Genomic DNA, 286,291 nt, shown 5'->3' with positions numbered 1-286,291 from the left:
CGTGCCGCGTGTAATATTACAGAATTAAACATTGGACAAAAACATTTTATCTCCTTTTCAAAATCAAAATTAGATCAATTGATGCAACGTGGGGAAAAGGTAGAGGTGGTGAAGGCCAAAAAAGAGGCATATGATGACATGCACACCAGGTTAGACACGAAAGAAGGAGAAAAGGATCTCAACAGGTTGCCCAGACAGAGGGATAGAGATGGGAAGGATGTGCATCAGGTAAAGGGGAGTAAGGGTAGAGATGGAAATGTGTGTGGTGCCAGTAGTGTGCTGAATAGATTTAAAGAATGCTTTGAGAAGTGAATGAATGAAGAAAATGAGAGAGAAGAAAGAGTAGAGGAGGCTCGTGTGAAGGACCTGGAAGTGGTAATGATTAGCAAGGGGGGAGTTCAAAAGCCACTACAAAGGATAAAAAATGGAAAGGCAGTTGGTCCTGATGACATACTGGTGGAGGTATGGAAGCAATTTGGAGGGGTGGCTGTGGAGTTTCTGACCATCTTATTCAACAGAATACAAGCAGCTGAGAAGATGCCTGAAGAATGGTGGAAGCGTGTGCTAGTTCCCATTTTTAAGAACAAAGGGGACTTGTAGAGCTGTGGGAACTATAGCGGAATAAAGTTGATGAGCCACACAATGAAGTTATGGGAAAGAGTAGTGGAGTGTAGACTCAAGTCAGAAGTCAGTATCTGCAAGCAACAGTATGGTTTCATGGCACTCATAGAAAAAGTACCATAGATGCATTATTTGACTTGAGGATGCTGATTGAAAAGTACAGAGAAGGTCAGAAGGAGCTACATTGTGTTTTTATGGATCTAGAGAAAGCCCATGACAGAATACCAAGAGAGGAACTGTGGTACTGTATGCAGAAGTGTAGGAATAATTGTGATCATAATTATCATACATCTGCTTCCAATAAAGAAATGCGTTGCTCTGCTCTAGATAACGTGGCAGCCTCCTAGCAGGAGATAGCAAGAACAAAAACATCTAATCATCAGAACTGTTAGAACTGCTGCCTGTTAAAGAAATTATGACCACACATGTATTCAGAAATCTTCCACACATGCACACGCACATGAACAAACATGTACACTTTGTTTCCAACTGTTTTGCTTGCGTCTCCTTTTTATAACATCCATGTAAATAAGAGCTGTCTTAAAACGAAATAAATAGAGGTGCTGAGGAGAGGATAATCAGAGAGTGCAGTGGTGAATTGTACGAGACAGTTCCTCTCCTCTCTCCTTGCGAGACTTGAACTGGTGTCTTTGCTTCCTTTTTTGTCCTGTTTAATGAATTTCTGATTGGTGAACCTGACAAGAGGTCTGGTGTGGTGGAAAAATATATTGAAATAGTACAGGACATGTATGATGGCAGCAGAACAATGGTGAGGTGTGCCATAGGTGTGACAGAAGTATTTAAGGTGACGGTGGGACTGCATCCGGGATCCGCCCTGAGCCCCTTCCTGTTTGCGGTAGTAATGGATAGGCAGATAGATGAGGTTAGACTGGAATCCCCTTGGACAATGATGTTCGCAGATGATATTGTGATCTGCAGTGAAAGCAGAGAGCAGGTGGAGGAACAATTACAAAGATGGAGGCATGCACTGGAAAGGAGAGGAATGAAGATTATCAGAAGTAAAACAGAGTATATGTGCAAGAATGAGAGGGGCGGTGGGGGAAGAGTGAAGCTCCAGGGAGAAGAGATAACAAGGATGGACGAGTTCAAATACTTGGGGTCATCAATACAGACCAATGGAGAGTGTGGAAAGGAAGTGAATAAACTGGTCCAAGCGGGGTGGAACAGTTGACGGAAGGTGTCTGGTGTTCTATGTGACAGAAGAGTCTCCGCTAGGATGAAGGGGAGAGTCTATAAAACAGTGGTGAGCCCGGCCATGATGTAAAGATTACAGACAGTGCCACTGAAGAGACAACAGGAAGCAGAACTGGAGGTGGCAGAAATGAAGATGTTGAGGTTCTCGCTCGGAGTGAACAGGTTGGATAGGATTAGCCAAAAGCCAAAGTTGGATGTTTTGGAGGCAAAGTTAGAGAGAGCAGACTTCGATGGTTTGGACATGTCCAGAGGTGAGAGAGTGAGTATATTGGTAGAAGGGTGCTGAGGATGGAATTGCCAGGCAAAGGGACGAGAGGAAGACCAAAGAAAAGGTAGATGCATGTTGTGAGTGAGGACACGAGAAGAGTGGGTGTTAGAGAGGAGGATGCAAGAGACAGGCTTAGATGGAAAAAGATGACATGCTGTGGTGACCCCTAACGGGACAAGTTGAAAAGGAAAAGAAGAAGAAGAAAATCAAATAATATACATACAATGTAATCTGCAAATACTGTATTATAATTTATCTAAAAAACACATATGTATGTATGTTTGTATGTATGTATGTATGTGTGAACGAAGTCAAAGGTTTACAGAATATTTCTACTGCTAAATTGCCAAGAATACTTAAGGAATAATATTTTAAATGTAGATACATGTATTAAATGTAGTAATGTCTTCCTGCATGTTGTTTTTTTTTTTACCAAAATATTTTTGCATATAAGTAAATATGCAAGTTATGTGATATAAGAATAAAGATTCTAATTTTACGTAGTTATTTTTTTAATCACTCGATAAAGAAGGACAATGGTCATCAAATGCCAGTGCGATTTAAATTGCGCTGCCGTCTTTGTACACGAGGGGGGAACAAAACAAAGTATAAAAAGCAGAAACTGCTGGACAAGTAATACCTGTATAGACATGCAGTGTAACTGAGCATTTCACTTAATTCTATACATACAAATATGTTACAATATCAAGAACATGAAATCAATATTGGCATCGTTAGAATAACACAAAATCCAACGTTACATTTCAAACAATTCATGTGGACAGTTCACGGGAAGTAGAAGAGAGGCGAGGACAGGAGGAGGAAGTTACGTCCGCTTTGCTTGAGCTGATCTGTAGCCAGTTTTCGGGAATGATACACTCACGAGTAACTTAACTCTCCGCGTTTTTATTGACCTCAAGTCAGTTTGTATGGACAGGGCGAGTCGAGGAAGCCAAGAAGTGTTTAGTGCTCGAATTTATGACAATATTCTCCAAATCTACAGAAGTCATTCTAAAAATTGGGATTGTATTACACATACTTCAAATTAATTTATCTTTCCGAGACCATGGACAAGCTTCGTCGTGTGCTTAACGGCCGAGAGGAGAACGAAGAGCTTGGTCTCACGGCGCAGGTAAACATAATGCCTTTAAACGATAGCATACGATGCTAAAGCTAACTCCCAACCTTTCAAGTGTTAGCCCTAGCTTTGCTTTTACATTACAGGACTAGATAATGTAGTGATCTCCCAATAATTGATATTAGTCACTATATTCTCTATTGTCATCATGTTAACTGTTGCTTGTCGAAGCTTTGTAGTTAAGTCTTTATGTACAGAAGTGTGTCAGTTAAACTAGTGGTATTCATCGTTATGTAAACTTCTTCTAGTTGATTCTTTCCTAAACCGTTTGATGTTGTGAATATTGAATTGATATAATGTGTATATTGTTACACGCTATTCAAAGGAGGATAAATTAAGGTAAGATTCTGACATGTTTTTTTTTTTACACTACATTTTTTTTATTGGTGCTTGCAGCAAAAATAATTTTGGATTTTGTGGTTGTGTCCCAATTCAGATGTGAAGATAAGTTTTAAGTCATTGCCAATGGTCTTATCGAGCCAGGGATGCCAAACTCAGGGTTGAACAAATAGTACCTTAATTTGTTCCAGAATGTCACCCTCTTGTCAGCTAAGCAGAGTATTTAGAACAGTTGTTCATCCTCGAGTTCATCATGTGACAAACAGTTGGTCAGATAGTTATCTGATTCAGAAGACACAACCGTTCTAATATCTCATGTAAATGACACCTTAACTAAATTAGGATGTATACATCTCACACCATCTTACATCATTTTTTGCCTGGTCACTAGTATCCTGTGAGTCATCTGATAATGGTTTCTTTTATGATATTGGCAAATGGCAACATGTAAAAACATCATCAGGAAATGTGCAAGACCCTCTGTGAGTGATTTGAGCTTGTCTTGTGACATCCTCCCATTGTTCTCACTAGGTCCTCGATGCCACTTCGCTCAGCTACAGCACCAGGGTGAAATGGTTCGTCATATGCTTTGCCTCAGGCATCTTGTGCTCAATACTTGTGAGTGCTGCCGTCTTGCTTTCATATTTCATTAGCTGTCTGGTTTGTATTCGCAAGGACCCTGGGGATGCAGTACAAAAATATATGGTATGGAAAGAGGGGTTCTTGTGTTTTTGTAGTTAATTTCCCAGATTTTGGGATCACATCCCACAAGGGGTAATAAGTGATTTTTTTTTTTTTCTTGTGCAGCCAATTGGCCTTGTAAAAGGCTCAAAGCCAGTCTATAATCAATTTATTCACAATTTCTTGGCAAATGACCTATTTTTGTAATAAATGAATTCATAGTTATACTCTTGTATATACAGTAGCTAGAGTGCCTTGTGAAAGTATTCAGCCCCCTTGAACTTTTCAACCTTTCGCCACATTTCAAGCTTCAAACATAAAGATATTACATTTATTTTTTTTGTCAAGAATCAACAGCAAGTGGGACACCAGTCAGTGTGATTTGACAGGCGGGTACGCGCTCGCGCGCCATCGCACTCGCAAATCTGCACAGTCGAGCACAAAAAATCACGTGCGTAAAATGTGTTGAGTAGAAATACATAGTTACTGAAAGACATTGTTTATTTTGTGTAGTCCTGACCAATATTCCCTCTAAGCTGCGCAATTGCGCACTTGTCGCATACTCTCAGCACACATGAAAACCGATCCAAAGCAGTGAACCACCGCCTGACATTTTTTTTTTTTTAACCCGGAAGCACACGGTCTTCTGACTGTTTGGGAACTATTCCATTCTATATTTGGCTTTATGTTTTGGATCATTGTCCTGTTGGAATATTAATCTCCATCCCAGTCTCGTCTTTTGCAGACTCCAACAGGTTTTCTTCCAGAATGGTCCTGTATTTGTCTCCATTCATCTTCCCATCATTTTTAACCATCTTCCCTGTTCATGCTGAACAAAAGCAGGCCCAAACCGTAAGGCTGCCACCACCATGTTTGACAGTGGGGATGGTGTGTTCAGGGTGATGAGCTGTGTTGCTTTTATGCCAAACATATCGTTTTGCATTGTTGCCAAAAGGTTCGATTTAGGTTTCATCTGACCACAGCACCTTCTTCCACATGTTTGGTGTGTCTCCCAGGTGGCTTGTAGCAAACTTTAAACGAGGCCTTTTATGGATATCTTTGAGAAATGACTTTCTTCTCGTCACTCTTCCATAAAGGCCAGATTTGTGCAGTGTACGACGAACTGTTAACCTATGGACAGACTCTCCCACCTCAGCTGTGGATCTCTGCAGTTCATCCAGAGTGATCATGGGCCTCTTGGCTGCATTTCTAATCAGTCTTCTCCTTGTTCGAGGTGAAAGTTTAGAGGGACGACAGAGCCTTGGTAGATTTCCAGTGGTCTGATACTCCTTCCATTCCAATATGATTGCTTGCACAGTGCTCCTTGAGATGTTTAAAGTTTGGAAAATCTTTTTGTATCCAAATCCGACTTTAAACTTTTCGACAACAGTATCTTGGACCTGCCTGGTGTGTTCCTTGGTCTTCATGATGCTCTCTGCAGTTTAAACAGAACCCTGAGACTATCACACAGCAGGTACATTTATACAGAGACTTGATCACACACAGGTAGATTCTATTTATCATAATCAGTCAACATTGGATCATTCAGAGATCCTCACTGAACTTCTAGAGTGAGTTTGCTGCACCGAAAGTAAAAGGGCCGAATAATATTGCACGCCCCACTTTTAAGGCTTTATTTCTTAAAAAAGTATAAAATGTCCAACAAATTTCATTCCACTTCACGGTTGTGTCCCACTTGTTGTTGATTCTTGAAAAAAAATTAATTTGACATCTTTATGTTTGAAGCCTGAAATGTGGCAAAAGGTTGAAAAGTTCATGGGGGCCGAATACTGTCATAAGGCATTGTATGTAGCAGTCACTCACATTTGACGAGCGTGACTGCGCTCGCAAATCTGCACAGTCGAGCACGAAAAATCACGCGTAAAATTTATGTGTCGAAAAAACAGATATTGTAAGACGTCACTTATTTTGTGTAGTCTTGACATCAATTTACGTATTTATTTCCTAAACGTTTTTAACAAAACTAGCTTGCTCCTAAACAATCAGTCTTCACCTGGAAACAGGAAATGCAACTTAACTGTACTGAGCATGTTCGGAAGTTAGACCAAAAGCGCATGTTCAGAGCTTCTTCACATACTACGAGTGTATTTACGTTGGAAGTCATCAGCATCATGAGCCTCGCCAAAAGAAATTCAGTTACATTGAAAACATTTCTGGGATATAGTACAGGTAACGTTTCAGTATTTAACTGTAATAAGTACGAGATTGTGATTTACTTGGTGACTTGATCTTAGTTCTAACGTTAGACTAGTCTGTCCATATATCTAAATGCAAATGGTCATTTTCCCCATGGTATGTGTTATCTTGAAGTTGAAAACTTTTCCCCCTTACATGCTTTAGGAAGATATATATTTCATTAATGAATTGACAATAGATACCATTGTAAATTACGCTACATTATAACAATACATCACGATTGCTGACAGGAATGTTTGTTACAATGTATCGCTAGCTTGTTACCACTATCGCCGACTATGTTGAACTAATTTTTCAGCATTTTCAAAACATTGCAGCTATATTGGCAATCATGATGTATTGTTATAATCTAGCGTAATTTAAAGTGGTATCTATTGTCAATCCATTGATGAAAGCTAGCAGTAGATGTGTCTTCCTAAAGCATGTAGAGGGGAAAAGTTTTCAACTTCAAAGTAACGTGTACCACGGGGAAAGTGACTGTTCGCATTTAGATATATGGACAGACTAGTCTGTTAGAACTTAGATCAAGTCAAAGTAAATTTTATACTTATTATAATTGGATACTGAAACATTACCTGTGTTATATCCCAGAAATGTTTTCAGTGTAACTGAATTTCCTTTGACATACCTCATGATAATGACTTTGAACATAAATGCGCTCGCTGTATGTGAAGAAACTCTGAACATGCAATTTTGGCATAACTCAGGCCCCTGGGTACCTTTTTTTCATCATTAGCCTTTCTTTTTTTCCAAAATAAAACTTCACTCGCTGCTTTTCTATAATCATAGCCAAAAAAATCGCCAATCACATGCCGGTCAAACTCCGGTCGACTAACATGACTAACTTTCTTGTTCTTCAGGTTACATGCATAGAAATAACTTGCAGACGTAAATGTGATACAAGGAATTGTATTTTTATTGGTAACTGAATCTAATAAGCATCAAGAATGACAGAGATGTCAAAAATAAAAACGTTTCTCAATCCTCTTCTTTACTACTGACTGTAGAAAATGTCACTGTTCAACACTAAGTTTTAGCATGATTCCTGCCATAAAGATTCTCCTCTTTTTACTTCTCACCAATTAACAGAAACTTTTATCAAAATCAAACAATTCTTCTTCAGGGCCTTCAATTTGAACGATTAACAGCTCATTTACACTTTCTGTTTTGAGCCAATTCCTTAAGGGACGACTTTACAATGTTATGCCTGCTGAAGCCACGTTCTACATCAACTACGTCTTTGCAGTGACAGCAAACATCTCATGATGCTTCACAAAGTCATCCAACTTTGGCACCACTGATGATTAGAAAAAAAAAAAAGTTGAGTCCCATAATTTGAGCCATATGAATTTAGAAAACCATTCCTGGTGAATCTTTTGTCTCTGCCCTGCACGGGAAGTAGATTTTCCGACAGCAAAGTTGTGTTGGGCGTCTTTCCCGCGTAATGGGCATCCGTCAAAGTTGGCAACTGACAAGCTGCACTTATACCACTGCCATCCTTTGTTTTTGGAAGATAATCCTAAAGATTTATAAATTTTCCGTAGCATCCACAGGTAGGATGAACCGATGGCGACAAAGCGTCGGTTTGACACGTAACCCGGATGCCTTTGTCTCCGATGTAAACAATTATTCACTCAACTTCCGGTATAGCGTCTGACAAAACTTTCGTCACGCTAAAGCCAGGAATCGAATACGAATTCTTGTAATTACATAAAAGTCTATAACAGTGCAGAATCGTATGCTAGGATAAACAGCCAATTTTTTTTGCCATTTTAAAACTTTACTCGCCAGACTCAATATATGCTTGCATATGGCGAGGATCTTGTAACTTCCTAACATGCTCCGTACGGTTAACTTGGATTTCCTGTTACCGAGTGAATACTGATTGGGATCAGGCTTGTTTAGTTAATGCTTATGAAATACACGTAAATTAATGTCAAAACTACACAAAATAGGCGACATCTTTCGATATCTATTTTTTCTACTTACGTGCGTGAGTTTTTTTTTTGTGCTCGACTGTGCAGATTTGCGAGCACGAAGGCGCACGAGCGCAGTTGCGCTCATCAAATGTGAGTGACTGGGTATAAACCGTTCATGTTTATTCCTTGACAGGCCAGTGCATTTAACTTTTCTTCAGATAAAGTTTGTCAGATCAAGAATTTTTATTGATGAAAAATTTTAAATACAGTTTTATATCATGTTCTACTAATATCAGTTGAAATTGGAAATTAACATTTCTGAGTTTGAAATTTTTTTCCATTTTAGTTATGTATTTGTTTATTTTATTTTTAATTTACAGCTACATTAATCCAGTAAGTTATTTTAAGGTCTTGAGATTCCATCCCTAATCGCACCCGCAACTTTATCTGCGAGCATGACTGACCTCACCCGTACATTTTTCAAATGTGGGTGAATGAACTAGAATTGATAGGAAGAACCCCTGAGTTAAATATTCATTGTAGTCTATGCAGTGGCCTGCTAAGAAAACTGATGTTCATAATTTGGACACCCTTTATTTAAACCACACTAACTTTTTTTTTGACCCCCTAAAATAATCAAAATCAAGAATCGTAAAGAATAACAATGGGGGAAAAAAAACGAAACTGGAATCGCTCAAAAATCAAATGATGCTCACCCCTTCCTGGGTTGAAATTTAGCCTTGCCTGTATGGACATTGCATGATCTTGCCGTGCCTATGTGGGTTTTCCTCCCACATCCCAAAAAAAATTATTCTAGGTTGATTGAAGACTAACTTGTCCTTAGGTGTGAATGTTATTGTGAATGAATGGTTGGTTGTTTATATGTGCCCTGCAATTGGCTGGCCCACCTCTTGCTTCTTGATTTAGCTGAAATGGTTGCCATCATGACCACGACTTTAGTGAGGATTAGTGGAAAATGGGTGGATGGATGTTTAGTATAATAATAATATGTTGAGATTACTGTTTTAAATACTGAGTGTTAACAAAAGCATGGAGTTTTGGAGCCTATTCCAGCTGTCAACAGTCAGGAGGTGGGATACCCCCTGAACTGGTTGCCAGCCAATCACAAGGCACATGGCGACAGACAACAGCCGCACTCACAATCACACCTCGGGGCATTTTAGGGTGTCCATTTAATGTTACATGTTCTCGGGATGCGGGAGGAAACCGGAATGCACGGGGAGAACATGCAAACTCTACACGGGCAGGTCCAGGAATAAAAAAAAAAATAATAATTATATATGTATAATGTTTATTTTACAAGCTATAGTTTTGGTTTGATTTATGAATCCTTGTGAATGTCAATGATGACTTATAAGTTGTGATTTAAATTTTCTTAAACTAACAGAAATTAATTATTGTTTGCAATTTAGGGCTCAGCACTGCTCTTCCTTCCAAAAAAAGGAATCAAACTCTTTGCTGTTTTCTACACATTGGGCAATGTCGCAGCTCTTGCTAGGTAAGATTTAATCATAGAGCTGTAGTGAGACTAGCAAATAATTTTGCTGCAATTTGTGGCCATTTGGAATTACTTGAATGGTACAATTTTCCACCACCAAGTTCAGAAACCAGGTAATTTGCATTTGAATTTGTTTTCTGTTGTCAGTGTTGAAATGGTCATGTTCCAGTCTACTATTTTTTTAAGTAGCTCTAACCAATTCAAAGTTGCTGTCATGTGTAAGTTCATGACATACAGTATTTTCTAGGTGATGTGCTTCAAACAAGTTAAGTGAGGTTCAAATCCAAACACGCACAGCAAATTTCATTGTTTTCTGTATCGTTTGTCCATGACATTTGCGCTTAAGGGAAATAGGTCATGGGCCCTAATGCCCAACAAAACTGAGTCATACAAATGAATTTGAACATTCTTTTTATGATACACGACTGCTGATTTTAAGGACTTCCATTTCATCATGTAACTGATGGAATGAAGATTAGGTTATGATGGGTACGTGTTAATGAGAGATATAACAAAATTATGGGATCCGTCGCTGTACCATATGACATCCTCTCCATCACAGTATACAGTGAAGAAAATAAGTATTTGAACACCCTGCTAGATTGCAAGTTCTCCCACCTAGAAATCATGCAGGGGTCTGAAATTTCAGAGTTTCAGCTCCCTCGAAAGATTTTCTATTGGGTTTAGGTCTGGAGACTGGCTAGGCCACGCCAGAACCTTGATATGCTTCCTACAGAGCCACTCCTTTGTTTTCTGCACATGGAACAGGACGACGTCACTGTATTAAGGAGAGGATGACTGCGACCATTTATTGTGACATTTTGGGGAGCAACCTCTTTCCCTCATTCAGAGCAATGAAGATGGATCGTGGCTGAGTCTTTCTACATGACAATGACCTGAAGCACACAGCTAGAAAAACGAAGGAGTGGCTCTGTAGGAAGCATATAGAGGTTCTGGCGTGGCCTAGCCAGCCTCCAGACCTAAATCCAATAGAAAATCTTTGGAGTGAGCTGAAAGTCCTTTTTTCTTAGCGACAGCCCAGAAACCTGTCTGATCTAGAGAAGATCTGTGTGGGGGAGTGGGCCAAAATCCCTCCTGCAGTGTGTGCAAACCTGGGGAACAACTACAGGAAACGTTTGACCTCTGTAATTGACCCCTCCGTAGAAATTGCGTCATCTGCGTCGCTGACCAATCAGAGGCCAGAGATCTGCATAAAATACGCCCCTTGTTGGCATCCGCCATTACCTCTGACAAAGTCGCATGGTCCATTATAGCTTTTGTTCGCGTTTTATCACGTATTTGGGTTCCTTAACAATAGATATGGTTAAGAGGTGTAGTCACGGACTTTGTAATAGTGACGACAGGTACCCTGATAGGCTAGTTGGTGGAGTTCAATTCGTACCCTTTCCAAAACCGAAGACCGAGTACGAAAAATGTCTTTGATGGATCAAACTTTGTGGAAGACGGCATGATCAACTGAATCCATCTAAAATCAACCGGAAGAGATATGTTTGCACGAAGGTAAGCCCTATATTTGATTTTCAATACATTTCTCATATAAATGAATTAGCAGTTCTTCGCTTGCATAACATAGCTACGTGTGAATGATTGACACACTTGATCTGTGTTCACCGATATTTTGCGATGATCTGACTGCACAAACGTGTCTCTTTGTTGGCGGCTAGCGAGCTAAGCTAAACCGGACTAGCGAGTCCTAAAAGCCTTCGACGTGCACCAAGACACCAATGTTTCAGGACACTAAAGTAGTGATTGTCGTACTCGGTCGGGACTTACATAGGTTTGGCACTAATTCAAAATAATTATTGAGGGGAGCGAGTGACGTTACACAAAGAAAACGAGAGAAACAACTCGTAAATCAAGCCTCGCCTTCTTGTTTTCCTTCATACGGCGGTTCACAAACGGCTATACAGATACACATACAGATTCTGCACAGAAGTGTGATAGGTAACACGAAAATAGGAAACTGTCAATGACGAATTCGTCTTTGGGTTATAATATTTTATATTATGTGGCTTCTCGGTCTTCCTCTGACTCCGGAAAGACCTCGCACTAATATCAATGGTTTCTCCGTCGATATGCATGGAAATACCATTGAAATACCCCTCACTGAAATACTTGAAGCCCTGCTGTCTCCTCTTCAACGATATTTCACTATTCGGTAAGAATGCGAGTGAAAAATCAGCTGGTAAATTGGACACGCTCTCGTCTTTTCTTCCTGTGACGCCATTTTTGCAAATTGTTTGCCTGAGGTTAGCAAGCGTGGGGTGACATAACTTCAGGAGGCGTGGTTAAGTGCCCTGTACGGAGGGGTCAATTGCAAACGAAGGCTACTGTACAAAATATTACGTTGGTTTTCTCAGGTCTTCAAATACTTATTTGCAGCTGTATCACACAAATAAATCGTTAAAAAAATCATACATTGTGATTTCTGGATTTTTCTTTTTAGATTATCTCTCACAGTGGACATACACTTACGATGAAAATTTCAGACTCCTCCGTGATTTCTAAGTGGGAAAACTTGCAATATAGCATGGTGTTCAAATACTCATTTTCTTCAGTGTAACTGGATATTACATTCGGAATTGAGTTTTATCCACACCATATACTGTACAATATATACACAATTCAGCTGCTTGAGTTTGCTGAGCTCTATGGAGTTTGATGTGTATTTGTGGTGATTTTTTTTTTCTTATCAACCTCGAAGCAGCAACTGAGCTCCTACAGTGTCTCATCTAATAGACATGACGCTCCACAGACATTCTCCCACTCACAGCAGCTGGGTACAGAGAGCTGCTTCGTCAGTGTGGGAAGTTCCTGTCAGTTAACATTCACTGACGTCATTGAAGCATCAGGAACAAAGCTTTAAATGTGTTTTCCTGGCTTTGGGCTTTAAAATTGTGTGGTGGTTAGTGGCCACATTTAGAATAATCTCTCTAAATGTTTGAATGATGCTTTCTGAAATCTGCATTTTATACTTGTTTTTTTTACCTTATTGAAACATCGTGAATGAATTTCACCATTAACTCTGATTTGGTTCTTGACAATATCTTATCAGCCTTTCTCATCTTGTATAGCACCTGCTTCCTTATGGGACCACTCAAGCAGTTAAAGCGCATGTTTGAGCCAACACGACTTATAGCGACCATCGTCATGCTGGTAAGAATGTTTTTACTGGTATACCTTGCTTTAAGTGCAATTAAACACACCAAAATAATTCTTTCCAATTTGAGACAACAGAGAAAAGAGTCCTGTTTAGAAGCTAGACAATGAATAGATTAAAAATAAAGAATGTGAAATCAGGCTTCAAAAATGGTTAAAAATTCAGACATTCAGCTTCCAGATGACATGGGTGTCACTAAATGCTCTCAAAATCGCCACTCCTTGGAACTTTTAGCTGTCAATCAAAAGACATGCCCTCTCTCACGGCTCCTTCGAAGATGGGAGAGATGCTCACAGACTGCAGAGATGCATTGTGGGGTGGCCACCCCTTTGTCGCACTTGAAATCCAATAGGCTGTAAAGTGACACAGCCTCTTTGGTGGAACATCTTGCAGCAGGGGTCAACTTAAGCACATGGGGAGCAGTTTGGGATATGAGTCTCTTGGTTAAGGACATCATATACTCCAGGAGATGTTGGCGGATGGTCTGTTTGGGGTCTCCGGCTCTCCAAGACGTTAAGAAGAACTTGAACTAAATTAGGCATTAAAACAAAAACACTGTGGTTCTCAATGTGCAGACAAAAACATTCAACAGAATATTACAAGATGTGTAAGGACTGATAACTTTGCATTCCTCACAGCTCTGGCTGACCATATTGAAAGTAATTTATCAAATATTATTATTTTATATTGACAGGGTGATCATGCAGTTTTACCTAAAGAATTCTGATGCAAATAATAATCATTGTAATACATTTTTACAATTATTTACTGTGTTACAGAAGAACACATTCATTCCCATTCATGCAGTGTCCCTTAACCCACCTTCTGTACCTGCAGCTGTCTGCCAAATTGTATCATCATGAATCGTTCTAGGTAGCACAGTGGGGAAGCTGGAAAGTGTTGGCCGCACAGTTCTGACGTCCGGGTTCAATCTCGGCTCCACCTGTGTGGATATTGCATGTTCTCCCTGTGCCTGTGTGGGTTTTCTACGGGCACTCCGGTTTCCTCCCACATCCCAAAAACATGCAACATTAATTGGAGACTCTAAATTGCCTCTAGGTGTGATTGTGAGTGCAACTCTTGTCTGTCTCTATGCGCCCTGCGATTGGCTGGCAACGACTTCAAGGTGTAGCCTGCCTCCTGCCCGTTGACAGCTGCGATATGCCGTGATCCTTGTGAGGATAGGCGGCTAAGAAAATGGATGATGGATGATGAATCCCTCTACTCGTCACTTTTAATATCACAGTTGATACTGTATATTTCACTGTACCAACATAGCAAAGGACATTATGATACGATGATTATTACACACATGTACATCGTGATGACAATGCTCAAAGAAAATATCGTGCACCCCAATTTCAAACATTTGTCTCTAGAAATACAACAAGGATTAGAGTTTTGGTTGCACTTTGTTTTCTTGAGGTCCTAATTCATTTAAATAAAATGTCTACCATAGGTACACATGCATGCTTTAAGGATTAGGCAATTATTTCTTTTTCAAAGTTTTAGGCATGTTAAATACATTTTTTGACAGCTTGTAGACCTTATCAAGTTAGTGTTGCAGATGGACTGATAACATCTCTTTCACTTCCCCAACAGCTCTGCCTTGTTTTAACACTATGCGCAGTGTTTTGGGTAAGTAAACAACCTTCAAAAAAGGTGTGATTGTTTTTGATGGTTCTCACAGTTGTTAAAATACACATTTATATTTTTACAGTGGGACAGAAAGGGACTGGCCATCATTTTTTGCATTCTCCAGTTTCTAGCGATGACGTGGTAGGTATGAACCACCATTGTAAATGCCTTCAGTGTAGTATTTTTTTAAAGTTCAGCAGATTATACAATATCGAGGAAAATCTATAGGGTGGGACTTGATTTAAGAAAAACACAAAAAAAATCCAATTACTCAGAGGGTTTGTAATTTACCTTGATTAATCATGTTTGTAAGTGTGCAACAATGAAAAGATTCTTTTTTTCCACAAAATTGATTTTAATAGGCTTGGGGGGGGGTAAAATTGCATTTCAATACAAAGAAGTCGAAAAACAAATGGAAAATAGTCGTGGCCAAAATTTAACAGACCTAACAAAGTGTCATTCTTTAAATGGTTTCTGAATGGCAGTTGAAATGTGAGATCATTTTGCTGTCTGTGTAGAATAGAATCATCGTTATTGTCATGAATATGCACATGAAGGCTATTCTCTGAATTTTACCCATCACAGTGAACACTTGTTAGCGTAACACTTAAGATGACTTAAAGCCCAAGTGTCATCCCTATAAACATTCTAAAATAGATATTGTAATGAAAAATACATATAACATTATTCACTTCAATGCCTATATGAAAAAATAAATGTGAGCGGAGAGCGCGTCATCCATGTGCAAAGTTGCAGAAGTGTCATTCTACGATATCCAAGTGGTCGCCATCTTGGCTGCATCCTCTGTATGTGACGTCACCCGGACATTCGCCAATGAAAACACGCGGTGCACCCTAACTATGGGAGACGAACACGTCCCTTCTGAAATGGAAGATGGAACACCACACAACCGAGTGAAGTTACTGGGGCAATATTACTGGTGTGGCTTATGATGGAGCCGAGCCGTGTTGCTGTAGGGGGTTGTTCATAGCCGCTGCAGTACACGATGAACAACACCGTCGAGCCGGGGCGCTTTACTGCATGCACACGGCTGAGTGAGGCATTCTCGGCTAGGTTTTTCACAGCCGCCGCCGTCCGCGAGCCCGAAGCACAGCCTTCGCTGGTGAAGCGACCCAGCAGCCCGACGCCATCTTACGTGCACATCGACATATTTTGTACCCGGATCTTTTGTTACGTTACGTGCAGCCTTCGCAGAAGCCATGACCGCCGACCGGTGTGGCTCATTTTCGGCGTCGTGGTGGCTTATAATGGAGCCGAGCCGTGCTGCTTTAGGAAGTTGTTCATAGCCGCCGCAATACGCGATGAACAAACCATCGAGCCCGGGCACTTTAGTGCGCGCACGCGGCGGAGCAAGGCATTCTTGGCTGGGTTCTTCAGAGCCACCGCCGTCCGCGAGCCCGAAGCGCAGCCTTCGCTGGTGAAGCGACGCAGTAGCCCGACGCCGTCCAACACGCACATCGACCTATTTCGTACGCGGATCTTTTGTTACGTTATGAGAGACCAATTACGTGGTCCGCCCCAAACTATTATTTTTTTTAGTAGCTGTATACACACCTACCTGTTATTTGGAACCCACGAAGCTCTCGTCCTTTGCACCCATGCAATCCGTTTTTCAAGACGAACCGGTTCTTTTTGAAAAGTATGAAAAAGGAAGCCATCCTCTCGAGTGTTCGAGCAATATCCAGCAATACAACAAGCCGGCATTTTGGCTAACAGGAAGGAACAACGGGCTACCTTCCAGCAGGTAAAACTAGTATAAAAAGACGAGACCGCTTGAGTGCACTACTGCCCTGTACGTCACTTCTTGCTTCTTCTCGAAAACAAATCCCTCGACAGGATTTTCATGGTGGGAGTGACAAAAAGCCATATACGTCAAAATCATGATGTGTGGTGAAAAAACGGATGGGTCCATTCCGGCTGCCTTTTTTTTCATTAATAACATACTAAAAATCATGCATTTCATGACAGTGGCACATTAACAAGCTCTATACATATGAAATATGAGGTTTCTACAGCACCAATGATTAATAGCTCGACTTAACGCACTACATTGGACTGTGAGTTAACCAGTAACTTAGGTGTAAGAATAAGTGTTTTATAACAATTATAACCGGTGTGTAGTGTGTGTGTTCGAATATAGTAATAAAAATAACATAATAAAGTCAAGTAGCAAAATTGGTTAAATACACATTTCCTCAAAGTGGCATATTTGTCATCCAGCAAAGACTGTATCTAGTATACATACACACAGTCACGCTCTGTTTTGAGTCATGTCGGCGATGTTTTATTTCAGAACTACTTTCACCCAGATGGCTTTGGCTCCCATGTGGGCGTGTACTCTGCGCAATGTCTGTTCAGAATCACCCTGCAAAGTGTCACTTGTGGTTTCCCTGGTGATGCCTTTGAGAACGCAGGCAAGAGCGGAAGTGAATAATCCGTATGTAGGTGAAACAGCGGGTCGTTGCGACGCCGACAGTCATGTTGACAAAACGCTTTCTTCTTCCTCCCACAGAATTGCCCAGGGGCTTTCGCTGGCATCCTTTGTCCACATTGTGCAAATACGCTCATTAATGCTCAAGCAAGCAAAGACATGCTCATATTCACATCATTCTCAGGATTTTACATGTATTGCCAAGCTAGACCTTCACCTCAGTGACCCTCAAGTAGTCAAAAGTTTGAATGGTCACGCCATAATCGGCTCTCTCAGTAAGTTTGAGTTAAAGATTGAAGCAAAGGTATATTCATTTTGTGAGTGTAGAAGTGTAACAAAACAACTGTTATGCCACATGGTCAGTGCAAGAATAACTGCATACCTCGACTATGTAGCTCTAAATTTTATGTCCATCCCAAGCTTCCAGAAGACTAACAAAATTACACACTCACAACTTGCTGAAATTTTGAGATACAGTAAGTAAATCCGTTCAACTCATTTAGTTGAAAAGTGATTAGACATCTTTGGATTCAAGCACACTGTTGTGTAAGGCTTCAGTTTCCAAAGTGTCATCATAATCAGTTGATCCTGGAGTCCAAGTGGACTTTAAAGCCAAATTTTATCCCAAGGCATTTCTAAGAATCATGATCACAGCAGTGATATTTGTAATAATTTTTCAGAGGACAAAATGGTTTTGACCAAGTGTGTACATTGGTTTAATCAAAACCTCAACTAAAGGGTTTATTTACCATAAACATTACAATACTTTGAATTCACAGAGCTTCCGGTGAGTCATTTTACTTGAAATAAACTGTATGTTAGTGGTAGAAGACAAAGAATATAGATCGAACAAGTGAATGTGTGGCCCAATAGTCAAGATCATCGCCTGCTACCTTGGGGGAACTATGTTCAAGACCCCGACCGGACAATCCGCCAACATCTCCCGGAGTCACGGATGTGGTGTCCTTGAGCAAGACACTGCTACCCCCAACTCCTCCCTGGGCACTTAAAGGGCTACTGTCATGAAATGGATGATTTTTAGTATGTTATTAATGAAAAAACAGCACCCAATATGGGCCGAGGGTTTTTTCACCTCAAAACATGATTTTGACGTACACAGCTTTTTGTAACTCCCGCCATGAAAATCCTCTCGAGGGACTTGTTTTCGAGAAGAAGCAGGAAGTGACGTAAAGGACAGACCCGCCCTAAACTGGACTCGTTTCCATTAGTTTTACCTCCGGGAAGGTAGCTCATTGTTCCTTCGTGTTAGCCAAAATGCCGGCTCGTTGCATTGCTGGATATTGCTTGAACACTCGAGAGGATGGCTTCATTTTTCATACTTTTCAAAAAGAACCAGTTCGTCGTGAAAAATGGATTGCACAGGTGCAAAGGACAAGAATTTCGTGGGTTCCAAATAATTGATAGGTGTGAATACAGTTACTGAAAAAAAAATAATAGTTTGGGGGAACCACGTAATCCATCTCTCATAACTTAACAAAAGATCCGCGTAAGTGTGACGGGTGCTAAATGTGTCGCTGTGCGCATCAGACTGCTTCCGTGTCGGGCTCCCCGGCGAAGGCTTCCGCGTTGGGCTCCCCGGCGAAGGCTTCCGCGTCGGCCACGATGCGCAAGTGGTTTGGTCGCGTGCAGGAGGAGAAAGGAGCTTCCCCCTATCAAATAATAGTTTGGGGGTGGGGGGTGTAATCCTCTGAGAATGTAACAAAAGATCCGCGCACCTAAGTCAGGGGTGCTCAATGTGTCGATGTACCCGTTGGCACGGAGCAAAGCTTTGGACCACGCGCCGCCGAAGCCGTGCCTCATCTGCCACTATCATGGCTTCGGCTGTGGTGGCTCATTCCGGCGCCGAGCTGGGGTGGCTCATTGTGGCGCTGAGATGGGCCGCGGCGTTATTGTCGCTTGCGGGTGTGGTTGTTTTTATCACCGCCGCGCAAAGGTGAACCGGACCGGGAGGCGGTTTGGCCGCGGCGTCGTCATCGCTCATGGGTGGGGTTGTTTTTATCACCGCCGTGCGGAGGTGGATCGGACGGGGAGGCGGTTTGGCCATGGCAGTGTCGTCGCTCGTGGGCGGGGTTGTTTTTAGCACCACCGTGCGGACGTGGATCGGACGGGGAGGCCGTTTGGCTGCATGCGGTTTGGCCGAGATCCGCATATCATTTAAATGTGGCTCGAAAAGATAGGATAATACTGCCCCGGTCAAATTACTGGTTGTGAGATGTTCTCTTCTTCAAACAAAGCTACTGTGTCTGAAGGGGCGTGTCCCATAGTAGGTGGCACAGCGTGTTTTCAATTGCGAAAGTCCGACCGAGTGTGACGTCACGGACAGAAGATGCAGCCAATGTAGCGACCACTTAGATGTCGAATGAGACTTCCACAACTTTGTGCATGAATGATGCACTCTCCGCTCATATTTATTTTTTCGTATAGACATTGAAGTGAATAATGTTATATGTGTTTTCGTAAAAATTGTGCCAAACATATATGTGCGTTCATCTGAGATGACACGCTTTGGCGACCCCGAAAGGGACAAGCCCAAAGAAGCTTACTTATCTATTTTAGAATGTTTATCAGGATGACAATTGACCTTTAATGAGGAAGCTCGTAACTGCACTCTCTTTTAGCAAACCTATGATGACTTCATGTCTTTAGTCTTTTGAAGTCTTATCATCAACACAAAGATTGCTGTCATGTTAACTCCCAGTAATGACTCTTTTAATACCTCTTTGCATAACAGACTGTCCAGATAGAGTTGAAATTACGTTTTGTTTTTTTATTTGTTTTATTGTGCGTCCTTTTTAATCCTGACAAACCCCACATGCACACAGTTAACTGAAGTACACAAATGTCAAATACCATTGAGAGGTAATGTCTGAAAAGGACATTTTTAAATAGAAATGATCAATATGCAGCAGCAATTTTTCAACATTTGCTTACTCTATGATACGCGGGGGGGGTTGTCTTTTTTTTTTTCAACATTCAGTGTGTTTTGTCTTTTAGGTACAGCATCTCCTACATTCCATTTGCCAGGTAAGACAATCATGGTAAATGTATTCAAGAAAAATTTCAGTTTTTAAAGTGTGCCGGAAAAACCGACTTTGATGGTTTTTTATCCTTAATCTCTGAGCAAATGACGCAAGAAAAAATTCTCACTAAAGCCACTGAAAAACATGTTTTTTATTCTCTTTTAAACATCCCACTGTTTGTTTTTCCCATTTGGCACTAATCCTCCTCCCTCCCTCCGACACTCATTTACCCCACTTTGTCAAACAAATAGCCGAATGTTATTCCACATGCACTTTATAGCATTCTGGTATTTCCTTTTGTTTTTCTATAAAAATCTCTCCACCCCACCCCCAACACAGTAATGCTGTTTCAGCCAGCCTTACCTCAACACACAACCACCCTCTCCCCAATGTTGTCTGGCGGCATCACTATGATTAGTTTGTCCCTCGAAGAGGCTTCAAATAACATTTTCATTAAATGGACGTGAATGCTCAAAATGAATATTAATCTCCCAATCTCATAATCACATGAGCCTATCGTCCCCATTATAGATCATCACAAAATAGTGAACGATGTGTAGTCTAAATACTTTGAACACAAGCTGACATTCACTGCCCCAGTACTGATTAAGACAGATATGACTGCTTAGTTCACCTGTCACATTCCTCCATCTGGCCATCCTCCAAGCACAAGCGTGAGGTGTGATGTTGTTTTGCCAATCCAGATGTTGGCAAGATTATGTCTAATTTTGGGAGAGTGCTCCTCCACCCACCAAAGCTTGAATGCTGCTGTGTGTTTTGATGACCCTATAATCCATCCCAACATCTGAGACACCTGCTATGACCCTCTTGATAGACCCCCCTCCCCCAACCCGAATACTGACAGCAAAACAAAGGCAGCCTTGAGTGCTACCCGTCTACGAACCAAATTCCTGAGGATAAAAGTTTGACTGCCTCTTACGTTGACATTGTAATGCTCATATAGTTCTGAATTTAACTCCTTTAAATATTTTATCACATCAATCTACTTAATTTACCAACTTCACTAACCATTTTATGCGCATTTAGAAGGTTATCTTCATTTGTACGACACTTAAACTGAATTAAGGCCACGTTGCAAGAAGACTTGATCCTTTAATGTATTTTACTTGGCTGCCTGCTTATGAGGTCACTTAAAGTAGGTGAGGCAATAAACATGCCCTTATGTGCACTTCCCACAGTGCTTTGAGACTGACATTGCTCTACATTTTCATCAGTAATGGGGGCCAGTCTCAGCGATGTTTTATTTATTCATGGAGCCGTGAGGTGATGCAAAAAATAGCAGCAAGAGAAACTAAAAACAAACCTGAGGCTGTTTAACAAAAAAAAAAAAAAAAAAAAGGATGCTGGTGTCCAAGGCTTCAGAAGGAGCTCTTTTCTTGGACACTGACCTCCCCTCCCCCGAAGCCAGGCTATGATTCACCCTCCCCCAGCCCCCACCTTCTCCTTTTAACCTTGACGGGCACACCTCCTCCACTGAAATGTAATTGAGGCTGCAGGCAAAGTCTGCATAGCAACACTTATAGCAGGAACAGAATGTAGTGAGGGGAACGGCGATGGCAATGGTTTGTGGTTGCCATGGCAATGACTCCTCTTGCATCATTGCTCAACACAAAGCACCTGGCAAAAGGGGGGCCCTGCCATCACCGAGAACATGTGGAGCTTCCCCGCCAAAACACACTCACTTATTTATGAAAAGCCCCACCCAAATTATTGTAAGAGGGGCTGGAAGTGCTGTGTGTCACTTTTCATTTCATGTGCATGATTGCATTTTGTCCCCTGGGATGTCGGTCCATTCATCCCCGGATAATTTTTGGGTTGATATGCTCTATATCCATCATAGCAGATGGCTGTCTCAATATAGTGTGTCATTATAAAGTGTATTTGTCTATTTGATCTAATTGGACCGTTTTCTATTTCCCTCCCCCTACAGAGATGCTGTGATGAAATGCTTCACTACCTGTCTAAGTTAGGGTTCTGGAGTTCACAGAACAGAACAGAATCCTGGTCCTTATATGCAATTGAGAGAACAGGAACTGTACAACATGCAGTTGTTGCTTGTTTCCACTTTTGTTTTTTAGCTTCCTGTGGCCTTTTGATTTAACTGAAGGTCTATTACTTTCATCAGATTTTTCTTCTGTATATTATGCTATGAGTGCATGTAATCTGTAATATATTGAAAGATTTGACATATTTCTGAGTGCTAACGCTGTTTTGAAACCTCATCAAGTAATTTAACTTTGCTGTGCATTGGAATTTATGACATAAGCGCATTGTGAAATCTTAAATAGTATTATACTATTTGTCTTAAACATCTTTTATAACACGTTTTCTTAAACTCTATCCAAATAAGCAATGCTGTAAAAATATATTTTTCTTTTGTCTTGAGTAGCTTCCTGCTATATTTTCAAAGAAATAGCATTGTTTTCCCTTGAGCATTTGACACACTGTTTCAGTGATTCTGCACTGGCATGTTGATTTCCATAACTCTTGATCTTTTCCACTTAAACAGTGTAAAAATAGCAGCAGATGTTGGTAGCCTACGTGTTCACAAGCCCCCCTCCCCCACTCAGCAAATTACATTACAATTGAGTATTTTTGAATTTGATCTTCTGCCAGACATACCAATAACCCAGTTAATTACGCTTTTATGAGCAATGTGGTTTTTGGCGTGACCTAATAACCCAATATAGCTTCCTACAGGATCCCGTATGCTTCAGCTTGATAGAATCATAGCCTTTGAGAATTGAGTTGTCATGACAACCTGGACCGGAAGATTCATTACCTTAGCTACCCCCATTTGAGGTGCAGATGTTCATATTAATCGTGATGAGAATGCATGTGTGTTTGTATAAAACACAGCCATGTGTTTGTCTTGTACTGAATGCTGTACATGACTTTAAAGCTGTTTTGTTTTTTGCTTTTTTTTTTTTTTTTTTTTCCAAACAAGCCACATTGCCATCATGAACCAAAGAACTGAATTGCAATTCCTCATTGTTTCTTTAGGCTTCTGCAAAGAAGGATTATGGACAAAGTCTTCCTTTAGTACGTGTTCAAGTAATTTGTTAAATAACAAGCAAATCCCTGTTGATGTAATCCGAGGATCTAATAATGCTGTAGAATTAAGGAAAATCCGTTTGTTTTAATTTTTTACCCACCATGTTTGCATTAAATTTTGAAAATATGGCAGATGTATCCTAACCTCTGCAATCTGACAGTGTTCCAACTGTTTCCCGACAGAAATATGTTAAATTCAGAGGTTCAAAAAAAAAAAAAAAAAAGAGGCAGTGCCAGCCTCTAAAAAGAAAGATTTCTGCTAAACAAAGAGACATATGGCATAAAACAGCAATAACTATATTTGGACATCAAAATCATGGTGAATTGTTATTCTAATATGTACATTTACTTAGTCCTATTTGTAATGTGATCATCTGTAAACTGAAACGTAAATCCCATCTAAGGTTATCTTTTCATATGAGGAATTCAAAATGTCTTGCTGATTATAAAAAATAAATTGTTGAATAAATCTTGAAATATGAAATGAAGTATTTTATTTCTCAATTGCACAAATACAACTAAACTCACTTTTAATTCATTTTAGGATTGTCAGGGTGAAAGTGTTGAAATATGTGCGGAAACAAAATCAATGTTTGTACATTAGCCTTTGTGGTCGTCGTTGTACCACCCACAATACACACACACCAATAGGCTGCTCGCCCGATAGTGCCACAATAGACGATCGATTTTGCATCAGTAAATTGACATTTGGACTTGTACTGACTGGCTGAAGGGTTGCAATCAAATGTGCGACTTGCGACTGTTTTTGTTAGATCACGGGACACCGTAGCAGGAGATCAGAAACAGTAACACATGAAACATTCCCTAACGTATAGAACCTCATAGTCCAGCAAAACCTGAAATGACGTCCCAGATTGACACATGATGAGACTAGTATCGCTTACTCTCGAATATGTAGTTTTTAAAACCACAATAAATGCGTATAAACGTTTGGTCGGTAGTCCTGTTGTCTCTTTAATGTAATATCATGACGAGTGACAGCACCAGAAATAAGGTATACCCGACTCCTAAAAGCACGTGAGCAAGTATGATTCATATTTTTGTTGCGTGTGGAGTGTCTCTCATCGGAAATGAATACTTTTTATGACATCAGGGCCTCCTCTCTTTGTTGGCGTTTGTCGATTCTCCTGACCACGCCCCCTCGCCTCCGCCGCCATAAAGGCGTGGGGCGTCAGCGTCCACGATCGCAGCGGAATTCCACGCTCACAACAGGTGCGGTTGCTCATTCCGGACGATGCCCGTAGAGTGCCGGTCGTCGCTTTGCACTTTGAAGCACTTTTTGCACATTTTTGAATCTCGTTTTGCACCGTGAAGATGCCTTTCCCTCCGATCAGTCTCCAGCAGAAGATCCCCTCTCCCGCCAGGGATCTATTCAGCAAAAAGAAAGCCAGCGCCGAGAAGAGGGAATCTGGGAAGGAGAAGCAAACCTCATCTTGGACGGCAGCTAATTTAAGGAATTTGGGGCGCAGGACACAACAAGAGAAGGGTAAAAACCCGTCGCCGCAGAAGGAGGTGCAGGGAAAATGCTCGTGGCTGACCTCCACCAAACCTCAGGAGTCAACCGCGGCAGTGAGGCGCTCCTCTTCCGCAGACTCCGGTCGAACCCCGGCAAGCAAAGAGGACGCAAGCAAGAAGGAGATCCAGTTCACGCTCAGCCTCACCCCAGAGGCCATACTTGTCATTCAGAAGAGAAATCTGGAGAAGCAGATGCTGGCGAAGCAGCACAAATGCTGTGCTTCTGGGGACTTCAGGAACCGGCGCGTGTTCCCTTCCAAAAAAACGCCGCACGGGAGCTGCAAGGGCGCACAGGTGACCAAAGTGGAGGAGGCGGAGCAGGACATCACGGCCATCGTGAAAATCTCACTTCTGAACGACCAGCACAAGTATGACGATGTGGAGTACGAGGAGGAGGACGCAGACGTGGACGAGACCGTGATGAGGAAGTGCAAAGAGTGGCTCAAGGGGGTGGAAAGTGCTGCGGCGTTGGGAAAAGTCGACAAACTCTCGGCGCTACCGCACCTAAAGAGCTGCTGCTAAGGGTGGCAGCCAAGCCATGAAATGAAACGACTCTAAATTAGTGTGCACTGATGCAATGACGACTAAAGTCTGCAGGTTGTGTTTATTTAAGTCCATGTGGAACGAAGGGGGTACTTGAGGAATACGGAATACTTCCCAGAATGATGTGAAAGAGTTGCAGTTCAAGCTTATTATGCCTTTTTGTAAAACTGTTGGACGTTTGGATTGAGTGACTTTGCACACGCGTTTTTGGTTTTCTTCTGTGAGGCGCCTCCTGTGGATTAACGCAAGAAGCATTTGCGCATACGAAGCTCTTTGTTTGACAGAACAATACACGTCACCAATTAGGTTTTATGCTCTGCTAAAAACCGAACTCGACTGTCTTTTAGTTTCCATCAAAGAAGAGGCATCTATATTCTGATGTGTATAGCGTTTAATAGTATTGTATTTGTACCAGATAGGCTGTGCCATTTAAAGTGAAGGGTTTTGTACTATCCACACAGCTTCTAAATCTGAACTTGATTGTGCCTCTATGATGTTGATTTACAGTCACTTTGACTTTTGTTGGATATCAGAGGCTCTTTGTTACCATCGTAGCTACCTGAGGCCATTTGGGCATTAGTGTGCTAAGCCTCTTAGATTTCCTGCTAAGCAGGGTTGACCAGTGTACTGTAGGGGCCAGCTACTGCAGCTCCATTGGAAAATTGCCTCTAATTTTTGTATAACACAAGTAAAACAATGCACCTCACCATGAAACAGTGTCTTGAGATGTTTCTATTTCCTTATACTGAGGTGTATGGACAATTTCCAGCAAAGGCATGCAAGGTTTTTGTTATTCCGTCCCAACTAGGCCTCAATCAATGGCAGTTCTTTTATTATGATATAGTTGTGGATAATTTTGGTTGACATAAAAATACATAATTTTGCCATTTTTAATAATGGACTAACGAGTATGGTCCTTTTATTCCACCCTTATTGTGTGAAAATAGTTTAGTCAATATGGGATGCATGAGGTAACAGATTTATTGCCAATTGTGTAATAAGAGTATACTGTATGTCACTCAGTGGAGTGTAGATTTCAGTCAAGGCCAAAATATTTAGAAAATTGTCAAATAATTACTGTGTTACTTTCTGCTTCATTAATTTAGGCCGGTGGTACTCTTAAATTATTTGAGCGCCACAACTTCAGAACTGTTAGTGGGATGCACTAACCACCCAAACTATTTTTTTTCTTCCAGTCCTGTGGATTTCCATGAGGTGAATAAACAGAATGATAGATGAAAATCCCACCTAGTGTAGAGACGTCAGCCTCTCACGCAGTGTGTATTTATAGCAGGCAGCAGGCTGAGATCATGGCTGAGCACAGTCGTACCAAGACTTATGTGACCCCTCTATAAAGCCCCTGCTGAAGATATTATCATCTGACTCGGTGACCCAAAGTTGTGTAATCTTTTGCTATTGTGCTGTTTCAATTGGCCTTGTTTATAGGCCTCACAGCCTCTCTTTTCTCACAACACCAGTATTCATCGCTGTCTGCTGTGGGGCTTGTAATTGTGCTACGCTCAGAAAATGAATGGATGAATGAAACCCCCCCCCAAAAAAAAAAAAAAATCAGCAGCCATCTGACTAGTGTTGAAGCTCACTAGTGAAATAGTGATAACGCCAATACCAGCTCTTTAAGTGCTAAAACTGGGTTTCAATTCAAAATATAGATACTTTAGGTGTGTAGTATATCATTAAAAGGGGCAAAATGGCTACAAAATTATTTTGAACATTTCTAAATGAGACACAGTTGGTGTCAACTGCTTTTTCTTCTGCTTGCTTAAGTGTGTAATGCGCAAGCGTACCAGCATGTCCACGCTCTCTCACTCAGTCGTCCATCTGACTTTGTAGCATGATGGCAGAGGAGTCACATCATGTGTTGAATTATTTCAGCTCCAAAAAGCCATGACACCGTTTGTGACATTGTGGCCACACACCAAATTGTTTTGAAACACTTCAGGTTAAAAAAACAACACAAAATGACAATAAAGATGGAGTCGGAGACAGAAGTAAAATATGCTGTGGACGCCATTATCCAGGTCCATAGGGAAGGATATGGGAAGCTTCAAGCAGTGACACTCAATCTTTGCTTCATAGTAATAAATACCATTATGAATTAAGTAACAAATGGTTCAACCGGAAGCTCCACGGGTTCTTCTTGGGAGTAATAATGACACAACATGACACAGAATGACATGAGATCATCTCACATCGGCTAAACTGCCTGGATTTATTCAGGTAAAGTTGATAAAGATTTAATTGTTAAAATGGATTATACAGATTTGGTGTCATTGAATTACGCAGACCAGTTGCAATAAAACAGCCATGCATACCAAACGTACAAAAATGATTACTATTTACGGTGGATTAAAAAAAAAATCTATTTACTGTACAATCAATTTAATTTGCTTGGACAGTTAGATCGCCATCCCCTCAAAATTAGTTTATATTTATCCATCCATCCGTTGTCTGAGCCGCCTATCCTCACGAGGGTCACAGGAATGCTGGAGCCAATCCCATCTGTCATCGGGCAGGAGATGGGCTACACCCTGAACTGGTTGGCAGCCAATTGCAGGGCACAGAGAGACAAACAGTCGCACTCACAATCACACCTTGGGGCAATTTAGAGTGTCCATGTTTTTGAGATGTGGGAAGAAACCGGCGTACCCGGAGAAAACCCACGTAGGCACAGGGAGAACGTGCAAACTCCACACATGCGGGGCCAAGCTTGAACCCTGGACTTCAGAACTGTGAGGCCACCGCTCAACAACTGTGTGCTGCAATGTATGTTCAAAAATGTTGGTATTTATGTTTAACGACGTGTTTATTGGCTCTTAATTTGAGTCACCCAGTATTAAACAGCTTGTGCCTGACTGCTACCTCAATATACGTACTGTACTTCCAAATTTTAAATTGATTGATTCATTACGCTGATGTGTTATGTTCTTTTTCTCTTTTGTGTTGGTTTGAAATAGTATACACCACTAGTCCTCAATTGATCAACGCTGGCACCGGAAATTTTAGAATGTTGCTGCCTCTGGCTCCACATTGCCAACCCAAAACAAAGCATGACACTTCCTGCACAACCATAAAACTTAAACAGCTCATTAAGGAACATCACAAGTTCTCATTCAACTTTCTATACTATTTGAATCACATCTCCTTGTGTTTCTCGTTATTGACAAAGATGGGTCAGGCTGCTGCATGGGTGATGTTGGTCGAAGAAGATTAGGCCTACTGGAGGAAAAAAGGACACCATTGTTTTTCGACAGGCTGATTGTTCCCTTAGCATAATGCAGATTGATTGGGTGTTTGCTGGAGCCAGATTTAATTTCAGAGGCGCTGAGAGCCCTGGAGGAGGAAGCTAAGCAGAAAACATGAGTCAAGCCACTTATTTAGTTTTTTGGTCATGCATCTATCCATTCTATGTTATGGCTGACCGCAAGTGACTGATGAACTGGTCGCCAAGCAGTAAACTACAGGGCAAGTAGAGACGAGCAATTATTTACAGTAACGTTCACATCTGTGAAAAATTTAGTCTTCAAATAACCTGTAGTGCTAGAAAGCTACTGTACCTGGAGAAAAGCCACGCAAGCACAGCCAGAAAGCCAAGATTCGAACCGTCAACCTCAGAACTGTTTCTGTACATGTAAATGAATGTCTTTGTACCATGTCTTCATGTGTCCTGCAGCGTCATCTTGTGGCCTGCTGCTGCACACGATTCCCGCCGGCACTATTTACTGCTTTGCTCGACCAAAAGGCCCATTATCGAATATTCGCTGAGGGGAGACAATTGGGCTAAACACACAATGACACCAAAGACACAAAAGACACCAACAACATGTCACAAATACAGATTTCTTCAATCCAGATTATAATTAAGATTTAACAAATAAAACGCTTTAGCAAACAGATGAGACCTTAAAGTGGGAAGATCTTTCCACATCATTGTTTTGGGATTTTGTTTTTTAAACAATGCTCGACTTTATGTATGTGCGCGCGCGTGTGTGTACAGGGTGTCCCGTAAACCTCCATAGCTACCAGACATAATACATTTCATATATGTACATGGTTGTATCATATATTTCTTGATATTTCAGATAACCCAAAGAATGCATTTTAAAGGGCAACAAATTGAAATTATCCTGATGGCCGATTTAGCAAGCAGTCATATGTTTACAAGCGCATTTATTAGAAAACATATGAGGACTATCACACACGACACTGTGACAAATTGTATTGTCAAGTTAAAAAAAAGTGTTTTGGGTCAAGCAAGGTTTGGTGAAAAACACAGTCAGCATGTTGTAGAAGCAATAGATACTTCTCATTGACGTGACGTCGAGCATGTGTTTTTTGTTTACAACGGCATTTTGGACGTTAAGATAAGATCGTGTCTAATATCATGGCTAGGAAGTGATAAGTGTATACTGTAACGTTTTGGCTATGGTTATCGTACCCTTTTTCTGTCTGTTCTTACAAGCATAAACCACACAATGAAATTCCATGATGAAAAGGCTGTAAGACGCTTATAAGCAAGCCAATATTCACAAAAAAAAATCACAAAAAAATGCGAGTTGTATTGTAGTTTTCCCATCCAGTGGGCGTCATAAACAAAAGTCATGTGACTCATGACGTCACGTGAAAAGTATCTATAGAGCTTATTATATAAATGTCAATGGTTTATGTCAAGAATTTTTTTTCCATGTATACAGATTTATGGGATACCTTAAATATATGCAAAATGCACTGTGTGTGTGAGTCTATTAGTGTATTACATATTATTTTGGACATTTTTGGGGCATTAGTTTTTTTTATTTTAGAGACAAACTGAATGTTTAGAGAATAATAAAATGAATGACATGATTTCATAAGACATTTGAAAATCTTTTGCAAATGTCTTGTCATTTGCTGCAAAAAGATACTCCTACACACGCACACACACATGCTCACACACGGTGCATTATGGGTAGTCAGATCCCCAAACGTCCTGATGAGCCAGACTTCTTTCCTCGCTTCCAGTGACACTTTCACTAGGCTCAAATACACAAAACTCTGAATCAAAGCAAATTCTCTTTCGAGACTGCCCCCTCCAAAGTCCTCAAGTTGCATGAATATTCATGAACATCATCACAGCGGCAAATCTGCTTTTTGGCGTCCCTTCGAATAGAAGAGAAGTACAGTAAATGATTCCACAAACTTGGTTTGATCAAACTTCAACTTTATTTGGGCCAAATATTGTTTTTTTTTTAGTGATATTTGAGCTTCCTCTTAAAGGACTCTGCTGGGATTGACTTTGATTTTGACTCTTGTTGCGGTCCTGACGAGGTGTGAAGACAGCAATAAGCTTGAGAGAGCGCACATTGGGGGGTCAAACATGAGAAAGATCCTGTCTTATCTAGCCCTCCTGTAAAACCAGGACTTTTATACAGGAGGATGTAATTGTCCTCTCTAATGACTTGCACTTGGGGGGGGAGGAGACAAAGACAATGTCATAAAGAACTTTAGAGGCCTTTCAGTTCAAAAAGCTTTGCCTTAAACTGCTCAGCAAATGAAACCGGCCGTTGTTTCCTCACCTCAGACGGAGAGGCTTCGTCACACAGACGGACGTTGACCTGAAGCGGTACCAAAAGAAGACAAGGACACCTGCGGAGGCCTAATTAGTCCTTGCTGCCATTAATGGCTTCCTCTGGCTGTGTGTTTACTTCTCATTTGTTCTGGGTCCTCTGTTTCCCATCCCCTGATACATGGGAGACTCGGTTTAAATCTTTATTTCCCATGGGATCCATTGTGGCCCAATAGCTTATACCACTTTTATTTAACCAGGTAAGACCAGATGAGACGGAGACATCATCGGCGGTGAACTGTCCCAGCAGTCAGCTGTATGCATCTCATAAAATATTTATCACAAATAGGAACAGTATGTGAATGCAGCAACAATTAAAAAGACATGGGCATTATCCAATGGACTTCTGTTGTCAGTCCCACAAAAGAGAGCAAAAAGTGCCAAATGAAATACTTACAGCTGTTTGTAGAGTGTGTTAAGCGAAAGGAGCAGCATAACTAATAACTTTTTTGCCCAGTTCAGTCCTGACGTGAGTGAATGCAGCCCTATGGGGGCACAAACCAGTGCAATCTGTAGGCCGGTCCCAAGCCCGGATAAATGCAGAGGGTTGCGTCAGGAAGGGCATCCGGCGTAAAAACTGTGCCAAACAAATATGAGCGTTCATCTAAAGAATCCCATACCGGATCGGTCGTGGCCCGGGTTAACAACGCCCGCCCCTGGCACTGCTAACCTGCAGGGCGTCGGTGGAAATTCAGCTACTGTGGGTCGAAGACAAAGAAGAGGAGGAAACCGGATCCAGCGTCAGAAGAAAAAAAGGAATGCACAGAGCCTACAACTGAGTGTAGGGACTTTGAATGTTGGGACTATGACAGGAAAAGCTCAGGAGTTGGTTGACATGATGATTAGGAGAAAGGTTGATATTCTGTGCATCCAAGAGAGCAGGTGGAAAGGTAGTAAGGCTAGAAGTTTGGGAGCAGGGTTTAAATTATTCTACCACGGAGTAGATGGGAAGAGAAATGGAGTAGGGGTTATTTTAAAGGAAGAGCTGGCTAAGAATGTCTTGGAGGTGAAAAGAGTATCAGATCGAGTGATGAGACTAAAATTTGAAATTGAGGGTGTTATGTATAATGTGGTTAGCGGCTCTGCACCACAGGTAGGATGTGACCTAGAGTTGAAAGAGAAATTCTGGAAGGAACTAGATGAAGTAGTTCTGAGCATCCCAGACAGCGAGAGAGTTGTGATTGGTGCAGATTGTAATGGACATATTGGTAAAGGAAACAGGGGCGATGAAGAAGTGATGGGTAAGTACGGCATCCAGGAAAGGAACTTTGAAGGGCAGATGGTGGTGGACTTTGCAAAAAGGATGGAGATGGCTGTAGTGAACACTTACTTCCAAAAGAGGGAGGAACATATAGTGACCTACAAGAGCGGCGGTAGAACCACGCAGGTAGATTATATTTTGTGCAGACGATGTAATCTGAAGGAGGTTACTGACTGTAAAGTAGTGGTAGGGGAGAGTGTAGCTCGACAGCATAGGATGGTAGTATGTAGGATGATTCTGGTGGTGGGTAGGAAGATTAAGAAGACAAAGGTAGAGCAGAGAACCATGTGGTGGAAGCTGAGAAAGGAAGAATGTTGTGCGGCCTTCCGGAAAGAGGTGAGACAGGCTCTCGATGGACAACCGAAGCTCCTGGAAGACTGGACGACGACAGCCAAGATGATCAGAGAGACAGGCAGGAGAGTACTTGGTGTGTCATCTGGTAGGAAAGGGGAGAAGGAGACTTGGTGGTGGAACCCCATAATACAGGGAGTCATACAAGGAAAGAGATTAGCGAAGAAGAAGTGGGATACTGAGAGGACTGAGGAGAGGCGAAAGGAGTACATCGAGATGCGACGTAGGGCAAAGGTAGAGGTGGCAAAGGCTAAACAAGAGGCATATGAAGACATGTACACCAGGTTGGACACGAAAGAAGGAGAAAAGGATCTCTACAGGTTGGCCAGACAGAGGGATAGAGATGGGAAGGATGCGCAGCAGGTTAGGCTGATTAAGGATAGAGATGGAAATGTGTTGACTGGTGCCGGTAGTGTGCTAAATAGATGGAAAAAATACTTTGAGAAGTTGATGAATGAAGAAAATGAGAGAGAAGGAAGAGTTGAAGAGGCAAGAGTGAAGGACCAGGAAGTGGAAATGATTACTAAGGGGGAAGTCAGAAAGGCATTACAAAGGATGAAAAATGGGAAGGCAGTTGGTCCTGATGACATACCGGTAGAGGTATGGAAGCAATTTGGAGAGATGGCTGTGGAGTTTTTGACCAACTTATTCAACAGAATACTAGCGGGCGAAAAGATGCCTGAAGAATGGAGGAAAAGTGTTCTAGTTCCCATTTTTAAGAACAAAGGGGATCTTCAGAGCTGTGGGAACTATAGAGGAATAAAGTTGATGAGCCACACAATGAAGTTATGGGAAAGAGTAGTGGAGGCTAGACTCAGGTCAGAAGTAAGTATCTGCGAGCAACAGTATGGTTTCATGCCTAGAAAGAGTACCACAGATGCATTATTTGCCTTGAGGATGCTCGTGGAAAAGTACAGAGAAGGTCAGAAGGAGCTACATTGTGTCTTTGTGGATCTAGAGAAAGCCTATGACAGAGTACCAAGAGAGGAACTGTGGTACTGCATGCGTAAGTCTGGTGTGGCAGAGAAGTATGTTAAAATAGTACAGGACATGTATGATGGCAGCAGAACAATGGTGAGGTGTGCCTTAGGTGTGACAAAGGAATTTAAGGTGGAGGTGGGACTGCATCAGGGATCAGCTCTGAGCCCCTTCCTGTTTGCAGTGGTAATGGATAGGCTGACAGATGAGGTTAGACTGGAATCCCCTTGGACCATGATGTTCGCAGATGATATTGTCATATGCAGTGAAAGCAGGGAGCATGCAGAGGAACAATTGGAAAGATGGACACATGCACTGGAAAGGAGAGGAATGAAGATTAGCCGAAGTAAAACAGAATATATGTGCGTGAATGAGAAAAGTAGAGGGGGAAGAGTGAGGCTACAGGGAGAAGAGATAGCGAGGGTGGATGACTTCAAATACTTGGGGTCAACAATACAGAGCAATGGAGAGTGTGGTCAGGAAGTGAAGAAACGGGTCCAAGCAGGTTGGAACAGCTGGCGAAAGGTGTCTGGTGTGTTATGTGACAGAAGAGTGTCTGCTAGGATGAAGGGCAAAGTTTACAAAACAGTGGTGAGGCCGGCCATGATGTACGGATTAGAGACAGTGGCACTGAAGAAACAACAGGAATCTGAACTGGAGGTGGCAGAAATGAAGATGTTGAGGTTCTCGCTCGGAGTGACCAGGTTGGATAGGATTAGAAATGAGCTCATTAGAGGGACAGCCAAAGGTGGATGTTTTGGAGACAAGATTCGAGAGAGCAGACTTCGATGGTTTGGACATGTTCAGAGGCGAGAGAGTGAGTATATTGGTAGAAGGATGCTGAGGATGGAGCTCCCAGGCAAAAGAGCGAGAGGAAGACCAAAGAGAAGGTTTATGGATGTGGTGAGGGAAGACATGAGGGCAGTTGGGGTTAGAGAGGAAGATGCAGGAGATAGGCTAAGATGGCAAAAGATGACACGCTGTGGCGACCCCTAACAGGACAAGCCGAAAGGAAAAGAAGAAGAGTCCTGACGTGAGTGCCTGCGTACACTCAAGAGAAATACAACCGGAATGGACCTTTCCGACCTGTCAATCACTTGTACAATAATGGCCAATCAGATAGCCGGACTGTCTTAACCCCTGGCTTGACACGCCCCTCTCGCCATATTGTCCCACAAGCAATGCTGGTTGTCAGGAGCGTGCCCTTGGAAAAGTTAATGTTGCGAAGAAAATGCTCCACAGATGCGCTTGGGGAACGTGCAATTCTGATGAAAGATAGCCGGCTAGGTTACAAGGGCCCCGGTTGATTCATTTTCCAAAGCCTACAACACAGTTGACGAATGGTCTATGATGGATTAAGGCTTGCGGAAGAGCGCACGTACAACTAAATGTGGACAATAGCAACAAACACAAGGCTGCATGTTCGAAGGTAAGTGAAGGAGAAGTATCATCTTTGAGTTTGATCGAATTATTATCAGTGCTTTGTACGTTGCAGGAGAATGACTTTCACTTTTTTACTGTATCACTGACCTGCTGATTGAAGTGTGTAATATTTTACGCCGAAGAGTCGTGTTACTGATAGATCTATTTGTCCTTTTGTATCACATCAGACTTTCAAGACAGAGCAATGGGTTCGTTTACAAGCCAAGTCAAACTTTTTCATCTGGTGACTACAGTACTGACTGAGTTAATCACCATTGTTTGAATGTAGAAATTTGGACCTAACTCACTTATAAAGACTACAATGATGTTACTCATGATCTTTCCATGTAAAAAGTACTCACGCTGCTTTACATGTGCAGTACGATGCCACTATTTTATCCTGGTGGATTTCACTATGAAGTTTCTGAGGCGTCAAATATTTTTGCATCGATTGCCAACGTTTTGCTGTAACTCTGACTTTGTGTCCTGCTCCATCCAAAATCTTAATTCCGTGTACATATCCTTGCATGAAATAGTTGAGACCTCTCTGTAGAACTCTCTTGGACAAGTCTGATGCATTTGGCAAAAAACATACCGTAATATTATCTTGAATACGCATTACAGAATCAACTTCAAATCTGTTCTGTTAAGTCGCCATTTTGGAAGCTTGTGGGACATGGCAAATGTAGCTAATAGGGGCGGAGCTCAAGATCGCCAGTCGGAAAGGTCCATTGATGTACAGCTCACAGTGTTGTCTAGGGCAGAGGTGGGCAAACCAAGGCCCATGGGCCACATCCGGCCTATTGATCATTTCAACATCGCCTACCAAAGATTGGGTAGGGAATCATCAATATCATGACTGCATTCATTTCAGCTGGTCCTGTTATGCCCAGTGGTTCCACCAGGTAGTGCACTTGGTACAGTGACACATTGGCTTGAATTTGGCTGTTCTGATTTTACCCTGCTACTCCTCTAAAGCTTTCCTCAACCATGAGTGGGCCAAAGAAAAATGAAAGTCAACAGTGAGTGCAGAGTGTTTAATATAGAATGGACAACTAAATACAGTACTTTTTCCACTGATGTCCAGTCAAAGCCTGTAGGTGTGATTTGCTCAGAAATGATTGGGGATTGAGAAGAATATGAAATCAGATGGAATTTTTCTACCAAGCTTGCTGATTATGTGAACAGCCAATCACTGCAGGAACTGTTGATTATGGCTCTGTGGTTAAAATCAGGTCTGCAGGCTCAGCAAAACACCTTTATCTGACAAACTAGCAGCCAAAAATCAGTCATACAAGACCCTGAGACGGCACCATGGGAAAAGATTGATCTCCGGTGCGATATGAAGTTCAACCCTCAAACTGGATGAGTTTTATGCTTCATTAAGTGCAGACAAATTTCCAAAAATACAGTAGAGGACACAGCCAATGGTGGCGGTGTTTGGCTCTATGTACATATATGTGTGAACAGACATTTAGTATGATGAACACCAAAAAAATATCTTATAGATCCTAGCTGAGTTGTGAACACCTCAGATCTGTTCTCAGGATGGCTACAACAAAACCAGAGCAGACTTTGGTACAATGGTAAAAACAGTTGAGCAAAAAAAGAAAGAAAGAAACAAACAAAAAATATCCCATTAAAAGTAAATCTAAGTACCTGTACAGTATCAGCACCACAATTACTCTTTTTGGTGTTTATTTTTAGTAATGGAAGCATCTGGCTCTGGCTTGGCCCACCTGTCAAATTTTATAAGTCAATGTGGGTCCTGAGCCAAAATGTCACAACCCATCGGAACGGGAGTAGGACCCAAATGCAAGGCTCGGAAGATGCAAGGTAGTTCGGGGAGAAACGTTTATTATTCCGTGGTCGGGGATCGGGCAGGCAGTCAGGTGCAGCAGCGGTAGTTGGGACGTCGGGCGAAGAGAGCAGGTGAGTGGGCAGGCAGGAGTCGGTACACAGGAGATCGATCAACGAAGGGAGAAGTGTCAAGGGAGTCAGGCTTACGCGGTCAGTCGGAGAACAGGCGAAGGTCGGTACACACGGGTTGTCGATCAGGGATACGGGAATACTCGAACGGGACATGAAGCTCAACGATCTGGCGCCGACCAGTCATCATCGGGGTCATATAAATACACAGGATAATCAACCGGCATGAGGTGCAGGTGTGCGCCTCCCAATCAGCGCAACCGCGCGGTCACCCGCACAGCCCGGGCTGGAGCGGCAGGATCATGACACAAAAAGGTTTGCCCACACCTGGTCTGGGGACTCGAGACATTTAGTGGAAGACATAGATTATTTAACCATCGGTCAATTAGAGACAAGAAGGTTGTAGATACGAGTAGCTTCTGCACAGTTTTCAAATGTGTGCTTTGAATGAAAGCTTGGATCAATATGAAAGTGTAGACATTGTAGAAATGGCTGAAATCTAAAATAAAATAAACACATTCAAATCCACGAAGCTGGTCAACACTTAACCTCAATGAATTGTATAACTTGGAAGAAAACAGAATCACGAATAAACTATCACGTGATAGAGGACGTCAACATTTTTCCTCCCTCAAAGTTATTCACTTCAACGTGCTCATTTTTCAAATGCATTTGTAACTGATATTCAGGCGTGTTATTCCCATAAAATTGGTGAACCAGCCATGTCACATCTGCTCTATTTGCCGTAACATCTTAGCTAATGTTACTTTTGGGAGTTGTGGTCAGTCATTGAAGAAATTCTGTTGTGTGCCAAAATTATGTTAAGTTGAATCTAGTCCAATACCAAATTACACTTTGCATCTGTGGTGAGGTTCCCTAGGATATATATATATATATATATATATATATTTTTTTTTCTTTTTAAGTATTGTACTTGTAAAGCACTCAAATGTGTTGGGTTAGAGATGTGTGTATAAACTCTTGCATGACGGTAGAAGCCAGGTAAGCACCAGCGGTTCTGTGTTTGCGCTGACTTTAAGAGCAAACACAGTCTCCGCTGGATGCTTGTTTGTCCTGAAGGAGAGAGCTGATTACTCACACAGAAGTGAGATGGCCAAATGACATCTCGACCCCCATCTGCCTCTGGAAATGCACCTCTTTGGAAACTTTGACAAACATCATCCAGGGAGGAAAATGTGGCGATTGTGATGTCCTTGTACACAATTTCTATGGTTCTTGGGCAGCACTCAGCACTGTGAGCAGATGTAGTGCAGATATTCAAAGGTTTATCTTCTTTTTGGCATCATTATAATACCTAAAATAGGTAAATATAACCTGTTTGAGCTGTGTTGGTTGTTGAACAACTGGCTGTCACATTTGCTTCACAAGTCTGAGGTTGAGAGGTCAAATCTGGGCGATGGCCTTCTTGTGTTCCGTTTACATGTTCTCTGCTGTACTTGTGTGTTTTTTTTCTGGGCACTCCACTTTCTTTTCACGTTACAAAAACCTGCTGTTAGGTCGAAGTGAAGACTCAAAATTGTCAATGCAAGTTTGAATTGTTGCTTATTTATACAGTATATTATTATTCCATTGTGAAAAAATAGAGTTAGGTGTAACAACAGTTAACACATTAAGTATGGAAACAGTAATTTGCAATTATACATTTGAAAAATCAGTGTCAAAAGTGAGCGTTGGTATTAAAAGCTGAATTTTTGACTCAGCTCTTGTTATTGGTCTCAGTGGCCACCACGTCAGCTCCAAGACATCAGGATCTTGCTCGGAAGGCGAGTGAGCTCTTGACGCTGACAAGTCTTCCAGCGCTGCCAAATCCCACCACTGCACAGACAAACATGGCGAGACAGCAGCGCCCGGTGCGCCACCTCAACCCTCCCATAAAAGTACATTCCGCACATGCTCGAGAAATACCCAAAATAAAAGCAATTAGAGCTCATGCCAAAACATGTCAACAACTAGCACCATGGATGTTTTTCATTCGGCTCATCCAAATAATCTTTCTCAAGTTTATTTATAAACATTATTATTTGTAACAGATGAGTGATTCGAATCCAGAAAGTGTCATTTTCTGTGTTTGCGGCCATTTTGTCATCATCTCCTCAGCATGTTGAATTTCACAAGTATGCATGGCTGACCTGCAAAATTACATTCACCAGAGCATGGACAGTATAATTACCAATAATGATTTTCCACGACCAAACCTGTACTATGCCATCTGTCAGCGTAATACAATACACTAATATTGCTTGTATACTCGCGGAAAAGTTAGGTACACACAAGCTCATGAAATCTGATACACAAATACAGATTTCAGAAATAATGACATCACAAAATGAGTATAATGTATAATATTAACTGTAAAGTAATGATGATGACCTCATTGAATTCTGTTGCGTGGAGACTACTGTGTCAGTAATCATTAATTGTATTCAAAGTTTATATAATCCACTTTGAGGCACTCTAGCCAGGATTTTCAATCAAGAGTACAAGAAGAGTTTGCATCCATTTCATATTCCTTGCAAAGGGGACACAGAATCGTAATTGATCACACTCAAGCACAACATTAAGTCTATGTTGCACCCCAGTTTCAGTGCTCCCTTTTGGAGATGGGGTCTTTCTTATGTACCAACTAAACCACATTTTCCTCAAATTCAGTATGAGTTGGCGTTCTTTATGTTCAAATGAAAGAGAGGGGTAGAAATGCTGTTTTTGCGCTCGTGTTGGACCTGGTTGATTGTTTGAGGTTGAACGTCGCTGCCGTTGGGGTTTGTATAGATCTGCGACCCGCTTCGCACTCCTGTGAGTAAACGCTGCCTTGCTCAGGAGTCTACTTAGGAGCCAGTTTGCACCCATCAGACAAAGTGTGCTGTCACCCGAGTGTGCAGTGTTGTCGGTGTGAGTTGCGCCACACTAAGGCTTCTCTTGAGAAGTTGCACGCCATTAGGAATATATTAACACGTTGACATTTTGTGTACAGGTCACACATCACAGCAGAGAGCGACAGTCAGCCAGGTGATGAGGACGCCTTTACATGTTTTGAAATGTTTTATTGCTTACATCCAGTCATTGTTCATTTGCAATATGGATGTTTGCTGTCTGCTAGAAACAACTTCAAGTGAACAGATTTTTGGTAGTAACCAAGAAAAGGATGATCTTGAGAAATTTTATTTCACATCACCCACATGGGGTGCATCTGAAGTCCCTTAAATGCTCTGCCAGCAAGCTAAAATGTTGAGGACGTCTGACATATCCTATGTGGAAGTCTTTCGGTCCCACGGCTCCTCGAGGTGATGTGTGAAAATGGGCTGGCACCGGCTGGATTGGGAAAGGAGTAGAACTTCAAATTAAATCGTTCTTTTTCTGTTTTTGTCATTCATTGAATACTTTAGTTTGAAAATACTGTTCATATTTTGCCAAGTGAATGTTATATTAGGAGCAGTATTCAATATTAAACTGACTTCATTACACAGGCTCATGGTTGCTACATGATGCAAACAGCCACATGTTCCTAAATTTGTGTATTGATTACGTTCTCATTTTGTGAAATGTATTTGGGCAGATAGAGAAAATAAAAACACCCTTTTGGTTCTGCAGTATTTTTGCAATCAACTGAATAAATAAGCAACATCTGCAAAGGTGTAACGATTAAAAATCCATTCATTTTCTTAGCCGCTTATCCTCGCGAGGGTCGCGGGGAGTGCTGGAGTCTATCCCAGCTGTCAAAGGGCAGGAGGCAGGGTACATCCTGAACTAGTTGCCAGCCAATTGCAGGGCACATACAGACAAACAGCCACACTCAGAATCACACCTAGGGGCAATTTAGAGTGTCCAATCAATGTTGCATGTTTTTGGGATGTGGGAGGAAACCGGAGTGGCCGGAGAAAACACACGCAGGACCATGAAGAACATGCAAATTCCACACAGGGGGGTCCAGATGGAACCCGGGACCTCAGAACTGTGAGGCCAACACTTTCCAGCTTCTCCACTGTGCCGCCCGATTAAAAATGTTAATATTTGATTATATTTGACTTGAATGTCATCCCAGCTGATAAATGATACTGAATCCTAACGTCCATCAGCACAGACATAAATTCTGCTGTGTAACGTTTAGGAGAAACATTGACTCGGGTAGGCTTTGTTTGCCATTTTCATACATATAATGTCAGGATTTTGGCGAGAGTGGGCAAAGTGCAAATACTGGAGGTGAGGTGAAGTGATGGTGCTGAGACAAGAACACACACACACACACACACACACCACACACACACACACACACACACACACACACACACACACACACACACACACACAGTCACATAGGCATGTGGGACTCATCTTTCTCTCACATCCATGCCAAAATGGGGCAGGAGAGGATGAGTCTGTTTCGAAGGAGGGAGCACAAACTGTGGTCAGACAAAACTTGGGCAAAAGCAACCACTGCCTGTAGCTCAGCTCTTTTGGTAACAGGGCACATCCACCATCGCCACAGAAGCCAGTCACCCTCTCGTTCATTTATGAGCTTTGACCTTAGTTTTGGACGTCAATCAATATACACAAGTATAGTCTTTGCAGCATGGACACAGCTGTTAGGTTCTTAGATGGTTCTTAAAAGGCGCTGTAGGTGTATTTCAAATTGCTTCTTCGTGCAATTCCAATCATTCTCACTGGCCCTAAAAGTTGTGGAGCTACTATATATATTATCAAGGTGCTATAAGGGTTCATAATATAAAATTCAGTTACTCCGAATAAATCCTGCCTTTTATGTTACCAAGAATCTGTGCTCGATCCAACTACATGGTAATCTTGTTGTTTATATTGCTGTGTTTATCATCATAGAATGCGCTATTTGTGTTATTAATTTCTCATTAAGATATTGTATGTTACGTTTCCATTCTTGAGATGAATGTTGACTAACCGTAAATTTACAGAGCCCCTAAACGAATGTGAAGCGTTCTCATTCGAATGAGTAACATCTACCTGTGAGCGGTAGTTTTATGTGTTAAGGTTTATGACTGAACCACACTACGAGACTTCAGAATTAATTTCAAAAGTCTCTTACACACAGCATAATGGTGAGAACTTGCAAATGACATGTAATGTCCTTGTAATAACGTCCCAGATGAAAAAACTCAAACTAACTCCTGCAATGTCGTTTTCACACAGAAATACAAGGCAAAATGTCTACTTTTTTTATACATGCACACATGTCATTCTAATGAGAAAGTTTCTAATTTGAATGAGAAAAACGAGAAACTAGATAGATAGATAGATAGATAGATAGATATAGATAGATAGATAGATAGATAGATAGATAGATAGATAGATTAGATAGATAGATAGATAGATAGATAGATAGGATAGATAGATAGATAGATAGATAGATAGATAGATATAGATAGATAGATAGATAGATAGATAGATAGATAGATAGATAGATAGATAGAAAATTCCAGAAAGCAGGGATTTTTATCTAAAAAGTGTACTGGTATTTTAAGATCTAATCACAGAGAAGGTTGGATGACTGGAGACTTGAAAGGTGATTTTTTTTTTTGTCTTTTTTTGTTTTTGTTAGTTGCACCTGCATTGTCTTGTGTGGGGCCATATATCACCATCTACAGACCACTAACGTTAATTCGCAGTGTTGCAGCCCCACACAGGAAGCGGCCTAGTGTGACACTTAGCGCTGTCTGGGCTGTTGGAGGAGGAGAGCGAAGCGCAAAACAGAACACCGACACTGTGGGAAATCACGCTGTCTATTACACCTCTGACTTTTAATCTCACTTTACCTAAGCTTCTGTAGCAAAATAAGGTGGGGGCGCATTTTTTCAATCACACAATATTCATGGGGTAGGAAATGATAAATATATGTAGTGTGCCACCCACAGATGAAAGCGCAGACATTTGCAAACTTCGGGGCAAACTTTTTGGGGGAACTTCTCGAACAAGATACCAGATTTGGTCTAGTGCATGAAAAATGATCCACCTTTAATTCTTTGGCCTGAACAAGATTATTCCCAGGATCTAAAGTCACAAACAAACAAGAATGTACAAGAAGAAAAAAAATACCTGAAAGGATGGAAGGAAATGTTCTATATGTGTCTGAGTGACATGGTGTTTTCCCAAAGGTTCAAGAACTGCACGGAATACTCAGAGATGGATGCTGAGTCCCATTTAAATGGAATCTTAGGTCACATTTACAACAAACGAGGACCCACTGAAGAACTCTTTTCACTACCCCCGAAAGTGACTCGGTTTGTTTTTCTCTGCATGCTGTGAACTCTGGTCCAGACTTCTGGACTTGGAGACAGACTCTCGTTGCTGGCTGCAGCAACAAATGAGGCGTCTAAGATTTGGTTGGTAACACAGACCAGCCACAACACAACATCACAGAGTTACGGAAGCTTGCATGGAGCTGCTACACACTATCTGTGTTTAATGTCTATTTTTATTATTATTATTTATTTTTGCGTAACTGTGGAAATGGGTTTCCCAAAACAGAATCAGCACCAGTCACTCATATCCATCCATCTGGTCTTGATGGACCTGAACCCATGCTGCCTACACTCATGTCAGGCCATACTGTACTTCCATATAACAGCCATAATACTAGGTATACATCTCACTGGGATTTCTCTCATCAATTGTACCCAACATGGGGTGACACAGAATAAAAGGTGTATGACTCACATTTTCCGCCAAGCAGCCTCATTCTCTGCAACTCAACATGAAATGAGGTGTGGAACCACAATAAATAAAAACAAAAAAATGCAAAAACAAACAAACAAAAAAACCCACGATGCTTTATGAATCTAACAATAGTGTCAACAAACTCAAAATGTTTTCTTTGAATATGAGCTTTTGGATTCTTAACAGTAGTTCAAACTAATTAAATATGTACAGGTAAACAGAACATTTTAATTTGGACACTGGATGCCCAAATATTAATTTTTAGTAATACAACTCTTCCTCTTTACAGCTATCTCTACTGCTTTGTTTTTTTTTTGTATCCTTTTGACAAACTCAATTAATTTAACACTTATTTGAGAATTGTCTTAATTAAAACATATTTCATTCATTCAAGAAATTTATGTATACAATTTTTAATTTCATCTTTTAATCAGGCAAGGTGGATCAGATGGAAAGTGTCGGCCTCACAGTTCTGAGGACTTGGGTTCAAATCCCGGCTCCGCCTGTGTGGAGTTTGCATGTTCTCCCCGTGCCTGCGTGGGTTTTCTCCAGGCACTCCAGTTTCCTCCCACATCCCCAAAACATGCAAAATTGAGTGGACACTCTAAATTGCCCCTAGGTGTGATTGTGAGTGCGGCTGTTTGTCTCCATGTGCCCTGTGATTGGCTGGCAACCAATTCTGGCCGGTGACATGTGGGATAGGTTCCAGCATTCCCGCGTATCTCGTGAGGATAAGCAGCTAAGAAAATGAATGGATGGATAGATCTTTTAATCAGTCGGATCGGCCCTGCAAGGAGTTTTAATTTTAGTGTTCACAGATTAACGACTGTATGCGTTAAATAGTTTCTCATTTTAATTATAATGAGTAAAAAGGCATTTTTGTTGCTGATGATAAGGTGAAAGTGTTATATTTTATTTTGACAGGTGGAGGTTCTAAAGATGGCCACCACTTATTTATCTTCCAGAACGCTAAACAACCCCTATATGCACACAAGAAAAATAAAATAAAATAAAACCTAATTTTCAATCAGTTGTTGGAATCAGCTCCAAAATTCTGGTACGAAACATTCTGAAATATAATTAATTATGTGATGTACTATCCATATTTTAGCACATACAATATCAATATTACATTTTGTGAAAGTTCCAAAATTTAAATGGTCTTGTACAATTCAGTTTCTTTGCGTAAAGTTTGGAATTTCTGTGAAATGTTCCCCAACTTTTTCCACATAAGTATGAATGTACCACCCCCCCCCCCATTCCAAACAGAAATCCAACGTAAAAAAAAGACACACAGGGTTTATGTATGGTGAAATAAAATTATATTTGGTCTCCTGAGTGCATGAAAAATGTAGTAAAGATAATTCAATTTATGGACATTGACTTTAGCAAATATTTCCACAAATATAAATTCCTACTTATTTTGACATTCCTGAATTAGAGAGTGAAACTGTGAGCGATTTCATTTTTTCAATTGCAATTTGACTTTTGCGCTCTGGAAACTTGGAGGGAAAACAATGGAACGAAATGCAAATTCGGGCTTATGGCGGCAAGCCTTTGATCATGTGAAGTGTCAATATTTCCTGGTTCTTGCGCTCAAGTGGGCCAAACCGCTTCATTCACGTCCGTGGGTTCCTGTGGATTCAATGGACTCCTTTGAGCCAATCGGAGCCCGGCCGCTGAAGATCAAAGTCAGGAAGAGCCAACCAGCTTTGTTTCCAGTATGAGTCTTCTCCTCTTTCTATAAATGTGACCTTCTCGTCCCCAGCGTGGCTCAACGAGGGTTGCGACTCTTTCGGATTCCATTCGAGCGAGCGTCATCGGCGACGCAGCACTTGCAAAGGATTTCGATGGCGGGCGTCGGCGAGTGTCCGGGGAAGGCCGCCCAGTTCCGGGTGGATCACCTCCTCAGCGCCGTGCAGAGTGAGCTGCAGGCCGGCATCGAGAAGGGCGACCCCACCGAGAGAGAGCTCAAAATCTCCTTGGACGAGAGGGAACTTTGGGGCAAATTTAAAGATCTGACGAACGAGATGATAGTGACCAAAAACGGCAGGTGAGCGCATTTGCTTCGCACTTGTAAATGAAGTTCACTGAAACGTCAAAGTAATGCCGCGGTTGTTCCCTCGAAGGCGCATGTTCCCCGTGATGAAAGTCAACGTGTCCGGACTGGACCCGAACGCCATGTATTCTTTATTGCTGGACTTTGTATCTGCGGACAACCACAGGTGGAAGTACGTGAGCGGGGAGTGGGTCCCCGGGGGGAAGCCCGAAGCGCAGACCCCCAGCTGCGTCTATATCCACCCGGATTCCCCCAATTTCGGCGCGCACTGGATGAAAGCCTGTGTATCTTTCAGCAAAGTCAAACTCACTAATAAACTCAACGGAGGAGGTCAGGTAAGGCACCCCCCCCCCCCTCAAAAAAAAAAAAAAAAAATTCGCAGTCTTGCTGGTTGCTTTCGAAGTGCCCCGATGAACTTGCTTATTTCAATAGATAATGTTACACTCCTTGCACAAGTATGAGCCGCGCATCCACATCGTGCGCGTTGGGGGCCCACGCAGGATGGTCACCAGCCATTCTTTCCCAGAGACTCAATTTATTGCAGTGACAGCCTACCAAAACGAAGAGGTCAGTCGGTCAAATCACTTTTTTTTTTTTTTTTTTTACATCAAAGATAATTAATAGTAGCAAGTATGTGTGCCTGAGTGGTGGCTGCGTGTGCGGAATGAGCATTGAGCATCCTTCAGTTTTTATATGGATATCATCCATGAATGTAAATTCACATTTGTATTTTAGATAACCGCTTTGAAAATAAAGCACAACCCCTTTGCCAAGGCCTTCCTGGATGCAAAGGAAAGGTAAAGGCAGTTTAATTTAAACATCACACTTGCTGATCTGAAATGTTCACATTTTTGGTTGTCTTCATTTTTACTGTAGCATTTTTTTTGTATTTCTAGTCGTGGTATATCAGTATAATATACTTATAGAACTTAACATGTTATATTCATTTGTTCTCTTGGTATTGTTATGAACTTTCTTTATTGATTAGACAGGATGTCTGGTTGCCAAACGTTTTCCAGAAAATACCACCACACACACACACACACACACACACACACACACACACACACACACGCAAACACACGAGCAACATTAAACACAAACATTAAAACACAATAACGTAGAAGGCCCAAGTTTTCAGCAAAAAATGAGAGACATTTAAAAGAAAAGTGTATTCCTAATTGTATGACACCATAACATTATGCACAATTTGAACATTACCACTGCTCTTAAATACTGCATGGGAAAGTTGCTGAAATAATGATTCATTTTAAAAGTGTAGCACATAAAAGTGAAACAAAAACTGCAGACCACTTGAATACATTTTAAATACAAAATGCAAATAAACTAGAAGCTACAAATGTATGTGCTTGACGCAACAACACACAATTCCACTGAACTGTACATGAAAGATGAACTGTACTGTAATTAAAAACTACAAATTGTTTTTGTACCGAATGAAAAACATTTTAAACAGCCTACAAGCTTCATTTGAATATTTTGGATTGCATTTCAGTTTTCAAAAGTGGTACATTTGGTCTTTAATTGACACTAACAGCAGCACAGCACTTTGAGAATCAAAGCTCAGAAACATACTAGAACTGTTTAACTGCCCGCCTTCGTGACTTCATTTTTTTTTTTTTTGGTCTTTGCTTTACCAGACCTTTAAGTCAAGTAATTTTTACCTCTGCAGATGTGACGACAAAGAAATCAAAGATGAAGCAAGTGACCACCAGCAGTCAACGTATTCAGCGCGTAAGTGTCTGAACGCCCTGAAATGGATGCACGTGTCCAATGTCTTGTGCGTTTCTTCACAACTTGCATCTGCCTTCTTTGGAGCCAGTCGGTGGTTGGTTTCTGCCCGGATCCGGTTCCCTCTGCCCAAGTCCTCACAGTCAGTTCGGGACTCCCGTTGCCCTCCCGCCATCCCATGGCTGTGAGCGCTACACCACGCTGAGGACCCACCGCTCGGTGCCCTACACCACGTCTTCCTACAACCATCGGACTAACTCGCCCAGTGAGTGTCCCCCGCGGCCAGACATACCACCCCGATGCAAAACAGATCCTCTAGGAGTCTTAACCAGAAAGTAAAACCAATGTAACTGTTGGGGCACTTGCACTTAATTCTGGGCATTCAGACAAGGAATGTTGGCATCTTCATTTGAATGGGTAAAGGTTGGGTGGGTTATAAGCACAGACGTCACTGACGATCATATCTGCATCAAAAACCGGTGTGGAACATTCCAGCTTCTCTTTACGTTGCAGCAAGTTATGCAGAAAACTCCTCAGCATGTCTGCCAATGCTGTCAAGTCAAGAGAGCTGGTGCGGTCTGCAGATGCCAACACACTCCAGCATGATGTCCGTGACGCACAGTCCAACCTCGGCTTCCAACTCCAGGTCGGTTTTATTCAGTACTCACTTCACTTTCACTCACAATCACTTTATCGAGAGAGATTTACACCCATGTGCAATTTTATTAGCTGCACTTTAATGAAATCCAATACAGAATTTGTATCCAATCAATCTGTGTAAAAATAAAAGTGGTCAGTTTTGATTGACATATTAATTCAACGACATTTATTATTGTGGTTGTTGTTTGCTGTGGTATACACCTGTATGCCATAGTTCTGAGAAGTCATTCAATTCAACAAAGTGTTTAGAATTTCTCTACTGTGTGCAACACTTATTTTGTTTAGTATGCATGCTATTTGTTATTCAGTGAAATCATTTAAAGTAGAATTCACAAATTTCTTTTAAACCTGCATATGAAAAAAACATGAGTCCGTACTGTATGTAAAGCTCATATTTTAAAATCTTCCCCCAGAATTCATCATACGAACTCTTCTTTTACTGGTAATTTCTGCTAAACTCGGTAAAAGAAATATATAGCAAATGCTAATTACAGTGGCAATCTTTACAGCAATTACCACCACCACAAAAAAAAAAAAAAAAAATACTCGGCACACCACCATAATTGCAAATATTAAAATATCGTAACACTGTAGGCCCAAGTTTTCATTAAAAAAATGAAAGACATTTTATTTAAAAAAGAAAGTATATTCCGATTTGGAACCCACCATAACGTTAACATTGCTCTTAAATACTGTATAAGGAAATGGCTGAAATAATGATTAACTTCAAATGTATTGCACATTAAAGTTAAACAAAAACTACACAGTACTTGAATACATTTAAATACAAAATACAAATGTATATGCTTGACTGTACATTACAGTGGTAGTAAAAAAAATGTCTGAGAAGTAAGAACTCATATTGGCTTCCATTTGATTGTATGGGTGTACCTAATACTTTGGTCCATTTTGATGTTGTTTAATCTTAAACTGTTTGGGGTCACTCATATTGGCAAATTGTATGGAGGAGAGTTGTAAGAAAGCCTTCTTGTGCATCCATGTGATTCCCAAGTCAGTACACCAGCCTGTGGTCCATGAGCAATGCATCGCTGACCCCAGTCACCCCACCGTCCCACCATTCGGGGGGGATGAACAACAACCTGAGCTCCCAGTTCCTTCGTGGGTCCAGCGGTCCCTATCCCAACCTGGTTCACTCGGTCCCAGCGCCATCCTCTGGCTCCCCCATGTACGACAGCAGCAGCACTGACGGGCATGACTCAGTCCAGTATGACGCATCCATGCAGCGACATTCTCCGGCCTGGACTCCCGTCACACTTCCTTCCATGTGATGGAGCAGATGGACCGCAATCCGCTGCTTTATGCAGGACTCTTTCAGGTGGAGGTTTTTGAATGCTAAAATGTTACATTTTACACATCCACCCATAGAGAAAGCAGCACATGAGGTTCAGTGCTTTTGGAGTGAGAAGATCACTTGGTTTTCTGCAAATCATGTATTTACGATCATTAGCACCTTTACTCAACATGACTGAATCTATGTTCTATTGTTGGGAGCACAAACGCAGTTTTTAATGTTCTTATGTTAAGTACAACGTCGTGGCTGATACGTTACTCGACTCTTCCGCACCTCAGACGACTTATGACGTAAATGCTAAATGACGGGGAAATTCTTCAAGGTTTTAAATTCAAGGAAAACTGCGTCCAAGCTTATTAACAGATGGTGATGACGTCTGATTAGAATTAGAAGATTAGAAATTGTTTTTTCTAAATAGAGAATATTAACATTACAATGCAAAGCACCCCCTTAGTCAAGCCACAACAGGCACGTATGAAGAATACCCTTCAAAAGTAATATCAACATCAAACATTTATATTATCTTTTCTATCTGATCGTAAATGTGTCACAAAGTTAATAGTTTGGATGGATTCGTCAACATGGTGGGTAGGAGTGTGTCATCAACCATCACTGATTTGCAGAATGCGGACAAACTTTCTTACAAAATTTGGAACAAGGAGGAAGCTGCTAAAACCATGTAGTGTTTATGCTTGAGCAGAGAACAAAATATTACATTTGTGCCAACTGACAAGCTGACTTTTTTTAAAAAAAAACTTATGATATGTCCGTGTGATGTGCTTTTCAATCTTACAATTTTTTTTCCGTTATTCCAATGACCTCACCCTTTGGTTCCATGTGCCCTGCGATTGGCTGACAACCAGTCCTGTGATGATGTAAAATAATCAACTGATCATAGGGCTTGGCGGCACAGTGACTCAGCTGGTAAGGCGTTGACCTCCGAGTTCTGAGGTCCTGGGTTCAAACCCGAACCCACCTGTATGGAGTTTGCATGTTCTCCCCATGCCTGTGTGGGTGTCCTCAGGGCACTCCGGTTTCCTCCCACATCCCATAAACATGCAACATTAATTGAACACTCTAAATTGCCCCTAAGTGTGATTGTGAGTACGGCTTTTTGTCTCAATGTGCCTTGCGATTGGGTGGCAACCAGTTCAGGGTGTACCCCGCCTCCTGCCCCTTGACAGCTGGGATAGGCTCCAGCACTCCCCGCGACCCTTGTGATGATATAAGTGGTGAAGAAAATGGATGGATGGATGGATGGATGGATAATAGGTAATAATAAGATAATAGTAAATCTGTGTGGAAGAGGGATGTATCGGGTTCTCATAATGTCACAGATGGACACGAGATGGCATATTTAAAAAAGGGCGGTCTGTGGGCTGACTTCCTTCCCTGCCAATCAAATTGGCTCCTCTCATTCCCTTTCAATTTGGCGCAATGAGCCTCACATGGAGAGATCTCAGAATGGAAGAGGACGATGTGGAATTGCAGCAATCCGATCGTTCGCGTGATCCAATTGACCAAAATTATGTCAAAAAAGTTAAACGTAGCAAATGTTTTTCTGACACAATAAGTAAGGAAGCAATCTTGTCTTTGTGCATATTTATTACAAAAGAAAGAAAAGTCTTTGCAAAGAGAGGAAAAAGATACAAATAGTTCTTACCCTTTACTAACGTTCAGACTAAAACCTTGTTATATTGACGTGAGAGAGATTGAGAAAGAAAAACAAAACAATGACTGTATCTGCAACAAGTATGACGCACACAGCACTAAATATCAACATATAAATAACGCATGTTTAGGTTGGCCTGCTGTAATCTAGGAGCAAATATTACTCACACAGAGCTAAGGGTCATAACATGACAACATATAGCTAAGGCATGTGAAGATTGTCTAAAACTAATAGAAATACAGTATATATTTAAAGAACCACTGACATAAAATGTATGATTTGGAAACGGTGGTCCCAGCTCTTTTCAGGTCATTGACCAAGTCCTGGGCTGATTCCTCACCTTTCTAAGGATCATTGAGAACCCACAAGGTGATATCTTGCGTGGGGCTCTACTCCAATTGAGATTGACCGTCATGTTTAGCTTGATTTTAAAGCAGCCGGAATGGACCCATCGTTTTTTTTTTCACCACAAAACGTGATTTTGACGTATATGTCTTTTTGTAACTCCCCGCATGAAAATCCTCATGAGGGATTTGTTTTGAAGAAGAAGCAGGAAGTGACATTTACAGCAGAAGCGCACTCAGGCGGCCTCGTGTGTTTTTCTAGTTTTACCTGGTGGAAGGTACCTCTTTGTTACTTCAAGTTAGCCACAATGCCGGCTCGTTATATTGCTGGATATTGTTCGAACACTTGGGAGGATGGATTTACTCTTCATATGTTTCTAAGAGACCCGGTTCGTCGTGAAAAATCATTTCCCGGATGCAAAGGACGATAGCTTCGTGGGTTCCAAATGACAGGTAGGTGTGTATAAAGCTACTAAAAAAATAATAGTTGGGGGGCCGTGGGGGAACGTACGTAATCCTCTCAGAATGTAACAAAAGGTCTGCGTACGTAAATTAGGGGTGCTAAATGTGTCGATGTGCGCATCAGCACCGCATCTGCTGGTCACGGCGTTGGCCAGAATGTCTCATCGTGGTGCCGAGCCGGGCCAGTTTACAACATTGTCGTTGCTTGCGGCTGAGTGCACCATAGTCAGCGGCGTTGTTTGTCGCCGCTGATAGCGGCGGCGTTGTCCATCGCCGGCGGTGGCCTTGTTCATCCGTTGCCGTTGTTCATCACTGACGGTGGCAGCATTCGACAATGAACAACGGTCTAACGATGGCGCACTCAGCCAACGGTGGCAAGATAGCGGCGGCATTGTCCATCGCCGGCGGCGGCGGTGGCCTTGTTCATCCGTTGCCGTTGTTCATCACTGACGGTGGCAGCATTCGACAATGAACAACGGTCTAACGATGGCGCACTCAGCCAACGGTGGCAAGATAGCGGCGGCGTTGTCCATCGCCGGCGGCGGCGGTGGCCTTGTTCATCCGTTGCCGTTGTACATCACTGATGGTGGCAGCATTCGACAATGAACAACGGTCTAACGATGGCGCACTCAGCCAACGGTGGCAATAAATAACGCTGCCGACAATGGCGCACTCAGCCGCGAGCGATGGCAACGCCGTTAAGCTGGCTGATGAGCCACCCCGGCCGAAGCCATGATCGGCTCGTCGCGGCCGGGCTGTGGCGTTGTCGTCGCTCGCGGCTGAGTACACTACATACTGTCATACTTACTGTTGAGGAGTCTGTTGTTAATTAGAAGTCATCCGCATGTTATCTAAATATGGTTCAAAATGATAGGATAATATTATAATATATAACTTATAATATATAAGTAAGTAATGAAGTAATGAATGAAGTAATATATAACTTCACTCGATAGTGAGATGTTCTGTTCGAAAAGAGCTTCCATGTCAGAAGGGGCGTCAGAAAAATCTGTTGTTGCTCTCCACAACAGGTGCCACTATGTGTTTTCAATGGCAAATGTCCCAGTGTGACACCGGCTGATGACGTTGCAGGCAATATGGCTACCACTTCGATGTCAAGTGAGACTTCCACAACTTTGCACATGGATGACACACTCTCCACTCATTTTCATTTTTTGTATGGACATTGAACTGAATAATTTTATATGTATTTTTCATTACAATATCTATTTTAGAATGTTTCTAAGCATGTCACTGGAGCTTTAACATAACTTTTCGAATACAGAAGCAAGCCTTGCCGTTGCATGAAAATCAGCCTCAGATCCAGATCCGGCCCATCATCCACAAGTGACTGCAAATGTTTCTGGCACATGGTCAGCATTGCTGTGAGGGCAGCAACGTACATACAATTTTCTATAGTGCAATGCCTGCATGACGTCAATCGCTGCCGTCTGAATGGATAATTTGCGCCATCTTGTGGAGCTCTAAATGCCTTTTCAAAGCTGAACTCTATTTTCACCCACTAAAACACATTTTGCATACTGGTGCATTTTCTGTTGCGTAATGGTGAGCACAGGTAGCAAAAGTGAAACTCAATGAAAGAAGAAACTCATAACGAAGCGCATTTGTTCCTAGTGACATGAGGGGACGAGTGAAAGCAGGTTCAGTGAGCACTGGTTGTTGAACTTTTGATATGCAGAGACAATAAGAGAGACAGAAGCAGAGGAGAGGAGCTATGTGACAAAAGAACATTTCTGTATTTCAGATGAAATACGGGCAACTTGCGTTGACCATGTTGTTGCCCTTGGTTTGACAATAAGAGAAGCGAGAATGCAACAAGTGCACCCTAAGCTAAACCTGTCAGCACCACTGTCCTTCGATTCAGCGATATGAACCGCTAATTACTTTTTCCATTACTTATGTACAGTGCATGTTTGCAGTATGACTATATAGAGTACTATGCTGTACACAAAAAGTGTTTCAATACAACAATTTTGATGATACTTGAAGGACCAGTACTTGTTTGATTTTTTTTTTTTTTGCAAGAGCAAAACAAGTATTCGTTTACGTTTTGCAAAACCATCATTTCTACTGTGAACAATAAAGACAATTTCTGCCTTTTCATGATTTCCTCATTGTGTTTTCCTTTTTTCATGTTGTGTTTAGTGACTGGGTGTGCAGGAAAAATGGGTGGAGGTTCCAAGGAATGTACTGTAGGAATTGTGGAAAAACTGTACTACCAAGTACTAAACATGAATATTTATTTATTTATATTTTACAAAAGGCATCATCCGGCGTAAAAATTGTGCCAAACATATGTGCGTTCATCTGAGATGACATGCTGTGGCGACCCCGAAAGGGACAAGCCGAAAGAAACTTATTCCTATTTGAACAAGAAAGATTATACCGAGCCCAAAAATTGGGTTTGGTGTTTGTAATATCGAGAAAATGATGGATGGTGTCAAGAAATGTCTCTTTTGAGAAAAACTGTCATGACACACCCACATGAGGTCAACATTTAATTGGCCTGATCTTTCAAGTTCAAGGGGGCTTTCAAGTTAGGATCACCACTGTAGTGACATTAAGTCCAACCCAAGAGAACATTTGTTTTACCAAGCCACCTATGCTGTGGCAGTTTGTCAAGAAAAAATGGATTATAGCTGAAGCACAAAATGTAATTCGACACAGATTGGAACATACAGCCAATAGCTCAAAGTGTGCAAGTCGAGGTGAGATGCGGTAGGAGAGCGACGTGGGGTAAAACAAGGCTGACCCACAGGAAGTAAGAGTCCATTGATTGCAGAAGGTCAGTGTTGATGAACATCCTAACATAGTCCTGAATCTCACATACACACTGACTGACATGAATAGACACAGTAGATTGAATTGTGATCCACTGAACATGAGCTCAAATGTTTATATACACATGCATGGATATTATGCAGCTAAAGTCCTTTCTTTGACATTAGTGCAAATTGTTTGGATTTGTCTTTCATCTCTGAAAGACATAAACAAGCACATGACTATTTTAGTGCTGAAAATGCCTCTTTGAAAGAAAAAAAATCATATATTGTGCAAGAAGGAATGAAAGCAAAAGATGGTCATCGATCATGTTTTTGAAAAATGCTTGTAAAAAAACATGAAGGCAGGGTATTTCTCCAAATCTAATAATCCCATTATGATCACAATGAAAAAAGCTTCTCTGCCAAAGCAGGGAGCATTGACGCAAGCATGCGTTGACGTCAGCAGCTGCAGTGGAAGGGGGGGGGTAAGAGAGAGAGAGAACGAGAGAGAGAGAGAGAGAGAGAGAGAGAGAGAGAGAGAGAGAGAGAGAGAGAGAGAGAGAGAGAGAGAGAGAGAGTTTGCTTAAAGAAAATAAATCTCCAAACCAGCGTCAGGCTTCAGCGAATTCAGCCCTTCACAATTAAAGAGTACGTGCAAAGAGCCCGTAACAATTGAATTTCTTATTAGAAATAAAGAAAAAAAGTCCTCGTGAGATTAAATGTGCAGCTATGGGCGTTACACCCGAAATGTAAACCAGATGTGAGCGAAGGAATATGATCTAGTGACCCTCATGGTGTGTTCATGAATACATCAGGATGTGGGAAAATTGAGAGAGGGAGGTAAGGGGGGGGGGTGCGCGTGCGTACATGAGTCTGTGTGCTCAACTGGTGGCGCCTATCTGGGGTTGGGATATTTGGTTATCACTGCCTGTGTTTAAACCAATCGGATCAGCAACACACACACACGCACGCACGCACACGCAAACCTTCCTTGGATATTATTATTATTATTTTTTTAAATCATTTGCATTCTCAGACTTTCAAAGCTGGTTCTTTTCACAGACACAATTTTGACTTTGCGCACGACTGGTGCGCTTGCACATGATTGTATTCAGTCACCGTGTAGCCGGCAAGTAAAAGAAAAGGCGAGTCCTTGATGGTCCTCACTACACAATGCGTGTTGGGTCCATCGATGTACCTCTCACGCGCGGATTAGGAGCTTTTTCATCGACCACAAAGCGTCGTGGGATTTATGGAGCCCTAAAAGAGGAGGTAGAGTACCCGCGCGCCTTCCACACAGCAAGTTCAGCAATTTTACGCGCACGAGGCGTCCGATGCACTTGTGCCAAGTAGCGACCCGAATCGCGTGTTTCGTGCACGTCAAGGTTCGGTCCTTTGACGGTGAGCGAACACTCCTCCGTGGGGATAGCCGAGAGTTTCCGAACATGTCCGCCGTGCGTCATCCACGCCTGATAAGATAGGTCGGCTGACGTCGCTGTGAGCCATTCACGCAAAAATAAAGAAAGCACTCGGGAACGGAACAGTTTCAAAGCGACAGCGGGCACCGGTGACGAAATTCCCTTTTCAGGGTTCACATACAAGACGGCAACCTCGTGCGTAAATGGACGTTTGATCAAGTCCTAATCCGCCGCACACGTGAGTGACAAATTGCTCGATATTTTTCAGTGCAAGGTACCGGATCGCGACAAAGTGAGCAGGCTAGGCTGGATTACACACACCCGATTCTTGGAAGGAGGATGCAGGCTTCTGAATGAACGCCTCTCACAGTCCTCGTCACCCCTCTTGTCGTCCCACGCAGACTGTTCCACGTGTTGTGTACCCTGCCGGTTGACCAAGACACCCCAAGTCGTGTCACACATCCTGTCACGTCCAGCAAATGTCGAAGAAACGGAAAAGTCTTGACGATCTGGGATTCGAGGAATCTCCTCTGGAAGGATGCAGCGACCAAGGTAGGAAATTTCTCATTTCTCCAGGGTTTGATTCACTTGCGTTGGATGAGTGAATCGCCCATTTCAACGCCCCCTCTGTCTAATTTCTGGTTTTGTGTGCGGTTGCGGATTATTTTCTTTAATCTTTCATCTGTCAAGTCACATTTGATGTGTCTTTGCGTTTGGAGTATTGCCCCGAACATTATGGCGCTCTGTGAGTCCATGCACAAACAAGCATTCACGTTTTGTAGCGTTATGGTGCAGTGCTGTGAGGTAAAGACGTAGAAATACTTTACTCTACTTACGTGCATCGTCCAGGTATCTACTTGAGCTTTTGTTTATAGTCACTCCTGTACTATGTGCACTTTCAACTCTTTGTAAAAGTGGAGAACGCATACTATCATTTATGGTTGACTTGAGTTTTTGATTTGAAACATTTCCCATGGGAAGTAAGTTCAAGTAAATTCATTTATCCCGAATATGCAAGAAGTAAGAAAATAGAGCGTTATGATAACCGCGTTAATTCTGGAAACCACTGAGCAGCCTTGACTGATATAAAAGTCAAACGCAATTAAGTGCATCAATTACCTTTTACCAATTGGATTAAGAATCAGAAAAATAACATTGAAGTCTTTATTTTGTGAGACAGTGCATTTGCGGTGGGGCACGAGCGCCAATGGATCCTGGTTTTCCCGTGAGTTTAGGGCTAGCTGCATGTGTCTGCCAATTTGGCAGACGGGGCTGTGCCCAGCTGCTTGTTCCTGGGTTGGCGAGGGTGTGTCCTTGCATAAAGTCCGTCTAAATTTACGCCTACTCAGACCTCGTGTAACTGTGAGCGCAGGCCGGATTGCTGGTCTAGTACGATTTCGATGAATTTGATCGGGTCACATTTTCAATTCACTGGTTATCATTACATTTTCCTCTTCATGACAAAACCCTAAAACACAAACAAGTCCAAAAAAAAAACCAAACAAACAAAAAACATTGGTGTGATTGATCCTTAAACTGCTCACTGAGCTGACATCATTGATACAGTTTATCAAGTGCGCTATTAGGACTGTTTTTTTTTTTCCAGAAATAAATGATTGGATTCCAAACTATGTGACTTTTAAGACACTGTGTAAACAAGTGATAACGCAGCAGACAAGAGTACAACACGTATGAATGCAGCTAGCCCTGCTCCTTTGCCAACAAGCCTGTTGACAAGACTATGTGTTTTCAGAGACCCAGTAACACCTGTTTTGACCTTGTAGGTTTCAAAAATCTCATTTTCACTTCCATGTTAGCCCGAGATGTGTTTTTGGTTATGTTTTACAAATATTTCTCTACCTTCAAATCTACATCGTCCCACAAATATTTTCCCAGTTTATGGGTTTGACTGTTGGGTGCAAAAAGTGCTCTGCTTGACAATAACATCCATTCTCCGTGTTTGTGCCCTGGAGGCATGTCATTTCCTCACAATACTAGCGCACTATGCTCAAGGGGGGCAGGGGGCCTCTTAGTGGCTTCCAAACAGTTTATGTCACAAGTCATGTCTGTACAGGCCAGACAGAACATGACATCATTGTGTGTGAAACTCATCTAGCGGTGTCAAACAGCACAAGGCAAAATGTCCAACTGGAGGACATTACTCTGGTACTGTAGTATTTTTTTGGGAACTTCTGCATCTAATCAATTAGGATTAAAAAAGGCAGGCGAGCTGGAGCCTATCTCAGCTATCTTCAGGCGAGAGACGGGGTTACACCCTGAAATGGTCGCCAGCCAATTGCAGGGCACATACAAACAACCATTCGCACTCACTATCACACCTAGGGGCGATTTAGAGTCTTCAATCAACCTACCGTGCACCTTTTTGAGATGTGGGATGACAGCGGAGTACCCGGAGAAAACCCACACATACACGAAGAGAACATGCAAACGCCGGATTTGAACCACACACACATACACACAGACAGAGCCAGGTTTTTAGAGTAGGCGGTCGCTTGAGTACGGTGCTGTTCTGCTCTGCTAGAAACGAACCATTGGATAGTGAGCAGGCACATTGTTATGGTGACACAGCCACAAGTTGTCTTGTCACAATTCTCGCCTTTTCTCACGCACTGAACGAAGCAAACATGGCAGGATCTCCATGACGATGTGTTGTTTGATCATTGGGCCCACTTTGAAGCGGGAAAACTTGTAGTCCGTGTTTAAAATGACTTTCATAAGGCTCATGATACCAGTCCTGGCACACCCCATTGGCTGCTTCTCCATTGCTGTTAGTTAGTCTTGATTGATGTGTTTAGTGCAGTATGGTTTTGGCAGTTTACACAGATTTGGACCAAAGAAATGTAATTATTGACGTGAAAGTACCTTGAGACAGACGCACAACCAAAAGAATCCAAGATGTACAAAAGCTTCCTTTGCCTTTGGCAATTTTGTGCTTGAATAATGCTCACTTTTGGTTGACATTGCTAAAGATGTGTTAGTGTAAAAATGTTTTTAATTTTTTTTTTTTCTTGTGGTTGTGTGTAATCGCACTCCACCACGATGTAGTCATGAACTGAGCAAACTGTGCATCCTGTATGCACCTAATGCCATGGCAAGTATCTGTACCATGTAGTTCAGCATTCAACCTGTTCTGTTCTGAGACATTTGCGTCACAGGCTTGGAGTCTTTCTGGGGCCACGCCCACGTGAGAGTTTCCTCTGGCTACCACAGAAGGAGAATACGAGCACTTCCTTGCCACGACTGTACCTGACATCTGTGACCGCTCAGGGGGTGCAGTCCCATTCAAGATGCTACTATTCTGAAGATCACGTTGATAGAATATGCAGTAGATAGAAATGTGGGGTTTCTGCACATTTGCCGTAATGGGACGGTGTTGTCAGGCTTAAGACATCCTGCATTTTTGACTGACAGATGACAACACAGTAGACCGTGTGTAGTCATTTATCACCATCATTGCTCCACACTGACCGCAAGTGGCCCACCCGGCTGCTTATCACTGATTATCAGTGAAGCTAGAAAATGTTGACATGAACTCATATATTGAATATGAACTGTGACCCGCCCCCAGCTTCAGTACCTCAGCCATATGGAATCAGATTTCCTGAGCTTCATCCACAGCTACAGTGGCAAGATACAGTAGTTGTATTGTTACTATGTGTTGTACTATGTCCTGCGATTGGCTGGCAACCAATTCAGGGTGTACACCACCTCCTGCCCGATGATAGCCGGGATAGGCTTCGCCACTCCCGGAACCCTTGTGAGGATAAGCGGCTAAGAAAATGGTTGGATGGATGTTGTACTATGTGTTGTCACTCGTTTGCATCAAAAAATCAAATCCAAAGAAAAGCGTCTCAAGTGTCAAATGTTGATGTTTGTCACCTCATTCTCATATTCCTGGAAATATTAACAAGTGTAAAAAAAAAAATTAACCACTGTCAATAAAAAATCAAAATTCACTGACTATTTTTTTTAATTACTTAAACACGATTTGAAAACAGTGCTCAACTTTTCAAGTTATTGTAAACAATTCACACAAGTAACACGACATCTCAGATCCTTTAAAGAATGAACACAATATAAATAATAAACATATATGAACACATAAACACAATACACAAACATACACTTAAAAGACATTTTGTTATTAATGAAAAAAAAACACAGGGAAAGTGCAAATAGACATTATGCACATTTACGAAATACTTAACAAGACCAGTTCTGCAGACTGATGAAAACCCAATAATAATAATAATAAGCAAAACAAAAACCAAGGGGGCAGTCCTGAAATGTGATACCAAACTGCAGTACTACTACAGCATATGTGTAGGAGTAATAGAATTAAAACATCTAAAAGATGTGATTGTCTTTCATGAAGCTTATTTAGTCTGTTGGCGGCACGTTGGAGCAGCTGTAGAGTGTTGGCCTCACAGTTCTGAGGACCGGGGTTCAAATCCCGGCCTCCCCCTGTGTGGGGTTTGCATGTTCTTGCTGTGCCTGCGTGGGTTTTCTCCGGGCACTCCGGTTTCCTGCCACATCCCAAAAATAAGCAACATGAATGGGAGATTCTAAAGTGCCCCAAGGTGTGATTGTGAGTACCCGGGACCCTTGTGAGGATAAGCGGATCAGAAAATGGATGGATGGATATTTAGTTTGTCGTGTGTGTGTGTGAGGGAGAGAGAGAGAGAGAGAGAGAAAGAGATATGCAACTTTATGAGGAATTTGCAGACAGTGATACTGTTGAACATTTCGTGTATTCCTCATCGGATCCACTTTCCCCTTTGAGTGTTTATCTTTCGCCTGCTAACTACCTGTCTTTGTGTGACTTGCCAGTTAATTTTGGATCTCTGAATATATTTTAAAAAATGTTAAAATGTCTTTTTTGTAACATTCCTGTTCCATTTCATGAAGCTCCTGACGTTCATTACCTTTTTAATCGCATGCAGTCTCAATCACGATGATTAAACTGGGTCAATAATAGACACTAGGTGGCGCTCTACTACAAAAAACCTTGCATGAACTTGATGGAACTCGACTGAAGCAGGCGTTCACTGAGTGATAGTTTATAAGGGCAATTTATGGAACCAGTCCCATGAAGCAACACAGAACATTTTGAGCATTTTATAATTCTATGAGCATTGATTTTCAATTCTAAAATAGCAGTCTTAATGTCAGCAACATATTTTGAAACACTGCTAGCATGTGTCTAAAAATGTAGTCAAGATTGCATTGTTAATTTTGATGAAGAGAAAAGAAAGCACACAATCATGAAACACATGCTATTCATTGGGCATGAGTGAGGTGGACGGCTGGTGAGTGTGTTTGCGTGAGTGTGTCAGCGAGACTCTATCATGTGTTATCGGTAAACAAGCAGAGCTGACGTCTAGCTGCCCATCATATTTGGCAGACACACTGACAAGTCTGGACGTCAGTGCCCATATTTCTCACCTATGATTCATACTCGCTTTATTTGGCCGGCGATGAGGGGGCTGCTGCAGGCATCCGGCCGGCTTCCAAATGTCTTTTCAACCACTCCATTTCTTGGCACTAGACAGCTTGAAGGTCTTCCTATGTATTCCCTTCAAGGCCTACGATGAGCTCTGATCAACGTGCGGAGATTAGTGCTCTTCTTTTTCTTCTTTTTTTTCTATTCAATTCTTAATTCCAGGCTTTTTCCAGAGACTGACGCAAACGTGGTAGTTTAAAATATCTTTTTTTATATTCATTCAAGCACATTTCCGATATCAGCTCATGTTTGAATTTAATTCATAAGTGACATCAGTTTTTCAAAATTTGCTGGAACCTGTAAATGCTATGCTATGTCAAAAAATACATTGTTGCCCTCTGCCCATTTGATCCACACCACATTTTTAATATCAATCTCTTGCATGTATGCTTATTTTATTTTGTCAGATGTCTTTTTTAAACTGAGAATTCAGAATTAAAAAGTTGTACAAATAAGACTGTTATTCAGGCCAATAATATTTAACCTTTATTAATAACAATCTTTCCTGGAGCTGCAATTTTATCTAAATTCATGTCAAAATTCTACAAAATGTTTCACTTTCCTCAGGTGAGCGCGAAATATTTAGTATTGATAAAACACCTGTTCTACAGAGGTCGAGGGTCAAGACAACTACATGATATAAGCATAAATTCTTCATAGAAATATAGGTGATTTCAAAAGAATGCTCGTGGCGCATTACTCTCTAAGGTCACCGTCCAACACTCTAATCATAGCAGGAACATTTTAATGTTATGAATAAACTTCATATTAGTCTTAGCGTGTCCATGTGTGAGTTAGTCCTCAGTTCCCATACATACTGATGAGACATCTTTGTGTGGCAAAACCCTTTACGTCACATCTCTATCGTCACGCCTCTTATTTTGACAATAAAACGTGAAAAGACCTCACTCCTTTCAACCCCATTAGGTTGCTTGTGGATGTGCGTACGTATGTCTGTGTGCGTGGGTGTGTGTGTACGCACCTGTGAATGGGGTTTGTGGTTTGAAAGAGGCTGCCACATTTGTCATGTTTGCGTCATCATGTTGAAAAAAAAAATCAAAAGATATTTCAACCCGCAGGCCACTTGAAATTATATTACGTGAGCAGCACAAATGTAAACATATGTAAATTAGCACTTGTGCATACTTGTGTGTGTTGTTGTAGGAAGACAGACAGACAGACACACACACACACACACACACACACTTGCATTGTATGCCATCAACAAAGCAAATGAAGGCTTGTGAACTACATGCTTGTCTTGATCATTGTCTTCCTCTCCAATTCCGCATTCAAAAATGCCAAAATCGAGGTCACAGTTGAGCACTAATGGAAATAGGGAGGATTTATTTATTATTAAATAGGCGTAATTTATTTGGTGCTTTGACATATTACATTAAGCATAAGGGATGGGCATTTGACTAAATCTCCTCCATGACTATGACGATTGATTTATTGCATTCAATATTTTATTGTTATTTCAATGGGATGGAAAACACTTCCTCTGAATGTTCTCAACTCCTTTTTCCATGCCGGTGATGTATTCAGTAAATTAATGCTGCCCAGGTGTCGCCATAGCATCACATTAGCTCAACTTTCAATGGTTAATTAAAACAATACATCAGTTATTGTCAATTCTCCAATAAGCGTTGGTGTGCTAATATTAGAAAGAATTTGTCATGCTTTTGTTATTACTGTAGGTTACTGTAAGTATACTGTATGGATTGTATGCCAAGTTTCAAATTTAAACTGCAGGCCTCCGGTCCAATAGTCTTAATAGATCATAATGCATGATCTTTATGGAGAGTACAGTACTGCACATTTACATCGGGGCAGCAGCTTTTTTGTTGACAAGCCACATATTGAAGTAAAGTCCTGTGCAATGTCATTTGAGTCAATAAATGAAGTTTAATCAAGGATTTGGTTAGCAATAATATCAAGTGAAGAACTCTTATGAAAACACCAAACATTAATTTGGATGTTGTAATAAAAATGGTTTGCCCAAACATGCTAAATTTACTAACATTAATTTCATCCTGTTAAGATAATTGCCTCACTGCAAAAGAATTCAATGAAAGATTACGGGAATAGATTTTGTACATCAGTGCATCTCAAACCTGTGTGACATACTCAAACGGTCAGCCAAATTATTTGCAATAAATTATTATGTCTTACAATTAAAAACCTACTTCAGCTGTTAGCATTTGCGATTAGCCTTAGCGTGCCAGCGATTTACAGTTTAGGTAAAAAAAACAAAACAAAGCAAAACAAAAATCGATAACTACCATTCAGGCTACTCATACATCATGTTATATGTACATTACACTTACAATTATATCTTAAAAATGAACTACAGACAGACGTTCCTCTCTCTGCATCTGGCTGCAATGAATTTCTGTGTGAAACGGTTCTGGCGGCGCACACATGGTTCTTGGCGGAACATATTTTAAATTCAGTGCCGGCCTATTTTTTAAATCGACCTAGCTGAGCCTAAAGGGGTCAAAAAAGTTACTAACCATATTGGGCATTGACATATTCCCCTATTTATGACCCTGATTCATGTAGCTTTCACTTACGCGTATTCTCCCATTCACTTCATCCACAACCAATATGCGTGACCTGTAAATTTTCATGCAACCACCAAAGTGGCATAACTCACCGAAGTCTAAAGTTGGCTGTAAATTGTGGAACATGGAGTTATCCTGAGACTTGTGGATATCCTTTAAATTCATTTTTAAAAACTATAGCACACTTCAAATATGAAAATAGAACACGTAGCGAAAGCGTCGTCACCAGTGCGTGGCACTGACGTGCACATCGCTCTGTCTAATGCTGTCATAAAAGTTGAAAGAATATGAACATTAATCTATCCATCCATTTTCTTTGCCGCTTATCCTCACGAGGGTCCCAAAAAGTTGCACGTTTTTGGGATGTGCAAGGAAACCGGAGAAAACCCACGCAGGCACCGGAAGAACATCCAAACTCCACACAGGCGTGGCCAGGATTGAACCTGGGACCTCAGAACTGTGAGGCCAACGCTTTACCAGCTGATCCACCATGCCGCCGAATATGAACAGTTTTCTTCATAAAAAAAAATAATAATTAAACTCCCCGCCAATTAATGGCACCGTACTCAGTAAAATACTCAACATTGTCCATTGTGAAACTTGTGGCCTAGTTTTCCATTTATTTATTTTTTTTTACAAAATTGTGTGACCAAGGAAATTTCGACTTTGGGCCTTCTGCTGCACTACACACACTACTGTGATATAAAAATACCTATTTGAGAAATCTTGTATTCTCAACCGCAGCGCATTCAGACGTCGCAAATGCTACACCCTCACTTTACTTCCTGTGGAATAAATCACAGAAGGCTGAAGTAATTTAAAGGTCATCAAAAGGTATAGTGCGTGCGTGTGTGTAATGCACACGAATTCCGTTGTCCAGCATGTGTGGAACACGGTGAGACGGGCATAATTAGTAGCAGCTCTGTGACGTAGACGACGGAAGGCCCAAATGGCTGCTGTGAGTGGCGGTAACAGCATCTCCTGCTCGAGCCTGCCTGCCCCGTTTCTGACTTCATTTCCTCTAGCTCTGACGCAGATACCCCCCTCCCCCGACCTCTTTCCTGACACACACACACACACACACAGCCGAGCCTTCACCATCTCTCATCATGTCATTTGCTTTTTCTTTCTTTTTTTTTTTTTTTAAATTCAAATACTAAGCATACACCCGTGTGAGGTCTGTCTGTCTCTCCGAGCTTAGGCTCTTGCTTTAAAATTGCAATCCCATTTTCTTTCATTCCTAATTGTGCTGATGGAGTGTCTTGCCATTTGAAAAAGAATTGTAATACCTCACAAAATGGAATTGTGCTTTTCTGAAAGATTACCTGCTTGCATAAATTTAAGGAAGTTAATTGAATTTTTGGATATTACACACACACATCTTATCCTCACTTGTATTTATGTATATATCTAAGAGCATACATCTATACGGTACGATATTGACAAACATCAATTTCATGCAGAATCCACTATATCTCGTAATGGCTCGGGAAGCAGAAAACAGTGCCTAAGAGAGGATGTATCACCCTACGCCAAAGTTAGCTGCCGTTATCATCCTCCCGTTGCCATAAAAGGCAACCCTTGGCTTGATCAACCCGTTTCCTGTTGACGAGCCTGCACCGCCTGCACCTCTGCTGCAAGTCATGTTACGTAGTTCGATGGATCACGAGTGTAATCCGTGTCATGCCAATCAGAAAGGCAAACAGCCACAGCGTCTTGCATTTAGTACATTCGCAAAGCAATCATCCCAAACAGTTAAATACTTTTGGGTAAGATGGTCCTTTATTCTGCGACCCCCTAAATTTCATACAATGCCGCTTTCAAAACGAATCTGTAAAAAAACATATTGTAATGATTAAATTGAATTTGAACACTGGACCTCAGAACTGTGAGGTGGACATGCTAAAACTCCTGTTGCTGCACTACTGTGTTATTAAGTGTCCACTAAATGTTTAGTTTCACGGCATGAAACCAAACGGTTTAATTTACAGGCGTGTGCTATTTTTTTTTTTCAATTATAGCAACATTATAGGGAAAATTGTCGTTTGTGCGTATGCATTTTATGTCCTATTCTGTTAAGAAAAAAAAAGAAAATCCAGAGACCTTGGTAACAGACAGTATACCACAAAGAGCCAGAGAGCCAGGCATAGTGACTGTTACGTAATGTCAGATCTACTGTTGCTGACAGGGGAGAGAAGTGTAAGATGAATGGCTCTCATGTCCCACTGGCGACTTCGCAGTGAAATCCAAACAAAGGTGTTGAGAACATTGAGTTATAAACAAAGATGTCATCTTTTCTCTGGGGCCTGTGCGTCTTCTCTGGGTGCGTTTCATTTACTCCAGTCCGACAGCCACTCTTACTTTAATGATGTGCTCTGATTTGTATTTCCATTACCTAAATTATGTACTTATCTCACATTTGGATCACCGTGCACACTGACGTCCATTGACGTCACAGTGGGGTGCGCCGTGAAACAGTCGGATGCACAGTCGTCCACATCGGCCTTTGTGGTGTAAATGCAGAACTGCTTCTTCTTCTTTGTTGTTGTTGTTCTTCTTACAATCGCATTTTCAGACAAACAAAGAGCCAAGCCTAAGAGTGATCTGCCGCTCGGTTGTCGAGCTAGTTACGAGCCAAGCTGTGAAGATGTGCATAGCTTCCTCAGCCCCCCAGGGACCCTGTATTTTCATGGGCCTGCCTCTGACGTCAATGCGCCGGCTGTCCTGTGGATTGTCAGAACAGACTATTCAATTGGGGGGGAGGGGGACTGCATGTCTCTGTGGTGTGTGTGGGCATATGTGAATGTGTGTTTTTGCGTGTCACGTGTGAGAGTGTGCCTGCATGCCTCTTCGACCATGCACTCCTTTGTGTGCGTTTTCAATTTTTTGTGCTTCCATGTAATCTGTAAATGCTACACTCGCATCTCAAGGTGGTGTGTGCGACAAAAAAAAAAAAATCACTTAGATTTCCTTGAATTGGAAATTTACTTAAGTGGATAAGGTCGGTAATAAGGGTGTAGGGACACATGTGAGTGTGTGAACAAGCGCACATGTCTGGGGATGCTGGGAAACAGAGGTTGTAGTCATTAGGAGAATGTTTGTTCAAAAACAGCCGAGAGGGCAGAATGTTTCATCATGGCCGCCGACCATTTTGAGTCAGATGGTGATCCCACTGTGGACACGAGTGCTGCGGCGGCCACGGGAACTACTCTCTATACATGTGACACACACAAACACACTGTAAATAGATAGTGGACAGGAGATTGATCATGATTTATGTCATTAAATGAAACACCATCTTTGAAAAAACACGAATGTTACTAACACTCTTTGGCCTTTTTTAAGCGCTTTGAATGTGAAAGACTTCAATGGGGGATCAGATAGGGAGTTGTGGCATCTCTTGTGATCTCACAAAATTTCCCTTTAGGTTATTCATCCAGAACCGTTTCACATAAATTTATAAACACCCAGTCACGGACTTTGCCGGGAACATTTTAAATCATTTGTTTTTGACTGGAAGCCAATGAATAAGCCACTTGAAAGCCAGAAAGACCACTTCGTCGACTTTTTTTTTTTTAATCGATATCCTGGTTCGAGTCACTCAGGGTGTTGGAGTTTACTCGACTTGACTTTACTTGACTTCAGGGCAGACAGCATGAGTGTAATTCCCACTCGGTGACAGTGTGAATGTGAGTGTGAATGACGGTCAGTCAATTTGTGCGATGATTGAGTGGTGACCAATCCATGGTGTGGTCTGCCTTTTGCTGCGATAGGCCCCAGTTCCCCCGCAATGTTAAAATGAAATTCATTGTAATGGCCCTAAGCCATGAGATAAAGTTTGCAATGCTATACAGTGAAGAGAATAAGTATTTGAACACCCTGCTATATTGCCAGTTCTCCCACTTAGAAATCATGGAGGAGTCTGAAATCCATGTCCATTGTGAGGCAGATAATCTAAAAAGAAAAATCCAGAAATCACAATGTATGATATTTTTAACGTTTTATTTGTGTGATACATCTGCAAATGAGTATTTGAACACCTGAGAAAACCAATGTTAATATTTGGTACAGTAGTCTTTGTTTGCAATTACAGAACTCAAATGTGTCCTGTAGTTGTTCACCAGGTTTGAACACACTGCAGGAGGGATTTTGGCACACTCCTCCACACAGATCTTCTCTAGATCAGACAGGTTTCTGGGCTGTCACTGAGAAATACGGAGTTTCATCTCCCACCAAAAAATCTTAAAAAATCTTAAAAAATCTTTAAAAATTGGATTTGAAGCCTCTCCTCTTATCACTCCAAAATTAAAGACGGCTCTCAAACTATAGTAAAGAAAAAAATCAAAGAGAAATGCAAATAGAATAACAATGGAAAAAAAATAACTTTGAATGTCTGTGAGCTTAATGCTAAAAATAAAATGCCAGAGATGAGCCATTGAGTAGCATTTATGTGGCTTTGTTTTTAATGCTTCCAACAGTGGATATTTGAACACAAACAGTGCAACAACCCATACAGACAGACAACATAACAATGCTAACATTTTATGTCTTTCTGCTGTGTGAAACATAGCTAAGATTGCTGTAGCTTACTGGGTTACATAGCTGTGAAACCCTTCTTTGTTTGTGTGGCTTGAACAGGTAAATTAACATTTTTAATGGAGAAATATAACTCGAGACAATAATGTTTTGGGTACGTGGTCATCTAATGAATTAAACTCATCACTCAGGACAGGGCACCATTGTATTTTATTTGTCAACGCACTTTGTTTCCCATCAATCCTTCATATTCGAACGGCTTTTTTAACCTGGGATGATTCAACATGTAATATGCATATTTTATACGTAGCTGTTTTTTTTATTTTTTGGCCACATTTAAATTCACAAAATTGCACCATTACTAAAATGGGGAGGGGGGGGGGTGGTACCAATTTATATGTACCTTTTTGCACTGGTTTCTCCAGTGGAAGTGAAATGCGACAGAATGCGTCAGAGATAATTCATTATGTTCGACTGGTACGTGACCTCTGAATGGACCAGCTGCTAGAGTGTGTAGGAATGCTGGTGATTGATAGTGCAAATGCTGACGTAACCTGCCGCCGCTCCCACACCTTCCTCTCTGACTCTTGATATGATCAGAATGTAGCGCTGCGGCACAGAGGGTTTTCGCCGGATCATGTTGCGTGACCGCTCTGCTGAGCTGCCGAGGTGCACTCAGTGCTAAGAAGTCAAACGCACATCTTGGAGTTCTTTTCATTTTGTTCACAAATTAGTGGATTATTCGATTGGTTTGATTAGTATTGTGCTCAAGACCACATTATCCAAGACTAAGCCTTGGCCCGAGACCAGAACTCACCAAGATGAGACAAGATTTGATAGAAGAAAAAAAAATCAATGAAAAATTTTTCATTTTTCTTTTCAATAAATTTGACAGTCTGCAGCACAACATATAAAAATCTCAAATCTGAATTTTTTTTTAAATTAAACTTGCAAAAAATAAATAATGGATTTAAAGAAGAGCTCGGTAGCATTTACGAATCCCCCTCATTCAAGTTGCAGTAATTCTAGGTGTGGTTAGTTAGTAACATGTACATTGAACATATTCATTGTTTTGGACAATTTGTTATTCTTTTGAAGGTGACAAATAGCAGATCAGAACTGTTACCATGGAATTTTTTTTCAAACGTGGTCTTGACACCGGTCTCGAGTGCCGGAACACTCGAAAACAGTGCAAATCTGTAATAATCTTTAAAGCCATCATTTATTTAGCAAAAAGTCAAGCTGATGTTACTATATTCTTCTTAAAGGTTGAAACGGAACGAACGCTACCGCTCGTATTCACAAGGGCATACATGCCATTTGACCTCAGTTGCTTCAAGATGATTTTAAATTTAACTCCACAATTTACATCATCATGTTGGTCATTGTGGCCATTTCTCAGGTGATGCATAGAAAGTGCCTCTCTGAGGTCATTAGTCAGCGCTATCCTCCTTGGCATTGTGTCAACACGATGGAGCGGCCAACAAAATAGCTACAACTTGCGCACTCAGCGAGGCCTTCACATTGTGTGATTGTGTTTTGTCCAGATAATGTGAAACGTCGCGCTTGAAAGTGGGGATTGGTCTTTCTTTTCCACTCATAGGTTATGTCAGTGGTGGCACGGTGGTTCACTTGGTAAAGCGTTGGCCTCACAGTTCAGAGGTTCCAGGTTCAATCCCAGACCCGGCTGTGTGGAGTTTGCATGTTCTCCCCGTGCCTGCATGGGTTTCCCCTGGGCACTCTGGTTTCCTCCCACATTCCAAAAACATGCAACATTAATTAAACTCTAAATTGCCCCTAGGTGTGATTGTTAGTGCCCAGCGATTGGCTGGCAACCAGTTCAGGGTGTACCACGCCTCCTACCCGTTGACAGCTGGGATAGGCTCAAGCACCCCCCTGACCGTTTTGAGGATAAGCGGTGAAGGAAATGGATGTTATGTCAGAAATGGTCGCTCCTCACATTAGAAGATGCATTTCTCAGTTTCACAAAAGTTGAAGGTGAAGCCTGACGTAACAACTTGCACGAGTACTTCCGTGACGTCTGTCTCTTCTTCAATGACCAGATACTATGATTTCATTTCAATAAGGTTTTGCTGAGTTGTGCAGAATCTCCTTATTCGTGAGTTTATGCCAATAGCATACTGCAATATACTGTGCTGCGTATGAAAGTACAACTGGGGCCTTGAAAATAGCATGAGCCCTTTAGTGAAGCCATATCTCGAGACGAATGTTATTTACGTCACACAAAATAACTTTTTATGGAATCTCTATGTAGATAAGAGACAAGTTCGACCTTGGTCTATTGAATATTTAGATAAACACTTCACGCATTCTCACGCCATTGACAGACTGTCTCCTTCACCAAGAGGCTGGTGTGTCCTACAGTATTCCATTTGAGTTCTTATATACTACACTTTGTACATGCAGATGTCCAAAGTGATACAAAATAAATTGTACATAACTGTCGTTTTGCAAATGCTTTATTTATGCTGCTATGATGTACTGTATATCTCAACGGTGTGACTTGTAGTCCTGTCGAATGCAATCTTGCGTTTTATGAAGAAAATGGAGTTCAATTTATGCAGTTTAGTTGGTCAGCTCACAAATGCACCAAATCCTGGAGTGGTGTACAAACATGTGCCACGTGGACATACACTTATCGGTTTTAGCTAATAATGACAACAACTCCTTTAAGTAGTTGAACATTGACAATAAAAGAAGACCTGTGTGACAACATTTGAGTTTAGGCATGCTTGTACTAGCACCGCATGTCACAAGCATCGAGGACCACACGGCGTCTGTAGCGTTAGTGTTTGTAACCCTTCTCCGACACATTGTACTGCTGCACGAGTTACAAACATTACTTTACTAAGCTGAACAATAGATTTCTAAGCCATTTTTTGGATAAAGTTGACAGGCCTGTGTGCAGTATTTTTTTTTCTTTCTTTGCCCACTATTGGCATTGCATACGATCTCACTACAGCATTTTCAGTGGTTTCTGTGTGAGGAGCTAATTTTGATTTCTGACTCCCAAAATCATTCCAGTTTTTACTAATTCATTTTTGGTGGGTGTTTTTGATAGAATTTTGTGACTTTGATAGAATTTGCAGTAGTCCTGCACAAAGCATCTGCTCTCAGCAGTCACAACATTACATTTCTCACTAATGGCCTCAAATGTTTAATAATCCTAATCACGTCCTAATTTATGACTTCACAAAGAAAATACGTCACTGCATTACATGGGAGCTGTAACCATCCATCCATTTTCTTTAGTTCTTATAATTATTTGGGTCCTTGAAGCTCACGTGGACACGGTGAGCAGGAAGGCCAGCACTAAGATTCCAACTCCGAAACTCAGAACTGTGAAGCAGACGTGATCACCACTTTTCACCGTGCAGCCTCACAATAACATCCGTCGATTTTCTGTGCAGCTCTTCCTCACCAAGGTTGAGGGCATGACTTGAGTCTGGTTTCCCAGAGTTACTAGCCACTCAGCATTTTTACAAACCGCAACTTTTGTTGTTGGGAAATAGGACTGCTACATTCATTAACATTCAGTGAGGTCCGTGAGGGGCGAACAGAGTTTTATCAATTGAAATAAATTCGTCACATTGGCTGCGGTGCTACAGATTTTTATTCCCTGTCGAAATACAGCCCATCAAAGTGGCCAATGCAAGTAGCTCTGTTATCTCCCACTGCTGTAATTCACCCGCATTTGACAGGCTGGCAGGTGTGAATGTCAACCCCTGGTTGTGGGTGCGCTGGAGGCTATCCCGGCTGTCTTTGGTTAAGAAGAGGGTTGCGTTCTGAATTGGTCACCAACCAATCATAGGGCGGATATAGACAAATAACCCCAACACGCAATGGGTTGTTTTCACGTGACGTCACCCTTGTGCTGTCTCGGACGGCGGCCATTTTTTTTTTTATCCCTGAGCTCATTACTCATACATACGCAAGGTGGACGACATTACATTTCTAACTGCATTTACTGAAGATACGACCGACAGCACATCAAGCCCAGACTGACTATTAGGCTACCTGGCATACACGCATCATATGACTCAGGACTGCGTCACAAAGGTGCAGTATTGTGCCCTTGATTTTTTTACTCTGTGACAGAAATCACGAAGGAGAAGCAGTGGGATCGGTCACTTGTCCGCTCAAGACACTTCATAAATGGTTAGTTCAGTCTTATTTTTTATACTTAGGTTGTTGTAGCTAACGAAAATTGCTGCAGTGTGTGTTGAGCTCTGTAATGACGTGCACCATTCCTCGTTGATTCGTTTTTCCGTGTTAGCTTACAGGTAAGTGCCCATATAAAAAAATATATATATGGACACTTACTGTCATGATCCTGGCGGTCCAGTACTGGCTGTGCGGGTTCCCGCATGGTCGCGCTGATTGGGAGGCGCACACCTGCGCTTCATGCTGGCTGATTGGCCCCGGTGTATATAGGACCATGGGGACGAATGGTCCGGCGTCAGAGCGTTGTGGTTCATGCCCCGTTCCAGCACTCCCGTATCTCTGAACGTTTTCCCGTGTGTACCGACCTCCACCTGTTCTCCGACCAACCCCGTAAGCCTGTCTCCTTTGACATTCCTACCTGCTCTGATCGATCTCCTGTGTACCGACTCCTGCCTGCCCGCTGACCTGCTCTCTACGCTCGACGTCCCAACTACTGCTGCTGCACTTGACTGCCTGCCCGATCCCCGACCTTCTAATAATAAACGTTTTTCCCCGAACTACCTTACATCTCCCGAATCCTGCATTTGGGTCCTACCTCCGTTTCGATGGGTCGTGACACTTACCTGTATGCTAACACGAAAAAACGAAAGGCGGTGGAATATTATTTTTTTTTTTATATCGAGTCAAACTCCATTTATTTCATGTTTTTTCAAAAAGTAAAACCTGTATATTAGTTCACCACAAGCATAGTGAAATGTTCTTGAATATTTCAAGTGACTAACAAAAAAGGATTTTATCTGTAATGTTGGCCTTCTGAAAAGAGTATTAATTAAGCTTGTTAGCTCAGCCACACGTTCAGCACGATGGAGGTTGAATCCGGGCAGCGTGATAGCAGCGTCGGGTACTTGTCCACAAAGCCAAGTCTCTATGGAGCACAGAGCTGCAGAACGTCCAAAGTCTTTCGTTGGAAGTGTTAGACGATGTCCCCGCTTTCAAAGGCGGACTTGTGTCCCGGATCGCGACTAGCAACTCTGAAAAAAGCTTCAGCGAATTGGCGAGAGTTGTTGAAATAAAATCAGAAGAAATGTCAGAAGAAGGCACTCTGAAAGTTAGCAAGTCCTCTCTTATGTACTTCAGTCCTGAGATGCCTGTGAAACATAACAGTAACACAACAACAGTAACGGAGAGTATTCCAGATGCTACAATATTGCTAGGCGTTAGGTAGGAAGGTTAAATGGTGGTAATTCAGCAAAAAATGTGACGTCAGTGAAAACAACCCATTCTTAACTATGAACAATCTGGAGTCGTCCATTCACCTAAAAGCGTGTTTGGGGAATGTGGGGAGCCTGACAGGGAGTTGAAGAACCCTGTGAAACACCACACAAGCATAAGGTTGTGATTGAAACTCCAAACAGAATGGCAGGTGGCAGGATTTGAACACCGACCTCAGAACTGCGAGTCAGATGTGGCACTTCCAGCATTCTACCACAACAATTGTAAAAGTTGTTGAAATAAGACTTATCTCAGGCAGTTTCAATCAAGATTCAACATGAACTCTGAAAAAAAAAGTGCATGATGTGTTATATATTTTTTTTCATTCCGCTATGGATTCAATTAGATTGTGTCATGTCGTGGTGACGGCCGCTAGGGTCATATTTTTTTTTAGGATTTTCCGGGGAAAAGAAATGTGCTTAATCAGAAAAACCTCAGCACCACCAACCAAAGAGGCAAAGAAAGGCGCATGTGTCATTTTATTGTGAAAGCAAATCGGAAAATGTTTGCCTGCGGCTGACTTGACACCATGCACGCGCTTTCTCTCCCCGCGTGCGCGCGTGAGTATGTGCGTGCGTGTGCGCGTATTTGACTGCGCCGGCTTCGTGCGCTGTCGCCCCTGCTGCTCGCCCAGTCTTCTGCTGCACATCCACGGCGGAGCTCGACGCCGAGGAGGCGGACGGACCGGAGCTACACCTCGGCCAGCGGTGCTGGGTGGAGGTGCGCTGGTGAGGGGGGGTAGCATACGACCCTCCTCGCCCTTCCCAAAATCGAGGACCCGGCTTGTCCTGGAGTGACTGCGTTTTTCAAATTATCACCTTTTTGTCGTGGTTGAGTGTAGCGCACTTTTCACCGCGGCCCCTCTCCCAGTTTGCGCTCACTGTCCGACATGGAAGATGGTCCGTCTTCGACAAGCTGTTTCAGAAGGTTAACGGACTGCTTCCTGGGTGCAAGTAGGTACACTCATCTTATGAAGATGTAACACATTGTTGAATGATGCCCGAGATGCGAAGCGTAGCGCGTGGCAACAGTTCGGTGCGAATGAACGCGTCGACATTTTGACGTCTCGACTCCTCACGTGAGCGCACTAAAAGTTTATGAATGACACATTGATGGCTCCTCCACAGGGAGGGGAGGCGGGGGCTGATTTGCTACTCGTGGACCTTGCGCGCTCCGCTTTAATAAAACATGCAGGACCATGAAGCAAGAGTCCAGAACGCTTCACTGCCGTCCAAATGTTACTTTTCATTTGTTTACGGATATGCGTGAATTGCCACGTTTCAACTAGCAATTCCATTATCATTATTATATAGCTTGGAAGAAATGCTGCCTCTTGTGTAAATTCAGAGCCGGTCCACACCTCCAAAATGAATTTCTTCTTTTTGTTAGAGCCAATAACTTTTGATCATTCATACTACCGATGAGAAAGTTATTGTAGAAGGGTTACACTACAACAACAGGCTGCGGCTGATTCATACAACACTTGAAATGTTAAGGATCAAGTGGTATACCGAAAAAGCATCAAAACCAACAAAATGTAATAAAAAAAACCTTGTATGCATTTAGTGTAAAAATGTCATCTGGTTTATCATTTATGTTAAAATAAGTCAACAGTGAATTGCAATCTTTTGTATCACAAAGCTAGTTGCAAAGAAACTCACTTAGGTATTTAAAATAACTAAGTATAAAATAGAATAAAATAAAAAGTCAAGCAAATACAGTACTTAGAGTTTTACTGAACAGAAGTCCCTGAAAAAGGGCACACAATGCTTTAAGTAAACAAATCTAAAGTTGGATTATTAAGTTATTTACATTTTATAAAAGAGTGGAAAGATGAGCATTTCTAAAAAAAAAAAAAAAACGAAAAAAAAACATTGAACTTTTTTGTTACTTTGCTTGTTTCTCAATACTGTATCCTCTTTCCATTGTTAATTGTTATTGATTGGTCACTGGGACTCAAGCAGGTTCGGTAAAAACCCTTATAGCCACTTGTATGTAGTGACCAAATCAAGTAACTGTGCTATTTAACATGAAAACATTTTTCATGTAGAATTAGGGCCACTTGTTAGTTTAGTTCATATAACTTTTGAATGTCACTTAAAAGTCAGCAATCCACCCCACGAGATTTTCTCTCATCTTCCAGAATGCTTCTTGGAATGAAGTCCACTGTGTTTGAGGTCAAACTATGTGTCGCTTCGCTGTATGCTCGACCACAATGATAACATTGGATTTGATAGTATTTGTGATTAGGTTGCACACATTTTGTCACGCCACTACAGATATTATGTCAGTGACCTTTAGGGAACCTGCAAGTGATGGCAAAGCACACATAGAGTGCAAAAACACCTGCAAATTTGAATACCTTAAACTGCCCATTGTTGGACACTCAAAAGTGTAGTGTGAGGGAATAGTACAATAAACAAGACAAGCGTAAATTACAAAAATCCACTTTCTTCTGCAAAGGACATGAGCATATGTCTATCATCATAACCAATAATTGTCTCTGCTATAATGACTATATATCTTATTTGTGCACATAAATCACAACATAACAAACCTTCTAGTAGTGGAAAATTAAAAGCGTTTCTGACAAGTAGGGAAAAGCGTTTACAGGCCACAATGGAAAAGACTGCTCTGCGTAAAGCATGAGGATCGCAAAAAAGTCAGAACAGCAACAAATGAGGAAGGAGTAGAGGAAGGAGGATTACCAAACAGCAGAACTTACTTTGAGAAACAAAAAGCACACACAGTACTGTGGGCAAAAGAACAAGAGTGTGAAGCAGAATATGCAGCACAGCAAACAGCAAAGAGAAAAAAAAAACGTCTTCTGGGTGTGGATGGAGAGCCTGAAACTGGAAGGTGACAGCTCGATTTCTTTTTGCGTTACCCAGAAAAAAAGAGGAATGAATAATTACACAAAGCAAACAAAAAAGTAAGATTCCTTCATCACAAGTGTGTTTTGATGAAGCGTCCACACTGACTAAAATGCCAGCCAATGACAATTTATCATACCAAGCAGGGAGAGGTCAAGTTAGAATCACAATTTAGTGGGAGAAGAAGAGGAAGATGTGCCATCGGATTGATTGGAATCAGATCACTTTAAAATTGCAGCACCAAGTGGTTTATCGGCAAATAAATAAATAAATGAAGCTGGCCGCCACAATTTTGAAATGATTTACAACTTCTGTTGACGAGGTTTGGAATTAATAAAAACTTTGGCTGGAAAAAAAATGATTTCTAAACAAATTGAAAATGTCGCCTTGGAAATTGTTCTTATTTTTCTCCTAAAAAGAAAATAATATTGATAAGCAAGGTTTGCATTTGACAAATATCATCACATCATTGTATTAAGTGTATCTATTCATTCAAAACATGCATGGTAGGTAAATTGAAGATTTAAATAGCCCATAGGTGTGAATAGTTGTTTGTCCCTATGTGCCCTGTGATTAGCTGGTGACCAGTTGAGGGTGGACAAAGCCTCCCGCCCGAAGATCGCTGGGACAGGGTCCAGCATGGTTGAGAAAATGGGTGGATGAATAAATGTGCTAAATATGCCCCACTCCTTACCAGCATGCTTTGCAGCAACTATTTGTGAATAGTTGTACTCAATCAAGCTGAACATTGCGCTTTATTTAGATTTGCCCTGCCTGTATTATGATCACATGACCTGATTGTTGTGATCATAACAATATGGGCAGATGCTCGAGTGTGTGCCTCAGCTTATGTCAGGTGAAGACTGATACAGTATGTGGGCATTTTATTTTGTGAAACCCTGACTGTGGGTTGTGTGGCAAACAGTGGCCTTCCGGTCATGTTCTCTTAAGTTGCTGAGGGTTACTTGGCATGGTAGTTCTGAAACTGTTGTGTCCCTCCTAAATGATGCAGTCAATCCCCCACTAAACTGAGAGTGGCCTTTGGCAATTTCAATTAACACACATGGCAAGTTGTGTTAGGGAATGATGTGTTGCTTAAGATATACTTGTGTTAAGATATTTTTGCTCAAACTGAGTAAAAAAAAAGCTGTAACAAATAGATAGATTAGTTTGGAGTTTATTGAGTTATTTTAGTAATACTTTAAAGTGCCATTAAGCAGGCCTGAAACATGGCATGCAGATTTTATACACCACAAAGAAGAGTGTTAACAAGCTCGCCATATTTGAATGGCTAAAACACACCGCTTAGGATATAAAACCAGGTTTCGAAACTCAATTAGCAAGTGCCATATCTCAGCTCTCCGACGCTGTGGGTGTGTCGAATGTATGCGCCAATAGGAATCGCGCATAGTAACGGGTGATAGTTTATATGATGTATTACGTTAGGAGATCCAACTTTGAAATTGAATAGTTTTTATGGACTGCAACCATAAATATAAGCACACTATCAACTTACTGCCATTGTCTGTGACATAATATCACACACGACACCTGACAACAGCAGGATGGTAGGAGGAAGCCCAAATGTTTAGACTTTTGGCACTGCTTCTCCTCACCAGCATCAAGTTACACACAAAGCCATGTTGTCACTCGCGAAAGTTTACAAAACTTAAAATGCGCACAACAGAATTGTGTTGAGGTTTAGCTCGCTATCCGTGTGTCTTCAAATACCACTTTGTTTCCTTCATTTTTTGGGGGAGCTTAAAAACATAACCGAGCTGTTCTGTAAATTGAGAGATCCAGTAAAGATGCATTTTCGGGATGTAGCCATTTTTAGCTTGCTCACTGTATGTTGGAGTAGTTACTGGATCTTATTACAGAAGCTAAGCACAGGTAACTCACAACTGAGCAGCATAGCCAAACGAAAGGACATCACTTTGTCCTTATATTGTAATGGGAGGGAACTCGTGATTGAAAGTATACGTCCCAACCCTGTGATCAGAATCAGCTTTATTAGGCCAAGTGTGTTAAAAAAAAAAACACCCAAGGAATTTTTCTCCGGCAGATGATGCTACCCTGGAACAACTTACAGAACAAAGAACAACAAAGCAGCAATGACAAAGAACAAGAGACAATTTATATTTATAGGAAATATTCCTTATAAAAGCCGTACAAGATGTAAGATCTTCGTTTAGAACAGATACGAGATAAGTGTGTCAACGTCCCACATTGTGTAAAACTTGTACAGAGTCCCTTTACCCGTTCTCAGTTCCTGTAATGTAATAGACCAGTGCAATGACAGTGCAATGACACTTGTGCAAAAGGGAGCAGGTTAAAGTGATGAATCATGTGATAGTCTACAAAATAAATTACTAATAGTGTTATTGATTGGACCAGCAAAATGTGAGTGTCCCAACAATGGCACAAGGCAGGAAATAGTAAATTTGCTGATTAAGAATGTAATGACTTAATTGTGACGATTGTGTGAAAAGTGATGTCTGTGTTTTAGCCCCGCCCACAAAAGCGGTAAATTCCAACGGTGAAAAACATGATTAACCTATAGCTCAGCAATCCAGCACTATAGTGTTATAAATCTTTGTATGTTTTCAACACTTATCCTCAAACATTTTAATGTCTGTCTGTTTCTTTTGGCTTGTCCCTTTTGGGGTCGCCACAACGTGTCATCTCAGATGAACGCACATATATGTTTGGCACAATTTTTACGCCGGATGCCCTTCCTGACGCAACCCTTCTCAGGGAGTGGAGGCCCCAGTGGGACCCACAACCCCTGGTTTACCAAACCAGTGCTCTAACCACTGAGCTACGGGGCCTCTCCTCAAACATTTTAATGTACAGTGAAGAAAATAAGTATTTGAACACCCTGTTCTCCCACAAAGAAATCATGGAAGGGTCTGAAATTTTCATTGTAGGTTCATGTCCACTGTGAGAGAGATAATCTAAAAAGAAAAATCCAGAAATCATAATGTATGATTTTTTTGAATGATTTATTTGTGTGATGCAGCTACAAATAAGTATTTGAACACCTGTCCATCAGCTACAATTCTGACCCTCAAAGACCTGTTAGTCCGCCTTTAAAAGTCCACATCCATTCCAAGTATTATCCTGAATCAGATGCACCTGTGTGAGGTCGTTAGCTGCATAAAGACACCTGTCCACCCCATACAATCAGTAAGACTCAAACTTGCAACATGGTCAAGACCAAAGAGCTGTCCAAAGACACCAGAGACAAAATTGTACAACTCCACACAGCTGGAAAGGGCTACAGAGAAATTGGCAAGCAGCTTGGTGAAAAAAGGTCCAATGTTGGAGCAATCATTAGAAAATGGAAGAAGCTAAGCATGACAGTCAAGATATCACCTCGTGGGGTCTCAATGATCCTTGGAAAGGTGAGGAATCAGCCCAGGACTACACGACAGGACTTGGTCAATGACCTGAAAAGAACTGGGACCACCGTTTTCAAGGTGACTGTTGGTAATACACTAAGACGACATGGTTTGAAATCATCATGTGAAGGCCCATCTTTAGTTTGCCATTTACCATTTGTATGATGCAGAGGAGTCATGGGAGAAAGTTTTATGATTAGATGAGACCAAAATCGAACTTTTTGGTCATAATTCCACTAATCATGTTTGGATGAAGATGAATTATGTGTTCCATCCCAAGAACACCATCCCTACTCTGAAGCATGGGGGTGGTAGCATCATAATTTGGGGGTGTTTTTCTGCACATGAGACAGGACGACTACAATGTATTAAGGAGAGGATGACCGTGGCCATGTATTGTGAGATTTTGGGGAACAACCTTTTTCCCTCAGTCAGAGTATTGAAGATGGGTCATTGCTGGGTCTTTCAACATGACAATGACCCAAAGCACACAGCCAGGAAAACCTAAACTCAATGGAAAATCTTTGGAGGGAGCTGAAACTCCGTATTTCTCAGCGACACCCCAGAAACCAGTCTGATCTAGAGAAGGCCTGTGTGGAGGACTGGGCCAAAATCCCTCCTGCAGTGAGTGTAAACCTGGTGAACAACTACAGGAAACGTTTGACCTCTGTAATTGCAAACAAAGGCTACGGTACCAAATATTAAGATTAGTTTTCTCAGGTGTTCAAATACTAATTTGCAGCAGTATCACACAACTGAATCGTTAAAGAAATCAAACATTGTAATTTCTGGATTTTTCTTTTTAAATGATCTCTCTCAGTGTGGACATGCACCTACGATGAAAATTTCAGACCTCTCCATGATTTCTAAGTGGGAGAACTTGCAATATGTTGGTAATATGGTTATATGGTAATGTGGTTGCAATATGTGTCATGCTCCTGGATTCCAGCCAGGGCTGGGCATGGCCAGCTAATCAGAAGGTGCACACCTGCGCCTCATGAACACTGAGTAGACCCAGTACTTATAGGACCCGGGGGACGACAAATACTCCACTAGATCATTGCTCTTCATGCCTCGTTCCCGCACTCCTGCTTTCCTGACTTCTGATCTCCGTGCACCGACCCACGCCTGTTCACTGACCACCCTCGTAAGCCCATTCGTACTGGTACTTCGGATTGTTTGGACTGTCTACCTGATCTCAGACCTCGGACCGAATAAAGGTTTCCTCTGTACTGTCTGCTGTCTCTGGAGTCGTGCATTTGGGTCCACCCTTGAGCCCCGCATCGTGACAATATGGTGTTCAAATACTTATTTTCTTCACTGTAATTTCACATTTCCAGTCTGAACCCTCTCAAAACAAGTTTACATTTATTCATCCATCCATTTTCTGAGCCGCCTATCCTCATGAGGGTCGCAGGAGTTGCTGGAGCTGATCCTATCTGTCCTCGGGCAGGAGACATGATACACCCTGAACTGGTTGCCAGCCAATCAAAGGGCACATCGAGATAAACAGCCACACTCACAATCACACCTTGGGGCAATTTAGAGTGTCCAATTAATGTTGCATGTTTTTGGGATGTGGGAGGAAACTGGAGTGGCCGACACAGAGAAACATACAAAGTCCACACAGGCGGGGCCGGGATTTGAACCCGAGTCCTCAGAACTGTGATGCTTACACTCTATAGCTGCTCCACCGTGCTGCCGAGTTTATGTTAAGAGTTTTGAATGTTTGACGTGTATTAGCAATGCTTTACATTGTGCTACACACTAAAAAAAAAGATTGCTAGTATAAATAAATGCATTACTTACACGTTCTACAATATACCGTGGGATCCAAGAATAAACATTAAGTTACAGTTAACTAGCATATTTATTTATATATTATGTTCAAAAAATGTTTTTTTTTTGACAAAGTAAAAGAAGATATAAGAAAAGGAAAATGTAGTAAAAGAAGACATAAAAGGCAAATGTAGTAAAACAAGATGTGGAAAAGGAAAACATTTCATAAGTTTTTTTCTGCTTTTCTCCAACTGACTGAGAAATTATTGTATATAATCATAAAACAACAACAGCGATTGTGACAAGACTTGAACAGTACTGTCCTGTGTGGTGTGACAGGAGAGGCATAAATGAGTTTGACTTTTTGTGGTTTGTTTTGGAGCAACCAATGCTGTGTTTACCAATGCTTGTCCCCTCTGCAACGAGACTTGATGCAAGAGTGCTCAGTGAAAGCAGACTCGGGTTTGTTGACGTCACTGCTTACTCATCTCATTGTAAACCTCGCAAGCCTAACACGCAGTCAATTCCAGCTGTTTGCAGTGTGTTGTATGGCTGCATTGTTGAGCAGCCATGTTCATTTAAGGTCAACCCTAATGTGATCTATCTGGCATTTTTTTTTTCAATCCCAATTGGTTTGTCAACAAATTGCTTAACTGGATGGAGAACGCCGAACACCGTCAGGCAGGAAGTGCTCACTCAGGACATTTCCGGCCTGACCACATGCCTTCTTGCTTTCACTGACATCTTTTCCTTACGCTTAGGGAACATGTAAACATGCTTGGCTTGGTCTTATGGAATGAAAACAAAAGCTCGAGTGAAATATGAGCATCATTTTAGTCTTTAAAAGGAGAAACATTGTTTTGTTTTGATTTTTTAGTTTAAAACAGTTCCCAGGTGTCTTAATAACATGTCCGAGATGCTTCCATCTAATACCCCAGGGATATGTAATTATAATACCCGTCACACACCCTGTTTCTTCTCATACTGATTATTTCGAGGGCAGTTCTGACTCTTGCAAGTGTATCCTGAAGTAGACATCGCAGGGCCCAAGGCTTTTGTTACCATGACAAATAGGGTTGGAGCTTGGGTGTTGCAATTAGGAAAGCGGCTTCGTCTTCCAGAAGCGGAGCACATAGGGACAAAAAATGTGAGTGCCTGTAAAGGGACAAAAGTAGTTCAACTTGTGGAGGCCAAAGTTCACACATTACATTGTTTCATGTATGTACTTAGGAATGTTGATGTTTTTAAGTTAATACAGTATTTCAATGATATTTATTATTTTTGTTGATGGATAAAAACACACATTCTGGTTATGAAATCGATACACAGTATTTGGGAAAATGTCGACCTGGGTGGGCTTCTGAGGTTCTCAGATTTCAAATTGGGCCCTGACGCTCTTTGAATTTGGCATTTAAATCATTTGGGATGCAGACCTTTAAATCATTAGCAATAAGGAGGGTTAAATTAAAAGATGTGGACTTTTAACAATAATATTTTGAAAACGGTGCAGCAGTGGAAGACTGGTTCGTGTGTCTGCCTCACATTTCTGAGGAACGGGATTCAAATCCTGGGCCCCACATGTGTGGAATTTGCATGTTCTCCCTGTGGCTCCGTGTTTTTTTTACAGGCAATTCTAAATTGCCCCTAGGTGTGAATAGTTGTTTGTTTCTATGTGCCCTGCGATTGTCTGGCAAGCAGTTCAGGGTGTACCCTGCCTCTTGCCCGATGACAGCTGGGATAGGCTCCAGCACTCGCGTGACCCTTGTGAGGATAGATGGCTCAAAAATTGGATGGATGCTTTATTGTTATTGTGTTTTACCTTAAAAGTCCACTGACAGCCATATACAGGAACTCCTCGGTATACGACTGAGATCCGTTCCTACAGTAGCGACTTAACTCGAATTGTGACTTAAGTCAGATTCCACCATTAAAGTCAGAATTTACATGAGGATACTTCGTATAAAAAGCAAATACATTGAAATAAACAAGATGCTGTACTTAGCATTAATGCTGAGAGGTGGATGGAGAAGAAGAAGGGAGGGGGTTGGCTGTGCTTAGCTATTGCGAAGGAACCTGGTCCTCAATCCTCTCCATCTCAACAAGTATCAAAGAACCTTATTTTGTGATCATTGTATACAACATGGGAACGGAACCCTTCACATGCACTAAAATACGGGCTTTGTCTTTAACAGTTGTCACCACGGTTGACCGACTGAAGCCTTGGTGGTGTTGGTGTCTCTCCTTTCTCCAGTCTTTTTATCATCTTGAGCTTCGTTTCCATGGTAATGGATTTTCTTTTGGCTGCAGAAGCATTGCCAAAAGACAGAGCTTTCTTCTTTGGGGCGATAATGTCTAAAAAGGAGGGCAAAAAAATGCGAAGATACTCCCGGCGCACAAACACAGACAAGCATTAGCCAGACAAAATGTCGGACAGGGGACGGGCATTGTAAAGTCGAATTGACTTAGGTCGAGACCATCTTAACCTGAGGACTCCCTTTACACGTTTTAAAATAGATGTTGTTATGAGAACTGCACATAATAACATTCACTTCACTGTCCATACGAAGAAAAAAAAAAAGAGCGAAGAGCGTGTCCTTAATGCACAAAGTTGCTGAAGTCTCACTCAACATCCCAGTGGCGACCATATTGCCCGCAACGTCATTTGCAGATGTCACACGCAAGAAGGCGCTGTGCCACATGCTATGGGAGACGAAGAAGAGAGATTTTCAGATTTTTCTTTTTTATATTTTTATTTTATTTTTCTTCTGACACGGAAGCTCTTTTCGAAGAAGAGAACATCTCACACTCGAGTGAAGTGACTGGGGCAATATTACCCTATCGTTTCGAGGCATTTTGAGATGATATGCGGATCACTTCTAAGTAACAACAGACTCCCCGACAAACGGATGAGGAACCCGATGAAATATTCAAAATGACAGGTCTATATTTGATTTCCAAACTCTTTTACAAGTCTTGTGAATGTAGCGTTCTCAGGAGGACCCATGCAGGGCGAAGTAACTACTTCAAGGGTGCCCAGACACTGGTGGCCGGGGGTAGCCGCCAGGGAACGATAACAATGCCGGCCTGCGACACATTTAGCACCCCTGACTTACTGTACGTACTTTTATGAAGTTATTATGACGGGGATCTTTTGATCTTTCTGAGAGAAGGATTACGTCGTGGGACGCAGACTATACATTAGCTCATGTTACACGCTACTAAACTGTCTTTGCACTTCTACTTTGTTATTGTTTTGTGTTGTATTGTATTGTGTGTGTGATTAAATTGTCTTAAATGTAATACAAGTGCTTCGTTATATTTTGGCGGTTTGACTAAGGGGAATTTGTTCTAAATTCACACGTAACATATAGTATAAATTGTGAGACAAATTAGTCCCCCCAACTATTATTTTTTAAAATAGCTCTATACACACCTACCTGGCATTTAGAACCCACAGAGCTCTTATCCTTTGCATCTGTGCAACCAATTTTTCACAACGAACTGGGTGATTTGGAAAAGTGTGAAGAGTGAATCCATCCTCCTGAGGGTTCGAGCAAAATCCAGCAATACAACGAGCCAGCATTTTGGCTAATAAGCAGGAAAAAAAAAGGTAATTTCTTGCCTGTAAAACAGGTATAAACACTTAACCCCACCACTGTAGGCATCTGCAAAAAAAACGTCACTTCCTGGTTCTTCTCCAACACAAATGCCTCGAGAGAATTTTCATGCCGTGAGATGAAAAAATCCATAAACGACAACATCCTAACGTGCAGTGAAAAAATGGATGGGTCCATTCCGGCTGACTTTTTTAAAATTAAAAACATACTAAAAATTATGTTTTAGGCGTCAGTGGACCTTTAACCAGAATTTTCCAGTTAAATTCTTCTGTTTATTGGCCAGTACAAAACAGAGCAGTAGAACGCAAGAGGATGATCATTTGCTCACAATGGTTGGGTTACTCCTGAATAATTAGTGCTCGTCACTTCTCAAATGATACAATCGAGGAAGTGTAGCTTATCTGTGCATCCAATAAAACTCAACAAATCTCAAAACCTTTTTTTTGTTTTACATGATAGTGTTTTGGACAGTCTATTGCAGCCATCATTTGAAAGTGGAGGATCTTTGACCATCCTAGCTGTCAAGTCAAGAGCAGAAAAATTGTGGGGGCAATTATTAGGGTTTGCAATTAAGCTGAATATGGATCAAAACATTTGCAAAATTCAAAACAGTTTGCTCACGGACTCATTTTCAGAAATGTGCAGTATATATGTTTTTGTGTTCACAATAGATGACCTGCAGGAACTTTGGAAATCATCTGCTTGCTTGTATATCACAAAGTATTTCCCTTTTAAAGCAACAGCGTGTAGTTATGGTATTGTGCAATTCTAAATGCTTTCTTCATGTTACTCTGACTTCTAAAATGGATAATAGCTTCTTTCTCATCTCCTCTGTAACCCTGGATCACCTATTTTGTGATGTTTGTAATACTGTTTTAATTTTGTTGGACAATTCAGGACACTTCTCATGTTGTGTTAACGTCACCATCAAGGCTAATATTAGTTGTTAAAGTCTTATGTAATGATTGCGCCAACATTGCCGACTGTGTATGTTTTTTTTTAGAAATGACATAATATGAATTAAGCAGCATGTCCATTCTTTGAATTAGCCTCTTTATTTATTTATTTATCGCCATCCAGTGTAAAACATCCATCCATCCATTTCCATTGCGCTTATCCTCACAAGAGTCATGGGGATGCTGGAGTCGAGTACCAGCTGTCTCTGGGTGAGAGCCAGGGACACCCCAAACTGATGGAAGCCAATCTTTTGCACACACTGTCACAGCAATGACTAATTTATAGTCTTCACTTCACCTACCACTACGTTTTTGGGATGAAGGAGGAAATGGGACTACCTAGAGAAAACTCACCCAAGTACCGGGAGAAGAAGCGTTAGAGTTTGGCTTGGAGGAGATGTGCCAACAAGTTGTCCACCGTGCCACCCAGTGTAAAACTTAGTTCTAAATGTTGTCAGTGTTTTGTGTTATATATTCATAAAAAAGAAACAACATTTTTGTTGTAGTCAACCAAAAACAAAAACTGTCAAAATGTGGAAATACAAACTTTGTCTTCACTTGGGTAATTTGGGTGCTATTTACTTTTACCACCTTTAGGGGGAGCCCTGGAGCAAGGCCTTTTCTGTTGCTTGAACTACATCAAGTTCAAGCCAAAGAAAATGAGCCTCAAATGTAGTTTGAAACATTTTATGTTAAAATCTGTGGAGCATCGGATCAGTGCCAGGGCACAGTTCATGATATTAACGACAAAAAAGATGACATTCTCCTCAAGGCATCCGCCATCCATTGACCTCTCTGTCAGCTGGTCCAAGTCTTGCTATCTAAGGGGATGGGAAAAGGCCACAGATGGATAGATTCCCTTCCAAGTTGTCCTCATGTTGGAGCTCATCAAAAAATGTGATACAGGAGAAGACACAGGATCTGAGTTCTGCGCTTTCCATTAGCAGCTTCCCATCAGTTCAACATTAGTCCAGATGCGTGGCGATGAGCACGACCTGACCCCTGTCATTAATGGTGCTCTAGGGAGCGGTGAAGGTAGCGGAGGCATGGTCATTGTGACTGATTAAGAGGCAGGCATGTGTACATGCCGTTTTAGGGGCAGGTGCTCAAGGCAACAACAACAACAAAAAAGTGTGTGGGGGGGAACCAAAATTATTCATACAGTTAAGAAAAAAGAGTAGAACATATCTAACACTTATTTATTACTAACGCAATCAACACGTGATTCACACTCAGTTTCGCACTTCAGGTGGTGCAGGCTCAATTCTGCGTCAGTGCCACATTTGTAATCAATCCGATCAGTCCAGGATGTGTGTGGACTTTGCTTTCAGCTGCTGTAGACTCAACTTTTCCTATAAACCTTGAACAGGAAAAGGAGTAGTGAACGTGGATGGACTCCAGTCTAATCACAAAGCTGAAAGGTGATGTTCCATTTGATATGTGTCTGTGGTGTGTCATTGCTGGCTCGTAAGAACATACCAAGATGTCTTATCTACATCTCAGCTTCCCATTTATACCCCCAACCCTTTATGTGTAAAGACCCAGACCAAAGAAGTGGAAATAATGCAAATTACTCTTCCATGGAGATTGCCTCTCTTTTTCTCTCTTATTAACAATATCATTGCAATAATAAATTAAATATATTATATTTTTTTGTAATGGATAAGAGAGTATCAGAAATTTCTGAACTCCTATTCCCATGTCAGTCTCTTACTGGGCAAACTCAGGTGTTGTCATAGAGCAGAAGATTGTATCAATATTGTATTTTTTTTTCTTCATACAGGATGCCAGTTGAACCCAAGCTTTTATGTGTAATAGATATACACACGTTATTAGGGTTATATATATATATATATATATATATATATATATATATATATATATAATATCCCCACTAAAAAGTGTGATACCTTTGGACTGACTCGTTTTGGATTTAGTGGCACGGTTCAGGACGCACTCTGCAGAGTACACGAAGTCCGCGTGTGCAGTCACCTGTACTTGCCCACACACACACATAAATGAGGTTAAAAGCGGGAGAGGGGGTTCAAAGCCTATTTGTCGTCACGCTCGATGCCGACTGAAAGTCGTCGTTGGCCAACGTGCTGTGCCCCTCTCGTGCCGCAGATAAGATAAGAACCACATGCCGTTCAAACCTCCTGGCAAGGGAGTCCCAGGCGGGGCTGCTGACGCACGCATGCTGCATCCAACCTGCCCCCCTGCCCCTTGCCCTCCCCTCACACATCCTCTCCCTTCCTGCCTCAATCTCTTGTCATGAAAAGTTAAAAGTAGTACCCTGGCAGCTTGCCCTTGACTGTGTGCCAGGCGGTGTAAGCCCCAATAGAAATGCTCCTTTCCCCTTTTCACTCATTTTTTACAAGTGTGGAGCAGAGGAGAAACAAGTTGCCCACTAAAGATCAGCTATACTTATGACATCAACACTTGACATCATCTAACCGGAGCACTAAAGGCACAAGCTCACTTAAACATGCTACGCACACTTTCTAAGCCCGTGTCCACGCCAACATTACATTTTACCTAGGTAAGGATTTTCAAGTCCTGTGGGTGATCAAAATATATCCAATGTGTTTTTTGATATCATTTTGTTAGGTTGCAGATTTCCTCAAAAGGTATGTAAGAGGTTTCCATTCAGCTTTGTAAATGGCGGAACGATGCACCCACATGTTGAATGTACATCATTGTCCGTTTACCAAAAAGCATTCGGCTGACTAACAGACTGAGACACAAACTAAACATCAGACTCAACCCCTCAAAGTTTTTACAGTACTTTGAAACAACCCATTCAGGAATGCAAACTGTTATGGTTCAACTGTCATCCTGTACTTACCTTTTTTGGGGGTACATGTGCCCCCATGAGCATGGATTCTTTTTTTTTTTCTACTTGCTTAATTGTTTTTCCCTGTTTTGCCACATCATTGGTTAGCTGGTTTCACGCAGTACAATAGCAGACTGGACTGAACCGGGCATTAACAATGTCGTTTGCTTATATGGCTAAGCAGGAAGTCTTGTGTTACCGAGATTATTAGATCATTTGCTTTGTAAGTCATTTCATGTTTAGTGACGCTTCTACAAACATATGGTTTCTGAATGCAAACGAATCTCGCATGAGTAAAACGGCGTCTTTTTAGTACACAATCACAGGTTGTCCTACAAACAGTTTTGTGAGTGATTACCAATGAAAAGGAAATTGATGTCGCCCCACTCTGTTAAAAGTGGTGTAGATTTCATCAACACTCATTGACAAGTTTATTGTTTCACATTTTGCACTTCTACACCACATTCACAGCAGCTGTTGCGATCACTTCATTTTCTGAGTTGAATATCACCTTCACCCTTTGCCAGCTTGATTTGGGATTGAGATTTCATCCTCTCTTCTCGGGAATCTAGCAGCCTTGCCACTTTAATAAAAACACGGAAAGTCAAATATGTTACTCCCGAGTAGAGAACATTCCCGTGCAGTCCCAATCATTGTTCTACACAACGGCTGTGGCTAGAGAAATAAAGCCTTGGCTCATATTTTTTTTAGAAATTCTCTCTAAAGAGCCTCATATAATGTAGCGTCAAATAGACCCTGGGGCTTTTTCTTCTTGTGTGAAAGTGTAAAAGGTCAGATGTCACCAAGCAGTTCGCCTTTTTCCAGTCATGATGTAGAAATGGAGTTGGGGGGGGGGCAGATAGCAGAAGGATGATAGATTGATTAATAAATTATATTGCAGTTAAGTGGCTTGATCTTTGCGTGTTTCAAGCTTGCAAAGTACTTTTTGAAATCCTTTCTTCGTGGAAGTAATTTATCTTTCAGATAAAGTCCGCTCTGATCTAATTGAATAAAAGGCCTTAAGACTCGAATTGTATGAGACAAGAATCTACTGTTTTGCTAAACATGAATAATACAGTATATCCTAGATAGAGGCCCTGTAGCTCAGTGGTTTAGAGCACTGGTTTGGTAAACCAGGGGTTGTGGGTTCGTATCCCACTGGGGCCTCCATTCCCTGAGAAGGGTTGCATCAGGAAGGGCATCCGGCGTAAAAATTGTGCCAAACATATATATGCGTTCATCTGAGATGACACGCTGTGGCGACCCCGAAAGGGACAAGCCGAAAGAAACTTGCTTGCTATCCTGATAATGCTGAGTGACTTGTGAGAATTTCTATGCTTAATTTTGAAACGATCAGTGCGGCGATCCAAACGGACTGTGACAGGTTTGGCCTTCAGTTTCCCAGTGTCAGGGTGTGGTGTGTTGTAGTCCAGATAAGTATTACGTAACAATACCTCACTGCATGAACTCGGGCTTTAGCTTTTAGACAGGAAGCGCAAGTCTGAGTCAGGCACCGCATCGCTGCCAATTGGGCTTGACTCACCCGCCAACATGCAGCGCAACAAGCTGCTGAGCGTGAGTACGTGACTCTAAAGGGGCTGCTATTCAGTCAATACACAGTATATACACAGCAGTAAACTCATGCATTGTTTTGGGTATAAAGCATAATAGTAATATTTTAAAAAGACAGTAAACTATCAGCATCAACACATTCATAGTGCATAGTATAATGGCAAATAGTTTTTGTGGAGACAGAAACATGCTTTTACGATAATGTGACCAGGGTGGCAGTATTTGTTGTTTAAAAAAAAAACAAAAAAAACTTCCTTTCTCTCCTGAACAATCTAAAAGCTGTTGATTGTAACAATCAGGTTTAATTTAGAAAAGAAAAGTGCCACTTAAACAAGTCCCCTCACTTCATGACTTTGACTGCCGTGTCTAATTTTGGCACGTTTAAAAACAACAGTGATGCACCACAAGGCCGTTGCTCTGTTTCTGCTGCTCAAGATGATGAGTATACATATACTATACTGCTACTATGAGTTACACCAGAAACTGAAGCCTTCATCCCCAAACCCCCACCTTCCACCAATTACGTAAAAGTGAACATCTTAGAGAGGATTTTTATTTTGGGCAACCAAAACCACACCTGTGCGATGACCATGCTGTCTTATCTCAGCAAAAGAGCAGTGTTCTATAATACAGATTTAAACAGAGAAATAATCTTAGCTCTTGAGTTCAGGTTTTACTGAATGAGAGCAAAAAAAGTGTTGCATTAATATTGTTGTTCAGCATGTAAAAATTCTTAAATGTATAATAAAATGAAGGGCTTTCAGAAGACAGTTTTAGATGAGAAGAGGACAAGACGGTGTGCATGTTTGTTTCCTTACAGAGTGACATTGGTAGTTCACAACTAATAGCATTGTACAGCTCTTGAGATCATTGCAAATAAGGTCATAAGGTCATTGCTGTACAAACATCAAATTTGTTGTCTGTCGTTGTACATTTCTTATATCTTGGATGATTCCGCTATAGTCATGGCACTTGATAACATACAGTCGCTTCAATCAGTAATAGAGCAAATGTTATTAGAAGATGTATGAAAAATAATGTCAACAGTACATGAAAGTGCTGACATTAGGTATATTTTATTAACTTGCATATTTGTTTGATATAATTTTTATTGTGTGTTGTGTTATTTATATAGCGAACACATCTACTGTATATACAAATAGAATATGTACTGTGTGTGGTAAGCAGGGAAAGGACAGGAAACAAATAAAAAGTGCAATATTGGTCATCAATAATCTCAGTAGTCATCTTAGTTATAGGTTTCATGATTTCAAATGTTCTATTATATGTATTCAAGGCACAATTTTACTTTTTGTTCATGATGAAAGAATGAAAGCGGCGTCATGCTGAAGTAAACACACGAGCAGACCAGCTCCATAGCTGAGACTCCTCCAAAAGAAACATCCCGTTCTCATCCTGTTAACATTTGCTGAAAACGACAGAGCTGTCTTTTTCCTCCATGACATGCCCTGTACTATTTCTTGTTTGAATACACTTTTGCTGACATACAGTAATTGTTCATATCATCATCACCGTCATCAACCTTATTCATTCAGACCATACTGGAATTTTGACTCATGTACTTTATTTCTGTATTTTAAAAGACTTCCTATATTTATCACTGGGTATACGATCCAAGATCGTTTACGTACGGGACAAGTAATTTGGCATGCCTACTTTGCCTTTTGTTGTTGTATTTATTGTTTTTATTGTGGACATCACTGGTACATGGACGAATAAATCTATCTATCTATCTATCTATCTATCTATCTATCTATCTATCTATCTATCTATCTATCTATCTATCTATCTATCTATCTATCTATCTATCTATCTATCTATCTATCTATCTATCTATCTATCTATCTATCTATCTATCTATCTATCTATCTATATCTATCTATCTATCTATCTATCTATCTATCTATCTATCTATCTATCTATCTATCTATCTATCTATCTATCTATCTATCTATCTATCTATCTATCTATCTATCTATCAGCATCCATTGCTTGCGCCTGCTTCTTCAGCAATGCCGTGCTCCCGTTTCTGTCTACAGCTGCTATCGTCTTCCCTCCCCCCGTCCCCCACCTCCTCTAAGTTGCATTGATTTATTAAGCCATATTCTGCCGATTTGCGTCAGAGCTGGCCACGAGTTTCACGAGGCCTTGCGCTTCTGAAGCACTGTGTCTCGTGTCTGGACAGTGTCAGACAGCAGAGCAGCATCCGGCATCCTCTGAAGCTCCTTACCTCCACCTTCCATTTCTTTATTTGCCTGTAAGTGCAAGCGTTGTGTGACCTTGATAAGTACATGCATTTATTTCTCTGGGTTTGAATTAATATTTAGCTTATACTAGAAGATTGTCACTGATGGTGTAGTGTACATTTGCCCGACTTGGGGGCAGGCAGTGTGGGGTCAGTTCTTAGGCAGAGATGGTGTGAATGGTTGTCCGTGGAGCAGCCCAGGTTGTAGTCCACCTTTTGCCCTATGAGGTAACTGTGATGGGCTCCAGATCCCCACCACCCTAAGTAGGATGAGCGGTACGAAGAAAACATAGGTGTGTATTAAAAGACAGCAAAACAGCTTCTAACTGGCTAAACTGGGAAATTCTGAATTTGTTCTGACCTGACATTGACATTAGGGAAATAAAACGAACTAGCTGAAATCAAGTGAAACTAAATGTCATTGCACTATTATTCCATGTCCCATTATTTTTTCACTTTTATTTCATTAAACCCATTTATGGTTCACAATTCACAATTTTAAACACCATTGATTTTACCACGTTAAGATTTCCTTTGCCGGCCTCATCTTTTCCCTAATATTGTTTGTGTGTGTTAAGGGAGAAAATTCTGTACATTCTGTTTTTTTTTTCATATAGTAGCCAGGATCAATTTAATTGGGCATCTTTTAGCACACTCACTATTTGAGGAGTGGCATGTTATTTTATTTTATTTTATTTTTTTAACTAGACGAAATACACTCACATCAATGTTGACAGAGTGGAGTAGTGGAGAATGTTGTTTTTAATAATCCAATTCAGGGTAACAATCTCCAAGGCATCATGGTGGAATATCGGGTACGAGGAACGTGCATGAAGCGAGGGGCGTGCGCAGGGAATACAGTAATAATACTCTTGCGGTGGAATCCTGGATCTGGCAGGCTTATATGCAGGCAACGATGAGTTCTGATTGAGGACAGTAAGACAGGTGTAGGGCCAAAGTGATGCTGACTGGAGGTAGGGGGTGGGGGCAAGTTACCACCCAAGTTCCAAAGGAGGAACTGCAGGATACAGATTCCTGACACAATACAACTCACGATTAATTGCAGGATGGCGTCTAATATCTGTGGAAGTATGATATAAAGATCCTGCTTCATTAATCCACTATTGTCCAGAATTTTTTTATTGTTGAATTATATTTTTGATGTGAACCAGTAAACCATCATATTGGTTTCTTAAGTGCATCGAGGCAGCGGCAACCACACGCCAGTGGTGCGTTCAAAAACACTCCTCCAAAATAATCTTGACAAAAGGCTTTTTCCCTGACAGCAAAGACTGTAAACAGCAGCACTTAGCGACCTCTCAAGAACCTAATTGGCTATTAAAGCACAACCGAGTACTCCTGTATTCTGCTGCCTCTGTTGGGGGCGCCCATCCCTGGAGACACAGTTCGACTGGAAACATCGAAGAGTTTGGCCCGCCCATACGAGTACTTAAGGTGTTGCTGTACTCACCTCACTGTAACAGCACGTCATGGGTTTTCACCAAAGGTGATACCACTTGTTTCATCCTCCTATATCTTGTTGTCCTGTGACCGTCCCCAATATGTTGATTCCAAATGTCTATGGGTTATTTATTCATGAACAAACTGCAGCAAGTGAACTACAACAATGTTGTGCTTCTGTGCTTCTCAGGCTTGACAGATGAGAAAGTGAAGGCCTACCTCTCTCTGCACCCGCAGATGCTGGATGATTTTGTGGTGGAGAGCGTGAGCGCTGAGACGTTGGACAGATGGCTGAAGAGGAAGACCAGCAGCAGGCCTGCAGGTACACCCACTTAGGCAAACACACTTATTCAAATGGCACTTTTTGGCACTTGGTTCTAACTTCCGTCATGTTTTTCTTTGGTCACCTTTATACTTTTGAGCCCACATAATCCCAAGTAAGTCAACTAGAGGTTGCCCTGAATATCCACGTTCACATCAATCCTATGCTTTTACAATGAAGCCCCGTTTATCATTGTGAATACTTTCCACTCTCACCACCCCCGAAATCCGCTATATACAGCAACCATAATAAAACTTTGAGGGATGTTTTTACCCTCCCTCCTTCAAATACAAATTTCATAGTATTGCTTTTCACTTATTCTCACTTTCTTGGTGATAATAAACAGCTGACTAGATTGTAATGTAAATTTGAGGGAATGGAAAGAAGACACTTTCAAAGTTTTTTCCCCGAAACATGCAAGTGTGCTTGTATCAATGCTTATTTGCATTCAATTAAAGATAGTTTGAATGTGATTTTCAAATCATCGTATTCTGTTTTTATTTGTTTAATGCAAGGTCCCAACTTCATTGGCATTGGGTTTGTATATTATTACATTAAGCAAGTCGATTTGTGAGGGAATTGAGATGAGGTCGTTTTTTGAGTATTTGTTCACTTTGTGACATTTTGCCCTGTGCAGTGCCATGAGTCTTTTCAATGTGTCAAACTGGTGCATTTGCTCAACAAATGTGGGGAGACACTGCTATAGACAGTGCTGTATTAAAAAAAAATCTAAATATTTGGTGCCCCACCAGTTTTTGTCTTTTTTTTGGTCACATGAAAATGCCACTGGACCAAAATATTTTTCCCGAAGACCTGAGGGCACTTTACTTTTGGCATTGTCCTTTACTGTACACATCCCTGACCTTTACATACTCTCCTCTCATCGTCAAAGTGTATGATAAACAGACTAAAGAGAGCAAACACCCCCTCGGGTGTTTACAGGTCATTGGATGTGTTCGAACGGTCCATGTTGAGTGTGTACCGTACGCTCCACTCAGTGAGCTGTTTCCCAGACCAACGGCATCCATCAAGGGCCCACAACGCTGGCGCTCAGCCCAGTCGAGCTGCTGACGTCAGAGGCATCCTCGAGAGACATGCAGCTCGGCTGAAGGGGGCCCAGGGGAGGGGTGGGGGCGGGCCTTTGAGTTGTCAACGGTGGTGGCGAGGCTGCTGGCTCTGGGTGTGCTGTAGCAAAATAGGAAACTGGCGCAAGATAGATTTTGTTGCAATTCTCTTCATGCAAATATAAGTGTGTCCGTCTCACAAGCCCGAGTGGTAGTCAAACTCTCAGGCGCCCAGTAGGAATAACTCACTTGAGTCATTCAGCTTGGGTCAGTGCAGAGGAATCAGAGCAGAACTTTATCACAGAGCAGTGAGGGAGAAGCTGTGAGATCATTTTATAGAGGAGTTGAGCCTGTTTAGTCCAAAAACGGAGAGACAATTAAGTCCAAGCACCTCTTACACTTTCTGCCACTCAGGTTTCCGCCAAGCAGTACAAATCTGTGCAGTTCATTACAGTATGCATATTATTGTCTTTCCGTGTAAATTTCATCATACACTTTGTTACACTTTCATGGGGAGATTGAAGATCCAAAGCCATGGTTTTTTTTTCTCTTTCTTACGTTTGCTGTTAAAAGTTAAGAGGAATGAGAATAGAATAGCCACAGGAAGTAATGGTAACTCATGATTCCTTGATAAAGCAGACCCCAGTGGTGTCCATGTACTTTTGTTCAACTTTAGCAAGTTATTAAGGTCAATCGGATCCACACAATACATACATAATCTCATCTATTTTATTATGGACCCTCACTGAGTCATATATTTAACAAGGAACACTGAAGGAAGACGAAGCCTGCTAAATTAGCTTTTGCTATATTAGCTAGCTGCTGACTGCCCAGCTGTAATAGTAACAGCAGTGGCATGTCAATGGGAGGCAAGGAAACTGAGTCATTGCAGAGTTTCTTTTTATGTATTTTTGGGTTTTTTTTATCGCTCCACGTGCCTCTTCATTGAGTTCATCCGATATTTGGCCCTGGGACAAACATTTTCCTGACAATTAATTTTTCATCAGGGGAACCCGGCATTTCTCATTTATAGTATTATATTGTGAACAAAAAAGTAATGTAACAAGTTCCTATCCATTTTTCAGACCGCTTATCCTCACTAGGGTTGCAGGTGTGCGAGAGTCTACCCAAGCTATCTTTGGATGAAAGCAAGGTTACACCTGAAACTAGTCACCAGCCAATTGCAGGGCACATATCAACAAGCAACCATTTGAAATTTAGTCTTCTTTTAACCCACCATGCATGTTTTTGGGACATGCGAGGTAATCGGATTATTCGAACAGGCAGGGGAGGAACATGTGAACTCCACAAAGGCGAGGCCGAATTTGAACCCAAGTACTCAGAACTGTGATGCAGATGTTTTAACCAGCCATCCACTGTTCCACGATGTAATGAACGTGTTGACTTCAAATAAATGAATTTGCTACATAGTGTTATTGCAACGAGCAAGCCAACTTGTCATATCTGCAAAAAGGTTGCAGCCAGGACGTGTACCGCGCCGAGCAGAGGTCAACTGTGGCTGCAGTCTGCCGCGCTTTGTCGTTTTGTGGTTGTAGGGAAGGAAGCAACACGAGGGACACTTCTCGCCCCACCACATGCAGAGCGACGCTCCAACAGGTTTCGCGCATTCAAAGTGACAATGATGAGTCGTGACCACAACTTTTTTCATTCAGGTGATGAACCTACACCCCTCATAAACACTTAGAGCCAGCACAGCTGATGTTACGTGGACCTTCCATATCTCTCCCAGCCATTGCATTGTAGCAGCACGGCTCTTGAAAACGTCACCTGTCGGGCCAGATATAATTGCCAGTTATGGCTGATGGGCTGCTAGCTGCCAATCTCTGACCTATACCTAACTTAGTTGGTTTATTTCAAATGTTAGTTCTTTTCATATTATTGCATGTGTAATAGCTATAGGAATTGTGTCATATCGAAACACAAGGTGTTTATGAAATCAAAACAGTAAGGAAAAAACTGTTGTGCTTATGTTCGTACCCTCGGAGTCGTCATGAAGAAAACGCCTGAAAACGAGAGAAGCCCTGGAGAAGATTTAATATTAAATAGTGTAGTGTGTATAATGTAGTGGCTTAACCGTATCTATAAATACATGCCAGTAAAGGTTATCAGAACACAGGGATGAGTCAGGATTAGGCTTTCAGGAGACAGACATCAGTGTCAGTAAGAACTGATGCGGTGTCAGGGTTGGGATCTACGGCAAACCGTATTTGATAACTTTTTCTTGGATTGAATATCCAGTGGGCGACAGGGTGGGGAAGTTGGAAAGCATTGGCCTCACAGTTCTGAGGCCCCGAGTTCAATCCCGGCCCTATCTGTGTGGAGTTTGCATGTTCTCTCCCGTGCCTGCGTGGGTTTTCTCTGTGCACTCCAGTTTCCTTCCACATCACAAAAACACGCAACATTAAGCTGTGGCGGCTCCTAACGGGACAAGCAGAAAGAAACATATTAATTGGACACTCTAAATTGCCCCTAGGAGTGATTGTGAGTGTGGCTGTTTGTCTCTATGTGTGCCCTGCTATTGGCTGGCAACCAATTCAGGGTGTACCCCGCCTCCTCCTGCCCGTTGACAGCTGGGATAGTGGGATTGTGAGGATAAGCGGGTAAGAACATGGATGGATGGATGGATGGATGGATGGATAAATATATCCAGTGTAATGAAATGTAAACAAATAACCATTCGTACTCCCATTCATACCTACGGACACTTTTGAAGTCTTCAATTAACCTAGCATGCATGTTTTTGGCATGTGGGAGGATGGAGAAAACCCGCAAAAGCACGGGAGAACATGCAGACGCCACACAAGTGATGCAGGATTTGAACCCGGGTTAATTGAGACCTGTCTCAATTAAATAATAATAATGTGCATCCAGCGGCACGGTGAAGCTGCTGTAGGGCGTTGGCCTCACAGTTCTGAGGACCAGGGTTCAAATTCCAGCGCCACCTGTGTGGAGTGTGCATGTTCTTCCCATGCCTGCGTGAGTTTTCTCCGGGCACCCAGGTTTCCTCCCACATCCCAAAAACATGCATTCATTGGAGACTAAATTTTCCCTGGCTGTGATTGTGAGTGCGAATGGTTGGTTGTTTCTACGCGCCCTGCAATTGGCTGGCAACCAGTTCAGGGTGTACCTCACTCCCTGCTCGAAGACAGTTGAAATAGGCTCCGTCACTCCGTTGTGTGGATAAGTAAATAATAAAAAAAAGTAAATAATAATGTATGAATGGAGGAATAGATGATAATACAAAGAAGAACAATCAGGCAGTTGAGAGTTTTCTACTGGTGTCCTTAATGCACCTGAGGCAGGAGAAGAATCTTCAGCAAGCACTTATTTGCATGCTAAGTGGTCAGGTTTCCTTTTGCCTATTCAAGAGCTGCAGACTGTTTTTTTTCTTTTTCTTTATTTCCTGCGATGTTGTTAGGATATGGCTGACAACGTTTCTTCTTGGCATGGCTCCTTCTATCAGGAGTTGATGTCCGTGGAGATAATAACATCTGGTGTATCTTTTGTCATCTTTGCTTCTAAGTTATTTGCCTGATGTTGGGAAGTACAATAACAGCAAGGAAATTTAGTTTGTTTGTCTTGGTGGGTTTCATGTGACTGAAATCTAAAATGACCATTTCCTCATTTTTACTCACCCCTCACTATTTCATTTAAGACATTTACCTGGGACAGGCTCCAGTCCACCTTGTAACCCTAGTGAGAATACAAACAATATTGATCTGACAAGAACTGAATGAACCTAGGGAACTAACTAAAAGCAAACTGAGCAGACAATGAGTAGCTCCTGCACAAGACAGGGATGTGATTGGTTGAGACAAGGTCGAAGGATGATGAGAACAGGTGAAGACAGACCAAATGACAAGACAAGACGTGAACACGAAACAGAAAAACTGGACAAAACCCGAGACCTACTGAATCTATTCAAAAAGTCAAACAAAGCACAGATTTTCAATTGACACTTTTTTTCTTTTGTGGTAATTAGAGCAGCCTTTTCCTTTTGGAAATCCATTTCCATATTAATCATATTCCAGTGACACCTTTTTTAATTTTTTTTTTGTATTGTTTCAAAGCGAGGCAAGCCCTGTCATCATGTGATCAGCACTGAGTTAACCGCTTCCTGGAAGCAGTCCCTGCAGCGTGTCCCGTTCTTTCTTATCATGTGCTGGACAAGATTGGATTACAGCAGACTTAGCCACAAGTATGTGTGTGTTTGTTTGTTTGTGTGTGTGTGTGTGTGTGTGTGTGTGCGTGTGTGTGCGTGTGTGTGCGTGCGTGTGTGTGTGTGTGTGTGTGTGTGTGTGTGTGTGTGTGTTGTGTGTGTGTGTGTGTGTGTGTGTGTTGAGCGAGAGAGTCCAAAGTTAATGCCTAAAACAAAAAATAACAAATTTTGAGATTCTGTTTTGTTACAATACTAATGTAAGGTCACCTATTTTTTTCCACTTGTTTGTGTTTTATTATTTTTCTATTTTATTTATTTAAACATTTTGGGTACGTTTCCGAATTGATCCAGAATATTGCCAGAGACACTGGCACTTGTCGTGCTGTCTGAAACCACATGTACGTAGATGCAACAGTTTTTTTCTTTAAGTGGGTTTTGTGTAAAAAGCAACTGCTCCGGATCAAATAACGTTTTGGGATTGTGTTTGTAAAATAGCATACAAATAGAGGCTGTTATGTTCACATGCATGTCTGGTACTGAAAAGGTGTACGGTGGGATGTTTTGGCTTCTGCAGAGAAAGTTCTACCTGCACCATCATTAATACAATTGCAGATTTTCCAGTAATTGTGTTACATTTATGAGGAACAGACAAAGTAGCTTCGACTTTCATTGTGTCACCAGTGTCTGCTTTGGGCTTCTCATAGTTTTGTCAGACTTAGACTAAACTTCTTCTTTTTCTTTCGGCTTGTCCCGTTAGACGTCGCCACAGTGTATCATATTTTTCCAACTAAGCCTATCTCGTGCATCCTCCTCTCTGACACCCACTGTCCTCATGTCCTCCCTCACAACATCCATCAACCTTTTCTTTGGTCTTCCTCTCGTCCCTTTGCCTGGCAATTCCATCCTCAGCACCCTTCTACCAATATACTCACTCTCTCGCCTCTGAACATGTCCAAACCATTGAAGTCTGCTCTCTCTGACCTTGTCTCCAAAACATCAAACTTTGGCTGTCCCTCTAATGAGCTCATTTCTAATCCTATCCAACCTGCTCACTCCAAGCAAGAGCCTCAGCATCTTCATTTCTGCTACCTCTAGTTCTGCTTCCTGTTGTCTCTTCAGTGCCTCCGCCTCTACTCCGTACATCATGCTTGCCTCACTACTGTTTTATACACTTTGCCCTTCATCCTGGATACTCTTCTGTCACATAAGAACACCAGACACCTTCCGCCAACTGTTCCACCCCGCTTGGACCCATTTCTTCACTTCCTAAACATGGGATCAAAACCAGTGAAATCCCCAACAACTTTCAGTAAACCCGTGCACCATTGCCAAGTTGTGTTGTGAGCACGTATCTAGCAGTTTCAGGTCTGTAAATACCAAAACACCAACTGTTACCTCAGCCCAGCGGACTCCAAAGGATCAGATTTTGGTATGAGCACAGGCCACCCCAGGGGTGTCTGCACGATTGCTGTCGCTCCTGGTCTTTACTGTTTACTCAAATGTTCACCACTGTAGTATCGCTACAATTTCATCATAATAATAAGTACTGTACATTATGTATGTGGATGCTTAGCTTTGAACTGAAAACAATACTTTTTTTTTTTAGGTTGTATTATACAGTATTTGTTCAAACCACTTGGCGATGACAGGAAATGCCAATTATTTGTGAAAATTTGCTATTCGTAGTAGGGCTTGTATCCATCCCTCACAGATAACGAGGGTCCACTTTATCCAGCCATTCATTTTCTGTACCGTTTGTCCTCACTAGGGTCACGGACATGCTGGAGTCTATCCCAGCTAACTTTTAGTTTTATTTAACTGCGGCAATTCAGATCAGGAGGGTTATCAATCCCAACACTGCTTTAAAAAACTGCTTGGAAAATGTGTATTCTGTTTCAACGGAGCCTAAAGGGCGAGCCTGTTAAGCAGCTGATTCCCAATTTTAGTTCAGCGTGCGGATGGCAGTGACACAAAGACAAAGATGTGTTTGTGAGGCCTGCCCCAATTCCACATGCCTCCCACTGGTGGGATAAGAGCTCTGTCTCACCTGCAGGGCTTGCCACCAGGGAGGGGGAGGGTATGCGGGTGCACATGCCAACACAACACTCTTTTGGTTCAGCTTCCAATAATGGAAAAAAGGATTGTCTGAAATGCAGCTAAGAAACGACTAGAAAGCCCCAGTGAGATGTGGTTGTTGTAGTTGAAATTAAGCCTCTTGTCTAAAGTGATGCACAATTAGCAAAGGATTAAGTCAGGCATGAGCGATTTTGGCTTTCATAAAATTGAAAAGCATGATTCATCATTTTAAAAGTTAATATCATCCATTGTTTGACTGATTTCAAAGCAGTCCAAGTAAATAAAACAAATAAATATGGGAGCTGTGATGAACTAGTCTTGACTTAGTATTTTTAAGAGATAAATTAAAAAATATATACTTTTTGGGCCCTTCAAATTTTTTTTAACATTTAACAGATGAAATTCAGGCATAAATATAGCCATTTATTTTGACTCCCATTTCTGCGTATGGTAGCATATGTTGTGAAACATATGCTTGTTACTTTCTACATTAGATCCCTGTAAATTTAAAACCAATCCATTCCAAGAGAATCTTTCATGTTCAAGCACTTTGACTTGCCAACAGATTTTTACTTGAACGAATAAATCCATCCTAGTACTACAAAAACCAGGGTTTTCTGACTCCTGCTGCCATGCCTATAGAGGACAATGCAAAGGCTCTGTGGGTTAAATGAACAATTTCATGGCCTACAAATAGCCATCTTTCTTTTGACCATCAACCTCAGAACTTCCATCACTGAGTGGTCACCAAGACTGGGACACCCACCGAATGCACATGTCCTTTATCGGGTAAGCACTGGCATGAAGGAGAGGTGGGTGGCCTTCCTGGTGGAGCTTGCAAGCCAGTTTGCTCAATCACTTGTGGGAGGCAAGAAGGTGACTAGAGGACAACCTTCTTGGGCAACAACCTCCCACACCTGGCCAAGGGAAAAGAGCAAAGTGCCAGGTGAACTTTCCGTGCAAGAACAATCATGCCACTGTGCTCTGTATTGATTGCTCCAAGTACACATGTGGCAAGTGGAGAAAGGAGATAGCGTGGCAGTGCCAAGTATGTTCAGACAATGTGGAGGGTTGAAAAGCTCACTTTATCCACATGCTGCACAGATTTGTGTTTGTACATTTCAAAGCAGTCATTTATAAGTAAGGAGGTTTTGTTTGAATCTTGTGCATCAGCAATACATCTCAATAAGAAATGAAGAACAAACTGCCGACCTCTTACTAAGAAGGGAGGGAAAAATATCAGTAATAGTAGCTTGTTTAATAGGAAGTATTGTACACTAGTTCTAAACCTCTACCTCTCCCTTATTATATGGCAACACATCATACTGGTTACACTGCTACACTTTTTCTTTGGATATGGATCTCATTACAGAAACACACCCAGATCTCTTTAATAACAGTAGTTTAAGTGAACAGTAGTTGCATTACATTTAGTCGCATGGACACAACAAACTAAAAATATCAACACCGTATATGTTTGAAAATTCAGTCCTACGCTCTTACCATGCCCCATGATTGTGGTACTCAGTGTGCTCCATTTTCGATACTTTTACTAATAAACATGGCTAGTAGTGGCAGGGGGGATGACTGGTTCAAGTGTCTTCCTCACAGTTCTGAGGACTGGGGTTTATATCTCTGCTCCGCCCATGCAGATTTTGCATGTTCTCCTCGTGTCTGCGCGGGTTTGCTCCGGGCAGTCCGGTTTCAGCCCAAAAACGAATTAATGTGGAGACTATAAATTGCCTTTAGATGTGATTACAAGTGAGAATGTTTTTTTTTTTGTTTGTTTGTTTCTATGTGCCCTGTGATTGGCTGCTGATCAGTTCAAGGTGTACTGTGCCTACCGCTCGGAGATAGCCTTGATAGCCCTCCCTCGACCCTTGTGCATTGATGCATGGTGTGACATCAAACAGTAACATCTCAGGGGAGAGCGATTCGCTACACCTTTGATCGCAGCAACTCCAACTCTGGGTGGCATTCTGTTGCATTTTTCCAGTCAGAGGTCTGCAATTTCCAACTTCCCAGATTCCTGGAATTCAGCAGAAAACCTCTACTGTAGAGCTCGTGCACTTGACGTCACCATTTTCACGGCACCATATTGCCGGTCAAACAGAGTTGCTCAACATTGTCGGTGACATTGAACCGGAGGAGAATATTTACAATGCCTGAGACCTGTTGTGCTGTTGGATGTCACATCAGATGAGACAGATATTCAAAGAGATCATTCTCTACAATACCAGCTGAAAAGACCAGAAAAGATCGATGGATTTCGGCAATGAAACATGATGGCTGGTGCCCAACCAAATATACATGCCTGTGTAGCGATCATTTCATTTCATTTCAGGTAGGAATTATTCTTCTCAATCTCAAATTACTAAGAAGTATTTATAATACTAAATTTACTCATTTGAGAACAATGCATATAAAAAAAAAAAAAGTCTGTCGCAGAGAATTTTACGGAGGTTAACGTGTGGCCGTAATACACTTCCGTGTACGGAGGAGACGACTCCCTGTCCTAATTTTTTTTCCCCAGTCATAGTTAATGAATGCGAGTTTGTGTCAAACCAAGGGTCAATTATTCAAATGTTATTTGTATTGAAAAAATCTGAGTTGGTCCATCACTATGTGGGATTTATTCCTGTTTGAGCACCGAAGTATTTGCATGCGTCCAGACTTTTAGATGCTTTCGAACTTTTCCGGGTAAATCTCGATGACCTACTCACCAGATCCCTGCGTACTGTATATCCAGTTGTCCAAGACAAGCGGAAGCGAATTAACAGTCCAATTCTTAGTGGCAAAAACATCGACTTTGTCATTAAATATGGGTCCTCTATGTCAAGTGTCTTTAATTTTTCCACGTACCTTCGTTTATCACCTAAATGTTTTACGGTATATGACTAAACTCTGGATCTCATGGTACAAGACATATTTTTGTTTCGTCTCAACGGAATTAACTTGCAACAATGCTTTGTTTGACCGGCAATATAGCGAGTCACTTGATTTTATGACGTAGGCTCATGAGCTCTATAGCCAGCATGTCCTCTACAAACGAGGTCAATGCAAGACCACCTCTAATCTGACACGTATTACGCGCTGAGTTGCTGGGCTCTTAGCATCCTGTGGGACATTATGTAACCGTGGCAGCAGCTCAATAAAGCTCCTGTAAAGGATTCTGCAGGTTTGACTCTGGGATTGTGCATAGGTGAAGGTTTTCAGTTCAGATTCAGGTCCACACACCTTCATATTCACGTTTGTGTTTCATCAACAGTTAGCTAGACTGCCTTGTGTTGTACTATACTGAATAGATGTTTATTTTCAGTTTGATAAAGCCTGAAAAACGTACATAAATTTCAATGAAAGTATTCATATTCCACACCGTTTACACTGTTCACTGGAGCACACACAGTATTACACCCTGGACGGGTCACCGGTCAGTTTACAGGACAGACAACTATTCATACTCATATTTATTCCATCCCTGAGTGGGAACCGAACTCACGCTGCCTGCACCAAATTCTGGTGAATGGACTAGTAGACCATCATTATTAAATCCCCTATTCCATTTTCAAGTAATTCTTGAAATACAGTTGATGAGTAGATTGCTGAAGAGTATTTGAATGAATGGATTTGGCCCATTTGTTTGTTTACTGAAAGCATAGTAGAGGCAGCATTGGTTCAGTTCCCACTAATTGACGGTGCAAATCTGAAGGCAAATGGTTGCCAGTGTGTATATGTGCCCTACGACTGACTGGCGACCATTTCAGGGTGTAGTCCGCCATTCGTCCAAAGTCAGCTGGGATAGGCTCCAGTGCCATGTGAACCTAGAGCGGTGTAGAGAATGGATTTGTGGTCTTTGTCACTGTGGTGGGACGTTGTGGGCACCCAATCTGGGCTCCAAGAAGAATCTCAGCATTAGCATGATGGAACCAAATAGAACATGACATTACATTGAAGTATTTGATTGTCTGTTTCTTTTTCATTTCCAATATACAGTTTATTTATATCATGTACTATCTTGAGTATCTTGCACAATTTGTCATCCCTAATACTAATATATAAACTAATATATAACGCGAAGATTACATGCAGCACTGGACACAGTACATGTATTACGTCATACTGCAGTCAGACTGAGTTAGATTCCTTTCATTCATCCCATTGTTATTCAAATGACATTCCATATTTATGGGGTTCTCCACGAACAAAGACGAGTCACATTGTGTTATGGTGTGTGATGTTCTGCTGCTCTTTGGTCATTTCGAGCTGCAAACTATATTGCAACAGGAGGTGATGTATAATTGGTTCAAGTTGTTCCCTGGCATCAACGAGTCCTTATGAAAGGACACTGCCTGCAAATGATGGTTTGTCTGCTTTTTCCCAAAGGGTTTGCATTCTAGCGCAGCTCCCTGTCCTCTGTTTGACGTCACACATGGCCAGGGGTTCACTCTAAAATAGCTCTCACGGCTAAGTTAGGAAACTTCGGGAGGCATGTTGAAAAAAGCAAACAATGTGGCTGGCTCTAATTCTTTCTTCACATGCAAAGAGGGCTGTTTCAAAGCTTGCACCAACTTGAGTCAGCAAGTTTTCTCTTCTCCAACGCACCCGAGGCTTTGCATGGTTGGATCACATGAAATGTTATCAAAGAGATCGGAGCGGTTTCTGCTCTTGTGCTCTGTTGACTCGTGCACTGAAGACTGGTCAAACTGTATGAATGATTTCATTTTCATCCCAAGTAGCACTCCCAGAGTATAAATCCAGTAAATGTGATTTTGGGCTATAATTAGATATTGTCGATGTCCAGATCCAAAGTCAATTTTAATGTGTTTGCTGTCTTCCCAATAACCTCAAATCCCTCCAGGAATTTGCTTGAGAGGTCTCAGAATTTTGCACTTGTCAAGTACTATGATTTCTCCATGGATTCTGCTTTTAATAGCATCATAATTGAAACAAATGTCCCACTGAGTAAAAGCAGAGGAAATATAAATCCACGTAGTATGTGGTCGTTCTTTAAATCTATTCATTCCCTTGCAGTCTTGCAACCAGCACTGAGAATTCCCCCAACCTTTAAACGGCCATTTCCTGTGGAGCATGCTGTTGTTTGTTATTGCTGGAAAATCTGTATGTAGCCCATACAAGCGTCCTATGTATAGACTCACATGAGAGAAAAGTTTTTTTTTATACAGTATAGACTACCAGTGCAGAGGTTTGCCTGTTTTGCCTTGGTACAGGTTGTGTCGCTATAGAGCTCGTCCACGTGATGTCACCATTTTCATGGTGCCATATTGCCGGTCAAAAAGACCTGTTCGACAGTGTTTGGGACATTGAACCGGAGCAGAATATACACAATGCCCAAGACTTGTTGTGCTGTTGGTTTTTGCAACAGACGAGACAGATATTCAAAGAGGTCATTCTATAGAATACCAGCTGAAAAGACCCGAAAAGATCGATGGATTTCGGCAATTAAACGTGATGGATGGTGCCCAACCAAAATACGCACACGCCTTTGTAGCGATCACTTCATTTCAGGTAGGAACTATTCTTCTCAATCTCAAATTCCCAAAAAGTATTTATAATGGGTTAGTTAAGTTGACTAATTTGAGAACAATGGGTTTAAAAAAAAATGACAGGGAATCGTCTCTAATATACATGGAAGCATGTTGTGGCTACACCTTAAACTTCGGTCAACTCCCTGACAGACGTTTTTTTTTTTTTTTTTATTATCGGCTGTTCTCAAATGAGTCCAATGCGTATTTTAAAAAAGAAAATAAACAGTCTGTCACAGAGAGGTTTACGTAGGTTAAGATGCGGCCGCAACACGCCTCCGTCTACGAGGGCTGAAGCCTATCCCAGCGGTTTATTTTCGTTTTTTAAATATGCATTGGACTCATTTGAGAACAATGCATATTTTAAAAAAACGTCTGTCCCGGAGAGGTTTACCGAATTTTAACGTGTGGCCGCAACACGCTTCCGCATTCACGAGCCGTCAAGCTGTCATATTTTTTATTCTAATCATAGTTAATGAATGTGAGTTAATGTAAAACCAGGGGTCATTTATTTAAATATTGGTATTTGTATTGAAAAAATCTGAATGGCTCCACCACCATGTGGGATTTATTCTTGATTAAGAACAGATCCAGCTACGAAGTATTTGTATGCGTCCAGACTTTTCTACGCTTTCAAACTCTTCCGTGTAAATCTCGACGACTTACTCACCAGATACATGTGTAGATCCAGTTGTCCAAGACAAGCAGAAGTGGGTTAACAGTCCACTTTCTTATCGGCGAAATCATCGACTTCAGCATTAAATATGGGTCCTTTATGCCAAGTGTCTCTCATTTTTCCACGTACCTTTATTTATTATTAAACCTTCTCAATGTTTAACGGTATAAGACAAAACTCTGGGAGATGTATTTTCATTTCGTCTCAACGGACTTAGCAATGAACAATGCTTTGCTTGACCGGCAATATGGCCTGTCACGTGATTTCGGTGATGTAGGTCCACAAGCTCTATTGTGCATTGTAGTGAAACACGATAGGAGTCCATCGGTGAAGTTACATGTTGATTGAGAGCGACCCCACATCACATGTTTAATTAGTTAACCTTTGCATGGGTACTGCATAGTACAGGTTCTAGTAGGAGCAAGGAAAATCCATCAGATTTGCCAATGGGAAGAGTTTACAAATTTCCAATTCAAAACAACTAGCCCTAACCTTTTATCCAAAATGGTTCTTTCATGATTCCCTGGAGTGAAAGGGAACTAAATTGTGGTCACATGTGAGTCATTTGCTCCGAAAATGTGCTTGACCAATGCTGGGTTTGTATAACCATGCAGTCGGTGACTACAAAGTAAATATTTTTGTTGTCAAGTGCCACATTGCTATCACATTAGTAACACTGGAGCACCATTATTTCTATTGACCATTGCATTACTGTCACAGATAACATCTATTGTGAAACACATTTGTTTCTTGGTTTTGTTCCGTATACACATGCTGATAATCTGGCCGATTTTAAGATGATTACTTCTTGACCAAATGTTTTGTGGTAGGTGTGTGTGTTTATTTTTTCTCCAGCTAAAAAAAAATGGAAAGTGGTTCGAGCCAGTAATCGTGACTGTTAATCATGTTCAAGACTTATGATAAAAAAGAAACTCTTTCTAATTGAAATTGTGGTCAGCATCAACCACAGCCGAATCCATGACTCTGTGATTGCGAGATGGATTGGAACTGTAGCCAATCGAGAATCACAACGTGACATTCACAAGGTTGCGGGACTTGAGTCTGTGCCCCGTTCGTCATTCACCAATAAAGAAATTACCAAGAGAAGTGTTTACATTTCCCATTGTGGATGTGCTGTTGCACCAGGCTGTTTCTTACTGGTCTGTCCATGCACTACGCCAGGCAAAATTGACCCGACCTGACCTAACTTTACTGTGTTCCTTCCCTTACAGATCCAAATGAGTCATTGGTCCAAAGTTGTGTTGTCATTGTTGGCCCAACGTAGAGGCGGCAGCATCAATCCATTAGTGGGTCTTGCCCTTGTGATGAACTGGTTTCTGTATGAGGGTGTTGCTTGGTTTGATGTCTTGTTTTTGAAAGGTTAAGAGGTTCTCCTTTCATATAGTGTTCGGATACGCCACCACAACATTGGTGCCTCCAGTCCTGTTGCTCCACATTCAGTACTTCAAAATGATGCCTTTTGCCACATTTTTTTTCTATTCTATTGATTTACTTACCAGTTGATATGTACAGTAGGTCTAGCACTTTGACCAAATTGGTGTAGAGGCTACATTTTTGATGCTGTGATGTTAAAGACTCGCAAATCAGACTGTGTAGAAAGAAGAAACTTAAACAGGAACGCAAGACACAATAAAAGGTCATGAAAACTCAACTGGACTTGGTCATCCTTTATTTATGTATTTATTATGTATTATATTTTTTTAATCTATTTCTTGGTGAAATGTCTCACTTGTCAAGTTGCCTAATATGTGTTTGGTTTTTCTTCACAGATGACACGTCATCTAAAGAAGTCAGCAGGGTATGTTTTGCCTGAATGTACTGCATGTAAATGTTATTTTGGGCTATCATTATATATATTGTCAATGTCCAGATCCAAAGTCAATTTTCATGTTTACTGTCTTACATGATACATACTCTGCAAGTTTCATCTGATTTGTCAGTAATTGGGTTTTGTGTGAAAGGATCAAATTGCAATTCATTACCCTGATGTGCATATGTTTATTGGCATACATATAGCTGTAGCCAGTGTGGGGGGGGGGGAATTTGTAAACAGAGGTTCATGGAAAATGTCTTAACTGGACAGTTGGAGGAAATTCCCTTTTGCAGCCACACACACGGCTCACACCTGATTCTGACACCTCTCTGCCCACAGGAATCATTGTCTCAGTCCGCTTAGTGGAGTTCATGACCGCAATGAAAGGGACTTGCAAACCCATATATGCAGGGGGAAAAAAAAAAAAACAAGGCTCACTGAGGCTTTTGGTGCGTCATCCATACGTTGGTGCAAACAGGATGTGGGAGGGTTGAATGGATCCCTGGAGGGAGGCTTTCTAGTGTCCCGCTCTCCTTGCCATGCTCCCTCGATCCGGGCGTACACATGGCAGGTCTTTGGCCATGTGCAAAGCAGGAGGTCTGCCTCTTACATAAGCGCAATTTTAAGAAGAATGTGTGCATCAAAACTCGCCAGAGCTTCAATCAGAGCTGTGGGGTTTCGATGGCCATGTCTTGAGATGCGGGGCAGTTGATTCCTCAATTACAACGCAGTAACGAGTGAACAAAATCCTTAAATGGACCGCACAGCTGTCTTCCATATACACTGTATGCCATTGTTCACTCAAAGTAGATGGTGTAAGGAAAGCGATTGCTTTGTGTGTTGTGTCCAGCAGTACCAGGATGCAAATATGCAGGGTGTTGTGTATGAGCTCAACAGCTACATGGAGCAGCGCTTGGACACTGGAGGGGACAACAAGCTGCTGCTCTACGAACTCTGCAACATCATTAAAACAGGTACAGGACTGCATGATGGTTATTTAATCTGCTTGCTTTACATAAACATCAACTTTTTTGTCTTTTGCGTCGCTCCCTCTAAAAGAAATTAGTCGCCGGATGAGTCAGCCACTTAAGAGAAATAAAGTCCTGGCCACCATCAAAAAAAAAAAAATATATATAGAAGTGGTTGTAATTATCTCAGCTAATGTTCACACATACATTAAGGAGTTAACTTTTATTACCAACGTAAACAGTAGCACAAAGCACGTAAACAGATTTTCAGACGTATTCAAGTGTAGAGACAAGTTACCTGCGCAGGGTCCAAGCGGATCTCATGTTACGCGGGGAGTCTTTTCCGTTTCAGTATTGACAGTCGGTCTTAAACGTCAGTTTCACTTGATAAGTATCATTATTAATATTTCTGATCATTCCCTGTGACTAGCTGGCAACCGGTTTAGAGCGTAACTTGTCCTTCACCCTAAATTAACTGCTATCGGCTCCAGTTCACCAGGGAGTCTCATAGAAAAGGGATAGATGAGATACATGGATAGATCAATTTTCAGATGTCTTCAAATGAACCCATCATCTTAATCATCTCTGATTATAATGATCCTTCTTCAAGCACTGACCCGTGGAATTCTCACTCTTCTAAACTAATCATATGTGCCTTCTTGTTCCTGCAGCAACAAAAGCTGATGGATTTGCACTTTACTTTTTGGGAGAATGCAACAATGTAAGTACCCGGCAATTAATCTGACACTATTTCTAAGCGCCCGTATTTTTGTGTTTGAAATTGTATTCTCTTTTTGTCTTTTCTTCCCCATGCTCCCACACAGAGTTTGTGTTTGTTCACCCCAACAAGATCCAAGGATGGTCCCCCAAACCTCGTCCCATCTGGCCCCATCGCGTTCGGGACAACCATTGCAGCGCATGTTGCCAAGACTCGCAAAACAGTTTTAGTAGAAGACATCATGGGGGTAAGGTTGATATCAGCAAATCCATTTTAAATTAATCATGATGGGGACCAATCAAATTTTGTAAGAATTTTGGCAATGCGAGAGAAAATGAGGACCTGTGATGACCGATGTATTACAGGATGAACGTTTCCCAGATGGCACAGGGCAGGACTCAGGGATCCGCGTTCATTCTGTCTTGTGCCTCCCTATCCTCACTGCCATTGGGGACCTCATCGCCATCCTGGAGCTGCGTCGGCACCGGGGGAAGGAGCCCTTCAATCTCAGCCACCAGGAGGTAAATTCCACCCAGGGAAAAGACAAGAGTGCAAAGATGGAGACAAGCTTGGTATTTAAAGAGTGGAATTCAGATTCTTTATTTTTGTTTTACTGGACTTTCTATGAAAAGAATAATTCCCATTATATATACAGTGAAGAGAATAAGTATTTTAACACCCTGCTATATTGGAAGTTCTCCCACTTAGAAATCATGGAGGAGTCTAAAATTTTCATCGTAGGTGCATGTCCACTGTGAGAGGGATAATCTAGAAAGAAAAATCCAGAAATCACAATGTATGATTTTTTTTAACGATTGATTTGTGTGATACAGCTGCAAATAAGTATTTGAACACCTGAGAAAACCAATGTTAATATTTGGTACAGTAGCCTTTGTTTGTAATTACAGAGGTCAAACGTTTCCTGTAGTTGTTCACCAGGTTTGCATACACTGCAGGAGGGATTTTGGCCCACTCCTCCACACAGATCTTCTCGAGATCAGACAAGTTTCTGGGCTGTCGCTGAGAAACACGGAGTTTCAGCTCTCTCTGGGCATTCCGGTTTCCTCCCACATCCCAAAAACATGCAACATTAATTGGAGACTCTAAATTGCCCCTACGTGTGATTGTGAGTGCGACTGTTTGTCTCTATGTGCCCTGTGATTGGCTGGCAACCAGTTTAGGGTGTACCCCGCCTCCTCCCCGTTGACAGCTGGGATAGGTTTTGGCACTCCCCGTGACCCTTGTGAAGATAAGCGGCTAAGAAAATGGAAGTATGTGTGTGTGTGTGTATATATATATATATATATATATATATATATATATATTATATATATATATATAGAGAGAGAGAGAGAGAGAGAGAGAGAGAGGAGAGAGAGAGAGAGAGAGAGAGAGAGAGAGAGAGAGAGAAGAGAGAGAGAGAGAGAGAGAGAGAGAGAGAGAGAGAGGAGAGAGAGAGAGAGAGAGAGAGAGAGAGAGAGAGAGAGAGTTTATACCGTTCTGACAAAAGGTTTAATGTAGAATAGTGAGGCAAACTTGTATTTTTGCCATTGACTTAAAATAAAAAAGAGCTTCATGCAATTTTTAACAACAAAGGGTTTGCTTCTAAGTGAAGTGTGTTTTCCAATACTGTTGCTTACCTCATTATGAGTACTAATGTTGTTTCATAAATTGTTCACCTGATCTAGATAAAATATGACTTGTTGATCTCTTATCATCTTTGGATTTCAAACCTCCTTAAAGCCACAATGAAAAGAGACCGGTTCAGCATTTCGTAATCTCCCTGGCCTAATCTATTCATCCATCAATCCATCCATCCATCCATTTTCTTTGCCGCTTACCCTCACGAAGGTCGCAGGGAGGGCTGGAGCCTATCCCAGCTGTCAACGGGCAGGAGACAGGGTACACCCTGAACTGGTTGCCAGCCAATCACAGGGCACATAGAGACAAACAGCCACACTCACAATCACACCTAGGGGCAATTTAGAGTCTCCAATAAATGTTGTATTTTTTTGGGATGTGGGAGGAAACCGGAGTACCCGGAGGAAACCCACGCAGGCATAGGGAGAACATGCAGACTCCACACAGGCGGGGCCAGGATTGAACCCGGGTCCTCAGAACTGTGAGGCCAACGCTTTATCCATCTGAACCACTGTGCCTCTTGGTCTAATCTAGTCTTTTTTTTTTTTTAACTTATTTTACCCACGATTTTAGTGTTTGATTGTACAGTGTCCTTGGGTGCTCTGAAAAAAGGCTATAAAAAAAAGGTTTATTCTTATTATTAAAAAATCAAATGTTTTTAGTCGGCAGCAACTATAACGAATGGGACCTCAAATGAAACCATATTAGCACGAGTGTTCATTTAAATTAATTCACAGAGAAATCTAACTGGTTTGGCCTATTCAGAGAATAGGTTGGTCGGCTCCACAGACGACCCTGTAACTGATATATTCCATGTGGATTTTAAAATTAGTACAATAAACTTAATTGTCCAAATTTCAATTCAACTTTCATATTTCGTTGGAGGAAATTTGCTTTAGTCCACAATCTCTTACAAATATGCAACCTGATAAAACAAGCCACTGACCCCCTGACTCCACTAAAACATATCAAATGTAAAACTTAAAATTAATAGTACAAAATATCATGTTTTCAAATTCAAAGGTTAAGCATGACCTTTATGTATTTTTTCCATTTAACTTTAAAAAAAAATCCTGAGAAATTGTTGTGAAAAGAGCAATAATATTGCATACAGACAGCCCACTGCTCTCCAAAGTCAACGAAAAAAGTTGACTTTTTTACATGATGGTTGAAATGTGTAAAAGAACCAACATTGCTTTCAAGTTCTTACTTGAATTAATTTTGTGTTAAACAACTCCAAATGTGTGTGTGAGATTTGACATTTTTTCCCAGGTTGCAACAGCAAACTTAGCGTGGGCGTCAGTCGCCATCCATCAAGTGCAGGTGAGCAAACACCCACAAAGACACTGTTGCACTACAAAATGTACTTATACATTACATGTTTGGGAATAAGATGAATGCTGACATGTCCAATTATTATGATGTTAGTGACATTGTTTGTTCTGGTTCTGCACTGCTGTTTTTAATGGAGAAATCCACTGTGTACTGGAACCGGGTTACAACGGGGCCCAGTCCAATCAGCAAAGCCGTAGATCCAACAAACAGGTCTCCGAGGACGTCATTACGCCTCGGCGCTGTTTTTATGCGAGCCCATAGCGTAACACCTCAGAGAAGGAGTGTCCCAGTGCAGGACTGGCCACAGTGGGCCTCGGATCGGAGTCTTTGCGAGCCGCATTGCACTGCAGCACACTGCACTCCGGGGCTGTTGGTTGCTGCAAAACACCGTCACTAGCCGGATACATTATGTGTGTGTGTTTAGAGTACAAGCACCATCCTGCATGTGGGTATGGGAAATGTGTGCGGTCACGTATGACCTGACCCACTTCTTCTTCTTCTCCTAAGGTGTGCCGAGGCCTCGCCAAACAGACTGAGCTCAATGACTTCCTATTAGATGTGTCAAAGTAAGAGTCACTGTTGCCTAAACAGCACTCTATTATTTTAGTCTCAGCATTTGCAAACTATCAAGATAGGAGTGCTTTTTTGAAGGAATCAAAGGGTCACTTTCATGTCTTTAATGTCAGTGCAACGCATAATTTCTTTCCTTTTCTTACAGAACATACTTTGATAATATTGTGGCAATAGATTCGCTACTTGAACACATTATGGTAAGTGCGCATCTGAAAGTTTGATTTTGTTCACTGAATTGGGGTACACTGTGATTTGAGTCAACAAAAAAAATTAGTTGCAAAGAAAATGTTTTTTTTTGTTCCAATTTTCCTTTAGTGAGACACATTTTCCTGAGGTATATATTTTGTATTATTTTTGCGGTTGCTTCTTCTTCTCGTGTAAATGTTGTTTTTTAAAATAGCCACTGAAGCAAAAAGCACATTCCATCATCATCAGATAATTTTGTAATGCTCCCTGAACTTCGTTCTAGTGAGTTACACTAACATCTCTTTCACATGCACAATGGCAGCTCGAATTTTCCCAGATATTTTGGTTGAATTCGGAATTGCGCTACCTTTGGTCCATTTGAACTTTGAGTTTCCACTTACCGTACTTATTTTGATATATTTCTATAGCTTTTGACACATTCCTTCAGAGTTGCTATAATGGCTAACTTTTCTTTCATTGTAGATATATGCAAAAAACCTGGTGAATGCCGACAGGTGTGCACTCTTCCAGGTAGATCAAAACAACAAAGAACTGTATTCCGACCTGTTTGATATTGGTGAGGAGAAAGAAGGCAAGCCAGTCTTTAGGAAAACCAAAGAAATTAGGTGTGTCATCTGACCTTTCTACAGCTTTAAACTACAAATTTTAAAAGTTGTCATAGACATCTTGATTGTCCAAGGAATTTGTGACTGTAATTTTATTATCAATCTGATAATGCATTGCTATGTGCATTGACTGCTCCACTCTCAAATGTCCCTGCAGGTTTTCCATAGAGAAAGGAATAGCCGGCCAAGTGGCTCGGACAGGGGAGGTCTTGAATATCCCAGATGCCTATGCAGACCCGCGGTTTAACCGGTAAATTGAATGTTATTCAACAACTCAGCTTCTTCCTCCCTTGAGCACAGGATAAACATGAAGTACCAAACTGACTTTCTGATGATTTGATCTTATTTGACAGAGAGGTGGACCTAAAAACCGGTTACACCACGCGGAACATCCTGTGCATGCCCATCGTGAGCAGGGGGACTGTTATCGGAGTGGTGCAGATGGTGAATAAATTAAGCGGTAGTGCCTTCACTAAAACAGATGAGAACAACTTCAAGATGTTTGCTGTCTTCTGTGCCCTGGCCTTACACTGTGCAAATGTGAGTCAGTGAAAGTAGCAGCAACAGTGCTTGTTTATAAATGATTCTTTCACAGCACTGATTCAAAATGAAGAGAGGTGACTTCCATTTGGGAGCATTCATCTGTATTGTAGTTGACTCGAATTTATTACAGGACATGCTCACTGATCCAAACTCTATGGACAAAAGCATTCTTACACCTGTTCAATCCACCAGTGGGAAGATCAAATAGTCAGTTGTAACACTTTTCTCTGAAGATTTCTACAATTTTTGGGAGTGTGTGGAACTTTATTTTTCTCATTTAATCATAAGTTCCCAAACTCTTATGAAACTCATTTGTTGCCAAGAGTCTGGAAGAACTATCAGGTTGTGCACATACACTGATTAATGAAGAGGTGTGTCTCAGTGTTTTTGATCCATGTAGTGTAAATTCTCTTTGCTAAAGTCTTTCCTGTAACATTTCCTCACGTGTCTGTGTGTAGATGTACCATCGAATTCGCCACTCCGAATGCATTTACAGAGTGACAATGGAAAAACTGTCTTACCACAGCATCTGCACCTCAGAAGAATGGAAAACACTCTCTCAACTCAACCTTCCCACGCTCATTTATAAAGAGATCGAAATGTGAGTGTCCTTTACGAGTTTCATCTCATGAAAACTGCAAAAATGTTTTGGTGTACGGTGGAGAACGGATTCCAATCCTCATTTCATCTGTGTTATGTGTTTTGTCTCCTTACGGTCTTTTTTTTTCACAATACATGACACAACCACAGTTAGAGAAACCGAAAAAAACAAATACTTTAATTTTTCTAGTTAGCTTTGAGATGTTAGTACATACAATTTGATCAGGGTCTTCCATTGTCAAAAAAAAATAAAAAAATTAAAAAAAAGGATATGGTTTGGAGGAACCCATCTGTGTATACTGCATACTGATTCACAGTTGATGAACTGGCCAGAAAATAAACATTATGTGGTCAATGACATAATTTAAATCTCACTACATGTTCTCACAAGTGCAGTGGTCCTAAGGAGGATACACACTGACATTTTTTTAATATCATAGTTGATTTGGGGAAAATGTGAGTGATTCCACACATGACAAGAACTATATCTGTAAGCTTTGTGCTTTTCGAGTTTGTCTCCTTCTTCTTCTTCTTCTTCTTTTCAGCTTGTCCTGTTAGGGGTCACCACAGCGAGTCATCTTTTTCCATCTTAACCTACTGTATCTCCTGCATCTTCCTCTCTAACGCCAACTGCCCTCATGTCTCCCTCACCACATCCATCAACCTTCTCTTTGGTCTTCCTCTCGCTCTTGAGCCTGGCAGCTCCATCCTCAGCACCCTTCTATCAATATACTCACTCTCTCACCTCTGGACATGTCCAAACCATCTACTGTAAGTCTGCTCTCACGAACCTTGTCTCCAAAACATCCAACTTTGCCTGTCCCTCTAATGAGCTCATTTCTAATCCTATCCAACCTGCTCACTCCAAGCGAGAACTTCAACATCTTCATTTCTGCCACCTCCAAGTCTGCTTTTGGATGTCTCTTCAGTGCCACCATCTCTAATCCATACATCATGGCCGGCCTCACCACTGTTTTGTAAACTTTGCCCTTCATCCTAGCAGAGACTCTTCTGTCACACAACACAACAGACACCTTCCGCCAGCTGTTCACACCTGCTTGGACCCGTTTCTTCACTTCCTTACTGCACTCACCATTGCTCTGGACTGTTGACCCTAAATAGTTGAAATCGTCCACCCTTGCTATATCTTTTCCATGTAGCTGCAGTCTTCTCCCTCCACCCCTCTCATTCACACACATATGTTCTGTTTTACTTCCGTGAATCTTCAGGACCAACTGCCTTTCCATTTTTCATCCTTTGTAGTGGCTTTCTAACTTCCTCCTTACTAATCATTGCCACTTGCCTATTCTACTCTTTCTTCTCTCATTTTCTTCATTCATCAACTTCTCAAAGTATTCTTTCCATCTATTAAGCACACTACTGGCACCAGTCAACACATTTCCATCGCTATCCTTAATCACCCTTACCTGCTGCACATCCTTACCATATCTGTCCCTCTGTCTGGCCAACCTGTAGAAACCCTTTTCTCCTTCTTTCGTGTCCAACCTGGTGTACATGTCATCATATGCCTCTTGTTTAGCCTTTGCCACCTCTACCTTTGCCCTGTGTTGTATCTGAATGTACTCCTTTTGCCTCTCCTGAGTCCTCTCAGTGTCCCACTTCTTCTTTGCTAATCTCTTTCCTTGTATGACTTCCTGTATTTTGGGGTTCACCACCCCTTTCCTTCCAGAAGGCACCCCAAGTACTCTCCTGCCTGCCTCTCTGAGTACCTTGGCTGTAGTATTCCAGTCTTCCGGGAGCTCTTCGGTTCCATCTAGAGCCTGTCTCACCTCTTTCTTAAAGGCCACACAACATTCTGCCTTTCTCAACTTCCACCACCTAATTCTCTGCTCAACCTTTGTCTTCTTCATCTTCCTACCCGCTACAAGAGTCGTCCTGCACACCACCATCCTATGCTTTCGAGCAACACTCTCCCCACCACTACTTTACAGTCAGTAACCTATTTCAGATTACATCGTCTGCACAAAATATAATCCACCACTTGTAGGTCACTCTATGTTCCTGCCGCTTCCGGAAATAAGTGTTCACTACAGCCATTTGCCATCCTTTTTGCAAAGTTCACCACCATCTTTCCCTCAAAGTTCTTTTCCTGGATGCCGTACTTACCCATCACTTTTTCATCGCCCCTGTTTCCTTCACCAACATGTCCATTACAATCTGAACCAATCACAACTCTCTCTCTTTATGGGATGCTCAGAACTACTTTATCTAGTTCCTTACAGAATTTCTCTTTCAACTCTAGGTCACATCCTATCTGTGGGGCATAGCCGCTAACCACATTATACAAAACATCCTCAATTTCAAATTCCAGTCTCATCACTCGATCTGATACTCTTTTCACCTCCAAGACATTCTTAGCCAGCTCTTCCTTTAAAATAATCCCTACTCCATTTCTCTTCCCATCTACTCCGTGGTAGAATAATTTAAACCCTGCTCCTAAACTTCTAGCCTTACTACCTTTCCACCTGCTCTCTTGGATGCACAATATATCAACCTTTCGCCTAATCATCATGTCAACCAACTCCTGAGCTTTTCTTGTCATAGTCCCAACATTTAAAGTCCCTACATTTAGTTGTAGGCTATGTGCATTCCTCAGTTTCTTCTGACAACCGATCCAGTTACCTCCTCGTCTTTGTCTTCGACCCACAGTAGCTGAATTTCCACCCACGCCCTTGCAGGTTAGCGGTGCCGGGGGCGCGCGTTGTTAACCTGGGCCGCAACTGATCCGGTATGGGATTCTTTAGATGGAAGCTCACATTTGTTTGGCACAGTTTTTACGCCGGATCCCCTTCCTGACGCAACCCTCTGCATTTATCCAGGCTTGGGACTGGCCTACAGATTACACTGGCTTGTGCCCCCACAGAGCTGCATTTGTACTGTACTCAATATGACCAGCACAGCAGAGTACACATATAAGTACTGTATAGGTCTCCTACCAACGATTATAAGTCTTTTCACAAAGACTCCTTTCATGCCAAGACTGTCCTATAAGAAGCAGGATCGTACCACCAGGCATATACACTGCCAGGAAATGCAAAGCAGAAGAATTCATAGTACAAAAGTACTCCTCCTCCTAGTAGTAGTAGTAGTAGTTGCTGCCTTGAAACTTGAATGATACTGATACTAGTCAGATCTGATATCAGCAATAATCATGAATACTTCACATGTAACACTGCGCGTTTACGTAACAAGTATTTTGAATTTTCTTTATTTCCAGTAGTATCATTCACAAATGACTCATTCATCTGAACAAATCTTTTAATCGACAAAAACTGAATTCATGAAGTGATTTGTTCCTTTCTCAGTTGAGCTTAATCACAAGCGTGTGCAGCATGAGAAAGTCCACCGCAAACACTGCCACTCATGCCGCAGCTACGGTGGCTGAGTGTGGAGGGGCCTTCAAGGAAATGGCGGTCTTTCTGGGCATTTGGCTCTCACTGTGCTGCAAGTATGACAGACCGTTGAAGTATGTGTTTAGATGAGAAAAAGATTGGGGGCCGCTGTCCTGGAAACCTGAGTCAAATCAGATGATTGTGTGGTCCTTTAAGGTCATCCAGTGAGGTCTGAGAAAAAAATGAGCACCAATGAACAACCCTTTGTGGTCCTTTAAGAACCTGACTAAAATTGTAGAGAGTGTGTATTCCTTGGTATATACGGCACCATTGAGTGCCATCTTCTGCATAGCATAAGACCTTGCTTTCTGAAGAATCAACACAAATACAACACAAAGTAAGGAGCTATCAAGCATACAGCCTGGAGTTATAAATGAAGAAAATTCAAGTCGCACATGAAAAACTAGTGAGAAAACCATTCATCACAAGCACCATGTTAGAAAAATCCTCAACGTCAACGTCACGAGGCCTCGCACTTATCCAGACATACTTCAAGCTCCTCAGTATATAAAATAGTGGCCATCCAGGCATATGCAGAGGCCGAGGCTGGCAAAGTTGATGCTGCATTTACTTAATGAGAAAATCAAACAAAGATGACCATGCTCAAATCTAGATGCACTCATACAAGTGCAGAGCACACGTTTAGAGCTGTCACTCCACAGAGTATGCATTGAAAAGCAGGCTCCCGCAGCAGACACTAATGCAGAGACATTTGAAGCAACATTCAACCTGGAAATTCTGGATATTTTTGTTCCAACTGACAACCCAGAGACATGAACAAAAGTGTATGTAGCAGGTGTTACACAACATGGATAATGCTGCTCACCCATAACCTCCATGACCAGTAGCTGACCTGTTATACAAGTTTCCAAATACAAGTCTTTTGTCATCTGATTTCACAACTTTTACTTGTCAGACATTTAACCTTCAACAACAAAATTCATCCGTAGAGATACGAACAAGTACCCTGGAACCAAAGCTGTGCAAAACAGTTAGCATGCAAACAATAAGACAGATCATCATTAACACACACAGCCTTTTGACAGCTGTCATAACGATGAGGATTTTTGCCCATTCGTCATCAAAATGCTTCGCAACGTAGCCTGACAACAACCAAGGATCGTCATATCTGCAAACTTGTGTCCTCTAGACACACACATTGAAGCGACCAACTTGAATCTTTTCTGGACCAGAAGAGCATTATTTCATACCTTGACCTCTCAGCTAGTACAGAACTGGATCTTCGAGTAAAGTGATTGGGTACTAACTCGGGAAAACACGCCAGGCGGAAAAGAACTGTGCATGTAATTTATCGAGACCAGAGATTAAGAGTTGGGACAGGCTCTGTGCAATTGTTGAAGAAACGTGACATTGTTCTCAAGATAATGTATTTGTTTTGTCATAAAAAGGCAGTGTGGATTTACTTATGAAAGTGCAATCATTATTGGTAGATGGCTACGCTATTTAGAGACATCTCATGCCATTCCTATAGTCCAATTACACAAAAACTGACATTCCACATGCACGGAAAATAGCTCAGATTGGGCTGTTGGTTTAAAGATGAAAACACAGTCCCCTAAATGCCATTGTTAGTTTTTGTGTACTTATGATGATTGTGTGAACAAGTGAAAATGGTTAATGACCCCAGCTTTACCTTTGTAACATTTAACAATAAGCCGACGGTACCAAATAACCAAATGAACATAATGTAGAATCCGCGGGTCATTGTGGTTCTTAAAACAGGTGCCTATTAGCAACACCTCATTTTCATCTGTTAGGTCTCCATCCTTTACAAGCAGTCCCAAAGATCCAGCAAAAATAGTCTTGTTGCGCCCAGCAGGTTTAGCATCATTTCCATAACTAACAATAACATCCGTGCGGAACCTCGTAACCTAACTCGAGGTCCCGTAGGTGAATTATGTAGACCACCACATTATAAAACATATCTGTCAGACGGATAAACAAGTCCCCATCATTTTGTTACTGGGGAGAGACATAATTAAAGGTCCACAAGGTCCGTAAACGGCTGACAGGGCACCCTTTGCACTGTGGTTACACCTCAGTATGGTGATTGTTGTTGATGAGATTCAGAGATGAGCACAAGTCATCTATTGGTTAATGCCTGTATCGCTAACGTACTGGGAAATGGACAAGCGTCACTCTCGATTCATGCCCCAACCAGGAGTTGGTCAAGAAATGGACGTTATGGATGAATGGATGGATAAAAATCCTATATCAGATGTTTTAGACAACCATCACCTCGGACTGCCTATTCTGCCAATAGGACAGAAATGTCATGGTGAAAGATGTGACTGAAAAAACAAAATCCTGTGTGAAGTTCAGAGAAAACTCAACCGCCAACCACGTGTTTTTTTTTTCAGCAAACCAAATATATTGTTTAAATTTGAGGCCCAAGAGTCCAATCTTGTTCTAATTCAACCAAAAAATCTTGTTTTGTAAAGTGTAGTGCTCTTTTATGGAAACAAAGCATTTATTTTTTTTATTTCTTTACTTCACACAGTGAAGATGTTGCAGCTGAAAAGACAGGACGTCAAATAAGAGGAACAACTCCTAACCCAGAACCAGAAGACTCTACTGTGGTTAATGAGACAGGAATCAAAGAAATTTACTATCAAAATTAACTAATGGATTGATCCGTATATCTGTTTGCTAGATAACCACTCAACCTGAAAAACTAGAAGTCTATACTCTCAACCTGTAACCCACTTCAGATCTCCAAAATAAATTCCCTTAGGAAATGTATGTAAACATTGTTGGTCAACACAACCCTGTTTTTTTTTTTTTTACTGATGGGTAAATCCTTTATCGTTTGAGTCCTTTGACACTGTTTAGAAGCCCAAAATCCCCAAGTACATCCTAACCCAATTACAGTGGTGTTGCTGTGCCAGTGCTTATAACACTTTTTCATAATATTGTACAATACAGTATGTCCAATTCTAAACGTACAGACTCCAAGAAAAGGGATTCAAAAGAAAGTTTTCACACGTATCGTCTTGATTGTGTTTCACCAACTACTGGTCCGGTATGCGGAATGACATAATTGGTTCTTGTACACAAAACATCCCCGTTTTTATTAAGATGCACTTAAAAGATTATGAAGCTTGTGTTGGGTATATTAGAGAAGACTGTAGTTATTTTTAGCTTCGGCCGCTATATGTCAGGTCAAAAATTTGAAGGGGATTTGAATAAGTCTTGAATGCACTGTATTTGTTTTGTCTTTCATATGGTCCAGGCAGGGTGGTGTCAAAAGTCTACATTGGGGAGGGATCACATGACAGGACAGGATTGGCATGACTTCCAGACAGTTAAACAGACCCAGCCAGCAAAATTGACTCCTCTTCCTCCTCCAGGTTTCACTTTGACATAAGTCCTTTTGAGGAGATCTGGCCTGCAGTTTTCATCTACATGGTTCACAGCTCCTGTGGAAAGACCAGGTAAGATGCTGGAGTCAGGTTAGGGTGCCAGTATCTGATTTAAATGACATTTTGTGTTTGTTCATCACTTTTCTTACTTGGTGTAGCTTTGAGCTGGAGAAGCTGTGTCGATTCACCATGTCTGTACGCAAGAACTACCGGCGTGTACCCTACCACAACTGGAAGCATGCTGTGACCGTGGCTCACTGTATGTACGCCATCCTACAAAAGACCCCTGGGACGTTCACAGAGCTAGAGGTCTGCTGCTCCTTGGAGGACATTGATAATTAATGAAAAAAATGTTGTGAGTCTGTAGTGAGTGGCTGCGAGAATTATCTTTCCTTTTACAGAAAAAGGACTCTTAGTAGCCTGCCTGTGTCATGATCTGGACCATCGAGGGTACAGCAACACATATTTGCAGAAGTTTGACCACCCCCTGGCTGCTCTCTACTCCACCTCCACTATGGAGCAGCACCACTTCTCTCAGACTGTCTCCATTTTGCAGGTAGAGCTCCACTGTTAACACCTTCTTGACTTTACTGGGCCTTATTTAAATCCCTTTGACCTTGAAGTCCCTGTAAAATGTCTCGTACATTTGACACACCACAAGTAAGAGTGTTGTGACCAAGCCTACCAAAATTGATTGAGTAAAAAAAAATCGCCAAGTATATAAAATGGCGAAAAATCTCTCAGCTCTTAGATGCTGTGTACATGCCCGGTTAAACTTTCAACAGTCCATCAGATATGTTTGATTTACATATAAATGACAGCAATTTATTGCAGGGCTTTTCCATGCTGTGTTCTGTAAAAAGAGGCATCAGGGGAAGATGTATTTTTCAGGTTTTAGCCATAGCTTGCTAGCTAACGGCAGGGTAACTACCGTAATCCCCAACCTATAGAGCACACCTGGTTACAAGTCTCGCCCAGTACATTTATAAAGGAAATACCATTTGGTACATACATACGCCGCAGCTGTGTAAAAGCCGCAAGAGCACACATTGAAACCCACATTAAAACACGAGATATTTACAAAGACTGTACAGTGCAGAGTTTAACCCTAGCACTGCTGCGCTAATGCTAGCACTGGTGGCGTGCTAACACTAATGCTAGCACCGCACTAACAGGGCCAGTTAAAAAAACATACTGGTAAAAATCACTGAGACTTGTCAGTAACCCACTCGCGCAGCGCGAACAGGGCCGGAGTCACTTACTCGGCACATATATTCCACCAGTCTCCCTCTTATCTTTTCCACTCGAGTGCCCCTTTGCGGCCATTAGAAAAAAATGCACAGATAAGCCACATCACCGCATAAACTGTAGGCTTGAAAGCGTTTTAAAAAAGTTGCGCCTTATTGGCCGGAAATTACAGTAACTAGTGGTAGAAAACAAGTGTTGGAATAAAATTCATAACTCACAATTGCACTGGAAAACTACTGATATGAGAAGGTGCTTGAAGTTTTTGTGAGTAAGGGCCAACTCATGCCAGAAGCTCAATTCTCTGGGGGGGGTGTTTTACTCATGGCCAAACAATCCAGGCACACCAAAATGGTGGAAAAGAGGTCAACTCTGTTTCCCAACATTCCATTGCTATATGGTTCTCAAACTTTGCAGAGGTTTTCAGGAATATTCTTCATAGATATACAATGTATTTAGAATTTAAAATATTTGCATTCACTTACTGGGTCTTTGAAGTCAGCATCCTCTGTTGTAGGTAATGTTATTATGGAGGACATGTTTTATTTAAGGCTCTCAAAATGAGTATTAATCATCACATGACAAACAGGCGCCGAGTTTCCCTGACAGTTAACTAAATAACAATAACCTCCCTTGATTCCAAAAATTCATCTTTATCTGGTATGTGTCGTCTGTGCACTCAAACAAATGTGAACTAACCGAACAAATAAATTGCCATCAGACCTGTGATGGTTTTGTCAATTTCTTGTAGTCGAGCTGAGCGGAAGGCCTCATAAGTGGAGCGTTTGCTTTTTTATTGATCTCTTTGTTTCTCATAGCTGGAAGGGCACAATATTTTCTCCAACCTGAATTCCAGCGAGTACGAGCAGGTGCTAGAGATCATCCGGAAGGCCATCATTGCCACAGACCTGGCCCTTTACTTCAATAACCACCAGCAGCTGTCAGAGCTTCTCACCTCGGGTGTGCTGGACTTCAACAACCACTCGCACAGGTGAGGCCCGCGGATACTTGAAATTTAGACTTGTAACATTTTAAATCCAAAGTTTGAAGAATGCTGACGTTTTGAATGCAGTGCGTTCCGACAGCGAATGATTGACCAATAACGCAGTTTTTTTGTAGTTACATGCACATTTTTGGAATTCTGCATTTTGGTCTAGAGGCAGCACGCTCTCACAGTGAGTTTGAATCTCCACAGGAATGTCACTGTGCATTAGTGATAGTTGTGTGGCTTTTCTCTGGGAATCCACTTTATTCCCACACACCTGAAAATGAAGGCCATCCTCGAGAGAAAACTAAATTTCACTTGTCAATGTGAGTGTGAACAATTGTTTGTCTACCTTATATGTTTCTTGTGATTGAATTACAACCATATTCGGCTTCTGGCGTGCATCACTCATGAGGACAAGTGGTATAAAAAATGGATGGATGGATTTCCTATACATTTACCACGACAATAATGTGTTGCTTTATAAAACAACTTGGGATGATTGCATCATAGTATTTAAAATATATCATTTTCTTTCATTATAGTCAATTCTACTGACTCTCTTAAGTATTGTGACATGACTATATTTGGTTATTGGCAAAGAAAAAAAAGCCTTAGGCACGGGGAGAACATGCAAACTCCACAGAGGCAGGGCCGGGTTTGAACCCAGATCCTCAGAACTGTGAGGCCAACGCTGTACAGCTGCACTACCGTGTCGCCCTTGAGCCTACATTGCTGGATTTGAAACTTTTTCTTTTGGTCAACAGTAAAATTGTTGAGTTGAATTTCACCCCCAGAACACAAGTCCATTGGCACTCAAGGTAATAATGTGGCTTTTCTCGCCTACAGGGACCGTGTGATTGGGCTGATGATGACAGCATGTGACCTGTGTTCTGTAACCAAGCAATGGCAGATCACGCGACTCACAGCGAACGACATCTACGCTGAGTTCTGGGCCGAGGTTTGCCAATGATACGCATCTGTCGCAAGAGTTGCAAGGCATTTGAATTGTAGAAATGTGTCTCTACTTGGGTTTTTCTATCCTACAGGGAGATGAAATGAAGAAGATCGGGATGCAGCCCATCTCAATGATGGACCGAGACAAGAAGGATGAAGTTCCTCAAGGCCAAGTGAGACCTCAACTTTTAGTCAGTTTAACTGATTTTATTTTAGAACGAGTACCTCCCAAACAAGGATATATAGTTATTTGGTGATCTAAAATTGGAAATTCAGTTGAGTTCAAGTATACTGTATATCCCACCCAGTATATATGTATCCCTCCAGCATACATTGGCTATATTAAAAGCCTAAAATCATTAATTTGCAGAACAAGCAGTTTCATTTCAAATTAGTCGACATCTAGTGTGTTTATTACACGACAAGACAAATTTATGGGAATTTTTTTTTGCCAAGATTGGTCTAACAAAAACATCCATGCTTAATTTTCCAAATTAACCAAAAATTATTAACTATAACTTGTACTGTGTCTACTTGTGTATTTGGAATGCATGGAAAATTTTCACGATATCCCGAGGGATGCATTGTGGTCATGTTATGACCATGAATTCATAATTACTATGAATATGAAACCACGTGTAGAAGTTGTGAATAGTAAGTGTGTTAGACAAGTGATCATAGCAATCAATCGCTGTTTTATGGTTACAATATATAACTCATTTGTTGGTAAATACAGTATTCTGTGACTCCCCCGCCATCGTGGGTGTTATGTTCCAGATTCCACCGCGATAAGTGAAAATCTGCAAAATGCCCTCTAGGCATGTTTGTACTGTATAACACTAATGGTAATTAAAATTTATTTTACGGTCTTTAAACTCATTGAAAAAACAACAACAATATTAACACATTTCAACACATAAACTGTTACAATCAAGAAAACCATTGAAAATGTCGAGATCTACTGTAGATATCAGCTCTATGTGAAACCCGTAAGAGCTATTTTATTTATATCCAAACAAAGGTACTTTTAATTGTACCTGGCATTAAAAAAAGAACAAGAAGCTGAAGAAACAAGAGGTCTAATATGCTTTTGGATTCACGACATAAACTCTTTTTTTATATTTATGTGCTTTACTCCAACTGAATACTGTGTATTTCATGGTTTCAACTTTAGTATTCAGGCCTTAACAGTGTGTAGTATTATTGATCCCTCCCATTGTAAAAAATACTGTACATAGCACATGCACGCACGCACCCATCCTGTGCATGGAATCCAGAGTTTCCTAAACAGCACAGGAGAATCCACTGCATGTTCCAGTGACTTTGCTCCACAGCCTCGTGAGCTGCAGACTTTGAGGTTACGCTAGTAGACAGTTTGAAGCCATTTCATTTTCCTAGTCGAGTCCACACAACTATTGGCTGACTGTCAACTGTTTGAGTAAAGTACTGGCCTTTCGGACAATGTATGAATCCAGCATATTATTTCTTTTTTATTTAACTACCGGTACTAAGATATACATAAATTGGTACCGTTCTATTTTTGACTACAGAATACTGTTCCTTGGTATGATGCTGGTATCAGTACTTGGTACACTAGCGTCAAATGTAATTTTTTTTGTTTTGTTTGTTTTTTCCGGCACTTTTGGATCCAAAACAAAACAATATAACAAACACTTTTACATTTCTGAAAACGTGTTAACAAAATCTGAATTTTTTTTTTACAATTGATGAAACAAATTACAGTTGAGACACCCCAGAAAGGGCATGTCCCATTTCACAGACATTTTTCGAAATCCCACGCTGTTTTTCGGAAAGACCCAACCCCGTTTCAACATGATTGGCTCCTGCATTGAGGAAGCATAGGCTACGCAGATGTGATGAAATGTCCATTCCAAATAATAATGATAAAAAAGAAGTTTATTATGGTTCAGTTTTGGGTTGGGTTAAAGCAGTTTAGGATTATGTATATTGGATTATGGCGGTTAAAGCCAGTGCACACCGAGCACGGCTGGAGAATCCGACTGAACTGAGCTTTTGTTCATTTGTTGTCTGAAATGGAAAAATGTTTTGGCTTTTGTTTATTTTTTTTTTAAAGTAAAAGTGTTTCGCAATTTCTTATATTGTTTTGGACCTCCAGGCCACTGCAAGTAATAGCGGGATTAAGTTTGTCCTCACTTATCTCAAAGTTTCACCTTTCCATGAATGTTTAGGGACTTTCTCCACTTTTTTTTTCACCTCACCAGAAGAATTATATGAAGGTGGTTACACTACTGTAATGCAAAGATGCACGGGTGTGCAGCGAGGCGAGTGTTAATATGCTTCTGCTGTACATTGAATGAATCCACCAGCCGATAATCGATGGAGAAAACAATAGCAACGCTCTGAGCGGCGATATCAATTGGTGATGTGCGAGATTACAATGAATAAACAACACTGAGAAAATGGGGAAAATATACCTGAAAATTAATAACACTTGAGAAAAAAAGGAACTTTAAACAGCAACAATGGAGACTCTTTCCAATTACTGTACTTAGTTAAATTAAGAGGGGTTTTTTTGTTTGTTGATTTTTTTAACCCCCTTTTTAATAATGAGCATTTTAATAGAAGCAAATATAGTGCAAAAAACTGTGATAGTGGTCTTTTTTTTATATATGCTGTATGTTTATTTAACCTTGGAATTGATATATAGATATGCAATGTTGTGTTTGTGTTTTGCAACTACTTCAGGAGTGAACAAGTCATACAGTATATGTACATGTACATGCATTGTGTGAGTGTACTTTGTTCGCTTTGATAGTGCATCATTTTCTTTTTAATTTTTAGGTGGGCTTCTACAATGCTGTAGCAATTCCATGTTATACGACTCTAGCAGACCTTTTCCCTCCATCCAGTCCACTTCTAAAAGCGTGCAAGTAAGGATCCTATTACGTCTGCCAGCCTCTCAAGTCATTTCTTGTTTAATTTTTGCCTTTCATTTTTTGTCAAATCAAAGCATGCTTAATCTGTTCAATTAACTTTATTGTTTTAACATCTAAAACACTACCAGTAATCAAACAATAATATAAAAAAGCTCCTAATGCTCAGTTTTGATTTGCACTTCATTTTTCTAACGTCCTCCTGAACACGCTTCATGGGTATTTCACCTTTGACTCCCGCCTCTTGGTTCTTTCTCTGGTGTCTTACGCTCTTGTGTCCTGCTTCTTTGCTGTTTTCTGTTGGCTAATTTCTCCAGACACCAGGGGTGGGGGGGCCTTGGCCACACCCACCACCCCTTTTGTCCTCTGGTCTCCGCCTCAACTAAGCCGGCGGCGCTTTTGATCGACGAAGCCGGTCATACGTCTTCAATCGGTTTTTCTAGCGGTTGGTGGAGCTTCAGTAAGAAACTTTCAGCATCCTGTACCGGTCACGCAGGAGCTACGCACACCACCAGTTCACAATGTTATGAGGTCACCCCAAGACAGCAAGTTTTGTTCTTCTGCTTCTTTCGTTTTTGCATCCTTTTTCTTCTTCAACCTGCTTTGTTTTCCTCCTGAAATGAATGCCTGGATAAAAAACAATCCCCGAAAGACCAGCGGACCTACGGTTGCGAGTAGCACAACGAGCGTGGCTACCATGTAAAATATTTGTGGCTATTAATTTTGATGAAATTACTAGCTCCACACAAAACCCCACCTTCTCTCTCTCTCTCTCTCTCTCTCTCTCTCTCTCTCTCTCTTTCTCTCTTTCTCTCTTTCTCTTTCTCACCCTCTCTCTGTCATCTGGGACTTGTATTTCATAAAATGTAGTAAGCGTTTTATTATGAGACTGATGAAAAAAATTCCTGTCACTTTTCCCAAAATTTAGACATTTAAAAGGAGACATGGTGCCCTTTTTTGAGACAAAATATTAAAAAATGTTAAGTGTCAAATCACGCTAAACCAGAAGCAACGCAGGCGTTGCTGCTTTGACGAATTCATTTCTTTTCATCTACATGATATATAGAACAGAAAATATCTATTTGAGTGTGACTCTAAAGCAGGCGCTGTGTGTGCCGTAGGGAGAACTTGGGCCAATGGGAGAAGATTGCGCACGGTGAGGTGGAGGATGTTGTTCCGAGCCGACCCTCTGATTCAGGTCCTGTCAAGGTGGACAACTGACGACCAAAGTGCTGACTGTCCATTGTCATGAGTTCAACCGGAACCCTGCCGCAGTCACGAAGGGTTTTTTTTTGTTTGTTTGTTTTTTTTTGGGGGGGGGGGGGGTTGCAGGAGCAGAAGCTCAGCAAAAAGGCGCCTTGACTGAACAAAACAAACACAAGTTACCTCAATGGGTGACTGAGGTGTCAAAGCTGATGGTTTTATTGATCCCAGAGACTGACCGACAGCTAATGGGGAGGACTAAAACCCATCACCCTAAATCCACTCAGTTTGGGAATTTATTTGTTAAAATGAATTTGTGCCATTTTTGTTGTTTATTTGGCTTTATGTTATTTGTTACTGTTTTTTTTAAATACTGTTATTATTATTACTATTTTGATTTGAGTTGATTCTTTGTGGTCTTGAATTTTAGAGGCCTTATGCTGAACCTTTCACGGGAAGGTGATGTAAAACCTTGTAGTGTGCGTTCATGTCCTTTTAAAATGGTACTGTTTGCCTTCTGTGGTAAATAAGTCACTACTACTTCAGCAAGGTATTCAGAGACAGAAGGAATGTGTAGTATACTGAACATGCATGGTGTAAAAATGCCACCTTATAGATGAACGGGACATCCGAATGTTTTAGTTTCTTTCGAGCAAAAATCCTTTGCAGTACTTGAATATAGACACACAAGCTGTTTCAAAGGAGGCAGCAGAAATATCGCACGATCTATTTTGCAACAAAAAAAAGGATGAAGTGAGCCCATCAGAGGACTGGGATTACTGTATGTCAACACTGTCACAAGAGAGTCACAATATGTTGCCCTGAAGTTGACCCCCCCCCCCCACACACACACACACACACACACACTCCCCCCACATCACAGCACTGCCCCAGGCCATTACAAACACTTGGAACTTGCTCCAAGAAGTCACATATGTTGAAGACAGCTTGTAAACATTTCACAAGGGATGTCCACAGATAGACGATAAGACATGATTGGTGAAAACGAGACTCGAGCGCTCCTCTGTGTCATCCGTGTTGAATCTGATAAGCTGCATGTAACTCTGGGATTGTTCCTTAAGATTGTTGCTTGACTTTTTGCAGGTGTGTTTAATAACTTCACTACCGGTTCGCTCTCCTGCAAATGATTTTCCGAGATCTTCCTGAATACACTTTTGTTGTTCTGTTCTGTTCTTAACTGTCATTCCAGTGGGCCTAGTCCCGGCTAATGCTAAGGTGGCACCAACAGTGTGAATGTATACTTCGTTCATTTACGGGAGATATGTAAAAAGTCTACACATCCTTCTTTAAATAGTCACAAAGACTTTCTACCTGTATTGATCTGTAATCTATATAACTCAATTGGGGGGAAAATGTTTTGAGAGGATACTTTAAACAACTGAGATGATTTAGCATATCTGTCAATATTCTGTCAATGTAGTTTTCAGAATGAATGTGATAATGTTTAATTAAATGTGACGGGGTTGTGTTCATAGAGTCGCCGCACTTGTGCAACTACATTATCTTATTTGTGTATTTTTATGTTCCTTTTGTTTCTTTTTTTTCTTTTAATTTGAAATACATGGTACAGGTTGTATGACACAATTGTGGCGAAAAACGTTTTAAAGTTATTTTATTTTTTTGTCTTACAAAACAAATATGGCCTTTGAATAGGATGTGTACACTTTTTTCTATCCACTGTATGTTATTTTTATTCCCCCTGAATGCGGCATGTGCATTGATGTGTTCTGTCTTACTGTTCAAATTGCTTCCAGTAAATTCCAACCAAGAGCAACGATTAGCATGCACATAAACTGAAGTTGATACATCATTTGCATACAAAGTACAGTAATAGCTGTGTACTGTGTACAATCTATCATTGGTAATAGTTCTAATGGTGCTAAACTGAACGGCAGTCATGCACTTTCCGTGTGTGTGTGTGTGTGTGTGTGTGGTGTGCGTGCCTGCAAGTGTGAATGAACTTTGACCCCACATGGTTAAGAACACGGTGAACACTGCACTGTTCCTTCTACATTTCAGCACCAGTTATATCATTATCTGCACTATGTTTAGCATACCTTTATTATTATTCTTGGTGATGATCATCATTATTACTATTATACCTATTATTTTGTTAATTAGAATTCAATTTAAATTAACTTATATTTTTTATACAAAGAAAAATAATGTTGGCCTTTTTTGTTTGAGACAAACGAGATGGTCTACACACATTACTGTTAGCCAGAAGAATTGAGAAATGTTTCAAATGTATATGTAAGAACAGTAGAGAAAAATGACTTTTATTAAATATCTGAGAAATACAAAATTGTGTTGGAACATTATTTTGGTAAGTTTGGTAAGTCATTCAATGCATTTATTTAGTTATAGACAATTGAATTCTGACTTGCGTCTTTGTTGGCTGTAGCATGGAACTTAATCCAATGATCTAATTGACTTATTTCTAATTGCTGACACTAAACATTATTTCACATCATATATGTGTATTGTCAAGGGGAAATTTTATTATTTTAGCATGCCAGAAGTTAAAAGTACCATTACGTTTGCAAGACCTTGAATGCAACATAACTACTTGTTTCCTTTTCCATAGTGACATTGTTTTCATAATTTTTCTTAAATGTATAATTAATGCATTTTTCTTGCACAGAATATAATAATTTCTATGCTGTATACATCCATATATATTTACACAGTATGTATATCCATCCATCCATTTTCTTTGCCGCTTATCATCACGAGGGTCACCGGAGTGCTGTCAACGGACAGGAGGCGTGGTACACCCTGAACTGGTTGCCACACAATCGCAGGGCACATAGAGACAACAGCTGCACTCACAATCACAAATTAGACTGTCCAATTAATGTTGCATGTTTTGGGATGTGGGAGGAAACCGGAGTGTCGGGAGAAAACCCACGCAGGCACGTGGAGAACATGCAAACTGCACTCAGGCGGGGCCGGGATCGAACGCGGCATCTCAGAACTGTTAGGCCAACGATTTCCAGCTGCTCCACTGTGCCGCCCTGTCTCATATTCATCAGACATTCCCCAAATGTCTTCAATATACAAGAAAAAAAATACATACCTACAAAGAGTTGAAGCCAGAAGTTCATATACACAGTGCAAAAATATTTCATTTTTTAGCTCACTGTCTAATGTCAAATCAGACTAAACCCCTTCTGATTCAGATCAGTCAAAATCACCAAAATTGTTTAATTTTTTTTAAATGATTTTTTTTTTTTTTGCGAATTTTATATTATTTTCTTCAAGTTCAATAGTTTACATACAGTTCCTTAGTATTAAGCAGCATTTCCTTTGAACTGCGTGGCTTGGGTCAAAACGTTTTAGGTAACTTTCCACAAGCTTCTCACAGTACTCTGCTGGAATCTTGACCCATTCCTTCTGACAGAATTGATGAAAATGAGTCGGGTTTATCTGTGGCCTTGCCCGCACAGGGCTTTCAGATCTGCCCACAAACTTTGGATGGGATTCAGATCAAGGTTTTGTGACGGTTATTGCAAGACATTGACTTTGTTATCTTCAATCCACTTTTTAACCAATTTGGCAGGATGATTAGTACCATTATCTATTTGAAAGAATCATTTGCAGCCAAGTTTTAGCTTCCTGGCTGATGTCTTGAGATCTTGCCTTAATATCTCCATGTGACGTTCTTTCTTCATTACACATTATTTTATGAAGACCTCCAGTTTCTGCTCCAGCAAAACAGCTCCACAACATGATGCTGCCACCTCCGTGCGTCACAGTAGGTATGGTGTTCTCAGGTCTACAAGCTCACCCCTATTTCCTCTAGATATAACATTGGTCATTATGGCCAAAAAGCTCCACTTTAGTTTTTATCAGACCAAAGGACACAAAGTTAAAATCTTTGTTTTGGTGCCATTTCACAATTTTTTTAATGTTACTATGACTAATGGCTTCATTGTCAGTGAGAAGCCTTTCAGCCAATGTTGGTGCAGAGCTCGTTTCAATGTGGATAATGCCACTTCCTTACCATCTTCATCCCGCATCTTCACAAGGTCTTAACTTTTGTTCTGGGGTTGATTGTAACATTTCGGACCAAAACAGATTCATCAAAATACAGACCCCGCCTTCTTCCTGAGCACTGTGATGGCTGGACTTTCCAATGACGTTTATACTTGCATATGGTATTTTGAACAGATGAACGTAGCCCATTTCAGCATCTGGAAATTGCAAATTTTGTCTGATTTCCCACAGTGAAACAAAAATATAAAGTGGGTTTTTGCACAGTGTATGTAAACGTCTGGCTTCTACTGCAACCACAACAATCAGTAATTTCATTCTAGAGTTTCCATTGGGCCTCCACAGAATGAGGAAAAAACTGCAATACTCTAATATAACAGATAAATGTTTATCGCTACAAGATAAAAAAATTTACCAGGTCTTTATTAACGTTGTCATTTATCTTAGTCCAAGTTGTCCTGGCGATAGGTTTAGTGTGCTTGATGCCAACATCTCTTAATGATGAACATGCATTCTGTATGTGTCTGGTTTAGTCATGTCAGTAAAAGTTTAATAACTTGTTTATTTCAGATTTTGCTATCTCAAATATGGCGTATGATTTCTCATGCATGTTCCAGACAGTGCCCCGGAAAGGATTGTGGCCTCAAATTGTCTTCAGTCATTGTCAAAGTTTGCCACAGGTACTACTAGTCTTGCGCTGGTTCCCTCTATTGGTATGAGACAACCCTTCAATTCAATATTCAAAATGTAAACAATGTTGTTGTGGCTTAAACCTTTTTTAAAATTATTATTTTAATCCAATACAACACATTTGTTGAGTACAGTACAGGTGTATAACATAAATTTGAAGTTTAGTGAAGTTGCATTAAAGGATTTTAGAATTATTAATTTGTGGTTGAATCGCTTCCATCCACATATCCTTTAAATTGCTATGTCCTTTGTATACAGTATTTTTTATATATTTTCACACAGGTAGTATGTGATTTATTTACTGTACCTTATGTGCTGACTGTGTTCATTTGATTGGTTTTATTTGACTTCAACTTTAACATAGAGTAGGTACTATGTGAATTGTGTATTTTATATGCTGACTTAGTGTATTTGATTGCTTGTTTTGACTATCTACAGCCTGCAGGGGGGCACAATTCCTGTGCAACCTGTAGGCCGGTCCCAAAACCGGATAAATGCAGAGGGTTGCGCCAGGAAGGGCATCCGTCATAAAACTGTGCCAAACATATATGAGCGTTCATCAAACAAATTCCATAACGGATAGGTCGTGGCCCGGCCTAACAACGCCTGCCCCGGCACTGTTAATCTGCAAGGTGTGGGTAGAAATTCAGATTATGTCAGTGGAAGACAAAAAGAGGAGGAAAGTGGCTTAGTCGGCAGAAGAAGAAGAGGCATGCACAGACCCTACAAGTCTGAATAGGGACTTTGAATGTTGGCACTATGACAGGAAAAGCTCAGGAGTTAGTTAACATGATGATTAGGAGAAAGGTTGATATATTGTGCATCAAAGAGAGCAAGTGCAAAGGTGGAAACTATTCATTTGCAAATTCTTTGTTTTTGTACAATTTTTATTTAACATTTGTTTTCAAATTATTTTAATTGAATTCCTTACCCATGTACATTTGATTATACAATATTTAAAAACACTCAGTGTTCACTAAGAGGTGAAGAGAATGGATGGACAAGGGTGACCACTTTACATCCCGGCTTCGATCCCACACCCAGCTGTGTTTCATGTTGAAGGTTGTCCATACTCTGTTCCTTTTCTCCTTGTTTATATTTTTCATTTTAGGTTTTTGAGATTATTAATTACTCCATGAATTATGGACTAAAACTACATCAAATTCCCCCTTGCCCCTCCTCCACATCAGATTACATGAAATTCATGTTGCCGGCCAGCTGACTCGCCGTGGTACACATGAACTAGGCCGGTCTGTCCACGACTCCCGGGCCACTCTGTGCCCCCGGTCCGCCCCCGCATTCTGCCTGTCAGTAAAAGGTAAAAAGTAAAAAGTTCCTTGCACAAGTTCAATTGAAAAGCTTCAGTCCACCTTGGCCTATAAGCGTCACCACATTTACACATTTACAATTCTCATTAAAACATGAGCATGTGTGTCATCATCAGGTTCTGAAGAAGGTGTCGGAGCAGAGCGGGCCCAACAGAGACTGCCTGGTGCTGTTCGCTGACGTCTTTGATGATGTGTGTGAAGGCTCATCTGTATTTGGATGCATCCTGGGGGAAATTAAACTTGTTCCATTTCCACTTTACCCATCCGTTGATTTTTTTTGAGCCTGTGACGTCACATGTGTTGGACGGGAGAGCGAGTCCCTGGCGTGTCGAGGAGGCCTAAGTGGTGCAAAAAGCGGTCACAGTGCATTCGTGAGTGGGGTCAGCAGTGGACTACATCTCCAGCACTACTTATGTAGAAGCAACATGACACGAGCATGGAAAGTTCTAGTGTACGCTACACGATATAGCTACATTATTCATCCATCCATCCATTATCTCCTGCTTATCCCAGGTCAGGTTGCGGGGGAAGTAGCTCTAGAAGGAAAGCCCAGACTTCCCTCCCTCCAGCTATGTCCTTGAGGCATTCCCAGGCAAGTTGAGAGATGTATTCTCTCCAGAGTGTCCCGAGTCATCCCTGGGGTCTCCTCCTTGGGGCACATGCCGGCAACACCTCACCAGGGAAGTCTCCGGGAGGCATCTGAATCAGATGTTCCAGCCACCTCATAGTTCTCATTGCAGACGCTGCATTGATCCGCGTGTCGAGCTCCAGTTCCATTTTTCCCTCACTCGTGAACAAGACCCCAAGATACTTGAACTCCTCCACTTAAGGAGTTTAAGGTCTCATCCCCGACCTGGAGAGGGCACGCTACCCTTTTCCCACAGAGGACCACGGTCATTACCCTTTTGGGATGTGCCCGGCCGGGCCTCATGGGCGCAGGTCTGGACACCAGGCGCTCGCCTTCAAGCCCCACCTCCAGGCCTGGTTCCAGTCAGGGGGCTCAGGCTCTCTTCATAGAGGTTTTTAGAGTTGTGCTTTGTATGGTCACACACCGAGGACCTGCTTCCTATGGGTGAAATATTTCCCTTACTACTTTACAATGAGGTGTGGTGCCCATTATGATTGGCAGATAATTAAGCAAATGCGGCTCAGTGGCTCATTGGTCAGAGCTTCAGGAAACGCCTTCATAGGTTAGAGGGAAATAAAAGAACACAGACTCTTGGGAACAAAATGTTCTTCATAATGGGCCCTGTCGAGTGAGGCCTCCTCTCTATGCTGCATGTCTCTGCTTTACTGTGAACCCCCCCCCCCCCCCAAAAAAAAAAAAACATGCTGTTTTTGCACCAGACATGAAAAGAGTGAGCCTAGTGTACTGTTGTGTAACACGTTCTCGTGAGTTTAGTTGGAAATCCTTTGAGATGATTTCATTCAGGGAATTTGGACATTTTTGCTTCAGAGGAATGTACTGTATAGGGTTTTTATAGTATTCACAGGAATAGCATCAAGTTACTTTTCATTATGTTCAATGAAAGAAGTGGATTTATGTGAGAATTTTACTGTACGCTAATTCCATGTAAGTGTTGGGGGCACACAAACTTGAATTTCCAGACCATCCCAGAAGAAGCCCGGAAGCCCCAAGCCATGACATTATTTCAACTGTGTTTCACAGATCAGATCATAAGCAGATATTTTTTTTTCTCCGAGCTTTGGCCTTTCTATTGCTTTAGTAAAGGTTGACCTTAATTTCATCCCTCCATGCAAATTTATCTCTGAATTTGTGAGACAATCCTCTAATTTTTGACAAATTCTAGCAGGGCCTTTTAAATCTTATTGGCACTGAGTCTTCTACTGTACACTGTGTACTTTTGTGGTTGCATTGGAGATGGTCAAAGTGTGTATAATGTTCAATTTTTCATGTTCTCTCATCTTGAAAATTGCTAATTTTTCAACTAAGAGGCAGCTCACTGGTGTTCGTGTTGGTTGTGCATCCTCAGTAACGATTATAAATCCTCCATGCATATGCAAAGTCTAAATTTGTAGCTGAGCATAGGCACTATTATTTGAATAGTTGACATAATGGGAAAAGAGCGGGCAACACACCTCTAAATCACGTGTTCCAATACTTTTGGCTCACAAAAAATTTAGTTAATTCAAACAAAAAGTGATATCTTCTAAGTTCATCTGACCCACATATCAAAAGCAATAAATTAAAGATGAAATGCCAGAGTGTATATATTTTTTATTTTCATCTGTTGATATCATTCCAAATGCTTGACGATTGTTTGAGTGATTGTCAAAACTGCTCATTCTGTCTGCTTGCCTCCAGACCAAGATAATGACACTGATTGCCTGAAACTCAAGACGAGCTTGTTGCAATTCTGCAAACAAGGCAAAGAAGTTTGACCTTCTGGTCTCCATGTCATCGCTTTCATTTCAACACACAAGATAACAACAGCGACTCTCACATTACTTAATGTTGAGAAACTGGAAAACAAAATCAAGGCAGTGCCGAAAAGGAAGAACACCCGCAAAGCCTTCTGACGGTAACACGGCATGCGTGTCTGCGTCCCTGTAGGAAATTGGGAATGGGAGCCCAGATTGATTGTTTCTCAGGCTGTTGGCGTATGAACAACCTTGTGACGTGCATGATCAACATGATCCAGGTCCAAAAACCTGAACTCATGACGTTTGTATCAACACTTTCATCAAAATTATTTTTTTTTCTAATTCTCAGTCCAATAGTTACCATGATGTCATGTTTTGGGACAAATATATAAGAGGCACCATTAAACATTTTCATCTTTGTTAATGACTTAAAACAATTTTTACTGTAACAATAATTTGTGATTAAAAATATCCTGTATTACTAACCCTTATGTATTATCTCCATATGTATGTAGTGTCACATTTGAACTAAAAATTCCCATGATCAAATATCATAATGTATTATATCGTCATCATATATTCCTGAAACTGAAGCATTGTATTCAACATACATTATATCTACAAAGTCTGCTGGACAGGTCTGCCCGCCTCACAGTCAGAGGTTCTGAGTTTGAAATTTGGGCCCTCTCATGAGGAGTTTGCAGGTTCTCCCTGTGCAACTGCTTCTTTTCAACCTTGACGAAGATGCATTTTATGTTATTTGAAGTTTCTAAATCATCCACTGGTGTGAACGTGAATACTTGTTTTGAAGGCTGGCGGCCATTCAGTCGCACCTCCCCCCAAAGTCAGCTGGGCTAGGGCGTGTGTAAAATGTCACAAAAATACTTTCAAAGTTGAAAACAGGGGAAACTGCAGAGCAGGGCCAGGCAGTTCTGGAATTTATAATAGTGTAATGACAGTGAGGACGCTTTCATTTTACCACTAGGGGGCAGCAATGACTTGCAAAAACCTGTTATTTGGTCGACTTTTTTTAATTTATAGAACTGGAGGAGTGCATCATCATCACTGCAGTGACACAATTCCTAATAAATGTCAATATTTTTAATTGTCGCAATAATTCTGTGAATTAAAATTGGAAGACAATTCATGAAACGCAGTGGCACGGGTGTCCTGCCGGGTCCAGTACTACTAACGTGATTCTATGGAGTGCTTCATAAGTTACTTCAGTGACTATTTCACATTTGATTTTCCTTTTGATCTTAGATCGTCAATTCCGACATTTTATAATGTGGCTAACTATCAGTAAATGTTAGCCAGTGTAGTGTTACATGCTGCTGCCTTTCCTGCAGATGGTGTTAAATAAATCAAAAGTCTCAAATTAATTGCAATATCATATTTTCATCAAAAATTACTTTTTCTTGATGCTATCGTCGAAAATCACCACTGATTGGCTCCGACACCAACTACGATTAGCGAAGTAGGAAATGGATGAAAAGAGGTACTTTTCTTCACTCATTTGTTTTTTAGTTGTATCATATTTTCTATATGACCTAATCTCATGTATACATTGTAAATATTAAATTTCAACTACAATGTTATTATGTTAATGTCATAAATAGTGCGATTTTTTTAAAGCTCTCACGAAGCATGATTGGCTGTATATATATATATATATATATATATATATATATATATATATATATATATATATATATATATATATATATATATATACGGGTCGATGGCTCACTATGACCAAATCATACTGATCTCTTTAGGCTCATAGATTAATTTGTGATGACATCAGCTCTTCGGTGCGCTCAATAAAAAGAATGGGGGGAGGGGAGTTTAGGGGAGTGTAGAGATTGACAGGAGTTGACTTTTGCCCCCTGCTGAAGTGAGTGCCCTGCTGTCCGCTGGAGGCTAATCGCAGGTCAAAGTCTTGCTTCAAGTCGGAGCTGAGCGTTATTGTTTTCAGTCAGTCGCAAAGATCCTCTCACGCCGTTGGCAACACGTCTGCTGTTCTTTCGACCATGCCGCTCCGGACCGTCGCTCTCCTGCTACTCCTTTGTGTGTCTGTGGGGGTGTGTGCCACGCTGGGCAACTACCAGTCGACAACACAGCAGGACAACGCTCCTGCGGACCTGAACAACAAACTCGCTGAAGTACTACCGAACAGAACTCCCGAAGCGGTCGAACGGCCGGGAGAAAGAAGCCGAGATGTGGATGCCCAACGTCGGCCTTCTCGGGATGAAGAAGTGGAGGGGGACAACAACGAGATTGAGACAGTCCAAATGAACATTTCAGCAGCACTTGGCGAAAACGAGAGAACCTGGAGCCTCTTGTCAGTTAGAAACAGTTTCCAAATGATTCACGGCTACTTTGACTCCCTGGTAGAGCTGGTGGGGGGTCACAACGGCATTTGTCAATATCGCTGCAGATATGGTGAGTATGTTGTGTTCTTATACACAATCCTCATCTTTGGCCTGGCTTTCTTTCATAACATTCCATGAAGTAATGTGGATCTCTTATTCCACCAAAACATGGGATGTTCCACTTGAATGTAGCACATTACGTAATCGAGAAGTTCTCACAATGGTACCTCTTAGTTGGAGAACGAGGAGCGAGAACTTCAACAAGTGACTACGTTTGAGTTCAAATTTTATTTTTATGATTGTACTGTAACTTGATAAATACGTCGTCAAAGGTCCAAATACTATTTTGAATTTCGCGTGGGTTTTCTCCACACACTTTGGTTTACTCTCATATCCCCCCCCCCCCCCCAAAACGTGTATAACGTTAACTGAAGAGTATGAAAATTTCCTTTGGTGTGCATGTGAGTGTGAATGGTTGTTTATCTTACATGCCCTGTGATTGGCCGGCGACCAGTTCAGGGTGTACCCCGTCTCTCTGAATTCTCTAATAGGCTCCAGGACACCTGCCACCCAAGCGGTGCAGAGAATGGGTGGGTGGATCGATTTGAATTACCCAATGGGCTTCGCTGTCTTTCCCACTGGTGCAGTAGTAGCTTCACCAGACTTGGTCTCAGGCAGCGTGAGATCAGTTCCCACTCACTGAGTGCGAATGGTTGTCTGTATCTAATATGCGCTCTGTGACTGGCTTGTGACCGGTTCAGGGTGAAGTCTTCTGTGCTCCCAAAGTCAGCTGCGATATGATCCAGCACCCTGTGACCCTGAAAAGGGTTAGTAGCATTGAGAATGGATGGATGGTGTCTTATGAAGGGCTTCCTAAATAACTCTTACAATCAAATCCTGTCAAGGCAGCATGTTTTGATACAGCTCTTTATTGGACGCCATTTGTAATGTGCAGGGTACCTTAAGTTGTGAAACTTGTCTTTCTACATATCCTTAGGAGAACGGCCTCAGCCTCGTCCTGACTATCAGCACCAAGAGCCCAATGGCTGCAGCTCTTCCATGGTGGGATTCCAGGTGGATGTTGCCCTTGGTGGCCTGTTGGTGGCACCAAACAGCTGATTAGCGCTTGTAACAACCAGCCAATGTACTGGCGTAAAAACACGTGTTTTTCCTGTCAGCTTGATCTAGGCATCCCTGCCATGACCGAGTGCTGTAACCAGCTTGATGTGTGCTACGACAGCTGCGGCATCAACAAGTACGACTGTGACACCAAATTCCGCTCTTGTTTCCGCAACATTTGCGCTGACCTCAAGAGGAGTCTCGGCTTTGTGTCCAAAGTACAAGGTGAGACAAAGACATGGCCCTCCTCCCGTTCATCTCATAAGATGCAATACGTCAAGTACTCTGCCCTTAACAAAGAACGCAGTTTTGACACACAATGTATAGTTTTACAGTATTTACAACAATAAAATATTAAGACCTTACTTTCACAAAGGACTTGGCTCAAAGGATACAATGATCTTCCGTTAATCCCTACTGTGGATATACAGTATTATAAAGCTAATATAAATGTTAAAAAAAAAAAAAAAAACACCACGCGATAAAAAATTATACACCCAAGGAAAGAAAGAAGTAATACAATGTTTGTACTTAAAAGCAGTGCCTTAATGTTATGTTATGGTGAGTTATTGTGATGATTATATTTAATATGAGGTCACTGATGGTGTAGTGGTACACACACCTGACTTCAGTGCAGGCAGCGTGGAGTCGATTCCCGCTCAGTGATGGTGTCGATATGTTCCCAGTGGTGGATTGGTGACCAGTTCACGGTGTAGTCTGCATTTTACCCATAGTTGGCTGAGTTGGGCTCCAGCACTCCTGCGACTCTTGTGTGAATAAGCAGCTTGGAAAATGGATGGATGGATAATGTTTAATGTATCACGCGAGTCTATACATACATACATACTGTCAATATGTACACACATACTGTACATACATTTTGAAAGTGTATCCCAGTTATAATTTGTTTTGAAGCCAATTTATTTCGCGTTTCTATTATATTGATTATTGTATGTGTGATGGCCAACACATCTCACACACCCACACACACAAACGAAATGGATAAAATAGTAATTACATGGCTTGAATATATTACAACCACCCCTCAGTCTTTTATGGTGGTTCTATACTTTTACCCTACTACAACAACAATAAGAAACTGTGAAAAGGGAGCCCCAATCAAAAGGGTGCATTCATTTATTATCTACAGTATTATCTATCCATCCATCCATCCACCTATCCATCCATTTTCTTAGCCGCTTATCCTCACAAGGGTCGTGGAAGTGCTGGAGCCTATCCCATTTCTCAACAGGCAGGAGGCAGGTTACACCCTGAACTGGTTGTCAGCCAATCACAGGCCACTTGGAGACAAACAACACCCGCAGTCACGATCACACCTAGGGGCAATTTAGAGTTTACAATTAATGCAGTATTATTCCCCCCTCACAGCCTGCGAGTCAATGGCAGATGCCCTGTACAACACGGTGTGGACTCTTGGATGCCGGCCTTATATGAACAGCCAGAGGGCAGCATGTGTTTGTGAAGGAGAGGAGCGGGATGAACTGTGACACTGGCCAACATGGACAACTTTTGCACTAATTACAGAAAAAAAAAATGCAAAGTCAGTTTTGCATGTATTAAGATATTTCAGAGAATGGAAGAGAGATGTGACAGAGGCCAAACCGAAGGCCAATATTTGGCCATTACAACAAATAAGGGATAACGGAATGTGCATTTCTACTCCTCCAAATGCATTTATGTTCAGGACAATTCTTAGGCCTGCATAACTCCATTCACATTCTTTTTTCTTAAGACTCCAAACAAATGAAGTGTTCTGTGGACACCAAAAACTAAAAACACTCTACAGGCTAGTTGTGCTAAAAATGTGAGTCAATATAATTTATTTGTATTTATGAACGTAAGAGGAACTGCCTCCCATATACACTCACCAGCCACAGGATTAGGTACAACGCAATATATGTATTATCAAATGAAAATTTTACAATCATAATGATAAAAATAATCATCTTCTTATAATTTACAGTAATTTACAACTTCGGCAATAAATGCCCCTTAGTTTCTTTCAATCTCTGCCTGCATTGGAAAATGGATTTTCAATACAGGTGTAATATTGCATTGCAGTATTTCATTCGGAGTCCTTAATGCTGGTTGGCATTGATGAGTGTACAGAAATGCATCACCTGTTCTATGTACTGTATATTATTGTCAATATTCAGTGGTGGTGTAAAATAAAATGTACTTGCTAAAAGCCACACAGTCAATCCTGAACATTAAAAAGGATTGTTGTGTTGTACTTGTTCCAAATGAACTTCTTTTCGTGTTGCAGATGTTACAGATATGATCAGAGTGATGACTCCATATTGATGTCACCGACTACAATGTCTGTAAATTGTGGCATCACCAAAGTGGCACACACGTGCACCAAGCTTAAGCCACTTTCCGCCAAGGAGTATTTGGTGCAATTCGTTGCAGCACCATATGGAAACTGTAAATGGGAGCTTGCATTTCCATTACAACATGAGTATCAGAGATGGCAATAAATATTTGACCTCATATCCACCAATGAATTCAGGAAGGAAGAGGAACAGAACACAGTCCAGTGCACAGTGCTGATGTAAGCAGCAATATTTTCTCAAACACCAAGCCTCGTTCCACTGCACCACTCCATTTGGTGCCATCAAGCAATGGAATATTTACTTCGACACAATTCAGTTTCATTAAAAAATGGAGGCGCCCAATTTTGACCTGCATGCATTGTTGGTGCAGTGCCAAAATAGCCTTTGTGGCTAATTATCTGCCTTAAAGGAGGACTTTGTCGAAAATAATGGGAATGGGAGCACACATTAAAAGTTTGCCAAAATTATCCACAGATTTCACCTAGAAACAGCTCTAAATTGGAAAACTATTATCGAAATTCCTCTCTCGCTCAGACATTCCAATGACCCCAGCTTGAAAACTGACAGCCAATCAGCGTTTGCCACGCCTGCGGTTCTTCCTGTTCTGACCCCCCATTCCTCATGGATATGTTTCACTGAACAGAGAACGTCCACTATCTGGCATTTTGTGGCCGATTTTTGTGAAATATAATTACAAACAAACAAAACAAAAATAACATCATGTACAATGTTCAAGCCTATGCGTTTGGGTCAGAATACACACAGGTGGAACTTGGTATGTTGGAGAGGGAGCGTGACGCTGACGACGAACCACAACAACAGTTGAAAAATATGGACCTCGGAAATCTTCCAGACAGGCTTGTTTCAAAAGACTGGTGTTCGTGTTCTCTTTGTGACCTAATGCCAACTGTGGCGAAATGCCAGTGTTGTCGGGGGTTTGAAAAACAACAACAAATTTGGGTGAATTTTCTCAGTTTTGTTGCAATTTGATGCACAACATGCCGGCACCTTGGCCTAGCTAGACGAAAGGTCTGTAATGCTAACCACTGCCAACGTCACGGGGCGGGTTCAAACACGTTTTTTGGCACATATCCAGAAAATGGACGGATTTAAAAAAATGTTCTTTATTTTCAATTTTTTTTTTCAATTAATATTCAAAATATATGTAATAATATTACTTCAGATTTGAGGGTTTATTGTACATATGAATTCTGGACAAAGTCCTTCTTTAAAGAATTACATTCATTTTGAAGGTTGGCAAAACTTGGTTTGTGAAAACAATGCAATAGCATTTCACACTTTTGTTTTCAGAGTTTGTCTTTAATACAATGTGACTGTGTGGTCTGAAGTGGAAGTATATTGCAGAAAATGGAGGGCTTCATCATAAAACATGCACATTTTATTTGGCATTACGTTAATACCGAAATGATCACATAGTGGATTTACAAGGTTGATGCAACAATGTGCTCACTATGACAACCAGACTCGGCACAATTGCATATTTATCTGGTGTATCAATGGAGTGACTGTGATTGAAACACGACTCTTGAATTTGAATCGGCCTGGCTGCTTGGCTCAGGCAGGATGAAGATGGGGCCCCCGCTCAACGTGCGCAGCTCCTGAGATGGGGTGCCGCGGTGGACATGTCGGCGACAAGGCAGAGCGCAACGAGAGTCTTCCAGGCCGCACACCAAGACCTGATGCAAACACGCAGGACAAAAGCATTGGAATCAGACATAAAGATGTCTGATAGCCACAGGGGGGTGATAAACAACATCCTGACATGCAAACAGGAGCCCACGCTGTCTGGATGGCCAACTGGCTCCCAGCAGGCTTCTGTACTCACCCGGTTCTCCTTGCCAATGAACTTGAGGACAGGGACCTGGTAGTGCTTGGAGAGTTGGTCTTTGGATGAGTGCTGAGTAACTGTTTTGTCTGAGATACACCTGCTCACAACACACTGAGGTTACGTCTCACCAGGTTATATACGGAATACTTAATAAATACATCAATCATCAAACTGCTCCCAAGGTTTTCAAAATCTGTTTTATTTTTTTAAAGGAAATAGTGGGGCGAAGAAAACAAGATACCACTTTGCTGATGTGGGAAAACAACCCATTTAGTAAAGGAAATGATGCGGAACCTCCAAAGTCCAGAAGTCTTATGATTCATTTTCCTGATAAAATATGTCAAACATTATTTGAAGTTCAAACCATCATCACAGCATGGCTGGTGTAATGAGACTTCAGTCCAGCAAGGAGCTAGCAAATGAACTCTACGAGTGCATCTTTCACGTCCCTGATGTTTTTGTGTCATTGTGTGTGATGGGTGATGGCAAAGATAAATGTGTAACGATCGTCACATGACCGGAAATCAAGCCAACCTCGGAACATATTTGAATTATTTTCAATGTTATTAATATTGATCAAGAATAGCCTTGAAAACATCTAAAATTATCCACGCTCATATGATCAGAGGGCCTTTTGGGGCCCACCATTTAGAAACTGTGGATGAACATGAAAACTGCATGTACAAAACCTCATGCAAGAAAATGCAATATCACTTACACTGCCACTGAGCTGTTGTCAATACCACATTTTCTTTTTTTTAAATAAACAAAGCAGTCAACTTCAACTTTAATGGGTTTAAGTAGTAAAAAATGTATATGCTATAAAAAAAATGGCACTTGTTATGTGAAAGGTTGCTTAAATGCCTCAAGAAGTTGCAGTCTTGTATTGTAATGTATTGTAATTATTGTGAGGGAGATCAAAAAGCAAATTTTTACTAGCCCCCCTTGGTGGGTCAGTGACCTACTTATGGGTTCCAAGCCAGTGGTTGAAAATCACCAGCTTAAAACATTGCGTTACAACAAATAGAAGTAAATCGGTGGATTGCCTTCAGCTTTGGAAGTGCCACGGTATAGGTAAAAGTGTTTTATCTCCATTCCTCCCTTTTAATTTAATTAATTTTTGATTTTTTCATTTTTTAAGTTATAGCTTCATTTGACTTTTTTAAAAAAAATTATTCTTGGAATTGTCCTGTTTATCAGTTTTGCTTTATAAATAAAATTGCCTTTTGTGCTTGTCTTAAGAAGCTAACCTAACAGTCAACAGGCGGTGCAAAAAAAAATCCAATTGTGTGTTCAGTCTAAATCATCAGCTACCAAATGTTTGTGTTGGTGTTTGACATTTGATATGATACATGCGATCCGCTGTCATTTTATTCCCACCGCAGCTGACGCTTCTGCTATGATGACGGTGAATTAATTTCTTTCATAAATAAAACTAAACTTATGAGGAAGTTGAATGAATGTCATAAGGTAGCAGAGGATATGTACTGTAAACCTCTGTGTTTGAAAAAAAAAAAAAATTTTTTTTTTTGTTGCTGACACCAACATTGTTGAAAAGAATGATTAGTGCCCCATTGTTTCTTTGTGGCTCAACTGGAATGCATTGGCCTCACAGTTCTGAGGTCCCGAGTTCAATCGCGACCCCGCCTGTGTGGAGTTTTCATGCTCTCCCCGTGCCTGCGTCAGTTTTCTCTCGGCACTCTGGTTTCCTCTCATATCCCAAAAACATGCAACATTAATTGGACACTCTAAATTGCCCCTAGGTGTGATTGTGAGTGTGGCTGTTGGTCTCTATGTGCCCTGCGATTGGCCGGCATCCAGTTCAGGGTACATCCCACCTCCTTCCCGTTGACAGCTGGGAAAGTCTCCAGCACTCCTGCGACCCTTGTGAGGATAAGTGGCTAAGAAAATGGATAGATGGATGTTTCTTTGTGTCTACACAATATGCACTGATTATTTTTCTTATCACTAATTAACAGTGTCGGGGGGGGGGGGGGGACTTCAAGGGGCACTGTGTTCCCGGTTTATTTAAAAAATTGTTCACAGGCAAGAAAGGTGCGACGCCACAACTAGTGGGAGGTGTTGAAGTCACTCCCCGCTTTTCTCACACTGCGGACACCAAAGATAGAACTCTGATATATGAAAACACTAATGTTAAAAAGCAGAGGCACTTCAAAGTTTGCTACACACCGTTTGTTTTGTTTTGTTTTGTTTTAATTTTACTGACGACAGTTACTCGCATGACCATACAATAACAGCAATTCCTTTCTTCAGTGTCACTGTGAATTGATGTACTCAACTTGGTCCAGCCGCTTATAAGCGGTAACTTACTGAACTCCAACTACCACTAAATACTACCACATACAACAGTGATAAAATGTGACCTATGTGTATTATGTGTTCGAGTACCCTAATTATTATTATTATATACCGTATGATTTCCTAATTTATGCATCACATGACTTCCATTTTTTCAACTCACCCATCTTTGATGAGGTAAAGGAGGCCCCATAGCTCAGTGGTTAGAGCAATGGTTTGGTAAGCCAGGGGTTGTGGGTTCATATCCCACTGGGGCCTCCACTCCCTGAGAAGGGTTGCGTCAGGAAGGGCATCCGGCGTAAAAATTGTGCCAAACATATATGTGCGTTCATCTGGGATGACACGCTGTGGCGACCCCGAAAAGGGACAAGCCAAAAGAAACATACATCTTTGATGAGGTAATACTTTAGGGCCTGGTCAGCTTTGGGCCCCGGTGTTGCAAAGCAGCTCTCTACCAGGGCAGAAAGGCCCTCCATTCTCTCTTTGGGCTCGACCCCAAAGAAAAGGGAGTCATGAAGGCTTAGATGAGGCGGCGTGTGGGAAAGCTCTGCGAACACAGAGGTCTTGAAGAGCTCCAGCGAGAAGGGGAAGACTCCCTCGGTGTGGCCAGCCAGCTCCAAGGCTGAGTTGCGCTGACTTGCCTGGTACCCGTCAGACACTAGGTACTCCCTGGGGAACTCACAGGTGATCGGCACCGTTAACTTACTGGTGCGTACTATCAGGTCATTGCTGCTACATGGGCTGGCCGGGGAAAACCTGTCACCAGGTTAGTTGCCACTATCTTGTCATCTGTCACCTGCAAGGGAGGTGTCAATATTGTCATAAGTTCTACGAAGCACAGAAATGAACCTACCAAGTGTGACTGACCTTGACAGCAGTGCCACATGTCTTGAGACTGAAGTTCAGGTTGATGTGTGTGCCATTAGAGATACCACAACATGACGAGTTGGAAAAAAAAGAGTTCCAATCCTCCAACAATATACTTTGGTACGGACATTATAATAGAACTGGGGTTGCACTCCACTGGCACTGGAGACCGTGCACATATTTACATGAATAGCCATTAATATTGTAAAATGAGTAATCTTCGTACTTTTACACATTTCCAAGTACAGTGACAGTTATAACCCAAGAGGTAGTCAAAAAATAATGAGACCCATTTAATCTACTACTAATAATAATAATGTTATGAAATGCTCACAATTTGCATTTTAAATAGTAGTTTAAGGCGGCATGGTGGCACAGCTGGTTAGCACATCTGCCTCACAGTTTTGAGGACCGACATTCAAATCCCAGCCTCACTTGTGTGGAGTTTGCATGTCCTCTTCGTGCCTTAGCCTCCATCTGAGTTTCTCCAGGCACTCCGGTCTCCTCCCACATCCCCCAAAAAATGTTGATTGAAGACTAAATTACCCGTAGGTGTGAATGTGAGTGTGAATATTTATTTACTTTTTTATTTTCATTGCCCTGCGATTGCCTGGTGACCAGTTAAAGGTATACCCCACCACTTTCCCGAAGCTAGCTGGAATAAGCTAAAGGCACTCCCATGAGACCAATGAAGATAAGCGGTACAGACAATAGATAGATGGATACAAGTTTGAAGGTTTATATATAAAAAAAAAAAAGAGATTTAATTTTTGTTTTTGCCTGCCCTCTTCCTGTCAGCCATTTTGTAAATGAGGTCATTGTTGGATGCCCATCAGAAGCAAAGACCAAGGATTTGAAAGGAGAAATGCCACTAAACACTTTCAAAAGTGTGCAAAATGTATTTGGAAAAGCTGCACACAGAACAGTCAAAAAGTGAGTGTCCAGGACCAAAGGCCTACATTGAGTGACCTCCGTGACAAAGAAAGGAGCGGTCGACCATCTTCAGCTGTCCGGAGAATCGTGCTAGCGTCAGGCATTGATCAGAGACAAACACGAAGTCATCATTAACGACATTTGCATCCTGTGTCATCACTGAAGATGTAACTTTAACCGCCACACTCATTTCATCAACCTTTTGAAATTTGTAAAATTACATTTGAAAAAACATTAATTTCACCTTTATATGATTTAAATATTGAATATTGTTCTGATATTGAATTGCTTTTCTTGTGCAGTAAATGGAAATGCACACACAGGCAACTTCTATGTTGACATCCTTTGTTGTCACAATAACGACGATGATGACACGCACATAAATACCCTGACACGTATGTAAGTCATGGCTCAGTTGCAGTCCTCTAGGACAGTGACACCGGTAGGAATTGTGCAGTGACGAGCAGCCGTGGCTACAGCCTCCATTGTTTACATGGCAGCCTGCTATCCCTGCAGAGAGGAAAACTCAGGCACAGACTACATTACGGTATTTCGGTGTAGAGAATACAGAGTCCTGCCCATTTCCTCGACAGTTGAGCCTGGCCTCATCCAGCACTCAACCCAGACCGCATTCACACCGTCTGGATCCTTTGGTGTTGACACAGATCTCTGCACCGCCACCGTTGGCCTTCTCACACTCATTCACATCTGAACATATGATACACACACACACAGACACAGCACATGGGTTTTAATTGACTAAAGTGCTGGAGGCATTACGGTAGATGAATCACTCAGAGGGATGAGGATGACAAATTCAATTCAAGGCGAAATTCATAATACTGAAGGGACAAGTAATAATAAAGATGGATGAAACTCAGGATAGGTTAGGTGAGAATGAGGTCGTGGTCATCTATCTTTTCACAATTTACCTTGCAAAACAACTAATAAGATGGAAGACATGAGGACAACGATAATAAAAGTGGTCAACAACAAATTTACGGTCCATTATTTTTCAGCTGATTCAAAAATCACAGATTTATTTTTTACTATGGACACATTTTGTTTGTATGCAAAGTTTGTTTTTTGCGGGGGGTAGTTAGCGGTTCAAATAAACTCAGCTTCACGACCTGAATTTTGAAAAGTGATGTAGCGTTCAATTTTCATGTACTGTACTTATTTTTATCTATGTCTACTACTGAATTTGGATAAAACATAGCATAAAATATTAATATTTGATTAATGAACTATCAACAACTTAGCATCAAAACCTGACCTGGACAAGAGAAACGGATGTCAATTTCAGATTCAGTGACACAAAATTGTCCTAAATCAGTTTTTTGTTTAAATATATATATATGCAGTGAAGAAACTAAGTATTTGAACACCCTGCTATATTGGAAGTTCTCCCACTTAGAAATCATGGAGGGGTCTGAAATTTTAATCACAGGTGCATGTCCACTGTGAGAAAGAGATAATCTAAAAAGAAAAATCCAGAAATCACAATGTATGATTTTTTTAACGATTTATTTGTGTGATACAGCTGCTGCAAATAAGTATTTGAACACCTGAGAAAACCAATGTTAATATTTGGTACAGTAGCCGTTGTTTGTAATTACAGAGGTCAAACGTTTCCTGTCGTTGTTCACCAGGTTTGCACACACTGCAGGAAGGATTTTGGCCCACTCCTCCACACAAATCTTCTCAAGATCAGACAGGTTTCTGGGCTGTCGCTGAGAAAATACATTTTCTATTGGGTTTAGGTCTGGATACTGGTTAGGCTACGCCAGAACCTTGATATGCTCCTTGGTTTTCCTGGCTGTGTGCTACGGGTCACTGTCATGTTGAAAGACCCAGCCACGACCCATCTTTAATCCTCTGACTGAGGGAAAGAGGTTGTTCCCCAAAATCTCACAATACATAGCTGCAGTCGTCTTCTCCTTAATATGGTGCAGTGCTCCTGTCCCATGTGCAGAAAACCCCCCCCAAAGGATGATGCTACCACCCCCATGCTTCACAGTAGGGATAGTGTTTTTCGGATGGATCTCATCTTTCGTCTTCCTCCAAACACGGTTAGTGAAATTATAACCAAAAAGTTCCAATTTGGTCTCATCTGACCACAAAACGTTCTCCCATGACTCCTCTGTATCATCCAAATGGTTAGTGGCAAACTTAAGACGGGCCTTGACATGTGTTGGTTTAAGCAAGGGAACCTTCCGTGCCATGCATGATTTTAAACCATGACATCAAAGTGTATTACCAACAGTCATTACCAAGTCCTGTCATGTAGTCCCGGGCTGATTTCTCACCTTTCTAAGGATCATTGAGACTCCACGAGGTGATATCTTGCATGGGGCACCACTCCAATTGAGATTGACAGTCATGTTTAGCTTCTTCCATTTTCTAATTAATGATCCAACACTGGACCTTTTTTCACCAAGCTGTTTGGCAATTTCTCCGTAGCCCTTTCCAGTCGTGTGGAGTTGTACAGTTTTGCCTCTGGTGTCTTTGGACAGCTCTTTGGTTTTGGCCATGTTACAAGTTCGAGTCTTATGGATTGTATGGGGTGGACAGATGTCTTTATGCAGCTAATGACCTCACATAGGTGGATCTGATTGAGGATAATTCATGGAGTGGAGGTAGACTTTTAAAGGCGGACTAACAGGTCTTTGAGGGTCTAGCTGATAGACAGGTGTTCAAATACTTATTTGCAGCTGTATCACCCAAATAAATCTTTAAAAAAAATCATACATTGTGATTTCTGGATTTTTCTTTTGAGATTATCTCTCTCACAGTGGACATGCACCTGCAATGAAAATTTCAGACCCCTCCAGGATTTCTAAGTGGGAGAACTTGCAATAGAGCAGGGTGTTCAAATACTTATTTTCTTCACTTTAAAACAGTATTCAGCCCAACCGCCACTGGTACAAACTAGAGGAAAAGAATGGATAGCACCACATTAATACTATTATACAGTATCTAGTAACCGGGATGAATATAACATAATTGTGAGTTCTCTTGTTACTGTTGTTGTTGTTACTCTTGTTCCATGTTTTCCTGTTTATTGTCATCCCCATCAAATCTTATCTACTGCTCTCTTCCTTCCGGTCAGTTAGTCTCACCCAGTCACGTTTGTCCGTCCGAACCCAGAACGGTTCCAGGAGCACAGCGACATTCCGACTCCGGACATCATGGACCAGCACACGGAACGTCATCACAGATATGATAGAAATCTAAGAAACACGCACATGCTCATTTAAAAGGGAAAAGATCAGCGCGTGGATGCGCTGAAGGTCCGACTCACGGCCGCAGTAGACATGGAAGCAAATTGAAGGTGTGGGCAGGCAGTACACAAAGTAACTCCCGGTGCACGCCTTCACCTCCACTGTGGCATTCCAGTGGCAGCAGTCTTCCCCAAACCTGGCACACACCGGCAAAGTGACGATGCCTTGCCGTGGCTGAGGGTGGCTGCCATTGAGCCAGATTGGAGCGTGGGTGCCGCAGCGGTTCTCGGAGATGCAGAAGGTGGGCATGGCGTCCCCCGCCATTCCTGTGAAGCGATACCACTCTCCAGACACGTGGCTGTCGCAGTGAGGCCCCCCGGACTGGTTGCTGTGATACTCGGTGTTCCTCCATGGTTCATTCAGGCTGGTATAAGCAGAACATGGGTCCACGGCTGACGGCAAAGATAACAGATACTAAAACAATTATAGCAAAATCCTAATAACTGTGATTTACGAGGCACCTTTGCTGCAACACAAGGAAGCATTATAATATTATGACTGAGTGATTAAGATGACTTTGGAAGAGCGTAATAGGTCTGGATAGCAGTTTAAAAAGCATCATGAAGGCACTCTAATGGTTTTACACATAGCGTCCCAAAGTTTGGGGGTGTGACTAAGAAATAATCAAAGCATGAAGTAAGTGTGTCGACCTCTTAAGATGGTTGCTAATAGAAACTCTGCACAGGAACTCTTGAAAGATTTTCCCCTTTAAGGTGAAATTGTAGGGAAAAATCTAAAATGCATTATGACAGGTGAGGAGAATATTACCTCTAAACGTTGGCAACACATTTAGAACTGTTTCACTTCCTTCCACACAACTCTTATAATGGAGCTAAGTGACGAAATTCAAAACAGGTGCTTGATCCCAAAATCCACCAATTGCCATTTTTACAGTCCTCTTCATCTTGCTGTTCAGGTTTTGACAGCACGAGACAAAGGTGACACCGAACAACTGATTCAAGGTTCAGCCACTGAGCAATCGAGCGTCACAAGGCCTCCGGGGAAAGACAGATATCTTCACCTTTATAAGGCCTTTCTCCGAACTTTGTGCAAAACGTCATCCAATGAAAAAGTTGCATCCTTTTAAACATCGGAAAATACAGCAATGCTTAAAATGAATTTCCATACTGATGTCATCGGTGGCCTGTTGCTTTCAATGTTGCTGCTGTAATGGTTTACGGGTAACAAATACTGTAAATGTATCTCCTTTCATATAGGTTGACCGGGTGTAACTTATGCTAAAAGTGGGTTTTAGGTGGAATAAAGGGAACTTTCTACAAAGTACTTTGCTCGGTTTGGAAAACGTGTTGTTGGCAGGTTGCACCAAGCTACAGAGAGACTGGAAGAGTTTCAGAATTTCGTAAGGACCTCTTTGGATTCTTGTTTTAAAAACACAAACTTGTACGATTTAAAATTTGGAATATGTCAGAAACTGAATTGGAGTAAATCTGTGTAAATGTCCAAATAAAATTCCTGCAGGGTTGAGAAAGTTCATTTTTTTCTGCTAATTATTTTCATGTTGAATTTATCATTACAAAAATTAACTAATTGAGTTCATAATCCAACATTTTGAACTAAATTTACTGTTCCAAAGATGAAATTGTTCATGTTTCATTTTTTTTCTTCCCCAAACTGCATGTTGCTGACAGTCAAAATTCTGGCATTTAATTTCCCTAAGTTTGCCACTCATTCAGTCCACACTTCTAGGCAGCTCTCACTCTATAATCTTGAAAACACGAGTCAAAACTGGTGGCTTGGATGGTCTTTTGTTTAAAATGGGTGATTAAGACAAAAACAGGACTTTAGTCCCCAACTGTACAAGGAAAACATGACACAGAATGACGGGAATGGCGGTGAAACATTGTATTCATAGCAGTTCTTACAAAACAAAATAAATTCCGTATTGTGGCAGTGTGATTGTATACTTTTTGAACTAGAGCATTCTGATACAAATCACAAGTTTCCCCAAAAAAGAACGGATTTACTCCAATGAGAATGAGTGTCCCTGAACCTCGGGAATGGAGGCCGCACTATATTGGTTACCAAATACGGCAGGCATATATGGAAGTAAATATGTGCCACCAAGATTTGAATTAAAAAGTTGTAAAATTTACATAGTTATTTCAAAGTGATCAGATTTCAAATACCTGTACTTCAGTATAACTTTTCAATGTTAACAAATTCGCCATATAAGAAAAATTCAACCTTTAAAATTCAAACGCAATATTGGCTGAATGTTGGGTTCTGACTTGAAGTAACCCCGCCTTCTCAAAACCAGCCAATCCAGTTACGCTTTCTTAGTAAGTGATGTCACGTGACTAAGAATGCCTAACTGGATTGACTGGTTGTTGGACGGTGAATTTCAGACTGCGAATGGACCTTTCCGACCTGTCAATCACTCGTACAATAATAGCCAATCAGATAGCCGCATTGTCTTAACCCCTGGCTTGACACGCCCCTCTCGCCATATTGTCCCACAAGCAATGCTGGTTGTCATTAGCGTGCACTTGGAAAAGTTAATGTTACGAAGCAAATGGTCCTCAGATGCGATGGGGAACGTGCAATTCTGATGAAAGATATCCTGCTAGGTTACAAGGGGCCCTGTTGATTCATTTTCGAAAGCCTAAAACACAGTTGGCGAAGTGTCTCTGATGGATTAAAGCTTGCAGAAGAGCCCATGTAACAACTAAATGTGAACAATATCAACAAACACAAGGTTGTATGTTCAAAGGTACATGAGGGACAAGTATCTTCTCTGAGTTTGATTGAATTATTATCAGTGATTTATACATTGAGGGAGAACAACTTTCACTGCTTCGTGTACGTTGGAGACAACTCCCTGTCGGGGTTTTTTTTTTTAAATACGCATTGTTCTCAAATGAGCCACCTAGGCATTATAAATACTTCTTGGGAATTTTAGATTGAGAAGAATAATTCCTACCTAAAGTGAAGTGATCGCTACACAGACATGTGTATTTGGATGGGCACCATCCATCACGTTTAATTGGCGAAATCCATCGATCCTTTCTCGTCTTTTTAGCTGGTATTCCAATGAATGAGCTCTTTGAATATCCGTCTCATCTGTTGTAACAGCTAACAGCACAACAAGACTCGGGCATTGTGTATATTCTGCTCCGGTTCAATGTCCCCCACACTGTCATGTTTTGAATTTTTTTCCCCCAACTGTTTTTCTTTCTTAATTGCAATATTGGATGGTATTTGAAATAATTACAAATATTCCTGAGCCCAAAATACAAAAAAATGCTGTCTTTCATCAGTCATCGACTGCAACTGGCTTCAGGTCCATCCCTTACTCTTTATTTCACCTCCTTAGATCCTCCCTTTTGTCAACGCTCCACTTTCAACTCGTTGTTTCATTAAGTGCATTCAAATCTAATTTTCTTACTCTACAGGAGTGGAAAGTGGGTCATCCACTTTCATGCCAAGTTAAATATAAGTTTAACCAGGCCTGACAATGTTATTTTACAATTTGTGTTAAATCATCATACAACTGTACATATGCTTATGTTTGTTAAAGTTGAGAATACAAAATATACATCTAAATAAACAGTAAAAAAGCTTCAAGAGGGGAAACAAATTAAATTGACCAGACACAGCCCAGCCGTAAATCCAGTCCATGGGGTGTTCAGAAAGGGACTCTGTACAAGAAATGTCATTAAAAAGTGAAATGTTGTCATGAAAATCTCGTGAACAGACAACATGCCAAAGCAAAACACAACGAAACTCTGTATTTAAAAAAAAAAAAAAAAAAAGAAAAAAAATATTTCCTGGAATGACAAGCATTATCATGCTGCTGATGAACAAGATACTGTATAGACTGTTTTCGACCACGTGACTACATCTGGGGCACCTGGCCGTGTTGGATGCGTTCACTCTCCTGACGCGCTGTTCACTCTTAACGCTTTTGCATATAGACATGCGTTACACATATGTTTGGACGACTGTTAAAAGTGATGCATGATGCCTAAAAAGACTTTGGAAAGTTATTGGGGCTCATTAGGTTATCGGGGCTCATTAGATGTTTCAAGATACCGTTACGACACGAAGTGTGCTTTGATCGACAATATCGACCCATATGCCTCGGAGAAACACAAATGGAGCACACAACTGTGGGCGTTGGTAATCTATCCAGACGTCATCCACTATCTCTTCTTCTCAACAAGCGCTTATACCATGGACCATCTAAAGCATTACAAAGGCCTACAACCAGTTCATCAATGGCTGGGTTCGTTATGTGGCGGTATCCATTCTAAGGTTAGTGTACCGCACAATGCAATTTAAATATGTACCGTGGGATTATAGTCAGCCTTGTTTTAAATTATGTTGATTATACCAATGAAAGAGGTGTAGATTATTATTTTTGTTTTTGTTACCGAAAGGGAGAGAGAGAGAGAGAGAGGTCTGACGAGTCCCAAGAGGAACCTGCACCTTTTTGTCCACTTCCACGGCTATATTTTTAACTCAACTCACGAAACAGCTAACGGTGCGGTAACTCGTTTTTGCAAACTTATTATAATAAAGCAGAAAATCCAGATTTTTGAGACATGCGTTGCATTCATACACGAGTATTGTGCTTGGCTGCTAGTTCGGCTCTGCTAGTACGAGACAGCCACAGTTGTTGCCGTTTGGTTCGTACCTGCTCCGTTTTCTCGCACTGGTTCTTGATCACAGCTGGCAGTCGAAAGAAAGACGCTTTACAATGCCCATTTGAGGAACCGATAACATGCACCCCCATTCATACGCCTTTCTGAAATGATTCCTGCTGAGCTACGTGTGTTTACGTGAATTCACCAAACCAAGATGGCGCCCTTGTTCTAAATCGGAAGGTGTGTGACATCAGTCGAAAACAGTCTATTCTCAGAGAAGTAGCCTCAAGTGGAAGAAATAAAGGGTATGAAACTGGCCGACAAGGCGCAAACTGGCACATCAAAGGTGGGCTAAAAAGAGTTGGAGGGGCAAACCTGTTTCCGCAGCCTGCAATCAACTTCTTCCACATTCATATTTTTCCTTCACAGAGTTGTTCATTTGAAGTGCGTTTTATAGGTCACAGGTCAGTGTTAACAGAACAACATCTTACTTTGAATCACCAACGAGCCCTCACATAAACATTGACATTTAATTTCTAAAGTTGTCAATGGCAGGGAATGTGTTAATCATCCATTGCTGTGGACTTCCGGTGCATTGAATTCTGTATTTATACTGTGCCGAATCACAACAGGAGTTATCTCAAGGCAAAACTCCCTGCTTCCGAACAGAACAGAACCACGACTCCATGGGGGGCACCATCTGCCTCAAACAGTTGGTTCGTGTGAGAGGCACAGTACAGAGGGATGCTTACTAGAATATTTCACATAGCAATCTCAGAAAAGCCACACAATAGTAAGGCTAGACTACTCTAAAATTGATATTGGTAATAAAGTACTTCTAAAGACATTAATAATGACAAACCTGTAATTGACTGAGTTCTGGATACTTTCGAAGATGAAATACATATCGTTAGAGATTTTAAAAAAATGGAACCAACAAAAGCCATTTGTAGATAAATGAGCACTTAATGACTCTTCTCTTCTTGTGTAATTAAGAATCAAAACGAGGAAAAAAACAGGATGACATTTTATTATTGCTGCTGGCTTCCCATTTATTTCAAATGACCTGAAGGTTAACAACAAACCACACTAACGCTTCTTGAATTTACCACTATTCCAGGAATAAAAACAACACTCACTAAAGTAGTATTTTAACTGATGAAAATTGCAGTACTTCAGTTCAATTGGATCCAATCTTACAGCATGATAAATAAACAAATATCTGCTTTCACAGTGATGATCATAGCTGTTTTGAGAATGCGAATGAGGCATTCTTTTCCTTTTCATTTTCATTTATTCATTTCTTCATTTTCCGCTTATCCTCACAAGAGTTGCGGGAGTACTGGAGCCTATCCCAGCTATCTTCAGGCAAGAGGTGGGGTACATCCTGAATTGTTTGACAGCCAATGAGAGGCCAATAGAAACCACACGTTTTAAGGAATGTGGGGGGGGGGAAACACGCAAGCCCGGGAAGAACATGCAAACGCCACACAAGGAGGACGGGCTGAACTGTAAGGCTGTCATTCATCTACCGTATTTGCATTGTTAAAGAGTAACTGATGGTGTAGCGATACACACGCCCGACTTTGGTGCAAGCAGCATGGGATCGATTCCCACTCAGTGATGGTGCCGACATGTGCCCTCTGACGGTTTTGAGTGTAGTCTGACTTTTGCCCAAAGTTAGCTGTGATAGGCCCCAGAACTCCTGTGAACCTTGTGAGGATAAGCATTTTTGAAAATGAATGGATGGATTACACTCCATCATATGATGAGCAGCTGGTTACCTCATTTACTGAACTTTCGGTACAGTAATATACCACAGCAAATGTCGCACATTCTAAGACCTTGGCACATGTTGTATAGACAAAAGCATCATCAGTTTATCAATAAATAAGTGTTAGTCCCTGCCCCAGCCTAGCCTGCATCTTACCTCTGATCTAAAATCAGCCTGTACTAAATACAATTATATAACAATGCATTCATATACTCACTGACGGCTGTGACCTGAAAAGCTTCGCATAGCAGAACATTGACCCAAAAAACATCATGTTGGGAAAATGATGTTGAATCATGAGGTCAACACATAGTAGCACTTATTGTTCATCACTCCAGGAAGTCAGCTTTTAATACGAACCTCTAATCTACACGTGACTCACCAAACCTTCACCTCTGATTTTTCAAGTCACAGAAATCACCCTCCCATTGTTTCACACCGTAATTCCCTCCCACCACTCACATCCTCTGATCCCTTTCGCACACATCAAATGATTTTTTTTTATTTTTTTTGATAGTGTAGTAGCATAGAGCAATCCAGTCATTCAATGTTTTGTTAAAGCAGTGCGAGGGTTAGAACATTTACCATGACTATGTTGAAGACAGGAATTTGCTTTTCGAGAGTAATTTATAACAGGCCATGAGAGAGGTATTGGAGTTTAAGTTATCTCTCACACACTACTGTAATGCTGTTCCGCGTAATACATTTTTTTTTCCATTTCCACACAACTGAAACTCTCACTTGAAGTACTGAAACATGCAGTACTGAAATTACTACATGATACGGTATGGATTTCACGAGTGTGTATGAGTGAAAAAGTGTTGTTGTCCGTGTGAGAGGTAATCCTGAATTACTGCAAATCCCTGACGGCTCCTTTGATAAATTATCATTCAGATGATTGACATGTCAACCAGTAAAAACCAAATCTTCCACAGAGACTCCTTTGGGAGAGAGTGGGGATGACACTGGGCTTGCACTTTTTTGGTTTATTTGTTTTTTTATGGACTATGTAATTAAATCAATGAAGATAATTCAAGTTGCACTCTCATAAGGATAATCAGGTGGAAAATGTCGTGCTTTACTTTTGTGACTACTTCTGGAAATAAAACATTGATTTCCTTCTTGGCTCAGGCAGGTTTAATCAGCTTTGTACACTACACTACGGATACAAAGAGCCAAGTACTCAACATGGGCAACAACTAGTTGTACAGTACTGCACAATCTGATGACAGCAAGTAAAGAGCTGTATAACCATTCTGTCTTCAACCAAAAAAAATATAGTTACCTCCAGATATATTTGGTTAATGACATAATTCAAGCTTTCTGTAAAAGGTTTTACCAAAAACAAGTAGCATGGGAGTGACCACTTATGTGGGGAAAAAAAAAAACATATTCATGGCAAGGCATTTTACCCTCAAACCCAATATGTTATATCCCATTACTTCTAGCAGTTTTAAAATCAGTGAAACTGCAGTATGCATGTGTGCGTAACACGTAAACTCTGGACTCGTACCTGATATTTAGTTTCCATGTTTATCTGTGATTTGAGAAAATGTCAAGCGATAGTAAGTATAATGTAAAGGAAACAAAAATTTACATTCTGCATATATTCAATAATAGACACAAGACAGATAGATAGATACAGATGTACTCGGTACACAGGATATTGTATGTATCCTGGTGCATATGTACACGTTCTGGTGGCATCTACAGTATCGCTAACAGGATGTATAAAGGAAGAGCCTGAGAAGACAAAACGCAAGGCCTCGTAAACATTGGTGACGTCATGCAACAATTTAAAGCAACTGAGAAAAATAAATAACAAATGACCCAGCAGACCACAAGCTCCAAAACCTGGATAAGGATTTTATTGATAATTGAATGACATTTTTCTTTCATACATATTTCATAAATGATACAGGATTTTACACACTTTTTGCCAATATTAGAGCATCATGTCAACAGAAACATAACGTCCAGAGAGTTAAAAATACAAATAATAATAATTAAAAAAAAAAACGGTCAGAATGGAATACAAGGTCATTTCACTCATATATGCTTCACTCTTTTAAACATATGGTAAGTGCACCGCAGAATTTCAAAAACATACATTCAAAGAAAGGGGTGTAATATGGACATATAAGAGGAAATGAGGACGACAGGAGCGGGCTGGTTGGTGGTGGGGGGGTGGAGGGGCTGGGTTTCCCCCTCCAAAAGCTATCGTGTGCCACCTGACATTTACCTTTAGTATCAGAAGCAGGATGTTAGGAAGTTAGGCCAGCAGCCAAAGAGCTTCTTTACTTGTGAATGGAGGATGGTCTTTTCACCCTAATTCTCTGAGAATAAATGCGATGCAATAAAGAAAATGGTTGTTGTCGAAATGTCAAGAACGGCTGATCGGCGAGGAACAAGTTTGGCAGAACTAATTCTAAACACGCAGGCCGGTCCACTGCTAGAAATCTCTACAAACAAGGTTCTTTACTTATTTTTGCATTTTTTTTTTCGTCTTTTGCAAGAATCTTTTTTTGTTGTTTTTACATAATTCGCCATGTAAACATACAGTCATGCAACACCCTCTTTATATAAAGGTCTCTATATTTGATGTATTAAATTTTCAAACATATGGGGGCCTAGGTTAAGTAAATGACGGTCAGTGTGATAAAAAGAAGGAAAAAAAAAACAGAGCTAATAAGCAAAATGACAACAAAGATCACGTCCAACAAGGAAACAACTTCACTGTGTTTACGAAAGAAAAATAATTGGCCAGCCACAGATATGAAAGGGATGAGGCTGGAAGCGATTTTATATTACTATTGACAAGCAGCAATGGTGGCAAAGGTTTCGCATCATTGAGAATTTGATGGCTCATTGAACCATCGACATGCCCATTCGACTCATGCCTTTTCTTTTCAAATATTCCGAGTTAACACTACGGCTAGCAGGAGGCAATCAATGGCACTTTACCCAATTGCTTCCTTGTCAAAACTGTTAAAATCCTTAATCATCCCAAAAAGGCACATTTTCCTTTTGAGATAACACACACACACACACACACACACACACACACACACACACACACACACACCACACACACACACACACGATCACCCAGATTGGACCCCATCCTTTCTGCACGGGTTATTTTTAATTGGATCCCAACACATGCATTTTAATAGGAAGTCTGCAGTTAAACACTGGGATTAAGTCAACGGTGGGCTCACATGAGGACGCGTGTGCCCGCCCGCCCAGGATGCGATGACATGACGATGTCGCCACTGCACTCCTGCTCAGCAGTGGTGAATGACGTTTGCTCACAGGGGGTGCAAAATGAGAACAGACCTTGCTGTACAAAGGTGGATTGCGGCCACAGGAAAAAAGGAACAATGACGGGAAAAAAAGGTAAAGTAGTTATTTATAGTTGAGGAAATAACAGAACTCGTCCAAAAATGCAGCCGTTTGCAACCATTAGACGCTAGACAACTTCTATATACTAACTGCTTGCACAGCCAGTGTACATTCACAATAAATTGTTCATCCTGGTGATTGTGTTAATGTGCCAACATTGTAAATCTTCTATTCCCCCCCGCCCTTTCCTTTTTCGTGTGGCCCCAATTCTCCTCTGCATTTTTAGAGGCATTGACAAAAGGGTCAGAGAGGGCCACCAATCGCAAAGAAAACCACGTAGAAGAGGTGCATTTGTTTCAAAATATATGGCTTCTACAAGCATAATCGGAATCAATCAGGGAATGACTACTCATTCTCTGATGCTACGAACAGATTCCACTGGAGTAGAAAATGACTGACGCACATACACATTCACAAACTTCTACTGAGGGGATACCACAGCATGCAGTCTACCCTGCCTCGTCATGGGGGGAGCAGGGAGGTGGAACAGTGACAGTGGGGAGAGATCGCTCGCAACGAGGCTAATTAATTAATTTTGCCTCATGAGTGGAAATTCACGCATGTTCGACCCAAACTGTGGTGTGTGTGATGTTTTGCTCGGAAAACATTTGAAAGACTTTTGAGTCTGAAATCCAAATTGAACTTGTTAGAGTGGAACATTAAGAGTTAAAAGTAATAATGTGTTTCATGCTTTTCATATCTCTGTGACAACATGATGAATTGTACATGGCGTGGGTTGACGACGACGAGCTCCTCCCCCCACTGATAGCAACTAGCATCTGGTCATTCGGTTTATTTGATTGTATACATATAGTTTTATTATATATTAATTTCATAACAAATATACTATGGCTTTCAAAATAAAAAGTGCCAAAATATTATTACTTTAATTTTATTTATTTTTTGGGAATAAAATAACACACAGTGATGTTGTTGTCGGTAGTACTCATACTTGCCCAGGCCGGGCTCCAACGAGAAGAAGAAACGGGCTTCTCGATGGACTCCTATCAAAGGTCACGTTGAGGAAGGACGGCTGTTCGTCAACCTGGAGGAGGCGTGGCCAGAGTTTGGAGAGCCAGCAGCGTTTAGCCACGGGAAAATGGCATCGCCTTGAGCCTTTCTTGTAAACTTGTTTAATGTATGGGATAGAGAGGTACCTCAGAACCTGCCCCCCCCTCACGGCCAGTGTATGTCTGCATGTGTGAGTAACTGTGTGTGTGTTGGATCAACTCACAGAATGCCGAATGTTGGTTTTGCCTGCACGTCACACACGCACACACACACATTCACACAACTAGTACACAAAAATTGCTTGGCATGACCTAGAGGGTCAGGTTGTGGTATTTCCTGTTTGCACCTCAAGTTCACTGCAGGCTCTCAATTCAGAGGCTAAACAAAATAGCCAAGTTGCAAGTTTAAATCCGCCATCACTGTGAGCTTCTTCAGCTCACCGTTTTTCTCTCTTGGGATTTTCAGTTGCAATTCCAAACAGTTGGTTCAGTAGGGATGTAAAAATGAAAAAAAAAAAAAAAAAAAAAGAGGAAAAACTCCCAACTTGAAGAGGGGGGTGCAGGAGAGATGAAAAAGAGGGCAGGTTTTATATAAGGCGGGGAGGGAGTGGGATGTGTGGGGTTGGACAGAGATAGAAAAGACTATGCCAGCAGAAGAGGGAGGCGTTACTCTTCCCATCAATCTTTACCAGCATTGAGCTGTTGAACCGGGAGCTGAAGTTGTAGCGGGTCTCGAAGACGTTTCAGATCCAACTCCACCTGGAGGACAGGTGAGAAGTAAGGCGACAGCAAAGTGCATCTACAGTGAAGATAAAAATTCGACACACCCCTCTTCAAATGCCAGTGATAGGGGTGGGGGGGAGAAAGAGAGAAAGAAACCAAGATAAATCATATCAAAACCTGTTTTCGCACTCCGGATTCCTCCTACATCCCAAAAACATGCAATCATTGGAGACTCTATATTGCCCTTAATTGTGATTGTGAGTGCAAAGGGTTGTTTGTTTCTATGTGCCCTGCGATTGGCTGGCAACCAGTTCAGCGTGTACCCTGCCTCTTGCCCGATGACAACTGGGATAGGTGCCAGCACCCCCGCGAAGTTCGTGAGGATAAGTAGTTGAGAAAATGAATGGATGGATATATAGCATATATGTATATATTGGACTTCACGCCAGTTGGATCGGCCTTATCGGTATCGGTCGATAATTAGCATTTCATGATGCTCGGCTTTAACGCCTTTTGAGATAGTACTGTAAATATATAACCATCAATAAATTTATTTTTAAAAAAATGTTGGCGGCGTGGGAGAGACAATACATCTGAGACAAATAATAGACTGTCAGACTACTGCAATAAAATCTTGTATCTTTATTTTGTATTAATCGACCGGCAGAAGACGAGTGGGGACTCAAATTGAACATGATTTTGAATGTCATTATTTAGTTTTAAACACAGCAAAATCCTCAGTTATAAGAGGATTTGGACATGCCACCACATTATCTCAGTAGTTTATTTTGACTGAAATGTTTCTTTTTTTCTATGACATTGCATAGGTTATAGGTCTCATTAATCGTGGAAAAGTCATTGAACTCATGAATTTTGGTCCCAGTCTTGAAATGGGGTGTGTAGACTTTTTATCCAACTGAACGTATATATTGTAAATTAAAGCGTAAACCCGTAGTAACAACCAAAGGTACCTCTGAAATATCCTCTTTGAGCTTGTTATACTTCTCAATGTCAAAGCGTGTCCTTTTCACCCCCTTGTGGAGGAAGAGTAGATACTGTCGGTCTCTAGCGTCGGGGTACACGTATTCCTGCGAGGGACAAAGAGACGTTTTGTAAGCACCCATTTAGAGGACTTTCATTGTGATGTTCTACCTGACAAATCAGATTAAGGTTATCGAAATCGCTTGGGTAGAGGTGAATTATGAGCGCTGATGTCCTCCATTTAACCTGAAAGTATCAATGGGTTCACATTTGGATTTGGCAGGAATTCGAAGTACCATCAATGATCGCTGAGCCTTTTCTCACAAGAACAGTGGAGGATTTTATTGCATCAAGAAAATGAACATTTTGTCCACTGTGAGCAAGAATGGTGAATCTGCAAAGGATTAGGCATCCATTGTGAGTCAGGAAGGTTAAGACAGCTTTACTGTCTCGCTGAATATTAACAGTTTATTTTTTATAGCTGTATGAATGCTTATACTGCTAAAATGTTACTTCCAATAAGGTCCTGCACAGTTAAGAAAGATAACGTGATGGTGACAGTGCGGCCCTGGCACAGACTATTTCCATTTCCATTATGTCCAAACAACTTGGTGTCTTTAACCTTTAAGGCTTAACCTTAACCTCCATGCAGTATGTACTATACAAGAACCTTTTTTTTGTGACCAATAAAAGCCCATCAATGTTTGGCAAAATGGCAGGAGTGGGGGCGGCAGCAATTATCTCAATGTGTCATGTGAGGGACCAATAATGCAAAATCGAATTTCATGTCAGTGGCAAAATAGAATAAAATAAAGAGACATTTTTTCTTGCCATTTGTGTGGTTTTAAGCATGCTTTACCAAAAAGTGCAAGTTATAATACATGTATTTATGACACCTATTGCAGCTCAAGAAAAGCACATCACCAGCTTGACCGCCTGTCAAATACACTCTTTTGACTGTTTGTCATATACTTAGCAACAATACCTGAGTGCTAATGTGTGAAATAATCAGCCATTCAGAAATAGTGGTGCCAAGAGCATTTGTGTTAAGATTTCTCTTGTGTCACTCGTATTCCCTTTTATGCAGACATGAGTGCAACTGCTACTCCGCTTAAGCAAGCTAATGGTGCAGCAGCGTCAAGCAGCAGCGTAATCGGCCTCTAGGGCTAAGGGTCCTCGAGGGGAAGCCGAAAACTGTACTATATGTTGTTCTTCAAAATGATATTCTCTCATCTGATAATGCTGAGAGACATTCCAAAATAAATATGTTAATGGAGTGAGAACTGGTAATGGGAAAGACCAGATCTGATTTACATCATTTTCAGGCTCATCAAAGCAGTCATGACTCCTTGTGTCCTCTCGATGAGGCACAATCAGCTTTCTATTTTAAAAGCGGGTTTTCCCCTCCAATCTTTCCTCGGTCTGTGTGAAATGGGAACAGTGTCAATTTTCCTACCTGGCGTGTGAGCACAAAATAGGCATACATTGCCATGGCTGTGCCGTACGTGATGAAATAGGTGACAGGCTCCATGATATCCCAGGAGTACTCCCACCAGGTCAGTCTGGCCAGGATGCCGAACTGGGTGGCCATGTATGCCATGCCGCCCCACAGCACCCAGGTAGTGCGTCGCTCCGCCTTCCTACTTAGCTCCTGCTTCACCTACATGTGGAACAAGTGGGAGGAGGAAGTCATAAACGATGTGCCAAACAGGTCATCATTTAGGGAGAAGCTCATGAATGATGACATGGTCAGTATTAAACCCTCTGAGCTCCAAAATATACATTAGACATTTTAATGACAAAACAGGTATTAGTTTAAGCTAGATTTAGCAGATATTCTGTGACTAGTGACCTTCACCAGAGAGCCTTCGAGGCATAACAATGAAATGGATGGTTTTTCATGAATCAAGTATGCTATGCATGTGTAAGTACTATGATGTGCATCTCTGAGGCAAACTCCTTCATTTATTTATTTATTTTTAAGTAAAAGGGCAATGAGCAACCATGCTCTCAAACATAGTATGACCTCAAAATATATGCAGTGAATATTAAGGTGAGAGTTTTAATTGGGGTATGTGATTTGGCGACGTGTCCTCTGCATGTGCCACATACAGTACACAGTTGGCAAAGCAGTAAGTGGGGCAGGGCAACCATTGGCTCACATGTATGACACAAGGCCGTCACCGCAAAACAGGCTGATTTTAGTGGGGAAAAAATTGCATAAAGGGTTCTATAATTCTCGGTCCTTGTTTTCATGAAAGCACTTCAAATATATGAGAAATATAAGACACCTTGGAACTCAAATAGGAAAGTGCCGAATAATGCCCTTTTGAAAAAAAAATTACGCATAAATTTGTAAAAAAAAATGCTTATGAAATTACTCTGAGAGCATTTTGAATTATCACATTATTTTTTAATTAGATATATTGGCTTTAACCATTCTTTGTTTTTTGAGGTTGTGTTTGGCTTTACAGGACGTCATGCATTTCTTATGACCTAAGTCATTTCATACATTTTGAAAGGCTCTAGGTAGGTGAAAAAACTAATGACTAATGAGGAGAATGCAGCAACGATCATCAGATAAATACAATTAAAAATGTTTATTAACATCCAAAAGAGGTCAGACCTTTTCAAGGGGGCGGAGCTGAGAGTTCAGATCTTCCAGTCGTCCAATCAGCTCCCGCTCTTTGCTGAGTTGGTGCTCCTCAATCCGGAGTGTGGTGTAGAGCTGCTGCACCAAGTACTTTACATCATTCAACCTTTCTGTCTCTTCATGGGGCAATAACTCTGAGGGGAAGACAAAAGAATTAAGGGTTTCTTCCTAAGATCATGGGAAATGACCAAGACCATCCACACCTCTCCTCGGTGGCCGCACAAGGTGGGTGCTGTCGTTGATGACAAGCTTAAAATCATCCAGTAACAGGATGTCAATGCCTGTGGAGGAGGCAACCCTGGCTCCATCTGAGGGAGAAAAGAAAATATGGTGAGAAAGTGGAGCAACGAGAGAGTTGCTGGTTAACCACCCTACACACCCTGCAGCTCTCTTGACCATCGGGCCCGTTTCGCACCGATTAGCATGAGAGGGAGAGAGAAGAAAAGCACTTCCACGCGAACAGAACATTCTAAGCCCCAATTGTTCTTGTATAATGAAGCATCAAAGCCACGCAAAAACCCTTCATACCACATTCGAAAGGATTCAATTCTGTTGTGAAGCCGTAGTATCTGACACACTTAACGGCATCGAAATACACTTAAAAGCATGAAAGGGCATGTAATGTACATGTGTCAACTAGAGATGGAGACAGTGCATGTGTGTGTGTGTGTTTGTGTGTGTGTGTGTATATATACGTGCGTGTGCATGTAAAAGAGAGAAAGGGCGAGAGTGTGTACCCGTGGAGTAGATGGCTACTCGATCGATGCCTCTGTCCTCTGCTTGGAGCTGTTGCAGGAAAACTCCCACGCAATCGCTGAGAGGCTTGAGAGTGAACTGACAGCGTTCTCGCCTTGATGGCAAACTAACCGAGATGACTGGCAGCCCATTCTGGTACACCACCGTCACCTCTGAGGGGAGAGCGTTGGGGAACAAACACAAATATGAACAAGATTGGTCAAGCCATTCACAACCATTGACAGAGTTTGGCGAGAGAGCCAAAAGAGTGCATTAGAGCCACAGCACACAGACTTTGTTTTCAATATGCAGGTTACTAAAATGAACAAGGCAATTTTAGATCAATGCAAAATGGTCACTTAGATCTACTACAAAAACAAAAGACTGTGATATAATGATATGCGTCCACAGAGTGTGTTGACTTGAGCACCGAGTACAGTACATCCTCATCAAAACAAGGTGGAGTACAAACCAAGCAATATTTTGAAAAGCCCTGCAAGAATGATTTTACTTGGAACCACAAATTAAGAAAGATTTACAAACAAACATTTTTCATCCTTCTAGCTTCTGTACCGGAGTAGAACACCTGTCAATCTCCATATTGATATCCAGCATGAGTTGTGTATGATAGGTTCCTTGACTGGAGTCACAAAAGGTACATTTCAAACCCAAACAATAAATGAGTTTTCCTTATTAATTTGGGCTGGATAATCAACTAGCAGGTAGATAACGAGAATGATAGCTTTGCTTGGGAAACCTCCCAACTCACACAACCTGACTTCTTATGAGGTTTTGTTTTTACTTCCTCTAAGTCTTACAGGAGTGCATGAAGGAATGGCGGAGAAGGTAGGAAAGTGCTTTTGATTACAGGGAGATTACTTTGAAGAGAAAAAAATTGTAGTTTGGATTAGAACTCTATACAGTATATATACCTTTTGAGACCTGGAACATTTCTAAATACCTCATATATACATTGTCGTAGCAGTCACGGTGTAATCCTATTATGGGAGATACCAAAAGAGTCTAGATGGAAATGTATAAAGTAAAAAAAATAAAATAAAATAAAGCATCAAGCAGTGCACACGTGGCTTTTGATCAAAATAAGCCCTTTACAGTGCCAAGACTGAAAGATCAATACATTGTAATATCGCTGACCTTTACCTCTACGAGCGGTTATGTCAATTCTCTGATTCTAGCTATTGACATTTTGTATTCCCATGGACAAGCTTCAAGACCTCTAAATTATGGCTGCGTGACTGGACTGATAATTGTGAAACACAAAGAACACACAATTCATTCAATTTATTTTTAAATTTCAATGTCTAATTGTTACAACTGGTGCTCAAAAGACCGAGTTGCAATAAAATAGACCACGACCATGATCCAGGGAGGTTTAGAGTAAGCTAATGTGTACTAAAAAGAAACATTTTGGCAACATCTTTTTTCCAGAGGCAAAAGTGGTTGCTCAAACACACCAGCCAAAATGCATCTTATCATGTTGTTGTGACAAAACATCTGACACCCCAAAAAACTTAACAATCAACCAATCAAGTTGGATTTTTAATTTGTTGGACAATGACATGTTTATTTTGGAATAATAAGCGGAGTAAAGATTCAATTATGATTTACTATCCATTCGTTACTGTCGATGGGAATAGCGACTGGATATTTAGACAGTGAGTCCGTGCTTTAGTGTAAACAATGTGTAATGTGGCGCTACTGGAACCTGCACGATCCACCTACTGTAACTCATGAGTGCGTTTTAATGACAGAGGGCAATGAATCCAAAGTAATTCCACGATGGGATGTAATCCAAGCTGGAGTACTTCTGCCACCACAGTAACTTCTCCTCCTCCTCCTCCTCAAGACCACTGCAGTGAATCATCACATGATCAGCTGGCACAGGCGGCACCACCTGGGCCCAGCTAGTCTGGATCGTCACCAAATACACAGAGGTGCACACATTAATTTTCCCACCCGCCTCTGAGCTTCTCTCCACCTCTGCCTGCAGCCTTTATCTTCCCCTGTGCAGCCATAATTGCTGAGGCGATCTCCAATCTCACAATCCCACATCTATTACAGCTGACTTTAAGATAAAATCAGCAACTTTTCATTCCTTCTGACAATCAATCCAGCCTTTAACACAGAGGTGCAGAAGCTACCGTTACAAAAAAAAAAAAATCCACAAGAAGACTGGACTTAATATGCAACTTTGTTATAGACAGAATCAGAATCAGTAAGTAAAAGGAAGCTTCTGCTGGATCTCAAGGCTTGTGCTAATATTTTAAAATAAACAGTAACTGGGAATCAAAGGAGAACTTATTGGTGAGAACTTACCATCTGAAGAAGGAAGGGTACACAACATTCTCTGGCCATGCCATGAAGATGAGCCCATCCAAATCTGATGGTCAGGAGAGAAAACGGTCTGGTTAGTTCACTAGTTGCAACTTCACATTGAGAATAATCATTTAGTTGTTTGGTCTAAACCGAAGCAGATGATGGATGGTATGTTTTGCAGCAAAAATTTGCTGCTGGTTCATATTGGCATCCTTAGCCTTGGACGACAAGTAGCTCAAGAAAAAAATGTGTAAAACCTGACCTGACAATGTTTATGTTGGGATAGATTGTGCCAACAGAATTTCAAAAACAATAATAACAAATGTTGTAGGCTGCTTAGATGTCCCAAATCATGTCTAAAAAGTCAAATCTAAACATATAAAGGAATAAAAAACAAACAAACAAAAAAACCAACATAAAAATTAAAAAAAAAGGAAATGAGTTCTTCCATTGCACACACAGAGACATGCCATTTGGAGACGGAAATCACACAAACCAAAAGTCCCACTTCACTCAGCGGTCGCCGTCTGCGTTTCTAATGAGAGCAGATGGCAAGTTACTACAGCTATTTACAGCTAATTTGGGATTTTTTAAATGTTCTTATTTTTTATAAAAAGCAGAAATTCACACTATGTAATACAATATTTAATACAATTTGCGATTAGTCCAGGGTGTACCAGTCTCTCACCTAGCATCAACTGAGATTAGCTCCAAATCGCTCCTGAGTATAGAGATTGAAAGGGTGGATTTGTGACTATTTATATAGAGTACTTTGATTGTACCACAGAGCATTTAAAAGTATATACAAATGTACTATTTTGGTACACGGGATGCATACAGGGCGAAGCCTCACAAACCTTGGAGAAAGTTGTATGCTGTTGGTCTATGTAGTGTGAAGACACACAAAGCAACTAAGTGTGCATTATACATTGTTGTTTTATTAGACATAATTGTGCCTGTGACTGGCTGCCGACCACTTCAGAGTGTTGTCACCCGAAGTTACCTGGGATAGGCTCCAGCACTCCTCGCGAGACTTGTGAGGATAAGCGGCTTGGAAAATGGATGGATGGAAAAGACATAATGCTGTGTTTGCTGTTTCCCCTGAATTCCCATAGTCTTATTTCCACATATTTCCATAATTTTGCAACCCTAGCCACAGCCAAATAATTCCATCATTGATTTCATTGACTTTCTTTCCCATTGTGAAGTCGTTGCCTCACATTCTATTTATATGAACCAGTGTCTAGAGCATCACTGAGCGAAAAACACTGCAGAGGGTGACAAAGAAGGCGGCCTAGATATGTGCCTCAGTTGTGTCAGAAACTGAAGGGGGGAGTTGGGGTGTGGGGGGAATTGAGCTTGGGGAAACCCTTTTTTATGCTGGAAAAGTAGGAGTGTAAAGTGCGTACCACGTCTCCAATCACAGCTCATGACGTTTACAGTTGAGCCGCAAGCAAGCCTTTTAAGGCATTAAAAGGGATGTTACATCCCCTTACAAATCCATGTACAGTGGAGTGTGGGAGAGGGGTAATGAGGAAGACAAAATACAGCAAACAAAAATTCTTAACAACAATTAACTTTTCTGATATTTCAAATCAAGGTTATGGGTAAAATACGCCACAATTGTTACATGACAGCAGCTTAGGTTATGCTCCTGATCCCACAATGAGTAAAAACAACATTGATCTGTTTGTCATACTGTTGAACAAGCAATATTTGTAGGAGCAGTCTGTAAAGCAATCAAATCAGGTACACATGAAGAAACCCATCAAGACTTTAGTGAGAACCAGCTATATACTTATTGTGGACAATATGCAGTATACCTCTAAGGGTAGTGATGTCAGATTGAGTATCAAGTTCTTCAATTTCATACTCAACAAAAAACAATGATAAATGGTTCTATTTATGACTCTCCTCTGACAGTTCTGGGATACGGCCCTCTCAGAAAGCGTAGTATAGATGTAGTGGACATATCTACTTGAGACAGGAACAAACTAGAAATTTGCTGGTTGGTTTTCTTGTCTTCGTTGTCTATTGGGATGTCTGATTACCAATTAGCTAGATGATTAATTAAAGTGCAAATTATACAGGTACTGACAGTGCTTGAGTCGATCAGATAAACAAAGACGGGTAAGTCGCAGCTAAACTTCATCCATCTATCCTTTTTCTGGCACTCATTCAAGGTCACGGGGGAGCTTGCGGGAGCCCATCCCAGCTGATTTTGGGCAAGAGACAGGGTGCATCTTAAACTGGTTGCCAGGAAACCACAGGGCACATACAAATAGCCATTTATAGTCCATGGTTCCAGTAACTCGATTTTTTTTTTCTCCCATGTGGCCCTGTTCAGATATGCACCAGATAAGAAAAAAAGCACATGGACTTCGTCTAACAATGTAACTGTGGTTTAAGAAGACAGGTGAGATGTCATTAAATTGTGCCGGTTGGTGACATCTACACAAACGCCTACCTGATGATAATAGCAAGCTCATTCTTGTCTTGTTGTTACTACTTCTGTGTTGTCACTAACCAATGTTGTCCCTTGTGTATTTATGACTATATTGCATACAGGCACAAAATTGAAATCTGGCATTAAGAATTGCAGGATAAATTCAGACAGACAGTTCAGATTTTAAAAATACAATGGTAGGTGTAAAGTTTTAAGAAACTACTAATATCTGGTGATAGCATCTCATATGGTAAATTGGGTTTTTCTACGACTATCAAAACCCTTGCAGTGACGATGGCTGATAAAGCCATTGTCTGGAATTCTGTTATATTTGCATCCCAAGTCAAATGTCATTAAAGACACTTGCTTTAAAAAAACCGCATTGTTTGCACCACGATATTGTATATGAATGTGGCTGTATTGAGCAATTTGGAAAATATAATATTTTTTTTGTAAGTCCACACAAGGAACCACACAGACAGACAGACAGACAGACAGACAGACAGACAGACACACACACACACACACACACACACACACACACGCACAAACAAAATGTGTTTTCTACACTGATGGCTGTCCAATGGTATCATGGGAGCCCAAACTGTGATTAGGCTGTTGATCAGATGACAAGCTGAGAGGCATTAGAGATGGTCTTGAATTGCTGCACGCACTGCAGCAAGCTCTTATTTACAGACTTTGGAAAGATTGCAGAAGAGTCGCATCATGAACATACGCAAATATGATTGTGAGGCCAGTGTGTGGGTACCCATCTGTGCTGAGATATCTCCGAGTGTTTGAAGGTGGGTGGCATTTGTATTTGTCCACCCGTCTGTTCACCAGCCTGTTTGACAGCAGCAGTTGCAGGACGTCTGAGCAAAGCAAACCCACCACTGCCACCACCTCACTCTCTCCACATACTCACACACTCCTCCCAATCGCTCCCCACCCTCTCGGCACAGAGCCACCAAAATGCTGCGTGAAATATTTAAGAGTCTTGCTCCAGTCAATAGCATAACAACCTTGGAATCAATATCATGTGACTAAAAGAGTGAGAGAAAGAGGGACACTGAGCACAAACATGGAGATGGACAGATGAGCTGGAAGGGTGGGACAAAGGATGAGCCAGAATGGGAGACTAAATGGAGCAGCAGCAGGGGAGTGATAGAGATAGATGATGGTTGGAGTAAAACGGTGAGTCACGAGTGTGCTTGTGTTTCAAGCCATGTGCTGCTGTGCCCTGCAGCACACTTGCACAGAAACACACACACACAGCCTCACGTCTCAAACGTGACTTGCTTCTACTGTGTGCGTGAGTGTAGATGTTAAGTCGGTGGGGTAGGGTGAGGGTAAGCAGCATCAGTACACAGGTAAGGAGAAAGGAAGAAGGACGGTCGAGGTTTCTGATCACTGCAGTAAAGGAATTCCTCGTCTTGAATCAGGGGGTTACCCCTCACCTTCCCCCTCCTCTTTCTGTCTCGCTCTCGCTGAATCCTGATGTACTGGTCTCACCATACAGTATATCCCTCCTCATCTGCAGTGCGCTTTAGCTCACACAGCATTTCACTGTACTTCCAGATGTCTGGTGAATTGAGTAACATTTTGCAAAAGCAAAGGAAAGCAGAAACAAGTTACGCAATTTTTATTTTCACCAAAATTGATAGAAATTCCCATTTGGATCATCGTACATCTTCAAAACCATCCCTTTTCAGAAAAACCATACAAATGGCATGTTTAGTGAGCCATTAACATTGCATCGTCTAAGAGAGCAAGCCAATTTCAAAACTTTATATCGGTCAATAATTTGTGCAAATAATCCCACGTGGGCACTGAGCAATGTTTGTACTGATTGGTGAAAGAATAGGAATTTAACCAAAAATGAGCATGAGGTTTTCGCCTGATACCAGCAATATGTACATTTATGTTTGTGAAAGCAGAATTTTTATAGTGCTCTGGTATTAGACCTCATTAGATTGTAAGTTTATATGACTTTTTCTTCTTTGTCTTCTTCTTTTACTTTCGGCTTGTCCCGATTAGGGGTCACCACAGTGTGTCATCTTTTTCCATCTAAGCCTATCACACGCATCTTCCTCTCCAACACCCACAGTCTTTGTGTCCTCCCTCACTACTTCCATCAACCTTTTCTTTGGTCTTTCTCTTGCTCTTTTGCCTGGCAACTCCATCCTCAGCACCCTTCTACCAATATACTCACATTCTCGCCTCTGGACATGTCCAGACCATCGAAGTCTGCTCTCTCTAACGTTGTCTACAAAACATCCAACTTGGGCTGTCCCTCTAATGAGCTCATTTCAAATCCTATCCAACTTGCTCACTCCGAGCGAGAACCTCAACATCTTCATTTCTGCTGCCTCGAGTTCTGATTTCTGTTGTTTCTTCAGTGCCACCATCTCCAATCCATACATCATGGCCGGCCTCACCACTGTTTTATAGACTTTGCCCTTCATCCTAGCGGATGCTCTTCTGTCACATAGAACACCAGACACCTTCCACCAACTGTTCCACCCCACTTGGACCGCTTGGACTAATTTCTTCACTTCCTTTCCACACTCTTCATTGCGCTGTATTGTTTACCCCAAGCATTTGAATTCGTCCACCCTTGCCATCTCTTCTCCCTGGAGCCTCACTCTTCCCCCACGGCCCCTCTCATTCATGCACATATATTCTGTTTTACTTCGGCAAATCTTCATCCCTCTCCTTTCCAGTGCGTGGCTCCACCTTTCTAATTGTTCCTCCACCTGTTCCAATCTTTCACTGCATATCACAATATCATCTGCGAACATCATAGTCCAAGGGGAATCCAGTCTAACCTCATCTTTCAGCCTATCCATTACTACCGCAAAAAGGAAGGGGCTCAGAGTGGATTCCTGATCCCACCTCCATCTTAAATTCTTCTGACACACCTACAGCACATCTCACCGTTGTTCTGCTGTCCTCATACATGTCCTGTACTATTCTAACATATTTCTCCACCACACCGGACTTACACATGCAGTACCACAGTTCCTCTCTTGGTACTCTGTCATGGGCTTTCTCTAGAACTACAAAGACACAATCTGACCTTCTCTGTACTTTTCCACGAGCATCCTCAAGGCAAATAATTCATCTGTGGTACTCTTTCTAGGCATGAAACCATACTGTTGCTCCCATATACTTCCTTCTGACCTGAGTCTAGCCTCCACTACTGTTTTCCCATAACTTCATTGTGTGGGTTAACGTCATTATTCCTCTGTAGTTTCCACAGTTCTGCACAATGCCTTTATTCCTAAAAATGGGAACTAGTACACTTTTCCACCATTCTTCTGGCATCTTTTCCCCCACTAGTATTCTATTGAATACGTTGGTCAAAAACTCTAGAGCCACCTTCTTTTGATTTTGCCATTTGCTTCCATACCTCCACTGGTATGTCATCAGGACCACTGTCTTTCCATTTTTCATCCTGTTCAGTGGCTTTACAACTTCCCTCTTACTAATCATTGCCACTTCCTGGTCATTCACGCTTGTCTCTTCTACTCTTCCTTCTCCCCCATATTCTTCGTTAACTTCAAAAAGTACTCTTTCATCTACTTAGCACACTACTGGCACCAGTCAACATATTTCCATCGCTATCTTTAATCACCTTTACTTGCTGCAGATCGTTCCCATATCTATCCCTCTGTCTGGCCAACCTGTAGAGATCCCTTTCTCCTTTCATATCCAACCTGGTGTACATGTTGTCATATGCCTCTTGTTTAGCCTTCGCCACCTCTACCTTTGCCCTACGTTGCATCTCAATGTACTCCTTTCGCCTCTCCTCAGTCCTCTCCGTGTCGCACTTCTTCTTTGTTAATTTCTTTCCTTGAATGACTTCTTGTGTTTTGGGGTTCCACCACCAAGTCTCCTTCTCCCCTTTCCTACCAGAAGGCACCTCAACTACTTTCCAGCCTGCCTCTCTGAAAACCTTGGCAGTAGTATTCCAGTCTTCTGGGAGCTCTTCCTGTCCGTCTAGAGTCTATCTCACCTCTTTCTGAAAGGCCATACAACATTCCTCCTTTCTCAATTTCCAGCACCTGATTCTCTGTTCTACCTTTGCCTTCTTAATCTTCCTACTCGCTACCAGAGTCATCCTACATACCACCATCCTATGCTTTAGAGCTACACTCTCCCCCACCACTACCTTACAGTCAGTTACCTCCTTCAAATTACATCATCTGCACAAAATATTATCCACCTGCGTGCTTCTACCGCCGCTCTTGTAGGTCACTCTATGTTCCTGTCTCTTCTAGAAATAAGTGTTCACCGCTTCCAATTCCATCCTTTTTGCGAAGTCCACCACCATCTGACCCTCAAAGTTCCTGGATGCCATACTTCCCATCACTTCTTCATCGCCCCTGTTTCCTTCACCAACATGTCCATTGAAATCTGTACCAATCACAATTCTCTCTGACTGGGATGCTCAGGACTACTTCATCTAGTTCCTTCCAGAATTTCTCTTCCAACTCGAGGTCACATCCAACCTGCGGGGCATAGCCACTAATCACATTATACATAATACCCTCAATTTCAAATTTCATCCTCATCACTCGATCTGATACTCTTTTCACCTCCAATACATTCTTGGGCAGCTCTTCCTTTAGAATAAGACCTACCCCATTTCTCTTCCCATCTACTCCATGGAAAAAATAATTTAAACCTTCCTCCTAAACTTCTAGCCTTACTCCCTTTCCACGAGCTCTCCTGGATGCACAATATAGCAAGCTTTCTCCTAATCATCATGTCAACTAACTCCTGAGCTTTTCCTGTCATAGTCCCAACATTCAAAGTCCCTACACACAGCTGTAGGGTCTGCGCATGCCTCTTCTTTTTCTGCCGACCTAGCCACTTTCCTCTTTTTTGCCTTCGACCTACATTATCTGAATTTCTACCTACGCCTTGCAGATTGACAGTGCCGGCGGTGGGGGTATTTAGCACATGCCACGACCTATCCGTAATGGAATTCGTTTGATGAACGCTCATATATGTTTGGGACAGTTTTTACGCCGGATGCCCTTCCTGACGCAACCCTCTGCATTTATCTGGGCTTGAGACTGGCCTACACTTAGCACAATATTGGGTTCCCCAAAGGGTTCCAGGTAGTCAAAAAAGCAATCAAATAAACTTAGTCAACACATAAGGTACACAATTCACATACTGCCTAGTCTATGTTAAAGTTAAAAGGGTATGTGGGTAAGAAGTTTCGAGTATGAAAAATGTAAAGGATATGTAGATTTAAAGGACATGGGGATGAAAGAGATTCAAACCAATGGCTCTCACTCCAGTAGTTGCAGGTTGAGGTGTCCTCACGATCCTCGTTGTGCAAGTTGTGTAGGTTGAACAAGATTATGCAGTTACTCACATTCAATGCTTCTTCAACAGCAATGGTTTGATGACAAATGCGTCTTGTTGTTTGCCAGCTAAGCAAAGAAAGTTTATATGATGGTGATCATTTATTCACCAAACAATATTATTTTGGAGAGAGATACTTTCAGATCGTTAAACAGGAAAAGCCCAAGTTGTATTTGTGACTGAAGAAGAAATGCAAAATCCTTTTCTTTTTCAGCTATCACTCTGGAACTGAAAACATGGTAGACTGACTGGTTTGTCTTTATTTCGACTGAACTAAACACAGAATGACAAAGCCATTTAACAGCTATTCTCCTTTAGAACACCTCAGGGAATGAAAACATGATATAGCAGTGTTGAAGAATAATGTCACTGACATAATTCCCACTTCATGATGCCCTTCTGGGGCAGAGAATCACTCTGTCATTTATCTGTACAATGGCTGCATCCATATATGTCCCAACATGCCTTTCTGTGCTGATACATCCCATATAACATGGCTGATTTCCCAAAGTCATTCATAAAATATATACAGCACCCCATGTTACTTACTATCAACAGTACATTAGAGAACCACACAGCAGTCGTGCTCAGAGGAAAAGGAAATTGTTTTAATACTAATCCTGTTTATCGGACACTACACTTTGCTCATTGGCGCCATAAGAAAAGGACATATTTACTGTCCAATTGGTAAGGGGTCAGTTTCTCAGCAGTCAAGTCATTAAGTGCTCCATAATGTTGGTATGACGAAAAAATTCTGGAACCATGGTCAAGGTGGGGGTTTGGTAGTTGGTCACATAGGAGCAATTCAATATGAGGACAATTATTTTTTCCAAAAAAAAAACACTCAACACATTCATCCCAAAATCACTTACACCTCTTCAATTAACCAAGCTGGAAATGTTCAATAAATGTACTGATGTAAATGAAGAGCTGTTATATACTGTAGTCGTTAAATAACAGCACGGCACCAATAATCAGCTCTAACGCCCACTTGACAATTTTGTGAACGATTTCCATGAGGACTGGAAGGAAAAAACCCAAGTCGGGTTTATGAGCTATTAAATTAGAAAGGCAGTGTATCTACGATTCCACTCGTGAGAAGGAATGAAAGCAAACAAGGCTCCTATTCGTTAACCTAGTGAGGCAACGGAGAGCCCTTTCTTCCTACTGCTGTTTACAGATTTATTGCTCTTCTGCATTACATTAAAGGACTGCTGAGTCTCGTACTCTGATCTAATCTTTCTGCCCTCACTTAAATTGGTGTACAAAACTCACTGTTTCAAAGAAATAAGCAAATGTCAAACAAATGAATGCAGGTAACAAACAAACCTCTGTTTACAATAACAGAATTAACTCGAGTTTTAGCTTGGGTTTATATGATCAGGATTTTTGGGGGCGATCAGTGAGTTTAAAAAAAACGATGGCAGTGATGACAGATAGAACAAGAAAGGGACAAGAAGTACGTACAGTAATTATTGTCTCCATTTTTTGTGACATTTTTGTTTGTTGGTGTGACATGAGATTTTTCAATTGTAAAATATGTTACGTTATTGTGATTTAATTACTTCACCCACAGTGGAACTTTTGCACATGAATAGAAAGAATGGCATCATGTTAACACACAACTAAGTGCTAAGACTACCTTGCTAGGCTATATAACATTTTGGTACCTGCTTGTGAGCCATATCATACTAAGAGTACTCCCGCACATTTAATCAGTAACCACCAGCACCAGTTTTTCCCCATTTTGTTATTATAATACAGTCAACATGATCCCCTCTTCATGTCGTCGCCACAGTAACGAGTGTAACTGATTGCATTTGAGTTTACGAGTTAAAGGCCAATTATTGTAAAAAAAAAAAAAAAAAAAGGGGGATGCGGTGGTATTGCAATACTAAATTTTATTGCGGTAGTCTGACATAGTGAAATTGAGTCTTGTAGTCTGCATTACGTGTTTTCCGTCTCATACGTGTTGTCTGTCCTACACTGCTGACATTTTTCTTAACTTTACTGGCCGTGAGATATTGACAGAACTGCGAAAAAAAGACTTAAAAAAAACACATTTTTGGATTCAAATATACTGTGCTAGAGGGCGACGTAAATGAATCTGTCGAGAGAGAGACTGAGAAAGAAGCAGAATCGTGTGCGACAGTCCTCACAGTCAAATTTACGGAAACAGAAACAAGGCTGAAAGCCTTTGACAGACAATAAAATCTCCGGTCCCATCCTTCAACACCACAGGATTACACAATCACTGCTCACATGCTGAGCAAATTGTTACAAAGCACAGCAAGCAAAACATAAGATGGGACAATCTGATTTCTCCACTGCAATGCAGTTAACTACAATTTGGCTAGTTCAAAAATCAAAATGTGACAGCGATTACTGCAGGCAATAAATAGATAAATAATTCCATCTAAATCTTGATTCATTTTGATAAATTGCCTTTCAGACCCTGGGCGTGGATTGCTTCATTAATGCCTGCTCATGCCTTGAATAAGCATAGGATAAATCTACAGTATCTGTAGATTACACAGTTCGTATACCCTCACCATCATGCGCCCACCTCACATGACTTCTCCTCGCCTTCCTGGGACCAAAAACACCAGAGACTTCTGCATTATCAAACAGCAAAGCAGGCTTTTACGTCTCAGCACTAAAGCCAGTGATTCAGTCCGGTATAATATTTAAAGAATTAAAACCAACTGAGAAGCAAAATTTAGTTTTATTTTTTAAGTATTCTGACAAAAGCAGAGGAGAAATGGAAAACTGTGTTTGCATGAATTATGTATTTACACAGTATAAATAACAGCATACCGAATGTATATATGTAGACGTGTCAGTGAGCAGGTGCGGATTTTACAGGCACAATACGACTCTTTTGGATCGCTCATACAGCAGATGGCACTTGCTGCTTGTGTCCATGATCATTGCATTGCGAGTCATGCAACACTCAGTCCTTCTCTGATCTGCGATAAAGCCTGGATGAAGCACCATCTCCTCGTCCTCCTCATTCTCCCCTTTCATCAGTGTCCCTTAGAACTGGCAAATGTTCAAAGACGTACACAAATCCCGTCCTGCACATACGTCACACACAATCGCTATTCCATAAACTGAGCCCTGATCTTTAAGGGATCGTACTGGCCTGTAGCTCATATTCAGCAAAGCACCTTGCAGTGAAATCAATGGTGTTGAATAAGCACACTTTCTGTCCTATTATGTGTCCCTAATTCGTTGTTCCCACCATTATCAATATCCTACCTGTTATTCCTGCTAAACCTATTTGAGACTCTAATTTGGTCATTGTACTTTTGTTTCTTAAATTAGATTGTGACCAAAATTAAATGGACAAATGTTGAACACCGTTCAAATAGCTCATGTTCAACTGACTGCTCCTTGCTCTGAGCAGAACGCTCTTGTGTACACCGATTTATTTTGGAGTGCCTTGAGGCAACAAATCAAGACTTTCTACAGAGGTTTACAAAAATGTTAAGCTTTTGGATAGTGTGCCAAATCTGGTCTCCATCTTGGTGTGAGAAAATGGCCATCAAAATGAAACAGCGCAACATATTCATTTAGAGATTTTTCAGGGGCACTCCATGATGTCTGTTATTACAACAAACATCAGCATTAGGTTATCACCACTTTTTCTTCTGGATTGCTGAGGGGTGTAATTTGTCCTACTTTTCCTCATTGCGTCTTCATCTCCTGCCGACCCCAAATCATTAATAAAACATTTAGATTAAAAATATGAATCCAATCTGAAGCAAATTGTTCATCAGGATTGGAAGTCTCTTACACACAGCCTATAAAAGATTTGTACTGGTAAAAGTTTTTTTTTTGCCACTGTTCAATATAAACATCACTGACACACAATGGAGAGACAATATGTCCATGCACTAAACATTTTTTTCCATTATCGAATGCTTGCTTTTTATCTTCCTTGCTCTGAGCTCTGCTTCTGGGAGTAGAAGCTAGTAGCCTGGCGATGAACCACACAGAAGAGGTGACACTAGCAGTAGTATGTCGGGCGGGATGAGGGCACAATCCATGAAATAGAGCCGCCCCAAAAAAGAGCCCATGTCACCATGGCAACAAATATCTTAATTCTTGATCCATGGTGTATTTTGAAAAAACACATAGCACAAGTATGTTATATTGGGACCCCTACTAATGGTTTAAAATTAAGTAAATGCCCAAAACAGTATATCTCCTTTAATAATATTATGCAATGAGACATATCACCCATATTTCTTCCATTTACTCTAAAAAAATGTTCACAGGACATTAGCTGAACATGCTGGTGGAAACTGCCAGAGCACTTTTTTGTAAAGTGTCTGTTTTAACATTATAACTTCTGTAACATAACTGCATGGCTCGCTGAGGGTCTGTGTGTCTTGTGCGTGTGTAAGGGTGACCTTCAAGCAGACTAGCATCCAAGTTAAAGTCCATTAAATTCCACCTGAGCCCGCGGCTGCTATTTATGAAGTGGACCTTGGGAATGTTCCTTTTGAGGAAACATTGACAGTATTCCCCAAAACAGCCTTGTTCCTATGACAGAGAGTGCCTTGTTGTTGCTTTGTTCCTTGTTCTGGAAAGTAAAAGTAACAACCGCAATTGGGTATTGGAAATTCTACCCTGCAGCGTCCTAGCCAATACCCCCTTTAGCGACTCCCCTGACTTGAAGGAAAACTGCAGACCACTTTCAAAAACGGTGTGCGTGGGCTGGGCTCAAGAATAAACGCAAACTGCTCACAGGATACCCACAGGGACGTCAGTGCAGTCGCCAACCGTGCGAGTATGAAAAAAAAAAATTGCATTCTTGTCGCTGGTTCTACTCAGTGTGTCAAAATAATACTAATCATATCTGGCGGCACGGTGACGCAGCTGTAAAGCGTTGGCCTCACAGTTCTTAGGACCGGGGTTAAAATCCTGGCCCCACCTGTGTGGAGTTTGCATGTTCTCCCCGTGCCACATCCCAAAAACATGCATTAATTGAATACTCCAAATTGCCCGTAGGCGTGATTGTGACTGCAACCTTTGTCTGTCTCCGTGTGTCCTGCGATTGGCTGGCAACCAGTTCAGGGTGTACCCTGCCTCCATCCGAATGACAGCTGGGATATGGTCCAAGAACTCTCGTGACCTTTGTGAGGATAAGCGGCTAAGAAAATGGATGGATAGTCATATCTGGGGGCAGTATCTCTCACTCAAAACGAGTTTGCAAACGAGGACAGATTCTTTATAAACCTCACTCAAACAAGTGGTTTGTGCCAAAAAGGAAATGCAAGCACAAAGATTGGAAGTGAGCACACAAGCACAGAGATTGGAACATGAGTAAAAAGTCAGGGAGTGCACACAATAAAGTTGAGATTTTGTTTTTTTTATTTGCTGGAGTTCCATTCTCTTTGAATGTCTTTTTTTTAATTGCAATTCAAGAACTTTTATTTGATAATCATGTTTTTTGTTTGCAATTTAAGTTTTTGTGTGATTCTTTTTGACACAAATCTGATTCCTTAAGAGTTTAGCTAATCAATCAGGTGCTTAAAAAAAAAAAAAAAAGCTTGTGGTTACGATTTCCCGCCGACCCCAACATTTTTACACCACGTAATAAATAGGTCAGGGGGGTGGTTCTCCACAGCCCAGTGAGCATTCGCAGCACGCGCGTTTTTGCGAAGCACACAGTTAAGTCGGGTATTTGGGAGTGTGCACGCTGATGCACCTTGATTACGTTGTGTTACTTAAGCCTTGTTTTTCATGCCAGATCATTTTTCATGCCAGATCGTTGAGTGTACGTACATGTATGTGTGTTCACGAGCATCAGGGACCATAACTGTCTCATCCTGTCATAGCGTTACTGAGCCATATCAAGTCAGGTTAGGTTTTCATGTTTTGCCATATCCAATTTTTTACATTTTTGGACCAAGCCTTTTGCCTCATGATTTTTGTACCATCGCCCTGTTGGACTGCTTTCCTATGTTTGACGTCTGTTTGGCAATAAACATTTGTAAAATCCGAGTTTAGACTCGGCTTCCTGCATCTGGGTCCTACCCTCCGCCTCGCTCATGACAAAATCAAGTTTATTTATCATCTGCTAATATTCCGGTGTTTCGCAATCGAGACGCCATCATGAATGATGATCTCATTATTCACGAGAGACCGTGAATTAACAAGAACTCACAAGACAATGGCTGCACCACAAGCTGGAAACAGGAGTAAAAATATTTTGTAAAAAAGGAAAAAAATTCCAACCTACTGACCCTCGTTCTGAAATGTAGGAAATTGGAACTACGTTTTTTGGGGGGCCTCATCTTCAGTAGATGTCTGATTGCATCACTTTATGCCACATGGAGAGAAAATGGAGAGAAAGCAAGACAGTGAGGGAGGATGGCTGGGGCATGGAAGTCGGACTCCATGGAATTGCTGATCTCTTAAGTTCTCGGGTATGTCAGCAGCTTGGTCTGAGTTTAACTTCCCTCCAGCCCACATGGACATGCAATATAGCATGCAGCAAGAAGTGTTCTAATTAACTGACACAGACTGGACCTGACATTGTGGGCTTGGCTGTTCAAGTTTAATTCATCACTTTTTCCCCAGGATGGATGCATTGGCGGAAATACATATCACATGAAACATTATGATACACTGCCAACCATATAATAGATCTGAGATGTGTATAAAGCAATACGGCTCACTCCAATTAAGATGGGACAGAATCCAAGCTGCTTGCCAGTGGGGCATATTTTATTTTTTTTAAAAACAGACTTTAATCACATTTTCATCCAAGAGCCTTAGAGCCAGCCGCAGTTCTATTACGAAACCACATAGGAGGTCATAATGCAAGCCATTCGGCTGACAGTGAGTTTCGACGCCCATCACCTTAGAATCTCACAGTTCCGTTACAGCCGATCACAAAGCCCTGACTCAGCGAAGTAAGCAATGGCTTATTAATCAGTATTACTCCAGTTGTCCAGCCACAGTTTAACTTTAAAAACTTGTGTTTACAAGAAAGTCTTGTTTCTTTTTAATCAATTTATTTTGAAGTTAACACACAGATGTAACATTTTACTTGTTTATAGTCACAAGACTCAATGTTTTCTTTGTTTCATATTTTCTTCTTTGTCTCTTATCAATGTACTCCTTTTACATAATGCCCCCTTGTGTTTGGACTGAGACACCACATAACTGAATGCCTTATGTTACAGTCTACATCTAAGTGAAATATGTCAATGCTGTTAGGGAAAACATGCATTTGTATGTTAAAATGTAAGTCATGGCAAATTGTTACTCTAATAAGTTATATTTGAGTGAAAAATGCCATGTTGAAAAACAGTTTGTTTTGAACAATATTCGGTTAAAATAAAAATTTATTGTCATGGCAATACAATGCCATTACCACATATCTGTATTCATTAAGTACTTGTACTCATACTTGGTCTTAAATCAAGTGGTATCGGCAGATTCCTACATGTAGTTTAAACTCAAAATAGTGACAGGTTTGTCCACTGACCGCAGAAAATTTATTTGAGACACAACAGAAAATGAAACCACTACAACTGATATCATTGGCTTTCACATTGTTGGCTATTACGACAATGTGTCAGAGTGTATTGTAGTTTCTCCATTCCTTACAGATACAAAATGCCAGTATTTTTCTGCAATCATCTACATATTTCCCAGCCTTCTGGTTGCTGTGAAGGGCTTGCTTCCCACACAGTGACCAGTTGCACCCTTGACCTGAAAACTACAGGTTTCAGTGAGAGGACGTAATGTGGAGGGAGGGTGTTGGGCTGGGCTGGAGGGTTCCCGGCCAACAGCTGAACTCTTATGTTTGAACTGTTGAGCTGAAAGTGAACCACGTTTTCCAACAAAGAGTAAGTAATAAGACCCAAAATATACTTTGATCCTTACCTGAGTTTTTATATGGGACATTAGCATTGAGTGTTACATTCATAGCCCTAACACCCTGTATGTGGCTTACAGACAAAACTAAGAATGTACTGTAATGTATATCATGACAATCAATGTTTTAAACCTTTAATCAACAACTGCATTGTTTAAAAAAAAGAAAAAAAAAGTAATTTTCACCTAAGCCACTACGAGAGGAGATAACAAATCCTCAGACATCTTTCTGTATTTTTCAATGTTTTTTTTTTTTTTTTTTGTCTACTGTATACATTACTGCACTGGCCCAGTTACTGACATAACGCAAATGACATGGGAGAAATGACGGCACAGAAATTAGGTATTTTGCCGAGCAATATGGGCAGAACGAGGCAGTAAAAAGCTCACAAAAAATATTAATTTGTTTCTGTAGCATGAAAAAAATTATAATTTCCACATAAATTAAAACAATAAAAATTGTAAACAAACAACATTTACCTCTTTTTGAGAAGTTCTTGCCTACCAGCACCTAGGTGGGTGTTCACGTGGTCACAATCAAGCACACCTCTGTCCTGACTAGTCTGTTTTGATTGCTTGAACAAGCAATATCGTTTGTGAGAATCTGTATTTACTTCATTATAACTGTGCGTAATAACCCTGCCGCTGCTTCAAGACTTGTCATGGCGTGGAGAGTTTCTCCCTACCAAGCTACCACGACTTCCTTAATCTCCCTACAGACCTCGATCAGCGGTGACATACAGCTGAAGTCCTGAGACATGACAAGAAAAGCATGATCGAGATGGGAAAAGAGGAGGAAGAGCAGGGCGCTAAGTGCAAAATGTCTTCTACGGCTGCAAAGTGACCCCACCCACCACCGCACATTGAGCCATTGGATATGTGGACGCATATTTGATGCTGCACAAATAGTACGTTGTACTTTATCACACGAAACAATAAAACAGCCATTGAGCAGCACACTAAATATTGAACTACTGACAGTTTTTCTCGCCTGTTTTACTCATTTCATGGGTTTAAGCAAATCTAGTATTGTAAGTTTGTGCCACAGCCAATGTCATATCGAAGCGAGGGACTGCTGATAATAGCTCTAATTTCTGATCCGATACTGATATTGCAGAATTGTGTTTAGACTGATATTGGTCTGATCCGATTTCAGAAACCATACTGCACATTATTTACTGACTTGGTAAAATTTTATGTTAGAAAAGCTTTGATCAGGAGAACAATAATCAGAAACACCACCAACGGGTTAAGAAACTGCTGTGGGTCTTGTCGTTTGATGGGGAATGTGGTCCATGCAACGAGATACACACTCGTAATAACAAAGAAAGTAGAAGAAGTCACGATCAAATATTACAATATCACAGAGTTTAAAGACTATATCCTAGAGAGCATTGTTATATTGCATGTTTTATGTATTTATACATTTATGGAGCAATAATTATTATTTTGAGTTATGAGTGCCACAAGTTCCATGTTGATTTTCATTAGCTTGTCAAAGGCACAGACAACGTTACTTCCCAGAAGAGTTCAGCTGTGCCAACTTCGAGCAAACAGGCAGGAGGTGAATTTGCGAATGACAACATCATCTGTGCCGCGTAATTGGCGTCATTGGTACCGCCCCGCATGGATTCACATCTTTCTGCGCATATTGCATCGATTTTCTGTCATCACACCACATGAAACGCTCAAAATGCATTCAGTGGAAAAAACCGAGATTTTAGAACCCTGATTTTTTTTCTGACATCAGAGCGATTTCTGATCTCAAATATCACATAAGGACACCCCGAATGAAATTGAAATACAAATTCTAAACTTTAACAAACTGACATAAAGACAACATTTGTTGCGTTAAGGATATAACTACATAGTCCTGAGTTGATTTTATTTATGACTTCAAATTCTGGAAAATTCATACTATGTTTAACTAGCTGCTTTATGCATTTTTTTAATTAGATGTTCCTCTTATTTTTCTCTGCATGAAATTATGCGTGATATTTTTTATCTTTTCACAAAAAGACTAATGAAATGAAATTCAATGGCGCAAAAGGAGAGTGATAAGAAAGCCAATTTTCAGGCAAACCAGTTAAAGTAAACTTTCACTAAATCTTATTTAAATTGTATTTGCAAAATATTATGACATGCTGTAATTTATTAATCCATACTGTCATTTTATGGGTGTCACATTTTTGCAGTCCACCACTTAAGTAGGTGATCAGGGTACAATGTAGAATCCAGATGATTTTAACATTATTGTTTTTAGGTCAAATAAGAGAGGATGTGCTCTAAATGTGCCTTATTATGGCAGTTATTACCTTTTCTTTACCCTGTACATTATATTACATACTGGTCAAGAGGAGTGTGCTGTGTATGGCAATGTGCCAGGAAGGATGCTGTAGTGTAGGCATGGAAACCAGCTGTTCAACCTCTAATTTGTCCTAATAGTAGTCTCCGGAGACTAACTCAATTTCCACTATTATCAACAACAGTTACTGAAACGAAGGGGTTTGCTTTAAAGTGCCAAAAGGATCTATCGAAAACTAACAGAACGAAAGCAATGAGGAGATGCTGGTGCCCAAAGCAGAGCTCACTGGTCAGCATTCTAACTCAATGGGAAGCCAATAGTGAGCAGAAAATGGCAGACGGTGTTCCATTACTCATCGGCGCCAAGAACTAAGATGATGAGTGACAAAAGGAAGGAAAGGTGATTGCTAATACAATGAGTGGAATTACTTGAGCAGAGGGATATGAAGACAATGACTTTGTTCTGAGGATTAAAGAGACTGACTTGCTAAATTTTAGGTCACTGTGTCATTTAGGGCACACGAAAGGCCAATAATAGAGGAGACAATGAACTAAGATTAGAGGAAAGGGACAAATTTAATAATGGTCTTAGTTGGGCTGTGGAGTTGGATACAGCACAAATCTCAGATGACTTTATTAGCCATTTACAGCATTAAAAATCCTCCTTGGTTGCCTTTGTGTGGTCTGGTGTGCTGTGTTTGTTATCCCTCCCAGAGCTGGCAGAGCTGGAACAGAAACGTCACACTAACAAACACACGCAAGAGGGAGTGAGATGCTGCCTGGGACCCTTTTGCAGTCTAGAAAATGGACTGTCTGCTTATTTGACTGCTGCATCCATTTCCTAAGCCCTGAAGGTGTCAAGAATTACATAGATTTAGTGATGTTGGCCCACTGTTCTTTGAGTCTATGGGAGTCAGCAAATTCTGCCTGTACTACCTGTGATTTATTTTTTTTTAATTGATGAGAAAATTCACTCTATTGAAACTAAAAGGGGCCGGTGACATGTCGAGCATTTCCGCCTCACAGTTCTGAGGACCCGGGTTCAATCTCGGCTCCATCTGAGTGGAGTTTGCATCTTCACCACATGCCTGCGTGGGTTTTCTGTCTGGTTTGTCTGGTTTCCTTCCACATCCCAAAAACAAGCACAAACATTAACCTAATAATGTAAGACTCTGTATACTGGCAGAATATTTCTGTGATGAGATGCAATCCAGCTCTGTGAAGTTGGTTCAAACTCTGGCTATAAGTATATACAGTATGTGCTTTCTTGTAAGAAAAGATGCACTAGACTGCTTATTGGTGCCAGGAAACAAGTTTTTGAACTTGAAAATTCAAGGATTGTGCGGTATTGACCCCCTAATGTCTTTTCACTTTGCAAACCACAGCTGGAGAATGTAAGCAGAGCTCAACAGATACCAACAAAATTACTAACACAGAAACACACGTACACACACAAAAGCAACACAATCAATCAACAGCATCATTAACATTCTAATAGCATCTCAGCTTTACTGGCCACTGTAGGGTTTTCTAAGCCATCAAGCGTTACTGATCCACGTGATATGATGGAATAATCAATTTCATTTAAAACCCAATGCTACAAAACCAGTAGAGCAACATGGTCAAGGAGCAGTTTGGCTATACGTACAAGACCAATTGTGGGCTTTTTTTTTTCTTTTGCTAGCTAACAAATCCCCAATTGAAATATTATAACCTCTTTTATAACCATTGCGCTTAAAACAATAGATCATCCAAGAAAAGTACATTTTTAGTTGAGGTAATTAAAATTGAACAAGCTTTACAGCTGAGTTGTGAAATTACACCTTCATTCATTAAGATTGTAAAACTGATTGACACAAATATGATGAATCACTTTTATTTCATGTATTTCTATTTACATTTTCCTGCCAACTATGACAAATACAGCCACATGGAATTTTACCTCATTCCTCGCATGGGAAAGCACAGTGCAGATTTGTAAAAATGAACCTTCACGGCCAGCAAGAAAGTCCCATCAATCTTTCTTTTTCAGGATTCCACTGTTAAATCTCATTTGAGCTGCACACATATCGACATATATATTAGTGTAATAACAGTACCAGACTGTACAAACAACAGACGGGGAATGTTTGCGCAGTACCTTTCTACATGTAAAGAAGACATCCTGCTTTTTCACATATTGAAACTGTTCCCTTGTGTCTTAACATGCTGGGACAAGCTTTCATCGAAATACCAATGAGGAAGAACTGTAGTACGCTTAACACCGCTTTTATTTTTTTAAATAAAATAAATGTCAGAGTCTCAGTTGAGAAAGAAATGACAGTGGCTCCTCAATTCAGCTGACCCGTAACCAAGTGACTTCAGACTTAATGGACAGAAAATTATGTCCTGTTAAAACTCAAAACATCCCTTTGTTGCAGACCAAGTCTGTCACTTCCAGAATTGTTCGCTGTTGTTTCAACAAACAGACATTGTTACCGATATTCTCAGGTTATGGTTAAAAGTAAGTTTAGGTCAAGGTTAAAACTTTTGGCTTTTTTTTTTGCAAAATTTTTGGAATGAACTGGTTGGTTTTAGCCAATTAAATTAGGATTTCAAATTAATGGAGAACAGCAATAACGAATGACCCCTCCCTCTTATTAGTATGTTACATTGAGGTTTTGAAATTTCAGTAGGCAAAAAGTTGACACTCTCTCCACAGTTCATGGCCAATCAACACAAATATGAAGGCACAAACTTGTTGCCATTTGAGGAGAGTAGAGCTACATACTATAAACTTGTGGAAATGGGGAAAGAGTTGTTGTGTTGTACTTCTCTATTGTTTGGGCAGAGCAATGTGTCAATAATTGCAACAAATTCCTTTTATGGCTGTCTTCACAAGCCACAAGCTTTGTAAAGGAAAAAAAATGGTCATTGTGTTCAGCAACTAATTTTCCCTTACTACTCCATTCAAAGATGTAGACTGACTGAGGTTGGGAAACACTTGGGTGTGCATTTCAACGAAATAATAATACTCATCTTCCTACCCACCAGGAAGAAATGAATCCCTAAGCTCGTGGAAAATATGAGTCAATTTCAAAGATCCTGCCAAACACACTTTGCTCAAGAGCTTTCTGTGCAGCCCAACCTCATGTGACCACGCAACCTTTTCACTGAGTGCTCTTCTTTCCACAATGTCATCTATTTCCGGAAGTATAACACAAAAACAACAAAAAGCTTCCTGGTTTCATTCAGGAACCAAAAACCTTGTTCAGCTTTCAGTCCATGCACACAAGGAGTGAGTCGCAGATGTCTCAAGAGGTCAGAATGTGAATGATTCTGTGTGCGTGTGTAGCCATCAATCAGCAAGTCTCATGGGAAGCTGCAGCGAAATTGATGGATGCCAAGCAGCGACACATAGAGAAGTTGGGTGCCTCTGCCGTTGCCAAGTGCTGATGTTGCAGTAATGGAGAGATGGCCAAGGATGGTGGTGGACAGGAAAAGGAGAAATGAAAAAAGGTGGAAACAATACAGTACAGCTGGTGTAGCCAGAACTGATGATAAGAGGTAGCAAGGTGAACTGACCTTCATTCAGGTTGATATGAGATATTTCAGATTTGCTGATTCGTCTGCCTTCCGCGACAAGCTCTGGCAAGGATAACACTCCCAATTGAATCTCCTGTGTCTCATCCCTGAACAAACAGCTAACCCACTGGAGGCTGGATGTCAGGGGAGAGGGACACTTAAATGGTGACTGATTCCCTCTCAATGATTCAGGGAAGGTTGACATGAGAATTAAGTTTTAAAAAAATTAAATCAAATTTAAAAAAAAAAAAAAAAAAACAATCCCTGTTCTCATTGACCTGTAACAACATAAGCGTGCTAGGCCAAAGGTTGGCAATGTCACTTTTTGAAAAACTATTACATGCATGCACACCAACTGCTTTTCTTCTTGGGTCTCATCCAACTGTGTCTTTTGAAACACTTTGTTGGGGTATGTCATTCCCAACAAAGTGTTCCAAAGTGTTGCTTATTGACAAATTAAGTCCTGTAGCTAAACCGGAGTGCAATGCTTGGCGGTGACTTGCAGAAGCTATTCTATCTCGGCTGGTTTGTGGCATCAAGATGCGACATCAACTCGGGAAATTGGCAATGACATACATAAACATAAACACAAAAAAAAAAAAAAAAAAAAAAATCACTCATCATCACTCATCCCGAACAGCATTCAGCTGAAAGAGTATCTGTGTCCTTATTAAAAACTCCACCACTGACATGTAGACGAAGGCCAAAACAACATGTCTTGGGGGTCTAGATTTTTTTTCTACTACCAAGTAGCAGAAGAAAACATTCCTCTCTTCTCATTCTACAATCAGCCCTAATGCCCATTGCAGTCAAATGTAAACAAGGGCCAAGGGCTCCCTGCACTCATTTTTCATTGTACAACCACCCCCACCCTACCCACCTATTCTTTTTCATAGGCCAGTGACACAAAATACACACGTACACTAACACAAAGCACTTTATACATTCACACACTCCCCCAAAGCAAACAAACACACCCACATGTCAACACACTTACACAGAAACAGTACGAGTTGCTGGGCTAATTCACGATCGAGAGCAAAACTATCAGCACCAAAGGAACAAATGTCCTGTTTTCATAGAAGCAAACTGGTTCGTGGACCAAGGGCTAATCTTGGTGAAAAAAAATATACTCTCTTGACCTTGAGTTAATCTATAGAATACCATGATTGCGTCTGCAACACAGGATGTGAGCTCCGGAAACCGAATATAAAGAGTTGTGACGTAAACAAGCAAAATCAAGATAACAAAGTGGCAGTCCAGAAACGTGGAACACAGATATGTAGAGGTCTGGTGACAACAATACAATACTGTTGCTAAAAACAAATGGAAAACAAAGCAATTTAGACCCACCATTGGAGTCAAGACTGTTACAAACTGTTTGAAAGGGGAACCAAACCTATAATAATATTATATAAATTCGTTATATTTCAAATGTACATATCTTCATTACCAGCTGCTGTTTATTTAAATCTACAAAGTATTCATTCTAAAAACAAAAAAAATGTTTCAAACATTGGATCGCCATCTTTGTCTTTTCACTCCATTCAAGAGTGCAAATTTGTGAGAATGTGATGTATGCAAACAGATATCTGTCAACCTTTATTTACGTTAAAAAAAAAAAGCGGATTATAGACAACCAGTTTATTCAGCTTTATTACATGTACAAAAAGCTACATAAAAAACATTATCTCACTTGTGACCAAATCAATTTCTTTTGATCTCTTTCACATCAAGAACCATTCATTTACAATACTTCGCTTTTCACTGCACGCCATCTCAGCCATGGTGTACATAGGATCGAAGAATTAAATCCATCGCTTCTCAACAACTTCTGAGCCAATGCAATTTGTTAGCCTGTACTACTAGCAGGCAAGCCACTACTTGTGCTTCGGGAGCACCTAAACATGATTTAGCCCAACATGAAGGAAACCTTACATATATGACTTATTCTGTATAGTTCTTGTTTCACAAACTCAACATTAACCAGAGTACTGTATTTTTTTTTTTATTATTACTGCTGGCACATACAATGTATTCTTGTTTTTTTTTCTTTTTTTTTTTTTTTTTTTTCAAAAAGATCAAAAGATGTCGTGTGCACCATGGCAACAACAAGTGAGTCATCATTGTGCTATTTAGATTTCTTTCAATCTTATCTGATATTTACAGCACCAGTAAAACCCCACATATATACTTTCTTTCGGCTCGTTCTGTTAGGGGTCATCAGTCAAAACACCAATATTTCATCGGACTGTAATTTGGTTTCATTACAGCACAGAGTGGCAGTGACATCGCTTCTCAAGTTGTATGGAATATAGTAGTTTCTGTAGCTGGTCTGCAATCAATTTGTTTTCAATTCCTCATGCCCAATCACTTCTTGCAATGGTGATCGAACGAATAAACATTGAAAAAGTCTTATGCTCATTGTATACACAACAAAATCAGTAAGTTACTTTGTGTATACTTTGCGTGATGTAGGACATTCGTTTGAAATAAAACACATGACCACTATGATACTTCTGACTTCTGTAGTTCTGTTTTTTGGTCCCTGTACAAGTTACAGCTAAATAACTATTAACTGTAGTAGTTGTCCAATGAAAGCCATGAATTACTTAGCTTATGTATGTTCTTTTTGTGCCAGTAAAAGTGCAAGATTATCCTGATTTGTATGTGTTCACCAAGTTCGTAAAATGATCATTCAAGGTCACTTAGTGGGTGCTCCAGAGTATTTATTTATATAATATTTGTATCTATAATAATGTAAATATGCTGGGTATTTTGGTAACATTCACTGTCACTCATGTTAATGTCAGACGTTTCCGAGCATCACTACTTTACATACAGGCTGCATTTCAGAATCCTACCAGGGTTTAGTAATGTCAAACCCATATCAATTTTTTTTTTTCCATGTGGCTTCACATGACTGCACAAACTCCTTCAGATCCTCAACAGCAGGCCAGCACATTGACACCCCGATGGAACATTTTGCTTTGAACACATCGAATACATTTAAATAGATTTCTCCTGTTACTAATCTTAATCAAAGAGCTGAAGTGCTAAGTAGGCCTTGCATACTAATGACTTGTAAACTGAAAATTACAGAAACAGCTATTAATTAGTTGTCAAAACAGACACATTTGGAAAATACTTTTTTTCAGTGTAGCAATAAGAATCGCTGATCTGAGAAACCAAAAATCCAGCTATGTTGTTCACGTAAAGTCTTGAAAATGCTGATTACTGTCTGTCGTAACAGATCTAGATGGCTCTTACAGGGCTTGGTAATGTCAATAATGTATGAGTTTTAGTACTTCCAACTTTTATAATACCACTTTTATGCAAATAAAGACACTAACCTCAGGAGACAGGGCAGTAGGGTGCTGAGTGAAGAGTGAGGAGTGGGCTGCTGACCGGAGGGTGTGTGCTCTCCTGACAGTATGATGAGTGAATGGTGCAGATAGTACCTCCTGCAAAAGACAAGACATATGAAGAGAAAGAAAGAAGTTAGGGAACCTCGTCATCATCTTAAATTGGAAATAAAGTGACTGTGATAACGCACAGCGAAACACCACCAGGGCTTACAGTAACTTCTAAAAAAAGAGGATTAAAATAATGAAGCGTGAAAGTGGTTGCTGTTGGGCTTCCTCTTCTCATCACAGACAACAGCAATTTACTTTTCGCTGAAACTTAAATCCCCGATGTGGTTGCAAAATCTGTGCAAGATGTCATCAAATACAACCAGTGTGTGCATGCTTGTGTATTTGCACTCCGAGAGAAAAGATTACTCAGAGAAAGGAAAATACTCAAAGTTACCAACTGGAATGAAAGACCTCCCATTGACTACTCTTTGGACAGACCCCAGTTTTTTGTTTTGTTCTTTTTTGTCTTTTTGTACCCCATAAGGTCTGAGGTTACAAATCACCTCTGTGCAACGTGTATACATTACAACCTCTGAAGTCAAATGCCTGCGAGAGGGATGATTTCTTCTGTACGTCCACTATATACCATAGGATGATGTTGCCCACAATCCCGGAATGGAGGGATGATAAGCAGCAGTCATTATATTTTAAAAACGTCACCAGTACATTTTAGTGCCATGTTATATCACATTTGTCATTCAAACAACACAAAGGATGAGCAGTGATTATTTCGCATTCCACCTTTTAAGTCTTACCACAAACATACTTGTTTTATTGAAATTATTTAGCCACCATATTGAATGAAATAAAAGATCTGCAGCTGCTTCACCAAAGGAAACTTTAGCAAGCCTCCATGCACAAGCCAACAATGATGCAATGTTCATATATTGTAGTAGTTGCATTCCACTCAAACCTTTAAATGAATATTCCCCAAAGGAAAAAAAGAAATGTTCCAACAAATCACGTGTATCCCTAAAGTAATGTTGCAATAAAAAAATATATAGATTGCATTTTTAAATTCCATGACTATTAATAATGTTATACAATACAGAGAAGGCAATGCGGAGAACAATTTTTTTCACCAATGTATATCTTGGTTAAATTAGTGGTGATGAGTCAAATGAAACTAGTTTAAAGCTAAATAAAAGACATTTACAAAAACAAAAAGAAAAGAAAAAGAAATTGTGCTGTCTTGACAGAGCCAGACTTGGCAAAAATAATTTGAAGGTGCATAGCTCCGTGGAAAATAAAAACGGACACAGCCCTTTGGAGCGAGAACAGAGGCGTCTGGAACACTCCACATAATAAGAGTTCACCTTTAACATTGCACAGGGAACATAGCCACATCAGACAAGTGGTTAGGGACAAAGGTAATTACAACTGCCAACTGTTTTCTTTATTTGGGGTTTATTTGGAGTGTGTACGTATGAAGCATACAGAATTCATTCCAACATAGCATCTGTTAGAGTGGAGGCCACTATTTGATGCATTGCATTAGTAAGACCACTTGTGCTGGTGCTAAAAACAACAAAAGTATCCGGGCTGGTCCAACAATAATATAGACCTTTTAAGCAGGTGATCTGGAGCTACCATGGCAAGAAGAGATTTCCTCATTATAAGTCAATGCACCATTAAAATGGTTTTACAGGTATTTTAAAGATTATTCATGGGTTTCATTCATTTCATGGCGTACTCATGTCTGGAAAATAAGTGTAAGATGGCTATTCATGTGAGCCATCTGACTTCCAGTGAATTCATTAATGTAATCAGACAAACGCAGTTAGTGCAGGTGATGTCATCGAATATCTTCCCTTCTTTGGTGTCCTCTCTGTGACAACTTTCAGCTTTGATAAATTCCCAGTAAAAAGCTTAATGTATCGTTACAGCAATATTGGACTAAGAGTCTGGCAGCGTTCATATTCAAAAATAAAAAGCAGCTAGCAGCAGAGCAAACTTAAGTGTGATTTCATTGCGAGAAAATCCTTCACACCTTCACTGGTTAGGAACATTGGTAGTGTTTCTTTTTTCCATCAATGACTAGAAGCAAGGACAATGAGGTAAGCAGTTCATGATGGTCTTTCCATAATTAGTCACAAATGAGCCAGCAGGTTTTTCAAAATAAAGCAGTGTCCACATTGCCTGTTTGCCATCTCGCCAAAGGCTAATTGAAACAGGGTGCGGTGAAGCAAATTTTGGCGTTCACCATGCCAGCAAATAAGAGTCATTCAGACAAAGGGCATTCTTGATCAAAGTTTAAGTGAGCTTGCTTATTTTGTCGATGCTGCTTGGCACCAAATTGAAGCAAGCATATTTATTACCGCTATGTAAATTTGAAGTGTCACTGGTTAATGTGTCTTGCAGTTCACATTAGTTCTTGCAGCTTTTGTCGTCATGTAGTCATAGTCATGCCCGCACACCAACTTATGGAATTTAGATAACGTTGTCCTGTGTTTGAAATCTCCTACAGTTATGTGATAGCTAAAGTTAGAATAAAAACATTCAAATATTATTAAAAAAATTTGAATATTAATGTTTATTTTCAACAAAAAAATGCATTTCTTGAACTAGATAAAGTCTTTAAGATCCATTTGAGGAATATTATATAACAAGTGAATCTTCTTTGCATTTTTGGTGTTGCTAATAAAAACATTAACATTTATTACAGTTTACCATTTCAACCGCTTTTATACACAGCCATGGTGATGAAAAGTATCACTCGAGTCACTCTACTTTATTTCTATACTCGGCTGACACTGACAGCAGTGCTACCGCTACTGTCAATAGGATCATTATAGAATATAATATTTTTACAAGGCATTAAGTTAAATCAATATTAAGTGATGGATGGTTTTTCTTTTTACAATTCAATAGTAAGATAAAAATTTAGTATTTCAATAAATTCTTAATAGCATTTAGGTCTGGTCTACAAGAAACAGTTATTTGTTGGCTGCATCCAAAGTTGTGTTGGTCATACTATTGAACAATGTATTGTGTTCAGTGAATAATGCTGAAGATAAACTTCCACTTGAAAAGTTGCACGCTAAATTGCATTCACAATATTTACTTTAAAAACAAAATTCAAAATTTAAATATTTTCCACAAATCACTTGGCTCTCATCCTGATTAATGACAACATAGTCTTAAATTGGGCCCTTGTCGGTCAAGGTGTCCCTATTTTACCATGCCAACACTTTTCTAGTATTCAGGAGGTTGTTCCTGAGCTTGAAATCAGGTTATTCGAATTTCTCAAGCTTATCTACATTTCGAGCGAAGATATCCGCCTACCTCTACGCTCTAGAGCCAATGCTTTAAACAAACACATGCGCTAACACATTGGGTCTCCTACACGGAGACAACCAATCAGAGGAAAGGAAAAAAATATGGAGACTTTTATTCTGATTAAACACATTAGCTCAGAGGTTTCAAGACCCAATGCCATGCAAACAACAACTACGTTGCTTGGCCCCAACTTCAAAAACTAGGCAATTCGAGGCTTGATGAGGCTCACAGTTCCAAAGAGGACACTACAGTATAGCGGATCATTAAGATAAGGAGTGAACCTTGGTACTAAGATTGAGTGTTGCTTCATGATTATTGCCTCTTGCTTATCTATTTCAGGTCGGGCATACTGCATAAAACCTTAGATGGGCGTACCTTCAAGACTCCAGTGACTACAAAAAGTGTCTATGAACAAGACACCACCCTCCTCCAGTGTGTTCCTCTGTAGTAACAGTTCATTAACATAACGATGTCATTCCAATTCAAGCACTGCATTGTAATGAGAGTGTAGATTTACAAAATGTCATTGATTTAATCAGAAATAGACATACCAGAACCAGTAAAAACCTTACCTCCTACAGTGGTGTGAAAAACTGTTTGCCCCTTTCCTGATTTCTTGTTTTACATTTGTCACCAGAACTGGGTAATAATGCACTCCATGGACTCAGTTACATTTACTGTAGTCATCTAATATTTTCTACAGATTGTACTTGTCAAAGTACTTTTAATACTGCATACTTACATAACAAGAAACATTACTTTTACTCCGTTACAATATTCTAAATGACACACTACTTTTATCTACCAATTATTGCTTACTTATTCTGAGGCTGGTACATTTTTTAAGGATATAATTTAAGACCATGGACTGTGCTGTACACTGTCTAAGTAAGCAACAATGACTGAACGGTAAACTGAAAAAATGTTGTGTCCCCTTCCAGACCTGTAAATGTGACTGCTTTCTCAAGAGATATGATATATAAAACATGAAGCGTATAGACCGTATTAACTGTGACCTAGCAGCACCATTGGATCTGTGGGCCATGGAGGGGAGGCCCAATCTATTTATGGAGAAATAAGACGACAGCAGCTGTTCTCTCAGATAACTTCGCTACAACAGACCAAGTGGATTCATACAGCAATCCATACACGCACGAAAAACATACAGGTTCAGTCTCCTGGTGTGAAAGAGACCAGCAAGTTAAGACACAAAAACAACTTTTCCACATTCGTGGATACAGCACTACAAATGGTTGGAATATTTCTACTTTAAGGAATGACAGATTGAAGGTTGTCCTGAATGTCACTCTTTTCAAAACGTCAGTGGTCCTGTCTCTGAAATGAATGTTAGAATGAGCTGATCTGAGAGGTGTCTTGAAGTTGGTGAGAAATTGCACAAACGATGAGTTCAGTCAAATATCACATTTGTTTCTGGACAGGGTCATGCCAAATTTTGTTGTTACTTAACTGAGCAAATTGCAAGTACATGGAGATTAACATAAGGAGTTCAAATACAATTATGTTCAATATGAAAAATATGACTGTGACAATATGACAATATGATAAATGTTCGCGAACAAAACAACACAATATCAGGTGTCCTACTTAAAATTTGAGTTTATTGCGACAATTAAATCTCACACACCAAGTGCGGTCTGATTCTGTTGTAGGTTTCTGCTCGACACCGTCAAAGATACGTTTATGGAGTTAAAAGTCTACTCTCATTGAGGAATAACAGAACTGCAGTCTGGTCTGGCTGCGTACAACAACTCCGCCACCCACTCCTGCATCGCGCCAACAGTGCACAAATGGCGAAGAAAGAAGCAGAAATGCACAAGCGAGGCAAGTCTGCACACACACACACACACACACATACACACACACACACACACACGTATGCACAAATATAGTCTTCCAGAAAAATCCCAACTCCGAACCGGTCCGCGGTGCAAAGAAGGTTGGGGAACACTGGTTTAACAAATCTTGATGTAAATACCATGAAATAATTTGAACTTTTATCTCATATTCATCTTTTGATATGAAACACAAATGTCTTCAGTATAGAACAAAAACAAAAGAATTGAAGTTGCCATTCCAATACTTTGGGAGTGGACTGCATACATTTTTTAAATTGCATTAATTCTATTTTAAATCTTTAAAATCCTCGGAGAGCTTTACCTTTCGGCTCAGCTATTTTTTTTTTTACCACAACAGACCAACACGGAGTCCACAGTGACTGTGGATGATGCACCTATTCGCCTGTCTTGAAATCCACCCTGATGATAGCAGAGCCCACCTAAGAGTCTGTAAGCTCTGATTCCTCATAGGATGACATGTCGGTAAAATTAAAGAGGTCTTCTAACTATTCGCCTAACCAACTCACATGTCCTGAGTTGACGTCGGCAGCTCCCCATCCCCACTAAACAATGTTGATGGTGGATTGCTTCTCAGGACAAACAAAAGTCACGACCCCTCCCCCACCAGAAGGCAAAGTGAGGGTAACTTCTTGTCCACTGCGGCGAACCACCTAATGGGATGTAAGACCCATGATGGCGGGCTCCATGTTTAAATCAATGTTGTCTGGTGCCAGGACGCTGTCTTGGTCAGTTAACACTGCTCACCACCAGTGGAGTTTAGGGTTCTGAAGTTACAGCTGTTTTATTTAACAAAGGAATTTATTGCCATACTGCTTGTGGCTGTTTACATTCCTTGATATTCCAATAATAACAGCAGGAGTGAGGAGCTGAGTGAATTATACATCCTGGCTGGAGATTTTAACTATGCTGTCCCCAAGACTGTGTTTCCAAATCTCTACTCAACCATTAATTTTCCAACATTTGGAAATAACACTCTGGAAAATATTTTCACCTCCTTAGAGGAGTGTACAAAGCCTTTACCCTCGACCACCTCACTGTAATGCTAATGCCCATTCTACAAACCATTGGTCAAAGTCACCCAGCCAGCTAAGAAACAGGTATGAATCTGGTCAGAATGTTCCCTAGCAGCACTTTAAGACTTTGCCACCACAGACTGGACCATGCTCAAACAGGCCAACAACAACACTGACCTTAGGAGTATACAGAGCCTATTACCGTCTACATCAGCAAGTGCATGGATGATGTCATCACTACTAAGTCCATCACTGTTTGTGCTAATCAGCAAACATGACTTACGCTGGAGGTCAACAGACTACTGAAGGTCCACTGTGTGGTTCAAAGCCTGCACATCCTGTTACAAGACTATTCCATTGAGAAAGCAACTGAGCATATCATTGGCACCTCTCTTTCCTCCCTGCAGGACATCTACTCCAGCCACCTCACCCGTAAAGCCCACTGCATAGCGGGGAATATCACCCTGTGACTTTACAGCCTCTTCAGTCTACCGCCATCAGGGAGGAATCTGCGGAGTTTGCAGGCTAGGACCAGTTGGCTTGAAGCTGAACTCTCTGCCTGCTCTATGCCCTATACCTCTCTTGTCCTCTACCCACCTGAACTTCAAACCCCACACACACGTGCACACCTCCCCACACAGCCTAATTTCTAAATGCCCATGTGCTTCGTTACTAAGACTTTAACTGTGTTGCACACATGTCCTAATCTTGAATATTTGCCCATTTAATTTACACTTCTTATACTGTCTATAATCAGAGTTTTATTTGGCTTCTTTATACTTTTTTATATGCCTTTTATAGCACTATGGGCCCTTGAATACCATAATTTCAATCTTCCATATGTGCTAAGCATATTGTGGAATTGACAATAATAGTACATTATACCTTGTATCGTAGAGAATTGTCACTTCAGTAAATTTAAAGAAATGGGATGAAAAAAAAAACAGTATGCCTTAAAGAAAACCTGTCTTGCAGTTAAAGCGTTACATACCAAAGTGAAGACACATTGAATGCAGGGATACAAAACAGATCAGCAGTGATGAGTTGACCTGAACAGGCCATAAGAAACAGAGAGATCTCAGACCCTGTCATCTTTTTGTGCTTGCCAAGAGCAGATCATTATCAGTCCCGTAAAGGTAGAAATTGCTGAGGGCTAACTGCAGACAAAAGAAAAGCTATTATTTCCAAGTTAAGTCATCATAAAGAGCAACCAAGTACAGTAGCATGGAAAAGCACATCTCCAGATAAACATGCGAGTTAGCCTTTTTTTTTTAAACCCATTTCATCTTTGTTATCCTCATTTGGTGTTGAATGTTGGTGACAAGCTATCAGAAAAGATGGAAATATTAACTGGGCAATAAATCATGTGCTCTATTATCTGACCATGCATAACAGTCTTATCTTTCAGTTGCTTATTCACCATCTCTACATTTGTAAGGGGAGAGCAGTCAGCCTGCTGGAGAAGGGGAAGTGGACAGGTGAAAGGGAATCATTGGCCATAGAAGATAAGGAGCGGTGAAAAGAAGAGTCAATCAATTGATGAATTAATCAATTAAGTAATCAATCAATATAATTTCCAACACATAAAGCACATATAGTAAAACCAGTGGCTTCCCATGCAGAGTAAAGGGGGTGGGCAATTGCTGAGTGATTGCAACCCCATGAAAGACTTTTGAAGCAGAAGAGGATTGATCCAGTCAGAGGAGCTTCCCTGTGAGTTCACTGATGACGAACAGAAGCTCAAAAAATGCATGCTCAGGAAAACCAGAGGGGGTTTGAAGGACTCAAATGATTCACACTGCAAGGCAGATATCCATACAAATTAACTGTTTTTTTTTTTTTTTTTTTTTTAGAAAAGCAAGCATTTATTCACATTTGCATCTGCAGTGCAACTTGCAGAGAGGTGGCAAAAAATTCTCACTTACACAGCATTGTTCAGTACTATAGTCTACTTGCTGTAAACCTTTAAAGCCTAGACAGCAAAAAGGCCACTTGCTCTTTTGGAAGACAAACAGCTCATCAGTCATGCTGGCCCTCTTATTATGTGGATTAACTTGAAACAAGGCAGGAAATCTTTCTAACATAATACTTCACTCTCCCAGCAAAAGCGATACACTAATTCTTCAAACTCTCATGCCTTGAGATATGTGTTTGGCTTGTTCGATGAGCACGCTCATATCTCAAATCATCTATTCTCATTGAAATGAATGAAAATGCCAATAATTCGCTCCAGCCTTCACCGCAAGAAAATAAGAAAAATGTGCTGTTGTACATTTAAAATGAGGAAAAAACATACTCCATAATATTGTACTTTTTCAGATCATACCGGAATGATACAGATATAATTCAAAATAAACAGGAATGATACAAATATAATTGAAAATAAACCGTATTTTCTCACACGACATCAATTGAGTGAGCAATGTGCTGCTCCACCCTTCGCCACCTGGGCACAGCATTAGAAAGATGTTTTGCGATTTATGGAGAAGGAAGTGTTAGTGGAAGAGAAAAAAACTGACAGAATATGCATGTAAGTATTATTTTTCAAGTTACCCCTCACATAATTCACATTATTCGGATCTTACCACTGCCTCTCATTTTACTTGCCTTATACTGGCACTGTTTACGTGCTGGTTTACACCTACTTTTCTAATATGCTGTATAAAAAAGGCGCTAAAAATCAACCAGCGCAATTTGTCCGAGTCATTTAACGCTCCAAATTGCTCAGCAATTTAAAGATGGCTCCTGATTGCACACAGTTAGTGGATAAACTTCTGCATCGGTTTGCATGTGCAATGAATTGGGTTTGTGCAGTCTGTTTAATTTCATACAAAAGGCACAAACACAAACCTTTGGCCACTCGAATAAAGCTGACGATCAGCTGTGTAGAGAGCAGAACTGTGGGTGTGAGGCGGAGGCACACAAGAGACGAAGAGAGTAAAGAGCATCACAGAGATGAGATAGGGGTGTGGAGGAGAAAATTCTGGCTTTATGCATGTCTACAGTAAGTGTTTATTCAAAGCCCTTATCCTCAAAATCAACTACCAACTGACACCAACAGGGTGCATTGCCAAGGTCATTTAAAGTAGAAGGCGGTGCATAAAATCAGCGTTCAACACTGCCTGGAGTGTGTGTAAGTCTAAGGTTCTAATTCTACCGATCCAATAAGCCCCTCAATGATATTTATCTTAAGTACATATGATGGAGTTCTAATCATTTTTTCTTGTCAGAATTTAGCATTATGCTTCATGATTGATTCATTGATAAGAATCCAGTCAATTGTGTCGAACACATTTCTGATCAATTGCATTTGAAGCAATAGAGGTCAAATAGCGTGGAATAGTCCTACTGGCAGAGGCCCTATTGATTCTTTTTCACACCCCGTTGAAAATAATAGATATTTAATTCTTTAAGATTTTGACCAATAGTCCATTAAATGAATTGTCAAATGCCCCACCCTAATCAAAATATATGGTAAATTCAGTGTTAAAGTTCTCATCATTAGATGTGTTGCCCATCAGCTCCAAGTCTTTGAGGAGTATCCACATGTTTGACGATAATTCTGTGCTCAAAAGATGCATCAATGTCATGTTATGGCCTTTTCTCTACTGAGCTCACATACTATGTTAGATGGCTTGGATTCAATTCAGAAGACATACAGTATCTACACACGTTCACATTCACTGAACATATGATCACAACAACCATATGATGATATTTAGTCCATCACCTACACTGCATATGTTTTACTATTTGCAATAATAGAAAATGGACAAACAATTGTGACTGAATCTGAGTGGAAGAAGGGGAACAGCCATTCGCAGTGGGCTGGCCATTAGCACTTAATTTTGGCATGTCTGCTGTGGACATGTCTATTGAGGGAGATAAGAATATTGACAGGAGATAATGAAATGGACAACTGCCATCCAAAGACCCAAAACAACATAAGACATTTTCATTATTTATACAATTACCTTGGCAACAACAGTAAGTTCAAAATCGTATAGCACATTCAGACATAAATCTTATTTCCAAGTGAACCTTTATTTTTCTGAAGCAGAATGGACCAAGAGTATTCACAGAAATCTTGGCATGCAACATTACAAATATAGCCTCCAGCTGACAACAAAAAAGCAATGGAATGGTGTTAGAATTCTCCCACCAAAAGTCCATGGCCTTTTGTTTAATCCTTGCATTGCCTGTGCCTTATCTATCAAGTTTGCAGTCCCTGGGTGACTCTCTTAGGACCAAAGCTGGGAAGGGCTCAAGCCATACGAGTTGAAACTGCATCTTGAGTAATTCACTGATATATTCAAACATTAAGCATTGACATTTTGCTAACGGTTAACCGATTGCTTATCAAATAAGATAACTGTTGTTACTAAATGATCAAATCTTCCTATAGAGTAATTAGAAAGTGCTCACGGATATAAAGACTCTGTTTTCTCTAAGAGTATAAATGCCCTAGATAATCCACAAATAACATCAGCAGAGTTTTTCCATGTCCATAAATAGACTCCCCACACCGTCAATGGAACACAATGTTATTTTAAATTGTTGTTGCATGTGGCCTGTTAAAAAAAAAAAAAAGAAGAAAAAAAAACTCAATTGTAATTTAGGATTCTAAACCAACCACTTGGGTCAAGTCTGTCATCACCTTACCCCAGTTAGGAACCATGAATGGAATTGATACATATATTGCACATTGTGAGGACCCAGGCACCAACTGAAATGAATCCGAGATATGCTTTATAATTGAAGGAAGGTAAAAAACACAAATTAACTGTATTTCAAGTAGTTAAACAGATGCACTTCAAGGATTGTATTTTTTTTTTTTTTAATTTCCCATAATCACAGCAGTATTTCTTCTTGCCCCCTGCTTATTTCTTCTTGCCCCTAAGAACTGCAGTGACCTCTGCAAACACAATACTGGACTTTCAAAATATTCTCTAAAGTTTTAGGAGCTTCCTTTTTCACCAAAAGTAACCCAGAATTGTGCCCTCAATGCGCCATGATCATAAACCCAAAACTAAACACTGTCTCCATGGTAATTCTGTAGCAAGTCTCCTCCAACATCTCCTCCATCCTATTTATAGACCAGTGGATGACTGGTTAGCTGGCAAAGGATGAGTACCACTGTAGCGAAACTGGGAAAACATGTCTGCAATCTCGTGTGCTGTTTTGTCTTTGTCCTCACAGCTTTGCTTTCTAACCAAAGACTTTAAAGGAGCAGAACAATCACAAGTTGGTACAAAGAGCAGCTTCAATGTATCTGAAACGTGGCAGGCAGCATATCGTGCAAAACCTCAGGGTAGAGCACTGTTCAGTGAGCATCAATTATATACTATTCTGTACTCTATATACGTATGTTTGGAGAGGCCCCATAGCTCAGTGGTCAAATCATTGGTTTGGTAAACCAGGGGTCGTGAGTTTGTATATCACTGGGGCCTCTACTCCCCAAGAGGGGTGGCGTCAGGAAGGGCATCCGGCGTAAAAACTGTCCCAAACAAATACAAAAATAAAACGAAAAAAATATTAATCTGAGATGCCACACTGCGGCGACCCATAATGGGACAAGCCATTAGAAACTTACTTTTTATATACATATGTTTGGCATTTTTCCTGGCTTTCTGAGACATTGGTCCAGAAGAATGACCCACCTCGACAAGAACATGAATGCTAATATATGTAAGGTTTTGGCACGTAAGCCAATATCAGTGTCACCCTATGCATTAATTAATAGTATACAATGTGGTTTTAGGTTTTTAGTTGAACAGGGAACTTTTTTTTTTTTTTTTACAAGAGCTTATCTGATCTCTGTGATAAATTAGAAAATGTCTTCAAGTGACGCATCTGGTTAGAGCATTGCCCTCACAGTTCTGAGGACCGGGGTTCAAATCCCGGCTCCACCTATGTGGAGTTTGCATGTTCTCCCTGTGCCTGCATTGGCTTTCTCTGGGGCACTCTGGTTTCCTCCCACATCCCCAAAACATAATTGGAGACTCTAAATTCCCTTAGGTATGATTGTGAGGGTAACTGCTGTTTGTCTCTATGTGCCATGCAATTGGTGGTCAACCAGTTCAGAGTGTACCCCGCCTCCTCGTCAATGAAAGCTGGGATAGGCTCCATCGATGCCGTGACCCTTGTGAGGATAAGCAGCTCAGAAAGTGGATGGATGGATATTACAACAGTACCCAAAACGCCATTTGATATTAATTGTTTGTTTATTATTTTCCATCAATAATTTTACCAGATACCTTTGCAAGACACAAAATGAATTACTACACTGATAACTATGTATCGTAATGCAAATCGAATCACTGCCAAAATGAATTGCTGTACCCACCCCGAGTTAAAACCTCTGTAACCCAGATATACTGCTAACCATTGAGATTGGCTGATTGATATGATTAAGGCTCCAAAGACCAGAGGAAACAAGTCCACAGGTATTACCGTACATCACTGTGCCTTCTTCTTTTCTCGCGTCACCCTGCAATTCTCTATAGAAGAAGTATACTGAGTCTATGTTGCTTCAGTTATTGATCCACAGGCTGATATGAGTCATTTAAAAGGGAGCTCAATTCCCAGATTGCCTTAAACCAACAGTTCAGTCGACATGGAGGCTGAGCAATTGCTAATGGATTCAGGCACTAAGACACGACAACTTTAGTGCTTTTACTTCATGTTATGGGAGGTCTGCTGAAAAGAGGTGTGTATGGAAGTAAATATGTGCCACCAGGATTTGAATTTGAGATGCCACAGAAAACAGAATTTGAATTTGAAATGTAAAGTGATCTCGTTTTCAAGAGTTGTATTTCAGTGTAACTTTTCAATGTTAACAATTCAACGGGCTACAATTCGCTGTGTGAAATTCACCGTCTGTGCCACCAGGCAGGGTTACTTCAGGTCAGAATCAGACAGCCAGCCAATACAGTTACGCTTTCTTCGTATGTGACGTCACGTGTCTAAGAAAGGGAAACTGCGATTGGCTGGGTGTTCGGTTATTCAGCGAATTGTAGCCAGTTGAATTGTTAACATTGAAAAGTTACACTGAAATACAACTATAGAAAATGGGACCACTTTTCATTTCAAATTCAAATTCTGGTGGCACATATTTACTTCCTTATTGTGCATCCTTATTAACTAGATGCAATGTGACTCTCCTGTGTCTGTCTTCCATGGCAATACTCCAGCATGTGTAATTACAGTGTAAACAAGGCAGGCAATGCAAGTCTAGTTCCCTGGGCCTCATTTGACCGTGAATGTGCTCAAAGACTGATCTGTTGCAGTTAAGGCTTAATACTTGATCTCTGCCTCTCTAATGAAGGCTAAAATCTCTCATAAATACAAAGAGATCATTTCAAAGAAGAATTGAAACAATATGTGTGTTTGTAATATGTAATATTTTGTTTTTCTGCAGCAAAATAAGGCACTCAAATGTGTATTTTGCTTACCAATTAAATGAATTAACTATTAACTTTATACTGTTTATCCTGTTTAGGAAGGTGGGGTGATGTAGAGCCCGTATTATCTAACCCAGACCCCGTCAATCGCAGGTCATAAACAGACAAACAACCTCTCACATTCAAATTCACCAATTCTTCTTTTCAATGAAGCTATCATAATAGTTTTAAAATGTGGGAGAACAAAGAGAAAACCCATGCAAGAATGGGGAACACAGGCCAAATGCACACAGGAGGGCCTAAGCTGTCATTGAAACCTGTGAGGCCCCATCATGCCACCCTCATTTCATTTACAATAATTGACTCTTGAGAGTCCTTTTCAAATATGTATAAAGAGCCCAAAGAGTGCCTTTACATCACATTTCTAAAAGTTGGTGTGATAACATGGGGTTAGTCTATCTGTATTCTATACCTTGCCTGCTTAATTTGCATTGATCAGGGTTTGATGACTACCATACATCTGCTTAAGTTCCACTTTAATAGATGTATTTAATCTTCATGCTCATTTAATCGCTTCAGCCACAAGTGTTGAGTAGTAATAAAGCTCCTAAGTGACGGCTGCAACTAACGTGCCAACTACTCAGAGTGAATAGGCACCCAGACAAAAGGGAACAACTGACCAGCAAACAGCAACATGCTTCGCAACGTACATTGCTTTGTCACTCGGAGCAAAGAATCTTCTCAAGAGGAAATAAACATGCACCCCCATTAACCATGATGCCCTCAACACAACAGTGATGTCACATTCATCCTCTTTAACTGGGCCCAACAAAGCCCTCGTTCACTTGGCAACTTAATGCCACGAGGTTTCAGCAGGGAAAGTCCAGGAGACAACATGCAGAGAACCTTGATCTCTCTTGTGCACATTGGAGGAGAAATCTGAGCATATCTTTAACTTCAAATCAGACAGACATAATGGATGTTGTTGGTAACACAGCAATGAAAGCCAAGTGGGTGGTCCCCAAAATCACTTTATTTAATTATATAGTTTATCATACACTTTCCACAGTTTCTACTTTGCTGCACTATTTAATTTTGTTCCTTTAAATACATGAGAAATGTGTGTTCTACCCAATTGCTGTTGTCTGCAAGGATGTTGTCCGAAGCAATGTGTCAAAGCAGTGTTTTTTTCCCCCCTTTCCCCCGTAGTTCTATTTTCAAGTGAAATCTGACCGCCTCAGACCAAGGAGAGTGGAGCTAAACTAAGCCAAACCTCTACTGTGTAGTGGAAAATGAACACTATTAACCTTGTGGGCACAGGTCCCTATTCGATAGTGAATCATGGAGTCAGTTTTATACATACAAATATACACCTTACATACCTTTTAAGTTTTGTTTCAAGAGTGTTTTATTTTATAAACAATGGGATCATTTTACCACCAAAATTCTATGGGACTTTTATGACATTTTTATAGCATGTTGCATAAGTCAGCAATCAGAGAGATTCCCCTCTTGGTGTAACAGATCCTGAATCTATTTTCTGGTTTGTTGTCCAATTGGGTATGTCTGAAAGCAGAAAAAGCTGCAACATTAAAGTTTCATGTGGTGCCCAGTTACACCATGAAAAACTGATTTTCCAGGTTGTAGGCAGTATTCATGTCACTGTAGTACTTAACAGCCCATTTTCTTTTGAGCGAAAGAGGTGAGCTTGAGGGCGGGGGAATCCTCTGTCATTAATGGGAATCTTTCATATATACCATCAACCAATTAATAAGTGCCTCACTGTTGGCAAGATGAGCTTTTCTGCTGCTGCTGCTAATCAATCGTTGATGTGTCTTCTCTTTCTGCCCTGCACTGATATGATTGTCTCTCTTTTTGGTAAAGTTGTAAGTATTAATTATCTGTCATTTTCGACGCGCATCACATTGTTTTCAATTCAGTAATGTAGTGCAATGTAGAGAATGGAGAAAAGGGAAAAGGGAGTGGAAAAGGTTCACTGAAAAGCTTTAGGCAATCTAGTATGATATGAGAAGGCTCATTGCACAATAATATGATAACTGTTTCATTCACTTCATTTGAGTACACTGTATCTAAATTTGAGATAATGCATTGTAATATTGTACAGCTTAGATGTTTTATTGGAGCATATGAGAAAAATGGTGGGCATACTTCCACAGCAAGTTGGTGAAAAAAAAAGTGAGACGAAATAAAATGGACAATCAATCACTAACCACTGAAGAACTAGTCTAAAACAATGGAAATGCTCCGTATATCATACCTCCAGTTTAACCCTAGAGAACCCAAGACATCCAAATCCTCTTTTAAATATGTGACCCCATGGGTTCTCTAGGGTTAAGCTGTTAAAATATACATAACTAATAATAAAAATTAAGTAATAGATACCATTTTTGGACCACGTCACAAGTACCATGACAAACATACACAAACACACACACACACATACAAATGCACACAGTCCATATAAAACTGACATGCATTCTGCACACTACAGTGGTTATGTTATATAAGATCTGATGATATCAGATCTGTTGATGTAGCTCAACTTCACATATTTGAGACTGTCAAGTAGTACATTTTCCCTCAACTGATTCAATACACAATTACTCAACAATGCTGAGTTAGTACCCATCCCACAATCACACAAGACCAAGATCAACAATTTAGGTTTCAGCTAATTCAGTGTTAGTGAATCAACAATTTTGGTTCTCCAAATTCAGTGTTAGTACACGATGAGGCCTGCGTCAGTTCTACTTCGCTGTCCGCATTAATTTGTAGCAGTGAACTTGGATAAGCAAGGGTACAAACAATCAATACCTGGTGAAGGAGAGGTCAAGCCTACCCTCTCTATCCATAATTACTTGCATAAATTAGAGAGTCTTCATGTTTTTGGAGGGCAGAGTTCTATAAATCTGATCTGTGTGGGAATCAAACAAAGTAAGGATTTTGGCAACAAGAACACAAATGTTGTAGTTGAACATCTGCCATTTATAAATTAGATTTGTTTACTTGCTGTCTTTGTTCAGGAGGCCCCGTAGCGCAGTGGTTAGAGCACGGGTTTGGTAAACCAGGGGTTGTGGGTTCGTATCCCACTGCCGCCTCCACTCCCTGGTTGCGTCAGGAAGGGCATCCGGCGTAAAAATTGTGCCAAACATATATGTGCGTTCATCTGAGATGACACCACTAACAAATAGAAAGGATTTCAATCAGAAGTGATTTCACAACGATTTTAGCTGTTTCAATTTCAAGGGTATAAAATAGAAAGATGACGTGACAGCAGAGCATCACATTCAAAGAAGAATTGACAACAAAGCATCACATTCTAGAAATGTGTGTACTAACGTGACAGTAATGAACTTCATCTCAAATTTACTAAGTTGAAAGTGAGTGAAGGTGATGACCTTTATCTCTGAGCAGAAGCCTTTCTTAACCTCCTGGCAGTGAGCACAGCACCAGTCCACTATCCTCAAGATGTGGGGTAACCAAGCGGTGCTTCCATCCATCACCACATTACACACATTGGCCGGGTTTAATGGCCTTTACAGACTTGAGTAGACACACAGAGCCACCTCGAAACATGGGGCTACTAATTAGTCCCTGGCAACAGCTGAGTTGTACCATTCATTTACCACCTCAAGGCAATCCCTTGAAGTATGTAAACGAGACACCATCCAATCACAATAGTCTCATCTATTACTGTTCCAGCCTCTGCACTATGAAGAGTAGATTTTAGGGCCAGGAAGCCATGCAGTCACTGCAGCCTCTGTCTGATGAGTTGGACAATGAATAATATTGCACTCTGCATACAGATGACCCAGCAGGAAGAGAGAGAATACTTTTTTCATTTGTGTAAGTGCTGATCAATGAACAAATCCAGTCCAGAAGTATTTACCTACGGGGAAAACGCTGCTGAGCATGAGAAAGGGTGCACATGCACCATATTGAATGGAGGAACACAGTGGAGAACACTAAGAATAAAAACACGTGCCCTTCAATTTGCTTGTAGGACCCAAATGCAGGACTCGGGAGATGCAAGGTAGTTCAGGGAAAAAACGTTTATTATTAAATGGTCGGGGATCGGGCAGGCAGTCAGGTACAGCAGCGGTAGTTGGGACGTCGGGCGTAGAGAGCAGGTCAGCGGGCAGGCAGGAGTCGGTACACGGGAGATCGATCAAAGCAGGCAAGAGCATCAAAGGAGTCAGGCTTACGGGGTTCTTCGGAGAACAGGCAAAGGTCGGTACACACTGGTTGTCGATCAGGGATACGACAGTGCTGGAACGGGACATGAACCTCAACGATCTGGCGGGGAACCAGTCGTCACCGGGTCCTATATATACACAGGGGATAATCAGCCGAAACAAGGGACAGGTGTGTGGCGACCAATTGACCCCTCCATAGAAATTGCGTCATCCGCGTCGCTGACCAATCAAGAGGCCAGAGATCTGCATAAAGCACGCCCCTTTTTGGACCCGCCGTTCCCTCAGACATGGTCCAGTATAGCTTTTGTTAGTGTTTTATCGCATATTTGGGTTCTTTAACAATAGATATGGTTAAGAGGTGTAGTCACGGACTTTATAATAGTGACAACAGGTATCCTGAAAGGCTAGTTGGTGGAGTTCAATTCGTACCCTTTCCAAAACCGAAGATCCAGGACGAAAAATATCTTCGATGGATCAAACTTTGTGGAAGACCGCATGATCAACTGAATCCATCTAAAATCAACCGGAACAGAAGACCGAGTACGAAAAATGTCTTCGATGGATCAAACTTTGTGGAAGACCGCATGATCAACTGAATCCATCAACCGGAACAGATATGTTTGCATGAAGGTAAGCCCTATATTTGATTTTCAATACATGTCTCATATAAATGAATTAACAGTTCTTCGCTTGCATAACATAGCTAAGTGTGAATGATTGACACACTTGATCTGTGTTGAGCGATATGTTTGTGCAGTCAGATCATCGCAAAGTGTCTCTTTGTTGGCGGTGAGCTAACCTAAACCGGACTAGCAGTCCTAAAAGCCTTCGACGTGCACCGAGACACCAAGACTGAAGGAAGGATGTTTGAGGACACTAAAGTAGTGATTGTCGTACTCGGTCAGGACTTACATAGGTTCAGCACTAATTCATGAATAATTATTGAGGGTAGAGCGTGACGTTACACAAAGAAAACGAGAGAAACAACTCGTAAATCAAGCCTCACCTTCTTTTCCTTCAAACGGCGGTTCACAAACTGCTATACAGATACACATACAGATTCTGCACACAAGTGTAATCGGTAACACGAAAATAGGAAACAGTCAATGACGAATTCGTCTTTGGGTTATAATATATTATATTATGTGGCTTCTCGGTCTTCCTCTGACTCTGGAAAGATCTCGCGCTAATATCAATGGTTTCTCCGTCGATATGCATGTAAATACCATTGAAATACCGCTTGCTGAAATACTTGAAGCCCTGATGTCTGCTTTTCAACGATATTTCACTGTTAGCTAAGAATGCGAGTGAGAAATCAGCTGCTAAATCGGACAGTTTCGCTGTAGTCTTTTCTTCCTGCGCTGCCATTTTTGCTAATTGTTTTTCTGAGGTTAGCACACGTGGGGTGACGTAACTTCAGGAGGCTTGGTTAAGTGCCCTGTACGGAGGGGTCAATTAGCGCGACCGCACGGGCACCCGCACAGCTCGGGTTGGAGCGGCAGGATCATGACAAAATTTGTGTTCCGAAACAACTTCCCGAACAAATTAATTTCGTCAGTAGCGTTATCACTATATTATAAGGACAATAAGGGAAAAGAATGTCTTGATGGACACCACAGTTCAGGAGAGGAGAGTATTTTCATTTAAAGCTCGGTTGAGGTATGTTATGTTCACGTACTTTTAATACAATACAGCTTACAAGCAGGTAATAAAACATAATGTGGCCTAGCAAGCTAGTGCAGGCACTAACGGTTCTACCACTGTTCTGTCGAATCATGCTCTAAAGTTTCAGTGTATGTGAACTACAGTAATTACAATTAAGTAATTAAATTACATTAAATTAGCACCCATTATTTGTGTCATGTTGTAATGTTGGTTTGACCTGAGTGCTTTCCAACCATTATAGAGTGAAGGCAAATAATTTACAGTTGGAAAAATCTCATGGCATACCAACAAACAAAATGTCACAAAAAGTGGATACATCAATTACTGTATGTACTTCCTGCCATTTAGTAGCATTAGTACCATGTATTTGTTCTGTCTGTTACTATGTCTCTCTCTCTCTCTCTCTCTCTCTCTCTCTCTCTCACACACACACACACAAACACATTTCTGAATATATGAAAGATATTCATTAATTCATTCAACTTCCGGTCCACTTACCCTCACTAGGCTCGCAGACATGCTGGAGCCTATCCGAGCTATCTTCGGCAGTGAGCAGGGTACACCTTGGAAAGGTCGCCAACAAAAGGCTGAGCACATGGACATAAACAACCAGTCACACACATATTCACACCTATGGGCAATTTAGAGTCTTCAATTTACCTACAACGCACACTTTTGTGGAATGTGGGAGGAAACCAAAGTGGCCGGAGAAAACCCACACAGGCACGGGGAGAACATGCGAACTTCACACAGGCGGGGGCGGGATTTCAATCCCAGTCCTCAGAGCTGTGAGGCAGATGTCCTAACAAGTCATCCACCGTGCCGCTTTTTTTACTGTGCAGTTTTGTTTTGTTTTTTAAACTCAGTAAATCGGTGATGGGCCCCAAAAATCCTGATCATGTAAAGCCTACAAACTATATGAATGGAAGACCTGGACCAGGGGTCGGGAACCTTTGGGTCGCGAGCCATACCTGACTCTTTTGGTGGTTCCATATGGCTTGCGGAGCCCTCATAATGACATACTGTATATGTGATTTTTGTCAAGCAGGTAACGCAAATGACGCAGAGAAGGTTTGTCCTAGTGGGTTTGCCGTAGTTTGATGTGGCAGGCAACACAAATGACGCAGAGACAGTTTGTCCTAGTGGGTTTGCCGTAGTTTAGTGTGGCAGTGGATGTCCACAGGCGCAGAAGGGTCGAATGCCAATCGTGTCGGAACAACTAATTATGGAAACGCTTTGGACAAAGGTCGCTAAAAGAAAAAAATATGAGGAGTACTGAAGTTTTCAACAACAAGAGAAGACAGCCTATGTGGAGAGGCAAGGTTCTGCTGTGTGTCTAAATTCACGGATGGGGAGTGTGCCAAAGCATTCATATTTGAATGTTGCCAATAAACATTTTGCCAACTTCTCATGAAGACAAGATAATCAAACGAATAAAAGACATGCCTTTGTCAGCAAGAACTGTTCACCATCGTAACAGCATGATGGCAAATCAAATTTCACGATTAATGGTTGGAAATCTCAATGCCTGGATGAAGCTTAATCTAACGAGGTATGAAACATACTATAAATCAGCAAAATTGTGCAGCACCAGAAGTCGCTTTAATGGTAAGAAGTACTTTGTCATCATTGGTTAGCAACAACGTAACAATGTTATTTAAAAGAATTGAGACTTATTGTACTCTAAAAGTGTTGGTCTTACATACATGTGCAAATATACACCTGTACTTAGTTTTTAAAACACTGTTTGGCTCTTTTGAAATTGCATTTTAAAATATTTGACCTTTATGGCTCTCTCAGTCGAAAAGGACCCCTGACCTAGACAACATATGAAAGGTGGATACATTTTTGAGCAAATCCCTTTTTGTATCAAATTCCCTCTCTCAACTAGTATTCTATCCTGCCACACATCCAGCAATTCTGTGAGGACCCTCTTAAATTTAGAAAAATGAGAAATAAATAAAATACATAAATAAATAAGGAATGGAGGGTTGGGGACTGGCGAATTGTTAATAGCATACATAACCACAAGAACCAGACAGTGTGGTAGCGATTACAGTATTTCTTTTCACCAGTCTGTTACTAGGCACTTGAAACTTCCTATTTTCAGGTTGTTTGATGGGTGTGGGGAAAACACCCTGATATAACAACCTACCAACTCAAGAGGCAGACACAAATATATAAGATTGAACTACACATTGTACATGTTAACTGAGACCTTGGAGAAAAGTACATTTCGTGTGTGCATGAAAATACCTGACTGACACTAGTGAAACATCCAATACATTAGAAGACTAAACACATATATACATGTAAGAGCAGACTGACTCTTATACTATACGAATGCCTTGAGCTAGATAGATATTTCAACTATTTACATTGCTATAGAACCCGTGTTAAAAGTCTTAAATGGTCTTTTTCAAGCTTCAACAATTCAATTCAATCATCGCATCCAGCAAAGGCAGAGATAAACATCTTTCTCATAAGAGTGAATCACTGAGTCCCATTTCTTTACGTAATACTAAGTTTAAGAGAATTAGAAAATTTGAGGGTGAATGTCTGTCACTTGGTTTGGTTTCTGAAAAATGTGTCGTGTCAATGAGAGAAAGCTAAATTAGATTTGAAAAAAGTAATAATGAATGTTGAACACGCAGCATACAGTGTTAAACAAGCTCCATTGTGCGTCATAGAGTGTCCGGTAATCTCTGCCACCTTTTCCTCCCTAATGCATCCTGTCCCTGGGCTTTGGCAGCACAGAATCACATGAAGGGTGATTCACCATGAACCTGCCATTCACTGTGGTGCTAATTGAATTCAAACAATTATTTTTTAATATCTAACAATTATTATTTATGCTAATTTTATACAACCTTCACACGCTTTATTATGATGACCATCTTTTTTCCGGCCATGCTGTGGGTTCTAGTTGTTCCCAGTCATGTTGGGACTACTAGGTGTTTCTGGATAATAATAAGATGAATGCAACTGGACAAAGATAAGTGTTTTGCTTTCCTTTTCTTCTTTGTCTTTCAGGTAGAACGAAGGTATTTCTTTGCTTGCGCTACAGTAAGGGGTGACAACTCGTAACGACTTGTACCTTTTCCTCTCTTTGCAAGGATTTTTCTCTCTTTTTGGAATAAACATCCACAAAGACAAGATTGCGTCCTTATTAATTGTGTCCGTAAAAAAAAATTGTCAAAACATAATCTAATAATTTACACCAGTCGGGGATTCAAATCAAATGAATAAATCCTGTATGATTAGCATAACCCCCATACTTACATCTCCCATGCATGCATATGAATTAAAAAATAATTAAAAGAAGGGAAGGTGTGAGAACATGGCCTTTTCTGCTCCTATGATTAACAATACATACACAAAGGGCTCATTGTGTTTGTCAAATGCAACATTTTATTGCTCTAAAGTATCCTCAAGAAATGTGTCAATTAAATTAAATGCTTTGCACTGGGAAACAAGGATGTCAGCTGGAGAGTGAACGGACATATCCGGCTGGAGACACAACAATAACTGTCTCCTCCCCACGTCCTGTTTCTGGCTTGGCACCCCTATGAGAAAGCAACCCATCAATACAGTACCTTTCCACAAATGTGGAGATACCAACTATAATAAAATATCAGTCCTTATTTTGACAAAACCTTGTACAAAACAGTGATGGGAATATTTCATATTCTTCATTCTCCAGCTTTCAGGTAGTCTTGGTAAACTTGATCAAGATTCTACAGATGGGCCAGCAGCATAAGGTGACACGGATATGTGGAAAATCTATCAACTGCATGATGGAGTTTTGTATACAGACAGTCATATCATTAAACACATCAAATTGTTCATAACCCCGAGCAAATGTATTCAACTCTGCAGGAAGACTCAGATCAATCTGGCATCACTCGAAGTTACGCTCACTCTCTCGCACTTCACAGTGAGAATACAATTCTATATCCAAATAAGAGATGGATAAAGAAGACCCAAAAATAAAACAACCAGGAATAAGATGAACTGTAAAATGTAAGGCTAGAACTTTCAAAACATCATTAATTGTAGCCTCGCTAAACAAACTCGCCAGTAGCTAATATTGGCTATAGGTGTGAATGAGAGTGGGAAAGGTTTTTTTTAATGTGCCCTGTAGCCGGCAACCAGTTCAGGGTGTACCCAACCCTCTTGTCAAGAGATGGCTAGGAAAGGCTCCAGCACACCCACAACACGAATGAGTTTAAGCGGTAGAGAAGACAAATAACTGATGAAATAAAGGGTTTACAAATGATGAATTATGATCTATTTTCTTAGCATCCCGAGGATAGACTAATATTCGACTCAGGGTTCTTTATGACCAGTATCAATATCAGTCCTGTGAACTAAAAGGCAATGTGTGTGGAACTAACCCATTAATTAATGTTTCAGCAAAAAGGAAAATATAGCATTGCTAAGATGGTTGTTTGGGACTGTGGCTTATCAGATATGCAAATATTAAAGGTATGGAAAAGATGACAAAAACATTATTATAAATACTTCTTGGGAATCTGAGATTGAGAACAATAATTCCTACCTGAAATGATCACTACACAGTCGTGTGTATTTGGTTGGGCACCGTCAATCACATTTAATTGCCGAAATCCATCGATCTTTTCTCGTCTTTTCAGCTGGTATTCTATAGAATGTCCTCTTTGAATATTTGTCTCGTCTGTTGTAACAAACAACAGCACAAGTCTAGCGCATTGCGAATATTCTCCTCTGGTTCAATGCCCCCCACACTGTCGAGCAGCTGTTTTTGACCAGCAATATGGCACCGTTAAAATGGTGTCGTCACGTGCACAAGCTCGATAGGGCTTCTGGGGGCTTGACAGTTTATAAAAAAATTTTTACCTAAATTAAGCAATGGGAGACTGAAGACTACCAATAAGGCAAAATCAATTTTCTTCATGCAGAAAAATAGTTATTTACATCACTCAAGTACATATTGGTGTACAAATTTAGGATCAAAATTAAATTTGTCTCATTTCTTTGCTTTTTTTGTTTTGGCCTCCAATTTGAGCCACCCCCCTCGCCACCTGCACCTGATGCCTGCTTCAAGCTGTGCCACATAACAAGCATCCTCCTCTGTTAAACACTCTCATTCTGGAAAAGAAGAGACAATACTACAATCATTGTTTGTTTCACTTCATTTTTCACTATAACCAACTTCAAAGGCTTATCACAAATGCAGTATCGAGGAAAATATCAAGTACAATTGCTGGATTTGAAATAAGTTCATTGTGTGTTGTGACATAATTCCTACCTTCACGCTCACTAATATATTTAACTTTAATATTCTTAAATTATTTAGATAATTGTAGACATGTTTCCTAATCAGTTCAAGATCTGTTAGCAGATCAACTCTTGTCGCTGTGTTTCACTGTTCGACTGTGACCACAACTAGGGCCTCGACCCACAGCACCTCAATGTGAAAATACAAAAGCAACAAATACGACAGTGACCTGATCTGATGAGCAAAAAATGGTGGTATGAGTAACAATGGACTGTTTACGACCACGTGACTACCTCCGGGCCGCACCTGGCCACGTTGGATGGGTTCACTCTACTGACACACCGTTCACTCTATTGCTTTTGCATACAGAACATAGTTGCAAAAATGTTTGTACGACTGTTAAAAATGATGCATGATGGCTAAAAAGACTTTGGAAAGTTATCGGGGCTCATTACATGTTTCAAGAAACCGTTACGACATGAAGTGTGCTTTGATCGACAATATCGACCCATGTGCCTTGGAAAAGCACAAATGGACCACACAATTGTGGGTAATGGTAACTTATCCATACATCGTCCACTATCCCCTCTTCTCAACAAGTGCTTATACCACGGACGACCAACTAAAGCATTACAAAGTTCTGGAGGTCTACAACCAGTTCATCAATGGCTGGGTTCGTGATGCGGCAGTATCCATTTTAAGCAACCTGTGTCTCCACACTGCTCGGGTTAGCAAACCACACAATGCAATTTAAATATGTACCGTGTGATTACAGTCAGCATTGTGTTAAATTATGTTGATTTTACCAACGAAAGAGGTGTAGATTATTATTTTCATTTTTGTTACCAAGAGGGAGAGAGAGAGAGGTTCGACCGGGACGAGTCCCAAGTGGAGCCCGCACCTTTTTCTCCACTTCTACAGCTACATTTTTAACTCAACTCGCAAAACAGCTGGCGGTGCGGTAACTATTTTTTTTTTTGCAAACTTATTATAATAAAACAGAAAATACAGATTTTGGAGACATGCATTGCATTCACACACGAGTATTATGTAGGCCCGTGGCCCTAAAGAATACTTCTCCTTCACAGAACTTAGTTATTGCTAAGTAGGTGTGAAATTCTAAAAGGTATCCCATACTTACCAAGAACAAAATACTCCGAGCAAATTCGGACGTAATCGAATGATTTGGCTGCTGGATTGGCTCTGCTGATACGAGACAGCCACAGTTGACGCCGTTTGGTTGATAACTGCTCCATTTTCTCGCACTGGTTCATGATCACAGCTGGCAGTCGAAAGAAAGACGCTTTACAATGCCCACTTTCGTTTGAGCAACTGATGACATAGCAGTGTGCCCCATTCATACGCTTTTCTGAAATGATTCCTGCTTGGTTACTGTTTGTTTACTTGAATTCACCAAACCAAAATCGCGCCCCCGTTCTCAGTCGGAAGGTGTGTGACGTCAGTCGAAAACAGTCTATTGAGGATGTCCGCTCCAGAAGTGGAGTGAAGCTTAATATTGTACTCAAATACTTGACAATAATGTAACTCAGGTAAAAGTAAAAAGTAAATATGAACTCATACCTTCGATACTAGATCAGTAGATTAGCTCACAGTAAAGCAACAGTTCTGAAGACAGCTTTGTCAGTCACTTAAACGAATCACCGTCTCCCAGACAGCCATTCTCTTATCACACTAATCTGGATAACTTCAGCACTAAGTCAGTGAAGGCAGCATGGGTAAATGAGTTTACTCCTACATTTATTGGATTACACAGCGGGAGGGGCTTGACCTGATGGCCCTGTTCACTACAACTCCCATGTGCAGAGCTTTAATGAACACAAGCGCTTTGATAGAAAAATATTATAAGAGCCATCTAATGAGCAACCTGGAATAAAATATTAGCTTTATCTTGACAATCAATCTGTCTAATATAGGTGCAGTATGTTGCAATGTTGAGTCCATATAAGGATCACATTATTACATTTTCAACTATTGATTAATTGCATGTGGTTTTTACATGGACGATTTACCCGCAATGATTCAACTCCCAAGACACACATGAGGGGAGCTGCATTTTAGGCGACATAGGACTAAATAGTAATCTGGTGGAGGTTAAATGTGAGCCTCTGGGGTTGAGCAGCTGCTTTGTATTTATGATGAGTTTGTACTTTTCTGCATGTCTTAAAATGCTCAATATAGTAGAAAGTTATTGTATATAAATATAATAAAACCTTGAAAATGTTTGAAACTTTTGAATTGCACTCACTTACCACACCAGTGTGCTTGGTCAGATCCTGCACTAAGTGTACAAAAGTACGTAGCTTGTGCCACAAATTAAGAGTTTTTGAAGTCATGAGCTGTTGGTGGGTGGATTTTGGAATTTGTATTTTAATTACAATCAAACATCAGAAACATGACTACATGAGTGAAGTGGAGAGAAGTTGCAATACAATTTTAGGCATTTATTGAACGGGACCAAAAAAAAAAAAAAAAAAAATCACAAATTAAATCTCTTGAGGTGCAACGAATCATCCATTATCAAATTAAGAAGATTTCCAAATTTGATGATCATTGAAGGTGCCCCTTAAAATACAGCGCACCTTATACTGTGGAAAATACGGTATTTATATTTATCATAATGAGAAAGCAAAAAATAATTATCCATCCATCTATTTTCTGAGCGACTTAAAAAGTAATTACATTTATTATGAAAATAAAACAGATGGATTATCTTTGGCCTAGAAAAAAACTCACAAGCGGCACAACTAACATCCGCCAACCTGACTGACTCCAAGCTCCTGATGTCACTCATTGCACCACGCCACTTAAATGCAGATTAAAACAAAATTGTACTTGTGTGTGTATAATTATCGTCTTAACTATTCTTAATAATACCAGTTAATTTCTTTACATTCTATTCTACTGTTATTTTACAATGTGCTGAACTCCTGTAAAAAAAAAAGTTTTTGTGGACGGGCTGGAAAAGATCAATGGCATATTAACAAATTTCAAAAGCCGAAACATGATTTGATAACGAGTTTGTCACTGAACAAACCAAACTGCCAAGTCAAAGTCTCATTGTATAGTATAGTAGTGTAGTGTTAGTTTTAGGGAGGGGTCAGGATTGATTGCGTGTAAAGACAGATGTAAGTAAACAGAGGCAGAGAGCAGGAGCCTGTTAGAACTTCCTCATTCTTTCGTCAGGGCAGCATTTCTGCTCTCTGATTGGGTCACTGCGGTTGTAAAAGCTTTTAGAATTAGAGGCAGGAACAAGATGAGCAACTACTTACTGCATTGTAGCCCAACAACTTGGAAAAAAAAAATCTGCAGTCCTGCAGGTAAACACATGGATCTATCTCCCTGATGAATGGGGAAACACCCGCAGGGAGGGGAGAGCCAGCCCAGCAGGGAGGCTGTGTCTGACATCATCCACGAGTGAATGTTACTGTGAAGTATCATGTTTGATGTCTGTTTATGTTTATATACATGCAAGGCACACAAGTAGAACTGAGGCATTTGTGGATGTGTGCAGACGTTGATGGTACTGCAGCAGAAACTACACTGACACGCTGCAGTTTCACAGCATAAAAAGCAAGGAGATAGGTTGACGCCCCCCCCCCCCCCAAATTAGGCGTTAGAATACAAGCTCAATATTGGGAGCAGGCTCTCCCAACACCTTGAAAGCAATGACACGTGTAAACAAACACCACCACACGATTTAAATCAGCCTACAAAGTTGAAGGATATGCTGACACATAAAAGGAGAAACGTGGGCTAGTTTAGTAGTGAGGAGCCGGGGCAGCGCCAGATGATCGCCTTAATCAAGCAAGCGCTCCCAAACAACTGCATTGCCTCCTCGCCAGAGATCTACGTCCCACTCTGCGTGGAATGGCTGACCAGTGGACTTGAGGACGCACCAGATCGAGAAGCATTTCCTGGCTCATAACGAGCCTCAACGTTCACCCAATGACAAGATAAGAACAGTGCGGGAACCCTTGAGGCTAGTTAGCTCTACTTCCGTAGCGAGCCCAACCGTCCCCCAGGTTGCGCCTCGCGCCGGCCAGCCAGTTCCCCCGCGTCCCCCTCTCCCTCTCTCTCTCTCTCTTTCTCGCCCACTCCCACTCGCTCTCTCCCGGACAAGTCCTGGGACTTACCGGTCTTATGTGTTGCTGGTGCTGCGGAGAAGGAGCGACGAGTGTGGAGAGGCTGCCTACCGCCGCTCCCCCGCCACGGGACAGCAGGAGGACTGATCTGCACACTTTCACAGCCATCTCTGAAGTGAAAGCTCGCCGGGGAAGGAGACTGCTGCGGGCGGACCGAGACGCAGCCAGGGAAAGAGGGAGGGAGGGAGGGAGGCGGGAGGAGGGGGTGCTCCTGGTGGTGGGCGGGTTTGCGGGGCCGGCCCTACTACGCTACGGCAACATGATTTGCATGATGATGCTTGAAAGCAGAAATTTGTTCTTCGCTCTAATTATAATATTGGAGATCGAAAAGCATGAATAAATGTGTGGCGAACAAAAAATAACCCTGTTAGATACGTAAAGTTAAATTTTTGTCATGGTTAAAATGCAGACAGATTACACAGAAAACACGGATATTTACAATGAATACCACATAAATACATTCATCATTTAATTAAAAACTAAATTCTAATTCTAAATTAGCTCTTTTGTGTCCATCCAGACAAATATGTTTTTACTGCCACTGTCCCCAGAGGAGAAAGCCCTTTGCTCAAAAGGAAGTGCATTCCTCAATTCTGGGCCAATGGACTGGAAGGCTCTATCGCCTTTAAGTTTTAATTTCGTGTGAGCGAATGGAAGTAAATGTAAAAGGTTGTTAGCAGACCGCACTGACCGAATAGGACAATAAAATGGCACCATCCCACCAAATATGGAGTACCTTGACCATTTGGGCTCTTTAAGAAAAAAAAGGATCTTAAAATGCACAACACGGTGCAGCAGCTGTGGAGCGTTTGCCTCACAGTTCTGAGGACCGGGGTTCAAATCCCGGCCTCTCCCTTGTGTGGAATTTGCATGCTCTTCATATGCCTGCGTGTGTTTTCTCCGGGCACTCCGGTTTCCTCCCACATTCCAAAATCATGAAACATTAATTGGAGACTCTAAATTGTCCCTTGGTGTGATTGTGAGTGCCGCTGTTTGTCTCCATGTTCCCTGCGATTGGCTGGCAACCAGTTCAGGGTGTATGCTGCCTCCTGCCCGATGACAGCCAGGATAGACTCCAGCACTCCCGCGACCCTTGTGAGGATAAGCAGCTCAGAAAATGAATGGATGGATGGATCTTAAATTGAACAGGGAGCCAGTACAAGGATGACAGAGCGGGTGAGATCTGTCTACTAAACCTATGGTTCCAGAGGCCGGAAGGAGGGGCGGGGGGGAGGTCACACGCAGAGCTCAGGGGCAATTCTAATAATGAGGCTGAACATGCTCAAAAATTACATAAGCATCACTTTGATTGGTTGCTACATCTTTGTGCTACTAATAAGCAACATATGCTCAAGATAGGCACCACCCAGTGTATTAAATAAGGGGTGTGAAAATGAGCCAAAGGGCAGATCAAAGGCAAGCGAAAAAATGGGGGGGACACGGGCCTCCAGTGCCCCCATGATTCCGCCACTTCTGAGTGGTTCTTAACCTGGGTTCAGTCAAACTGCAAGGACTCAGTGAGTCAGTGTTAGGGGTTTCGGCGGAGTTCACGAAAACTGCGTGTGTGTGTGCATGCATGTCTCCGCATGCGAGTATAGGCAAGAATGTGTGCGTGTACGTGTGTGTGTGCATCTGTGTGCATGCATGTGTGTGTGTGTGCCTTTGTGCGTGCTAATTCCATTTAGTCCACTCGTATGTTTCATGCCAACTCTCTAGAACAAAAGTGCTCTGAGTCCTAATGCATTCTTCTCATGTATTATTATTATTATTATTACTGCCATCAACAAATCATACAAAGCCTTACTCCTATTATTGTTTGTTGCAATCTTTGCAAGCTCTCCTTTTTGAGGATGTTAGACATAAAACAAAAAAAAAAGACTTTGTTGCAAAAATGATGAATTGCACTTGCCAATGTGAAGACAATCATTCCTGAATTTATTATCTTATTAAGGCAACCACATAAGCTATTGATTTCTTGTAACTATGCATAATTGGGTTTTTAAACTTGGAGTGAAATTCATGATTTGTTGCTTTTGTTCCTTGATTTTAAAATAAAATACTAATTTAATTTTTCCAATTACAAAAGTTTGGCAAATACATATATGAAATTTACCACCAGCAAGTTCAACAACCACTTCTTGAGACAAATCCGGGACTGTGCCACCACAATTGATTACCCATCCATCTATTTTCTTGGGCATTTATCCTCAGAAGGGTCGCAGGAGTGCTGGATCCTCTCCCAGTTGTCAATGGGCACAGAGGCAGGGTACACCCTGAAGTTGTTGCCAGTCAATCACAGGGCACATGGAGACAAACAGCCGCACTCACAGTCACAGCTGGGGGCAAATTAGACTGTCTAATTAATGTTGCATGTTTTTGGGATGTTGGTGGAAACTGGAGTCCCCGGAGAAAGCTCATACAGGCAAGAGGAGAACATGCAAATTCCACACAGGCGGGAACCCTGGTCCTCAGAACAATGAGGCCAACGCTTTACAGCTGTGTTGCCATGCCACTCCAAATGATCATTTGTAGATCATTTATGTCCCAAGATTAAACTCTCATGGTGGTTGCTCTGTGGCAAAACAATAGCGTATTTCATATCAATCAGTATTTTCAAGATATCCGATTTGCTTCAAGACATCTGTCTTATAGTCGATGGTTACCTGGATTTGGGCTCTGCTCAATATACTTTCGGGCATACAGTACTGTATTCTCTTCAAAGGTTTTATCTTCAAAGCATAAACTGTTGAACAAAGCAAGTGCCAAGAATAGTAATGTAAAACATTTAAAATTTACAGATATTACTATAATTCTACTCTTACTAGTCCAACTACGATCAAAACCGAAATAACTTATGTGGAGAAAAAGCAAGTATGGTGGATGAGTAATTAGCCCATTTACTTCCCAGTTCTGAAGTTCAGGGTTAAAATGTCAGTCCTGTCACTTCAAAGTTTGTTGTTCCTGTGCTTTTGTGGGGTTTCTCTGGGTTCTCCAGGTTCTTCAAAAACATGCCTGTTGAGTTCATTGAAGACTCTTATCTTGTGCATGTTCCCCCCACCTATGCGTACACTGTACGCCGTACAGTAAAAAGCCCCTTAGGAGGAGCCAAAAGTGTCCTCTGACCAGGAAAAGTGCCCATGAAAAATTTCCATCTGCGTCCCCCCACACCACACCCTCTGTCGACTATTGGATTTTGAACTAAAAAAAATGTCCATCAGCATTCCCACCTCATTAGGTTAATGAATGTCTAGCCGACATTCCTTGGTGCCATGTAAAATGATCTTTGACCTAACATAACATATATTACTTGTAAACATCATTCGGAACAATGCATTATCAATGGAAGTAAATTAGTACCACCAGGATTTGAATTTGAAATGCCACAGAAAACAGTATTTGAATTTGAAATGTAAAGAGATCACATTTTCAATAGTTGCTACAATTCGCTGTCTAAAATTCAACATCTGTGCCACCAGGCAGGATTACTTCAGGTCAGAACTGAACACCCAGCCATTCGCAGTTAGCTTTCTTAGTCACGTGACGTCACATACTACAGTGGAACAGCTGGAAAGCGTTGGCCTCACAGTTTTGAAGTCAGAGGTTCGATCCAGGCCCCGGCTGTGTGGAGTTTGCATGTTCTCCCCGTGCCCGCATGGGTTTTCTCCGGGCACTCTGGTTTCTTCCCACATCCCAAAAATATGACTTAATTGGTGACTATAAATTGCTCCTAGGTGTGATTGTGAGTGGTAATGCTTGTTTGTTCCTATATGCCCTGCGAAAAGCTGCTGCCAGTTCAGGGTTTACCCCGACTATTATTTTTCGTCTGTTCCATACACTCACTTTCGGGATCTTCATGTCTCCTTTTCCTGCTCTGGTCCTTTCCCTGAAATCCAATGTCTCCCAAATCCTCTGGCTCTCTGCATGTTGCTCCCAACTTGGATCTCTTCAGCTCCCTTAAAACCATTATCTGGTTGTGTTTCGATGTCTGCTTCATTGTTATTCATCTATGTGGTGCAGAAATAGGACACAATGTAATTTTTTCCTCCTCTTTTTGAAGTACAGACAAAAAAGAAGAATATGCAACATTTCAGGAAGCCATTATATAAATAGCATTTATTTTATTTGTCTCCTGTTCTGGAATCCGTTGGTTTTGGTAGCAGATTAAATGTGCCCCTTTGACAAAACCCTTGGCTCCACCCAAATCCCCTCACCAAAATTAGTCGAGTCTAAACTACAGGCTGCGACATGTAATCTTTGTTTGTTTGCGTGTTTGTTTTTTTAACCTGTTGATCTCCTGCAACACTTAATGCAGTGATTCTTTGCGCAGTCCAAAAAACTCCAGTCCTCATGAAGCCTTGATATGATGCTGTCATCAGACCTTGTTAGTAAGCTATACGGATGCTGTTTTAGCTTTGCAGACCAAAGAAGGTAAAGTTGCAAACTAAACACCTGTCAGTATTAGAGTTTAGCCAGTCATTGAAGATAGTATATTTATATGTGATAAATGGGATTGACTTTTTTAATATTTAAACAAACTCATCCTTTTTTTTTTTACTGTTTATCTTCATTACGGTCATGGGTGAGACGGAGCCTATTCAATATGGTCGATTTTCTTCAACTAACTGAAAATGCATATTTTGTTATGACAGAGTACCTACAGAAGACAGAACATACAAACGCAGGAATTTCTGATTCGGACTGACTCTGAAGCATTTGTTTGTTTTTCTTTTTCTTTTTTTTTTTTTTAAAAACAGTTTCTGTTCAGCTGCATAGCCATGCTGAATGATGGATCTGTATGCCTTTTGTGTTGGAACAGTATTGCTGTGCACCTCCAAAGTTGGAAAGACACAACCTGCTCATTTTATAATAATTATTATTATTTTCCATTTTGAAAGCCATTTATCCTCACAAGGGTCACAAGAGTACCTATCCCAGCTAACTTCAAGCGAAAGTCAGACTACACGCTGAACTGGTCACCAATCACTCGCAGGGCACATATCGACACCATTACTGAGCAGGAATCAATCCCACATTGCATACACCAGAGTCAGGGGTGTGTACCACTACACCATCAGTGATATTATTTTTATTATTATATTAATTCAAAATTCAGACAGACAGAAAAGGCTTTTAAGGGACAGACAGACGGACAGATTGGACAAGGGGAATAGGGATGTGACCCGCAGCAGAACATTAGTTAGTCTTGATATTTGACCAGTAGGAACATTACAACAGTCAAATTGTGTTCTTATTTGTGGATTGGGGGGGGCATTCATTGAGGACATGCAACAACTAAACAATAGGAAAGGATGAGGAGTACAGAAAAGGGCAGGACAGGACAGGATGGAGGAAATGAGCAAAGCTGTGATACTGATGAGTGGTGTTGTGGGATGTTTTTTATAGTTTCAAAATACTTGTTGTAAGAACCAGTAAGTTGATATCCCATTGTAACCGATGTTATTGTTAGTTGTCCCAATCTAAGCAATACAAGCCTGTCGTGTGTCTATGAAACATATTTGTGAATAAACACCATATCACATACATGTTAGTCAACTGGTGTATGAGGATCCTGAGCTGGCATATTGAGGAAGGGTGAGCGGGGGGTTTCTGCCAAAGGGGGCCAAGCCAGTTACCCCTTGGAGTCAAGCCAAGAGAAATGTGACGACTCAAGACCCACCCTATTACTATGGTTACATTCCCCGAAAGGCAACCATTATCTTAAAAGCATCACCGTGTGTGGTGGGGTGTCGTGCAATCGTTCTGTCCAGTACCCGTGCTGCTTTGCCCATGTTGAAGAACAATGTTTGATGGATAAACCTTCAATACTGTACTCATGTATCCAGTGCATGTTACACATTTGAATATTGCATTGCATTTTTAATGAGCAAGTAAAACTATATAAACACAATGTGTGCTTTCTAATGCAGCCCTATGGGGGCACAAACCAGTGCAATCTGTAGGCCGGTCCCAAGCCTGGATAAATGCAGAGGGTTGCGTCAGGAAGGGGATCCGGCGTAAAAACTGTGCCAAACAAATATGAGCGTTCATCTAAAGAATCCCATACCGGATCGGTCGTGGCCCGGGTTAACAACGCCCGCCCCCGGCACTGCTAACCTGCAGGGCGTCGGTGGAAATTCAGCTACTGTGGGTCGAAGACAAAGAAGAGGAGGAAACCGGATCCAGCGTCAGAAGAAAAAGAGGAATGCACAGAGCCTACAACTGAGTGTAGGGACTTTGAATGTTGGGACTATGACAGGAAAAGCACAGAGTTGGTTGACATGATGATTAGGAGAAAGGTTGATATTCTGTGCATCCAAGAGAGCAGGTGGAAAGGTAGTAAGGCTAGAAGTTTGGGAGCAGGGTTTAAATTATTCTACCACGGAGTAGATGGGAAGAGAAATGGAGTAGGGGTTATTTTAAAGGAAGAGCTGGCTAAGAATGTCTTGGAGGTGAAAAGAGTATCAGATCGAGTGATGAGACTAAAATTTGAAATTGAGGGTGTTATGTATAATGTGGTTAGTGGCTATGCACCACAGGTAGGATGTGACCTAGAGTTGAAAGAGAAATTCTGGAAGGAACTAGATGAAGTAGTTCTGAGCATCCCAGACAGCGAGAGAGTTGTGATTGGTGCAGACTGTAATGGACATATTGGTAAAGGAAACAGGGGCGATGAAGAAGTGATGGGTAAGTACGGCATCCATGAAAGGAACTTTGAAGGGCAGATGGTGGTGGACTTTGCAAAAAGGATGGAGATGGCTGTAGTGAACACTTATTTCCAGAAGAGGGAGGAACATATAGTGACCTACAAGAGCGGAGGTAGAACCACGCAGGTAGATTATATTTTGTGCAGACGATGTAATCTGAAGGAGGTTACTGACTGTAAAGTAGTTGTAGGGGAGAGTGTAGCTCGACAGCATAGGATGGTAGTATGTAGGATGATTCTGGTGGTGGGTAGGAAGATTAAGAAGACAAAGGTAGAGCAGAGAACCATGTGATGGAAGCTGAGAAAGGAAGAATGTTGTGCGGCCTTCCGGAAAGAGGTGAGACAGGGTCTCGATGGACAACCGAAGCTCCCGGAAGACTGGACGACGACAGCCAAGGTGATCAGAGAGACAGGCAGGAGAGTACTTGGTGTGTCATCTGGTAGGAAAGGGGAGAAGGAGACTTGGTGGTGGAACCCCAAAATACAGGGAGTCATACAAGGAAAGAGATTAGCGAAGAAGAAGTGGGATACTGAGAGGACTGAGGAGAGGCGAAAGGAGTACATCGAGATGCGACGTAGGGCAAAGGTAGAGGTGGCAAAGGCTAAACAAGAGGCATATGAAGACATGTACACCAGGTTGGACACGAAAGAAGGAGAAAAGGATCTCTACAGGTTGGCCAGACAGAGGGATAGAGATGGGAAGGATGTGCAGCAGGTAAGGGTGATTAAGGATAGAGATGGAAATGTGTTGACTGGTGCCGGTAGTGTACTAAATAGATGGAAAGAATACTTTGAGAAGTTGATGAATGAAGAAAATGAGAGACAAGGAAGAGTTGAAGAGGCAAGAGTGAAGGACCAGGAAGTGGAAATGATTACTAAGGGGGAAGTCAGAAAGGCACTACAAAGGATGAAAAATGGAAAGGCAGTTGGTCCTGATGACATACCGGTAGAGGTATGGAAGCAATTGGAGAGATGGCTGTGGAGTTTTTGACCAACTTATTCAACAGAATACTAGCGGGCGAAAAGATGCCTGAAGAATGGAGGAAAAGTGTTCTAGTTCCCATTTTTAAGAACAAAGGGGATGTTCAGAGCTGTGGGAACTATAGAGGAATAAAGTTGATGAGCCACACAATGAAGTTATGGGAAAGAGTAGTGGAGGCTAGACTCAGGACAGAAGTAAGTATCTGCGAGCAACAGTATGGTTTCATGCCTAGAAAGAGTACCACAGATGCATTATTTGCCTTGAGGATGCTCGTGGAAAAGTACAGAGAAGGTCAGAAGGAGCTACATTGTGTCTTTGTGGATCTAGAGAAAGCCTATGACAGAGTACCAAGAGAGGAACTGTGGTACTGCATGCGTAAGTCTGGTGTGGCAGAGACGTATGTTAAAATAGTACAGGACATGTATGATGGTAGCAGAACAATGGTGAGGTGTGCCTTAGGTGTGACAGAGGAATTTAAGGTGGAGGTGGGACTGCATCAGGGATCAGCTCTGAGCCCCTTCCTGTTTGCAGTGGTAATGGATAGGCTGACAGATGAGGTTAGACTGGAATCCCCTTGGACCATGATGTTCGCAGATGATATTGTCATATGCAGTGAAAGCAGGGAGCATGCAGAGGAACAATTGGAAAGATGGAGACATGCACTGGAACAAAACATCCATCCATCCATTTTCTGAGCCGTTTATCCTCACAAGGGTCACGGGAGTGCTGGACCCTATCCAGCTAACATCGGGCAGGAAATCAGGTACACCATGAACTGGTTGCAACATGGACATAGACAATAGTTGCACTAAGAATCACACCTAGGGGCAATTTAAGAGTCTCCAATTAATGTATGTTTTTGAGGTGGTGGAGGAAACAGGAGTGCCTGGAGAAAACCTGTCACGTCCCATCGGAACGAGAGTAGGACACAAATGCAGGACTCGGAAGATGCAAGGTAGTTCACGGAGACACGTTTATTATATGCAGAGGTAGGGGATCGAGCAGGCAGTCCGGTGCAGCAGCGGTAGTTGGGACGTTGGGCGAAGAGAGCAGATGAGCGGACAGTCAGGAGTCGGTACACAGGGGAACAATCAACGCAGGCAGAAGTATCAAAGGAGTCAGGCTTACAAGGTTGGTCGGAGAACATGCGAAGGTCGGTACACACGGGTTCGATCAGGGATACCGGAGCACAAGAACGGGACATGAAGATCAACGAACTGGCGCCGGCCAGTTGTCATCGCGGTCATATAAATCCACAGCATAATCAGGCTGCATGAGGCGCAGGTGTGCACCTCCCAATCAGATAGGCTCCAGCACTCCCACAACCCTTGTGAGAATGAATGGCTCAGATAATGGATTGATGGATACTGATTATGATCGTTCAAGTGGATATTTTAGCTGAAAGTACCATGGATTTTTTTTTGTTGCACACCTTTCAGATAACCAGATCATTCAAATGCAGGCATACAGATTGAAAGAGACATGCCAACAGTGCTGCATCTCTTGAGCTGGTGTGGATGGGCTGTTTGTCCCTTACTCAAAGGCACCTCAATGTATTTAGACTATTTAGACTGATAAGAAATTCAGATTCTGTGCAATGTCTAATCACAAAGAAGCAATTTGTCAATTAGATGGATGGCTGTACACGCCTAAATGGGGTCATTATTGCATCAAATGTCAGTTTTGTGAGGTTCTTGTGATTGATTTTCAACATTATTAGAACAGCACTTGAGAAAATGGAGTCAGAACAAATAAATGTATTAGAAAAACAAGAATCTTTGACATAGCATCCATTTGTAATTTATAATACAGTACTTATTTTGATTAAAGGGACAATTTGATACAGAAGCTCAAACTGGAGCACATTTTGGCAGTGCACTGTTACATTTAAAAATGCATTCACTCTTGCTATCCATGTATATCCAAAACCTGCAAAGGATAGGAGTTCAGCTCCATTTTCACTGAGGTTGTCACGACCCATCAGAACGGAGGTACGACTCAAATGCAGTACACGGGAGACACAGAGGTAATTCGGGAAAAACGTTTATTGTTCCATGGTCGGGGATTTGGCAGTTAGTCAGGTGCAGCAGCAGTAGTCAGGGCGTCGGGCGTAGAGAGCAGGTCAGCGGGCAGGCAGGAGTCGGTACACGGGAGATCGATCAAAGGAGGCAGGAGCATCAGAGGAGTCGGGCTTACAGGGTTGGTCAGAGGACAGGCGGAGGTCGGTACACACAGGAATACGATCAGAGATACGGGAGTGCTGGAACGGGGCATGAACCACAACAATCTGGCGCCGGACCAGTCGTCCCCATGGTCCTATATACACAATCAGCCAGCATGAGGCGCAGGTGTGTGCCTCCCAATCAGCGCGATCGCGCGGGCACCCGCGCAGCCAAAACTGGACCGGCAGGATCATGACAGAGGTATTGTATGCCATTGATAAATTTCAATAAATCACCAAAAGGAAGTAGTACAAAATGTGATCTGATTCTATATAACAAAAGCACACTTCTAGCTCCTCAAATTTTTCTGATGGAGAAAAAGATGAGCGCTCTCTGTGATGGATGAAATGAAAAAGAATGTGATGAGCCTCCAGTAATGTTGTTGGTCAAACCGACCCATTTTTAAGTATACCATATATTAAACGTAGAAAAAATATTCTGCTAGCATCAGTTTTATTCTTTACATCTTTTCCTTACATCCATATTCACGAGAGCTTGTCCTGGTTTGAGTAACAGGTGAGCTTGAGACGAACTTTGGGTGAGAAGCAGGGTACACCCTGGACTGGTCACTCATCAAGAGGAAGCTGAAGAACCCACAAAAAAGCCAAATATGCATGAGCACAGAGGGCTGAAGCGAGTCTAAAGAGGCCCTTCTAACATTCTCGAAATAGCTTCACTAAATGGTGACTGAAAAGTGATTAATGGCATTGCTATGTATTCATTTTTACTTTGTTTGCGATTTAATTATCCATCCATTTTCTTTTGCTGCTTATCCTCACAAGAGTCACGGGGAGTGCTGGAGCCTATCCTAGGCGGGGCACACCCTGAACTGGTCGCTAGCCAACCGCAGGGCACATAGAGACAAACAGCGGTCACACTCACAATCACACCTAGAGGCAATTTAGAGTGTCCAATTAATGTTGCATGTTTTTGGGGTGTGGGAGGAAACCGGAGTGCCCGGAGAAAACACATGCAGGCACGGGGAGAACATGCAAACTGCACACAGGCGGGGCTGGGATTGAACCCGGGTTCTCAGAACTGTGAGGACAATGCTTTAATTATCTATTTCTGTATTTATTTTTATGAATAAACATACAACAGTGGGACCAATGAATATAGGAGTGGTTACCCAAAGTGAGACGCAACATGTTATGAACATGCCAGTCGAATATACAGAATCTTGAGACACAACGAGAACAAAGAATGTGTCCAACATGCCACCTCTTGCATTTTAGACTGCAAAAATGAGTTTGTTGGTCTGGCAACAAGCACTGACTCAATCGGGTGAATACAGTACTTTTGTTTCCACCAATGTTTTATCTCATAGATATACAATTACAATATGTGGATCACAATCTTTCTGGCTATCAATTGCATTAGTACATTGCTGTACTGTCAGCTGTGCTCCATCCAGAAAATGGACATGTGATTATATATGACAGAAATATATTCTACACACTCAAAGGAATCCCTGCACCTGGGGTCAAGTGTGACAAAAGCACAGTATCCTTATGGAGCTTTTCTCACATTATGCATCCAGTTCAGCAAGTACACACTTTAGGCAATAGGTGCACACTGCAACGATATATTTTTATGCTAAACCTCTTACAGAAAACGGAATATCGTTTTCAACTTCACCTTTAATAGGTCCCCTATTATAATCCAATTGGCATGTGTAAAATGCTACATAGTCAGGGATATACAGTTAGGCTCATAAATTTATATACCCTAGCAAAATGTCTAACATTCTTGAAAGAAAACGTGAGTAATTTGCAAAACACTTACATTTTTATTTTGAATGGGATTCAAATTAAACTGCAAGGTATTTCAGAATAGCACATTCAATATTCAAAACATAGCGATAAAGAAAATAATGAGATGGCCGTTGTTCATTGAAGGCCATCTACACAAGGTTAAGAAAGCAAATTGGCAAACCTTCAGCAATCACTCACAAATTAGGGTTCAGAACCCCTGCGCAACAGACGTTTCACACGCTGATCCACAAACAAAACAGATTTGAAAAGGTTCCATTTCACTACCAGCATTTCAAGAGAAACTAAATGAAATTTGGCACGTTGGGCAGCTGTAGGGCGTTGGCCTCACAGTTCTGAGGATTGGGGTTCAAATCCTGGCCCCGCATGTGTGGAGTTTGCATGTTCTCCCCATGCCTGCGTGGGTTTTCTCCAGGAACTATGGGTTCCTCCCACATCCCAAAAACATGCAACATTCATTGGAGACTCTAAATGATGACAAATGATAATGATCTAAATTATTTTGATTTTCACTTTTACTTTGTTCATCTGTAACGTTTTTTTTCCTTTTATTCATGTTATTACACTGTCCGTCCTTGAAATCTTATGCTCTTCTCAATTGTATGTCTATACAGAAGATAGTTGCCACCACACGAAAAAAAAACAAACGCGGAAATAATTACCTTTTTTGGGGAGGGTGAAGAGGGGTGAAATGTATTTTTTTATTAATTTCTACATTATAACTTATATATATAACAAATCTATGGTATACCATGAAAAGGATCACGTTATAACGTAGACTATATCATGTTATAAAGTAGCACATATCATGTTATAACATGATAGTGACCCTTTTTTTCTGGTGTGGCAGCAATATGCTTCTGTACAATACGCTTCTGTATGTCTATGCTTCAAAAATATGATGGGTATCTTTGAAAAAAATATGTGGTTAGAATAGTTGTCTATATGTTTTGTAATAACTATACTAACTATAACATAAACTATATTACTAACTATCCATCTATCCATTTTCTTCGCCGCTTACCCTCACAAGCTTCGCAGGAGTACAGGAGCCTTTTCCAGCTGTCATCCGTCAGGAGGCAGGCTACGCCCTGAACTTGTCGCCAGCCAATCGCAGAGCACATTGAGACAAACAGCAGCTCTCACAATCACTCCTCGGGGCAATTTAGAGTGTCCAATTATTGTTGCATGTTTTTAGGATGTGGGAGGAAACCAGAGTGCCTGGAGAAAACCCACACAGGCACGGGGAGAAAATGCAAACTCCACACAGGGAGGGCTGGGATTGAACCCGGGTTCTCAGACCTGTGAGGCCAATGGTTTCCAGCTGCCACTAGTAACAATAAAAAACAAAAAAAACAAAACAAAAAAAAATATATATATATATATTATATATATATATATATATATAAAAAGTTTTTATCATTGTTTCTGGTTAGAATTTTGTCACCAGTACTGTGCATCTGAAAAATATCCTGGTACCATCCATTCATCCATCCAAGATCACAGAACTGCTGGCGCCTGTGTCACATATTGGTCACCAGCCAGTCACAGGACACATATTAACATACAACAATTCACACATAAATTATAAATTCACTGATCGACTATTTAGTCTTCAATTAATCTACCAAGGATGCTTCAGGAAAGTGGGAGTTTACTTGTGTATCCGTGTAGGGACAGGGAGGACATGCAAGCTGTACACAGGGAGGCCGGATTTGAAGTTCGGACCTCAAAACTGTGAGGCTGATGTGCAAACCAGTTGTCCACCATATAACCCATCCTTGTTGCCAATTGTGTAAAAATATTTTTAATTTGTTTATGAAATTGACACAAATATTTTGGGGACTTTTGTACTTCAATGTACTCTAAATGTTATTCTTTAAGTGTTGAATCTGTACTTCTATTTCTAGGTTGTTTGGAACTTACATTCGATTTATTTATTTATGTTAGTATCTGTATCTCAGTATCTTTATCATCACTAAGTAGTTTTGTCACCTCTGGAAAATTATGATAAGTCACGGGCAAGCGTTTGAGTGTGGCCATCACTTCATTGACGCATGAGGTTTGGATGAAGCTCCTCCTTTCTATCCAACGGCTCGCTGGGAACACGGAAGTACGCTCACTGCGCAGCATCTGTTTTCGCTGCATACGTTCCAATTTAAAGACGGCGAGGACATTGTTTGTACCTGCCAGGGAGCGTTTGTGTGGTCATTCACGTAAGTACTCTCGCATGTTCCTCAGTAAAGGGGCCTTCTAACTGAGGAGTGAAACGACACCTCCGATTTATATACCCTGTCTCACGTTATGCAGCTAGCGTTAGCTTGCCGAGTACAATATTCTGCACTCGCTCCACGGCGCTCATACTCAGGTGGAGCTTCGCAATGGTTACTGTTAAAATGCTTTAATCGTTTGCAGGTAGTAGTGATCTGATTCATTTAGACTACCTGGATCCCGTTTAATTTTTTTTTTATATAAATTGTGTACGTTGCTCACAAGTCGAATCTAAAACATCTAGCGCACTTAGTACTTACATTCTTTTGGCTTGACAATTGAATGTGTATTGTCATTGCTACTTATGAGAAGTAATTTAAAAATAACTTGTCATTGTTTAAAATGTTGAATGTGAGATGGTGTTATTGGTTTTAAATAAACAGACCATTTGTTTTCCTGGGGTGTTTGGGTACACTATGGAAATTGTACCCATCCCTTTGTTTTTGAAGCATCGCTCTCTCTCTCTCTCTCTCTCTCTTTTCAAGGCCAGTTTATAGCCAATGTATGTACAGGCATGTGCCACAAAATTAGAATATGGAGGGGAAAGTCCAATTGACCCCTCGTACAGGGCAATTAACCACGCCTCCTGGAGTGACGTCACGCTCGTGCGCTGAAGTAAGACAAACAATTCGTAAAAATGGCAAATACAATACAATACATTCTTAACTGAGAGAGACGCCATGCTTCTGATTTCATTCAATCATTCACACGTAGCAATGTTATGCTAGCGAAGAACGTCTCATTCATTTATACGAGACGTGTATTTAAAATCAAATTTAGGGCATATCTTCGTGCAAACACAGTCTGGTTAAGCTTCGGCCGCGAGCCAGCAAGAAAGCGACACGTTTGTGCAGTCCGATCATCGCTAAATATCGCTCAACATAGAATAAGTGTGTCAATCGTTCACACGCAGCAGTGTTATGCTAGCAAAGAACTTCGAATTCATTTATACAAGACATGTATTGAAAATCAAATATAGGGCATAGCTTCGTGCAAACATATCTGTTCCGGTTGATATTAGATGGATTTAGTTGATGCGGTCTTCCACAAAGTTTGATCCATCGAAGGCATTTTTCATACTGGGTCTTCGGTTTTGGAAAGGGTACGAATCGAACCCCACCAACTAGCCTTTCAGGATACCTGTCATCACTATTACAAAGTCCGTGACTACACCTCTTAACCATATTTTTTGTTAAATAACCCAAATACGCGATAAAACGCTAACAAAACCTATACTGGACCATGCAATGTTGTCTGAGAAAATGGCGGGAGCAAAAACGGGCTTTGGTTTATGCAGATCTCCAGCCTCGGATTGGTCAGTGACGCGGATTGACCCCTCCTGAAGTGACGTCATGCCACGTGCGCTGACGTCAGACAAACAATTAGCAAAAATATCGGCGCAGCAAGAAAAGAATAGAGCGAAACTGTCCGATTTACCGGCTGATTTCTCACTCGCATTCTTAGCTAACAGTGAAATTTCGTTGAAAAGCAGACACCAGGGCTTCAAGTATTTCAGCGAGGGGTATTTCAATGGTATTTACATGCATATCGACGGAGAAACTATTGATATTAGCGTGAGATCTTTCCGGAGTCAGAGGAAGACCGAGAAGCCACATAATATAATATATTATAACCCAAAGACGAATTCGTCATTGACAGTTTCCTATTTTCGTGTTACATATCACACTTGTGTGCAGAATCTGTATATGTATCTGTATAGCCGTTTGTGAACCGCCGTATGAAGGAAAAGAAGGCGAGGCTTGATTTACGAGTTGTTTCTCGTTTTTTTTGTGTAACGTCACGCGCTCCCCTCAATAATTATTCTTGAATTAGTGCCGAACCTACGTAAGTCCCGACCGAGTACGACAATCACTACTTTAGTGTCCTCAAACATCCTTCCTTCATCTTGGTGTCTCGGTGCACGTCGAAGGCTTTTAGGACTGCTAGTCCGGTTTAGCTTAGCTCACCGCCGAACAGAGACACGTTTGTGCAGTCAGATCATCGCAAAATATCGCTCAACACAGATCAAGTGTTTCAATCATTCAAACGTAGCTATATTATGCAAGCGAAGAACTGCTCATTCATTTATATGAGACATGTATTGAAAATCAAATATAGGGCATACCTTCGTGCTAACACAGTCCGGTTTACCGTAGCCGCGAACAAAGGGACATGTTTGTGCAGTCAGATCATCGCAAAATATCGCTCAACACAGATCAAGTGTGTCAATCATTCACACGTAGCTATGTTAATGCAAGCGAAGAACTGCTAATTCATTTATATGAGACATGTATTGAAAATCAAATATAGGACTTACCTTCGTGCAAACATATCTGTTCCGGTTGATGGATTCAGTTGATCATGCGGTATTCCACCAAGTTTTATCCATCAAAGACATTTTTCGTACTCAGTCTTCTGTTCCAGTTGATTTTAGATGGATTCAGTTGATGATGCGGTCTTCCACAAAGTTTGATCCATCAAAGACATTTTTCGTACTCAGTCTTCTGTTCCAGTTGATTTTAGATGGATTCAGTTGATGATGCGGTCTTCCACAAAGTTTGATCTATCAAAGACATTTTTCGTACTGGGTCTTCAGTTTTGGAAAGGGTACGAATTGAACTCCACCAACTAGCCTTTCAGGATACCTGTCGTCACTATTATAAAGTCCGTGACTACACCTCTTAACCATATCTATTGTTAAAGAACCCAAATACGCGATAAAACGCCAACAGAAGCTGTACTGGACCATCCAGCGTTGTCAGAGAAAACTGCGGGTCCAAAAAAGGGGGCGTGGTTTATGGAGAGCTCTGGCCTCTGATTGGTCAGTGACGTGGATTGCGCAATTTCTACGGCGGGGTCAATTATGTGGAATGGTGGATCAGCTGGTAAAGCGTTGGCCTCACAGTTCTGAGGTTTCAGGTTCGATCCCGGACCCGCCTGTGTGGAGTTTGCATGTTCTCCCCGTGCCTGCGTGGGTTTCCTCCCACATTACAAAAACATGCAACATTAATTAAACTCTAAATTGCCCCGAGGTGTGATTGTGAGCGCGTCTGTTTGTCTCAATGTGCCCAGCGATTGGCTGGGAACCAATTCAGGATGTACCCTGCCTCCTGCCCACTGACAGCTGGGATAGGCTCCAGCACTCCCCGCGACCCTCATGAGGATAAGCGGCAAAGAAAATGGATGGAAGTCCAATTATTTAAATTTTTTTTTCAAAAAGTTGTATGTTATAATGGTTCACTACACACAAAGTGAAATACTTCAAACCTTTTTTTCCCCAATTTTGATGATTATGGCAGAAAGACAAAGATATAAACGCGTCTCTTTTGCCACGGAAGCTCTTTTCGAAAAGGAGAACACCACACAACCGAGTGAAGTTACCGGGGCAATATTACACTATTGGTTCAAGCCCTCGGGACAATATTACACTATTGTTTTGAGCCATATTCAGATGATATGAAATCACAGCCAAACCGCGTCCCCGTCTGATCCACTTCCGCAGCGAATATGAGCCATCGCGGCTCATCGCAGCTGGCCGGTGTGGCTTATGATGGAGCCGAGCAGTGCTGCTTTAGAGGGTTGTTCATAGACGCCGCAGTACGTGATGAATAACACAGTCGAGCTGGGGCGCGTTACTGCGCGCACGCAGCTGAGTGAGGCATTCTCGGCTGGGTTCTTCAGAGCCGCCCCTGTCCGCAAAGCCAGACGCGCAGCCTCCGCAGAAGCCGTGACCGCCGAACGCGGCGCCTCAGCCAGTGTGGCTGATTTTCGGCGCTGTGCTGGCATATAAGGGAACCGAGCTGTGCTGCTTTTAGGGGGATGTTCATAGCTGCCGCAGTACTCGATGAACACCGTCAAGCCGGGGCACATTACTGCGTGCACGTGGCTTAGTGAGGCATTCTTGGCTGGGTTCTTCAGATTCGCCGCCATCCACACAGCAGCCCAACACTGTCCGACGCGCACATCGACATATTTCATACGCGGATCTTTTGTTATGTTATTAGAGACCGATTACGTGGTCCGCCCCAAACTATTATTTTTTTTTTTAGTAGCTGTATACACACCTACCTGTTATTTGGAACCCACGAAGCTCTCGTCCTCTGCACCCGTGCAATCCATTTTTCACAACGAACCGGGTCTCTTGCAAACTTCTGAAGGGTAAATCCATTCTCCCGAGTGTTCAAGCAATGTCCAGCAATGCAATGAGCCGGCATTTTGGGTCACACAAAAGAACAACGAGCTACCTTCTGGAGGTAAAACTAATGGAAACAAATGAGTCCACTTGGGGGCGCTGCTGTCCTTCACTTCCTGCTTTTTCTCAAAAACAAATCCCTCGAGAGGATTTTCATGGTGGGAGTTACAAAAAGCTGTATACGTCAAAAACATATTTTGTGGTGAAAAAACGCATGGGCCCATATTGGCTGACGTTTTTTCATTAATAACATACTAAAAATTATCATTTTCATGACAGTAGCCCTTTAAGCAAATAATGAAAGTACAATCAAAGTAAAATAGTCTTCAATACCCTCCATAAGGAGAAAATTTCTCAAAAACAAATTGCGAAACGTGTCGGATTCTCACAGAGCACTGTTTTAAAATACATTTAACTGTTTTAAGAAGAAGGGAAAATGTGACTGGAAAAGGTCCACAAGTGATAGGGATGACAGCAACCTTGAGAAAATTGTCAAGCATTGGCAATTCATAAATCTGAGTGTGCTTCATAAGGAGTGGACTGAGGATGGTGCCAATGCATCAAGAACCACGGCATACAGATGTCTGTCTGACATATCTCAAGCCAATCCTGAACAGAAAACATCAGAAGACTCTGAGCTGGGTTAAAGAGGAAAAAGTACTGGTCTTTTGCCGAGTTGTCCCAGTCCTCTTCAAAGATGAAAGTAAATTTTGAATTTCATTTGGAAATCAACGTCCCAGAGAGTCTGGAGGAAAACTGTAGAAGCACAAAAGTGAAGCTGCTTCAAGTCCAGTGTGCAATTTCCACAGGGGAGACATGTCATTCACTGGTGTAGGTCCATTGTCTTTTATCAAGTCCACGGTCAATGCAGCAGTCTACCAGGAAATTTTAGAGCACTTCATGCGTATTATGGTGTATTATGTCACCAACCATGCTCATTGGAATGTTTAGAAATTTAGACAGGGGCTTGAAACCAATGCTATCGTTATGTTTTGCAATAATTATTTTGTGATGGTCTTGAGGCAACTTTCTGCTCTTACCCATCATGTGATGTGTTGACTCACACCTTGGTAATGAGGCCTTTTTATAGGCCATCAATTATGACTGAGCAAGCTGATATTCATTTCCACTGACAAGGGGCTGGATTTCTATTTGTTGATCAATTTTAGATCAAGTCTTGGCTTTCAATGTGTTTTGCACTTTCATGTGTGCAGTACTTTTTCCGTGTCGCTTCACATGTTTACACAACTTAATTTCTGAACTTATTTGTTCTCCTTTATTTGTATATATGGCACTTGGGTTGTTACCAACATCTGGTGAAATTTTCCGGTCGGTGGCACCTTTGGAAATACATTTGTTGAAAAAAATTGTGATGTCAAGTACTTATTTCAGTCACTGTATGAGCTGTGTCGTCCTTAGTATGTGACGTCACGTGACTAAGAAAGCGTAACTGTTATTGGCTGGGTGTTCGGTTCTGACCTAAAATAACCCTGCCTGGTGGCACAGACGGTGAATTTCAGACAGCGAATTGTAGCCAGTTGAATTATTAACATTGAAAAGGTACACTGAAATACAGCAATTGAAAATGTGATCTTTACATTTCAAATTCAAATCCTGTTTTCTGTGGCATTTCAAATTCAAATCCTGGTGGCACTTATTTACTTCCATAGTATGGTAGAGTTTCCACTCAACATCTGGTTAACCAGCGTGAAAGGATGGAGTGACCACCCTGGGAGTAGAAAACCTGACAGTAGGTTTTGTGGCTGTGCAACCAGCTAACATTTTTGGGAGTAATGAATGCAGGAGTGAAATTTTTAAATGTGAGTATCTAAGAGACAGTATTCATTTCAGTGTTGTGCCAGCTGGAGATTATTTAACTTTGAGTCAGGAGCTGACCGTCAGTAGCCACGGGGATGAGTGAGCAGCTGCTTCTCCTTCTGCTGCAGAAGGCACAAGTGAGTGAAGACTGATATCTAAGAAACGCGGAAGTACACAGACTACTTATGTTAGCACCAGCTGAAATTTGACTGTTTAGGTCCTGCCGTTAGTGGGTCGTTTTTAGTTAGATGTAAGTTCTTATTTTTAGTTATTAGGGTGAGGATTTTTTTTTTCTTCAAAATCCAGACAAATTTGTTCGTGACCATATAAAGTATCTTCAACCCTGGAGTTTCTTCTCCACTGTGTTAAAGGAGGACTTTGTCCAAAATTCATATGTACAATAAACCGTCAAATCTGAAGAAATATTAGTATTGCATATATTTTGGACATGAATTGGAAAAAAAATAATTAAAGAACATTTTTAAAATCCACGCATCTGGATATGTGCCAACTTTCCCAGCCAGACGCGGAAGAAATGTCCTTGACACCGGCCCGTGACGTTGGCGTTGCTTAGCATTACAGACCTTTCGTTCTAGCTAGGCCAAGATGTCAACGTGTTGTGTACCAAATTGCAACAAAACTGAGAAAACGCACCCAAATTTGTTATTCTTTAACCTCTCGTGGGGTCACTCTCACAGGATAAAGCTGTGGCTATCACAATTGAGGCATGTTCATCAGCTGAGGAAATTTGCATGCATCTAACCATTAGTGGTTATTAGCCGCCAAACTTGTAGCCTCATGCCGGTACTGTATAAGCAACAACATACTTTATGAGGCGGCATGGATGCGCAGCTATAACTCATTGGCCTCACAGTGTGCCGGTCTAAGCAACAAGGTGCTTAAAGAGGAGGCACTGTGGCACAGCTGTAAAGCATTGGCCTCACAGTTGTGAGGACCCGGGTTCAAACCTGGACCTCCCTGTGTGGAGTCTGCATGGGTGTACCCTTCCCCCTGCCCATTGACAGCTGGGATAGTCTCTAGCACTCCCACGACCCTCATGCGGATAAGGGGATAAGAAAATTGATGGATGGATATATACGTGTAATCACGTTAGGGAAGTCCCCCTTTTTTTTTTTTTGCATTTTTTGCTCCAGATATAAATAAACTATTAGATAGTCCTATGCCGTACTTAGAAAATAAGATCACATTTTTTATCAACTTTGGACAAAGCCCATAGCATTCATATTGCTCACATAGCATTCCAAGACCGTTAAAAATGTGTACTCACTGATTTTCCTCTGGATGTACAAGTGGTCCTTTCATCAAACTGTCATGGATCATAAGTAAATTGATATGTAACACGTCTTCGTTCAAACAAACAACTTTATCTATCTGAGGAAGTTATGTAAACATGTGTGATCCAAGTTCATTCCGATACGCTCCATTTTTTTTTTCCCGACCTTTTCAAACTCACGACAACACTGACATTCCGCCACAGTTGGCATTAAATCACAAAGAACATAAACACCAGTCTTTCGAAACGACCCTGTCTGGAAGATCTCCAAGGTCCATGTTATGTGATTGTTGTGCTCCTTCATCAGCGTCAAGCCCCCTCTCCAACATGTCAAGTTCCGCCTCTGTGTATTCTTGCTCAAACGCATAGGCTTGAACATTGTACATGATGTTATTTTGGTTTTATTTGTTTGTAATTATTTTTCCCAAAAATCGGCCACAAAATGCCAGATAGTAGACATTATCTGTTCAGTGAAACGTATCCATGAGTAATGCAGGGTCAGAACAGGAAGCACCGCAAGCGTGGCAAACGCTGATTGGCTGTCAGTTTTCCAGCCGGGGTCACTGGAATGTTTAAGGGAGAGAGAAATTTCGATAATACTTTTTGTTTCTTGGCGAAATCTTTTTGTCATTAAAAGAAACACTGAACTCTCAATAAGTAACTTAATGCATGCTTCCATTCCAATTATTTTCGACAAAGTGCTCCTTTAACTCCCATCAGAATGCCAAATGGAAAATTGCTTGTAATACTTTGGAATCTTATCAGAATCAATCACAATTTGCATTGATGTTGGTCACATCCCATCACAAAGACAGTTTGGTCCCTGCATGGTTGGGAAATACATGCCATTTTGAAGATGATTATTGTGCTATAATGGTATGTTGGAGAATATTTATGGAAAAGTGAGCTCCTGTGTTTAGCAATGTGAGAAGCCCTCAAACCTGTTTGTGCTTGACTGGGCCTACCGTAAAAAAGGTGTGACTGGCTTCTAACTTGTTGACTTGAGAACTATTTCTGTCATGGCTGTTAAAAGAAATAGGAACTAGGAACTTCATATTTTCTGACTTAGAATTAATTAATTTCCAGCTCCGTAGACTGTCAAAGTAAAAATGGACAGCCCTCAATTAGCTGTGCGGACAAAAGAGAAATTCTTGGAAAGAAGTTTGTTTTGAGAAATCTTTTTAGGTCAGCAACTTTTATTTTGGTGATCTGGCTGTAATTTAGTCTTTCAGCATCTGTTCCATCCACATGGTGTATCTGAATACATTATTGGACCCTTAAATAATTCATGTTTTCAGTTTGACAGTCATTGCTAACAGATTGACATTTGGCATCATGCTTCATTTGGGTGCTCTCTTGTGCTTCATATTTGACAATGAATACACAAGGGACCTTCGCATGGTTAATTGCCAATGAACTTGACAGTTCCATTGGTGGTTAGTGCTCATTTTTTTTTTTTTAAAAACAATTCATTTTATTTTTCAGCAAAGTCATGATGGCTATCCCTGAAGACCAGTTGGGAGCTATAGTTTATCACTATGGTATATTATCTGCAGTAGTCATCACAAAAGCAGAGGACTACTGTTATGATTATGAGGGTAAAATATAATTTTTACTTTAATACAAGTGTATTTACAGTCACCTTCTTCTACACAGAATGTTCCGCTTACGTGCACTTCCCGCTGTATGGGTTGGCGTGGCACACTTGTCCCGACGCTGTCACATTGGGTCAGCGCGAGCGTCTGGTCGAAGGAAGCTGATGTTGGCAGCTCTGGTCGGCGTAACTGGTGTCTCTGCTAGTGCCGGACTGCTTTGGAAAAGGTAGGACTGAAAATTAGATTAATGAATGTGTGTGGGGAGGAGGGTGTGGGGTGGGGGAACTTGCACAAAATCAAAAATGTTTGGCCAATAAATACATTCCCATTATTATTAGGCATGATAAGGGATAGCCATGATTGGGAGACACAAATGCTATACTTTTTAAAGGGCCATTGACACTTAAAACAGAATTTTTAGTATGTTGTTAACCAAAAAAAAAAAATTAGCCGGAATGGACCCATTTTTGTTCACAGCACGCCAGAATGTTGCCGCATATGGATCTCCCGCCATGAAAATTCTCTCGAGGCATTTGTATTGGAGAACAACCAGGCAGTGACGTTTTTTGCAGATGCCTACAGTGACAGGTTCAGGTGTTTATACCTGTTTTACCGTTGAGAAATTAGCAGTTTTTTCTGCGTGTTATCCAAAATGCCGACTCGTTGTATTGCTGGATTTTGCTCAAACACTCGGAGGATGGATTCACTATTCACATGATTCCAAAAGACCCGGTTTGTCGTGAAAAATGGATTGCACAGGTGTAAAGGACAAGAGCTTTGTGTGTTCCAAATGACAGGTAGGTATGTATAGAGATATTAAAAAAGAAGTAACTTTTCACCGGTAAGTGTGTTTAAGTTTAACCTTCATAATTAATTATAATTATGAATGTGGAAAATATATTATTAAGGTCTGTAACTCCTATTACATATGTATGTGTCAATGTATCTTTTAAACCATCCTGGGGATGCTGAAAATGTTTAGATTGTTTATGTCAAGTATATAGATTTATCACATCGTTTTCCATAACAATGTGTGTATTGTTTACCATGCTTTTTGCCCTTACCGGAAGTCAGAGCCTGTTGACCATTACAGAACCAGTGTTGGATGCAGAGTGCAGTCTAGTTTTTATTCTACGCCATTGAGAGGAACACTGAAATTAAAGTGTGCGCTTTTGCATACCAAGCATTTGTTTTTGTTTTTTTCCCCAGAACATTGCAATGGACGGTACTAAAGTAGTGTTTTCATTCATGAACAATTTGTTCAAACAAGCAAGCACATTTTTGAGTGAATGTACTAAATTGAAGCATTCATGAACTGATTCGTTCCTTTCTCAGTTTGAGTTCAGCTACGAGACTGTGGCGTTCGAGAAACTTCCTTGCAGAAATTTCCTCTCGTGGGGTGGTAACAGTTCAGTGTGTCGGGTACCTCATGGGAGTCTTTGGTTTTGCTGCACCGCAGCTATGAAACTTTGTCAAAATTGTCTTTACGTGAAAAAGGACTATGGTGGTTTATATATAAAAAAAAAAAAATAAAAGGTACATTGCCCTATATGTGGCAAATCAGCTGAATGTGCGGACCCATGCTGAAAGTATCTATGTAGAGTATCCTTCGCTGCCTGGCTGTTGGCCAGTGGCGATTCTCGGTTAATTGTCATCCTATGCAAGACCTCCGGGTGGTGCCACCGAGACCTCTACGGTCATCATCATTGCTAATGGAAGTTTGGGTTGGCAGACCCCAGTCGTACCCCTTTGGCACGAATTGGATAGTACTAACATTAAAATATTTAATAACCATTAAGCACAGGTATACAGTACAGTATGCAAGGTATGTAATAATATACATGGTCTAAACGAATGCCCATCGCTACAGATTTGTCTACCAACCGAACTGAGACAAATAAAATGTAAAGCACATTCAAAAAGACCCAAAAGTTGTCATAACATGAACATTAAAAAAAACACATTTTATTTGTACAGGAAATATGTAGTTAATATTACATAAGTCTCCAAATGGACAAGTTCATCCAATGAGGTCGGTGAATTTGAGGAGTGTGAAGAATACCAAGCAACTCCCTCTTGTGCTCATTTGAGAGCCAGACAAAAAATTGAACGTGGAGTCCTGCCTATACAAGTCACTCACATTTGAGAAATGTACGGGTGTGGTCAGTCATGCTCACAGATATAGTTACGGGTGTGGTCCACCAGTCATGCCCGCAGATAAAGTTGCGGGTGTGATTAGGGATGGAATCTCAAGACCTTAAAATAACTAAATAAATTACTGCATTAATACAACATAACTGTAAATTAAAAATAAAATAAACAAATACATAACTAATATAGAAAAAACATTTCAAACTCAGAAATTTTAATTTCCAATTTCAACCGATATTATCAGAACATGATATAAAATGGTATTTAAAATTTTTCATCAATAACAATTCTTGATCTGACAAAGTTTATCTGAAGAAAAGTTAAATGCACTGGCCTGTCAATGAATAAACACGAACGGTCTATACCCGCAATGTTTTGAAATTGCTGAAAGTTTACTTCAACATAATCTGCATTAGTGGCAACAAGCTAGCGATACATTGGAACACGCATTCCTGTCGGAAATCATGATGTATTGTTATAATCTATCGTAATTTATGGGGGTATCTATTGTCAATCCATTGATGAAAGCTCGCAGTAGATCATCTGTATCTTCCAAAAGCATGTAGAGGGGAAAAGTTTTCTACTTCAAGATAACGCGTTCCCCGGGGAAATGACTGTTAGAACTTAGATCAAGTGAATATAAATCACAATCTTATACATATTATAGTCAGCTTGGGGTCCACGCGCGCTATGCCGTGGCTGCCGTAAATAGGAGGTCGGCTTGCGAGAACACGCCTGTATGTGCGTGAGCTTGACATATTGCCACACCTGAATCAAGCAATGAGGTGGATGTCTTTTTTTTGGGGGGGGGGGCACCGTTACATGATCAACCAAAACTGCCTCGCGATTGACGCATTGAGCACCCCTAGTGTAACTGAATTTCCTTGACATGGCTCATTATGCTGATGACTTTCAACGTAAATGCACTCGCAGTACATGAAGCAGTTCGGAACATGGTTTTGGCATCACTTCCGGACATGCTCAGTATGGTTAACTTGCATTTCCTGTTTCTAGGTGAAGAGTGATTGTTTAGGAGCAGGCTTGTTTAGTAAACAACATTTATAAAATAAACACGTGAATTAATGTCAAGACTACACAAAATAAGCGAGATCTTTCAGTAGCTATTTTTTCTACTCCCAATAAATTTTATGCACGTGATTTTTCGTCTTCGACTGTGCAGATTTAAGAGCACGAAAGGGTGCGCTCGTCAAATGTGAGTGACCAACTATGAACTATAAATTTGAAAGGTCGCTTCCAGCTTTGTTTAATTTTATTGCCGTAAAACTGAATTATTGCTTGCAGAATATCTTTACCAATGCATGTTGAAAGCTAAATGATGCTCCCACACATTTTTAAGGTTAATGTTATGTTGCCTCCGATATTTCAAATACAGAATTTAGCTTTTTGTGCATTGTATTGTCTCTGCTTTCATCCTCGATCAGGCTGTACCAAGGTGGGATTTTAACATTAAACACCATCTCATCATGTACTTTCTACTTTGGCTTCAGACCAGACCTTTTTTATTCAACAAAGAGAAAATCTTGTCCAGTTTTACCACTTTTTCTTCTATTATTCACATACCCCGACATTCATTAAAGCAACAGCATTTCTTTTTTTTTTTTTACTTTTACCATTATTATCGAGAGTAGACACAAGCAGCATGCTCTACATAGCCCAGACTGTGTGGATGGACAGTGTTTGTAATTATGAGTGTACCCCTTTAATAGTCGAAGGGGGGGCGGAGTCAGGTAAAGATCAGCAGACCATGTGCTTTGTGTTATTAAAAAAAAGAAAAAAAATGTCAGACTGTGGTTCACTGCGCTGGATTGGTTCTCATGTGCGCTGAGAATGTGATTGTGATTGAATGTGCTGAGAACTACTCGTAAAAAATTTTAATAGCGTGATTTTTCGTGCTCGACTGTCCAGATTTTGAGCGCGAAAGTGCGCGAGCACGCTCGTCAAATGTGAGTGACTGCTATATGGTATATTTACTTTAGAGATGGGCATACCATTTCAGTTTGAATACTTGTATGTATTCAAAAAATATTTTGCACAGCACAATTATACTTTTTGAGCAAAGAGCAGACCCAATGTCACTTGGGGTCAAATTGAAGTATGCATATTTATTACACCGCATATTCTTTAAGTATCAATGGCCAATGTCTCCTGCAATTTGCAATAGTTCTCACAGCTAGCTTGCTCTCCTCTTCATCAATTCACGAGCCACTAATCTCGTTTTGCTTGTCATGCCGAACGGCGGTGGGACTAGCTCGAAGCAGTGCTGTACTTAGCTAGTCATTTGGGGGCACCAAGCCAAGCACAGTCATCATGGCCTTGGTCTCGATCCTTCTGGAGGATTATTAAATGTGAATCAGTTAAAGACTAATTAACATTTAACATAGTTTACCATTTAAGCCGCTTTTATACTCACATCTTGGTGATGAAAAATGTCACTCGTGTCAGACCAAAATTTGTGTATTTGTGTTGCTCTCCCTTGCTAAGGAGACTGGTGTTTAAGACAAAGCTGTAAATAGGGTGTTCAACTGCTGACATGAGGACCCAGTGGCAATACCGTAACTGTCCTGCAAAAATCAGGATGACAGATGGGTGTTTGAGACCTTTTCTATGCTCAAATTCCAGCGATTGTTCTGTTTGTATAAATAAACCAAAATTTTACCCATGCCACACCAGTCTCAGGTGATCATTATTATTCCAATGTCTATCATGAAATAAATACATTGGTCCGGGAGTTGGCTATGTTTAAGAGGTTAGCATTTGAAAGAGACAATATAGTATGTTTATCTTAACTTTGACACCAATGCGTTCTCATCAACATAATCCATCATATAAAGTAATACCCGACAAGCTGAAAGGAAAAGATGAAGAATACAACTATGCTGGCAACATACAAATACATATTTAACCACCAGATGGCACACTGATTTCCAACAGGTTTTCATCCGGTTCCATTGTTTCTGTTGTTGAAAACCAGAGCCTATGCTGATGCAGGCCCATCAGTCCGACATTCCCAGCCACAAGATGGGGAAGATTTTGTGAGAGCTTCTGACTCTGAGTCAGAGAAATCAGTGGAAACCAGCAGTAGTGATGACGAGGCCAAGAATGAAAGTGGCGAAGGGAAAAAAAAGAAACAACGCTCTGGATTCCGTGACCGCAAGGTAATCAATAAATACCCAGTTCTACCCATCAGCCACGCTTTTGTTCAATTCATTTCGAGAACAGTTCAACAAAAGCCTTGTAGCAATCAATATTCAATATGCTCTAGCTATGGTGTTTTGATTTAATGATAATAGTTTAGCAGTAACAAGTATGCATTTGTCATCAAAAACAACAGGGCTGTTAATTAGTGAGCGGGTGACAACAGAAGATTAAGTAGTCCTCTCTTTACTGTTTGTTGATTGCTAGAACGTCAGATTTATGGCTACAATGTATGATTTATGGCTAAAATTATGAAATTATACAAATAGTCTTTGATTCTGCTGAAATATCAGTGATCATCTTTTTGGGAATTACGCTTTCATTTTTTAAACAGCAGATTGCCCAGAAAGGTGTTTTTGCAACTTTAGGCTTGTCTCAGGAGGGGTCGCCACAGCAAGTAGTATCATGTCAAATAGCTTTGACAGCTTGCTCATTTTTTCAAAATGAAACATTTAAGTAATTGTGAAAGGTGTGTGTATGAGATACATTGCAAAACTTAGCAAATGATTGATGCTCATCCATCCATCCATCCATCCATCCATTTTCTATGCTGCCTGTGTTCACTAGAGTAGCAAGTATGCTGGAGCCTATCCCAGCAAACTGCAGGCAGGGGGCAAGGTTCACCCTGAACTGGTTGCCAGCCAATCAGAGGGCACAAATAAACAAACAACCAATCACAAATGCTACAATAAGAGGATTTGTAGATCATTTCACATTTTTTTTCTTCAAGGTCAAAAGTTTACATACACAAAAGGTACCATGTCTTTAAAGAACATGGGGAAGCCCAGATGATGATCTCATTGGTTTGGAAGCTCCTGATGTGTGAGTTAATTGACGTCACACCTGAGGGTGCATTTCAGGCCACACCTCAAACTCTGCTTCCTTGTTTGAAATCAGGGGATAATCAAAAGAAATCACCCAGGAAAACAGAGGGAATTGTGGAGCTCCATAAGTATAAACCTCTAGATGTAAAGGGTTATCATGAAATAAAAGCTGGAATTCTGAACCTTAGTCTCATTTATCTTTTGAACTGAAACCCACATGTTATGAGTATACAACAAAATCAAAGGAATTGGTAAACTTGCCTTTGCAATACTTTGTTAGGGGACTGTAGCTGATTTTTCTTGGATTTTACCTTATAGCCTAAATAATGAGTCCGACAGAGAACACTCCTGATTCTCAATCATTGGGAATGAGTTTTTTTAACCCCCTCACTCACACCCAGTTTTTCCTTGGACCTTGCTTCTTCCTTCTCAATGTCTTCAGAATGTTTGTTAATAGTGTAAAACCAGCACAGAGCTATGTATTCATTGTTTTTCATCTGTATTCATCAATGTCTTATTTGATTAATCACAGTTGGTTACAACGTGAGAGTCAAATCGTAACATTGTTTTTTTTCCAGAACGTTTGAATAGTCCAGTTATCATTCAGTGTCATGTAGAATAAATAAGATGCCTGTTTCCCTGATTAGCTACTTCATTGTCAAATGCTCTTAAATGTTGCTCCTATTTGAACCATTCTGTAGAAAGGCAGCTGGCTATTTTAAAACCGACATTAATAAGACTAATGACTGTAACAGACTTACCATTTCTCAGCGGAGTGTTGTATTTGTCATAGTTGGGATTTATGTGTACAGGCTTTCAGATCACATCACTTATATTTTTATGTTTTCGGATTGAGACCCTATAAATAAGCCAAAATAATCAAATATTACTCTGCATTTAAACCTGGTTGCTGATGCAATTTATTATTATTATTTTTTTTTTAAAGCAACTAACTTTATCTCAATTGTGCCCTTGCATGACCTATTGAGAGCCATTTATTGTGTTCGGCAGGTAATGGAGTACGAGAACAGGATACGGGCCTACTCAACCCCAGACAAGATTTTCCGCTACTTTGCCACGTTGAAGATTATCGGTGAGCATGGAGATGCCGAGGTTTATATGACGCCCCAGGACTTCATACGCTCCATCACACCAAATGAGAAGCAGCCAGAGAGTGAGTCATTTTTTCCATCATCACAGTTTTGTTTTGTTTTTAAATAAAAAAAGAAATTAGCCCAATTATGACCTTTTTAGATATGCCTTTATTGCCTGTTGTTCCTGGTAATTTCTCTTCCCCCTGGGTTTGGCTTTGTACTATATTCTGGGGGGGAACAATTGTGTGCAGAGTGGGGCTTCAAAATACTGGTGGTCTGCTCTTGTCATTTATAGCTTAAAAATATGACGCTGGTGTCACAGTACATGAATGCAGCTGGTTTTATATGTTAATTTCTTCAAACTGCAGCTGTTTGTCATTCAAAATAGAAAGCAACACATTCTGCCTTTTGCGCCATTCTGCTCCCAACAAAGGTTAAGCACTTATTTAGCTATACTATTACTCTACATACTATGCCGTGCAAAAGTGTTGGGCCCCTTCTCAAATTCTTGTATTTTTCTATAGTGTCACCACTTTAAACATCAAACAAATGTATCAAAACAGTCCAAATGAAATTGAAATGTTGTTTTTAAATAATACTATTTATTAAGGGAGGTGGATTCAAAATTACCTTGCCCTGTGTAGAAAAAGGCATGCCCTAAATCTAACAACTGGTTTGGCCAGGCATCTTTAACAACAACTAAACCAAGCGTTTTCTGAAACTGGCAATGAGTCTTTCACATTTCTGTGGTGATATTATGGCCCACTCTTCTGTGCAGAATTAATGTAATTCAGCAAAAATTGAGGGCTTTTGAGCATGAGTGACCTTTTTAAGGTCTTTCCACTGCATTTCAATTGGATTTAAGTCCAGACTTTGACTAAGCTACTCTAAAACTTTCATAGTTTTTTTTTAAAGCCATTCAGAAGTAAACTTGCTGGTGTGTTTAGGATCGTTACTCTGCCGCAAAAACACAAGTGTGCTTCATCTCGAGCTCACTGAGGGCTCAACATTTTCCACAAGGATTTTCTGTTAAAGACCAGATTTCAAGGGTCCATCAATTTCCAGGTCCTGAAGGGGTAAATCAGCCCAAGACATTACCACCACCATGTTTGACTCTTGGCACGTTGTTGATTTTATGAACAGCTGCACCATATTTATGTCAGATGTAATGAGACATAGACTGTCATGGACGGCTGCGCTGTAAGTGCAGATCCCAAAATAGACTGAAGAACCAAGGTCCAAAAAACAATTTCACTTCAATGAAAGGAGCCTGCCATGGAGGGACGCACTAAACAAAAAGGAACTCACCACCAGTGAGCTTCAAAAAACGGATAACATAGGGCGACATGACAAAAAGTTGGTGTGGCAAAAAATATCTCCCTAGAGTAACTACATTGAGAGTATTCGGCCCCCCTGAACTTTTCAACCTTTCAAACATGAAGATATGAGATTAATATTTCTTCTCAAGAATCAACAACAAGTGGGACGAGTGTGAAGTGGAATGAAATTTATTGGATATTTTAAACTTTTTTAACAAATATCTAAAAAGTGGGGTGTGCAATATTATCCAGCCCCCTTGCATTAATACTTTGTAGCGCCACCTTTTACTGCAATTACAGTTGCAAGTCGCTTGGGGTATGTCTCTCTCAGTTTTGCACATTGAGAGTCTGAAATTCTTGCCCATTCTTCCTCGCAAAACAGCTCGACCTCAGTGAGGTTGGATGGAGAGCTTTTGTGAACAGCAGTCTTCAGCTCTGTCCACAGATTATCGATTGGATTCAGGTCGTTTTGCATCGTTGCCAAAAAGTTCGATTTTGGTTTCATCTGACCAGAGCGCCTTCTTCCACATGTTTGGTGTCTCCCAAGTGACTTGTGGCAAACTTTAAATGAGACTTTTTATGGATATCTTTGAGAAACGTCTTTCTTCTTCCCACTCTTCCATAAAGGCCAGATTTGTGCAGTGTACGACTGATTGTTGTCCTATGGACAGACTCTCCCACCATAGCTGTAGATCTCTGCAGTTCATCCAGAGTGATCAAGGGCCTCTTGGTGAAAGTTTAGAGGGACAGCCGAGTCTTGATAGATTTGCAGTGGTCTGATACTCCTTCCATTTCAATATGATTGCTTGCAGAGTGCTCCTTTGAGATGTTTAAAGCTTTGGAAATCTTTTTGTATCCAAATCCAGCTTTAAACTTCTCCACAACAGTATCTCGGACCTGCTAGGTGTGTTCCTTGGTCTTCATGATGCTCTCTGCAGTTTAAACAGAACCGTGAGACTATCACAGAGCAGGTGCATTTATACGAAGACTTGATTACACACAGGTGGATTCCATTTATCATCATCAGTCAACAATGGATCATTCAGAGATCCTCACTGAACTTCTGGAGTGAGTTTGCTGCACTGAAAGTAAAGGGGCCGAATAATATTGCACGCCCCAATTTTCCGTTTTTTATTTGCCAAAAAAAAGTTTAAAATATCCAATAAACTTCGTTTAACTTCATGATTGTGTCCCACTTGTTGTTGATTCTTGACAAAAAAGGAAAATTTTATATCTTTATGTTTGGAGCAAAAATGTGGCGAAAGGTTGAAAAGTTCAAGGGGGCCGAATACTTTCACAAGGCACTGTAAGTTCAAACAGAAGAGAAACGTCTTCGGCGACCACAGGGCAGAGACTGCTGAATGTTCCGACACCCGCACACTTTCACTGAGGCCCCTAAGTAGGCTGCTGATTACAATTCGCAACAGGCGCATAGCTGATGTCAACACCCACCATTGCTCATCCTGACACTGCAACACAAAGATAAAACAGCTGATAAACAGGGCCATAACGCACAGTTTCCAAAAAGTTCAACCTTCATTTTGTCAGCCCATATAATAATCTCCCAAAAGTCTTGGGAATCATTCACTTTTTTTTTTTTTGCAAAAAGGAAGACAAGCCTTATGTTATTTTCTTTCTTAGTGGTTTTCGCTTTGAATCTCTTGCCATTGGTGCCATTTTTCCCGAGTCTCTTCCTTATCATCGTCATGAACACTCAACTAAGGGTAATTGACCCCTCCGTAAAGGGCACTTAACCACGCCTCCTGAAGTTACGTCACCCCACGTGTGCTAACCTCAGACAAACAATTAGCAAAAATGGCGGCGCAGCAAGAAAAGACTAGAGCGAAACAGTCCGATTTACCAGCTGATTTCTCACTCGCATTCTTAGCTAACAGTGAAATATTGTTGAAAAGCAGACAGCAGGGCTTCAAGTATTTCAGCGAGGGGTATTTCAATGGTATTTACATGCATATCGACGGAGAAACCATTGATATTAGCGCGAGATCTTTCCGGAGTCAGAGGAAGACCGAGAACCCACATAATATAATATATTATAACCCAAAGACGAATTCGTCATTGACAGTTTCCTATTTTCGTGATACCGATTACACTTGTGTGCAGAATCTGTATGTGTATCTGTATAACCGTTTGTGAACCCCCGTATGAAGGAAAAGAAGGCGAGGCTTGATTTATGAGTTGTTTCTCTCGTTTTTTTTTTTTTGTGTAACGTCACGCGCTCCCCTCAATAATTATTCTTGAATTAGTGCCGAACCAACGTAAGTCCCGACCGAGTACGACAATCACTACTTTAGTGTCCTCAAACATCCTTCCTTCAGTCTTGGTGTCTCGGTGCACTGCGAATGCTTTTAGGACTGCTAGTCCAGTTTAGCTTAGCTCGCCGCCAACAAAGAGACATGTTTGTGCAGTCAGATCATCGCAAAATATCGCTCAACACAGGTCAAGTGTGTAAATCATTCACACGAAGCTATGTTATGCAAGCGAAGAACTGCTAATTCATTTATATGAGACATGTATTGAAAATCAAATATAGGGCTTACCTTCGTGCAAACATATCTGTTCCGGTTGATGGATTCAGTTGATCATGCGGTCTTCCACCAAGTTTTATCCATCAAAGACAATTTTTCGTACTCTGTCTTCTGTTCCAGTTGATTGTAGATGGATTCAGTTGATGATGCGGTCTGCCACAAAGTTTGATCCATCGAAGACATTTTTCGTACTGGGGCTTCGGTTTTGGAAAGGATACGAATTGAACTCCACCAACTAGCCTTTCAGGATACCTGTCGTCCCGATTACAAAGTCCGTGACTACACCTCTTTACCATATCTATTGTTAAGGAACCCAAATACGTGATAAAACGCTAACAAAAGCTATACTGAACCATGCAATGTTGTCTGAGGGAACGGCGGGTGCAAAAAAGGGGGCGTGGTTTATGCAGATCTCTGGCCTCTGATTGGTCAGCGACGCGGATGTCAATTTCTACGGAGGGGTCAATTGAGCCCTGCAGGTCTTAAGTTCTCCTGATCACATCACCTTATGTAATTAACAAGGGTGTCTCCTCTCGTCTTTTTTTTTTTTTTTTTCAGATCTCGGACTTGATCAGTTTGTTGTGAAACGCTATGATGGGAAGGTAAGATTTAAATGTCTTTGTGATAGAGGCAAGTTTGTTGTAGCTTCAGAAATTGTTTTTTTGATAAGTGTTAACTTATTGCTTCAGTCTTATTTTTTATATACTGTAGTGGTGCCTCAATTTACAAGTTTACTTCATCTTGATGGCCTTCCCCATTGAAAAGAATGAAAGTGCTGTGAAATATTTCCACCCACTGAAAATAAACACAATTTCTTAGCTACATGAAATTCTGTAAAGGAAAACAGTACTGTCTTGTAAAATATGAATTTAAAAACATAAGAGTGCACAGAAATTGTTTTTATGAAATTTAATAGTCGAAGTTACACATGCATACGTACACACCCTTTAGTACATTCATGCGTTGTGTCTTGAAGTGGTCTCCTAGAAAAAGGCCTTAAGGGCTCCCCTCACTCCTGTCTGTCCTGCATGGCAAGCTCCAGCAGGAGGGAGTTAGAAGGGCTTTCCTAACCAGAGGGAGCTGAACACACTTTACAAGATCTCTTAATAACACAATTGTATGTTTTACTTTCTCTTCAATTACCTAAGGGTAATTTACAACCCCCAAAAAACAATACTATACCTCGAATGTTTGTCGGAGAAAGCACAAGTGAGCACACTGGTGACAGGAAGCTTAGTGTTGTTAGCTCAAGCAGTATTTGTATGAAGACTTTGTCAACTGATTTGTTAGTGAACCAAGGCTCTAAGAGCCTCACCTTTTTTGCTGCCTTTTTCACTTCACTGAAACTGCGTAGAGCCTGGAGCTCACTGGTAACTCAAGTCATTGCTCGCAAGTGAAGGTAAATAAAAAGTCAAGTGACGCCCAAACTTGTAAGTCAAGGTGCCACTGTTCTTAAAAGCTTGAGGTAATTTAAGTTTTTTTTTTTTTTTTTTTTTACTGAAAAGGGAAGTTCTGTAGTATGTGCAATACTCAGCAAATACATCATGCTCATTGTTTAGCCTCTTTTGTCCCTCTTTGCAGGCCATGCGTTCCCTTTCGTTGGCAGCCAAATTTCTGTTCACATGGATTTGTCTGATACTGCATTTACCTTTTTGTTGTCTGTTTTCCTGTCCAGTGTGGCCAAGGAGCTCACAGCCTAGACTGCCCACATTTTTTAACAATAGCCATATTAAGCATAGATAAAATAACCCTGTACTGCAGCTTGAGAGTGATGGGACATTTTCAGATGGGATTTGGCTACTTTGATTAAGATTTTAGTCGTTTGCAGCGGAGTAAAGTCCTTGGCTCAAAACTGTAGTGTCATCTATATGGCTAGTTGATCCTGGCTAGAATAAGAACAAATACAAGATTTGCAACAGAGGTAGTATTTTGCCACACCATAGTTGAAAGAATTTAACGTATGGTTAGTATGGTATGGTAATAAAAGTACCCTAAGATTACACACAGTCGAACGCAAACACAACACACCCAGTGCGCCTGTGACTGAACAAGTAATATGTATACTGACTCACCCTGTGTTTTAGTTTCCCACCCTAAGAACAGAGGTATTCTAAAAGTATTAACAGGATTGCTTGTTTGCCAAACCTTTTTTTTGTTTGTTTTGGGCATTGTGCATCATTTTGCTTTCTTCACCCACTGTGTTCATGTGGGTGAAGTTTTTGCTGCTATAATTTAACATTGTGTACATTGTTTACTGTCGATTCTGTCATGCTCTTGTTTACCCTCTCATTCTCATAAGTAATCCCTCCATTTTCTCTCTTCCCCTCTTTGTGAATAACTATCATCCACAAACCCCCATCTTCCAAAATCTTCACCTTGTCTGTTTTGACCCCCGGCCCCCAATAATTCCATCTGCTGACCCCCCCCCACCCCCCTTTCTCCATCCAAAATCTCCCCAACCCTTCCTTGCTTCTTCTAATGCCCTTGCCCCAACCCTGCTTCTGCTCTTCCCCTTCTTCAGGACTTCTGGCAGGTATGGGGTGTGTGCTTAGCAGCATGTGCACCTGTATGAAACGTTGCACTTGGTAGTAAATACAACCTCCTCTTAGTTCTTTTAGTCAATTTGTGGCTCTCCTTTTTGTTTAAACTTTTTATTACTCACTCTTCCCTCCTATTGTGGACAAAAATGCTCACTGTTGTTTGTGCAGGGGAACAGCTAAGCTTTTTTTTTTTTTTTTAAAATTTAATCTTTCAATATCCCAGCCTCAGCAAGGGTGAAACCACAAACTTCTTTATAGGACAGGACAGTGTAATCCATCAATTTTCAGAGTAATATACCGATTTCCCTATTGTGCACAGCAGGGATAGAAACATTTGCTTTATTACTGAAGACAATTACTTTATTTATTTATGTGCCCATTGATGATCAAGCATCGGGTGTCTGCCCAATTATTTTGGAAAACATCTGTATGGATTGTTTGTCCCATTGTTTTTACAGACCTGTTTATGATTCATAAACTGTGGTTACCAGTTATACAAAACCAAACATGATACGATAGGAAGGGTGTAATACTGTTTTTGAAACTGAGCTACTTCTAAGTTACAGATTGTGAAGATCTGCTAGTATATGTAGTTCTGAGGCTGCTTCAGATTCAACTACGTGTATTGCAGTTTATTCATATGACTGTTAAAAATATTTTCATGATAGATTCAACTGACTTTTTTTCCCCCATAGTCATTGAAAATGACCAAGAATGTTTTTTCCCCCCCAAAAAGATTTTTGAAAGTTTTTTTTTTTTAATCTAATAAAGATAATAGTCTGCTTTCATGGATGACTGCATAATTTGGGAAATGTTTACAATTAAGAGACTGCAATCAGAGGATTTGTACAATTTTAAGTTAAACAATGGCTCCAAATGATTTATCAAAATATTAGTTGAATAATTTGATGAGCAATTAGTTGTTTCACCCCTACATACAGTGCATGTTTTATTGAATAACTTTACACGATCTGTAAAGGCTATTTGACCAGGTGCAGGTCAGTCAGGTTAGAGCCTCTTTAAATACTGATGGGGTTCTCAGTCACTGACGGAGGCGCACAACCAACACGCCGCTGTTCCAGTTAATGTTCCAGTTAAAGACCTTCCCTGAGCTCGTTGTGTAAACATGACGCTTGTAGCAGTCAGCTATTCAAACTTTATAAAATTATTCAGATCTAAACTTTCCACTGTATTTCTCTTAGACTTACTACACACTTCTGCAGCAGAACAGAGGACCTAGAAGGTCATCCTCATTTGGAAATAGATGCTATAATCGACTGCAAATGTTTAAATTGTGCCCTTTCTGATTTATAACATTGCTGTTCCCCTGTACTCAATCCACCACGCTTGGTTTTGTGTGTGTATATATATATATATATATATATATATAATTTCTGTACAAATAATTATCAGGACAAGCTTTCTACGCTCTTTGGTTTGGCACCCATGCCCATTTCCTCAGCATGCCCAGTTACCGACGTCTTCCTCAGAAAGTAGCTGGTGGTGGTGCCCTCTTTCTGCGCATGGTGGCAACACAGGGGCTTTAGAACCCAGGAAATGGGTCTGTCAGCTAGCATTAAGGCTGTATTGACGTGCTTGGTATTCTTCACCAATTCATCTTTTGGATTGTTTAGATGTCAGTTCTGCATGATGCCTGAAGAGCATGGTTTAAATTCACTAAAGGCAGGAATTATGCACATCTTAAATAGGTTCAAACTGTTCCCTACATGATGTGGCCTTGTGAATAAAAAGACATAACGTCTGTCAGTGGACACCTGTTAACTTAGATTTTCTGTGTGTGGATGTGGATGTCTATGTGAATTCAACTTTTTATCCCACCTGTTATCATGTTCACTCTTTTTGATTCCACAGGATGTTCCAGAAGGCCTCTGCTTAGACTTCATTTAAATGTTTCTCAGTGTTTTCATTCTGTTTTCAGCTCCCTCTGTGTCTATGAATATCATGTAAAAGTCTGTTTCACACTAATATTCTCTTCATTTCTAATGTGTTCTCATAATGTATATGACGTTTTGGGTCACATGATTATTTGAGTACTCTCCTTTCTCTTTGGGATGCAGCTGACATCAACCAAAAGGTGTTGGCTGTGCAGTCATATTCCCAGAATACTCATGAGCTATTGACCATAAACATGTCCTGTAAATTCTCTGTGGTCAAGATAAAGACATTTAATCTTCTCGTTACACAAATATCCACCTATATACAGTCTGTGGTAATTTTGTCCCAGGTATCTTTACATACAATCATTAAACATTTAACCCAGATACATGTGATTGTCAGACACATTTTATTTGTTAATGTGTTCAAGAACAAGTGTTCGCTATATAATCACATCATGTTTATAGTTTCGTGAGCAAAAGTGCACATGCACATTTTAATATCAAGGTGTGTCGGGCCACCACTTGCATAGAGACACACAGTACAAATACTGGAAAGTTTTCACCTGCTGGTCTGAAAAATCTCATCCAAGACAAGATGTTATGATGACGTAAAGAGAAATTGCGCCCATTACTGCTGTAGTGGGTAAATGAGCAGGGTCTAACATTAACATTGAACACTTAAAATTGAACCTCCATAGTCGAACACAATGTATTCTGAGACGCTAGTTGACTTCCTAATTAATCTCTTTTCAGAAATCCCCATCGAAATAAAGTAAAGGAAACAGATTTTTTTTTTTCAGGTTCAAACTGTCAAGCATCATAAAAGCGTTTAGTGTTCCGACAAAATGAAACATTTTAACACCTGGCTGCCATATGAAAGTACAAAAAGGTCAAGCCACTGTCTAATAATATACTGTATTAACATAATTAGCATCAGTGTACATATTTGTGCAGCCTCATGTAAAAGAAGCAGCAAGCTACTAGGTTTGCAAGACCTTGGTGAACGATGAATCAGATTGTTGGACTTTTGAGGTTAGTTAAAAAGTGTCCAGCGCAACCCTCAGCATGCTCAGAAACAGATTAGCCTTGACCAAACCCTCAACCTTTTCTGGGAGTTGTTTGCTAACAGTGATTTATTTGACAGCATTATCAGCCCTTCTGTCATTACCGTATTTGTGCCTTCAGTCACAAACTAGTCAGTTGCGCTCATAATTTTCCTGCAGCCATAAATTTAGCCTGATGCATAGAGATTAGTATGAACACATGAACTGTCTTAGCAAAGATATTTAATTAGGACGCATGTTCAGATTCAGTCTGACAGCTGCGACATTGAAAACAATCAGTTGACATGCTCTGTCAAATGAAGCGCTATCTGTTAATTAACTTGAATATTAGTAATGAGGGTTATAGTCATTTGGGGATCAGGAATGAGATAACACTACAATTAGAGCTAAATACAGATTCTACCCTTTCTATTTACTTGTTTTTTTTTTCTGAATTCATCTACCCACCCATCCATTTTATGAGCGTCTTACCCTCACAACGGTCGCAGGAGTTCTGGAGTCTATCCTGGCTGTCTTCGGGTAGGATATAGGGTACACCCTGAACTGGTTGCCAGCCAATCACAGGGTGCATCAAAATAATCACACGTACTCGCGATCCCACCTAAGGGCAATTTTAGTCTTCAACTAATGCATGCTTTTGGGTTGAGGGAGGAAATTGGCGTGACCGGAGAAAACCCACCCAGGCACAGGGAGAACGTGCAAACTCCACACAGGCAGGGCCGGGATTTGAACCCCAGTCCTAAGAATTGTAAAGCTGATGCTCCAGCCAGTCGTCCACTGTGCCGCTGAAACTGAATTCATTGTTTTTTTTAATTTCATTGCATTGTACCCCTACAAAAAAATAGAAGAAAAAATAATCAGGCACAATTTGTTAATTTAAGTTTAGCGGACTGACATCAGAGCATCTCCATTACCCAAAACCAACCAATCTTTCTGACTTGACTGTAAGTGTAGGTCAACCGATCACAAGTATTGTAATCTGTATGTCTGAAATATAGAATTGGGGCCCCCAGAGCTCAGTGGTTAGAGCATTGGTTTGGTAAATCAGGGGTCGTGAGTTTGTTTTTCACTGGGGCCTCCACTCGCCAAGAGGGCTTGCGTCAGGAAGGGCATCCGGCGTAAAAACTGTGCCAAACAATTATGAGCGTTCATCTGAGATGACACGCTGTGGCGACCCCTAGCGGGACAAGCCGAAATAAAGTAGTATCTGAAATATAGAGTTGCCATTGTAAATGTATCGCACTCTTCAGTGGAACCTCAGCGGTCAAATACAATCTGTTCTGTCATGCATCTTTTTTTTCCCCATAAATTAAAACACCATTTTCATTTGAGATTAATTAAATTTGGCAAATTCTGTTCCCCGGCAGAACTATCATGATTACATTCAGACTATTCAGTCATTAAACCCTCAGTAAAAACATGAAATCTTTTTTAAAAATTTGTCTTACAATAAAGTATTTAAGCCCTCGCTTTAATGACAAATGTGGAGGGATAGTCAATTTTGTTGCTGATGCAGTTCCTGAATTGCAGAATTAATCATTAATATAACACAATGTTAAAATATAATCTGCAACGTAACATTTTCATCACAAGTGACGGGCAGATGACTGGTTAGCAAATCTGCTCACAGTTCTGAGGACCCGGGTTTCAATCCAGCCTCGCCTGTGTGGAGTATGTGTGTTCTCCCCATGCCCGGATTGCTTTTCTCCGGATACTCCGTCTTCCTCCCACATCCCTAAAACATGCACAATGGCTTAATTGAAGACTCTAAATTGGCCGTAGGTGTGAATGTGAGTGCAACTGGTTAAGTGCCCTCCGATTATTCCACCTCTCGCCCTCAGTTAGCTGAGATAGGTTCCCGCATACATGCAACCCGAGTTAGGATAAGTAATGTAGAAAAGGGAAATAATGGATGAATCTTTATTTGTTTTGTGAAACAGCACAAATTATCCAAGATCAAATCCAGTAACAGACAAGAAAATGAGCCTTGTCAACATTTGAAACTTGCGTAACACTGTCTGAAGCACACAGTGATGCATGGTAACGTCCAGTAGATGTTCTCCTCTCACAGCAGTTCTTTCTTTCAGCACTTTCCTACTGTCATTAAAAAAAAAAATTGGTGGGGGGGAAAAACAGCATTCTTATTAAAAGCACATGTCAATTTCCCATAATTAAGCTTTACAGCTTTGAGTTGAGGTTCCACTTTTCATTGAGCAATGTGTTATCGTAGCTCGATAAGATGTTATGAAATCAACTGGTGATCAAAGGATGGTTGTAATTTTTTTTTTTTTTTTTTTTTACACCAAATGTTTTTTTTGTCTGTATGTGCATTTGTGTCTGTGTGTGTGTAAAAGAGAGCATATGACTATGCGTCTGTCTTTATCATTCAAGACCCTGTTAAAGACAGCATAGGCCGTGGTGTTCTCTAACACTTTTTTCTCATCCTTCCCATTCCTCTGAAATGGACCTTTTACAGACGGAGGTAACGCCACCAGGATTCGGTGTACAAACCACCCCCCTACCCCCTTCCTAATGCATGCTCTGTCTATTTGTTCACCCTCGTTTGGTGGAGCAATCTACTGATGGGAAATTGTATGTAGCCTTTTCTTCAAAGAGTGTGCATGTGATTAGGTCACACGCTCATGCAAGGCTGTAACTATACACATGCTAACGGGAGGTGGCATTTGTTACCTGTGTGTGTGTGAAACTAAAATCCCTCTGTTTGTAATAATACCTGTTTGTTTGTGTTCCAGATATTTTAGTAGTCGTGCATATGTTTGTACTGCGGTCTTGTGATGTTTCCTCTTTTGTAATGTTAGTCTCACACTGTGAGTACATCCTCTGTTATATGAAGTTTGTACACCCACTATTTGTCACTACCACCCTCCCTTGCCTGTATAGCTTCATGTGTATGCAGCACTTGCATGATATTGCAACTGATCATCGTAACATAGTCCTATTGCACACTGGTTCTCTTATATCTTGTAAAGAAAAGTTTTCTATTTTGTCTTTGAGGTATACAGTACATTGAAAGCTAAAAAGGCCTGTTCTGAATAAAATATTGTACACTCCTTTAATATGATGTTTTTCTTTTTTTTTCCCTTGGTTGATATGAGCAGAAGATAGCCCAAGAAAGGGAAAAGTTTGCAGATGAAGACAGCATATTTTACACTCTGGGAGAATGTGGGCTCATCTCCTTTTCTGACTACATCTTTCTCACCACTGTACTGTCCAGTAAGTGCAAATTTATTCTTACATTCCCAAATTTTTCGAAATGTGCACAGTCCTCAATTTAAATACCAAGCCGCTATTTGCTGTATAACAGTTAAAATTGAGATTTGAAAGCTTTTTTTTTTTTTTTTTATACATTCAGATTCAAATACATTTTAAGTTTTATTTTTTGGCAAGTACATAGTATATATGGAAATAAAGGTGACCAATAGCTACGAAAAAAAACATACCCAAATCTTAGCCTTCCTAGTCTAATCTGTTCATACATGTATTCAAAGTATCTATGGGACCTTTTGAAGGACATGTCATTTTTAAGATGAGCTAGCAGAACGCATTTTGGTTGGTTGTTTCATTCAACACAGCCACCAAAATGTCACATTCAATGACATGTAGGCTAGGCATTCATTTTTCGACTGACAATAATTAGTTTCAGAAGCATTATAAACCGACAGATTTAAGTTGCGCAATAATTTTGTGTTGTTGACATGTTACTGGCATGCAGTGAACTTTGCACAAGACTCCATTGCATGCACGTCATACACTGAGTAAAAATGGCCAAATGCAGTAGTTACAGTAGTCTGTTTACATGCGATTGAAAGATTTTGTTGAAACCTTGTATTAAAACTTTTTACATGTAAATAGAGCATTTTAGGTTGAATTAATCACCCCAAAAAAAGATTTGTTAGAAAGCGTGTACAGTTGGTGCCTTGAGAGATGAGTGATCCGATTTCCAAGTCTTTCTAAATACGAGCCGTCTTTCAAACAATTTTTAGCTTTGACTTACAAGCCCAAACTTGAGACACAAGTACTGCATGGTAAGAGCAAACTCAACTCTGTTCACAAAAACGAGCAGCTTGGCTCATTATGAACGAAGACGTGTCAAGCCATTTACACTTATCTTTAACACAACCAGATTAGGGTTAGGAAGACGCCAGCTCTTTTAATGCCAACACATACAGTAAAAAACCATAGACAGCCTAATAATTAGCATCGATAGTTGTGGGGTTGTAAACCTTTGAGTAACTTACATTTGAATACAAAAGGTGGCGGCATACATGTAGATGGTCAATATAGCAATACAAGTGAATTAATGAGTCATGAGTGTACTGGTAACTCTTCATTTGTGTCCTTGTAACTGAATTATACTGCTTCCAGTGGATAAGTTGGGCACTCCATTATGAGCTCAATTCATTTATTTGAAGTGTAAACGCACAACTAGATTGTTTACGTTCTATTTATTAGTTTTTTTTTAACGGTGTGCTATTTTCTGTCAAAAACTGAAAAAAACATTTTGGTTTTGTTTTTAGTAGGCTGGAATGAATTAATGAGTGAGTAATTTCAGTTGATACAAATGATTTGAGACATGTTTTGAATTTCTAATGTGGTCACGGAGCAAATTAAATTTGCATCTGAAGGCATCACTTTATTGACTCATGATGTATGTTTCAGTGATTACAGTTCATACAATGTAAAATATGTCTACATATATTCATATACTGTACTGCAGGATAAGACGTACAATTGACAGTATTCATTTAATTTTTACATCACTGCACAAAGATGATAGTTGGCTCAGAAGATGAGAGATCGTCTAATAAAAAACCACTCTGGTCCTTCCAAGAGTGAAGATGCAGCAGTCGATATGTAATGTCATGTCAGTATTGAAGTTTTTTTTCATCATCTTGGTTGCTCAAGTCTGATGTGTTATTTCCATATTATGTTTTATCGAGTTCAGAACGCATTTCCTTTTGTGTATGTTTTCTTGTGGTGTCCAGCTCCCCAGAGGAACTTTGAGATTGCTTTTAAGATGTTTGATCTCAACGGTGATGGAGAGGTAGACCTGGAGGAGTTTGAACAGGTTCGTCTGGGATGCTTATCACATAGACACAAAGGACAAAAACAAGGATTGAGAGTACATCTCAGGTTTACAAATTTGTCTGCACCAAAAGTAACGGGCCAAATGAACATCCCAATACCTACAAGGAAGTAGTACTTGTCGTTATTCATTCACTATCTCTGTCTAGGTCCAGAGTATTATCCGCTCTCAAACGAGTATGGGCATGCGACACCGCGATCGCTCCACCACAGGAAACACCCTAAAGACAGCCGGCTGCAGCTCAGCTCTCACCACCTACTTCTTTGGAGAGGACCTAAAGGGAAAACTAACCATCGGCAGTTTCCTGGAGTTTCAGCGGAAGCTGCAGCACGATGTGCTTAAGCTAGAGGTAGCCTGATTATACTGAGGCCAACTATCCACAAACACGGAACAAAAATTCGAAGCCATGCAGGCAAAACCCACTTTCTCCTATTCATCGTCACAGGCACTACTCGATATGTTGTTGAACATATGGTCATTTCTATTAATTAGCATGGGATCTCTCTAAATGATAAGCTCAACCATAATGGGTACCGTCATATAAAGCACCAGACACTTCATGGCGTACGAATGTTCGTGTTGCGGTCTGGCTTATCTTTTGCATCGTAACAAGCAGCCCCTCGTGTTATGAATTAGCATTTTGAAAGGTCGGCACGTTGTGAGGCAAAGAAGGAAGCCTGCCATGCGGCTGTCAAGCTGCAGCAAATATTGGAGGATTGACCTGACAGAGCCAAGGTCCACTATGGCTAAAGCACGCCTCGCTGGAACATTGTGAAAAATGCACGCCAGGATTTACTGTCACCATTCTATTCTGTGCCCGACTCAACTTGACGCCTGACACCAGAATTGACAGTTTTATATCTTTCCGTGCCAGCCTAATCACTTGTTTGTTCCTGTGCACCACACTCAGTTCTGATCTGTCTCTCTTGCGCTTCCCCCCTCCAGTTTGAGCGGAATGATCCGGTGGATGGACGAATCTCAGAGAGACAGTTTGGCGGTATGCTGCTGGCTTATAGCGGCGTTCAGTCTCGTAAACTCAAGCAGATGCAGAAAGGATTGAAAAAGTTGTTTAAGGATGCACAGGTACTGGAGATCGTGTGCGTAATAACTTTATGGAAGTGTTTAGTGATTAGCCCTTGCTGGTGTTTCCACTAATTGCTCTACATGGAAGAATGTGTAACTGCCTGTGGACCTGAGTCTGATTTGTGTGTGTGCGCGCGTGTGTGTCTATCTTGGTGATCGTAAAAGAAGCTAATACATGGTTATTCTTCAGGCCAGCATTCCCTCTCTCTTTTGTTTTTTTTTTTTTTTAAATCTAACTTTTTCTTTTGCCCATACGCTGAACATACTCGGCACAAGTTTTTTTCTTTGACATCTGGTTTTCCATTTTTTTTGTATGATTTCTTAAGTTTTTATTCCATTCCATTTGCTAAGAGCAATGGGGGTCTATATATATATATATATATATATATATATATATATATATAACTGTAAAGACAAATTCAGAATGTGCACATTCACTCCCCATTATCAGCAATTCTACAGACTGTGGTTTCATGCTGGTTGCACTTCTCTGAAATAAGCCCTGCCAGTCAGGGTACAGAAGACTCTTTCTTAATTATTTGATATTCCCAATGGTCTTGCAGTAAAACGTCTCCCATGCCCTCCTCTTTAAAGATAGCATGAAAAACATGAACAGTTTTCAGGTTTCTCCGGTGCAGTGCCACAGATAATACGGGGAGGCTCGAAACGCAAGTGTGATGGGTAAAGGCACCGATGAGCTTGATGTCACGTATATCTTAAAAAAAAAAAAAGAAAGAAAGAAAAGGTTTATTTTTCTTTGCAAATGAGCATTGTGGCAGTCATGTTGTATAATGCATGTGGGCCTGTTCTGCTGACGTTCCGGTTCATCCATGCATGTCCAATGCCTCTTCCCATTTGTGTCACACTGTAGAGCTGCAGCCTGCTTGCAGCTCTCGGCAATATTTGGAAGACCTTTTCATTATTTTGCTGTGACCCGGTCATGACTGGTTGCCTGTTGTATAGGTTTTCAATTATTTTAGCGTTTTTCCACCTTTGCGCAGGGTATCACATTTGAGGAAGTGGAGAATTTCTTTACCTTTCTGAAGAATGTCAATGATGTGGACACAGCGCTGAGTTTCTACCACATGGCTGGAGCGTCCATTGATAAAGGTACAAACTCGTTCCGTCTGACCTTCTCTCATAACCTGGGCCACTTTAATTTCCTTCATGCAATAGAGCTGTTATTTATAAACTCTGCTTCTCCAAAAACAGCGATGCTCAGTTTTTATTAACAGCGTTGAAAGGATGTTATTGAAACCCTTTGGTTGCCTTAATTGGCTACATATGAGTCCAGATAATGGTATCCAATATCAAACATATTGTTAAATTAATGCCTCAGCGTTTTTATCTTTGTGAAGGCATGATTTTATTATTTTTTTTTTTATACTGTATTGGAGCTCGTTAAATTGTGCAAGTGTTTGTAATGAGCTGGCGCATAGCTGAAAAAGTGAAAATCTTTTTACATAACAGGGAGCTTTGCCAATTCATTGCACGATAACTCTTAATGACGGACATCTCTTGGTTGCTTGGCAAAACCAGCCCATTGTTTGTCCAGCTGCATGTTATAACTCGGACAATCACTCACTCACGGTCATTCAACACATTGCAGCTGTTTGTCATATCCGACTCGCGTCTCTCTATTCAGTTAGAGACTTAATAAAGTCAAAGTTCACAGCCAAACCCCCATAAAATTGCCTTTATAGCTGCTTGGTATTGAGTCAGAATCCCCACAATAAGTACAATGATTCAGATTTTTTGGTCTATCTGCACGTTTATTGGCTGTGATTCACTGTGGAAACAGCTGCTAAAAGAATTGGCTGCAGATACGCTAAGGTCCTTGATTTCATAGTGTATGTGTGTGTGTGTGTGTGTGTGTGTGTGTGTGTGTGTGTGGATCCGCCAAAATAAAAAAAAATGTTTTGGAACATTATTATGACGACATAGCAAATCAGCGTGTGGATCTTCTGTAATAAATATTTAAACTAATATTGTTTGGAGCTTTTTGTTTAAATAAAACACTGCAATTTATGTTAAGCTGGGTTGAGATCTGTTGGTCTACGTCAAACTATTTTTGTACCCAAAATAAACCCCAACACCTAGGAAGGTTTTTTTTTTTTTTTTTTTTTTAATTGGCACACTGTATCATGGGATATGTCGCTTTTTTGTTCTTAACTACCTTTCAAGATTCATTGTAGGATATTGTAATGGGGATAGCTTCAATTCAGTACACATTGAAACAGTACTACATAGTAGGGAGGAAGGAGTCTTTTTAACAGCCATTGTCTCTCTTGCACCTGAGCCAGAAAAGACCCTTAATAAGTTTTTATTACTTTCATGGCACACCTTCCTATCTGACCTGTTCAGGCTCCTCAGTTGTTCCGGACTTTTTATTTTATGCCTTTGTTAGATGTGCCTGTCAATAAATTTGACTGAGATGAAAGACATTTCCAACATTTTATCATCTGCCTGGGGCTTTTTCCCCACCTCCTTGGTTTCTCTCTTCATATCCTCCCATCATCTTCTTAGTTGTGCACGATGATTCTGTCAGCCCTTTTTTTCCCCTCCACATCTATCGAACTCTTCACTGAGTGGCACTCCACGGTACTGATTCAAAGGCAAAGACTTTGTCCACCCCACACGATGATCCTTTTCCGCTAATGACTTTCCTGCTCTGTGGTTGTCCATCTCCCAGTGACTATGAAACAGGTGGCCCGCACCGTAGCAAAGGTGGAGTTGTCCGATCACGTGTGCGACGTGGTCTTTGCCCTGTTCGACTGCGACGGTAGGCAAAACAAAAAACAATTCCGCCTCAGATAAGGAGCACTTCTGGAAAGCAGTCATCTTATTTTCTTCCTCCCTACACTCGCTTTCAGGGAACGGCGAGCTCAGTAATAAGGAGTTCATCGCCATTATGAAGCAGCGACTCATGCGTGGGCTGGAAAAACCCAAGGACATGGGCTTCACTCGGTTGGTGCGCGCCATGTGGAAGTGTGCTCAGGACACCGCCTGGGACTTTGCAATGCCAAAGACATAATGGAGACCAAAAGGTGACACGCGAGTAGGAGTAAAATGCCATTAGAGATGGAGTTTTTCACTCAAGGGTTCCAAAGACTGCAACCAGGATGGCATCAATGCCCATTCTGGTTTCACGATGCATGCAGTGCGCCTGTGAGGCTTCCTGTCAATGCATCACACGCATTTGAATAATGAGAAATATGACAAATAAGTGGATATTTATTTTTGGACAAATTCAGTGCGCCATTAGATTGCATGTGACCTTTTCCAAAAAAAAAAAAAAAAATATTGAATCCTATTTGACTCATGTACAAAATGTTGCCCCTAATCATTGGAAAAGGCTGTCAGCATCTCTATAGTTAATTCCAAGGTTCTTTTACCATTTTAAATTACTTTGTTCCTTTGTCACTAAAATGTTACATAAACATGTAATTGTCTGAATATTATATTGCTCACTGACTTTATAAGATGAATGTTATGCAAATTAAAGATTTGCATTGAGAAATTGAATTTGTTGTTTTACATGTATATGTTATGTGTGTGTTTTTAACAATGTTTGAGTTGATCTCAATTTTCTACTCTTCAGGCAGTAATTGACTCCTCCGTACAGGGCACTTAACCACGCCTCCTGAAGTGACGTCACGTGCGCTAACGTCAGACAAACAATTGGCAAAAATGGCGGTGCAGCAAGAAAAGAATAGAGCGAAACTGTCCGATTTACCGGCTGATTTCTCACTCGCATTCTTAGCCACCAGTGAAATATCGTTGAAAAGCAGACACCAGGGCTTCAAATATTTCAGCGAGGGGTATTTCAATGGTATTTACATGCATATCGACGGAGAAACCATTGATATTAGCGCGAGATCTTTCCGGAGTCAGAGGAAGACCGAGAAGCCACATAATATAATATATTATAACCCAAAGACGAATTCGTCATTGACAAGTTTCCTATTTTCGTGTTACATATCACACTTGTGTGCAAAATCTGAATATGTATCTGTATAGCCGTTTGTGAACCGGCGTATGAAGGAAAAGAAGAAGGCGAGGCTTGATTTAAGAGTTGTTTCTCTCGTTTTTTTTTGTGTAACGTCACGCGCTCCCCTCAATGATTATTCTTGAATTAGTGCCGAACCTACGTAAGTCCCGACCGAGTACGACAATCACTACTTTAGTGTCCTCAAACATCCTTCCTTCATCTTGGTGTCTCGGTGCACGTCGAAGGCTTTTAGGACTCGCTAGTCCAGTTTAGCTTAGCTCGCTAGCCGCCAACAAAGAGACACGTTTGTGCAGTCAGGTAATCGCAAAGTATCGCTCAACACAGATCAAGTGTGTCAATCATTCACACGTAGCGATGTTATGCAAGTGAAGAACTGCTAATTCATTTATATGAGACTTCTTCTTCTTCTTCTTTTCCTTTCGGCTTGTCCCGTTAGGGGTCGCCACAGTGTATCATATTTTTTTTTTCTCGTGCATCCTCCTCTCTGACACCCACTGTCCTCATGTCCTCCCTCACCACATCCATAAACCTTCTCTTTGGTCTTCCTCTCGCTCTTTTGCCTGGGAGCTCCATCCTCAGCATCCTTCTACCAATATACTCACTCTCTCGCCTCTGGACATGTCCAAACCATCGAAGTCTGCTCTCTCGAATCTTGTCTCCAAAACATCCAGCTTTGGCTGTCCCTCTAATGAGCTCATTTCTAATCCTATCCAACCTGGTCACTCCGAGCGAGAACCTCAACATCTTCATTTCTGCCACCTCCAGTTCAGCTTCCTGTTGTTTCTTCAGTGCCACCGTCTCTAATCCGTACATCATGGGCGGCCTCACCACTGTTTTGTAAACTTTGCCCTTCATCCTAGCAGACACTCTTCTGTCACATAACACACCAGACACCTTTCGCCAGCTGTTCCAACCTGCTTGGACCCGTTTCTTCACTTCCTGACCACACTCTCCATTGCTCTGTATTGTTGACCCCAAGTATTTGAAGTCGTCCACCCTCGCTATCTCTTCTCCCTGTAGCCTCACTCTTCCCCCTCCACTTTTCTCATTCACGCACATATATTCTGTTTTACTTCGGCTAATCTTCATTCCTCTCCTTTCCAGTGCATGTCTCCATCTTTCCAATTGTTCCTCTGCATGCTCCCTGCTTTCATTGCATATCACAACATCATCTGCGAACATCATGGTCCAAGGGGATTCCAGTCTAACCTCATCTGTCAGCCTATCTATTACCACTGCAAACAGGAAGGGGCTCAGAGCTGATCCCTGATGCAGTCCCACCTCCACCTTAAATTCCTCTGTCACACCTAAGGCACACCTCACCATTGTTCTGCTGCCATCATACATGTCCTGTACTATTTTAACATACTTCTCTGCCACACCAGACTTACGCATGCAGTACCACATTTCCTCTCTTGGTACTCTGTCATAGGCTTTCTCTAGATCCACAAAGACACAATGTAGCTCCTTCTGACCTTCTCTGTACTTTTCCACGAGCATCCTCAAGGCAAATAATGCATCTGTGGTACTCTTTCTAGGCATGAAACCATACTGTTGCTCGCAGATACTTACTTCTGTCCTGAGTCTAGCCTCCACTACTCTTTCCCATAACTTCATTGTGTGGCTCATCAACTTTATTCCTCTATAGTTCCCACAGCTCTGAACATCCCCTTTGTTCTTAAAAATGGGAACTAGAACACTTTTACTCCATTCTTCAGGCATCTTTTCGCCCGCTAGTATTCTGTTGAATAAGTTGGTCAAAAACTCCACAGCCATCTCTCCAAATTGCTTCCATACCTCTACCGGTATGTCATCAGGACCAACTGCCTTTCCATTTTTCATCCTTTGTAGTGCCTTTCTGACTTCCCCCTTAGTAATCATTTCCACTTCCTGGTCCTTCACTCTTGCCTCTTCAACTCTTCCTTCTCTCTCATTTTCTTCATTCATCAACTTCTCAAAGTATTCTTTCCATCTATTTAGCACACTACCGGCACCAGTCAACACATTTCCATCTCTATCCTTAATCACCCTAACCTTCTGCACATCCTTCCCATCTCTATCCCTCTGTCTGGCCAACCTGTAGAGATCCTTTTCTCCTTCTTTCGTGTCCAACCTGGTGTACATGTCTTCATATGCCTCTTGTTTAGCCTTTGCCACCTCTACCTTTGCCCTACGTCGCATCTCGATGTACTCCTTTCGCCTCTCCTCAGTCCTCTCAGTATCCCACTTCTTCTTCGCTAATCTCTTTCCTTGTATGACTCCCTGTATTTTGGGGTTCCACCACCAAGTCTCCTTCTCCCCTTTCCTACCAGATGACACACCAAGTACTCTCCTGCCTGTCTCTCTGATCACCTTGGCTGTCGTCGTCCAGTCTTCCGGGAGCTTCGGTTGTCCATCGAGAGCCTGTCTCACCTCTTTCCGGAAGGCCGCACAGCATTCTTCCTTTCTCAGCTTCCACCACATGGCTCTCTGCTCTAACTTTGTCTTCTTAATCTTCCTACCCACCACCAGAATTATCCTACATACTACCATCCTATGCTGTCGAGCTACACTCTCCCCTACCACTACTTTACAGTCAGTAAAGTATATGAGACATGTCTTGAAAATCAAAAATAGGGCTTACTTTCGTGCAAACATATCTGTTCCGGTTGATTTTAGATTCAGTTGATCATGCGGTCTTCCACAAAGTTTGATCCATCAAAGACATTTTTCGTACTCGGTCTTCTGTTTTGGAAAGGGTACGAATTGAACTCCACCAACTAGCCTTTCAGGATACCTGTCGTCACTATTATAAAGTCCGTGACTACACCTCTTAACCATATCTATTGTTAAAGAACCCAAATACGCGATAAAACGCCAACAGAAGCTATACTGGACTATGCAACGTTGTTTGAGGGAACTGTGGGTCCAAAAAAGGGGTGTGGTTTATGCAGATCTCTGGCCTCTGATTGGTCAGCGACGCGGATGACGCAATTTCTACGGAGGGGTCAATTGTGCGTATATATGTCTGCGTGAAAGTTTGTCTGGCAGCATTTTTCTTAAATCAAGGGTTTGCAAAATCTTCCATGGAGAAGAAAGGTTATGTAAGCAACACCTCAATTGTCCCATCTGATTTTAGCAATTCCCACTGGCTGATGTTGTGAGGTAACGTCGTCGTACATTGAAGAGCAACGTGTCCCTCCCGTGTCCTCGTTAATAAATCAATATAATAAATTGCCTTTGTCATCCTCATTGGAATCCCTATATCATGTAGTTTGTAAAAGAGTTTGACCTTTACTAGAGCAACATCAAAAGTAAAGGTGGAGGGCTATGTTGTGAATGTCTAAAATTGTGTTTAACATTACATTGATGATGTTGAAGCGATAGAGCAAACAGCATAAATGACTCAGCAGATTGGGCCAATACTAGAGGACAGAGCAAGATGATGGCTTTTTGTGCCTCAAAGAACTATGCTTGCCACCTGGTTCTGAAAATGGCTATTTTCTCAATCAGAATAAGATGTTCCCAGAGAATACCCACATGGTATTGGAAAAAAAAAAACTTTAAAGACAAGCGTGTTGGGTTGGAATAAGGCTCTCAATTGCCCATGGGTCTGAATGTGCAATTGACTAATGACTATTACATGGTGTGCCACATCTCTTGCCTCCTGCTGCCATGCAGGTTCCACTTGTTCAACCCTAATGGAGTAGGAAAAGAAATGTGGTGACCCTTTCTCTGTCTAAAGTCATGCTGAGCAGAATAATCACTTTGAGTGTCCCTCAGTTTCCAAAGACTTGCTAATTTACAGGGGTCTCAAAAAGCCCCAAAACACAGTTAGACTCCTCACAGATAAGACAAAGTCATGTGTTTCAAAAGATTTTTTAAAAAATGTATTTTCAAACCTGCATTTTGTGTTTACATGTAGCCTTTGACTAATATTTGAATTCATTTGATGATGGCAAATCAAGTGTGATGACGATTTTACAAGGTTAAATTGTACATTTTGGAAACTTGATACCCAGGCAACAACCCATCCATCTCTTACCCAGGAGAAAAAACTGCATCCCATATCAGTTTTCTGGCAAGTGATAGACATGAATAATGAATGCTAGCTTCTCAAAGGATGTGGTTTGCCTGCAACAAGCTCAAACCAAAGCCTGCCATGCTGCCAAATTATATTTTCATGAGATAATTGAACTTTTCCTCTTTTTTGCTCGGAGTAGGTCACATGAAATACAGTATACAAACAATCATTTAGATCACAATGTTGCAGCTTATTTTCTCTGGCTCCACCCAACTGATTCGCGGTTCATCAGGGCGCCACCTGGTGGCAACTATAAATGCACAATTACAGGACTGCTTTTCTATCAATTACAGGGGGAAAAAACTGGAGAAGCATTTCTGTTTCAATGCAAAAATGGCTTGTAAGGAACATGAAGTCCAACTCAATGAAATGGAATAAAATGCAAGAAATATAAATACACCCTAAAATATACCTCTACAATGTTTCCCCAAAAAACTCATTTAAGGAAAAAATAGGGAGTACAACACCTCTCGAATGTTCACATAGACTGACGAATGTATACAATCTGTTGAAAAACAAGTCATAAGGTGGATGACTGTAATTAATACTGGGGGGGGGGGAATAACCATAGTATTTATACTAATGAACGCTTTTTTTTTTTTTAATGAGTAGCCTGATGGGTCTTAAACCAGCCTGTGGCTATAAAAGCTAATTCGACAACTTTTGTTTCTTTCACCAGAAATCCCACCAAGTGTTATTTTTAAACTAAATGGTATCTGACAAAGTACCAACTACTTCAGAAGGTCCACATCGCAGAAGTGCGATAGAGTTCATGTGGGGTCGATGGGGGAGAGGCAGGCTCCTCAGTCACTGTCAAACTTAATGGAGTTGACCGAAGTGTTGATGGCGCCGCCCCGGTAGCTTCCCCTCTTCTTCTTCGTCTTTTCGTGGCGAAATGATTTGCCTTTGGTAAAGCGGAGAACGTCATTCGCTTTCTGGCCCCAGTCGCCATTGGAGCCCTTCTGCAAATGATAAGATTATGTCCATTTTACCTGCGTGTTACAGAAAAAGGGGGAGGGGGGGCACACTAGTTCTTGAGCTTACCTTGGCATCAAAAGAATTGTCTGCAAGACGGGGATCCACATGGACATCTTCTTCCTTTATTCTTCGGAAAGGTACGTTAGAAGACTGCAAACAAACTTGGTTTTAGGTTTTCATACTTGTTTTCTGACTCATCTGTTCTCTTATTGGCTAGTGCATGGAGGTGACAGTCAAAGTCAACTCAAGTCATGAAGTCTAAAATAAGTATTTGACAAACAAGTCCCAAGTCATATAACTGGCAACTCGAGTCCAGTCATTTGACTCTGTATGCTTCCAATGTTTTTGTGTGGACATGCACACCTCCGTGTTTACAGTCATCTTTTGGATCATGGTATGTATTGTGTGAGTGCGTGTACAGCAGTTACTCTACCTTGTTGGCTTTGGGAAAGGTTTGTGGTGTCGTTGCTGCTTTTTTATTTTTCGGCGTCTTTGTCTGCGTGACTTCCTTTTCACTTTCTGATGACTTTTCATTCTTTTGCTTGCCATTGGTGCCTGTGTCAATTCAGGAAATAAATCATTTCATTCATTACTCTCTACTTTGTCCGTGGTTTCAGATGTCTTGACTACTGACCGTTGGCCTTTGGCGTAGTGGCAGATTTTGCCGATGCCTCATCATCATCTTCATCTGTGCTGTCTGAGGAGCTGCTGCTGTCTTCAGCTTTAGTGGCCTTGGTGGTTTCCGCAGGGTTGCAAGTTTTCGAAGTACTTTTCCTAGTGGCCTCCTCTCCTGAGCTGCTGTCACTGGAAGATGACTTTGCAGGTTTAGCCGGCACGGCTTTGGAAGCCTTGCCATTGGCAATGGCAGCCTTGGCTGGGGTGGTCTTGGTCTGCGTCTCAGAATTTGAGCTGTCTGACGACTCGGAGCTACTTTTCTCTGCCTTCTTTGCTGGAGTTGCACCTTTAGCTACCGCTGCTGCCTTCTTGGCAGGTTTCTTGGCCACAGGTTTAGCCTTGGCTTGGGCTTCTTCTTCAGAAGAGTCTGTGTCTGAGCTGCTTTCTGCCTCGCCAGCTGGAGTCTTTGCCACAGAAACAGCCGTTTTAACTCCAGCTGGCTTTGCTTTAGGGGGTTCGTCCTCTTCCTCGGATGAGGAGTCAGACTCCGAACTGCTTTTTGCTGCAGGAGTTGCTGGTTTTGCCTTTGCAGGCTTTGCTTTCACTGTCTTGTCTTCAGACGAGGAGTCAGAGTCTGAACTGCTCTCTGCAGCAACTGTCTTTGCGGCAGGAGTGGCAGGCTTACTCTTCGCTGGCTTAGCTTTAGCAGGTTCCTCATCCTCAGATGAAGAGTCTGACTCAGAGCTGCTTGTTGCCGCTGGCTTTACAGCAGGAGCTTTTGTTGCCGCTGTGCCAGCCTTTGAACCTGGGGTGGCAGGTTTTGGCTTTGCTTTGACTGTTTTTTCATCTTCAGAAGAGGAATCCGAGTCAGAGCTGCTTTCTGCTGCTGCAGCCTTCGCTGGAGGCGCAACCTTTGCTGTGCTTGCAGCCTTAGCAGAAGGTGTGGAAGGTTTACTCGGGGGTGCCTTGGCTTTTGTAGGTTCTTCATCTTCAGACGATGAGTCCGAATCAGAACTGCTTTTTGATGCTGCTTTTCCTTTTGCAGCTGTTACTGCGGGAGTTTTTGAAGCTGGCGTTGAATGTTTTACATTTGATGGCTTCGGTTTCACTGGTTCTTCATTTTCAGATGAGGAATCTGAGTCTGAGCTGCTTTCCGCTACAGCAGTCTTTGTGAGAGTTGCGGTCTTTGCTGGAGCAGTGGCCTTTGCGGCAGGTTTAGTCTGTTTAGGTGGTGGTGCCTTGGCCTTTGCAGGTTCTTCATCCTCAGATGAGGAGTCGGAGTCTGAACTGCTCTCAGCTGCTGCCAATGCAGCAGCTTTAGCGGCGGGAGTTGCAGGCTTTGTAGCTGGGGCGGCAGGTTTAGCAGTTGCTTTCACAGGTTTGTCGTCCGATGAGGAGTCAGAATCTGAACTGCTTTCTGCTGCTGCAGCGGCGGCTTTGGTGGCAGGAACAGCAGTTTTTGACACAACTGGCTTGGCTTTGACAGCTTCTTCCTCTTCAGATGAGGAGTCAGAGCTGCTCTTAGCTGGCGCTTTCTTTGCTTGGGTTTGTTTGACTGAGGCTGCTTTAGCTGGGGTGACCTTGGCTGCAGGCTTCTTGGTCTCCTCTTCATCAGAACTTGAATCTAAGTGGGGACAAAGTTATAAACAACAATAAAATACAGGCTCTGTCTAACCTAGGAGACGGAAGAAGTGTGTTTGCTACCTGAGCTGTCAGAACTGGACTCTTTCTTTGCTGCAGGCTTCTTCAAACCAGGTTTTGTGGGCACAGTCTTCTTAATGGGTGCAGGTTTAGCTGCACAAAGCACAAACTGTTGGAAACATCACAACAAAACTGTCCAGCGCCCCAGTTTAAACTACATTTGAGATAGCTTACCGGCTACTTTCTTCACTTCATCCTCGTCACTGCTGTCATCACTGCTGTCGTCGTCGTTTGCCTTGCTGACTGCTGGTGGGGCTACAGCTTTCTGAACTGAAGTAGGAGGTGGGACTGCACTGTATGTTCCTGTTAAGATAATGTCAGAGGACTGATCCAACATGAAACAGAGATAATGGCGAGAATCAAACAAAGTCAGAGTGAAAAGGGGTTGAGGGGTCATTGACGAGAAAAACGGAGTTACTATCATAAAACCTTCCTTATGGAGCTCATGCATGTGACGTCACCATTTTCACGGCGCCATACGATGCCGGTCAAACAGCTGCTCAACATTGTAGGAGGTATTGAACTGGAGTAGAATATTTACAATGCCTGAGATCTGTTGTGCTGTTGGTTGTCACAACAGACGAGACAGATATTCAGAGAGATCATTCTTTGGTATACCAGCTGAAAAGATCAGAAAATATCAATGGAGTTCGGCAATTAAGCATGATGGATGATGCCCAACCAAAATACACACACGCCCGTGTAGCGATCGCTTCATTTCAGGTAGGAATTACTCTCAACGTCAAATTCCCAAGAAGTATTTATAATGCCAAGTTGACTCAATTGAGAACAATGCATATTTAAAAAAAGAAAAATCAACCATCTGTCGCAGCAGAGAGGTTTACGTATGGCCACATTGTGGCGAATTAACAGTTCAATTTCTTATCGGTGAAAACATCGACTTCGGCATTAAATATGGGTCCTCCATGCCAAGTGTCTCTCATTTTTCCACGTACCTTCGTTTAACATCACCTTCTAAATGTTTTACGTAAGACAAAACTCTGGATGTTGTGCAATACGACGTAATTTCGTTTCGTCTCAACAGAATTAACTTGCAACAATGCTTTGTTTGACTGGCAATATGGCCAGTCTTGTGTTTTTATGACATAGGTGCATGAGCTCTATACACAGTGACAACATTTTACGTAGTGTTCCCCTGACGATAAAACAGTCTGTCCTTAGTAGTACAATGAATGAGGTCTTTGCCGAAATGCCTCCTAGATACCTTCATATGCTGACTAAACAATGAACTCGCTCCTATTTTGGGGATGCGGTCTGAGGAAAAAAATAGTGGAAGCTAATTTTTCTATCATAGTAACCGCTCATTTGAGCCACACACTGTTTTAAGTGACTTTCCAAGAGTATCCCTCATATTGTATTTACAGATTTTTATGGTAGGTAAATTACTCAACATTTGTCTCTTTCTTTTTCTAATGTTATGAATGGAGCATGAAGTTAACTGGAAACTATTTTGTAGTTTACGGGTGAAATTGGAAGTACTTCACTGACCTGTTGTGAGTTGTGCTCCATTGAACATGAGATGGTTTTTAAAATGAAAACAAACCTGATTTGGGTTTTTTCCTTGGAGGAGCCTCATCTTCAGATGAGGAGTCTTCACTGCTCGACTCGGCAGCTGCAGCAACAGTTTTCACT

General features: G+C 41.1%; 9 protein-coding genes across 16 annotated transcripts in view; 6 read left to right on the top strand and 3 right to left on the bottom strand.

Moving 5' to 3' along the window:
• Positions 1-2,762: 2,762 nt before the first annotated feature.
• Positions 2,763-23,400, top strand: sft2d1 (SFT2 domain containing 1). The gene is made up of 8 exons (XM_061837496.1): positions 2,763-3,236; positions 4,113-4,199; positions 9,832-9,917; positions 13,013-13,094; positions 14,701-14,736; positions 14,819-14,877; positions 20,204-20,233; positions 22,181-23,400. Exons 1-8 carry the CDS (start codon positions 3,171-3,173, stop codon positions 22,218-22,220), a joined length of 486 nt encoding a protein of 161 aa, XP_061693480.1. The 5' UTR covers positions 2,763-3,170; the 3' UTR covers positions 22,221-23,400.
• Positions 23,401-23,835: 435 nt separating this feature from the next.
• On the top strand, positions 23,836-26,879 carry prr18 (proline rich 18). Its single transcript, XM_061837010.1, has one exon. The coding sequence runs from the start codon at positions 24,640-24,642 to the stop codon at positions 25,360-25,362; it is 723 nt and encodes a 240-aa protein (XP_061692994.1). The 5' UTR covers positions 23,836-24,639; the 3' UTR covers positions 25,363-26,879.
• An 18,380-nt stretch (positions 26,880-45,259) lies between these two features.
• On the top strand, positions 45,260-50,148 carry tbxtb (T-box transcription factor Tb). 3 transcript variants are annotated; one of them, XM_061837013.1, is made up of 9 exons: positions 45,260-45,340; positions 45,418-45,702; positions 45,779-46,043; positions 46,141-46,275; positions 46,444-46,505; positions 47,402-47,463; positions 47,552-47,725; positions 47,974-48,106; positions 49,133-50,148. In XM_061837013.1, the coding sequence occupies exons 2-9, from the start codon at positions 45,500-45,502 to the stop codon at positions 49,407-49,409; spliced, it is 1,311 nt and encodes a 436-aa protein (XP_061692997.1). In that variant the 5' UTR covers positions 45,260-45,340; positions 45,418-45,499; the 3' UTR covers positions 49,410-50,148. The 3 variants fall into 3 exon arrangements, with proteins under 3 accessions (XP_061692997.1, XP_061692998.1, XP_061692996.1); XM_061837014.1 differs by lacking the exon at positions 45,260-45,340 and having other exon boundaries at positions 45,349-45,702; positions 45,875-46,043; XM_061837012.1 differs by lacking the exon at positions 45,260-45,340 and having other exon boundaries at positions 45,350-45,702.
• A 24,612-nt stretch (positions 50,149-74,760) lies between these two features.
• On the top strand, positions 74,761-133,439 carry pde10a (phosphodiesterase 10A). The gene is given in 22 exon segments (XM_061837140.1): positions 74,761-75,148; positions 95,147-95,278; positions 110,608-110,636; positions 111,505-111,625; positions 112,291-112,340; positions 112,444-112,584; positions 112,703-112,858; positions 115,251-115,301; positions 115,821-115,879; positions 116,032-116,083; positions 116,556-116,698; positions 116,856-116,948; positions 117,052-117,238; positions 117,700-117,842; positions 124,626-124,709; positions 124,796-124,950; positions 125,039-125,193; positions 126,701-126,873; positions 127,717-127,828; positions 127,917-127,997; positions 130,648-130,736; positions 131,861-133,439. Coding segments are annotated over 22 exon segments (2,370 nt in total). The 5' UTR covers positions 74,761-75,084; the 3' UTR covers positions 131,961-133,439.
• An 8,914-nt stretch (positions 133,440-142,353) lies between these two features.
• On the top strand, positions 142,354-145,875 carry pla2g12b (phospholipase A2, group XIIB). The gene is made up of 4 exons (XM_061837104.1): positions 142,354-142,807; positions 143,735-143,811; positions 143,916-144,081; positions 145,246-145,875. The coding sequence occupies exons 1-4, from the start codon at positions 142,396-142,398 to the stop codon at positions 145,362-145,364; spliced, it is 774 nt and encodes a 257-aa protein (XP_061693088.1). The 5' UTR covers positions 142,354-142,395; the 3' UTR covers positions 145,365-145,875.
• A 1,720-nt stretch (positions 145,876-147,595) lies between these two features.
• oit3 (oncoprotein induced transcript 3) lies at positions 147,596-163,377 on the bottom strand. Its single transcript, XM_061837766.1, is given in 12 exon segments — positions 147,596-147,910; positions 147,971-147,991; positions 148,060-148,160; positions 150,767-151,126; positions 151,129-151,177; positions 151,249-151,338; positions 151,340-151,410; positions 152,569-152,693; positions 152,769-152,889; positions 155,304-155,414; positions 155,486-155,879; positions 163,360-163,377. Coding segments are annotated over 12 exon segments (1,644 nt in total). The 3' UTR covers positions 147,596-147,727.
• Positions 163,378-163,692: 315 nt separating this feature from the next.
• mcu (mitochondrial calcium uniporter) lies at positions 163,693-227,771 on the bottom strand. 2 transcript variants are annotated; one of them, XM_061837571.1, is made up of 9 exons: positions 227,570-227,771; positions 198,639-198,749; positions 173,691-173,754; positions 171,356-171,526; positions 170,822-170,926; positions 170,592-170,752; positions 169,422-169,625; positions 167,956-168,072; positions 163,693-167,020 (listed from the first exon to the last, which is right to left on the bottom strand). In XM_061837571.1, exons 1-9 carry the CDS (start codon positions 227,684-227,686, stop codon positions 166,940-166,942), a joined length of 1,131 nt encoding a protein of 376 aa, XP_061693555.1. In that variant the 5' UTR covers positions 227,687-227,771; the 3' UTR covers positions 163,693-166,939. The 2 variants fall into 2 exon arrangements, with proteins under 2 accessions (XP_061693555.1, XP_061693554.1); XM_061837570.1 differs by lacking the exon at positions 227,570-227,771 and adding an exon at positions 218,654-218,712.
• Positions 227,772-241,314: 13,543 nt separating this feature from the next.
• micu1 (mitochondrial calcium uptake 1) lies at positions 241,315-276,745 on the top strand. Of its 5 annotated transcripts, XM_061837151.1 has the most exons (12): positions 241,315-241,473; positions 250,489-250,653; positions 255,571-255,754; positions 257,630-257,792; positions 262,136-262,179; positions 270,199-270,313; positions 272,086-272,168; positions 272,335-272,535; positions 273,132-273,269; positions 274,271-274,379; positions 275,962-276,051; positions 276,143-276,680. In XM_061837151.1, the coding sequence occupies exons 2-12, from the start codon at positions 250,490-250,492 to the stop codon at positions 276,301-276,303; spliced, it is 1,452 nt and encodes a 483-aa protein (XP_061693135.1). In that variant the 5' UTR covers positions 241,315-241,473; position 250,489; the 3' UTR covers positions 276,304-276,680. The 5 variants fall into 5 exon arrangements, with proteins under 5 accessions (XP_061693135.1, XP_061693136.1, XP_061693139.1 ...); XM_061837152.1 differs by lacking the exon at positions 250,489-250,653 and having other exon boundaries at positions 241,317-241,473; positions 276,143-276,745; XM_061837155.1 differs by lacking the exon at positions 241,315-241,473 and having other exon boundaries at positions 250,490-250,653; positions 276,143-276,696.
• Positions 276,746-281,125: 4,380 nt separating this feature from the next.
• nolc1 (nucleolar and coiled-body phosphoprotein 1) overlaps positions 281,126-286,291 on the bottom strand; it is a 15,508-nt gene continuing 10,342 nt past the window's right edge. The window contains exons 7-13 of the mRNA XM_061836935.1: positions 286,203-286,291; positions 284,813-284,941; positions 284,642-284,731; positions 282,957-284,561; positions 282,756-282,877; positions 282,389-282,472; positions 281,126-282,306 (exon numbers count right to left, since the gene is read on the bottom strand). The exon at positions 286,203-286,291 is cut by the window's right edge and continues 20 nt beyond it. Of these exons, the coding sequence (XP_061692919.1) occupies positions 282,148-282,306; positions 282,389-282,472; positions 282,756-282,877; positions 282,957-284,561; positions 284,642-284,731; positions 284,813-284,941; positions 286,203-286,291 (2,278 nt within the window). The 3' untranslated portion in view covers positions 281,126-282,147. The remainder of the gene's footprint in view (positions 282,307-282,388; positions 282,473-282,755; positions 282,878-282,956; positions 284,562-284,641; positions 284,732-284,812; positions 284,942-286,202) is intronic.

Source organism: Syngnathoides biaculeatus, chromosome 12, assembly GCF_019802595.1.
Source record: "Syngnathoides biaculeatus isolate LvHL_M chromosome 12, ASM1980259v1, whole genome shotgun sequence".
Lineage (NCBI taxonomy): Eukaryota > Metazoa > Chordata > Actinopteri > Syngnathiformes > Syngnathidae > Syngnathoides > Syngnathoides biaculeatus.
This window is presented reverse-complemented; position numbering and strand designations above follow the sequence as displayed.

What these genes read in the sequence shown, in the direction of transcription:
- sft2d1 (XM_061837496.1), top strand. Translation starts at nt 3,171, where the DNA reads ATGGACAAGCTTCGTCGTGTGCTTAACGGCCGAGAGGAGAACGAAGAG. An exon ending in TAGCGACCATCGTCATGCTG is followed by an intron (nt 13,095 to 14,700) that starts GTAAGAATGTTT and finishes CTTCCCCAACAG; the next exon opens with CTCTGCCTTGTTTTAACACT. An exon ending in TCCTACATTCCATTTGCCAG is followed by an intron (nt 20,234 to 22,180) that starts GTAAGACAATCA and finishes CTCCCCCTACAG; the next exon opens with AGATGCTGTGATGAAATGCT.
- tbxtb (XM_061837013.1), top strand. Translation starts at nt 45,500, where the DNA reads ATGGCGGGCGTCGGCGAGTGTCCGGGGAAGGCCGCCCAGTTCCGGGTG. An exon ending in AACTCAACGGAGGAGGTCAG is followed by an intron (nt 46,044 to 46,140) that starts GTAAGGCACCCC and finishes TTATTTCAATAG; the next exon opens with ATAATGTTACACTCCTTGCA. An exon ending in CAGCCTACCAAAACGAAGAG is followed by an intron (nt 46,276 to 46,443) that starts GTCAGTCGGTCA and finishes TTTGTATTTTAG; the next exon opens with ATAACCGCTTTGAAAATAAA.
- micu1 (XM_061837155.1), top strand. Translation starts at nt 250,490, where the DNA reads ATGTTCCGCTTACGTGCACTTCCCGCTGTATGGGTTGGCGTGGCACAC. An exon ending in AAATGAGAAGCAGCCAGAGA is followed by an intron (nt 257,793 to 262,135) that starts GTGAGTCATTTT and finishes TTTTTTTTTCAG; the next exon opens with ATCTCGGACTTGATCAGTTT. An exon ending in TGAAACGCTATGATGGGAAG is followed by an intron (nt 262,180 to 270,198) that starts GTAAGATTTAAA and finishes TGATATGAGCAG; the next exon opens with AAGATAGCCCAAGAAAGGGA.
- pla2g12b (XM_061837104.1), top strand. Translation starts at nt 142,396, where the DNA reads ATGCCGCTCCGGACCGTCGCTCTCCTGCTACTCCTTTGTGTGTCTGTG. An exon ending in TCAATATCGCTGCAGATATG is followed by an intron (nt 142,808 to 143,734) that starts GTGAGTATGTTG and finishes ACATATCCTTAG; the next exon opens with GAGAACGGCCTCAGCCTCGT. An exon ending in CTTCCATGGTGGGATTCCAG is followed by an intron (nt 143,812 to 143,915) that starts GTGGATGTTGCC and finishes TTTTCCTGTCAG; the next exon opens with CTTGATCTAGGCATCCCTGC.
- prr18 (XM_061837010.1), top strand. Translation starts at nt 24,640, where the DNA reads ATGCCTTTCCCTCCGATCAGTCTCCAGCAGAAGATCCCCTCTCCCGCC.
- mcu (XM_061837571.1), bottom strand. Translation starts at nt 227,686, where the DNA reads ATGGCTGTGAAAGTGTGCAGATCAGTCCTCCTGCTGTCCCGTGGCGGG. An exon ending in TACCCTTCCTTCTTCAGATG is followed by an intron (nt 171,527 to 173,690) that starts GTAAGTTCTCAC and finishes CTCTCCCCTCAG; the next exon opens with AGGTGACGGTGGTGTACCAG. An exon ending in AGCTCCGCCCCCTTGAAAAG is followed by an intron (nt 169,626 to 170,591) that starts GTCTGACCTCTT and finishes TTCCACATGTAG; the next exon opens with GTGAAGCAGGAGCTAAGTAG.